We start from the raw sequence: 223,758 nt of genomic DNA on the forward strand, positions 1-223,758 counted from the left end.
AGGGCAGCCAGGGCAGCAGCCGGCAGCACAACCACCATGCTGTAAAGGGACAGCACGCTAATCCCCCCCTGAGAAAAGCCCTCAGCAAGAGCTCCTTCCCTAGAAGCTAAGGCTTTACAGGGGGGGGGAGGGGCGGGAAGGGACCTTCTCAACATGGCGGCCAAAGGACGGCTCGCCCCGCCTACCCGCCCTACGTCCCCTCTCAAGATGGCGGCGCGGAAGAGCCGGCGGCCGGTCCGAAGTGCGCCTGCGCGCCGCGGCCCGGAGTGCAGAGAAATTCCTGGCGGGCGGGGGGAGGAGGAGGAGGGCGGCACGGAGCCACGGCCGCACGCCCCTGCCAGGGACCCTGCGTGCTGTGGCGGCGGCCGGCGCGGAGCCAGACCCCCGAGGGGCGCGGTGCGGGCGGGCTGAGGGCCACTCGCCGCCGCCTCGGGCTCTCGCAGCACCAGGAGCCGCACCGTCCCCGCCGCCGCTGGGACTCCCTCCCCGGGCTGAGAGGGGGAGAATGACGGAGCTCCAGTCTGCCTTGCTACTGCGGAGACAACTAGCAGGTAGCCGGGCTGGCGGCCGGCGGTGGGGAGGGGGGCGATCCGCTGCGGGGGGGTGGCGGGGGGCGGCGGGGCGGGGAGGCCGGGCCGGGGCCTGCGGTGGGGGAAGGGGTTCGACGGAGGGGGCAGCCGGCGGGGTTGTGTGTTGTGTGTGTGAGGGGGGAAGGGGAGATGGCAGCCCCCCCCCCCCCCCCGCCGCTCGCCTGCCCAGCCGGGAGCTGAGGGAACTAGGCCGAGGGGGGGGAGGGGGAGCCTGCCTGGCGATCGCTGCCAGGGGAGCCGGGGGGAGGGGTGCGGAGGGCCGTCATGGCGGGGGGAGCGTTTCCTTCGCTGCCCCCGTCCCGTCAGGGAAGTGGGGGTTGGCAGCGGCCCCGCTCGCCTGTCCCCGTCGTCGTCCCCCCCCGCCCCGTGCCTGGCAGCCTCCCCGGTCCCTCTTGTGGCCCTGTCTTCCCGGGGTGGGGGGGGTGAAGGGAGCCGGAGCCTTCCTTCCCGCAGCGGGGGTGTGTGTGCGGGAAGTGCCCCTGCCGTGAGGAGATGTCTGTCAGGCCCCGAAAAGACGCGGAGGGGGGAGGGTTCTCCCCCTTGCAAACGGTGCTTCAGGCCCGGGGTGACTCGCCCCGCTCCGCGCACCTTCCTGCGGGGACCTGAGGTGCCCCCGTCCCGCCTCCCCTTCCCGGCTCCCCCCTCACCTCCCGTGCCCTGCGCCGGGGAGGGCGGATCGGGAGGGGGAGCCCGCTTCCCCCTTTGTTGTCAGGAGAAGAGCCGGGGGCTCTGCGGGCGCTGACGGGGGGGAGAGGACCGGGAAGCACCGGGAGCGGCGGCCCGCGGGAGGGCGAGCGGGGCTGCCCGCCGCGTGGTGCGGGGGGAGCCCGCAGGGAGGGGCGAGAGGGTCCGCCGGGGGCGAGAGGGCGGGACGGGTGCGGGAAGGAGGAGTTGGAGCCAGGGCTCGGGGACAGGAAGGGCCGGAGGGCCGGGCCCGCCGAGGCGGGATGGCGGCGGAGGGCAGCGGGGCGGCAGCTCGGCTCTGTGTCGCCGCGCCCCCGCCTTTGTCCCGCGGCGGCCGTGCGGCCGTGCGCGCTGGCCCGGCCTGGGCCGCCGCCGCCGAGGGGACCTGGCCTGGCCCGGCCCGGCGCGGCGCGCATGCGCGGGGCCGCCCGGGCGGCGGGGCGCACAATGCAGCTCCATGTGTCGCTGGCTGCCAGATTTAAAGAGAAACGAGCCGGCAGCCGGGTGCGGCGAGGGGCCTGCGGCCGCCCCCCTTCCCCCGCTCGCACATGTGCCCCCGGACTGCCGCGGCCGGCGCTCGGGCACCCCCTCCAGAAAACGCGCAGGTCTGCCCGGCACCTCGGGCAAGCCCCGTCGCCTCTTTCGTCCCTTATGTAAAAAAAATTGCTTCATACCCAGATAAGGAAATGCGCGCTAGGTGTACCTAAACGCAGGCGCGTACAGCCGCGGCCGGAGTTTGCCGAGTAGCCATACAGCTCGGGACACGGAGGGGCACGGGAATTCCTGGAGGAGGATTTTTGGCCCCAGGCTTCAGGAATGCCTTTGGAAGCGTAAGGTGGAAACCGACACTGTTAGGGGTAAGGAGGTGAAGTCGCTGTAACCAGGTACAGCGAGCTAGGTGATGTGTTTGTGGCATCTCCAGCGTTATCTCCTGGTTTTACTTGATGACAAGTTTGAGAAACTTCGACGTAGTTAACAATTAGCACAAGATTTTTTTTTTACCCCATTAAGGTGACATTCTTAAAAAAAAAAACAAACAACCAAAACCAAAAAACCCCAAACCCTCATACTACTTTGGCTGCACTGCTGACCATAAGCATGCACCTCTAAATGCCTTAGTAACTACTAAAATTGTTACTGACATTCAGTAAGGTGTCTGCACATTTGGATATGCTAATAACACTAGGTATAGGCTTACCACAGGAGCTCTGGACTGGATTTGATGTGAAGCTTCTCTTCCCTATAAATGATCCCTCTAGGGAAGCAATAATGTAGAATACTTGCTGTCTAACTTGATAAAAATGAACATTTGATAACCTAATATAGTTCTGTGGCTGCCTGGAGTTTCTTTTTTAACTGACTAATTGTGTTCCGTGAAAGAAAGTTTTAACATTTAGCTGAAGCCTCTTCACAACAAGTAGTAGCTGTCAGCTTCTGTTGTGTAGTTGTGTTTGCTTTTTCTTTTTCTTGTCTTGTGATGTCTTAAGACCTTCTCTAAGCCTAGGCTTGCTGGATATGCAAGTAGACGGTTAGATTTGGGACTTGACTTCTGTTTACCTTTCTGCTCGATCTTTACTGAAGGCTTCTTGTGTAATGGTAAAAACTAGGAAGCTTTTTCCAGTTGCCACTATTACTGGTACTGACTCAACTGTACTGACTCAAGTAGTGCAACCATTTGCATGTAACATGCAGCTCCTTTTGTGTTTTATGTAATATTTTTGTGTTTTAAATAATATTGGTGACTTTGGTATCCTTTTACATGTATTAAAAAAAATACCGAAGCCATTTTAAAAGCAAATTTGAGTGTGCATACTTAAGTGTGTGGCGTCTACTGAAGATAAGTCTTGAACTTTACAGAAGCCCTGTCTGGAGTAACTGTCTTGAGAAAGAAAGTAGTTTCTTCCATATGTGATAACCTAAGCAACATCTGAACTGAGCTGAAACTAGACTCTGACACTGCTTTTTCTGATGGCAGGCTACTTGAAGTCGCAATGCAGAGACTGAGAGCTTCATGATGTCTGATCTTCCTTCCCTACTGCTGGCTGTCTCTTTCCAAGTCTCAGCTGCTCCAATGTGTCCCTTTTGTTTACACCCATGCTACTGGTTCTACCTCAAAACAAAAATCAACTTTGTGGTATTTTTTGCCCCTGGTGGGGCTGATACTTTAGTCCTGATACATGTAGCTTTCACTGTATGTGCAGTGTGGTGAGTCATTGGGTTGTGCCTAACAATTGGGTTTTGGAGAGCAGAGAACAGGCAGTGGATATGCGTTATGTGATCTAAATTAGTTTAAATTGTTCTAGAGCAATCACTTGTCAAATTAGCATTATTCAGGCACGAGAGATCTGAAATTGGAGCTGTTAGACTTGGAGCAAGACATCAAGAAGCGGAGGGAGGTTGTCTCTGAAACCCATATAATGGTGGAGCAGTTGAGGAATATACAAATTCTTTAATGGGCGAGACCCTGGACAGCTCTTTTCAATGCCAAGAGAGGGGAAAAAAACCCAAACAATGACAGGAGGAGAAAGGAATGTAAAGCAGTAGTTCTCAGAATGGCTACTTCTCTTGTCTCCCATATGCCTTGGTTCTTAATAAAGGCATTATGGGGAAAGTGTCAATGGCTCATAGCACTTTAATGAGTTGGTTTAATTCGTGAAGGCTTTGTTAAAATGAAGGTCAACTGGTAAGTCGTCTTGGTTGTCAGTGAGACTTAAACCCAAGGGGTCTTATCAAAACACAGAACACAACTTGACAACGTAATCCCAGGTTGTTCCAACAAGTGTATGAAGATAGACTGCTATTTTTTTCTGGAGCAAGCTGGCTTGTATTGTAACTTGAGCAGGTAACTAGTACCACAACACCATATATACAACACACTTGTGAACTTAACCGGCATATTCTGGATGCTGATAATGCTTTAAGAGAAGGGATATTCAATGACAGTCAGAAAATGTAACTTCAGGCTAGATGCGAGTTGTTTTTTCTGTGTCGTGACCACCCCCATCCCCCAATACTAAATGGTTTCACAGTGCGTTTGCTAATACAATACTGAACTGTATCAAGAGGGAATTAGTATAGTAGCTGTTTCTATATTGACATGTTTGCCCCCTTTAGGCACAAGAACAGTTTAAATTAAGATAGTCATAACTTTGGATAGTTTTAATGTTTTTCTGAGTGCTCAAAGAAAGTGGTGACTGGAGATCTCTGACTAACAAAGCCAGTAAGAGTGCTAGTCTAACTCACTAGAGCTGAAGGGAGGTTCTTCTCTATGGATATCTGTGAAGCTAAATGGCTCTTCCTTCTGAAACCAAGATAACTGTAAGCTCTAGCAGCTTCTGGAAGTATCTTAGAATGCAATAAACGTATCTGTTCTTACAGTTGTCCTTTTTTTATTTATTTTTTTTAAAGGAGAAAGGCACTTTGTTATGGATGGGTAATAATGTGAAAGAGAAGGCATGACCTGTTCATTTCTTCTTATGGGTAAGGTACAGGAAAAACTAGAAGAATGAAGTGCCTCTGAACTTCCAGAAAAAAGGCAACAAGAAGTATGCAGACTGGTATAGCACCAGATTAGCGAAGCTCACTCCCCAAGGGAGGTGAGGGGGAAGATAAACCCTGTTCTCTGTACAGCCCCAAAACTTTATGCACTCTTTTTAGAAAGAGGCAGGAGACAACTGAGAGTGTAAAGCTTCTCGTACAGTCTCCAGAGCTGTCAAGCCCAAGGGTTTTGCAGACTGAGGCATTTCTGTGAATGCTTTTATTTCATCTTTCTGCCAAATCCTTGCTGACACAGAGACTTGTTGGAGTAGGCAGACCTGTCTAGTTCAACCAGCAAAATCATGTAGGGAGCATGCAGTTAAGTCAGTAGTGCACAGTGGAACCAGAAGTGCAAGTCCTCTTTAACATAAACATGGATCACTGAAAATGGGGGAAGAAACATGCCCTTGTTGGCCCAGTTGCACTGTGTTGTAAATATTCCCTAACTTGGGATACATAAAACCCCACACAGTATTTTTCTTGAACATGAGAAACATGGCATTATTGCAATTTAAAGTGTATACAGATCCTATTTCAAAGCACAAACATAAGTAAAAATTAGCAAGTTGGAAAACTGTATTAAATATTTAATGTGACAGTTCAACAATTTTTACTTCCTGGTGTGGAAAAATCTTGCAATGTAATGTTAAACTGGTTGTATTTCTGTCAATTACATAGGACTTAATGTAAAAAATAAAAATCTGAGTAGTGAATTCTGAGGGAATTATGGAATTAAGGTGACTTTATAGATCGAAGCCGAGATGGCATCTCTCTTAGGTGGCTGGTTGTCGAAGAAGCCTTTGTCTACAGCTGAGTACCAGCTATTTACTGGCTTACAGTAGGTTTGCCTACAAGCTAATAATTTGAGTGGCACTGATCTGAAGTATGAAGTTGATGCTAGTCTGCCAGTTAGCTTCCTTGGAGACATCTGTTTGTCTGGCCAGTAATACTCTGTATTATCCTGAATAGTTAAAGACTCCAGGGTCCTGCATATGTCAAACTTAGCATTTTAAGCAATACTGAAGTTATAATCCCTCTCCATATTTTTTAAAAGGAGTCTGTTATACTTTTAGATAATCATCAATCTTTGTTCCTCTGATGCTTTCTACGATGTTTAGGTACAATGTGTGTGTACTACTCACCTTAACGTTCTTGCAGTGTAGGGCCCTATTATAGCAAATAAGAAAATCCTGGGTTTTGTGAGGATGTGTTGACAGAATTATCAAAGCTACTTTGTTCATGCTGACTTTATAGATATGATGATTGCTAAACACATTGTGTTACAGTGACTAGAGGCTGAGCAGTACAAACAGCCTGGATTTCTGTTACGCTGCAAATAACATAATGGATGTGACTTGTGGCAAACTTTACTAGCTGCGCATGTTTTTCAGATGTTCCTCTTGCAGAAATAACCTGAACTCTGCCTCTTCAAAGAAAAAAGTATTTGTGACAGCAGTCACAAGAGCAAAAATTCAGGTGTGCTGGCAGTTCTGGAAAGTGAGGTTTAGCTAAACCTCAGAACGGAGGGGCTTGGTGACTCAACCAGTTGCTTGAACAGCATGAAACAATAACAATCTGCTTAGTAAGCTTACTCCTTGATGGGGCAGCTATAGTCAGAGACAGTTGGCTCTGACTAGGTCAGTTTACTAACTTTTCAGGGAAAGAAGCAAGCTTGCTGTAAATTATGAGTTCTTTCTTTCTCTGCTCCCCCCAAACAAAGCCTTGTAAGTTACACCAAAGTATGAACATACCTGGATCTGACAATAAAGCGATTTCTCTCTGTTCTGGTAGAGAATAGTGGAATGGGTGAATTCTGCTGGAGATCCTGTGACATAAGGAGCAAAATTAATATCTATTGAGCAAATACTTTCATTAGAAGAATTCCTGCTTTATTGATAAGATGTTTACTTGCAGATGCTAAGTCACCCAGATCCCCCTAAAATGTCTTGCCTTATGTGATTGATAGTGATTCCAGATTTGATATTGAGAGTTTCTGCTGCAGAACTGTACATTGTAAAGATTTGTGTATTTGCTATAAGTTTTTGTTTAAAAGAAACTGATTGGGGATATATCAAGTAGAGTGAATAGTCTTTAAATAAAGTCATGTTGTAATTATAACTGATTCTGCATTGGCTCTTCTGTATCTCTTCATTATTTTTTTTTTTTAATGCAAGAAAGACTTGGAACTGTACATGCATGTTCAACTAAGATAGGATTACTTGGTCCCTTTTGTGGTTGGTACAAGTTGTTAGTTCCCCCAAAGCCCTATTCTAAACAGTTTGGGAATAAGTGAACTTGGCAGGTAAAACTTGTTTGCCTCAAATAGGCATTCTGCTGAATTTTCTTCCTCTAAGCTGTTTAATGCAACCTCCTTGGTTGTGATCTAAAGTACAGTATTGTTTCCAGCATAGAGACTGGATTCTAATGAAGTGGAACAGAACTGAAAGGTGACTGCTGTTCTGAAAGTATGAACTAACCAAATACTAAAATGAGTGTGTGAAGTTAGGTGCCTGGAGAAAGAAGAGCAGGTGGCCTGGGTGAGGACAAGGGCATATGACTGAAACTCGCCCTGTCTGCTTTTTGTCCTAACATATGGGAACAGAATCTGGGTAACACTCCATATGCAGGCCTATGCTATCACCATGTTGCACCTGCTGCGTGCTTGTTTTCAGTGGTGGGGGATATCTGTCAGTAGACAGGTCTTGGCAAGATCTTTCACGTAGGAAATCTAGTAGATCTGAGCTTTAGGCCACCCTGCAAGTGGAAATGTTCATATTTGCTTCTCCTTCCTACTCTGAGGTCCAAGGCATATCAGCTGGAAGAGAGATCAGATATCCAGACCTTTTAAAGAACACTAAGTATAGCCATCTAATGGAATAGGATTCCATAAAAATAACTGCTCTCCTGGGCATGAATGTTAATGCTGCTTCTACAGGTTTAGAATAATGCTAAAGACTTTTTGATAGAAACCCTTTGTAAAGGCTTTTGCATACAGGAAGACTATGTGAATTGTTAGTGAGGGGAAACCTGTTTCCATGCAGTCAGCACACCACCACCTAGTAAGTCAAGCTGGCTGGGTTTTTTTTCAGCTGGCTTGCACTTGGTGCTGATCTAAAAGGTGATGTTGTCAGGAGTCACTTAGGGAAATTACTTAATTCTGAATAACAATGTAAGTCAAATTATGATACGCAAACCTGTTTTTCGTATTATAAGCAAGAGAAAACAAGCTGGAAAAGTGTCCTTGACTTGCACAACAACTCATGCATATGATGAGGAAAGCTTCTGATGAACTCCTTGGATGTTAACATCTCCCCATGGCATAGTCTTGTGATACAGACTTTCTGGTGGATTTCCTAGAATTATGTTCTATTCTTGTATGTAAGCCACACACATTCTAGAGCTGTTGGCTCTGTTCAACAGTGCTCTTTCATGACTTCTGTGTATATGACTGCTCAGAAGATACTTGGACGGAAGTTTTTTGTAGCTGTAGTCTGTTGGTAATTTGCAAACAGCTGTTAAGAAGTTAATTAACTTTCCTGTCCATGCCAAACTCAGTTGCATTAATACAACTGGCACCTAGGATGATACTCGTCTACTGCATACAACTGCTAGAATTTGACAGCTGAAGCTCTGTAGGCTCCTTTGTAGATGAGAGATACGAGTACATGTAGAGTGTGATTCATCTGACCTGTTTCTGACATCTGCTTGGGATGAGATAATCATGGAGTCTCAGGAACTACTTATCCTGATAAGATCTGTATTGAACGTGGCTAAGGGTGATAGTCTCAAACACAGGCAGATGCCTGTACCCGCCTAATACCTGTCTGACTCTGAAGAGTGGAAACATGTATTGGACACTGAGAATAAAATGAAGGTGGTATTTCTGTTGTACTGAGTGTGATAGATGGATGTAGTAGCCCTGTGCTGCAGTTGACTGTGGACAAACCACTGAATGTTTCCTGGTGAGATACTCGCTTCCTTTCCAAGATGGACTTCAGAATCAGGGTTCTTCCAATCCTTTTAACTGTCTCTGTTTTTTCTTCCCTCATACCACTTCCCCTCAAAATTTGGACCTTACTGGAATTTTTCAACAGACCTGTTCAACTTACATCACCCAGGTTAAAATGGAACTGCGAGATTCCAGTGTGATGGGATGCACAGCATGCTTCAAGCAATCTGACCAGAGGCCTCTTCAGGAAACAGTTTATCACAATTTCTACCAAAATTCCACCATGACTGATTATATTTGAACATATGTTTTAAACTTAGTGCTGAGAATCTTAATTTTGGAAGCATAAATACTTCAAAGCTTTGAACAATAGTACAGGATTAAAAGGTTTTCATCAGTACATTTTCTATTTCCAGTGTTTTGTAGAAGCTGATTTGGACAGGAAAGTAAGTGGAACACCACCTTCATCTTGAGGAAACAAAACTTAGTAGGCACGCTGCACTCCACAGTTAGTTAAGTTCATGAGTTCAGGCATTTGCTTAATAGCAAACACATCATGGGGAGTATGTATGTTAAACATGGGATGTTGGAAAAGGACTGCCTTGAGTGTGTGTGCACAGAAGGCTTCTACATATGAAGGATGCTGCAGAAGGACAATGTCTCAAAACAGGTCATCTCTATCCTTGCCTGTCTTTGTGACTCTCGGGTAGAATGGTGCATGGGAACAGCCAGTGGGCCAGGTAAACTGGGTTGCCGGGTCGGATTGGTAGCTGGGTATCTGTGGCCTAATTGAGACTGTGAAGGAGCTGGCCTTGAGACCTTCAAGTTGAGATTAGTGTCTAAAGGAACATGACTATGTCTATCGGTGGCCACCTCTGTGGACTTAAGGGACTGTGGGGAACTCCTGAAGAACCAAGACAGTACCAAAGACCTGCGAGCTTCTAGTTAGTGTGTTAAGAGTCAGTTTTCAATTGAACAGCTAACCTGAACTTTCCATTGTCTGTCTTCAGGTGTGCCACAACTCATGTGAACGTGGAGCTACAGAACACAGACAATCAAGAAACTTTATTCTTAGCTGATGTCTAGAATAATGTGACACTTTACTGGTAAAAGAATCCCAGTGTAGTCAATTTTCTCAAGTCTGTGAATTAAGGTTATAGTACCGTTTTATAGCAGCGGTTACAGGAGCTTCTGCCTCTTCACTTTGGGTTAGTGCTGTTGTCCTCTTGTCTACTGAGCTGAGCTGTGGCCCTGGCTAGGAAGTTGATCTGGAGTGAAACCAGAAATCAAACAAAAACGCTCAACCTTGTCCTCCATCCTTCCAAAAACATGCTTCACTGTGCAAATCCTTGGAAGTTTCTACAGGTGTAGCTGAGGAGATGGCAAGCAAAGCATGTTGATGTAGCAGTGCACAAAGCACTGAGGTCATTTCTGTGAGCAGCTTGCCCTTTAATGCTAACTATACAATCCTTCCTACAAATTCAGTGTACTGAGAGGAGAATTAGATTTGCAGAAGTCTGCAATGCTGCCCTTATCAACAGGGGGTGACGCATGCAGCACTGGAAATTAATTAGTTGCCAGGCTAAAATTGAGCGTCAAACCTAAAGCTGCTGCTGAACGGATTGGTAGAATCTCTTCTTGAGACAGGTTTGTTTTTACTGCTTCAGTCTCACTCCAAAATAATTACAATGTCCTCCTGAAACTGAAAATGCTTAATTGCTACCTTACTTGTCACTGCCAAAGTGGCTACCAGAAGTGTGTGCTTATCTTGTGCTATGTTTTGTCTGAACTTTTTGGATGAGCTTGAGCAAGATGGAACATGATAAAAGTAGATGTTATGGAGAGCTCTGAGAATACATCTGTACATGGAGATCATGTTACTTTTATGGTTATCTCAGCCCTTAATCTTCTAGAATCAGAGACTTACAGCTGGGTATGCAGGCAGAAAGGAAAATCTTGGAGATCATAGCCGTCCTCAGTTAATTAATACAACTATATGGAAATCACAGCTTGGGATACAGAGAAAAACAGTTTAGAACAAGGATTTTCAGTCTGTACGGTTGTTTGAAGCTCCTGGACTGGTGCTGAGACTCCCAAAAAGCAACCAAGAAAAAACAAGCCTAATGTATAATGACCATAAAGCTCTGATATGGCCTGCTTGTGCTGGGAACTGCGTGTATGTAAGTCAGCGAGATGATTTCTCCAGAAGCCTTAGCTGGGGTTTGGGCTGTCTGGTCTCTGGTTTTGTGCTGGACTCAATCCATGGGCTACACAAAACTCAAACCACTGTGTAACTTACTAAAGAGGCTGCTATTAAAAATAATATAAAGCTTACATTTTTTTGAAAGCTTTGTACTGTAACGTAGCTTAAAATACTTTGAAGTGTTCATATGCAGTGGCTGGCTGGGTGAAACGTCAAGCTGAAAAGTTTAGATGCCGTGCATAGCTGCTACATGTAGCCATGGGGCTCTTTCTGCTTAGTCATTTTTGTTGACGCTGTTTGTGCTTTTGGATTGGTGAAAGTCTCTTGGCTTCTATAAAGGCAGTTTTAGTGAGTGTGGGAACATCAGTAGCTTGGTGTAAACTAGACGCTGAGACTGGAAGCACAGTTTATGGTACTGTGTTGGCTCAAGTTTAAGGCAATGGTAACTGTAGCTCTACTTCAGTAAGAGCTAAACCGCTAAAGGAGCACTGTGTTGCTGTGTTGTGTTGGCGGATCATGTGGGAGGGTAGGCATTGGACATTAAAGTCTGTTCTGGCCTTAAAACAACTCAGTTGGATTATGGGCCCTTCATCTTCCTCGCCTCCCAAATCAGGTATTGGTTCAGGACTGGGATTCAAGGAACTGAATGTCTAATTTATAAGCAGCCACAGGATTCTGTTCCCTGTATGTTGCTGCTTGGCAGCTGTCCAGGTTTGTGCTCCTTTGGCTGCTGCTGCTTGAACTGTGAAGGACTTTACCTGAAACTGCTTCGAGACTGTAAGAATATATATTATTTTTTTTCCTCTGGGAAGAAAAATTTCTATTATATTAAACTATCAGAAATACTAAACCATAGACTGAAATACATAGTAGTAGCAAGTAAATTGCACTTATTCAGGCGTGGATATGATGGAAATGTGTTAATGTAGTCATTTTACATTTAAAAAGTACAGTGTATATTTAGCTAAACAAGAAATCTCAAAGAAAAATTAAGTCTTGAAAAATAACGTGGAGGGATCCAGTTCTTTATTGGTGTCTGACTTCTCTGCTCTCCTAGGACTTGCAGGCTAGCTCTTCAACAGGGCTTTGAAGAGGACCTGCACCAAGAGCTTGTTTCCCCCGTCCCTGCCTGGAGGAGGGAACTGAATCCTTCGCTTTATGGAGTGTATTTATCATCCTTGTGTTCATCTAGGAAAATTCCTGTTCAGGCTGCAAGTAGTTAATTCCTGTAGCTGGTAGAAAGTGACAGACGTGGAGAACAGGTGTCTCGTTTTCCTGGTGAAGTGTCAGTGTCACCAGAGGCTCTGGTTGGTGGGCACCTGTCCCTCTGCCCAGCAGCAGACTTCTGTGACTGGGAGTACAGCATATGTGTGTTTGTGTGTGCTCCTTTCTTGCCATGGTGGTGTTCATTTGGGATTTTTTGGTACTTGGGTTTCGCTACTGTGTGAGTCTCAGCTCATGAAGAGATAAGTAAAGGCTGGTACCCCTAGTTAGCCGGTGCTGCGTATCAGAAAAGTTATATCGGGGGAGTGTGTGCGTGTGTCAAAACCAAGCCCTAGGTTTCAGTGTTTGCAAGTTTTAATAAGTAGCAGCCCTTAGCTATCCATGGTAAAGCAGCCAAGGATGATGATTTTCATGTCCCAGTGCAAAACTTCCCTGAGATTTCCTTTTTTGTCTGCCAACCAGCCGTTAGTTGATGTTCAGTTTAGCATGAATAACCTGGATGGAAAAGCCGATTTTAACTTGGCTATGGTAATTCTATGTACCTCTAATGGAGAAGGTGCCTGAATTTATATCCGCTGTTTTACCTTAAGTTAAAGTACTGGTGTAAGCAGTAGCTGTTTGAATTATGCTTCAGTATTGTTACCAGGGAAGGAAAATTAAACCTTGTACAAGCAGAGACCGATGCCACCTCCTGTGAAAGAAGTAACATCTAAGTTACTTTATAAACATCCACTAAGCACATTGACAAAAGTGTTCAATTACAGCAGTTATGGCAATGGCTGTCAGTATACAGTTTACAGATTTTCTGCATTACAAGGGTTGGCATCCAGCAATCTTGTTCCTTCTCACAAGCTCTCTTACAATATAGTGCTGCAGGGTCTTGGGTATGAGTCAGAGTTAGGAGCTGGCTTTCATTGGGAACAAGTACATGAAAAATGTTTCAAAGGACTTAAGGATTAAAAATTTATTTGGAGGCTGAGACATGTAAAAAGAAATTGAAATGGCATGAATCAAGAAACAGAAAAGAAAATGTGTATGTTGGACTCAAAAATAGTGTGATGTATTTAGATGGATGGAAGCATGCTGAATTTTCCAGTCTTAACTTCTAGCAGGCTTGTTTAAAGTCTTATCACTGAGAAGTGATAACTAGCAAACAATAAGGAAGCTAAATATGAGCAGCTTGAGTATAGCAGTTTACACAGAACTTGGCTTTAACCCTTTTCTCCCTGTAGAAGTGCAGAAAAGACAAAATCTGTGTTTTGGAGGCTTAAATTAAGGTTTGAAAGTCTTAAGGTGAGATACTCTAATAATATTTGCACTCTTTCTGTTAACTTCTGTAGTAGTTATGCTGGATTTTCTGTATTACAATACTAATATAATATCCAGAAGATTACTTAGGTGTCCTGAACAGAGATGGCCTTATTGTCCGAGGTATAAACACATTTTAAAAATAAAATTCTGCATGAGAAAACACATTCAACTACTAATGTGATGGAACTTTTAAAAATCTCATGTTGGTGGAATGTCTGTAGTAGGGAGGTAGTAAGGGACTACTGAAGTCCTTGTTTCATGTGAGATGCTTACCTAGTCTCTCTGCCCCTTTCATCTAAAAATAAATGGAACTGTTACTCAAGCTCATGCAGATGTTTCCACTAAGTTTCGTAGATGCCAGAGGGTGAGAACTGGTCTGCTTAGTGGAGGTGGGGCCATGCTAATAGGTTTTGGTTTTGAAGCCTGCATCTTTGCATTTTGGTTAAAGAACCTGTGATAGTACCTTTTTGTTTCAGGACAGTCTTGAGAAAACGTATTGATTTGAATCAATACCTAAGTCTTTGTCCTACAATTTGGAGAGTGAATGGTTGACCCTAGTGTGTTGACTAAACCCCTGCTGAGCAGCTTCTAAGAAAAGCCCTTCCAATAAATTTCTTGGGATTTTAGCGTTGAGTCACTTAGTGGATAAATCTGACTGAATTATCAATGGCCAAACTAAGTTGGTATTCCTGATCTACATCTTCAGGACCTTGGTCCTTCATGTGGTCTGAGCACTTTCTTTTCCCCGTGTGGACTTAGTCTTCTGTGTAGGGCTTGAATTGATTCTTCTTGCATTATTTTAACCATGCTTTAAATAGTCGAGAACTTAACTGGCAAATAGTGATTGCAAGCTTATGGGCAAATCAGTTTGGACTTAATGGTAGCCTTTTCTCCATGGAGGTATGACATTTCCACTTGAAGTTCTTCTGCATGTGCCTGAGGGCGTTAGAAGGACCTCTGAACTCAAGTCTAATGCGTACAAATCAACACAAAGTACAGCTGTTGGGTTTGTAAAGAGGGAATATGTAGGCTAACTGTACTGTGGAATACAGTAGTGAGGGCTGTATAATGTCTGACAGTATTTAAAATAAATGCAGTAGTAATTGTAAAACAAAACAAAAAAATCCTGCTTTAATCTGGAAATTACTGTCCAGTTGAAGGAGTAACTTTTTCTCCCTTTCCCATATCCTAAACACCCAAGATCCATAAGGACTTTGTATGTACTGTTGGAAATGCTGGATCCAGAATTTCAGTTTGGCATCAGTATGGCTTTTAAGTTAGTTTTTAACCCAAAGGTATCAGTAAAGAGGTGTGCTCCCCCCCCTTCCTCCCCTGCCCCCAAGCTGAATTTTAGGCAGAACTCTTTTGAGGTGTTTATTTCCAAATCTTAGGCTTTTTCCTGGAGCAGACTGAAACTAGAAATTCAGTGGAGTCCACATCTAGGTCTGACTTCTGCATAGCTATTTCCAGATAAGCCTTATATCTGGCAGTAACTATATGAAGTAGCCTATAAACTGAGAATCCTGTACTGCTTATCACTGATGAATAAAAATGTGAAACAAAAGAAACAGTAAAATGCCCCCAAACTGAGCAGCATAACAGTTTATATCCTATGCTTTCTTCTCGTAGTTCAGAATATAGTAAATCATTACCTCCAGAATGTACTGAGCACAGGTCTGAAATGCTCATATTTGGGGGGTGGGGTGGAGAAATCATTAAAGGGAAGGAGGATGTTGTTTTTATTTAAAAACATAGTGTGATTTTGTTTCTTCTCTTAACGTTTTCTGGAGTTAAAGATAGACTTTAGTTCAGCCTGGCTGTTCAGGGTTCTTGCAAAGCAGTATGTTTTTTTTTTTTTTTATTAGTGGAAAATCTGTTTTCTGACTTGCATGTACACCTGTTGGTACCTAGTTTAGGAGACAGTGTCTGATGGTTTTGAGTTATTGTGGCCCTTCTGCTCATGATGTATTTAGTGTTAGTCAGACTATGGGTCTCAGCTCTGGCAGCATGCTGTTGTGTGTGGTAGGGAGTTGAGGTTACTTACCCAGGCCATAAGGCCAGCAAGTAGGTGCCAAGTCACTGGAAGTCATGGGTTTTTTTGGTCACGTATACAGGCATGAGCAAAACCAGGAAATGCATATCCTAGACACCTAAAGTCACTCTTAAATTCTTTTTCCTACACAGAGCTCAACAAAAATCCAGTGGAAGGCTTTTCAGCGGGCTTAATAGATGACAATGATCTTTATCGATGGGAAGTCCTTATTATTGGTCCTCCAGATACACTATAGTAAGTACTGATACTTAATACAGAAACTTAAGTGAACTTGGATTTACTAGTTCTAGTTTGGTCTATGTGAGTAGCAGTTAACCTAAATCTTCATACTGACTAAGTTAGGTAATGCTGTTCTGTTGCTAGTAAAATACCTGTAAATAGCTGAATGTGCTTTATAGAAGTTCTAAACTGCTTTGCTTCACTGGTAGAATACAACACTGATCCCTTTGCACATGTGTGGAAGTGAGAAAGGATAGGTAATCCTTAGAGGCAACTACTGTTTTCATATGCATTTAAGTAAGGCAAGTATAATCTACTATTTGCTGTTACTGCTGCGAGGCCCTAATTTAGCTGATAGTACAATTTTAAGCCATTACAACTTCATGCTGGTGGCTGTAGGAAAATACTGAGGAGGGATGTAGCTGGGGAAACCGCAACAGACTGTAGTGTTAGCCTCGAGTCCTCTCAGTTTGAGATGGGAGAACTTCCTAGTGGGATGTAGAGTACTTCAGTATTGATCAAATTTGAATTATTGCCAAACCATGCACGGTGGGCTTCCAAAAGCTTCTATCTTTATCCTAAGGACTAGGTTCTTTAACTGACACTTGAGCACAAAACTATGCACTAACTTCTTTTCCTGGACTTCTCTAAGTTCACTGTGTTTTTGCATTGCTATATACCTGAAGCACTCTGGCACATGTAGTGCAGTTGGTGGTTTGTTGTTTCCTTTTGTTGTTGGTTGTTTTCATTTTTGGTAGTCCTTTCCTTCCCCTTTGCCACCTCCCCCCTTTCCCCCCTCAAATCCCCAACAAAACCCAAAACAACCCCCCAAAAAAAGCAACCAACCACCATGAAAAAAAACCCTCTGGCAGGAATGATTCCTCTTACTTGTAAAGGTTATATATGATCATCTACTCTAGCTCCTGGGAAAAGGTTCTGTGCCCAGAAGAGGTCAATTTAAAGTGTACCTCTTGAAGATGAACTCTGTTCTCCTTCATTAAGCTGTTCCAGTAGTGAATAACTGATACAGAAAGCCTAGTGACATTTACTTGAGGTCAATTTTATTCCAACATGAAGTTGTTGTATATCTCTGTCTGAAGAGTAAGTCCTTCAGCATAGTAATCAAATTGCTTTGCTTCTCCTCAAGCTCACCATATTGTGATTCTCAAGTCTTGCATGAGATGAAGTCTCCAACGTTGTTGACCTCTTGTTGAACAGTCTTGTGGTGGCTCAGTTACATTCTCATGGCTGCTTTATAAATACTGTCAGTAAAGAAATACTGCTTCTAGTTGAACCTCTTCTTGTATGTTAAGAATTGCAATAGCACTTTTTCCCTGCTTCAGTAAGGCACTGAGCTTGTTTTGAGGCTTTTTAGCTTAAGAAGCTCTCTTCTCTTCCAGTCCCTAGTTGCTGCTTTTCAAGGTAGTATTATACTGAATCCTTCCTCTCTGGTCCATCTTATGATGACAGTAGAACATAATAATTTAATCAGGTGGTTCAAAATTTTCAAATTTTAGCCTCATTCCTGGTCCTACTTTATTCTAAGTTTACTGAAGAAGACTTTAGACTCGGTGCATGACTACTGGCAGAGACCCGTTTATCAGTTATGTTGCTTAAAATGGCGATCAGTTGACAGCTGTAGTTCATTAATGGGATATACATTAGAAAGCAGTTAAAGAACTCTATATGTAGTTGATGAGCAACCAAGGGTGCCATGCAGCCTAGTAGCTTTAGGATGTGCTCCTTCAGAAAGGGAAAAGAGCCTTTTCATGTTAAAAGAAATGATTTAACTGGTTTGGGGCTATCAACAAATGTAATCTCACTCTCCTTTTGTCTTGGCTAGTACAGATGTTAAAAAGCCAGTGTTTCTGGAATTTTTACCCTTCCCAGGGTCAAGGATTCTTTGGAAACTGCCTGCCTTTTCTAAAACTTGTGGAAAACAAATGCTGTGGATTCAGATGCCTTCAGCTGCTTTATTTTAAGAGCCCAGTCACTTAGATCTAGTGACTTTTGGATTTGGGGCTGTGTTGTGTGTGTGGTTTTTGTTGTTTGGGGGCGCTTTGCTCTTTTTTGAGACACTTGCTAGAATTGCACATCTCTGGTTTGTGGTGTAAAACTTGTTATTTTCTCAGTAGCCTGTGGGCTTTGGATGCTGGCTTCTACTCCTTTACAAATACAAGGGAAAAAAACCCTGCACTGAACAGCTGTGTCTTTTCTACACCAATTACTTTGTCTGCATGGCTCCTGAGGAGTCGCTTGTCATACTGCACATCTTGTGCCACCTTCTTTGGAGGTTGTGTTCCAGTTTTTGTAATCTCTGCCTTTGCCATTTCAAATTTTATTCTAAACTTCAATTACAAGAAACTACGGTAACGGGGGCAAATGTTACATTAGTTAGATTAGCAAAGTACTCCATCTGTAAGGCTTTCCATTTAATAGAGGCCTTCCCCTCCCTCACAAAAGGGACTGACTATTCCTAGGTATTGAAACCTAGCTATTAAAAAACAAACAAAAAAAACCCCAAACCCCTACCAAAGCAACACCCCCAAACCAACAACCTGTCACCTTAGTTAAATATGGGCCTGTGACTCCACATAAAAACTGGATGTCTCTTGTTTAATATTGTTTTCCAGTTTAGTGGGTAACTAATGTAGAACACCTCACTGTCATCTCTGAGTCCCTTTAGCTTGGTGTTGAAATGGTAGTATTGGAAGTCTTTTTACAAAGTAGTGCTGTAGGCACAACTATAAATATTTCTGCTACTTTTCACTGAGGTTCACTGCTGCAGACTGATAGCAAGAAATGAGGACTGAGATGTCTGAAGGAGGAAAATAAACTGGGCTGTACTTGAGAAGGGACTTACTGGCAATTTTTTTTTTCTTCTGTTAATAAATGTACTAGGAGGAAAAATGTAAGCTGTAGTTCCAAATGTTGAATTCTTTGGCAGTTTTTTTTGTTTGATTTTTTTTTTTAATGTGTGTGGTTTTTCCCCTCTGGAACATCATTCTAATCCTAAAAAAGATAGAGTATCAGGAAACTGGCAGTATATTCTCAATCTGGAAACTCTTCTTCGCATTGCATATGGAAATATTGGTACCCGTTAATTACTGACATGATGTTAATCTGTGTGAAGGGTAAACTTAGAGCTTTTTGATACATCAGTAAGTTCCAGTCTTCAGTTTAAGCCTGCAAGAAACTCTACTAAGATATTTTTGATTCCCCAGTGAAGGTGGTGTTTTCAAGGCTCATCTTACTTTTCCAAAAGACTATCCGCTGAGGCCGCCAAAAATGAAATTCATCACAGAAATCTGGCATCCGAATGGTAAGAAATGTCAAAGTTTCAATTTCTTTTTGCAATTAAGAACTAAAATGTGGTGAAGACAAATGGATACGTTTCTGTTCATTTTGGGAATATGAAACTCTGCATTTACTTTGCCATCTTCACTTCATAAAGAAGTAATAACTGTCAGAGTTTTTAATAGTGCTGCTCTGAGACACTGCTCCTAAAGTATTTTCAGAAGCTACTGAAAGTAGCTTCTTGAATTCTTGGTAACTGTTCAGGGATATTTTTGGGTTTTTTTCCTGAAGTGCGAAATTCTGGTCTGAGGAGGGATGTGACTTCTATAGCTGCCTTTTGTTATACCTTCAAACAGTTCATCTTAATATTACTGACCTGACAGTTCATTATAGAAGGCCCAAGGTTCTTTCTCTGGTGAAGCATGAAAGGAAATAACAGCATCTTTGAGTCCCTCCAAAGAAGACTTCTGCTAACATTTCATTTGCTTATGGGTTGCTGGACGTAGATGGGAAGGTAAAATAAAATGGAAGAAGGTTTTTACTGGGAAGGAAGAACGCTTTTCAGTTTTTGAAGTCCTTAACGAAGTTGTAGATGTTGAAAGCTGGGAGGAGACAAGCACAGTGCTCCCATCATAAGGGATGGAGGGAATATTATGATGGTGTGTCAGTTCTAGCTCTGGAAATATCAGAGTACTTGTCAGGCAGTTTCTAATTCCAGCAGTTTAGATCATTTTCTAATATATTGCACTAATATCCAGCTGATGCTGTTGCTGTGGAAAAAAGTCACTTTAGTTTGCTGAACTTAGACTTTCACTAAAACTTTCTGTTATCTAAATAGTCTTGAAAGCTGCAGCACAATGTTAGAATTAAGCTCTTCCTCCCCATGTGCCCTCTCTGCCAGAAGTCTAGGCATAGTAAGACTTCCACCAAGCCCTATTTATTACATACTGAGTTCTGTAATAGTTAATTATTTTCCTTTTTGTCTTCAGTAACATGTTTTCAGACTAGCTGGAGTGAAGATTCACAGTTCCATAACTATCCTGAAGATACGCCAGCATGTTGTTCATTACTGAAATATGCCTTGTTCTATTTTGTAGTTGACAAGAATGGTGATGTCTGCATTTCAATTCTTCATGAGCCTGGAGAAGACAAATATGGCTATGAAAAACCTGAGGAACGCTGGCTTCCCATTCACACAGTGGAAACTATAATGATTAGTGTTATTTCTATGCTGGCAGATCCCAATGGTGATTCTCCTGCTAATGTTGATGCAGCGGTAAGATTTTTCTTGGTCTGCCATTTGTCTTCAGTGTAGAAATCTAAACGTGCAATGGAGTTTTGCTTCTAATTTGACAAACAGTACGGTAACTTTTGGAAGAACCTTTTATATCACAGGCTAAGGATACCTTTTTGATGGGAAGAGCTGTCACGTTGTGAAACAGTATTACTAGTTAGCCCTGGGAAACTTTTTATAGATTGCAAAGGAAAGATGCAGTCAGATTTCATAGGCAGTGATTTAATTTCTCTATGCAATATTGCATTTATTTATAGTAAATAATGGTGCACAGAGATACTCAATGGGTAAACTTCAGCTTCTGTAGTTTTACAAAAATTCAAGGAAGCTAGCTGCAAAATCCTGTGTGTCTATATATACATAGCGGTTACAACTGCCATTAAGTTTAGTTGCAGAAGTTAATGTATTCTGGAAACTTATTTTGGTTCTTAGTATCAGTGCACCAAATTTTCTGTTTCGGTGATTATATAACCTGTTAACAGATCTATTGATTTGAATGGAAGGCAAAAATGTGGTGGGGTCCCTCAGTATAATTATGTTGTGATGTTTTGCATTCCGCTGTCTACAGCAGTCTTCCTGGATCATGGATTAAAGTAGTAGGTTTGACTGTGTAGGTCTGTGCTTTGAGAAAGCTTCACTGGGCGTCTGGTCTCCAACTCTGGAGGAAGTGTTGTCCCAGGCTAGGGTGACTGGCTGAGTGAGGAAGAAAGGCCGGTTTTATAGTAGATTACCAGGGTAGATAAGCTTCTGTCATAAGTGAGATGCAAATGTTTCACGCAGCATACCATTTCTGGAGCGTGGCCTGTTCTGCGTGGGTGTATAAACACATAAATGCAGCTCTTCTAGAGAGCCAACAGCTAACAGAGTAACAATTAGATTAATAACGATTTGTGGTCGTCAGGGAAAAAAATTCTCCGTTCCAGAGGAGAGTAGGGGAGCAGACTACAGGCCACGTTCATCTGAGATGCACCAACATTCCTTTGAATTACTCTGGAATTGCAGTTCAGGAGTGACTAATACATGCTGTCCTCTCACAAAAGAGAAGTTCTAGGTCTTTTAACTGGGGGAGTGAGGAAGGTGGAGATAGTAATCAGAAGATGCAAAGTTTTCTAGAAGAATGTTACCGTGCTCTCTCAAGCTAGCTATACCTTCCCCAAGTGGGTGGGAGTGTAGTTTTCTGAAGCCTTTGATGTACTATGCTGCTAGTATTTCCAAAGGTGGTTGAGCTCTGCTGAAAAATCATCATGGGAATAGTTGCATGTGAAACAAAATTAATAGGAAGAAAAACAAACACAAAAAGCTGTAGTGAAGAATTCCCTACATTAAATGAATGCTGTTTTGAGTGTGGGAACTCCTCTTCTTGAGTCATGTTACTGGTGGAAACAATTACCTAGGACACATGGACTGTTCTGCTGGCAAACTTGAGAGCACTGGAATGAGCAAGTTATTAATGAAATGCTAAAAGTAGAATTAGAATTCCTCAGTTTACAGACTCATGTATGTTGAATGTAGCTGACCTAACACTGGAGAAAGCTTATACTTTTAGCTATACTTGTCACCTTCCTGGTGTCACAAGCCTTTTAATCTTTCTGTACTGTGCCCTACTCTGCTGGTTACTTCAGGATTTTATTTTTTTTTCCTTAGAGATGTAAACAAATTCATAGTTTTCTAAATCTTAGGGTAAAGGTTGAGAACGTCTTAAAACACAGATATTTTTTTTTTTTTTAGTCCAGCTTCAAAGAACAGAAACATAAATCCAAGTCTGACTGTGAAGAGAATACTGAGGCATCACCTGGGATGCTAGGAACTTTTTCTGATTGTGTTATTAGATGTTTCAAGTAACTTACAAATTTCATGTGCTGCTTGAGCAGCTTAGCATCCCTGATGGACTGTAGATTGCATCCTCTTAATGTTAACCAAAACATACTTTTTAGGGTAACGAAGAATCAGCAGCTTACGTGCTTTATTCGGAGCTGTAATCAAGATGTTGTCGTCTTGGTTTACTAAGTACAAGTTTACTGCAGCAACAGTATTTGGTGGATACTAAAAGATAATTTGTCAGCTTTCATTCAGTTCCAGTTTTAAGTGAGTCTAGAGAATGAAGTGTTACAGAAAGTTCACGGCATTATGAGATCAGGAGATATACCTGCTTCCTAGAAAAATGAACTATGCGTGTTGGAGTACTGCCTTGGAGTGGGAGAAAAATGAGGGACAGGAGCCTGAATAGGTATTGTGGGAAGCAAATAGAGCAGTTCGTGACCTGAGAGTTTTGGAGAGATTGCTGTCAAATTGGAAACTTTGCTTGCTGTTCAGTTCTGAACACTTGCTTCATAGAACTAGAAACAAAACCTAAGAATCTGAAGCTAGGAGGGCACAATTTCAATGCTTTTTCTTGGCCTTAAGCCATCTTGTGTAAGCTGTCCTATGTCCTAATCCAAGGAACCAAATGCTGGTTCTATTAATTGCTGAAAAAGAACAAATTAATTAGTAGCCTTATTTGTGTTTTCACTGGAAAGATGATGCTGGGCTTTCCAATGTGCTGACTGGTTAGTTGAGTTTGGGGGTGGTGAATGTTAGGATATGCCAGTTATCCTAGTATTTTTTTCACTTAAATGTGCCACAACCTTTACTCCAAGTAGGGGGGTAAAAAGGTGTTGCATGTTAGGTTGTTTCAGATAAAACTGTGGGGTTTTTTAACCCCTGCCCTCACTCCTGCAGTAAGAATATATTGCTTATATCAAAAACTAAGAACTGTAGAAATTATTTCATGAAATCAGGTGTTGTTCATGTTTTCCCACCACTTCTTGCCTAACTGTAAGGCAGCACCCAATGCGTCAGCCTTAGTTAATTGTATGCTGCTCCTATGCTTCCATCTGAGCTCATCATGAGGCTGGCATAGACCACCTAAAACTGGCTGCACTTTTCCCTATGGGTTTTTGTGATAGCATGGTATGCACATTGCTGGGTTCAGAGTTCCTGCTTGCCTAGCTTCCTGTTCATCTTTATCTTTGTTCTTAATCTATGCAGTTCTGCAATCAGATACCTGTCACAGAGACCATCCCCATAGGTGTGCTCAGTATTCTGTTAAGGTCTGTCTTATGGAGCCAGTATCTTGCAGCCGTGTCTAACTACGGGTGTTTTCTTTGGGAGGACACTGCTGTGTCTCTTCTGAGTACTGTGACTTCTGTATTTCTATCCTGGAGTGTCCTGGCTAGATTGAGAGGGATTTGAAACTGTCCTGAAAATGTCAGAATAACTACTGGCTCCACAGTGGCTGTGTACCTTTTTTCATCACCATAGTTAAAGACACTTTCTGTACCCCATAGCAATAGCTTGTGGCTCACAGTTTGAGTTTGCTGCTGCTTCGCAGGCTGAAGTAAATAGATGTCAGCCTAGACATTGTGAAATACTGGTAGCCACCAAGTTAGTCTTGGAGGATGCCTAAAATCCAAGGAGGAAAAAGGCCATGTCCTCACTGTCTTGTGAGCAGCTTGCACAGAAACCCAGAGCAAGCTTTCAAAAGTTCCGAATGTCACGTTTTTTCAGTGACTAGCTCCGTGATTGTAAGCAAATTTAGGTGTTGACTAGATGGCTAATGTCTGAAAACACAAATACCGAGTCTCTTCCTAGAAGTTGTACATTGTTATAGGACTGACATCTGAAAGCTGTCTATTCAATTACAGAAAGAATGGAGAGAAGACAGAAATGGAGAATTTAAAAGAAAAGTTGCCCGCTGTGTAAGAAAAAGCCAAGAAACTGCTTTTGAGTGACACTTATTCAGCAGCTAGTAGCTTCACTTTTTTCAGGGTAAGTATCCTTCTAAAGACAAGTCAGTTACTGAGTTGAGGATTTCCTGGTTAAGTGTTGCTGAATTAATTTTTTTTTCTCAAAAGCAAAAAAACCCCCGCCAACCCCAAACCTTTCTTCTCAGCTGCATGGTCTCAGTGGAGTTCTTTGGCTGTGTGCAATACTAAAGATGAAAAGAATTTTCAAGTGCAGTAACAGCCCTTTCAGCCAAGATTGGGGAACTTCTCGAGTACTCTTTCATTTATGCTGTTCAGAAGTTGAAATTCTCTTAAACAGTATTCATCCTGCTTTATTAATAGCACTTAGGGGTTACTAGAGCTGTAAGAGAAGGGAGTAATGATTCCTTTAATGTTCATTACTGTGAAGAACGCTTGTTTAAATCTTAAAAGCATCCTGTCTTGCTATCTCAAGTTCATATATGTAATGGAGTTTATCTTGCAGACGTTGGTGGCATATTGCATATAGGTTTTAAAGAAGACTTCAGTGAGGTTGTTAAGAACCATTTGGAAATGATTGCTTCAGGTGTTTGTGGGAATTTTAATAGAAAGTTGACTAGCATATCAGAAAAGATCAAGTTGAGATATTATCCATCAATAATATCGAGAAAAGTGGTGTTCTCTTCAGCAGCTCAAAAAAACTTTTTAACTGAGGAAGGCTCAGGAATAGCTTCAGAAAAACAGCTCTGCTCTGTGTGGAAACTGAACTGTAGCGTATCTGAGAGCCTGGACAAATTTTAACCTAAGAGTAGTTGATTGATATTTGTACTTCATGCTGCCCTGTTAAAAACAAGCTTCTGACTCAAGGTAACTTTAATTTGAACAATCCCATCCTGGTTTTAATGGGACTTTTTTTTTTATTTACAATAAACTCTTGTAGACAGCTCTGTATTAAAATGTGGCCCTTAAATACCTGGCCTTTGGTCACTTTAACCTTGCTATGCCAGGGAAAAACATCCTCAACTAGCTAATAATTTCCCACTCGTGCTTTCCAAAGCAAAACAGGGCTTCATGTTGAAGCTGCCTTTTCTTAGTGGTCGGTTTGGCGAATAAATACTCTGACCCATTTGGCTGGAGAAGCCCCAAACCATATGTAGTAGTTAGCTTCAGCATACAAAACTTGGACGGGGGGAAGAGAAATACGGCACTGCATGTTTTTCAGAGGGGTTGTACTGTCTGAACAACTAGAACAGCTTGCTAAATGCTCCTGCTAGTTAGTTTTTCTTCACTGTGGTTGTACAGAAGATATTTCCTTTCTCAGGCTCTTGTAAGAATTGTGGGGGTTGGGGGAAGGCTCCATCTGTGACAAACTAGTACTGCAGTGTCTCTTATCTGCAGAAATGCTTTGATTGAACAGAACTTGCTCCAATAGAGAGAGAGCATGAAAACTGCTTAATATTGATCAAAAGACTAAGCAAAGAAACTGAATGTCTTGTACAATTGCCTGTAACTGGAATGTAAGGATTGTTAATGCAGCTGACAGTTTTTGTTTTGTTTTTTTTTTTTTTTTTGTCTTGGAGAAAGGGAGTAACTGTGAGTAACACTCCACAGTATCCTTAAATAACCTCGGCTCTGTTGCCATGTTAAACGTGGCCATAGCGAAACAATGCTCATGACAAACACTTACTCATGACAAATACTTAAGTAATTGGCTCTATTGCTTTTTTGGAAGGCGACAGCTTTTCTAAGTCTTGGTGACTCCTCCTAAGTAAGTGATGGGCAATGAATTGGATGAGAAGGGGCCATATAGCTGGTTTCAAACCTTGATAGCTGTGGTGTTATTGCTTAATGAAGCACTGCTATGCCATTTTGTACTGCACTTCGCTTTTGAAGCAGCATCCATCGTTCACAGTAAGTGATGCACGGAAGTTTCAGTGATAAATCTACAAGTGTTTAGCCCTGTGTGTGGATAAGGAAACATTTATACACTATGCACTTGACAAGCAACGTGAGTAACAGGAGCCCAAAAGTCTGGTAGTTGAGCTTGGAAACACAGTATGCCGAACTAACTCGAGTCTTTCTCAGGTGATGACTTTGAATTTATGCATCTTCTGTTTAGAGGTATGTGAAGTTCTTGAACAAATGATGATGATCGTGCTTGAAACACTGTTTAACTTCTTTAAAATAATTGAGGTGGTGAGGGGTTTTATTTTAATACCTGTGATTTCTTTGTAGGTCTCCAATTGAGAAACATGGCACTGTTTTTTTTCCTGCACTCTACCCACCTATTGCTGGACTTCTGTTGTTACAAGTTGGCAAACACTGGCTGGAACTGGGCTGCAATAAAACATGCCAGTTATCAATGCTGACAAGAGCCTAACAAGTGCCAACACAAGATGATTACGCATTTTGAAATCTAATGAACTGCTTTAACCTTCAGGAAGAATTGTAAAGATGTGTACATAGCACAACATGATCCGGATAATATATATACTGTTCATGTACATCCACAAATACACATTGTACCAAATAATGCTGTCTGTAGTTAGGAATAGAATCGTGTAAATTCTAAAGATTTTAGCAGGTTTTTCTCTCCCTGTTCATTATTTCCTATCAGTTTAAAAAAAAAAGCAACAAAAAAACACAACAACTTGCGAAGCATGTTAAACTAAAACCAATTTAGGATAAAGTTGTCTTGGTTTTTTTTCCCCCCTGCTTTAATTTTCCTTTGACCCACCTATGCTTAATTAAAATCTCTTGCTTATTAAAGTTTAGTATCTCTTTTTTTGGTTTTTGGAAATGTGCTCCCTTTTATTTTCCCCATCAGAACTTAAAATTTCCATAATTAAACCCTGAAAGGATTTGCTATCAATTACTTGTGTCTTCTTCTGTGATGACCTTTGTAGTCTCAAAGGTGCTGCTGCTTTTTTTTTTTCTTTTTTTTTCCCTCTCCTTCCCACTCCTCTTTTAAACCCAATTGCACATACTTCTTGAATTGGGTATAGCAATAAAACTGGCCATGGAGCACCCTTGAGCAGCCTGCTGGTTTTTTGACTTCCAGGACTTGAGCGCTTTCATTTGGAAGTTCAGTTGACTAATTTAGTCCAAGATAGGAATGAGCTGCTTTTTATGGTTTTTGTTTTGGTTTGGGGGTTTTTTTTTTTGCCTTTTTCATTGCCTGTTTGTGGGGTTGGGGTGTGTGTGTGGGAGGCTTGTTTTTTCTCAAGGTTGAGTTCAAGCATGCACATCTGTAGGCTTTCAAATGATTAACTTCTGGGTTTGGTATCAAAAATAGTTTCCCTCCTTATCCCTTTTCTCTCTTCTGTGGCCCTTCATATTCTTTGCCTTCTACTTCAGAGTTTTCCTCACCTAATGTACAAAGAAAATTGCGATGTATATTTTCATGTAATTTGATTTTTGGAATTCTGTCACCTTCTGTAGTGAGTTCTTCCAAAATATAATTTTTTCCAATAATAATGTGTCAAACTGGCTGTCTTGAGTATCTAAATAGGAAGGGTGATTGCAGTTGGAGCACAACTCACCTGAACATCTTCAACAACATAACATCAGCAAACATCTGTTGAATTTGACATACTGTATTTCATCTTGAAAGAATTAAAAAGCAAACAAAATACACACCTTTCTTCCTATTGTAACCATTTTTGGCCCTCCAGTGAGCAAATAGTAATATTGGAGTATCTGGTAACAAGAGTTTTCCAAGCCTAGCTGAAATACCTTTCTACCAAAGAAAGAGGAACTTGCAACTACTTAACTGTTATCTGCTCTGTCACAGGTTTACCACAGCTTCTAACAGCACAGAGTAACCCACTAATAAATGAAGAGTTCCAGTGTTAGAGAGTCATCTTGGAAGAAGGCTTCAGTACTAATTTGTTAATTGGCTGGACTTCATTTCAGGTTGCTGTGCAACATGCATATATTACAGGTTTCTTGAGGGTGGGGTGGCATGGAAGGAGATGACAATTATTAGTGGCAAGACAGCCATACAGGCCAAAAAAGCCATTTAGTAAGTAGAAGATGACTTAAATGTAAAGATACTACTTTTTCCTACAGTTGGTTTAGATACAGATGTGTTTAATGTCCACATTTACATATTTGGTAAATAATTATCTTGAGAAATCATTAAATTTGCTTTTAATTGGATAGCCTGCTCATGTAGGCAGGCAGTACTTCAGAGTTACTGGTGCCCGGATATAACAGTTGATCTTAGTTCCTGTTTGTGTACTTGTCTAAAATTGCTTGAGGTTTCTTTCCCACCAGCTGGTTACACTTTTTCAGTTATATATATGTTGGGCCTGTGTGGAACATGAGTGGCACGGTACCATTCTTTCTATAAACAAAACATTGGGAAGAAGCTACTCTTCCTAAACCTAGCAGTGGACTTCCCTCCATGGGCTGCCCGCCCTTTTCCCTTTCCACAGTGTGTCTAAAGAGCTGGCAGCAATTCAAGATAATTGGTACTTGCTGCTTTCAGCAAGTTCAACAATGTTCTCTGTTTTGTCTTCTTAAGCAACACATGCAGTTCACAACTGACTTATCTGTAAACTTCACAAAATGGTTTAAAGCTTTATTTTTCTCATTTGTTCTCCCGAAGAGCTGCTTGTTTGTTCTTTAAGGGGTAGGCCTGGAAACATTAATCTTGCATCAGTGGTATTGGAAGAACTGTTTGTTCCACAGCAGTGTTGGTTTCCCCTCTTTGTAAATTTTTCAAATATAAACCCAATTCTGTTTGGCTTACCCAGATGGTTTGCAATTCCACATGACCCAGATATTCCAAAGGAAAGAGCGTTCCTGCAGGATGCTGTTGAGATTTACGAGCTGCAGGTATGGCTAATGCCCAGTGACCTAGTGAGAGGCAGCTAAGTGTCTGGTGCCAAATGTCCAGGCTGTAAAAAGCCTCTGAAGGGCATGGAGATGGCCTATTTTAACTTTTCTCTGATCACAGTGGGCTTTTTATTTATTCTTGCCCCACACGTGAAAGGAATCTGGCTGTGACGGTAACTGATACAACCAGAAATCTCTGCTTAGCCTCAAGATAGGAACAGCATTGAAGAGGTGCGGTACATACAAGTAATGAACAATGGAGTAATCCAGCATTCTTACTCCGCTTCATCTGTACCAAGATCTTGTATCTGGTTTGGTTTATGTAGGCCGGCAGTGTACTGGATGATAAATTACACTTTTTCTGTGTTCTGGAGGCTTGTAACCATGGCTGAGTTCTTGTGCTGTTTTTAACCCCCAGCACATGGTGGCTTTTCCAGGTAACACTCCATCACTGGGGGTCAAGGAAAAGCAAAGCATGGAATTAAAATAAATATTGAAGTAGTATGGCTATCCTGATTCCTTTTTTTTTCTATTTCTCCATGCTGCCACTTACGCGTCAGAGATCTTTGTAAAAAGAAGGGCTGTTCAGCTGTCATGCTAAAATTCTTTCCTGCTGTGATGCCTAGAAAATGCTTATTGAAACTAGATGATCAATAAACAGAGAACATTAATTCTGAAGTGACCATAAGTGTATTTAATTTCTTTGGTAGGTCGATGGGTGTGGACTTTTTATTGCATCTGTACCATCTGGTGCAGTACGGTGCCGTCGCAGTGCAAACAGGGGAGTACCACAAGTCTTACAATTTCTGCGTATTTTCAGAAGCGTGTACGAGCGATTTTAAGCCAGATCAGGAAGTGCTTGGGTGTTAAAAGAGAGGCTGTAAAAAGACAGCTTCCTGCCCAGGCAAATCCTCGGCAGAAGTTGAGGTTGCTGATTCCCCAGATGCAGAATATGGTCGCAGTTTGCAATCCAATCTCTGTTGTTACTCACATATTCAACTGAGGCTAAATCTGATCAGGCAGTAATAACTGTTTCCTCACAGTTACTGGGGATGATCAGTAGCAGCTGGGAAGCAGTGGTGTAAGTTAGCTAGGTAGCAGCACCGTGCACATTTGTCACCGAGCTGTGAAAAATGAGATGAGTCGTGTTTGATGCTGTCTGGAAACTGCAGTTGCTGGCTCTCGAAGCTTGGCCCTAGCACTCTGGTTTTGCTGTTCTATCCCACAGGCACAGAAAACTTCAGGTATGAAGCAGAGTGACTTTTCAAAGATCATCTAATGGGAAGAAAGGAGACAATTATGTCTGTAATACAATACTGTGTGTAATGTGTTCAAACACTTCTTTGAAATCTGCTCTTGAAACAATGTTGCCGCTGGATCAGTGTATTTTGGTACTGCTGTTGCACCTAGGCAGGGAAGCCATGAAGCCATCGAGGGTTGGCTTTGCTGTACACAGGGCTTGACAAAATGGTCTGGCCACTGCCTCGCCTCTGAACCACGCTTTTAACCCACCGGACACAGCTCCAGCTGCCGGGCACCTTGCCTGAAACAGCAGCACTAGGTGCAGGAGCCGAAAGTACAGCGATCCCCTGAGCCCTGGGTGCTGCGGGGCCCCACAGCTGGGGATCCCACAGCCAGGGTTCCTGCAGCTGGGGGTCCTGCAGCTAGGTGGCAGCTGGGCCACAACCGGGGGTCCCACAGCCAGGGGTCCCTCAGCCAGGCTGCAGCTGGGGGTCCCGCAGCTGAGGGCCCCTCATCTCGGCTGCAGCTGGCGGTCCCGCAGCTGGAGGCCCCTCAGCTGGGCTGCAGCTGGCGGTCCCGCAGCCAGGCCGCAGCTGGGTCACAACCGGGGGGTCCCGCAGCCAGGGGCCCCGCAGCCGGGGGTCCCGCAGCCGGGCGAGCGGGGGCAGGCACGCGTCAGCCCAGGGCTGCCCGAGGCCACTGCCCGGCCGGGCCTTCACAGCCGCTCGGCCGGCGGCGGTCCCGTCCCGTCCCCGGTGCTGGGCGTCTCTCCCCAGCTCCGGCTGCCGGCGCTGTGCCGCAGAGGCGACCATGGTGCTGTCCTACCGCCGCCGGGAGGCACCGCAGAGACAACCCGGGCAGGGCGCCTGATCTGAGCCGGGGAGAGAAACGCCAGAGGCGGCGAAAGCCCGCGGCCGCTGCGGGCGGGACCGGAGAGCCACGGGCCGGGGAGCGCCACCGCCTCCTGAGGGGCCGGGAGGGTGGGGCGGGGCGGGGCCGGCGGGGCGGGGCGGGGCCGGGGCGGGCGGGTTCCCGGGGCCGCTCCCTGGCTGAGGCGGGGAGGAGCCGCCGGGATAAAGCGGCGCGGCGCGCCCTCCGGCCTGACGTGCGCGGGGCTCCCGCTGACGGCAGGCGGCCGCCGGAGCGGAGCTGTTGCCGCGCTGGTCTCGCGAGAGCGCCGGGCTCTGGCGGCGGGGCGGGCGGCGGCTCTCGCGAGAGTTGCGGCCCCGGACCCAACATGGCGGAAGGTAAGGGGGGGGAGTCCGGGCGAGGCGCCGGGCGGGGCGCGGCCGCCGGGTGTACGGGGAGCGCCGCCGGCCGGGCTGGCTTCTCCGTTCGCTAGGGGAGCGGCAGCTGCCCCCGTGTGGGGCTCACGCCGCTCCCCCGTGTGCCGCTGGTTCGGCCCCGCCCGCGGCGGGTGGGACAGGCCGCCCCCGAGGTGAACGGGAAATGGCGGGGGAGGGGCTCAGCCCTGCTTGGGGCCGCGGGCCGGCAGCTCCGGCGGCGGGGCGGGTCTGGCCCCCTTTGCCCCTTAGGAGGAGGGGGTTCGGAGTAGCTGTGGGTGGTGGGGAGCCCGCCGGGACGGCCCGCAGCCCCCTTCCCCGCCCGGGGCCGGCCAGGCGGAGCTGGGTGGACGCTGCCGCCTGCCCGGGGCTGTGGGGCCGCGGGACCCCTCACCGGCTGCTCTTGGAGCCGCGGAGGCGTTGGGAAGTGCTGCAGCCTCTCGGGCACCTGCTGCTGCCGCCCCTTTTGTCACATTCGGGCTCCGATGAAATCTGCAGGACTCCTAAGGACTCCTAGACTGCTCTGCTTTTGCTTGGAGGCTATCAATTACACCGTTTCAAAATTAATTTAACTGCGGTAATGGGATTTGAAAAAACGCTTCGTTTTTTACAGTCCTGCTTCTTCCTGCAAGACAGAAGCTTCCTCTTTTCTTCCTTGGAGGAAACCAAGTCGGTGAACTGAGCTAAAATGTCCCAAGTTTCAGAGGAAATGAAGGCTCTGACTTCCAGTCTGAAAAGCACAGCCTTCAACTCTGGGAGAGCAGCTCAGGCAGTGGTAGAATTTTAAAAGCACTTGTGGAAGATTAACTACAATGTAGCAGATGCCAATAAACTGGCATGCATCAGCTGAGAGGATGCTGCAGTATAGCTGGTTTAATAAATCCTTAGGGTAGCTCCTGACTTTTTGTGTGCTGAAATACCACGGTTCCAGTCTTAGCTGACCAGCCTTTTAGGCTTGCTTTTAAGCCTTGGTCATCCAGTTCTAACAAGCATTCGATGTAAAAGTTGTCTTCAGGTGGGGACACATTCCCCACTGAGATATGAGGCTCTGGTTCAGAGTCCTGCTCTGCAGAATGAACCTGCAGTTAATGCAGGTCCGCTTTCAGGCATCTGTGCTTCTCAAAAGATTCTTCTCTAGTTCATGTAACTTTCTGGTCTTTTGCCTAAAGAAAGTATATGACCAGTGAGTGATCCTGCATGAACAGGAGTAATAAGCTGCAGTTGTAGCTCTGCCCACTGAATTCCTTATGGTATCTGTGCAGAGGGACTCATTTTGTCCTTTCAAACAAAGTACTTATTTGCAGCAACACTTTCTAGTTAAGAACTGATGGTATTAGAGAGTCAGCTGGAAAGTGAAGGTTTATTAAGGGAGCTTGTCATACTGGCTGTCTACTCAGAAGCTGAGTGCTTTTTCTTATGGAAGCCTTGCCTCTGTGTATAGAAGCCCTGAATTGGATTTATTGCAATTACTAGTTACAAGTTCATTGAACAGTTTCTAAAGATGAGAGCCGAGCTTCCTTTGTAATTGCTGTTAAGTCCTGTACCACCAATACCACAGAATATGAAGTTACATGCAGCCATGGGTAGAAATTGTTGGATTAATGCCTGAGTCTAAAGCAGCAGGAAGTATGTTGTGATACTTTTGGGGTGGTTGTCAGGGTAAAGATCATTAAGTGTGCAAAAATGAGGAGGAACAAGAAAGCAGTAACTTGTACAGCCTTGGGGAGGTGGGGCTTGGGGTATGGAGCAGGTGATGAAGGACCTGGCTTGAGGGGTAAGGAAATAACATTTTCCTGAAATATTTCTCTTGTGTCCACTTCATAAGTAAACAAAAGTTTATCCATATTGGTTCTGTGACTGCTTTTGATGGGTGTGATGGGTTCTGCTAGACCCTCCCTCTAGTTTTTGGTACATGCTATCTGTCACCCCATTGCCTGTTGCCTCCCTACTTATCTCTTTGGATTCAGCTGTACAGTTGCTGTACTGTTATGCCTTCTCCTATAAGAAGCCTCTTCTGAAGTCTTCTTTAGAATCTTTGATGTGGAGTGTAAATTTCTGCCAGTCCATGAGATGCCAGTCTAGGTGCCAGAAAGTTGTTAAACACTGGTTTTCTTTTCTTGCCATCTGTTAACTCTATACCTGAACTGTGGGCTCAGAAAAGGAGGCACTTAGTGTATGCCTTTGCTGAACCCAGACTTTGTCTTCACTCATCCATGTGGATTGATGTTCAGCCAGAGACTTACTGGTATCTTCCGGTGAGGCTATCCTTTCAGTGTCTTGATGCAAAGATCTTCATTAGATTTGTGTATGTGTGCAGTGGATGTACATTATACTTGGGAGAGAGTCAGCTGAATGGTTATACATAATGTGGACTGGCAATAGTAGGCATTATGTCAAAATGATTGTCAGCTTGAAGATAAATGGTCACTTTAGACTGATTTTTTTTTTTTTTTAAGTTATGACCCTCCTCCCTCCTTCCAAAACTGAGGATTATAGAAAATCTGGAATTGTGATGCTACTTGTTTGCATAGAGATTGTGCTTCTAACTGAAATGGAGCAGGCTGCTCTTTTTGAAGCAATTCTTATTTTAAGCAGCTCTCTTACTCTTTAAGTGAACAGTGTACAGGGAAAACTTGAGGCTTTGCTCTTTGTGGTGAATGTTGATTAACTGCACCTCAAGGACTGTCTTGAATGTGCACTTGAAATGTGCTGTAAGATCAGATGCTGTCTGCAGGTGTGCAGTAGTAGCTACTGTGCAACTGGTTTGCATATTCTTGTGTAGAATAAGAGAAGCTCTGATTTTACAAGTCTTGTATTTGCTTACTGTAGGAATTACCTGTCAGTCCCTCTCACTGAGGTTGCAGGAAGTGCATGCTGTCAATCTGAAACAGATTTCTCAAAGCTTCAGTTCTTGAATTACTTTCTCTGCAGGTAGTGATTGTCTTCGATTGCCCTGGAAGCAGCAGTAACAAGCTTTATTGTCGGTTAAGCATAAAGCTTAAGCTACTGCTGTTTGAGAGTTTAAGGTAGTTCACATTGTGTCCTCTTGACTGCAGAGTAATTCAGAGCGAATGAGCTGGCTTTGGCAAAATGACAGGATTTGAGATGTTACCTCCTGGTACTGCTTCTTTATTCCCACCTTCACGGTCTCATTGTTTGACTGGAAGATGCAGTATTTCTTTAAGATGATATATGCTATGAGGTTCAGCAGGCACCTTGTTATTCCTAGCGTTTGAATTTGTATGGCACCTAAAAATCTTGCTATATAAACAGTCGTGGTGTTCACACATGAAATTCTGATGTGGGTTTCATTGTCTTTCAGTGATAACTCCTAGCTGCTGTCAGATTTTTGCTCTCCCAGCTGTAACAGTGGGGCTTGCTTTGTGCCACCCTAAACACATGAATCTGTCAGGAAGGAGCTGTTGCTCCAGAAACATGTCCTTCTAGTTCTGGGAACGCCAAAACTGCATTTATCTTTAGATAGTAAGACCAGAGCAGAATTTCAAACCCTCTGAGGGCTGATGTGGTGTTGATAGCACAGTTCTGAAGCAGTGTATTTCAATAGAATAAGGAAAATATCCCAAAGGAGATGGTATCTATTAACTTTTAAAGGGTAAAGCTAAATAAAAGACTGTTGAAGGAGGTACACTGCCAAGCCTGCTTAAGTACTATTAACTGAAGAGTAAAAGAGTAAATTACTCTGTTTATCCATTACAGTAGTTGTGAAGTTAAAAGACTTATGAGAGAGCATTCGCTGCAGTAGTCCGTAGAGGAAAGACAAAATGAGACATTGTGTCTGCAGCTGAGCTAGAGATGGATGGGATGCTCTGCTCTGGGGACCTGTGCTGGAGCAAGGCCAAGGTCAGCTATGCTTTTGAACTTCTCTGCAGAAGCAAGAAGAAAACACTGGTCAAAAGAGCTCAGTTTCTCATTGTTTGTAGTAGTGACATTTAGTAAATATTTGAGAAAAATTGTTGAACAATGAATTCCTGGCTGGTAGGGAGTAACCTTGTAGGAACTTTGCCACTGAAATTGTTTGCTTAGCTTCAAAATTTCTCCTCACTGGCCCCTCTCAGTTTAGGACTGGTTTTGGATTTGTACCTTATTTGGAACATTAACTTAATGATTGGGGGTGTGTGTGTGATAATCAATTAAGCACAATGATAGAGCACCACATATTTCTGCAACTAATCCATAATTAAGTATTCATAAGTTGGGCTGCTCTTAAACACCTGTGCAGGTATTTCCTTGCAGCAGTGAAATGGAGGTTTTTCATACAGGTAACCTGGGTTGAGTTCAGCAAACTAACTTACCACAACATGTTGTGGAGTGACCATTTACGTGTGGTGGAAAAGTGGGTGCTGCAATGGGATGGAAATACTTGATCAGGGGTCAGACTCCCAGGTGCTGTTGCTGTGCTGCTCCTGAATTGAAATAGCCACCGTGGACCTGTCCCTGTTAGCAGTGCCTCCGATGGAGGAATGTGTGTGTGTTAGTAGTAAGTACAGTTCTATAGATCTTTGGCTAGTCTTTAAAACACAGATTCTGAGGAGAATCTGTTTTCCACTCTGGCCATTTTCTTAAGCAGTTTCTTAGCTGACACTGTGAGGAGTTCTAAACAGGTCAGTCAGGTACTCTGAGGTAGGTAAGGTACACCAGCAACTGTTCTAATGCTCACTTGTGGTTGATGCCTTAGCTGTAAAGTCAAACGGTACCTTAACTACACTGAAAAAATGCGTAAGAATTACAGTTAGACCCCTACCCCACCGTAATTTCCACCATCATTGACTACCATGGTTTTAGAAAGCTTATGGCATTCCTGACTGGACAGGATTTGGGAACTTGCTTTGTAAGTGGCTTCTATCACTTTGTTCTGATGATTTTTTCGATGTGTTTATGGCTAGCAGTGACATAAAATAAAAGGTTTAATGTTGGGGGAGATGCTGAAGTACTGTGGAAGAGGAGAGACTCTTACTGGAGCGTTCTGTGATTAAACTAGATATGTAATGTGCTTGTAGGATGAAGTTATGCTCAGATGCAAAACAAAGGTGTGCATGTTTCAGTCTTGTAGTAACGCTGTGTGCCTCTGCAGAGGAGGTGGCCAAGCTGGAAAAGCATCTGATGCTTCTCCGCCAGGAGTATGTAAAGCTGCAGAAGAAACTAGTTGATACAGAAAGGAGATGCAATCTTCTGGCTGCCGAGGCTAACCAAGACAATGCCAGTGACACCTTTATCAGTCGACTTCTTGCCATTGTAGCTGAACTCTATCAGCAGGAGCAGTACAGGTAAGAAATCCCCCTTTGGGAAAAGGGGGCATTACAGGAACCTTTGACTTTATTGACTGCAGTAGGTACTAGGCTTGGATAAGGAGAATTATTTACTGCCTGGTGCGAATGGAATCCTTATTGCAGTTGGAAGAGCATGCGAAGATCAGGTAGCATCCTAAATCCAGTTCTTGAATAAAGAGCTCGAAGTAGGTGCTTACCTCTGAGACTGACTCTTAAGAGAAGTTTGAAGAGAACTGACCATCTTTACTGTCAACAGCAAAACTCCATTTGAACAGAAGTAATTTCAAACTGATGTATACCTAGCTGGTAGAAGATACATCAATTAATTAATCTATCAGCTGGGAAGCCTTCCTTTCTTGAAAGGATGTGTCCTTGAAACCAGTTCTGTATTCCTGTAGTGTGTGAAGAAGCCTTATTAACTTGGCTTGTCTGGTTGTATGGTATAACAGGTCTTAGTGGTATAAATGATACTGTGTTGAGATTCAAAAATACAGAATTAGGTTTAATGGTTTCTTGTCCATCACCTTCAATACTCTAGATCCCTTAACTGATTTAGTTCTGAGACTACAATGACACTTACCAATTTCTTGGCTATTACTGGAAGCAATGCCAATATAATAAGGGATTTCACTAATGTAATGAGAAAATACATAGTTTTGATTAAGGTTTCCTTCCCCTAACATGTCCTCAAGAGCTTCCCTGAGAAAAGGCTCTTTGCCTGGCAAGAACTTACTGTAGGATGCTGGGTGAAAGATTTATTGGGTAGTATATGCCAGAAGAATTGGATTGCTTTATTTTTGTTCAGCTTTTTGAGTTTAAAGTCTTGGAAAAGTGGTCTAAAAGGGCCTACAAGTCATGGAATGAGAAAGGTAGCAAGTCCCAGTGCAAGTTTTGTTACTTAACATCTCTGTATTGTTGTACTGTAGTTTATAGCATTGCTTTGATATAGAAAATGGTTTAGAAAGTACACCTACACAGTCAGAATGTTGCAAGCTATTGGACTTTGAAGTAAACAGGGCAGGTCCTCCCTAACTGCAAAGGATAACTTGGTGTTAAAGGGGTCAGGATGAAATCAGTGTTCTTGACAGCCAGTGTCTTGGGAACTGGGGTTTCTGGAGTCTGCCTTGTATTCAGACTAGTGTGAAACATTGTTCTCTTGCTGGTCTTGCCTGAAACCGTTGGTGCTTAGCTGACTGTATTAGTATGGACACTGTGACATAAATATTTAACCTCAAGATTGTTGGATTTTCCTATCTTGTACAGTAATTCCCTGGCAATTTATTCAGAAATGGTTGGAAAAAAACCCCAAACCAGAAAACCCACGCAAACACTTTAAATAATGACTCGTTGCATTTCTTCTTAGAGAAATAAGAATTGTCGTTTGACAACATGTTCTACTTAAATGATTAAACATGTTTTTGATGTTTCAAGTAACTCAAACCTAAATGTGGATACCAGGACATAGATACTATGGAGATGCTAAATCTGTACATACCTAAGAACAGGGGAAGTCTGCATTATACATGAATATGTTTTTTTCCTCTTATCAGTGATCTGAAGATAAAGGTTGGGGACAAGCGCATCAGTGCTCACAAATTTGTCTTGGCAGCACGCAGTGATACTTGGAGCCTTGCCAACCTTGCCTCAACAGAGGAGCTGGATCTGTCAGGTCAGTCATTGCTTAGTAATAAGATGCTTTGATTGTCTTTAGGGTGACTGATGAAAGGCCTGTTGGAGAAAAGGTTACTTCTATACCTTTCCGACTACTACTGTTCACAAACTGGTGCTTAATCCATTAATTGCAGAGCTCTGTCTCTGAAACATGGTAGTACACTTGTGACCTTGGTGCTAGTGCTAGTTAAATCAATAACCTACCTTCTTTCTCTTTAATGAACAGGGGTTGAGAATGGTGGCCTGTTTCTTTTCTAGAGTCAACTAGGCATAATGAAAAACAAATCTGTATGGAGGAGCTTGACTTCTTTTTTTCTAAGGATAGGGCTTCTAGAGGTAGAGTGCGTAATTTCTTTGTAACATGTCATGGAAATACCTTACTTGTTGTTAACATAGTGTGTGTGGGAAATGAATACAAATACTTAAAAGGTTATTTGCTTTGGCAGTTTGGTACCTTGGTGAAATAGTGGAGAAAGAGAAGCTTTCTAAAGAGTCTTCTGCAAGACAGTATTTTGTTGTGCTGCTACGTGTACTTAACGCAGGGCAGTGTTTCTGTAGATTGAACCTCTTAGGCTTTTCTGTACCTAACAGTATAGAAGAGTCTTGAACAATTAATTTGTGAGCAGTGAAAACAGGCATGAAGTTAAGCAAGTTTGCTGTCTGGCATGTTGAATATTCGAGCATTGGCTTCGCTTTCCACACTTAATCTTATCATGAAACCTAAGTGCAGGCAAACTGGAAAGAAGCAAGTCACAGCAAGCTAGTTTTATGAGATAGCATAAGCTTTTTTGCAAAAGGATTTACTGATCTTTCTGCAGCCACAGGAAAACAGATGCCAAGGAGTTTGAGTGCTATACTAATAGAAGATTACAAAAAGCTCTTCTGTTAATTGTAGTTTTGTTGCAAGTGGCAGTCCATAGCCTTCCTAGCTCCACGTTTAAGGTAGTCTGAGAATCTCAAATGTAACTAGTCTTGCATATTTAACAATGCAAACACTTTCTATTATAGAATGATTTTAAAAGAAGTGTTAGTAAATGTGTGTCCTACTGTAAAATTGAATATTTTATAAAATTTTATAAATAGCACAAGGATTAGGTTATGAAATAGTTGTGGCAAGCAACAAGTTGTTCCCTAAGATCTATCATGGTTTTCTTAACAGGTTCTGTTAAGAACTCGCAAGCTGAGATTGTCTGAATCCTACTTTCAGAATACAAGCAGCATTTAAAAATGAGTGTTTTTTAAAGGTCATGTAATCTGCAGAATTTTCTAGTCTTTAAGAAGAGTATAAAGAGACAAATGCAAGTTCTTCTGTTGGGAGGGAGAAAATGAACACTTAGCTCTGCCAAGGCAGAGCTGACTTCAGTAGATTTTCTGATTTACTTCAAATTTGGAAAAGACACGTGCCTTACTAAAACCTCCTCTTTCTTTCTTAGGAGGCAGTCTATTCTATGCCAAGTACTGCCTGGTACTGTGAAAATAATCTGGGACAACCTTTGTGTAAAGGAGATGTTTCTGGATGAGTATCTTGGTGTCTTAAAAATGTATGGTTTTGTTCTAAAAACAAAACAGCTTAAGGGACGAACATTATTTTTCTAACTTTTTCTTGTAATTGGACTGATCTTATGTTGTGGAGTAATTCTCATCTACATCTTTGTAAGTAGAATTGTCACTATACTTCTGACTAGGTGACAAAGGTCCCTGGCCATTGGGCTTGTGAGTCTTGTGGTGTATGCTTCTATTTTTCTTGCTGTGTAAAAGCATCAGGCATCTGATCAGTGTTGTAAACACTGAAATCTGACCAGCTTCTTAAACTGACTCTTTTGCACCTTTCCTAGAAATGGTTTTTAGCAGTTGGAAGTCATTACCAAGGTGTAAGTACCTTTGTTGGAATGCAACAGTTCATAACATATGGCTATAATAAAAAAGAGGGAGGATTCTTAAGTCGTGGAATCACAGAAGGGTTTGGGTTGGAAGGGACCTTCAAGGTCATCTAGCCCAACCTCCTGCCACAGGCAGAGATGCCTTCCACCAGTCGAGGCTGCTCCCAGCCCCGTCCAGCCTGGCCTTGGGCACTGCCAGGGATGGGGCACCCACAGCTGCTCTGGGCAGCCTGGGCCAGCACCTTGCCACCCTCACAGTACAGAATTTTTTCCTTATATCTAATCTAAATCTACCCTCTTTCAGTTTAACACCATTATCCCTTGTCCTGTCACTACAGGCCCTTGTAAAAAGCCCCTCTCCAGCTTTTTTGTAGGCCCTCCATAGGTACTGGCAGGCTGTTAGAAGGTGTCCCTGGAGCCTTCTCTTCTCTAGGCTGAACAACTCCAGCTCTTTCAGCCTGTCCCCATAGGAGGGGTGCTCCAGCCCTCTGGCCATCTTTGTGGTTGTCACATGTAGATGTGGATTTAGCCATAGGTAAGAGACCAAAGACTTTAAGTGGACATCACTAACACATAAATATGCAATATTTATGTGGCAGGTAGGAGATGTTATAGGGCTCACTGCATTCTGCACGGTGTTCCAATGGAAAAAAAGGTTTTCCTGCTTGGTGCCAGCATTGTTACTAGCTTAAAATTCAGACCAGTTTTGCCTCTTTTGACACTTTGATTAAACTAAAGCAGTACAGTTTCAATGTGGTTGGTTGTTTTTGTTTTGTTTTTTTTCTCCAAGGTAGCTGTGGCTTTTAAGTCAGAGGAATAGCAGCTACTTGAATAGGTGATTGTTCTTTGAGTATTTTATTAATCCCTGTTGCTCTCTGTACCAGATGCTGACCCAGAGGTAACCATGGCAATGCTGCGGTGGATCTACACAGATGAACTTGAGCTAAGAGAAGATGATATCTTCTTGACAGAGCTCATGAAACTAGCTAATAGATTTCAGCTCCAGCTGCTTAGGGAAAGGTGAGTCTTGGTAAATACAGTGAATCTTTTTGAACTCTTCAACCTTGTTTGAATAGAAAAAAGATGAGAGCTACTGGCAATTGGATAAAATTTTGCTTTTTAAAAGCTTTGAGTTTTTAATAATACAGCATGACCGTTCAGTTTATCACAGGACATGAAGCCTTGCACTACAGTTAAACTCTAGTGGTCTTTCTTAAAGCTTTTATGCTTACTTTCCAGTTCCACTCCCAGTCAGACTAATAACCTTAATTAAGCATTAAGAGGAAGTAGAGATCAGTATATTAGTAACAAGCTGTGGTGAGCTGCAAGAAAGGAATTGTTAGAAAATGCTAGGAAGAATCAATAGCAAGTAGCTTGCAGTATTAAAATACCACAAGTGAAAAATATTTAACTTAAAGAGCTGTTCTGTGCATCTTGGTGGCAACTTCGTAAGAAAGTTGATGTAACAGTACAGTGCTTTGCCATTTTGAGGAGACTGATTACACCACACTAGTAGGGGCTAGGTTGTTATCTTGAATGTAGAGTGCTCTACATGGAGTTAGTGAGAAGCCTGAATGTACAAAACACAAAGAAATTTCAGTTTGTACAACTTTGAAGCCTTAAATTTGGTCAAAGATACAGTACTCTTTGATAATCTCTGGCCCAAGGGGTGTTGGGGGCTGCAGCAGCACATGATGCTCGTAATTTATGGTTTAAGTGACTCAACATGAAGCAAACTAAATTGCTGTTAATTTTTTTTGATCAAAGGAGTTGAGTTGTAAGGTCAATGCTAAAACTGCCTTCAAGCTTTGTACCAGCCTAAAACTGTCTTCATGTTTGCTACCTACGTGTTCCAACAACCAGCTGTTGTCTGGTCATAGTAGTCTAGTGGCAAGTCCTTGTACAATATGCTACTAGTAATTATTAGACAGCTTGGTAGGTATAGAATTGTTTAGGTTGGAAAAGACCTGCAAGGCTGAGTCCAACCACTAACCCAGCACTGCCAAGTCCATCACTAAACCATGTCCCTAAGTGCCACATCTACATGTCTTTTAAACACCTCCTGGGATAATGACTTTCCCACTTCCCTGGCCTGCCCGTTCCAGTGCTTGACAGTCCTTTCACTGAAGAAATTTCTTCCTAATACCCAACCTAAACCTCCCCTGGTGCAACTTGAGAGCTGAGGCTATTTCCTCATCCTATCAGTCCTTAGTTGGGAGGAGAGACTGACCCCCATCTTGCTACAGCCTCCTTTCAGGTAGTTGTAGAGAGTGAGAAGGTCCCCCCTGAGCCTCCTTTTCTCCAGGCTGAACACCCCCAGTGCCCTCAGCTGTTCCTGGTCAGACTTGTGCTCCAGCCCCTTCCCCAGCTCCGTTGCCCATCTCTGGATGCGCTCCAACACCTCAGTGTCTGTCTTGGAGTGAGGGACCCAAAACTGACACAGTATTTGAGGTGTGACCTCATCAGTGCCAAGTACAGGGGGACAATCGCTGCCCTGGTCCTGCTGGCCGCAGTATTTCAGGTACCAGCCAGGATGCTACTGGCCTCCTTGGCCAGCTGGGCGCACTGCTGGCTCATGTCCAGCTGGCTGTCAGACAACACCCCCAGGTCCTTTTCTCAGGTGGCTTTCCAGCCACTCTTCCCCAAGCCTGTAGTGTTGTGTAGGGTTGTTGTGACCCAGCTGCAGGACCTGCACTGAGCCTTGGCCCATCGATCCAGCCTGTCCAGATCCCTCTGCAGAGCCTTCCTACCTGCAAGCAGATTAACACTCCCCCCCAGCTTGGTGTCATTTGCAGTCTTACTGAGGGTGCACTTGATCCCCTTGTTGGGTTCACTGATGAAGGTATTCAACAGGACTGTCCCCAGCACTGAACCCTGGAGAACACTGCTTTTGAGTGGCCACCAGCTGGGTGTAATTGCGTTCCCTGCTGCTCTTTGGGCCTGGCCAGCCAGCCAGTTTTTTTCCCAGTGAACAGTAGACCTGTTCAGGCCATGAGCAGCCAGTTTCCCCAGGAGGATGCTGTGGGAAATGATGTCAAAGGCTTTACTAATGTCCAGGTAGACACCGTCCACAAGCTTTCCCTCATCAATTAAGCAGGTCACCTTGTCATAAAAAGAGATCAGGTCAGTGAAACAGGACCTGCCTTTCATAAACCCATGCTGACTGGGCCCGGTAACCTGGTTGTCCTGTACATGCTGCATGATGGTGCTCAAGGTGATATGCTCCATAACCTTCCCTGGCACTGGGGGCAGGCTGACAGGCCTGTGGTTCCCCTGATCTTCCTTCTGGCCCTTCTTGTAGATTGGTGTCACACTTGCTAACTTCCAGTCAACTGGGACCTCCCTTGTTAGCTGGGACTGCTAATTGGTAAGTGGCTCAGTAAGGGCTTCTGCCAGCTCCCTCAGTATTTTGCGTGGGTCTCATCTGTATCTGGAGACAATCCATTTTTGTGGTCTTAATATCTGCTTGGAGATCACAGGAATATATTTAACTTCATATTTGCTTTCAGGTATTTGAATTTTCTTCCTGTAGACTCAAACTGGTAGCTTCACGCATGTAAAGATTAGGTGGATCGGCTGTTAAAGCTAATCCCTTCTCTGTATTTAATAACTGTATATGCTGTGCCTTTTTCTAACTTTGGCACAAAAGCTGCTTGGGATCACTGTAGTACTTGCAAAGATAGACCTCTTCCTTACTTTATAACAGTAAATGAACTGCACTTTGTTCCCTTGGGAGATGTAAGATGTCCTGTCTCCACTTGCAGGCTCCTGTGGTATGTGGTGTTGTCATGGGACCTTAGCTTAGATGGACTCTAATAGGTCTGCTCTTCTGGAAACTGTTTTACAGGGCTTCCGATTACTGTAAGGCTAAGTACTATAAACATACTTTAAATTAAGGCCAAGCCATTTTCTGCTGGCATCTGGGAAAAGGAGTATATAGGACCTTGTTGCAGCATGGGATGGTGATTGCAGTAAAGCTGTTTCCTGGCTACTGAACACTGGCTTTCCTATTTTGACAGATGTGAAAAAGGTGTTATGTCACTAGTTAATGTCAGGAACTGCATTCGTTTCTATCAGACTGCTGAGGAGCTGAATGCTAGCACTCTTCTGAACTATTGTGCTGAGATAATTGCTAGTCACTGGGTAAGTACTGTCAGAAGAAACCCAGAAGAAAAATATTTGCAGAATACTGGAACTTAATGAGTAGAATTTTGCTTAACTTACTGTACTGTCTAACTTCAGGAGTATCTCTTGATATGCTAGCATTCAAGCATTCCAGTTGGGATGGATGGGGATTACATGGATTCCTGATAACTTTCAGTGACTAAGGTGACCTATTAATGCTGATGCTTGTATGTTTGCAAGGAGCAAGTGTTGATAAAAAGCTGTCAAGTCTGCCTGTCCTGCCCCCTTGTGTGAGTGAAGGGGCTGCTTCTGAGGCAGGAGTGATTTCCCTTCCTATCTGTCTCGGTTATCCTTATAGTATGTGCTCTTGATGCTGTGTGTTATTTGGTATTCTCTACAATACTAATTTGTAATATATATGTTTGAAAGAAAGCACAGTGAATTCCTCCTCTAAGATCTGTTTTTGTCTTTAGAGGTTTTGTCTGTTGTCTGTCTCGGTGTGAATGTCTCAACTGCAGGGAAGTAGCTTATAGCCTGAAGAGTAGTTTTGTTCACTGGAATACTTCACTGTAAAAAGCGTCTTACTTCCTTAAACATGAACCAAACCAAAGGGACTGTTCTAATAAGCAAGAGGGTTTCTTACCAAATCTGTACTCCAGATGAAGTTCATCCGTAGTTTGTCTCAATCTACACAGATCCCAAATCCCAGGCCTGCTTTTACTTCTAAAAATAATCCCTGGAAGCCAGGGAAGAGTTTATATTCTGTAATGAAGTGCCAAGGTGTCTTGCAACAGACTTGGAAGTAGCTCGGATCTGTTACTTTGAGGAAGGTTTGATTAACTGAGTAATGGATTAGCCTTTAAATTCAGACTTGTCAACAGCAGAGTAGCGTGTGAGGATTTAGGTTATTCAAAATCTCGAATGCATCGTCTACATGTGGATGTTTCTTTGTTTGGCTGATGCCAGAGGGGAGTGCTTTGATACAAATATATGAAAAAAATTCTTATATCTGAACTTGCAGGTTAGTGATTTTTAACTCTTTCCTGCTTTTGGCTCAGAACTTCTGACACTGTATTCTCCCTGGAATGAGGTGGTTTCTGTTTAGTCAAACAAGCACTAGCTCAAACTTAAGGTCTTTGGAAAAACTCCGAATAAAAGTTATCAAACTTAAACATACAAAGTTCTGCAGTTGTCAGTCTTTAATAGATGTAGGCATTTTTGTCAGGAAACGAATCTGATTTAAGTCCAGATAGAGAATTAGTTTAGAGGCTAGATGTTAATCTACTGTAATGCTTGGTAAAGCGCTAGTTTTCCATATCTGTAGACAAAAGGGGAGAAAAATTTCACTAAAACTGATCTTGACACTAAAATGTAAGATGTAAAGCTTCCTGAGTGTTTCTTCCTAGCCTTAATAGGCTGTCTTGGGTTGTTCCTTCTTGTGATATTATCAAAATGGAGCTTTTAACTGAACTTGTTTTCTGAACTTCATGATTATATTGTACGATGCCGTGTTTAGAAATGGAACGGGAATATTGCTTACCCTTTTTTTTATTGCTTCTAGGATGACTTGCGTAAGGAAGACTTCAGTAGCATGAGTGCTCAGTTACTGTATAAAATGTTCAAGTCAAAGACGGAATTTCCCTTGCATAAGGCTATTAAAGTTGAGAGAGAAGATGTAGTCTTTCTGTATCTAATTGAAATGGATTCACAGGTACAGTGAGACAGACTTGATCTGTCTTCTAGAGTTTGGTGTTTCAAATAACTAGTTTGTAGCTACCAGTCTGAGCCTTGTTATTGATTTTTTTTTTTCAGTTGGTTTGTTTTGTAACTAATTCTTATTTGCATGTTTATCACTGCCATGGTTACCTCTGTGTATGTAGTGGAGGTCTAGTGGTAAAGGCTCCATAAACACATAATTCAGAAGTGATTGATGACACTTAAAACATCTTGCATGCAACAGATCGTATCTAATAAAATCCAATACTTGATATTGCTATACACGTTTAAAGCTGAATGGTATACTAGTCAACTTTGCTGCTTCATGGCAGTTCACTAAACATAATTTCTTTGGAAAAAACCCACTTTTCTATTGAATGTTTGAAATAACAGGTATTCTGTTTGGATGGATACTATACAACTAGCAAATAAACTGTAGCACAAGGGGGAAGCAGGAATTACTCAAGTATTAATTATCAAGAATTGTTCAACTAGTCCTTTAAGATACCTTGGATGCTAATTGGAAGCTGGGACTATAGCAGTACTTGGTTAGGTGCTAATCCAGCTGGGATTTGCGGTATCTTAAAGCAATAATTGAATAATTTTTCCTAGTATGATGTTGAATATACCTATATAGGCAGCATCTTTTAAGAGTGTACTAGTCTTTCTTCCTGTGAGTTAAATGAGGCTTGCAAACAAAACTCCTGTTTTCTCATTGAACAACCTTCAGGGCAGGCTTTTATGTGGTGATGCTAGTCTTGTGGTTGTTCTCCTGTCTAAGATGCGCTTCCTTATATGCAACGCTAGCCTTTAGCGTTAGAACTGAAGATCTGACACTATGGTAGTTGGAATGGGCTGTTAAAATACTATGTTGGTCTGGTGAGCATGCCTCTAACTCATGTCACTTGACTGAATTTGTGTTGTAGCTTCCTGGGAAGCTCAATGAATTGGATCACAATGGAGATCTTGCTTTGGATCTAGCCCTCTCCCAAAGATTGGAGAGTATTGCAACTACACTGGTCAACTACAAGGCTGACGTAGATAGGGCAGACAAGAGAGGCTGGAGTCTATTACATAAAGCCATCCAAAGAGGTAAGTAAATAAGATACGAAGCCTTGTTAACTCAGTTGTTCCCATTGTGGAATACACATTCCTGTGTCACTTTTAGCTAAGCTAGAGAATCACAGTCACAAATGAACTTTGTCCTAGTTCTTTTTTGAAATGTAAAAACAAACTCACTCTTATTTGGGATCTGAAAGCTAGCCGGCTGGCTGGTAAACGAAACTTACGCTATGTGACATCCAGAAGTGATCTAATAGAGTATTGCCTGCTAAAGAAAGAAATGTAGGGAGATACTGGAAATATTCTAACTTGGCAATACAATGTCTTTCTGACAAATAGTTGAATCAGTCATGACAGTGTAGGCACAAATAAAGATGAAGCTTTTTTCTGGACCTGGGTTGAATGCAGTATATGCTGCTTTGTGATTGTTGTTAACAGCAAGCCTCCTTGCTACTGGACAGCAGTTTCAGGGGAGAAAAAACTGACTGGAAGAAGATGAGGAGCAGGTGGAGGTGCTTCTATGCAGTCTGAATATCTTCAAAGCTCTGGTGAATGGTAGCGTAGTTATCAGAGTGGGGCTGGAGTACAACTGTGTGATTATCTTGAGCTGTTCTCCACCTTAGAGTGGAAAACACATCTTAGGAGAACTGGAGTGCAGTAGGACCTGGCTGCCTTTGCCACAGCACTCTGAAGGCTTTGGAGCAGCAGCATCTTGGCCTATGGCCAAAGTCTGGTAAAAACCTGTAGTAAATGCCTTGTGCTACTAGTTGCCTGCACTGATGTCTTTGACAGCTCTGTTCCTGAAAGCCAAGCACAACCTGAACCTTAACACTGTGACTGGACCTAATGGGTATTGTAGTGCCACAAATTAAAAGGATAAGTTTATTTTTAACAGCAAGCTCTCCTGGGCTCTTAGAAATAGCTTAAGTTTTGTGAGTTCAAAATACAGCTCCCTACTTCTTCCTTTAATCTCCTACATATCTAAACAGGGTAATGCTGGTGTCTGATCCTGTGATTGAAACTTCAGCAGGAGGAGTAGGAGACCTTCTAGGCATAGGTCAGTGTTGTGATGGCTGCAGCCCTGTAAAGCACTACAAAGATTGCAGCAGGCTGCTCTTAATACTAGCATTTGTCCTTTAGTTCTAATGTCTGCTTTCAGGCTAAGCTAGAGCTCTGAGAATGAATGCTTGCTTTTCAGTAACTAAAGCATCAGTGAATTAATCACTGTTAACAATCACATGTTCTGGAAATGGAGCTAAAGCAAATTGTCTGAACTTTTCACATGATTCTTATTTCTAATGATCACTGGAGAGTGGGGGAATGAGACATGGAAATCAGAAAATGAGATTTGGGGGTTTGCTGGCAGAGATAATAGAGCAATCTGTATTGCTTAAACAGGTGAACAGTCGTCTTTGTTCTCCAGTCTTGCATTCAGGACAAGCAACCTGTGAACGTATCTGTACAAAGTAGTCTTTGGAGTAAGGGGAATTAGTAGTATTCTGAAGTCATTCTCTACATTTTGGTGGTTCAAGTCCAAGGGTTCATGTACTGAAGTGGACCTGACTTCTCAGGAGGGAGTTCTTAAGAATGCCATGTGTGGTGGGTCCTGACTGTTGAAGCTCTTACCCTATTGATAATGGAGCCTAAACTTTCAAGAGCAAAGGCTGTGTTATTGCTTGTTTTTGTAGCAAGACTGAACAGATGATGACTGACTTCAACTACACACTTTTGACTGATGCCCTGAAATATACCTTTTGTTCAAAAACTACTTGTATGTTTTGTGTCACAGTTTGTCCAGTTGTGCATTAAAATGGCAATGGATTTATCTTGATAGAGGAACTAGCAAACTCCACATCACCATAACAAGTCAACTAGCGTGTGAAATTGAGTCACACGTAACCTCTGGGCAAAAAACTTTTTCCAAGGGGTTGTTAGGAAATATTTTAGTCCTGGCTTTGCAGTGAAGTGTTGTTGAAGTTACCTATTGCTAAGGCATTCTGAGAGCAACACTTGTATTGGCATAATTGTATGGTATGGAGGTAAATTGTGTGTATCCATTTTCTGGAGCTGTCTGAAGTATATTTCCATAAATAACCTGGTTTTGTTTCAAAAAAGGAGATAAATTTGCTGCAAACTTTCTCATTAAAAATGGTGCCCGTGTGAATGCTGCTACATTGGGAGACCAGGAGACTCCTCTGCACCTTGTGGCATCATACAGCCCCAAGAAGCATTTGCCAGATGTTATGACAGAGATGGCACAGATAGCAGAGTCCCTCTTACAGGCAGGAGCCAATCCAAATATGCAGGACAACAAAGGAAGGTAAATAGTGGGTAAAGTCAAGTCTACTACCAGTTTAACAGATAATACTGTATAAATTAGATGTAGCCTGCTAAGAACTTGCTCAGGTCTGTCAGCAAAGCACAGGTGATGCTGGAAGCAGGAAAGGTGAATTCATTAATCCAGGTTGAGACCTATGGGTAGCACTTAAAGCAGAAAGCTGTGCAGGCTGAATGGTACCCTGTCATGACCCATTAAACATAGCCCAGCTATAGAAAGCTGGTGTGACTTGATTGTGTTAGGACATGTGGCACGCAGTTTGCCTTTATTGAATTACTGAACAGTAAAGCAAGCTAACCAAGATGACAACTAGTATTCCTGAAATATACTTCTCTTTGAAACTGTCAGTGAAACTGAAATGATCTCAAAAGAGCCAGTATCTGCAGTGTGTTTATCTGAAGCGAGCTGCTTTAACAGGTTAGGCTGAGCTGGCAAACAAGTATGTAAAATGATGTAGAAGACTTAAGAGTACATAAGCTACTCAATTCTGATAGGTCAAGCTCTTGTGCTTTTTCCTTGATGGCTAGCTTTTACATTAGTGTAAAGAGTTGCTTACTGCTAAATTAAATGGAATAGTGTCCACTAAAAGGATAGATTTCTCTTTGCTTGCAGAAGGGCACAAGCACATCTTGAAATAGAGACAAAAGTTAACATTTTAAATCTGTAGGGCTATGTTGAGGGCCAGGGGCGAGATCTTAAGCTTATTACTAACGTGACTGTATCTTGCTCTGATTACAGGACCCCATTACATGTGTCAATTGTGGTTAGGAATGAATCTGTGTTCAGTCAGCTGCTCCAGTGCAAACAGTAAGTCTCACCGAAATGTAAAAATTATGCTGAGGTTTCATTGTGCAGTGAAGATACAAAAACTGGTTTAACAACTCATCTATGCCTTTTTGCCTTATAATAAGGCTAGCAGTAGGCTTGGAATGCAAAAGTGTAAAGGCTTTGTGTAACTTGAGGTGCTAGAACAGTGCCAGAAGGCAAGTAAGCTTTTGCCCTACTGTAAAGAGGAAGCAAACTGCATCTCTGTACTTTTCAAAGAGGACTAGGTGAAATAATGTAGCAATAACTTCATTTGTAGTGGAACTAAAAGGAGTAATAAGACTCTTAAATGTCTGAACATATTCTTGAGTTCAACTTGGCTTCTGCTTAAAGCTAATACAGGTGACTGCTTAGGGCGATGGAGCAGGATACTTCATTTGACTCAGTTTCTTTGTAGTTGAATTTGCAGCTCTTGTATGCAGTTTACTCAAATACAAGAGGATTTGCTTCTTTGTTAGACTTAGTAGGAGCCCAAATGTACCAGGGCTGTGCTTTTCCTAGGAGCAATAAGCTTAAATCTAGTAGTGACTAAAAGGTGTCCTGCCTGTTTCGAGTATTCACGGATTCTCTGGAGTAACTGGAGCTACAGTAGGCTTCTTGGCAAGCAAAAGTTGTCAGTGAGGTAGTAGATAAGCTAGTACAGCTGTTCAGACACTTGAAACTTAAGCTGTGCTGGAGAACCACTTTTTAAGGTATAAATTGGGGAATGTTAACTCTTATTTTTAGACTAGACTTGGAGCTGAAGGATCATGAAGGAAGCACGGCTCTGTGGCTTGCAGTTCAGTATATCACTGTATCGTCTGATCAGTCTGTAAACCCTTTTGAGGATGCTCCTGTTGTAAATGGAACCTCATTTGATGAGAACAGTTTTGCAGCAAGGTTGATCCAACGAGGCAGCAATACAGATGCTCCAGACACAGTAACAGGTAAAGAAGAGGTTTGTATTTCTGTGTAGATGGAAGGCTTGTAAGTTAATTGCTTAATGTGAACTGCACTCTGAGGGGCTGAATGAGAGGTTTCAACAGCATTTGCTGCACTAAAAATGGTAGGTGGTAGTAGTTTTACCCAGAGCTGGAACATTGACAGTCCCAAGCTGAGCCTGACTTGCAGGAAGTGACAGAAAATCTGGACTCCTTGCCAAGTTTTAATATCCTCTTTACAGTTTCAAAAAGCATAATCACTAAATGATAGTGCACACGATAGTCCAGTGTTGCAAGGGGACTACTAGTAGGTAGGATTTTCCTTGTGGCTTCAAATTTTAATGTTGTAAGATAGGAGGTAGGCACTAGCATACTTGTTAGTATCAGTGTGGTTGGAATAGCACTCTAACAGTGTTTATGGTTTTTTTTCAGGGAACTGCTTGCTTCAGAGGGCAGCTGGTGCAGGAAATGAGGCAGCTTCTCTCTTCCTAGCAACTCATGGAGCAAAAGTCAACCACCAAAACAAACGGGTAAAAATAAACGTATAGACTGTAGTCTGAAAGTTTCCTTATTTCTCTTCAGAAATAAGATAGCAGAGATCTCTCGCTGCTAACCATAGCTTAGAGCAAGCTGGAACACCTGTGGAGCCTTTTGCATGTTTTCAGAGATTTACTGGTGATCAGACAACTGTTGCATTTTCATGGCACTGTTCTTGCAGCATCACTGGTTCTTAACATGCTTTTAACAGTTCCCTTACTGCCTGTTGTAATAAAGTCCTTTATTATAAATAATATTTATAATTATATATATTTTATATAATATTATAAATACAGGCAAACTCATGTAGTTTGAAAGTCCTAAGGAACTTCAGGTACTAGGGGTGTTCAAGCCTTCGCACCAATTCTTATGGGCATAGTGGCTTAAAAGCTACTTCTCTCCATGTTAACCTAGTACCCTGTTTATTAAAGGGAGAAACACCACTGCATACAGCCTGTAGGCATGGCCTAGCAAACCTGACAGCAGAACTCTTGCAACAAGGAGCCAATCCAAACATCCAGACGGCAGAAGCAGTGCTTGGTCAGAAGGATGCATCTTCTCCAAGAGCAGAGAATGTTTATTTGCAAACGCCTCTTCACATGGCAATTGCTTACAATCACCCAGATGTGGTATCAGTCATCCTGGAACAAAAAGGTAGGGTTTTTCTCTGGTTCAGACTGTATTGATGGTGTAGTAGAGCAGTGCGTCAAGATGGCATCTAAACTGTGTTTTGATGAGCTACTAATAAATGGTGCTTAGGTAGAGCAGTTAATAAGACTGGCTAAACATAGTCTTAAATAATCTGCTCTTTAAGACTATTTGGCCGTGAATCTTTCTAAATTCTCCACAGTAGATAATGGACTTGAACACTTGATCTCAGCTGTACAGCCTGAGGCTCCTTTTCTCTCCCTGTCAAAGCATCTAGTTCAGGTAAATGCTGGAATCAAATACGGGTAAAGGCATTTTCCTGTGGTGAGATTTCTGCCTCCCACAACTCTTTCAGTAAGAGGACTTTGTACAGAGTAATACTAGTGTTACAGTGGAGACTTGAGTACTGAAATACTAACAGGTGACAGTTTATTCTATGCTACTAGTTCAGCTTCTCCTTTCTAGCATCAGGAAGGGAGTTTGACAGCTGAAGCAAGGCCTGTTTTGTCTCCTGTCATAAGTGGGATTTAGAAGGGCATAGGTGAACTGGGGAGAACATTCTTCATGCCAGGGAGCTGAGGAGGAGGAATGCTGCCATCACCTTGCAGCACAGCCTCCGCTCCTCATTCTCAGAGCTTTGTATAGGCTACCCTGTTTGAAAATGGAGGTGGATATGGGGCATGTTAAGCCTCTTAGCTAAAAAGTTGAATGTTTTGTAGTGTAAGTATTAAGATTAGGCAGTAGTGGTAATACTACCCAAATCTTAGGCAGTATCACATCTGGGGTGTGTCTTCTGCAGACCTTCCAAGCTGACTGAAGGAACAGCCTGCTTCAAAATGTGACATTGCTACTTCATGGAGCTTTCAGTGTGCAACTGCAGGTTGAGCACAAGAACGTTCTAATTGCTTTTATGCTTTTTTTGTAGCTAATGCTCTTCATGCTACCAACAACTTGCAAATTATTCCTGACTTTAGTCTAAAGGACTCGAGAGATCAGACTGTGCTGGGATTGGCTCTTTGGACCGGTATGTGCTTTCATAGCTTCCATATCTTTGTAATTCTCATCTTTTTTTGTTGTGAACTAAGAAAAAGTATCTTAAGACAAAACAGCAGATGTGTGTTCATGTCCTGGCTTGCACTACTAATGAGAAGCTGTCAAGGAGAGCTTTAGATGCTTCTTCAGGTTCTAAAACTGAATGTTCACATCTGACTTACCAATAGTTTTCTAGCCCTTCAACTTCCCTTGTTGACCAGCAGGTAGCCTGGAGCCTCTTGCCCATGACTGTACTCCAGTTCTGTGGAATTGTTCCACTGTGAGCTCCCTGGTAGTTTTAATATCAGATCACTGTATTGTGTCTTAGTGGTTAACTCTGTTCTAGGTGCAGTTTAATACAATAACGCTGACCTTTACAAAGGGAAAAGAGCTACTTAAAAGTAGCTCACCAAGGGGAATGGTAGTCGAAATACTGATTGAGATGCTTCGTTATCTGAAATGTGGAGGAGTGGTTTGGGGAAAAGATACTTCTGGCTACAGCCAAGTGACATTTCAGCAGTGTCAGGACATTGTCAAAAGGAAGAGGTGGTGTGGTCACTACTGGATCAGTTTAAGTGTGGTCCTGCTGAACTGGCAGCAGCAGCTGTATGGGAGATGACTAATCATACTCTGGACTTCAGATGTGGCAGGATGCTTAGTGATGTTACTCTGTACAGGAGTGCTAGATGTCATCCACATGTAACAAACACCTTTACTGTCCAGGCTTTTCACTTCCCTTTCCAATGAAAGGCAAGTAAAATGCAGCTTTCTCTCAACCATTGCTTTTATCTGGCCCTGAGACAGGAGGAACTAACCTAAACATCTAATACAGCAATATTCAAGGGAATAGCTTATGAATGTAATACCAAAGTTAATAATGTATGTTGGGACAGAAGTCTGCAGTGATATGAAGGATTAAGCTAGGTATGGTTTAAGCAGGACTGTACTACATTAGGTTGGCAGAACTAATAGGAAAGCTCTGCTGTATGCCAGACCGTATCTTGTGTCTTAGAGCAAGACAGAAGGACTCGGTAATCCATATTCAGTAAGTCTGTAAATGAATATTCAAGCTGGGTAAAGTCATGAGTTGGTTTAGCTCAGGTACGTAAATCTTAGGCTCCAGCACCGATTTGGTGCATCTGACTAATTACTGAAAACAGCTTGAAGGTTTATTTGTTAGTCTTCAGTGTCTGTCTTACAGAACTGTAGGTAAACACTAATGAGCTTTAACTCTTTAGGCATGCACACAATAGCAGCTCAACTGCTTGGATCTGGGGCGTCCATAAATGACACAATGTCAGACGGACAGACTCTGCTCCATATGGCAATACAGAGGCAAGACAGTAAGAGTGCACTCTTTTTGCTGGAACATCAGGCAGACATAAATGTCAGGTAAGATCTGAACTGATACACTACTCCATGGATATGTATGTAGGAGCAGGTGGTGATGACTGCCTTATGATATAGCGGCTTGAAGCTGGTTTCAAACAATGATTTGTGCATTGTTATGCATTTGCTTTTTTTTTATGGCACTAGTTATGGCTGAAGGATTATATATGTGAACTTGGACCTATATATAGCCCCATTGGTCAGTACCTCCTCTTGAGGCTGCAGAGGGAGGTGCCACTTAATTCTAGGTGGAACAGACAAGTAAGTCCTAGGGACATGGTAGTAAACTTCTGCAATCTCATCTGTTTGTGGGCTTGTTGGAGCTGCGTGGTTTTTGCCATCGAAAACTAATCAGATTTAGCTCCAGCAACAGGGTTGTGATAGAACTTGCCTCCTGCCTGTCTCATAGACAAATTGATATTGGACTTGCATTTATCTGCTTATGTGACTGACAGGCTGTCTTTGAAATTTGGCAGTCTATGCTGTAATCAATGTCATGGGTACAAACTGCCTAGTACTGCTGTTCTAACTTCAGGTTTTTAATAGTTTGTGTTTTTGACTGTGCTTGAAGTGTTACCACAGTGCAGACAAAGCTCTTTGATTCTGTGGCAGTAGGCTTGATCTGAAGGAACTCAGTTCAAATAACGGCTGTGCTTAAGGAAATGGTAGTGTCTCTGAGCTAAGAATACTAATGTGCTTTTCAAACTTCCGAAATCAATCACTTGCTCCTTAAGGGCGGTGGGCTGGTGAAAGGTCAACTACATAGCTGTGATCAAAAACGAACATGTGTGCTTGGCTGTAGAAACACATGGTCTTACCACAGCAGAAGTACACTGCTGTGTTGTATAAGGAGATAATTCTTGGCTTTACCAGTAAACTACTGTAATGTGAGGCCTAATTTTATAATACAGTAGTAACTCACTTCAAACTACTTATTGCAGAACACAGGATGGAGAGACTGCCTTACAGCTAGCGATAAAAAACCAGCTCCCTCTTGTCGTTGATGCCATTTGTACCAGGGGAGCAGACATGTCTGTGCCAGATGAGAAAGGAAATCCTCCTTTATGGCTTGCCTTAGAAAATAACCTGGAAGATATTGCATCAACTCTGGTAAGACCGTCAATTGACTTAATTTAGTTTCAGGTTTGTGCATCTTGCTAGCAACAAAGGGCTCACCAGCAAAAACAAGCTCAGTGCATGAAAAGAACAGTGTAGCCTTATATCACTGTCTAACTTCTAGAGGTTTTTTTTTCACCAGAAGTTCCTTTTTCTTGGGAACTCTTATGCACACTGTAGTCTGCACAGCCAAATATCTTGCAGCCACTGTAATAAAAGTATAGAATATGCTATCTGGATTCCTGATCCTGGAAGGAGTAAGGATCTACTAAAAATGTTAGTCTGTAGCATACCAAACTTGTATAATGATCAGCTTCTGGAGTAAAACTGAACACCCATGTGTATACTTTGGAGTATGTGCTGGGTTTTGTTGCATCTTTATAAAGGTTGCCTTGATAGAATTTTTAAGACTTACATTTACTTTAAAGGTTACTGGTGTGCAGGCATAGGTGATCCAGTAGACTACTTACGAGATGCAAGTAGATGTCCTTACGTCTCCTTCATAAGGAAGTTACTGAAAGCTTTGTCTCTATCCAGTTACTGTCTGCTAGAGACAACTGTTTAGAAGCTGTGCTGATGACCTGAGAAATAAAGCTTGTAACTAAATACTTGACTGACTGTGCTGGTATTTAATAAGAATCTTTACAGAGTCAACACTGAAACTACCTGTGTATAGACCTTGTAAATAGTTTGTGGAGTCTTAGTCTGAAGTGCCACTCCTTGAGTAAGGACTTCTGTAGTGGAAAAATACAAATACCAGGAATGCAGTTCCTGAAAAAACTGTCTCTGTTTAGCTGAATGTATAGGAAAGCAAGGAAACAGGCCAGACCTTGCAAGGCAGTGTCTGCTGATGCTGTTTGACTTGCTGTAGGTGCTTGTCGTTGCTGAAAGTAAGATAGGTAACTCTTAGCCAAACTGGTTTAAGACTTGTCTGTCAGAGTATTTGGGTGACTATCTGAATTGTTAGTAAACGCTACATAATTGAATATTATGTAGTAGACAAAAAACCCATATTTTTTTCTTTCTTTCTTGGTCCAGAAGACATTAAAATAGCTTCCTGAAATTTAGGGACTGTCACAAGAATAGATAAACTATCAGAAATTGTTTCTCTAATGAATAATGTTTTGGAAGCATTAGTAAAGGACTATATAAAGTAGTAGGAGCCTGCTGGAGACAAAACCTTCACTGCCTCATTGTGCTTCTCCTTCCAGGTTAGGCATGGCTGTGATTCAACCTGTTGGGGGTCAGGACCAAGTGGCTGCTTACAAACTCTTCTTCATAGAGCTATTGATGAAAACAGTGAACAGATAGCATGCTTTCTTATTCGCAGGTCAGACCCCCTTTTAAAATACAACCCTTCTAATGTGCATGTACATATTTTCCTGGCATAAATTAATTGAATGCCATTTTGAGCCAGTAACAGGTATGTGCTTCACTAGACTTTTGGTGGGTGGATGGCACTTAGGGAAGTCTGACTAATCCTAAGGCATGTTCTGTTAGCCTTGTTAGCATCATGTTTTTGATGGCGTGTCAAATTAAAACCAGGAACTTGTACTTTTGTAGAATGTCAGCAGTTGCTGGATCAGCTCTTTTTCTGACTCTTGTATGCAACAGTTTAAAAAGTTTACGTCTAGGTGAAATGTAATTGACTGTATTGTGTTGGTTTTAGTGGTTGTGATGTGAATAGTCCTAGAAAGCCAGGCCCAAATGGAGAAGGAGAAGAGGAAGCTCATGACGGACAGACACCTCTACACTTGGCAGCCTGCTGGGGACTAGAAGAGGTGATTCAGTGCCTTTTGGAGTTTGGTGCCAATGTCAACGCTCAGGTATGTTGAGAAGCTGTGCAATTTCTTCAGAGTTGATTCTTTGCCTCTGATGTAGTGCGAACAAACTTTCCTTTCAGCTGAGTATCCTGCTTGATAGGAAAAAATTCACCGAATGGTCAGGGTTGGAAGGGACCTCCTGGAGATAATCTAGTCCAACCCTCTGCTAAAGCAGGTTCACGTAGAGCAGGCTGTGCAGAACAGTGTTCACTTGGGTTTTGAATGTCTCCAGAGACGAAGACTCCACAACAGCTCTGGGCAGCCTGTTCCCACGCTGTGACTACATCCTTCTGTTACAGCTGCCCTGGTGTGATGACTGGCTGTGGCTCTACTTTCTTTCCTATCCCTTGTTACCAGATCTAGTGCTTATCTGCCCATGTGATGGGTTAATTCGAAAAGCTATGCTGAAGGAAAATAATGACAGAAGGAAACTTCTTGCAGGGTTAGTTTTCTGATGTAATGATTGGAATTCAACTCTTCTGTCCCTAGTGTGAATTCAAGGCAGGAGCAGGGCTGGATTTTGTTGCAGCTAATCATTAGATCAAGTATCACATAAAACTCAAAATACTCTGCTTTGTTAGTATGTTTGGGAAGTGCCCTCAGTTACTGAGTAAACTGAGGTGATGTGAGTATGAGTAACTTGATGTTTTACTGCACAGTAATCCTTAAACAGAAGCTTGACAAATAGCAACAAAAATGACTGCATAACACTTCTAGGTCCTTATGGATGCTATTGAAAAATGATATATAAATGAATGACAGAACAGTCACGGAGCAGCCATGGTTGTAAACTGCAGCTCAGTACAGACAAGTGATTAAACGCCTAATTTGAATTTGCTAGACTTAGGTTTGAATGCTCATCTCTGCCCCCAAAATGTCTGACTTCATGGGAAATGTTATTCTGAGCGACTTAGATGCCTGTATAGCACAGGATTGAGGTCAACCTATTTGGAGAAACAAATACCAATTTGCTTTACTTACACTGTGGATTTGAGCTCCCACTGCAACTGTTTGATGTCCCAGCTGAAGGCAGCTGGGCATGTCACAGAACTAAACTAAGCTTCCTCAACCCTTACCCTTCAGAATTAGGGAAGGATTTTTGTGTTAATATTCATCTAACTTCCTGGTTTCTTTCTAGGATGCTGAAGGAAGAACTCCAATCCATGTTGCCATTAGCAACCAACATAACGTTATCATTCAGCTTATGATTTCACATCCAGATATTAAGCTAAATGTACGTGACAGGCAAGGAATGACTCCCTTTGCATGTGCCATGACGTATAAAAATAACAAAGCAGCTGAAGCAATTTTGAAGAGGGAGCCAGGAGCTGCTGAGCAGGTAAGCTGGAAGTACTCAAAGCATGCTGGTTATCTTACTGCAGAAGTTTGTAGTTAACAGGTGTTCCACAAGCAAATTCTGCTTTATCCTTTTGTGGCTTTACATGCAATGACATTCACTAGAAACTGGTCTTCTGTAGCAGGATTTATTAGGAAACTGTAGATGTGTACATGGTATTGTGTGAGTAAGAACATGAAGGGGTATCGCCTCATTAAACCCCATCTCTTCAGTACCGAACTGAGAAACAGGCGTATTTGTATGCAAGGAGGAAGTTTTAACTACTTCTGTCTTGTGCTGGACTAGTACAAAAATAATCTATTACTGACCTCTCCTAAAGCTATCTAAAACAGAAACCCTGACCTAAAATAACTGAATAATAGATGTTTTGCTGCACTACTGAACTATAAAAGCCTCCACCATATCTTCAGGCTTCTGGTGTGATACTCGGGCAGCTGTTCAGGACTTTCTTCCTACCCTTTGTAAGTTTAATTACTAGTAAAGTATTTGAGTGCTTAGTGAGCTCTTGTATCTAAAATGTTGTTACAAATACAGCCAGTTCTAAATGTGCTTTAACATCAGCTTCAAGGCAAAGATGAAAAACAATACACATTTGATACTAAGCCAAAAAATGAAGACACTTTACATCAGTGTGCCGGGACCACATGTTGCTTCTCTGGTGTTAACTGCCAGATTGACTCAAGTTTGTTTCATTTAACTGAGTTTATCATTAACTGCTGCTCAGTGCTGAAGTACAAGAGCTGTTAACCTTCTATCTGTCACAATTCTCTCCAGTGCATGGTCAAGGAATGACAAGGTTGTGAAGTAGAAATAAAGTTATCTGAAGCAGATTGGAGTGAGCAATTGCAGCTGATAACCATCAAGTAACTGAACCGAGAAGTTATATCTATCAAGTCTCTAATATCAAGCAGTGAAAGCAACAAGTAGAGGGAGCAAGTATCTCTTAGTGAAAATACGTCCTACCACGTAACAATTTGTTGTACTACAGAAATAATGGATTTCATTTCATGTGCCTTTTCTGCCACAGGTTGATAATAAAGGTCGGAACTTCCTACATGTAGCTGTTCAGAACTCGGACATTGAGAGCGTGCTGTTCCTGATAAGTGTACAGGCTAACGTAAACTCTCGGGTCCAGGATGCCTCCAAACTAACACCTCTCCACTTGGCTGTACAAGCTGGCTCAGAGATCATTGTGCGTAATCTGGTATGTACTGGAGAGTCATTTTTCCTCTAATCAAAAATGCATATTCTAACTTGATGCACGTAGCCTGTAGACTAGAAGAGTTGGCTGAAGGTGACACCACTTTTTTCTGAAGCAAAACTCAAGACTTGCATATCAAGTTCCCTTAGCTTGTACTGCTAGGTGGGCTGCATCAGTAACCTTTATATGAGCATGTTTGATTTGCAGCAATCACTAAATAGGGTGGCTCGTTTTAAGGGAAGAACTTTACCTTGCTCTTCCTGCAGACTTGACCGTGAACAGAAGTTGCACCAGCTCAGTAATGATAGCATTTTATATATGCTGGAGGCCTAAAAGTATCTCTGTACAGTGGAGTCTTGTGTGCTTCATTCACAGAAGTAAACTGTTGGCTAATACCCCTGAAAATATCTTTGAACATAGTCCTTTTTGCGTCTTGACAGCTGCTTGCAGGTGCCCAGGTGAATGAACTGACTAAGCATCGTCAGACTGCTCTGCACTTAGCAGCCCAGCAAGATCTGCCCACCATTTGTTCAGTCCTTCTGGAGAACGGAGTAGACTTCGCAGCCGTAGATGAAAATGGAAATAATGGTAAACTTACAAAGTTACATGAGTAAATGCAAATGCTTCAGTAGGTCTGTTACTGTTATATTCTCCGTGATAGGAGGTAGCCCACTGACTGGGCTCACTCTTCAAAGGTGATAAAGAATGAAAGCCCAGGAAATGGGAGGTTGTGGAAGGACTTTGAGAGGGAGGGTGGGGGAAGTAGAACGGGCGTGCTTAATTTTATTGGGCTGTAACTATTGCTGACATTAACTACTTCAAATTCTTGAAGCTTCTCTTACTTTTCAGCTCTTCATCTGGCAGTGATGCATGGCCGTCTAAACAATATCCGAGTCCTCCTCACAGAGTGCAATGTAGATGCAGAAGCCTTTAATATTAGGTAATTGGTATAGTCTTAACAGACTAAAAGAACCACATTCTATTTTAAAGTATGTGCTGGTATGACTAGATTAAAAAACCCCAAAGGTTTGCCTTGGATTGTAGCATTTCTGCACTAAATCTGCAGTGAAGTGTGCAGAGCATGCTGTGTTTAAATTGTGTGGAAATCTTATACACCAAGAAAAGGAAGTAAAAGTAGGCAGCTGTGTGTGATGTGCTGAGTGAGTTAGGTGTAGCATTGTTTTATGTCAGAACCAGGCTTGAAAACAAGGAGAGTTGGATGAGTAACTGCAGTAGCAAGCAGGCTTTGATCAGAATAACAAATTCTTCTCCCCAGAGGCCAGTCACCGATGCATATTTTGGGACAGTACGGGAAAGATAATGCAGCAGCCATCTGTGACCTCTTCTTGGAGTGTATGCCAGAATACCCTCTAGACAAACCCGATGCTGAAGGAAACACAGGTAGGTGAGATTCAACCGCTATTAAACTTGAAAGTCCCTCACGTTGTATTAATGGTATGTCACACTTAAAGCTGGAATAATTGGCAGTAGCATGTTAAATACAGTAAGATGCAAACATTACGTGGAAACTTAAAAGGACTAGAGATCTTGCTCTGGACTGAGTGTAATTATAATACAGACCTACCACTCTGTTAGCAGGCAAGTGTCTGGCTCTTATTTTTCAGTACTCCTGTTGGCTTACATGAAGGGAAATGCTAACTTGTGTCGTGCAATAGTGAGAGCTGGGGCTCGTCTCGGAGTTAACAATAATCAAGGAGTCAATATCTTCAACTATCAAGTTGCTACAAAACAGCTTCTCTTTAGACTGCTGGGTAAGCACTACTTGCTACATTTGGAAAGTGGTTTTTTGCTCGTGTGTTGAGGTACTTTGGTGGAGGAAGGAACTCTGGAGATCTGTCTCTGATCACAGTAATTCCAGAGGGGCTGAAGTTCTGAATATTCTACAGCTTTAAATGGGTGGGTAGAAATACTAATTTTTTTTATGAGCAACTGAAAAGTTGCACAGTGAAGACCTGTCAAACTTTCCTATCCTTCTAGAAAAAGTAATATTTGCGGAGACTCCTGGCTGGTATTGTAGTCCAATACAGTCTTGAAACCTAGATACTGCTGTTTAACTTGTGGTGTATAGTTGCTGTGGGTAATGTGTAGTGGCTTTCGTCAACATTACATTGCCTACAAACAAGAGTGCAGCTACTGCCAGAGTAGCTAGTTAATACCGAATGCAGCATAAAACTGGAAAAAGCCTCCTTAATGTTACAGTGTACTCGAGTGTCTGAGCCCATTTTGCCTTTACATTTTGCCTTTAACAGATATGTTGACAAAAGAACCTCCCTGGTGTGATGGCTCCAACTGCTATGAATGCACTGCCAAATTTGGAGTCACGACAAGAAAGCATCACTGGTAACGTGATACAGCTTGCTGCGCTTATGAGGAAACGGATTCCTCTTCCAAACGTGGCTAGGCTTGTTCCTTCTGGTGGTTTAGAAAACCTCTGTGTTAACGTAGGGGTATAACTAATCTAGCTGAAACATTCCACCCTATCCTAGATCAGCACCTTGTGGTCTGACTAAAATCATATCTTAAGGAGTTTGTGCACTTGAAATCACGTCAAAGTTCCTGTAGCAAAACAGCAGATATGGATTGTTCTAGACTCCTTTCTGAGAAGGGGTTTAGGTGTGGCGGGATCCAGACTTAGTCGGTGGTTTATGTCTAAAGGATTATCTAGGCAGTCAGGTGCCTTTATATGGCTTTTCAGAGGTTCAGCGTGCTTATTCCCAGTTCACTTACCTAGCATCTGATGTGACAAGCCTTCTCTCAACCTCAAGGAGTAACCTTGAGAGGCATCCCTGCTCGAGGGGAGGTGTTGGCATGCAGCCTGCTGCCATGCAGGGTTGCTCCACGGCCCTGGGCTGACCACTGTTTATGGAGTAAGACTATTGACTTAGTCATATTTGCATACCAGCTGGATCTCGGCTGGTACATGCTCAACTAGCCCTCAGCTGTTGAGCAAGGTCTGTAGCCCGTAGCTATTGTGGTGTTATCTGTCTCCCCAGAGTCCACCTTAAGCCGGATGCAGTGACCTGCTGCCACTGGTGGCTATTGCTTAAGCTGAAAAGGGGGGAGGGGAAAGCACGCTGCCACAGTGATGGGGCTGACCCGTTCTAAAACAGGTGACAGATTTAGGCAGCCACTGCCAGCTTAGGTTAGGGGTGCTGTTTGTAAAGTGAAAATGACTGAAGGTGCTGGTATGAGTTGCCTTTTCTTAACTAGTCTGAACTTGTAGAAAACAAGCTGGGTTAGATGGATGTTAGGCTAAGGTTTTTCTCTTATCCCAGTATTCCAGAGAAACTACGCGTGTTGGTTGAAGTCATATTAGGTGACTGACTAGTATAGAAGCAGTGTGTGCGTTTGGTGTTAGTATTAAATTATTACATGAGATGTGTAAGAAGATACAAGAAAAATGTGGCATTTCAACTGCTACTGTACCCTTTATAGTAATACTGTCGTTGATAAAGAATATCAAACAGTAAACCCCAAGTGTTCACTGTGAGTGAATTAACTTTTTCCCACCCCTCTTCTGTCAACAGCCGACACTGTGGACGCCTGCTCTGCCATAAGTGCTCAACAAAGGAGATTCCCATCATAAAATTTGATCTGAACAAGCCAGTTCGAGTTTGCAACATCTGCTTTGATGTCCTGACTCTGGGAGGAGTCTCCTAGTAGGCTGTGGAAGTAAAGGGATTCCCAGTCAGCCCTCCTGACAGCAGCTCTGCTTACAAGCCCTCTGGATAGGGAAGAGGAGGCCTATACGTGTCTTCTGCAATAGACTGAACTAATTAAGGACCCTGTTATGATATATTCCGGTATAAATGACTTTGTACGACTGTAAATGTATTGGGCTGTGATAGACTTCACTAGGAATTCGAGTGGATCGTTGAAAACCAAGTGATAAAAGAATTTAGACCCTCTTCTAGTTGCAGTGGGGTATGGAAGCTAAAATTGTTAGGCTGGTGTTCGAATCGACATGAAACAGGTCTGTCCTTGATATGGTGCTTTGTACTGAGCAACTCTATTCAGTCCTGTGGCTTTCAGGCTGATTAGTAGAGATGGCATTAAGTTTCAGGGTAACCAGGTATCTTTCTTTGCTTTGTCTTAAAGGATAAATGTTCCCTTTCTCCAGAGAAGACTTCTTGAGAAGCTAGGCTGAGCTGTGGCAACCACTGTTCACTTAAACTCTTGAAAAATGGGAGTAGTTGTTAAGTATAGCTCAAGAATTGTGGCCTTACAACAGAAAGCTTTACAACAAACATCTGATGCAAAGCAGTCAGAATTGCAGATCCACATCCGAATACCTCCTCAGTAAATGTCTCATGAGCTTTAGCATGTTCAAGAGAAGCGCAAGATTGTTTAGCCAGTAAATACTCTTGCTCATACCAGTTAGAACTGTCAAGGTCTACTTTGTTGCACTTTCGTATTTACGTTGCTAGTCCTTCTAATTCCGGTAACTTGTATAAATGAAGGTAAGTGCGCTGAAAGACCTGACCATATGCTAGATGGAGAAACACTAGAACTGGTTAAGTAGTTGTAACTCGGAAAACAGCAATAAATGCTGATGTGCATTATGAATCCCATGAGGGACAGTAGCACTTTACTTTGGTTTAAAGACCCTGGTGAACGGCTGTAGGACAGTCAGTAACCCTACCAGTGTAGGATGTGCTGCACCTCTAGACATTAAATTCCATTTTCAGCAGGATTGCTGGTGAGTGGGAGCGCATTTGGAGGCTTCCTGTTAACAGTTGGCCTCTGGCTTGAAGGAAGGATTCCGACCTAGTGGTGCAGTGCCAGACATTTGAATTAAGCTGCAGTATTTTAATCTAGGCTGATCATGCTCTCTTAAACATGCTGAATCTGTAACAATCCATCACCACATTGTCTAGGTAAACAGGAAAGTACTTTGCTGATAGACAAGGTTATGATTTGGTGGGCAAAGGCTTCAGTCAGAAAGTACGTGTGCTTAAGCAAAACTACATGCTATATCAAGGCTGTTTTCATCCCAAGAGATGAACCTAGTTTAGACTCAACTCGGCGTTCCTCATCTCTACTGTGAACTGGTGTGTGTTTATTTAATGACTGTTATCTCCAGTGTACAACGTGGGCGAGCTGGTGGTGCACTGCCCTGTGAAGAATAGTGACTTGTCGGTCTTAGAAGAAGGTGAGATGGTAAACCAGACTGCTGCTTTTGTGGAAGACTGGCTTGGGGTTTTTCCTCACACTTGTACAAAAAAGGATAGGAGAGGGTATAATTGGTGACATTTGCATGTTGAATTTCACATCAAGTCTCACTTGATCTGCACTTTTGATTTTCCAATATGACTATGTTATAACTGGAATCTCACCCTTGTTAACACTAGAGAAGAGTAATGGACAATAATACAAATTTGCCTCACTGTTTAATGTCTGTTGCTGTCACGTTCCAACAGAATGCCCTGGGTAACACAACTGGTCTCTAACACAGTTACTAATATAAATGGTTGTATCTCTGGCAGAATATTCTAGGTGAGAGAAGTGGAGAACAATGATGTCTGAGCATTTAACTGCAAGCTACAGTTTGGATTTTTGAGTGGAATAGATGAAAAACAGTGTACTTCTAGTCTATTGCTTTCTGATATTTCAGAATATCACTGGCTGCAAGTATCTAGCAGTGAAAGATAGCGATGGAAAAGTGCTTTTGGTGAAAGAAGTCTTGGCTGTAGTGTATCCTGTGATAACATGTTGACTTCCTTGGTTTGGAGCTGTGGTGATGTGGAGGGGTAAGTTGTGTGCTCAGAATACCAAAAGATAGCGGCAGAGGAGTGTTCTTCCAAGGCCACAGCCTGTGGACTTCCAACTTAAGTGGAAAACTGCACAACATGTAATTGCTGAAGTGTTTAAACATCACTTTTTCAGTGACTTCTCTGGAAGGGGCAGGGGAACAGGGAGCTCAGCTTTAACAGAGTAAGCAAGCTTTTAAATAATGAAAAATGTAGATCTTGTGAAAATTCAGCCTAACTGGATGGCAGGTTTAAGGCTGGCTAGTTGCTGTTTTTAACACAGAATATTAATTAACTGCCTGAAACTCTGGGAAGGATGTGTGAAACCATGTGTAACGCTCCTCATTTGCTGTTTACAGCCAATATTGTACCAGCTTTCTTACTGAAGTCTGAAAAGGAAAGTTAAGGTTGTCGATAAACAAATGTGTAGCCTGAAGTGTTCATTAAATTTAAAGCAACTAAATTCAATGAATTTGATCATTTTAAAGTGCCTTTGAGATAGTTTCCTTCCAGCCAACTCTAAATAGCTTTCTGCCAGAGTTAAAGGGGAGAAGCTCACAACTCAAACCAAAACGCAAGTTTCCTTCTAGTTCAGCTGAAGAGGCTGACCCCACCAAACAGCTGGTGGGGTCGGTCCTTTATACACTCTGTCTAGTATCGGTCTGAACTCTCAGACCTCAGATTTGGGGGGGTGGGGGTGGGGCGGGGAGTTTTGCTGGCAATGCTCCACTGCAGGGTACAAATACGAATGGAGGCACTTGGTAATGTACTAGTGGTCAACACATTTCTAACTCTACTAAAAACTGCTCTTCTTTGTAGCATACTACAGTTGTGACCAAAACCCCAACCCTTGTTACCCCTGCTGTCTTTAAGTGGTATCTATTTACTCGAGACTCAAGTCTGCCAAGCGTTGAACAACAGGGTAAATGGAAAGCCATCGGCCGTCCCTGGGAAGTGATGCTGTCAGAGCAGGCTTCAGGCGCTTCAACAGGGCTACGTGGGAAGTCTGTGGTGGTTTGTAGCTTTTTGTTCTGAGCCTGGATTCCTCTTGATTGCAGTCATCCAGCACTTACACAAGCACAAAATGTGGACTAGTTTCAGTTTTAATTTGTCTCTGTAAAAGGTGTAGTCACTGTTTCACACCACTAAGTGGAGTGAGAACGTTAAGTGTTGAAGGTACTAACAGAGCATAACAAATTGCTGGCTAAAAGCTGAGAGATGCCTTAATGACTTCCTGTGCTGGAGATGAATGGCTTGTACAACTTCTCATTTCTCACGTAGTGCTTATAAATTAGCCTGTAACAATATTGGAGGCCAAGGCTGGATTTTTATTTTTTTTTTTGTAGATCAGATGTTAATAGGTGAGTCCTCTTTCCTGTAACCGGCAGAGTTGGGTACTGCAGCAAACTCATTTCTAGAAAAATCAAAGCTTGTATGAGTGACAGAAATAACTCGAACCTTCCAATACCCTCTGAAATAGAAAAGGAAGTCTTAGAACAATGGCATTTTATCTGCAATGTTTGTCTGGAGTCATTGTAAAAATGTATTTTTCCAATATGCATTACTTTGTTGTGTAATGATTCTACTTGTAATAAAATGCATAACTAGATAATGCATTGTGAGGTGGAAACCTTGTTAAAGTATCTTCTCCTGTAGAGGCAGCTGCCCCTTTGCAAGCTATTCTTTACAAGCCACAAGGAAAACTAGGGATGCAACATGCAATTGGGCTTGACAACTGTTCTAAAATGATTCCAGGTATTCATTTTAATGTTGTGGAACTGCTACAACCATTCTTTTGGCTGACAAGGTTTGGTGTTCTAGTTTATACCATACAGTCATCCTGAATGCCTTATACTAGACACAGAGATAATCATTCTTATGAAACAATCCTAACTTCCTTTAGGCCAGAGCTGGTTCATGGAGTAAATAAGTTCTTGGCTTAGATCAGTTTCAAGGGCTGAGCCGAGTTGACTCAAAGCAACATACTAAGTGTGGTCAGTTGTATACTGGTGGGCAGCTTAGCCTCCTGGCAAAGCCTAGAGCTGCTGCAGCTTGGCTTCAAGAAAAGGAAAGCTTCAGTGCAATAGCAAAACCAACCAAAACATCTTGGTGAGTGTGATGTGTTAGTCTTTTATTAATAAAACTTTACTAAAGTACAGATGAACACTGAGCTTTATTAGAGCACCGTCTGTGTTGACCTGACCCCTGTGTAACTGTCACTATTTTCTTCCCACCCTTTTTACTATGGGAGGATCTAGCTGAGCTTTTAAATTGGCGTAGAAACAAGATAATCCTGGAGCACTTCAGGCCAGCGAGGTTGTCTCCTTGTTTGCTTTAATAGATGACTTATTCCTTGTGCAAGATAAAATTTTCCTCCATCTTGGTGTTTCCCAAACACTAAACTGAAATTGGTTTTGAACCAAGTTTAAGTTACAGCACCACACTCCCATCTTGCCTTGCTGCAGCATGGGGTTGTACTGCTTTTGGGGGTTTTTTATGATATAGCTTTTAAGATCAAAAGCATCCCCTCAGCATTTCAACATAATGCTTGAGCACAGAGCACATTACAGCGAGATGAGACTTGCTTAGAGGTTACATAGCTAATGCACCTCTGCTAGGCCTCCAACTTGTGACATTGACTTGCCTTTACAAACTGCTTTTTACAGTATTTAATTACCTGGAATTTACTGCAACTTTTAAACAGCTTTAAAAAGCTACTTTAAAGACACTTGCCAATCAATTTAGGGGATGGTTTGACCTTTAAATGCTAGTTCAAGAAGACACATCCAACAGCACATGATGCGGTGATGCTTGGAATGCCCCCTGAGTTGCGGAGACAATGAAGGATGGCTTTGCACCTCTTGCCTGCGGATCTTACACTGCTTTACCTTTAGGTTTGTCATGCGAGAGGAGCAGCCTGCTCCTGTCCCAAAGACAGCACGAGCCCAGGGCTGGGTTTTTCAGTTCTGCCACTCATCTAAACATATGACTTCGCTGTGACTGGTAAGAGCTGATGCATCTGCCTGAAAGTGTCTTCACTTCTCTTCAAGATTTTGGTTGAAAAGAAAACTAAACAACAAAACTAGGTTTACTAAAAAACCCTACCCACCACAACCCCCCAAACGTATTACAATAACCATATGCACGTTTAAATGGCTGTACAGCTATTATCAGTGTCAGCTGCAGCCTCATCGTAAACATCGTAGGTGAAAAGCACTGTAGTATGTCCTGCTGTGACTGCAATGAAGTGATTATTCTCTACTTTGAAGCAATGCTGCCAGGCCTCCTGTAATCTTAATACTTATTAACTGATTGCTTAGATTTGTGGGACTTTAGAGGTGCTAGTAGCTCAAAACTAACTGAGTTTATAAATGCCTTCCAGCTGTTTATAAATAGGTGGCAGCTGCCTTAAGGAACTGAACACAGTTCAGCACGGACCTGTGCCGCTGCTGGGCTCTGTGTAATCTGAGTGTCTCTCTTGAGGCTCCACCTAGACCAGAACCTAACGAAAACCAGCAGCTGCTTCCCTGCAGCCTTGGGTTTATAGCACCTAGGCTCTCTGCGGGTATTCTCTTGTCCTTTTCAGCCCCACGCAGAAACAGTAATAACTTGCCCTGCACATTTGCCAGCTGTGATAAAATATGCACAGACTTCAAGGTTACAGGCTGATGGACGTGGTACCAGATGGGAGGAGGCCATATACCACAACGGAAATAAGAGGCAGATGACAGCGGGATAGTCGTGTTGCCACATAGCTTTTGTTAAACTACCAATTCTTGCTCTGAGTAGTTTGAAAGTAGTGAATCACAGGACCAGGAGGGTGAGGTTAATATAAAACAACAATCCTCATTAGGTGGCTTCCAGTATCATCTTTGCACAGTATCTAATGCAAACACTAAATGAGGAAATACAGCTGTGACCTTTGCCTTCTGTATTCCAAGAATTTGATAACGCTTTTGTATAACTAAGCTGCAGAAGTTCCTAGATGCTACGTACCTTAACTGTTGGAGAAATTCAGGCTTCTCCCTGCTACCTTTGAACTCCTTGGAGAAAACCAGGTGGGAAGGATGACCAGCATTACAAAGCTGCAGACATAGTTCAAGCAAGTGGAGGACTGTGCATAAACAGGTCAGTGATGCTGCAGCAGTTCTTGTGCTCATTACCTCACTACCTTAAAACGCAATACGTTGCACCCACCACTGCGCATGCAAGCATCAATTTCCTGACTGCACAATGAATCAGTTTTTAAATATAATTCAGGCCGTGCATCTTAAAAATTTGTTGCCAGATGTAAACATACCATAGGAATAAAGTACATACCCTGTTACTGCTTTTTAGCCACTAACTTGGCTAAAGTATTTCCTCCATTTCATCTCCAGCTCCGCACATTAAGAGAGTCACGAGCAACATGAATTGTTAATTGCTGCCTTTGCACAGATGGAACGGAGCCGGAGCTGCCCCCTCAAAGTGCGATGTTTGGCTGCAGGACTCTGCCCCCCTGGAGTCAGTCACACCTTCAGGACACACTGCTCGGCCAGCGGATGGCAGCCCTCGTATTCCTCCAGGTGAGGGTTATCCAGATCGCCGCGGTTGTTGTGCTCACTGGAGGCCGGCCAGCCCCACGGGGGACCAGTAGTCCTCACGCACACGCAGTGACTCCCCCGCGAACCAGGTTGGTACAGCTTCCGAGGGACTCCAGTCCAGTCTCTCTTCACTCCCCCACTAACAATGGAAAATTTAAATAAATTACAATTCAAACCCGTGAAAATGCTTCTAGTGAATAGAGAACTGTTAGAAAAAACCCAAGAGAATCTGGGAGAGTTAGAACTAACAATACGCCACTGAGGTAGACTTTGCTGTCAATAGCCAACACAGCTTTCTGAGACCTCCTTATTGGCTGTGCTTTGGACACCTGTGGCCTGAAGCTGGTGTCATCACTGCTGCTACATGCTTTCGCACTTCCGAGAGCAACCAACTTCTGCTTACCGTGTTTCTATTGCTGGAAAAGGAATCATAGCCTTCTGTTACACAGCGTGTCTAATGGCAAAATGCCTTTTCTGGGGGTAGCTAATTGCTCACAGGTGACCACATGCCACCTTCTGTGCCTTGACTGAACACAGTGATTTTGAGAACTAGGGCAGAAGCAAAAAAAAAAAAAAAATCTCAAGTACCTCTGCAGCTACTTCATGGTGTCTCTTATGGGCCAAATCCTGCCTGTTCCCCCAACCACAGCCTCTTTTAAGCCTGTAAAACTCTTTACACAAGTGACTGCCACGCAACACCCAGTCCCAAGGCTGCACCAAGCTCATTCACACATAGAAGCAATTCCCCCATGGTACGCAGTGCTACTGCTGTACCGAAATGAAATGAAGCCTAAGCATTTCGTGGTGTGGTCTGTGAAATGATCCCACCTTCAAACAAAATATTCCCTAAACTGAGAGAGGAATACAAGTAAATAGGCCAAGCAGGAAATGACTATTCAATGTTCAACCTCATTTTTATGTGGTTTTAAGTGAAAACTGTTGTGGCAGTAGCCTGTGAGACAGGCTCTGAAACTCTCTGAAAAACACAAGCTAAGCATTGCATTCCCGATAGGTGAGAAGGCAGCAGATGGTCCTAGTGAGGTTTCTGTCCTGTTTCCCTGAGAACAGCAGGCTTGTGTGCACATGTGGCAGTTCTGAAACCTGATTTGGATTCCAGTGTGACACAAGAATTTTTGCCCCAGAAATAAAATTCCTAGAAGTATTAATGATTGGGATAAAACTTTGGTTTCCTTTTACCCGCTCACCAGGTCAGTGAGCAGAGTAACTCTTTGCTACCTCATGCTGGAGAATGTTTTCACTAGCCCAACCTACACCTCTGTGCAACTCCAGACTGGGTGGTGGCTATCAGTGGTTGCTGGGCAGGCAGAGAAAATCTAGGGACTCCAATTCACACAGCAGCAGTGGCTCAGCCTGGCACAGCAGAGAACAGCACTGCTGCTCCTTGCCGGTTGGCTCTGCCTGACAGAAAGCACAGCTGGGGGGGTGTTGGCTGATGGCAGGCTGAACATGAGCCAGCAGCATGCCCAGGTAGCCAAGGCGGCCAGTAGCATCCTGGCTGGTATCTGAGACTGTGGCCAGCAGGACCAGGGCAGTGATCATCTCCCTGTACTTGGCACTGGTGAGCCCGCACCTCAAATACCATGTTCAGTTTTGGGTCCCTCACTCCAAGACAGACACTGAGGTGTTGGAGCGCATCCAGAGAAGGGCAACGGAGATGGGGAAGGGGCTGGAGCACAAGTCTGACCAGGAACAGCTGAGGGCACTGGGGGTGTCAGCCTGGAGAAAAGGAGGCTTGGAGGAGACCTTGCTCTCTACAACTACCTGAGAGGAGGGTGTAGCAAGGTGGGGGTTGGTCTCTTCTCCCAACTAACAACTGGTAGGACAAGAGGAAACAGCCCCAGGGGAGGTTTAGATTGGATATTAGGAAAATTTTCTTCACGGAAAGGGTTGTCAAGCACTGGAACGGGCTGCCCAGGGAAGTGGGGAAGTCATCATCCCTGGAGGTATTTAAAAGACGTGTAGGTGTGACACTTAGGGACATGGTTTACTGGTGGACTTAGCAGCGCTGGGTTATTGTTTGGACTCGATTTAAAGGTCTTTTCCAACCTAAATGATTCTAGGATTCTGTGAAAATTCGTGGACAGGGGAAGGGACCCTGCCCAGCATATTCCAGCCCTGCCAGCACTCAGCACATTAGGACCAGCCTATACCCTTCTGTGGAGAAGTCAGTGGACCTCACCTACAATGGAGTATGGTGGCTGCAGGAGCCAGGACATCTTTCTATGCCACTCCTGCTAGGAGAGCCAAGGACAAAGCTCAAGACATCCAAAAAAACGGCAGAAATACTCTGCTTCAAAGGGTCCAAGTGTGATGGCAGGAAGGCAGTTTACCTCTGTCTGGAGCACCAGAATCGGCTGCCCTTAGCAGAATTCCATTCAGAGTTGCAGGGTGGGAACTGCTGCTTCCTCTGCTCACTTTCTGCTTGGAACTTGAGAGCCTCCTCTATCGCAGCCTCAGCCTGCCTTAAGGCTTCTGTTGGTGCCCCATCTTCATCATAGAATCTGCCCACAAGCTTCCCTGGGAGAGAAGATCAGTTAAGACCGAAGTGTTTCCAGTCAAGGAAAAGGAATAGTTCCGTCTTTGTAAAAAAATAAATCATTATTTAAAGACAAAAAGGGATCTCACCATGGCCCAATTTTAAAACTGAACTGAGCTTACATCCTTTCCATTACTGGATCACACAGCAATTTATACATATTAAATCCACGCAGGGCAAGCTTAGGCACAGCCTCATTAAAGATCAGAAAGTCAACACCACTTTCAGCTGCAAAACTCAGAAGTCTTTCCCAACCGTGCACCCTATTCCCCAAAATCGTTCCCCTGTGCTGCTGCTCCTCCCGTCCCCTGAGCCTGGCTCATTTCAGTGCTCGCATCTGATGAAATGATGAAAAGCAGGACAGAGAGCTGCGGCTGACGGCCCAGGGCAAGAGAACCGTCCAGTTTTGCCTCCAAGGTGGGCAGATGAATCTCACTCCAGCCAGGCCCACCTACCCACGGGGTTGTAGCTGTCACTGTAGAAGGACAGCCAGCTCTGGATGGCGAGCATCTCGCCGGGCGACAGCGCTGAGACATCGTCCACCAGCCCCGCTGGTGTGAAGTCACCGGTGGCAAACGCTCTGGTGGCATCTCTCCCTGCGAGGAGGCAGGTGGTGAGGCCCCCCCAGAGCCCTGCCAGCCGCCCCTGAGGCCCTGCCAGCCCCCCACTGCCCCGACCCCCTGACAAGGCCCTGACAACCCCCCCTGAGCCCCTGACAGGGCCCTGCCAGCCGCCCCCGAGCCCCTGACAACTCCCCCAGCCCCCACAGAGCCCCTGACAACCCCCCCCGAATCTCTGACAGGGCCCTGCCAGAGCCCCCCTGAGCCCCTGACAACCCCCACCAGCGCCCCCACCCCCCCCGAACCCCTGACAGGGCCCTGCCAGCCCCCACAGAGCCCCTGACACCCCCCCCCCCCGAATCTCCGACAGGGCCCTGCCAGCCGCCCCGAGCCTCTGCCAGGCCCAGGCCGCGGTAGCCCCCGCCCCGCCGGAGCTACCTGCGAGGCCGCTGTAGGCGCCGCCTGGGCCGTAGTGCCTGCGGCCGCGTTCCACGTCGAACACGCGGCCCAGCACGGCGAGGTAGAGCCCGGGTTCGCCCGCAGCGCCCCGGTACCGGGCCAGCTCGGCGACGCTCAGCAGGCGGCCGCGGGGCGGCGGCGGCAGCAGCCAGGCGCGGGGATCGAACCCGCGGCCCAGAAGGCAGGCGGCCCCCAGGCACAGCAGCGCAGCCGCCGCACCCCGCCACATGGGGCCGCACCACCCTGGCGGGCGCCTCGTGTGCCCGACCCCTTTCACGACACTTTCCTCGCCGCACGGCAGCGTGGCGGCGGCTGACGGCAGCGTGGCCGGTGCCGTGGGAAAGAGGCGTGACGAGCCTTCCCACGGCTCCGTTTTACGGCGGGTGTCGCGCAGCGCGGCCGCGCCGGCGGCTTTCCGGGGCGGGGCGGGGCGGGGCGAGCCGGGCCTTTGCGGCGCCGGGCGTCGCTTGGCGGCAGTGTGGCGCGGCCGCCGCCGGCTGCGGGCTGACAGGTGCGGCGGGCCGGGAAGTTGCTGACTAAGCCGGGCCGGGCGGAGCCGCGGGAAGGAGAAGCGGCTCTGCCGAGCGTCGGGTCGCAGCGTCGGCGCCTCCGGGGGGCCCATGGGGACGGCGGCGAGCCACAGCAGCGAGGAGGAGGAGGAGGGCGCCGAGGAGGGCATGGAGGGGGCGGCCGCGGCGCCTCAGTCCGGCGCCCCCTTCCCGCCCGGCGCCGCCGCCAGCCCGGCGCCTCCGCTGCCGCCGGCCGAGGTGCTGCTGGACCAGGCCCGGCTGCGGGAAGCCACGGCGCGGCTGCGGGAGGCGGCGCTGCCCGAGTCGCTGGTGTCGCGGCACCACAGCACGCTGGTGCGCTGGCTGGAGGAGCGCCTCAGCCGCGGCGACGAGGCCGTCAGCCTGGAGCAGTTCTGCGAGGTGCTGGAGAGCGTCTCCCGCCTGGCAGCCGGCTCCCGCGGCGAGAGCGAGGAGGTGAGGGGGCGGCCGGTGGGGCCAGGCCGCTGCCCGGCCCGGGGGGGGGCTGCGGGGGGCCGGTCCCCTCGCGGGACAAGGGGCGCCGGGGGGGGCTGCGCGGGGCCGGGGGACCGGGACAAGGGGCGCCGGGGGGGGCTGCGCGGGGCCGGGGGACCGGGACAAGGGGCGCCGGGGGGGGCTGCGCGGGGCCGGGGGACCGGGACAAGGGGCACCTGGGGGGGCTGCGCGGGGCCGGGGGACCGGGACAAGGGGCGCCGGGGGGGGGCTGCGCGGGGCCGGGGGACCGGGACAAGGGGCACCTGGGGGGGCTGCGCGGGACCGGGACAAGGGGCATCTGGGGGGGGCTGCGCGGGACCGGGACAAGGGGCATCTGGGGGGGGCTGCGCGGGGCCGGTCCCCCCGCGGGACGAGGGGCGCCCTCCCGAGGGAGCCCCCGGCCCAGGGGGGCAGCGCAGGGCCGGGGGACCGGGACAAGGGGCGTCCTCCCGGGGGAGCCGCCGGCCCGGGCAGGGCGGGGGGCGGTGGAACGCCCCGGGCTGCCGCTGGGGCAGGGCTCCCTCAGCCGGAGGGGCTCCCCCGGGGTCTCGCTGTGGGCGCGCAGCCGCCGGGCCCGTGACGCGGGGTCCCAGCAGCGAGGCCACCGAGGCGGCCGTGGGGAGCCCGGTCACCCCCTCCTGGGGGCCGGGGCGAGGCCAGGGCAGAGGGCTCTGCAGCCAGGTTCAGAAAGGGGCTGCTGCTACCGATAAAGGTGGCTGGCAACTTCCAGATCTTTTTTTAATATTTTTTTTCCATCGGTAATTTATACTTGGTTTTGTTGATCATGCTCAGCAGTCACTTCTAAATAAAAGGGTTATTTAACAACCATATTCTGCTGGTGTTACTGCCAGTGCAGCTGGTGGTAGCTCAGGTAGGAAGTTCTGTACCAGTAATTCCTCTGAGATACTTCTTAATGGCATCGCAAGTCAAAGTTTACCAGACTTGATTTTATTGTTGCTTTTCAAAATCGGCAGTGAGCTTGTCAAGTAGCTCGTTGGTATCCCATTACTTAGGTGAACAAGAGTTTTGGAAAACTTGTAAGCAAGTAGTGTAACACAGCTCCCCCTCCACAGACAGGTCTTTAGGTAAGGTTTTGGCAATAGAAGAGAGTGCAGTGCCCTTTCTGCTGTGGGAAGGCATGTGGAGAATTTAACATGTAGAACACTTAAGCTTTAGCTTTGCTCTCTAGCTAGCTAGCATTTAAAATGCAGTGGAAAACCCTGTTACGGGGAATTTCATGCTGGTTGAGAAAGTGGTTGTATCTGAATCTCTCACTGCATGCAGTTCCTGAGTCTCACCGGTGACTTCCTCCTGTCTTTGTATGGCTCCTGAGTAGTAGAATAACTTGGTAAAGTGTTAAACACTTTAACGGTAAAGTATTAAACACTTTAACGTCACACATAACGCTCTGCGAAATCAGTGCCCAGATATTAACAAGACTACTGGAAACTGTGAAGAGATTAATTTTGTTCTACAGATAGGTATGGTGATACCTGACTGTTTTAAGTAGCTTGCTAAAATGCTGCTTCCATTTCCAGTTCCTTTGAGAGGCACTAAAGAACACTTCGTTTGTAACGATGGTGAGAGTGGAATTAGTGCATCAGGGCTCTGTCTGTTAATACAAACAACTGAACTTCACAGGCTGCAGAAATATTTTGAGGATTGTCTGTATTGCGCATCCTCCTCTGCATGAAGAATGTAGTGGTTTTGGGTTTGGTTATTTATTTTTTTCTGCTCTCGGGAATGAGGAAAAAACTCGTCAGAGGATTTATCATGGTATGGATATGTGATCATATCCAGTCTGTCCTGCAAAGTTGGTATGTTGGGAGTTAGGGGAAAACCTTGATGTCATTGTTTTTGTAACTGGCACCAGCCCAGGGACTGTAGTATTTTAGGATGTGTTTTACACTGATGAGAAGTTAGTTTGTGGGTGGCAGGTCAGTAGGTTTCACTCTTTAGTGTTTATAGAATCCTGTCTGGCATAGACTAAGTGTTGATCTGCCCATTTTTCTATTATCAGTGTGGGGCTTGTGAACAAATACCTTGAATGCTTTATGGGCAAAATGAACCTCTTGTTTAAATGCAGAATCTTCTTTCTAGGTAAAGTGAACCTCTGAATCCTTTTTTTTATTTAGTAGTGCTTCAGAGCTGTCATGTAATGTGTCCGGCTTTTGCTTGAAACATTAACGCTGCAGCTCTGCCGAGGATGAAGGATGACATACAGAGTTTTCCTAAGTCACACTTCAGATGTTCTGTCATGCTGTCCAACTCCTGAGCTGTCTGTGAGATGAGGGGGTGATTTTTCCGTGTGCCATGTTTCCTAGCAATCGCCTTAGCCATCAATTTTCCCAGGAAGGATGTCTCTTTTACATTTCTTTATGTTCAGGGTTGAACTGAGTAGGAAGTGTGTGGACTTCATGCTTTTATTTAGGAGCACAATGCAGCTGGATTGTGGTAAAGCTGCTACTGCATTTGTATCATGTCTCAGTTGTGAACACAACTCAAAAGCTTGGACACAGGTTTGCATACTGATTTTTTTCTTTCTTTTTTTTTCTTATATCCCCATTGTACAGAGCAGCTTGTCTGAGCAGTGGGACTTGTGTATGCTTTGTGTCAGTTAGAGTTTGTTATACTGAACAGTCAAAAAATAATTGTAGAGTTCTAGTGTTGGCGCAGTCTCCTGAGATCATAGGAAGAGTTTAAAAATAAAATAGCAAAATACTGCATTAAGATACAAAGAAAAGCACATATGTCATAATCTCTCCCTACATGAAAGTATAAAAATTTCGTTTAAAGTAGATATTGGCAGATCCAGCCTTGTCATCTTCTTTGGTGTTTGTTTTCACTAGTAACATCACCAAACTTGCTCACTTGTTTACCTCGTGTTTTAGTAATTGCACAGTTTGACTTTAAATACAAGGAGAAAAAGTCATAATTAGGAAAAATTGCTTCCCATGAAGTGTTGTCAAGCACTGGAACAGGCTGCCCGGGGAAGTGGTTGAGTCACCATCCCGGGAGGTATCTAAAAGACGTCTGGATGCGGTGCTTAGGGATATGGGTTAGCGGTGGACTCGGCAGTCCTGGCTTAACGGTTGGCTCGATGATCTGAAAGGTCTTTTCCAACCTGAACAGTTTCTGTGATTCTATCATAATGGCAGGAATGGTGTGGTGCAAAACTGTATGTCGAATTGTTTTGGCAACCGGGTTAACGTTTGTTAAAGTTAATTCCCACTGTGGTGTTGTCCTCCAGCAAAAGCCTTAGTTTTTTGCTTCAGCACCTACCTGATGCCCAGCCTCAGCCGTCTGTACTGGCTGAGGTCCTTTCTGGGTGCCCAGCACCGTTCGCCTTTGCTACCAAGAATAATTTTTTTAAAAGGTGATCATTGTTAGCGTGTGTTCAGCTGTATGTTTAACAGGAGTTTATAGAACTGCTAAGCTAAAATTCAGCTCTGTGCCGCAGAAGTGCTGCTGGAGCTGCAGTCAGCTAAAATACAGCATTTTGATTCGGTTGCCTTCCAAGGACTTTGCTCTCATTTAAGTGGTGTAATTATGTCATGGTTAATTGGCAGGTTATTTCGATCTAATCATTTCAGATTATTTCTCTCTAGGATAGTACTTTTAATGGTGCATCAAGTTCGATAATCGGGTAGCAAACCAAGAGATTCAAGCGTAAGCTTCCTCCCAAACAGCCGTGATTTGACTCTGTCAGACGCTTGTGATCTGTTCTTAGAGGCCAAGTTGACTTGGCTATGTGGCTGAACCTGAAATACCAAGTTCAGGGCTGGGAAGTCTTGCTTGTAAAGAAATATATTTTGTAAGTGCATTCCCAATTTAGGGGGGAAAAAAAAAAGGTGCTCGTGAAATACAACATTTCTTTTTGGGGTATGGTCAGGGTTTGGGTTTGGTTTTTTTTTGTTTTTGTTTTTTCAATTAAACAGAAGCTTGATTCAAAATTAAATATGAATGTGAAAATATAGCTAGGTGTTCTTTTTAATAGTAGTGTGTCACTGGATCGTGAGTTCTGTGACGTGGCTAGTTAAAAAAAATTACCTTTACGAGCTTGGTTCTGTTGGATAGGTTTAGCTGAATAAAAGTATCTTGTACTTTTGTTAGTACAAAGATGTGAAATGCATAGCTGTGTGAGTGACTCTTTATACGTGCTCAACACAACTTTTTATATTAAATATTTATGTTAAGGTCAGAGTTAATAAAGTTGGCAATTATTCCCTTCCATAAGGGGGAGGGGGAAGTCTTGTCTAACCCCATTGTTTTCACACATACTTTGAAAAACTGTGTTAAACTGGTGTTTTGTGTAGGAGGACAGTGTATGGAAGGAAATACACATTTTAAAAAATCTGGTTCTACAGACACTTCCGTAAGTAAAGGAAGTAGTTAAAACCTGAAAGAATATGAGAGGGTGCAGTGTGAGATAGATGCAGCAGTAATGCGTAATGGATGGTGGTATGGCTTTTAGAACTACTCTACCCTTTAATGGAAAAGCTTTTTAGTGTTCTTTTGTGAGCACCTTCTTCGTAGTTCCAGCTGCCGGTGGATGGATACTGCTGATTCACTGGTATAGATGATGTGCTGGCTCCACCTAAACGTAACTATGGTTGACTTCTATAGGAAGGCAGTGCAAATGCCTTAAAACCTGCTAAAGACTGCAGATTTCCAGCCAGGCTGTTTCCTGTTGTTACAAATTCAGTACTACGGAAAACAGATTCTTCTGATTTTTATTTAATGCTGTTATGTTTACTGCTGTAGTTTCTGTGAAATACCTTGAATTTCTGCTTGAAATAATTTTCTTTTTTTTTTTTTTGCTTCTTTTCAGGCTTTTGCACAATTTGATGCTGAAGGAGATGGCACCGTAGATGTGGAGAACATGCTGGAGGCTCTCAAGAATTCTAGTGGAGCTAATCTTCAAGGGGAGCTTAGCCATGTGATCAGGCAACTGCAAGCTTGTTCACTAGTTCCAGGTATGAGAACAGTGACAAAACAAATGGTTTCCCAAGTCTTGCCTTTTTTTATAAGGGGTGCTGCTTCAATAAATTGTGTTAATAGTGTTGCTTGTCCTGATCTTATCAAAACCATACTTCGGGTTGTTCTTGTTTCTCTAGTATCAAACAAGTGAAGTTGCTGTAAATGAAAAATTTCCCATAATTACATCCAGCTCACTAACTTTCATAAAAACCCAATATTTTCTTCTCTGTGTGAGCAGCTGTGGAGCTGCTTATCCTTGTTTGGTTTAGCTTATGGTCAGAAAACAGTTCCTTGCAAAATTTTGCTGAGTGCCTAGCTAATGCGATCTTGTACTCAGTAACTGGAGGAATAAATCCTTCATTGAGTCTATTTCAGGTGAAGAGTCATATTCTTTTTTATTATATTGTTATTTAGCATTTGAAATCCTGCTAAAACATAATTCATGTTTTATAGCATACTGTTTGGAAAGTGTCAGTTTCCAGAATTTGATTTCTGGGATAAGTATCGGTTACTGAGTTTCCTTCCAAGCTTTTGATGCTAAGTGGCTAAAGGGGATTTGCCTCAGAGGATTAAATGAGAAGTGCTAGAATTGGCTAGAGATAAGTCAGAGGAGAGTACTTACGGAGTACTGTTCTATGCATCTAAATGCACTGTGATTCAGAGTACCGCTGTCAAGGAGCTGAAATTTCTTATGAAGTTCATGGAAAGCATTAGGCATCTCTTTGGGAATAATCCATAATGCCAAATGCTTAGTGTAGCTCAGCGTGAGTGATGTGAGTACATCAGCTCATTAGCCAAGCAGCAACTGTTTCACTTTGAACTTCTGGGACAGCAAAATAAGCACAAGAAGTAAGATTATTTTTTTTTATTGTAAATTGTTTTGAACCCCTTCAGGCATTTCTGGTTACTGGCAAAAATACTTGCCTGCACCTTTCACAGTTCTGTTGCAAAGTTTGAGCTACTTTATATGGTGGAATGTAGTTCTCATGTAGGTTCCCGTGCTTAACTGGGATTTATCTAGTCATACGTTACAGAGGGGACAAATGATGACTTGGTCAAGTCAGGTGTTGCAACGAAGATAGAAATAATGTCTCTTTCTAGGTTTTATTGATATATTTTCTGAATCGAAAGAGCGTCTCGGTCTTCATGCTTCAATGATACTGAGATTTTTGCACCGGAATCGGATTTCTAGTACTGCCATCCCTTACCCAGTGTTGGAGTACTTCAACAATATCTGTACTATGCGGTCTTCTGTATTGAAGGATTCTTTAGATCGGCTTCTCCTAAAAGAGAAAGGTATGTAGTATCTTTCTCTTTTTTTTTCAAGATGGTAATGTAACCATAGCTTGAAGAAGCGATTACAGATAAAAGAAAAAGCTTTCTTTACTGTTTAATCTTTAACAGGCATGGCTTTTTATGAAGTTGATCTACATGCTTCTGTGGGTTTTGTGTTGGTTTTTGAGGCACATAAATTATTTTCCTAACTACCTAGCAATCAGAGTAACACACTGGGATGTCTTTCACCTTTCTCCTGACCTGTTTCAGAATGATGAGTACTAACTTGCTATAGCCTTTATTCAGTCAATATCTCTACTAGTTGCTAGAACTTTAGTTCCCATGCGAAGATGAATGTTTTCTGAAGTTGACTGTTCAGTATTAAAAAAGAATTTGCTGGTTAGGGGTAGAGGTAGCGAATCTTACTGTATTTCAGATGGGACTGGCCTGGTGGTCTCCCTAGAGGGATGACTCCTTTTCCTCACAGCTTGACTTGATATTTTCAGTTATCTGCACTTCTATTGAAATAGATCAAGTTGCTTGGGGAGACAATATGCTTTGTCCCTTCCCTGGAACAGCTGAATTGACGTGTTCTCCATTGTATTACTTTTTCCTCTCATCTATTTGTATTTTGGCATAATAATGATAAAACACTGGTGAGGCCAGTAATGAAAGGAGGAGATAAAGGCTATTGAACTCCAGGCAAAGTAGGTACTTTAATACTGCAAGTGGCAGGTTGAGATGATTTCATTTCAGGTGAAATGCAACTTCGCTGTCTTCTAGTTTCTGTCAGAAACAGTTCTCCAGGAACCGTGTTCTGTGCCAACAAGTTATTCTATATGAGATAGTTATTATAAAGGTATAACAATATTCAAAACAAGCAAAGGAAGAGTGCTGATGAGGGGTTTCTTTGCAGAATACCCCAGTGACTTGAATGGTGATCAGGAGTCGGACAAGCTGAAGTCTGTCACAAAGTGCTATACTCACATAGAAACCTCATCCAATTCTGCTGATATTGACAAGATGACAAATGGCGAAACTACATCTTTCTGGCAGTCGGATGGGAGTGCTCGCTCGCATTGGATCCGGTGAGTGATGTGGCAATGTACAGCTGAGTTTTGGGGGTGTTAGCCCTTAAGTCTACAGCCAGTGGGGTATTGTGGTGGTTTGGCCCTGGCCGGAGGCCGGGTGCCCACCAAAGCCGCTCTGTCTGTCTCCTCAGCCAGGCAGGGGAGAGAAAATATAACGAAAGTGGGTCAAGATAAGGATGGGGAGATTGCTCGGCAATTACCCTCACGGGCAAAACAGACTTGACTTGGGGAAATTAGTTTAATTTATTACTATTCAAATCAGAGTAGGAAGTTGAGAAATAAGCCCAAATCTTAAAAACACCTTCTCCCCACCCCTCCCTTTTTCCTGGGCTCAATTTCACTCCTGATGTCTCTACCTGCTCCCCACCAGCAGCACAGAGGGACGGGGAATGGGAATGGGGGTTACAGTCAGTTCATCACATGCTGTCTCTTCTGCTCCTTCCTCCTCACACTCTTCCTCTGCTCCAGCGTGGGTCCCTCCCATGGGTGCAGCGTCCCAGGCCCAGCTGGCCCCAGGGCGTCCCCACGGGGTCCCCAGCCCGGGCTCCTCTCCCCATGTGCCACGGGCCCTGCCAGGGGCTGCCTCAGCGCCGCTGCCCATGGGGCACCCCCTGCCCCGGCGTGGGGCCCTCCCCGGGCTGCGGGGGGGGTCTGCTCCCCTGGGGGCTCCATGGGCCGGGGGCTCCCCACAGGCTGGGGGGAATGTCTGCTCCAGGGTCTGGAGCCCCTCCGGCTCTGGCCTGGGGGCTGCGGGGCTGCTGCTCTCCCATCTCGCTCCTCTCTGGCTGCAGTTGCACAGGTTTTTCCCCCCTTCTTAAATCTCTTACCCTGAGGCGCTGCCACCATCGCTGCTGGGCTCGGCCTTGGCCGGCTGGCATCGGCTCTGTTGGGCATGAGCTCCTCACAGAAGCCACCCCTGTAGCCCCCTGGCTACCAAAACCTTGTAATGCCAACCCATTACAGGTAACTGAAAAAAAATTGTGCAATTAATGACCGACAGATGAATATAGTTGACTTCTGCATAAATTTTAAAGGCCTGACCACCAAGTAAAAGTATTCACTGGTAAAATGCATACATCTTCCATGCTGGCACGTACCTTTGCTTTGTAGCTAAGCTTTCCAAACTGCATTACAGATGCAGTAGTTATTGCTTGAGGTGCTTTGCCACTGTCTAGAAAGTTACGTGAAACTCCATGAAATGTGTTTTTTCGGTAGTAGATCTAAGTGTGTATACTTTAATTTTTTATTTTTTTTTAAAGTCTCATGTTGGTCATTATTGACACTACATTTTTATTCCCGGGGAATGAATTCTTAGTTGAAAAGCTGAACAACCAAATTCTACAGTCTCATTATCAGAGGTGACTGTCATTTAAGTCAATTACAAGTTTTCTAACTTGTCCACCGTGATATGGGGCTGGTAGTGCCTGTGAAGCTCTAGTTAGTGGCCAGCGGATTTATTTGTGTCTATAGAAGTGGATACAGAGTGAAGCTTAGCTAAAATGAAATATTGACTTATGTTCTCTTTGCTTTGCAGTTTAAAGATGAAGCCAGATGTTGTTTTGAGACATCTGTCCATTGCAGTGGCAGCTAATGACCAGAGTTACATGCCACAGCAAGTTACAGTGGCAGTGGGAAGGAATGCCAGCAGTCTTCAGGAGGTCCGAGATGTTCACATTCCAAGCAATATCACTGGCTACGTAACACTGTTGGAAAACGCTAACATTAGTCAGATGTGTGAGTCAATAAAGATACCATTGGTATACTGTTCTGGTGCTTTTTTGAAGGTGAAAGGTTGGGTAGATCATAGATCGATGTGTTGAAATGTCAGTTATTAGAACAAACTTTTGACCTGGTCCTTGGGTTAGAGAAATTGTTTTAACTGTAGTTTAATTTCTAGCCTGTAAGATATTTTCTGAGTCTTTCTCATGGCATCTGTCTGGAACTTGGGCTAAGGGTTGAAGAGCCAGGATGACTAAATAGGCAGTTTTAGCCTCTCAGTTTGAAGACACTGGGCAATTTTAAAATATCTTTGCTTGCACAGTGAAAGCGTATGTTGGATGATGGCATCTGGCAAAAAAATCTGCTTCTGAGCAAGTATTTCTTTTTTTTTTCTTCAGTAGCAAAGCTCTGAAGCTGGTCAGATGCTTTTTGTAAAAGCAGGTTTTATGCTAAGGGTTTTTAAGTAGTGTTATTTTTAAGGCTGGTAGATCTGTGGGTGCTATATTGGAATCAAACAGAGGAAAGCTGCTTCTTCCTAAGATGGCTTCTGCAGCTTTGGAAATTTTGTCCCTTCTTTCCAAAGAGGTGCTTTTCACTAAGATGAACTCTCACTGCCACAGAAGTGGGCAGCAAGGATGTTGTTCCTCAGAAGTAACTAGGACAACGTTATCTATGCAAAATGGTCAAGAACTTACGTGAAAATTTTTATCTAACTCAAAACTTTATTTTTAGGCTTTGTTCTTTTTCTCTATCTTCTCCGCTGCCATTCTCAAGACACTTCCTATGTATGTAGGTGGAACGGTACTGGATAATCTATAATCTATTTTCCACTTTAAGGGTCTTTTTACTACTTTTCCCCTAATTTCTAGCCATACAGTATGTAAAGGATCTCATAGGCCATTCAAAGGCTGAATCTTCCAAATCATAAGCACGGTGAAGAAACACATATGCATAGTTGTCTGTATGTGGGAGTACTGTTACATATCTGCTGCTATTTTTCTAGGAGGCTTTGCAGCAATTATTGCTTTGAATATCTGGATTCTTCTAGATCTAATCCAGCAGAAGAAATTGAAAAAAAATGTTTTGTGTTTTGACAGATGTACAGATAAACATCAAGCGTTGCCTTAGTGATGGATGTGACACAAGAATCCATGGACTCAGGGCCTTTGGTTATCAAAGGGTTAAGAAGGTGGGCGTCTCTGTGTGCGATGCTTCGGCTATCTGGTACTGGTCTTTGCTGACCTCTCTGGTAACAGCTTCCATGGAAACAAATCCAGCATTCGTTCACACTATTTTACAAAATACTCAGTAAGTACCAAACTTAGATGGTTTGTGACTTTTTAAAAAATTATTTTTAAAAATACTTCCAGCTTTAGTAAACTAATCTACTTTGTGTAACTGGCTTCCACTCCCTTCATCACGGTGTTTGAACATAATTTCAGCTATTGTGGTATTTCTCTTTTATCCATTTGCACACACTAGAACAAGTCAAATTCTCCTACCTGTTGTCTAATCTAGTTGTTAAGTCATGACTGAACACTGACAGATAGGGTTTTTTACCTATCCTCTGACTTGTAATAATTCTGAAAAGCCTAAAATTAATTAAATTTTATTGTTAATTTTTTTGATTATAAATATTGAACACCTTCCGCGTACCACTGGAGCTAAATTGAGCTTAATTTTTAGCAAATGTTTGCTTCTGTAATGCCATGCCTTATGCAGGGATATAGTCAGGAATATGCAGGATCTCTGTGCAGATGTTTGCTCGTGGTGGTTGGCCACTTTCTGCGTTACTGTTTCCTTGTTTGACTGCCAAATGCTTCTACTCAATGACTTGAAGGATTGGAATCCTAATAAAACCATTACACACCCACATCAACTTTTATAGAGCTTAGCGTGATGCCACCATGCTTAAGAGCATGGCTATCGCCAGGTTAATGAGTACTGTAGGCTAAAGTCCATTAAGCCTATCTTTTAATTTGTGTCATCTATGAATCTTCTTTAAAGTTTAGATAACTTTATACATGCTTATGTCGGCAAGCTTTACTAAAACCGAAGGGCTTCAGATTTGCCACACTTGAGATATTTTTTTAGAAATACAATGTAAATACTGAGCTAATAAAGCTAAGTAAGTTATAATGGCGAAATCTTGACCGAAAAATATGCTTTCAGGAAGTACAAATTCAGTGTTTGGAATTATAAAGCAAACCCCCAAACTTCAGTGTTGCATAGAATGACTTTGAAACTGCTTAGGAATTCCTGTTTTCAGGGGTTCTTGCGTTACCTTTGGAAATCAAACAAAAATTCTGATCTGAGCTAACCAGTTTCTCTTAGTTCCTGTAATTGTTCTGAAAGAATTTAAAAGGATTTTTCCCTTTATTAACAGGCTGTTGCTCAATTCTAAAACTATTTAAAGTAAAGCAGTACTTGGGCGCTAAGCTATTTCTAATGCTGTCACGGATTTAATTCAAACCCCTTTGATTTATTTGTCTCATTAAATCTGAGATATGAGGCTACATTCAAGATTACCTGGCAGTCGTTGAACTTGCCCTGCCCAGAATGCAATACTAGTTTTACCTTTGGAAGAGATTCTCTGCGTATATAAATCTTCTGCCCTCAGAAACTATTTATAGAGACCTTTTTGCAAAAAACCATGGTGATTCAAATGTCTAATTTTAAAAGGCTGTTTTCTCCAATTCTCTCTGGTGTCTGATGTTACATTCCCTCCTTTCTACTAGGAAAGCACTGCAACACATGCCACCTCTATCTCTAACGCCAGGGTCTACAGATTTTTCAAGCTTCTTATCTCCAAATGTTTTGGAAGAAGTAGATAGCTTCCTTATAAGAATAACAAGGTGAGTTTGTGTTGATGTATTTTGATGGAGTGGAAGATGGTTTTGAGGAATTTTTATAGCAAATGTATCTCATTTTTACACACCTGCTATTTTTTTAGTATCTTGAAAAATTCAAAGACATTAAGAAACAGGCACCTCTAGATTTTTTCCATGTGAATGTTATTTTTGTTTAAAAACAGAATGTCTTTGGAGTTTCTTTTCATTCTGTTGTTTTTTTTCCCTCCCCAGTTGTTGTACTACTCCAGAGGTTGAACTTACGCTCCTGGCCTTTGCCTTAGCCAGGGGGAGTGTCGCTAAAGTGATAAGTTCTCTTTGTACAATCACTGATCATCTGGACACTCCGTACAAGGCTTCATCGCTTATCGCTTCCATGGCAACAGTCAGACAGAACCTTCTTTATAAATATGGTAAATGAATAATTGTTGGAGCCTTTACTGTATGTACTTAAAACAATATGCAGCTTTGAGTTGTACTTGTTACTCTTTGAGGGGTTAAAACTGTACAAGACTTCTAAATTATCATCTGTTAACCAAGAAGCTGAACTGTCTTAAAAGTTATTGATTAGATCAGCTTTCTTTGATCTAAGAATTGAACCAGGTAGCATTCTCTTGAGGGAGAAAACCTGAACTTTGTAGATAGTGGCTGTATCAAGGTGGTGATAGTGTTTGTGTTGTGTAGAAAGCAAATGGCATCAAGTGTTTTCATTCTTCCAATAACACACTTTTTTGTATGTTTAGCCTCAGTCAGGGATCTCTCTTGCAGACATGCATAAATTGAAGAAGTGTTCTAAACATAATGTCATTAGCGTCTATTTACAGTGCTTTTATTTTCACTTTTATAAACTAATCTGAATGTGTCATTAAGTGTAGAGCTGTGCATGGTCTCGCAAAAGGTGGTCAACTTTTGCTGTAATGACTGTACTTCTTTGATAAATCTGTGTTTTCTCAGATGTCAGCTTCTGAGATTATCGTTACTCTCTCAGGAAGATTTTTTTGCTTTGCTTTTATTTTATAATTATAATATCAGTATTTACTTTCAATAGGTTTGAAAATTGTTTAGTTTTTCCCGGAGTAGCCACTGCCTTTTTTGCAAGACAAGAGTGATATTTCACATATTGTGAATTCTGAAGTCTGCAAACAGTTGAAGGAACATTAGTTGTCATGATTTTCATTGTCCTTCTGCCCATATCTAAAACTTGAGCTATTTTAGGTCAATGTATCTTGTACACTCCAGCTTCTTCACACTTTTTTTTTGTGTGTCTGACAATGGTAAAAATCTCAGTATTGTAATTTTTTCCATTCATTTTCTCTACGAAGAACTTTAGAAAGCATTTTCCCCAGTGTTTTTTATGAACTTGATAAACCCTTGCATTTTCTTACTTAGGAAAACCTTTGCGACTAACACTGCAAGCATGTGATGTAAAGGGAAAAGAAGATAAATCAGGGCCTGAAAACCTCCTTGTAGAGCCATGGACTGGGGATGGTAAGAGCCTGGACTTAAAATCCAGCATATTCAGCTACACAAAGGCTATTAATAAGGCTGTGGTGCTGTTCCACTTATAGTTAAATATACTTGGTGCTACTCGATAGTTTTATGATATGGAAGATCTGTAATTAAAAATAAAAAAAAAGGGCAAAAAAACAAACACCTCCCCACCCCCAAAAATACAAACGAAACCAAACCCAAAAAACCAAAACAATGTGGAAATTCTGTTTTACAACAAGGTGGATTTCTCAGGAGCCAGCTTATTGTTAAAACAAAACAAAAAGATTGGATTTTGGGGAGAATTATTGATATTTTATGTGGAAGTCAACAATGAGCTGTCACAAAGAAAATTATACTAGAGGACATTTTGTGGCTTGAACTCCTGAATAATTCACTGTTTGTTTCCCAAATATTGATGGAGAGATATGGTAGAAATCATTGAAATTTTCGCTGACTATACGTAACTATTAATTCTTCTTTAAAGCCTGTCTTTGTTAATGCAATGCTTTTATGTACTAGATAAAATCTAAACAGTTTTGTTTTTCTTGACCTCCTTTTTAAGTGAAATGCTGCCTAATCTTTTTTTTTTTTTTTTTAAATTGTGTATTGTCTTGTGCAGTGCTACTGGTAAATGAAAGCTATTGTGACAGAAAATCAGGCACATTCTAAATGCTCATTTTACCCCTCTGTTTGCTTTGTGTTTGGTTGGTTGGTTGGGTTTTTTTTAAAAAAAATATTTGTGGATTGTCTTACGCTGTTTTGTGGATCACAGTTTGGGGAAAGGTGAGCTGTATCAGTGAATACAGCTACAAGCCCAAGTAACATTTGGGAGTTACTAATAACCTTTAATGGGGAAACACTCTTGAAACTGCTGCAGGTATTGCAGTCCTAGGAGAGACACGGTCTGGAGAGATCGTGTATGCTCTTGTGGGAGCATGTACTGACATAATACAGTCGTCTTACTTGTCTCTTTTTTATTTGGAAGCATTTACTAAGGAGCATTTCACTAGAAAAGCATTGTGGTTTTGTTTTCCCCCCTTTAGTCCACAATCTTCATATTCTCTTTCAAACAGCTTGCACTAGCACTCCTTCCAACCTCATCTATCCCTCCGCTGCTTTAGGTTTTCTTACTGAAACTGGGAAAACCAGGGCAAGTATCATTCTTTCTACTGGAACTGAATCTTCATTTCAAGTGACACAGATAAGGATAAAGGTATGTGGTTCCTGTATCCTTTTGAAGTAGAAGGCTTGCTTTTTTCCCTGGTGGTAGAGTTGAATTAGAATATTTTTTTGTATGAACTGGAATTTTCAATTCATCATGAAATAGCGTTATTTTAGGGATTTACTTTGGTATAAGTCACAGGGAACTTAAGGAAAGGGAGGTCATCAATTGTTTAAGGGGCCATAGGCACGTGGTAAAGACGCTTATTTTATATTGCTGTTGTCTGTATCTTGCGATATACTCAAGCCAGTGACTCTTATGTGTATGGCTTCTCTCTGAAGAGTATGGATTTACAGGTAAGACCTTATAAATAATTTTCCAACTGTGTATAGCAGGTTTCAAGATAGCAAGTAAGTTAGATTAAATGTAGGTCTTTCAAATTCATTTTTAGAGACACCAGTGTACTTTGCACATTTGGTGTGACTTTTACCTGGTTTAAAAAGCAAGATCTTTTAAAAGTGATTAACTTTTAAAAGTGATTAACTCTCATGGCCAGGGCAAAACTTCAGTGAGATTTCTGATTCCTGGAACAAGGATGCATATTTCAATGTCAAAGAGACTTAAAGGTGGATGGATTTCTGGCAAGTAAATTCTAACGAGCTGGACAGGTAGCTAAGCTGTTTTGCAGTGTAGTGATACCAGGATACATAACTTTAGTTTTGTTTGTGTTGAAAAAAAGCATACAAAATTTAAATGAGAATTAATATATGGAACTCTGGTTAATGTTGGGGTGCTAGCAGGGTGATAAATGCAACAAATATTAACCATTCACACGATCCTGGTTCAGTGGGTTACAAAAGTACGGTCAATATTTAGTTCCTCTCCATAACTTTTTTGTTATGGGAAATATAAAATATAAAAGCAATACATTTTTATTGTCAATTTTTTCATAATATTGCAACTGAATCTCTACTCCTAGGTCCGAAGAGGTGCCATTGGGGCCCAGTGTGGGCTGGTGTTTGCTTATAATAGTGCTTCGGAAAAGTTCCATGCAGAGGAACACTTCAAAAGATTTGAAAGCTATGACAAATGGAAGCTGCGGGAATTCAAAAAATTTTTAAAAAACAGGTATAGGCGGACATTTTGTAACGAATACCTGGAAGATAAATGTTAATTAGGTCTTTTTGCAATGCCACTTGAACTGTTGAGAATTGTTCCAAATGACTTAAAAATTAGGCGTCATTTAATCATTACTTGTTTAATTTTAATGAGCCTCAATTTGATGTGTTTGAGGAAATACATCATGGCTAGTTTTCAACCTCTTGATTTAAAAACCTGTTTAATAAGGGATATAACAAAACAAACTTTCTGCTTGAGGTGCAGATCACTGGTAAACAGAAACATTTTATGGGAAGATCATAGGTTAATTAGCTTTTATTACTTTCTCAGAACTGTTTCTTGGGAGTGAAGGGAAGTTAGGGACAGTGACTAAAAGGATTTTCTTACTTTGCATGTGATAGTTCGGGTATGTGAAAGTTTCTGTTGTCTCTCATCCTAACTTTGTAGCTGTAACATGCTAAAAATATTTTGGTAGAATATCAACGGCCTTGCAGTTTGTTTAAACTTCTTCTTCACAAAGTTTGTGGTATACTTTGATACATAGAAGCAGTTCTTCGCATGAAGATCTTGGAGATGATGACCCTATTGGCTGGTTTGAAGTGGAGGAAGAATGGGATGAAGTTGATGTCAAAATGCAGCAATGCAGAATCTCCCAAGTAAGAAACTGAAAACCCGTTGGTGCAGTCACAGTGAGCAAAAAAACCCCATAAAATAAAGTTGATCTCTGTGCTTTGTTGTAATGCCAGTTGAAATGAGTCTAACTCTTTTGTGCAAGGAGAATTCTTCTGGGTAGAGGTAAAAATCAATGGGCTTCTAGTTAAACGAATGATTCAGCTTCTGTCCTTTAGGTTTTATTCTTTCTTTATGTATACACAGAGAGCTGTAGTTAAATGGTGCTTCAGGATCAAATTTAATGCAAAATTACGTGATAACGCACAGACTGCTAGTTTCATCATGAGGAAATATTTCTAAAAACAAAGACATGATTGTTCCTTTATTCTAAGATCTAGACAACTACCGCCAGTTTCTTCAACCTTTGTTTTAAGGGACAATTGCTAAGCAGTTCCATCAGTTAGGTTGATTTCCTTAAGGAATATGGGGCTTTTCTGTTTCAAGAGTGGCAGAATATGGGGTTTGACAGGGAGTGCCTAAATAGAAAACTTTGCTTTTTGCATCCTGCATTTCTCTTGATTCTGGAATCGGCTGTTGTGCAGTTCCTCAGTCCTTTTTCATACTGTGGAAATCAGCAGAAGTGGTGGTACAGTTACAAGTCAACTGGATATTTTTCTAAAACTGTGACTGCTTGCTAAGCCACTCTGCTGGTGTCTGTGTAACCCTTAGTCCCTGAGACTTAACGAGCGTGCAGAGTTACTGAGTACATTTGGATGGCAGAACTTGCTGTTCCCTTCAGGTTTGCATTCTGTACCTTACTGTGGATAGATTGCATAAAAGAATGTTTTAAATACTACATATTGATCCTCTGCTTGCTTTTTAATGTGGCTAATAATTATTTTACCTGCGAAAATGCTGTAGCTATAGAGCCAAGGAGCAGAGTATGTAGAACAAATGGAACTGATAATGACTTAACTAACTTTGCAGGTGTTTGTAGAGGTCACAGAACCATCTCTGTAACTTTTGCAAGGGAGGAGAGTTCAAGCTTAGCCTGAATCTCAGGCTCAGTATTTTAAACTTCTGGAGGTGATTTCCAGGGAATAAGGCTTGACCTCCCAGCCCTACCTGCAGTCTCCTCGCATATGTGTGTTCACGTCTTTTAAAAGCCAGATTGGGTTTTAAAAACTAGTACTAATCTTGTGCTGTGTTTCTGCCTTTCTAGTACTTGATGATAAAGTTCTTGTGCACAAGACAAGATACAGCAGAACGGCTGGGGGTTCAAGGCCTGCATGTTCTTGGGTACCTTCGGCCGATGCGAGACGAGCCCAATAGGAGCATGAACTGCTTGCAGTGCAGGAGAACTGATGACGATACAGTTTGTGGCACAACTCTTCTCCTGAAGACGCTTCATTTTGTCCAGCAGCTGGCACAGGACCTGGTATTCTTACTACTTAGTTCTTTTTAAGCATGTTATTTCCCATGCTAAAAGTAATAACGCTATGCTAATGGTAGTTGTGAATGGATAAAGAGAAGTCTTGGGAATCGGTACTAGCAACCATTAAGACTGTGCTATGAGGGGAAAAAAAAAATTCTGAAAAATAGCATTCTGTGTATATTTAGTGAAGTTGACTAGGACTATTTGGTCCAGAAGAGAGGTAAGAACCATTTTTCAGCATCATGTTACAATGCTGGGTGAAATAGATGCAACAGGAGGATGCTCTACTGTCTATTAGATAGTGTAGCTATTTCTGAAGGAAGCATCTGGAAAAATGCATAGAGAAAGAGCTAGGAAGGTTGCACAGATTAAAACATGTTCTCTTTTTATCTGAAATAATTCTGCAAATACCTAGGGTGAGATGTGTACGACTAAGAGATGTTGCTGGTATGTGCTGATATGTCTCAGCATAATGTACCCGGCTTCTGGGGATACATGTCAAAATCATGTTTTGTTCCTGCAGTGCATGCATCTGCCTTTTCAACTTCAATTCTGAGCTATGGGCAGTCTTGTTTTGGTTATTATTTTCAGTCGAATTAGATGAAGATGCAGAGGTTGTGGGTGGAGGTGGAGGACAGGGGTGGGGGACTAGACAGTCTAGAAAGAGGACAGTGAGTCCTTTTTAGTAGCTCTGTGAAGGGGAAGGTTTCAGCATGAACAGTCACGTTTAGACACTGGAATATGCATGAAAGACCTTACACTGGAATTCATGTTAGCTGCAAATTTATAGGAAACCAGGCTCCTTTAGGCCCAGTGCCCAGGGATTTACTTTTTATAAATGTGTTCTGTATAGACTTAATTTTCCAATCTTGCATTTTCTTTGCCTTTTTAAGGTCCAACAGAAGGAGAGTGGATTAAAATACAAGTCATTTTTAGATTTCACAGGCCTTGATTTGCAGCTGTTCTGGAATTTTTACAATAAACTTCACCAAAAGTAAGTCACTTTACTGTGCGGTGAAGAACTAATCTGTGTGTGTATGTATAAATAAAGTATGCTTAGTTTAGTTGCAGCAGTTTCTTCTTCCTAAACGACATCATTTACATAAATAACATTTTCCTGTTGCTGCCATATGGGTTTTTAACTCTGATGTTATGTAGAAGCTTGAGATGCAGATTAATTTAGCCGGTAGCTACAGGGGTTTTTTTGGCTATCTGTTCTCTACTCAGTGGTTTTTATCCATCTGAGATGGTGACTTTCATAACATTATCTATTTGGTGCAAAAGAGCTTCTGTTCTAGTTACTGCTTCTGTTTGTTTTATGCTTTCTTGCAGCCCGAGGGAAGAATGTATCTTTGCTCAAACACTGCTACTGCAGCTTCTCCAGAGCTGCTTCTCTGTACTTGCTGGAGACGGTAAAACTGCTAAACCTCAAGAAAATTCTCAGAGCAAAACATCTGGTCACACAGAAGCTGCAGAAGAGCTTTATAGACATTTGTGTGAAGGTAATTTACATTAACTGTTTTGTCTGTTCTGGCTTACAAGTGTGTTAAAACAGTTACAATTTGGGAAAAGATATTTATTCCTAGAGGCCAAGTGTTCCTTTGCTGCTTCAGGTCAGTGTATGCTCATTAGTCTATCCCAGTGAAACTTCCTTTTTAACCCTATGAAATGGTTTTATAGATTTCTGACAACGTATGGTCTGGAAGCAGCTGCAATAGAAAACTTCTTTCAAACATGGCGCCTGCTTGAACTAGCAGAGAATGTGATCCTTTAACTATAATGTTACTGGGGTTCGTTTATTTCATATAAATATAAATGATCTTGAAAGGAGCCTGTAAGGTTTATAGAAGCACAGGGAAGATTCTGGAGCCGGTGGAGGATGGAAATTGCACATTAGATTCATTGGAAGTAGGATGACACCTTTCTTATTCAAGTGTAATTTTTTTGTTTATGAACTAACACACTCTTGAAAAACGAGCTAGAGATAAAACAGTTTATATAGAACCTGTCACATCTCGAGAACCTTATGAGCTTTGATAGTTGTCAAGTCTTAATGTTCCTAGAATTACTTTACTCAGGGAATAAATATATCCTTAGAAAAATCTTTCTTGCTAGAAGTCAGAAAGTTTCCCCTCATTTTCTCTGTGTGTAATGGGATTGCAAGGGCTTGAAGCTGTGTAAAATAACATGTTTAATTCAGTTAAGCCTCTAACATGCTGGATGGAGTATTAATTTGAACCTGTAATTTTGTTTCCTTTTTGTATGAGCAGTAGTGGATATGGGGGACAGTAACTTCATGCCAATGAAAATGCTAAAAGAGGAAGTTAAGAACACCTTACTCAGTGGAGCAGCAATCTTTTTCCCAGATAGACAGACCAGGCGACACCAGCTCTTCACCATGATGGTAAACTCTTAAATGAGAAATTGATTGTTTAGTACCTGCTTTCTTTATGCCCAAAAGAGGACAAATCTGAGTTCTTGTTGTCAACTAATGTATACTTTGTCCTATTAAAGTAAAAACCTTCTTTTTTTTTCTTTGCCTCTCTTTACCCTTCCCTTTCTCTCTCTCTCTCTGCAGCTTATCCAAAGAAAGAGGAGCTAACCCTGCCTTTCTTACCAAAAATGAATAGTAGAACGCAGAAATTAGAATTCTTTCTCACAGAGGAAGGAAACAGAACATATCATAAAAATAAATCTTTTTCCTTTTCTAGAAAAACATCACAGAGCAAGAACATAAGCAATCAGTACATCTTGCCTTCAGATCCTTGTGTACCCACTTCAGGTAAGGGGTCCTGAAACTGTCAATAATTGTCTTGATACCCATCTGTTAATAAGTTTATATTTATTCCTTTTTAGAAATGTTATTCCCCTGGCAAATAATTCTCCAAAGTAATCAACTGACTTTGCTTTAGGAAGGAGAACACTGCTACTTAATATGTTTATTAACTGAGTAGCTGTATAAAACATTGTCCAAGGTTGGTGCTGAAATCAGAGTGTATTGCTCTTAGGTTTCTTCTAGGCTGTTTGCCAGGTTTTTAAAGTGATTGTTTGTCCATGGTGATGGGTGGTATTGATTTAACTGGTCTAGAGTCATCAAAACACAAACTTTTGATTTTCCTAGTAATTATACAGTAGGATCTCTACAGATTTATCACAGGGATAAATAAATTTGTGCTTTGGAACTGTGGTGGTACTTGGTTAGTGAGAAGATCTTTGTTTTGTAGTGATCAGGATCCAGGTGGACTCCTATTATTACCAGAGAAAGGAGTTTCCGCGGATTTTGACATAAGTGAAGTGCTGTCAGTCATGGATACCCTTCTGCTAGTGGCAGCAAGAGAGGTAATTGTCTTTGCACTCTTCCTGCTTTGCCAGGATTTCTGTATGCATTCAAACACAAGCTGCAGGCCTGAGGTACATGCTAAAGAACTAGCTTTCCTGTCCATCTGGATAAAACTGTTCAGGGCTATTCAAGTCTGCAGGATTAGGTTTTGCAGCCAATTGAAGTATTTTCCTTTAAGCATTAATATTTCATTATAGTGGAGTAAGTAATGTAGAAGATGAAATATTTTGCCGTAGCGTTGAAAAGAATTTATGGTACCCTATCAACGCTAGGAAACAGAAGTAATCCCACATTGAGAGGTTAGAATTGGTCATGCCACTAAGGGAGGTGTAAATGGAGGAGGGCCATTTACATATGGAGAAAAAATTTGCTGAGAACACAGTGACTCATACGTTGTAGCTATTCCTAATTAAAATTTCAATTTAGCAAAACAAAATCCATCAGTTGCTTCATGGTGTTACATGCTGCTTGTCAGTTGCATTTAATCTTTTTTCTGGGGTGAGTGGGATGATATAATGTCCATCACAGTTTACTGGGTACATGTTTCGTGTCGTTCTGCAGCAACGGAGGATATCCTTTTGTTACATTCTTTATTTTTCAGTGTGAAATGATGATGCTGGATGTTGCACAGCAAGAGAGTGGCACAGTCTTGTCTTCCCTATTCTGGTCTGTTCAAGGTAGCCTCCTTTCATGGTGCTACCTGCAACTTAAGGGAAGCGATAATTCAGCCAAGGATCTCGCAGTAGAAATACTTAAAAACTGTAAGTGCTGGGATCGAATACAGAATTATGTGTGATGTAATACAGGACTTTAAAATGGGATTTGCAAATTGCAGTATAATAAGGGTTCACTGGTGGTTGCCTGAGGCATACTCAGAGCTGTCACAACATTTCTAATCCCTCTAGGAAGGAATTTGTAGGCATACTGGGCAATTTAGAATTTTAACTGTACTGATAATTTTACATTGGGAGAATCTTCAGAAAACATTTCAGTCAGGTTTGGGGGTCAAATACTGAAAAAACTAACAGCCAAACAAAAACCAGTTACAGACTTTCATTTGAACATTTTGGTTTCTTTAAATGTCCCATATTTTTATAAGGTCCTGTGTGGTGATTAACGTATTTTCTTAGAAGTTTGTGATAGCAAGAAGGAACTTAAGAGGCTGGGCACTTCTAAGGGTGTTTTGCTGCAGTGGTTTGGTTTTTTTATTTGGTGTTTTGTTTGTTTTTTACGCAGCAGCTCAGTATTGAGTAGTTGATTAGGCCAAGTACTTAATGGAGGTATAATTTTATGTAAGATTACTTCATATTTGTGTATAAATAAGCTTATTGTGTTCTTATCTTACATTTAAAAATGGAGTAAGGCTATAGCTAAAACTTAGTAGCTACTTAAGCTAATTTCTTAGTTGTAGAGGGAGGCTCCTGGATACACTGAGGTGGTTGAAACAAACTTGGAGGGTTTGATTAAATTACTCATTGCTCATCTTTTTTGTAGAATTAAGTATGACTTGTGTCTACAATAGAAATATGACAGAAAACTTCTCTGAACTGCTCTCGCTCATGAGTGTCACCACCTTGAGGCAGCAGATGCCTTTCCTGCTGTCTCTCGTCCGCATTTCCATGCACTGATGTGTTTGATAAAGCAGGTTGTGGTATCAAATCCTTAAGGTGGATATTAAGGTGTTTTTTTTTCTCTTTAGATGTGGGCCAGTTCCTGTCAAATATCAGAACGATTTTGCAGTCACTTTTATCTCAATATAGTGGCAAAACAATAGTAGAAAAAATAAGTAACTCTGTCTTTGCTATGGCAACTCGTCAGCTGGTACGTGAACATTGGGATTTTGTACTATTCCCGGGTGGCATGGCTGTGGTTACGTGCATTTTCATGAGACCTGTGTTTTCTCCTAGGTCATCTTCTTGTTGGACTTTTGCACTTTAGACATTCCGTACTGTACTCTGCTACAGGGATTTAGCACTTTGATAGAACCACTGAAAAGACTTTGTAGTGAGCCTCATAAGGTAACTAAAGATACAGGCGCTATTAAGTACAGTGAAACAAAAGCAAAATTCCAAAAAAGATGTAGAAAACTGAGGTGATTCCATTCGTGAGCATTTGAAAGGAGCTGGAAAGCTTCTAAAACCATGGGATGAGTAACAAAATGTTGAGTGAACTAGAAATATATCTGTGCTGATATGGAAGATGAGCAAAGTGACCAGAAAGAGCAACTGGAGTGAGAAGCCTAGAAGGCAGATAGGAAGGAGGGATTCTGAGGATGAAAAAAAAAAAAATAAAATTGAAAATATTATGTGCTCAACATTTTTAGCTTCATTGCTTGTGGCGATGCAAATAAAGTCTCTGTGTCTGTAGTGTAGATGTTTTAAATCTGCATTAGTCATCTAGACTCTTTTATTATTGTCAGAGACTTGTAGGCTCTTCTGGGGTGAGACTGTCTCCTCCCCTAGTAGACTAGGTGAATCTTGCTTTAGAAGTGCTGCTTTACCATGATCATTGAGGGTGTCTTTCTAACTAGTTCAGGTGTCAATCAATGCTGTAGCCTTTTACATGGCACTTTGTATGTACATCTGGCAGCTTTAAAGTATAGACACAAAAATGTAGTGTGGTAATTTTTTTAAAAAAAAAAGCTTTGCATTTGTATCTCAAAAATACACTTTTGTTCTACAGATGGAAATGGAAAGCTGGCAGCAAGAACAGCCTGTAGTATTGCGAACATGGACAATGGAATCGCCTCATAACTATGAAAATAATTGCCATGAGGTCTCAGTCTTCCTGTGTCATGGGGCAACTTACTTTGAGGTGGAATTTGATGAAAAATGTGAAACTGAAAGGAGGTAATTTAATCTTATGCTGTGTTGTATTCCAATATCTGTTTGCAGAGGGGAAATTCACGTTTCAATGTGCAAGGAATATTTTTTTTTGCACTTCAAGCATGCCATTTCAATTTCTGCATTGTCCTGTGTAATACACAGTGTATTTTGAATGACTTCTGGTGCTGAAAGCCTTCTGTTCATATGAATTTTGCTTCCTTTGGCCTTGACTTGTTTTGTAATATTGCTGTGACCAGCACAGTTTGTGCTTGTGGTATTTGGTGCTTGTGGTATTTGTCTTGCCCTGTTTAGGCAAAACTATTGGCTTGGTTTCTCCTGATAATTTATCAGGCTACTGCTTAGTTAAGGCATATGCCAGATGTTAAAATTAGCACCCATTACCAATTCTCAAGGGTTGAAAGCTCTGCAGGAAAGCAGGTCTGTGTTTGCTGGGACTATTGCACTGAAATGTGAAATAAATTCCTTAGCAGTCACATGCAGCAATGCAGGTGTGTTTCAGAAAGATGTGACAGGGTACGCCGAGATGTAGTGCTTGTGAAAATCCAAAAGCAAACGTTTTCCCTCAAAACTAAAAAAGCAAATTTGGAAGTAATGAATTGCAATTTTCACAGGTATGATTACCTCGAGTTTACTGATGCCAGAGGTGCAAAAACTCGTTACGATACAAAGGTTGGCACTGAGAAGTGGCCTAAGGTGAGCACCTTTTGAAGTTCTGAACCAAGTGATATATGCAGTCTTAGGAAATTTTTAAGATTCTTGTGGAAAACCTATTGTCTAAAAGGATGTGTGCTTTCATGCGTGCGTGTGTGTGTTTATTCCCTCTCAAAGGTGGGGGGCAGGAGGCAAGGAAGAAAGTCTGCAGTGATGCAAATAAAAGGAGTGAATGAGTAAAGAATCCCTCTTTGTTGCTGTTTTTGTTGCTGTTATTAAGGGAGCAGTCAGTCAAAAACAAAAAGTAATAATCATGCTTAACTGCCAGTAACTACATGGGTAAAACTTACTGGCTGACACCCTGCCCTTGCAATTTTTTGCATCATGAGAAAGTGCAGTGCTTTCTGTGGCTATGTTCTTTCTTCCGTGACACCTGCTCAAATGGGATGCTTTATGGCTCCGACTGCTAAAGCTCAATCATCTCTAAAATAGCTCACTAAGCTACTGAATAGAAATTTCACTTCCTTGGTGTTGTGGGTTTCCCATTCAGATGGTGGGGGAGATTAGATCTGTTATGGACAGAACGTAATAATGAAAAAACCACAGTTGCTGAAGGGAATTCATTACCCTGAAACGTCTACTTGTCATGTACATTTGGCAAAATGACTGTTTTGTTGCTCTGTAGAAAGTGACCTTTAAGGCTGGCCCACGGCTGCAGTTTCTCTTTCACTCTGACAGCAGTAATAATGAGTGGGGCTACAAGTTTTCCGTCACTGCTTATGGCCTACCAGATGTTGCCGTTTCTTGGGGCTTGGATTTACAGCTTCTTGTATCCCGGTTGATGGGGCGCTTGGCTTCCCGAAGTATGGCGCTGAAATCTCTAAGAGGTGAGTGCGTTTAATAGCTCCAGAAGTTGTGATGCAGTGTTAGGAGGAGATACGAGGACTTTATGTTTGGAATAGCCTGTGAAATGAAGTTCTTCCTATATTTCTTTCTCGGCTGAAGGTGGAAGACTTGCTGTATTGCTGCTCAAACCAGTTTGGGCATTGAGCTTTTTGTGGCATGCCTGCTTGCTGTTCTGTGGGACTAATTTGGAAATTTCTCTATTGTGATTTCTCTGGTATTCAGAAGCCAATGTTAGGAAGGCATGGACACCTGGAAGTAAACATACTAAGCTGAATTACATTTGTGAAGTAATATCAGAATTTGACCAATCTTCTCTTCTTTTTTTCCTTTAAAATTGTTCCCTAGTGCTGTGGTGGGGTGAATATGGAGCCAGCAAACACGCACCCCTAGAGCTTAGAACACAAATGATTTTAAGTGTGTCACATGAGCATTTGGTATTGATTTTAAATTTGAATTTACAAATTAAGTTTGCTTAATTCTGGTAGTTAAGTACACTTGGGATTTGGGCCACTGAAGATAAGTAAAATACAAAAAATATGAGTGAGTGTGCCATAAGAAAGAAAAAAAAAAGGTGCATTTGTTCTTTAGTTTCAGAACCAGAACACTTCTAGCTAGCTTTCTAAATCTGAATTCATTCACCACTTTGAGTTCTTACTGCAATCAGTTGGTCAGTCCTTACGTTTGAAAATTGGGGAGGTACCTACACACAAATTTAGGGAACTAATTGAAGTGTTCTTACAGTAGAATATAGTTTTCCTTTCTTAATATGAGCATGCTGACATACAGCAAATTGCTACGTCATTAGTAGGAGAAAAAGCTTTTAAACTCTCTTGCAAACTGGGGAGTGTCTATGGTCGCAGGTGCAGCAAAAATGTTTAAAGTCCTTCCATAATGTAACATATTGTCACCCTAAGATACTGATGCTATCATTAAAGAAAGGGTACAGCAGTTTTCTGCACCACATTAGAGAAACAGGAGTTAAAGAATGTTGTTAAATTACTTGTTCTGTCTATTTGCATTACCTTCCCCCCTCCCCCACTGGATGTTTAACAATTACTATTTTCATTAATCTGTAAAACTGAACAAAAATATTCAGTAACTGAGGCATCTGTTCCGAATTTTTTGCAGAACTAGGTAGTGAAGCAGACTTGCCTCCTTTGAAAGTCACGTCAGTTCTTAATTCTCCTCTCTGGAAACCTGTCTTCAGGCATCAGATGTGTCCTGAGGCACTCCGAGCCAGTCAAAGCAGTCGATGGCACAAAGATGAAAAAGAGGTACTTTTACACCGCTGCTTTCGTTTTGTAGGCGTGAAATCCTGATGTATCACACAGTTCTGTTCCAACTTAATTAGTTGGTATGTCCTTAAGCGTATGCTGTTGTGCTGAAGTTATCGTCGCTTGTGCTATTGAATTCAGATATTAAGGAGGAAAGAAACTGTTGTTCTGTACTCTTTTTATTAGTTTCCATTTTCATGGAATCATGGAAGAGTTGGGAGGGACCTTCAAAGGTCCCTTGGGCAGGGACATCTTTCCTTACATCAGGTTGCTCAACTGCAGTAGATACGCTGCAAGCTGACTTTATTGTCAAAATGAGCTGCAACAATTTTTCACATTCATTTTAAAGTGTTTTTCTAATGTTCTTTTCAGGCTAGGAGCTCTCAGCCAGATGACTGCCGTAACTTTCTTATCGACTTTGCAAAATCAGATCCTGCCCAGGACTTCAGTGGGCAAAAATCTGAACTTTTCAAAGGACTTATACAGGCATGTAAAAAACAGACCCCAAAGACAGATATAGTTGCTGGTTCTACTATTGATCAAGCTGTGAACTCAACATTTGCTGCTTTGGTGTATCTCACTCCAGATTTATATGAGAAGCTTCAAAAATATGGTAACTCTAATATTATTAGACTCTCTTAATAATGAAGACTTAAAGTTTGTAGAAGGCTATTTTATAAATCAGTTTTTTTACTGATTTAAAAAAAAAATCAGTTTGTCAATGTTAAAAAAATGTTCTGTATAAAGAAGTCATTATTTAGGTAGATTAGGTAAGCCTTATCTCTAAAGTGTTTCTTTTTTATTAATATATGCTCTTATCTTCAGAGCTTTGTCCCAAAACTAATAAACATCATAAGCTACTGACTAAGCCTTACAGGGATATACCCAGAGAAAGCAGTGATGTTCTCTGGAGTGTTAATTCAGAACAGTGTGGCTCCTGGTGATTAGAGGTTCTTACATCATTTTCCATTCTCATTGTATCTTTTCTAAAAAGCCAGGACCAACCTGTATGTTTTTACATGGAGGTGGTGTGAATTACCTCCCCAAATGTTACTGTGGAAACTAGTCTTGGCATCCTCAAAACCATAGGTTTTTATTTTATTTTAAATAAAAGGTAATGTTTTGCTTTTAACTTACATTATGTCCTTTGTATTACAATTTATGTATTTTTCAGTAGGTAAAGTGAACAACTTTTTAACTTGCACCATCCTTCCATTAAACTTCTTGATAGGTTTGAAGTATTGGATAATAAGGTGTTACTTGGCTTTGAAAGGGTTTAATTTTAGGCTTTCACTTTCTGTCGCAATCTTGAAGCTAAATATCTTACTTTTTGAGCTATGAAGTTATGGGTAAAAATGATTGACACAAAGACTGCCTGGATGACTAAAGTATTTATTGCCTTTAGTCATTTTGTCTGTGTCTGATAATTGATCTACTTTTCTGAGTAAGATTGAAAATGGTGGTAGCTCAGGAAAATATTGAGTGGATAGGGTATCCATCCTACTATTATGTAATAGCTTCATCTGTCAGTCTTGATGGGGCAGACTGATTTCAGGACCCATGTTCACCTGTACCATGTGAAGCATTGTACAAGCAATGACGAAAAAAAACCCAAACCGAGGGCAATGGGAGAGAGAAGACCTTGAATAGGAATGTCTTTTTCTCCATAGTCATTGTCAGGCCAGTTGTGATGGAAACTGTTTTGTCAGGTCTTGAGGTTTTGTCAGTTCATAGAAAGTTCATCACATAAATCAAAAGAGAAAAAAAGAATTATAACCAAATGCATCTATAGAGCTTTAAGTTAATACTAAGCGTTTCATGACTATTCTGATAGCAGTTTGCGTTAGTGATACTTGTTTGTATGGGGAGAGGTTTTTATCTTCCATGACTACAGGCACCAATTCTGGGGAGAGATGAGAAAGCTACTCGTAATTTGACTTTGCAAATAACTCTGTCAAGGTGCAGTTTATGTATTTGAGGCGTATCAATGTTGACAGTTCTTACTCCTTCTTTTTGTTACAGGCATAATTCCAAGTATTGACTAAGAGATGAAGGGAAGGCTGTAGTGTAATTTTTAGTTAACTAGTCAAGTTGTATAAAAAATGGAGCTGTAAATAAACACGACTCTTCTTTCTCTCCTTTCCAGTCAACAGTGGAGGCAAGGTGCCTTTGAGTGATACGTTTGCACAAGTATATTCCCTGGCTGATTCAATTAGAATATGGATGGTAAGATCACTCAGGAGGTTATCTATGAATGTCTTTTTAATATTTTACAATGCAATGTGAAGAAGTGCATGGAACCATGTTTTCCTTCAGTGATTCTAGACGAGCTGTTTTCCCTTAAGAACATCATACATTCACTTCTAAACTTTCTAACTTTTAGGAGTGAATTCGACTCAAAATCAGTTAAATCTGTGTTATTTTTCAGCAAGAATGTGTTGTTAATTTGGAAGGTTCTTACATAGTAGATGGAGTACTTTTGAGGTATAGTATAGAAAGAAATCTGTCTTAAACAGTGCAGTGCTAATAGAAAAGGAAATAACTGCTGCTTTGACAAGCAAGTAACTGGCTTCAGTTCTGGGTATGGTTTTTGCCTGTGATTTTTTCCTTGAAACAGAAGCCCTATGTCAAAGGCTGGCATCATCCACTCGCAACATTGTGAGAGGTGTCTGCATCATCACCTGCAGCTGCAGAGAGCCAAAATTGGTTTAGATTTCACTAGACAGCAGGAAATTGTAAATAGTAAAAATTACGTGGCCTTTTTTAGACAATTCAGTCTATGGCTTGTTGTTCTGCACCTGTTGTAAGCCCTTCAGGTGTAGGCCAGACAAATTAACTGTTCTAGTATCTTGTGACCTCTTCCCTCCTCTTTCCTGCCTGCCAGAATTCCTGGCAGCTTGAAACACTAGGGATGCAATGAGTGCAGGTGCATGTTAAGATGAATAATTGCGTTGTACCACAGGTGATGTGACAGGTGATGTTTGCATCTGACAGTACTCGCTAGTTAAGTGACATAATGCTTTTGGAGAATCTTATCTCATGACTAGGTGTATCTATCTCATCCTGAGTGGTGGGGGTAAAGGGGAAGCCTTTTTCTTTGAGGGCTGATGCACATCTAGTCACAAGATGGGGAAGGGTCTCAGCCTACAAACCTTGAGCGTCGTGGTGTGCAGCTGTTATCTGCTCTGATAGTTTAGGTGCTGCTCTTTTAGACTACTGGGTGTTTTCTTCTGCAGTAGGGAATAGTAAATACTGTCATCTGTTCCTGAGATTAAATTCCTTTAATGGGACGCAGTCTTCATACTGCCTTACTGTATAGATCTACAGGGGGGAATCATATTTTAACTATTTTAACATCCTGTCTACAGTTGGAAATGAAGCAGAAATCCCTGATGAGTAGGGGCAATGATGCTGAGGAGAAGGAGAACACAGAAGCGGTTGAGGTCAACCCAGAAACTCTTGGTAGGTATTGCCTTTCCAAATGCATAAGCATTGCCTTGTAAATCTTGGACATTATTTTTGCCGTAAAAGGTAAGTTAGCAACTGGGGTTACTGTTTAATACCTTAAGACACAAACTAGTGTATGCTCCTTGAACTATCTGGGGTTGTGTTCTTTATTCTTTGTAGAAAATAGTAAATGAGAAAATTCTTCAGGGAATGACCTCTCACTTGGGTTCTGAACTTGCATTCATCTGTTTTTGTAGATACTTGTTAACTGCAATTAACTGATGTTAGAATAACAGATGGTTTTTACTAAAGTGTGTTCTCATTGACTACTGCGTACTTTATCTGGTTCAGTGTAACTATTTGGATTTAGCATTTAGAAATCTATGATTAAGTAACTGATAGCATCATGATCAATATAACAGGAAAACCAGTGTTTTCTAGCTGTCTTTGTTCAGAAGAAATAAATAACTTTCTTCCTAAGCAGAAGATAGCAAGTTTGATGTCCTGTTGTCATGATTTTAACTCTTCCAATTTTTATACTGCAGCAAAACTGTGTATGCAGAAGAGCCTTTTGTTACTGAATTTTCTGCCTGTGAGAGCAAAGAGGAAAGATTCTGCTTCAGACAGTTTGGAAGCCCAAGACACTGATGATATCCAACAGTATGTCAGTGATAAATGCCAAAGAAAAGGTTCCGTTGTGGACATGGACTTCCAGACAGCACACTCAATGTCACCCAATGGAGTAACTCATCCTGTTTCAAAAGAGGGGGGGCAAATGACACAGTCTGATACGAGGGTTAAACAAATTCCAGACCCCCTCCGAACAGAAGTGTCTACATTTCATAGTAAGCCTGTTGAAAATACAGTTTCACAGCAAGAAGAGATATCGTCACCTCCTTCCACTCCTACGCGAAAATCTCAGTTCAGCCGTGGCAGACTAAGGCTGCTGTCTTTCAGATCAATGGAAGAGCCGAGAGCTGTGCCTACTGTGAAGGAGAAATATCCTATATTGAAAAACATATTAGACTTTATTAAAGATCAATCACTTTCACATGAAAGGTAAGCAAATGGAAAATGTTGCCAAGCATAAAATACAGAAACCTGTCTTCACAACCTCCTCAGGTGGAATAAACCATATTTTAGCTGCAAGGGAGTATTGAAAAAATAATTAGTGGTCAGATGGATGTATCAACCTTCAGTTATTTGCAGACATGTGTTAACACACCCCATGTAGGGGCTCTTAGGGAGTACTGTTTTCTTTGAATTATGTAGTACAGAATGTAAAAAAAAACCCAATTACTTGGCAATTTATTGTCTTGCTTCCTGAGATCTGTTTGCAGTAGCATCTTACTTTGTATCTACAAACAGCAAAGACCTGGTATATCAGTACAAACAATCCTCGATACCAACTATAGAATAGTTGCATCTCTCATTAAATTACCTGATACTCTGAAAAAGCTATTTTGAAGACAGCTTTTCAATTCTCAGCTTGTCTATTTTAAGCTCTAAAAGCTGGACTGGTGCAGCAAGGGCTGGGTTGGGTTCTAAGCTTTGTCACTCACTCCAACTGTAATATACTGCTGCCGAAATAGAACTGAAAATTTAGATACCCATCTCTTGTTTATTGGTCAAGCACTTCTTGAATTGTGATTTTTTTGGGTTATTTTAAGTACAATGTTTTGAAGTCCTCATAGATGTTTTTTGTTCTTCTTAGTGTTTTAAAGGTTCTTGCTTTGAGAAAATCCCAAGGGCAGAGTATTATGGAAGTGCTCAAGATGATCCGTCAGTGCCTAGATTCGCTTGGGCAGCCGCACTGTTTTCATCCACCCTGTGTACTTTTTCTCTTAGAACTTCTAGCCTGTCAGAAAGATTTTACCAAGTAAGTAATTATTTAGGCAAGGCTCAGCCATATGATTGAATGTGTCTTAGTTCTTGTGTTCTCCCGGTCATATATATATATTTTAAACAGTAGAAAGTTATTGCTTTTTAATCCACACAGATAATCAAGATATCACCTGAGGAGAAGTTTTTAGGCTACTATGTGTGCCTTGCATGCTTCATTAAAAAAAAAAAAAGTAATTATTTTCAAGTGGGACTTTACAGCTATTCATGCCAGTAGGTATCATGCAGTTGAATCACAATGTGGATACCTAGAAATATCTTTACAGCTCCAACCAGATCACAACAGGCCCCAAAAGATTGTGGAGTCTTCAGTTACTGCTTTAGAGTTCCTCTCTAGCTCTTCATTCATTCAAAGAATGAATAATTCCTTAGGTAGTGTTGTGTCTGTAATTTTTGTGAGCTTGCTTTGTAAATCAAGATAATAACTATCTGGCAGAAGAACTAACTTCCAAGAATGGGTGCATGTTATATCTTTTTAGTCAAGCATTTGCTTATTTATGAGTTTTCGTAACTTTGGGTGTGATACCTGTATAAGACAGATTTTCTTGTGTGGTGGAATGTTTCACTTGGGTGCCAGAGGCTGAAGTGGTGGACGTGCCAGCCAAGGTCTGCAGTGCTGTATAGGGGCGTGCACATACACACAGATAAAAGAGGCAAAAAAGATCATACCCATTATATGCATGTGCAGTTGTTGTTCTAAGGAAAGATAATTTGGAAGGGTTTATTTTAAATTTTAGGTACAACTAGAAAGCACTTGTTGCAAAGGAGGAGCTAATACCGTGCCGTTCTGGTTCATGAATTGAGCTCTGATTTCCATCGTGTGTCCGGACAGTGCTATCTGAACTCTGTCTGCTGGCTTCTCACTTGTCAAGAGCTTTTTATGGTCGTTCTTGCAGTGCACCAATTTCCTTTAAGATCTTGATTAGATTTTTATAAAGTGCCTTTTCAATTTGAAGGAATGTTCTATTGTTAGTGCCAGGAGAGTATTCTCTTTGCCTGTTTTGTTTCTTAACTTTTGATTACTGGTACAGGATTCTTTTATTTTTCTTTGAAAGTGATAGACTGCTTTTTAAACAAAACTAATATCCTTCCCTCTTGTGGGGAGGGTTTAAAGGATGGCCTGTTTGTAAAATTTCTCAAAAGCATGCTACCTAAAATGTAACGCTGAATTCTAGACTACTAAACTGACTTTAATTTCTAGCTACTTTGGAAACTTGGAAGGCTGTGGTGCTGAGCTGCACAAAGAGATTCGAGAGTCCTACTATCAGCTTGTTTTGTTCCTGGTAAAATCTGTGAAGGGATTTAGTACTATTAATGACAGGTAAAGTACACTGCGTGTATTACTTACTTGACTTTTTTTTTCCTGTTCATCCTCACCTCTTCCCTTGTCACTTATTTATTGTTTAATGCCTTAATTAAGTTTGACTTTGCATTATTTACAGAACTAATTAAGGAGCCTTGATTTTCTGATCAAAAATGCCCTGTTAGCTTTGTATTACTATTAGATGGGAAAGCACAATAAATTTATCAGTGTTAAAACCTTTACTGCATTTTGTACTTACAATTCTGCAATATGTTTCTGAAACTCTAGTAGTAATGTATTAGAAATAACTAATTTATTGTGCAATACTTGTGCAAGAGTAATGCCACAATAAATACAGCAATTCTGCCTCCATGCTTTAATGTTAAAGCTCCTGTTTTGGTAACGTTTTGGTTAGAATTTTTGGGATTAATAGTTGTCCTAGAGAAAGAAGAATATTGTGACTAGAATGTCAGTTTCCCTGCCAGTAACTTCCAAATCCTTTGTTCACTTTCAACTGGACATGGCAAAGGTTTCAAAGAGAACAAGTTCCTGCAAATACCAAGAAAATGTACTGCAGAGAAGAGACAAACCCTCTTGCTACTGCTCAGGCAATAGCATAAGCTCTGTCTTGACTAAATCTGTAAAGGATACCATCTTTATTTCAAATGGCATTGGCTGTGCTTCTTGCTAAATTGTGAGTTGATACATTAGTCAACCTGCGTTTCTGCCACATAGTTCATTTAATGCAGAGTAAAGCCTGGAAATTGATGCAGTGATTGTCTTCCCTTACTCCCTGGACATACTATTTCAACTTCAGGTTAGAACTGTCATGTTTTATTGTCTTGTTTTGTTTAGATCACTGCTTCCTGCCTTATCGTGTGTGCAGACAACTCTCCTTCACCTTTTGGATATGAGTTGGGAGCCGAGCGATCTTTCCTTCTTTGTTGAGATTCAGTTACCACATCTTCTTATGACTACATCACAAGAAAACATAAGTATTCATGACAGTGTCATCTGGTAAGTCAGGAAGAATGCAGCTTTCACATGGTACCAAGTATTGCCCATTTTTACCAAGCAAGGCTCCTGAACTTTGTCCTGGAACAAGCAGTAACAGTGCTATTAACAAGTATGGCATAATTTTGGTCAGTATCCAGAGGCTTAACTGAAGTATTTGAAATTTTTTGCAGCATCGCTAATGCAAAAACTATTAAAATTTTATCTTTAACCTGCTTACTGCTGGAACACTTTACTTGTTTAGCAGTGTAGCTGTTTCTAGTCTTGATAAATATCAAATGGTTTTAACACATCCGTGTTGTAATTTTCAAGTAGTTGTACTACTTACATGTGAACAAATGTGAAAGCCCAAAAGTCTTTAAAATGTCTCATCTGATCCGCCAGCATTACCAAAAGCAGTTTTCTAAGTGTCAGTTTTTCTGATTTTGCATTGTGGTCCCCATGTGTATTCAAGAGCATGTCACAGAAGCAAGAAGCAGGTGTCTGTATGGTTGTTCATTAACCAAGTGAACTGGAGTTCTCACAATTTGTTTTTATTAGTGTATTATAGCACTGCGTTCCTCTTTTTTTAAAAAAAAAAAACCAAAAAGTATCCCAGGTTATATTAGAGGGAAGTCTGCTTTCAAACTTAATTTTGAGCTTGCTTTTCTTTTAGTCAGTGGAGTGAAGAAGATGAAATTGCAGACTACAAGCAAAACTGTGAGTGGATGGATGAATGTCAGGATGTAATGTTTGAGACCTGGTATGAAAAGATCGCTCAAGCTGACCCAGAGAAGCAGCGAAAGGTGACCTCATGATTTGCTTAATTATCTGCAGAAGGGGCAAATAGACTTTTTTTAAAAGCCTAAAGGAGAGAAGGGAATCTGGCTTAAACTGATCTTACATCAGTTGGATCCCTGGCCTCCCTGGAGGCTTCTAAAAGCCTAAAATCATGAAAAGAAGCCCATCCTTTTTTGGCAGGGGAAGTGTTCTGATTTTTGCCTAAAAAGAGCTTTCTCAAAGTCAGAAAATAATACTCAAGTAAATTGTGTCCCTTTCTTTCTCTAGATGCACATGTTTGTTGCTCGTTACTGTGACCTGTTAAATGTGGACATATCCTGTGATGGCTGTGATGAAATTGCACCATGGCATCGCTACCGCTGTTTGCAATGCAATGACATGGATCTGTGTAAAACTTGCTTTCTTGGTAAGAATAATTAAAAAAATACCTCGAACCCCTATACTTGGAAGGCAAAATGGTATCTTTTAAATTATACATAAAACAAAGTGAAAGACTTTTCTCCTGGATACTTTAGAAACGTTAAGCTTTTCTTTTACTATGATGAACATGAGCTTGAAGTTAAGAAAGATCCTTTATTGAAAAGGATTTACAGGGAAATCTTAAAATATTTCTTTCCAGGTGGAGTTAAACCTGAAGGACATGAGGATGACCATGAAATGGTTAACATGGAGTATGCCTGTGACCACTGTCAAGGAGTTATCATAGGTCGGAGAATGAACTGCAACGTGTGTGATGACTTTGACCTTTGCTATGGATGTTATTCTGCAAAGAAATATTCTGACAGGTATTAAATATGTGATTTTGTTTCCCCCTCTTCACTTGGCAGAAAAGCGGTAATTAGCAGTGAAATACAATCGGTCATTCTCACATTGCTTCCTACAAGGTTGCATCTGACATCAGAACGTCTAGTTGGTGTCCTTCAGAGAAACATAGCAAATACAGGGCCAGGTTAGCAAACACTTTGGCAGTTTGGAACCCTGCCCCAACCTGTGAAGTAAGACAAGTAGCAATTGTTTTCTAGCCATGGCTGTGAAAGTTGCAGAAGGTGAGCTACGAACCTGGAATGATAGGGTAGAAGAAATGACCATTGCTGTGGTTAGCACAGGTTTCAGTGCTTGACACCAAAGATCTTAAAAAACTAGGTCTACAGTTTCAAACTCTGGACATGTGTTGGGTTTTTCGTACCTTCCTCTAAAGGTGTCATGGGTTGCTAATTAAATCGGTTAGCAAGAAAGAGGCTGCATTTCAAAATGGTGTACCTTCTTCTTTCAGTCACTTGCCCACTCACAGCATCACAGTGTATCCGATGGTGACTATTCGCATCAGCGACCGGCAGAGGCTCATCCAGCCGTATGTCCACAATTATTCCTGGCTGTTGTTTGCAGCTTTGACTCTCTACAGTGCAGATCTGGCAAATGGGGAGGAAGTAGAAGGAGAGAAACTAGATTCACAGGTCCTCAGTCATGCCAGAATTCTGCAACAGCAGTGCATACAGCTCATCGGAGACTGCCTGATGAAAGCCCAGCATGGAAAAGGTGAGTCAGCTCCTCCTTCACAGAAACAATGGTTTCTAGCAAGTGGCAGACAGTCTGTGATTACTCACTTTGAAGTTTCCAAAGGAAAGGGGAAGCTACTGTGTACTTCACTGAGAATAATTGTTTATGTAGAAAGCAAATGTAGAACAAGTGTTGTTCAGGGTCATTGGAACATGGAAAATAGAGTGCTTGAGAAAATTAATTTTATGCTTACATAAATATTGAAGACAACTTGGCAACTCTTTGGTTGTTTTTTTTTCCATCTTGGATGTTGTAAAGGGATCAATCAATGTAGCTTCATGTTCTGTTACTGACGTGTTACTGACAACTGAAGAACTTGAAGGAAAGCAAATAACTTGGTGCAAAATGTTTTTTGTTCTGCATCTCTTGGCAAGAATTTTTTAACCTTATTTGTGGAATGAGAAGTTTCTGGGGATGATGTCCATTTGGAAATGAGGACTTGTGTGAATTAGGACCTACTACAGAAGATAGGGTGATACAGTAGAATCGTTTAAGTTGAAAAAGAACTTCAGGATCATTCAGTCCAACCGTTAACCCAGCACTGCCAAGTCCACCAGTAAACCATGTCCCTAAGTGCGACATTTACATGTCTTTTAAATACCTCCAGGGGTGGTGATCCCACCAGGTCCCTGGGCTGCCTATTCCAACGCTTGACAACCCTTTTGGTGAAGAAATTTTTCCTGATATCCAATCTAAGCCTCCCCTGATGCAACTGGAGGCTGTTTCTTGTCCTATTTGTTATTACTTGGGAGAAGAGACGCACCCCCACCTCGCTATAGCCCCCTTTCAGTATTGTAGAGAGCAAGAAGGTCTTCCCTGACCCTCCCTTTCTCCAGGCTAAATACCCTCAGTGCCCTCAGCCGCTCCTCATAAGACTTAAAATACACGCTATACGATGTAATACAACACAATAAACACCATACCATACCATACAATACTGCACCATACCATGCAAAAGAATACATACAAGAGACCTATGCTGAATGTAGCAAAAAATCTAGACTTGAGATCAAATAAGCTTACTGGTAGGTTTTTTTTTGAGCAGCTTTAATACACCTGAATAACCACCGCCGCCAAATACTTACACATACTCATTATTTAATCTGTTTTTAACGTATAGTTTTATTGTGTAAATATTTAAGCGGTCAAAATATTAAAAGCTAAGACAGATTTCATTTACCTTTCATAATTTACACTGTTGGGAGGTACCTGTAACATTTTCTTTAATTGAAACTTGTGCCCTGATGGTGTCTTGGAGGTGGGAAGGGTGACCCCCTGCTCATCACTGTTACTCAATGAAACTTGCATATTTAAGTGACAGTGATGGGGAACATCTTTTTGGTGGACTTGATATTTAAAAGAGGTGTATGAGGGGAAGTTTGCAGTTCCGTTTCAAGATACTTCAGTTCTGCTTTTTGCCTGTCTTGCTGCTCAATAGCTTTTTTAACTTTCTTGCATTCAGGTCTGAAAAATTTAGCTCTTCTCTGCATGTTACCAGAAGGTGAATCCTTCTCAGAGAACGACACTGTTTCAGTCAGTCCTCCCACAGATGGTGCTCCAAAAAATCATATTGGTGATAAAGCAGTGAAGGGAAGAGATGAGAAGCCAAGCACAGGCTCAGTACACATTCATTGTAATGTAAGTACCTCTTCTTTCCAGAGCCCCTGCTACCAGTTCGGTGTATGATCTTCAGAAGCTTAAACATCCTATTCTGGATATGTAACTGACATAATGGATAGCAATAATTTCATTCATAGGTAAAAGTTGGGTGCCAAGGGGACAGTTGGTGGTTGGTTTGTCGGTTTTGGTGGTGTTTTTTTTTTTTATTAGACACAGCTGATTAAAGACCAAGGCATCGTCTTATGTTCTTAAAGGCAACTGATTCACAAAATTGTTGGAGGGGCAAAGATCGTCCTTTCTGAAAGGGTTGTCGTTTCTCCTAGTTGTTAGCACTGTTTAGGTAGGAAAATGAGTTTCCTCCTTTTTATACAGCATATAAAACTGTGACAGCATTACAGTGTAATATTTTATGCACGGAGATATGAGCAAAATAGAAAAATGTATTTTCACCACACAGAAGCTGAAGATATGCATACATCAAAAAATTCTTAACGTATGAAAGGTTTTGGTATTTAAGGAAAAATGTTTGTGAAATGCGGGTGACTGGCTGCTTCTTTCCATGGTTGTTCCTGCAGGTGTTAAATTTTGTTTTAATCTTGTGGTTCCTTTGTTTTATTTGTAGGGGAAAGGAGATACTCGCAGTGAAATCCAGTCTCCTGCAGAAGATAAAGTAGAAAAACAAGGAAGTGAAAGCAAAGCTGTCCTTGCAAAGAAAGCTGTCTTGAGACAAGAGTCAGATTTGTCTGTGGATGATGATATTTCCCCAGCAGGTAAAAAATTATTCTCGTTTTCCCTGTCACACAAGTATCCATTCATATGCAAAGCAAACAGCTGTATTTTTTTATTGCCAACCCATTTTTGTGTATTTACAAATGTCTTTAATGCGAGTGGTCTGCTTTGTGAAAACCCACCAAGCATACTGCTTTGAACAACTGCTACCTTGTAGTTGGTTTAAAGGATTCTAGAAATCGGAGTAGAATTCCACTGATCTGTATCAATCTATAGAGGTTATGGTTCCTGTTGGTCTGACACAATACTTGTGTATTCTTCCACTCAGAACCAGATAGTAAGTGTCTTGTTCTACTAAAGATGAGTATTGTAAGACTTATGATAGTTAAATGAATCTGTCTGTTGTACTGTCCTTTATATGTTTTTTAATAAAGGTGTAAATCCCTTTATCTTTTATACAATTTTATAAAGACTTGCTTTTCAAATTTTAACACAATTTTTTTAATCGTTTTTTTATCCTTAGAATGTAATTATAAGCTATCGCTTCTTTTATTTTTCACATCATTTTTTGGATTTTCTTCTTTTGTTTTAATTTAAAAAGCAGATGACTACCTCTCGGAAGATTCAACCCAAAAGCAAGCAGAGAAGGTTTTAATACCTAGCCAGGAACAAGTTTTTGCTGAATGCTCTCAGAAGAGGATTCTAGGATTGCTGGCAGCAATGTTACCACCTTTCAAATCAGTTAGTTCTTTTTACTTTCAATCTGTGTAGCTTTCTCGGTGTCACAAATAACATGAATAAAATTCATAGTGAATTAAAGGTGGGAGATGGGTTCTTGCTGCTAACGTTATAAAATGCAGATCAGAATGTCTTAAGGCATTTCACATTACTAAGAATGTAAGGGCTGGCTCCTGGGTGGGGGGAGAGGGAAAGGAATTTTACCTTTAAAGCAGTCTATCTTCGCTGTTCAACACCTGCAAAGTTCACATCATCTATTTAGGGTTTATGTGTCAGGTCAGCTTAACAGGTCAACAACTGCAGTAGGAGCCTAGTGTCTCACTTCCTTTTGTCCCCTTAGAAAAAGCATTAGAACAAAATCTTTTGTATGTGCTGTGACTTTGACCAAAAGTCGTGTTTTCTTTCCCTGCCTTACTGAGATTTTTCTTTTTCTGTAGGGCTCCACAATGTCTTTGCTTAACCTGGAACAAATACTGCCACTGATGTTTCAGGTTGTAATCTCAAATGCTGGCCACTTAAATGAAACTTATCATTTAACGCTGGGACTCCTGGGCCAGTTAATCCTGAGGCTTATGCCTGCAGAAGTGGATGCTGCGGTGGCTAAAGTCCTTTCAACCAAACATAATTTGTTTGCTGCGGGAGATGGGTCTACAGTGCCAGAAGGCTGGAAGACAACTCATCTTCTGTTCAGTCTGGGAGCTGTGTGTTTAGACAGGTGCTTTTTACTTTAAACCTATTAGTTGCTCTCTGTTGACTGATGCTGATTTTGTTTCACGTGTGCCTCATGGATAGAGGCTTTTTAATAGGAAATCAATTAAGCCTGTACCCTGATCATGGAAAGGGCTTAGCACCTGCAGCCCTTGTTGCAGTGAGAATCTCTGAATTTCCTTCCGAAAGAAGGCTAGCTGTTGCAGGGTGGTTTGCTTTCCTACGTAGCATGTTGTAGTGGAAGAAGTAAGGTTTGGAAACTTCAAGGAAACTCAAAATACAGTCCTATATTTATTGTGTGACTTGAATTCTGTCCTGTTGATTTACATATCTCTTGTGTAACTTGGCAGGGGAGGAGAGTGTGTCATGTGGTAACTAGCACCAGTGCTCAGTTCTGGATCTGGGCCTTTTCTGTAAAAGTATTAGCAAGATATTTTTTGTATTAGTAAAGTTGCACTGGAACCAGCAAGGAGGGGCAGGGCAGATATTCGGTTTTGAAGATCTTGAGAAAGCTCTCAAGCATTCTAAGATTAATGTCATGCCTGTTACAATATGACAGGGTTATTTCTCATTGTAGCTGTGCTTCACAGGGAAGGGTCGTAAACAAATACAAAAGCATATGAAATTTAAAGAGAGAATATCCAGAGGATCAGCTGAGGGGAAAGGGTTTTCTCAAAGGCTAACTTCAGAGCAAGGAGGCCAGTGTCTACGTTATTTGTGTAGTCCACAGAGGGTGAGCAGGTGGTCACGTATGAAAGAAATAAAACACTTGCTGTTGTGTCAAGAAAACCTTCTGAGCTCTAAACTAAAATGAGGAGTTAAAGGTAACGATGCTCAGGTACACTTTAATTGGAACTGTAAACCCCCTAAGAAAACAGAGCGGTATTTATGCTGTAGCGATAAAATCCGAAACAGAATTCATGTGTCAGCTGATATGAAAACTTCAACTAGTAGGAAAAACGGTTGTATAGTGATATTAAAGCTATAGCTGTGAAGTAATACACTGTCTTCAGGAAAAGTAGTTTCGGGTAAGTCTGTAGTCAGCCCTCCTAATATACTTACTGACTGCTCTTGTTTTCCAGTCGTGTAGGTCTGGACTGGGCAAGCTCCATGGCAGATATTCTTCGATCTTTGAACTCTTCTGCGCAGTGGCATAATGTGATTGCTGCTTTCACTGACCATTGCATTAAGCAACTGCCCTTCCAGCTAAAGCACACGAATATCTTCACCTTGTTGGTGCTGGTTGGGTTTCCTGAGGTAAGTGGCCTATCAATACTAAAGGAAACAAAATTGGTTAGAGCTTGTAGGTTTCTATTTCTAAATGCTACAGATTTCATCAATTGGGGACATCCCTTATAAACTGTTCAAACACGGTGTATGTCAGAGTTCACATCTTTCCACTTGTGCACGATTAATGTTTATCTAGTGACAAATAACGCAGCTGGTTTTGCCTTGCATTTCTTTGAGTGCTACTTATAACTATTCTGAGAAAACCAGCTTAGTACGGTTGAGTAACAAAAAGGGCTTTTTATACAAGCAAAACAATCCAATCTCACTCTTGATAGTTGTAACTCTGATATATTGCCTATGTAACGTTAAGCTGGTGGGTTTAGGTGTTTTTTTATATAGAAGTGAACTGCTGTTTTTTAAAGATCAGCAAATACCTGGCAGCAAACAGATGGTTCAGCTAAAAAATACAATACCAATATAAGCAAATGTAACCAATATGAGATGACTGTATATTTATAAATATTCCAATCATAACTGAGTATTTTGCTGCAATTTCAGGTGCTGTGTATGGGGACTCGTTCTGTGTACATGGATAATGCTAATGAGCCTCATAATGTGATCATCTTGAAGCATTTCACTGAGAAAAACAGGGCAGTTGTAGTAGACATCAAAACCCGAAAGAGAAAAACAGGTTCTGTGACATTTTTATTTTATCAAAGAATCACAGAGTATTTCCTTCCAGTTTTTAATGGATAGCCAAAAGCATATTTTAACTAGATCGCTTTGTCCAGGTCTGCAGAGGTTGAATTCCATTATTTGTTAAGTTACCTGACAGTCTGCTTGTAGGTTAAATCAAATTGTGAAGCTTCTGCCGTTAAACGTTACAGAGATTTGTTTTCTGTTTAAAAATCTAGCATATTTTTTTATTCAGAAAAGGATTTAGGAAACTGTTGAGACCATTTTATTAATTGAGAACTCTCAGAAACAGGCTTTTGATTAAGCAGTTGTTTCTGGTTTGAGATTTAGTTATTGCTTGTGTCTTACCCTTTACAAACATGTGCTTAATGTTTTAAAAGAATTGCAGATTTTAAAAATATACATGCTGCCTCCGTGTAGTTAGGTGCTGCTGTATAAAGGAGAGGTACTCGAAACCTGAATGTTTTGGAGATAGTCCATTTTGTTGCTCCAGAAAAGTTTTTTATGAAGTGCTTGTTTCCACTGTGGTCAAGATGTGCTTACGTGCTAGCAGGTGAAGATCAAGAACAAACGCAACCATACCTGCTATCGTTTGATTGCTTCAGAAATGATGCTGTGTTGGCTGTTTTTTCCTGCTCCTGTAAAAAAGCATGCCATAAGGACAGGCCAAACTTCTTTAATCACGTGTCAGGAGTCTATCTTCTCTGCTTTCCTCCTGTCTGGAAGAACTTTTCAAAACAATTTGGATACTCCTAAAATTTTAAAGAAAAACTAAAAAGCTGTACAGCATGAAATAGTGTAAACTCCAGAGAATGTGTCTGGATATTTTAAAAATAATCCATTCTAGGGCACATTGGTAGGGTGTGTTGGCTAAAGGGTATTAAAACCAAACAAATGCCAAACCCACCAGAAAACAACAAAACCCCAGAGCTAAATGCTGCTTCCTGAGCCCTATTCGTTGTACCAGAGAGAATCTTCTTCCTGTATTTCACCTTGTTTAAAAGTTAAGTCAAGCTAAGTATTTAACGTGTAACAAATCAGTTGGGTTTCTAAGAGCGGGGGCTTTCAGCTTTGTCGTACATGACCTAATATTGTGAAGTTAATAAAGCAAAGGTTGTCCTAAGATTTGACTATTGAAATAGTTTAGAAGACACCTGGAAAAACCAACAGGATAAACTGCTTTTTGATAATGAAGAAGGATTTGGATAGAAAAGCTTTTTTGTTTCTTTGTTACTGTTTACATTTTAAACAGTAAGATCAGCAAGATTTATTTCATCATATCAATTGCAGGTCAGAATTTTTTCCATTTTAATTGTAAAATACAGCATGCATTGCTTTGTATGCTGTGCTGTTATGTCTGTTGCCAGAAGTTACCTGGGGGTTTTTTAGCTTGTCCTGAAAAATGAAATAATTTCTTGACTATTCGATGAATCTGAGATAACTTTAGTACAAGGCCATTGTTAGAATGTACTTTGTGCATCATGGATTGTGTTCATGTCTCAGCCTACTCACATCTACTGGTAAGAGATGATTTCGCGACATTTCAAGATGAAACTAGTAAATCGTGTTTTTTATTTCTTGTAGTGAAAGACTACCAGTTGATTCAGAAATGCGGACCAGAAGGCAGCGATTGCCAGACCCAGCTGAGACAGTACCTCCAGCACTTCGTTCTTATAGCCACACACCTCCTGCAAACCAGCATGGACAGCAGCTATGCTGAGGCAGTGGAAGCCACTTGGGTCTTGTCACTCGCTCTAAAGGGGCTTTACAGAACACTGAAGGTATCTTTTGCCTGACACGTAGAATGTAGTAGATAAATACAAGTTTATATTGTACCTTGTGCTACAGGAACTTGGGTATTGACTAGGCACACTGGGGGATCTGACACAAGTTGGTTTCTCCTTCAGCTGGCTCCTTTCATCCCCTCTCTGTAGGGGGCTGGAGACCTCGCTGGGCTTTAAATAGCAGGCATGAGTCTGAGCTGAAACTGGAATCGCTTTTCCTCTGTGGGAGCTGACCGTTGGTGAAAGCTGAAGAAGAAATTTATAGGGATAACACTTTACTGCCCCTTTTCTTACTCTTGGAAGTATTTGAAGAGGGAATCTGTATTTTTTTGGGCTATCCGGGCAAAACAGATATCCAATTACTACTTTGTGTGTGTCATAGATGATACTCTTAAGATATTTGAAGTGGGGATTTGGATTTTGGGATTTTTTTTTTTTAGGGAAATGAAAGAAAAACACTCCCAATGTAATTCATCTGGGCAGGAAATTTATCTGAGGCCCTGTGGGTAAGGCCTTGCAAGCACTGTGTTGCAATGTTCTCCTTTTACTTAGTTGTGTCTCTGTGTGTAGATTCATGGCTTTAAGGAGATCCAAGCTGCCTTTCTTCAGTCCGGTTTACTCAAGCTTCTCGTGAAGAAATGTAGCAAAGGAACTGGCTTCAGTAAGACCTGGCTTCTCAGAGACTTAGAGGTAAGAAAAGTTACGTTTTTTTTAAAACATCAGGCTTCACGCAGTGGTGTGAATATGGCACTGCACTTCCCTTTTGTGAAGAAAGTCTCAAGAGTATTTCTAATTAGTCTTTATAGAAACGTTCACCTAACTGTACCCCTAGATCTGCCTTCCTCTGTCCATTATAATTGTGTAGTCTTCCTTATGACTTCTTTAAAGCAGGAGCTGTTATTAATCAATCATAATCTATTTTGTATATTTGAAATAAATTTGCAAGACGAGGCATTAATCACCTACTCAGAACTCAGTTGCGTTCTTCAATTTAAAAAATAATTGGTCTCAAAATAATTATTTTCTCAATTTTTTTTTTTTACACTTCCAGCTAATCACTTAAATTGCCTTTGTAGCAGCCTGGAAGGTGTAACCCATTTGCAAGATGGGAAATGGTTTGAGTTTTGTGTTTTGGGGTGGTTTGGGGTTGTTTTTTTGTCTTTTTTTTTTTTATTAGGTGCTGCTTCTCTTTAGAATAGCATGTGTTAAACACCGTCCAAGTCTTATAATGTTCTTACAAAATGTTGATTGCTGATACGCTAATAATATCTACAGCCATCACACCATATGCTACCTTTTTTTTCTATGTAGATTTTGTCAATAATGCTGTATTCCTCAAAGAAAGAGATCAGTTCCCTGGCTGAACGTGAAGATACTGAACTGGAAGAAAGGGAGCAGGATCAAGATGTGGAGCAACTCTTTGTTGGTCCTGTTGATTTAGAGCAGAACAAACTTGATCCTCTGGAGGGTTTGGATGAAGCCACCAAAATATGCTTCTTGGTACTTGAACTTAACTTTACTTCCTTTGAAGTTACTGTGAATTTGCTAGTTGTATAAAATATTTGGTAGTTTATATGGCTGGTTTTCTTGTAAATTTACAGAATATGGGTCTATGATTTCAGTGCCTCATTTTCTAAAGGAAATAAACTAGAGCTACAGTAATGAACACTACAAAATTGCGATAAAGACTTTTGCTAAATTCCTTTTCATTTTTATTAATCCAGATATTAAGTTCATTAATTATCTACCTATATGAGAAGTGGCAAAATAATACCTAGGTTGCCCTTAAAGAAATTCAGATTTCTATTTCCCCTGTAATGTCATCTTTTTGAGTTTTATTTTATGTGTTTTTGGATTGTGGGTTTTTTTGTCTCCTTGCTCAGATGACACATGATGCACTTAACGCACCTCTCCATATTCTGCGAGCCATGTATGAGTTGCAAATGAAAAGAACAGATTCTTTTTTCCTGGAAGTTCAAGAGAGGTATGTGAAAGTCTGGGTCCAGCAGAAACCCAAAATGACTAGATGTGAGTGGTAACCTAAAATCTAATAGGTGCTGAATAGAATTTGTTCCGAGGATACCATTTGTTTTTTTCATGTGTGAAAAAGTAAGGAAATAAACTCCTACAAAGTTGTATGTGTAGAAACGAGTCCCCATCTTCTGAAATACGTTGCACATTCTTTTCAATATGATAACTCCCCTATGAAGATCTACTATGTTTCTAAATTATTCTAGTGAGGCAGAGTGGAGAGCTTACATGTAGCTTCTAGTAATCAAAGCATGTTGTGGAGCCACCATGTTCTTGCAGAGCTGAGTGATTTTATAACATTTACAACTTTTTGACTTGTTGAAACAGGGAAGTTAGTTAACATAATATGATAGAAATAGGCAGAATTTAATGAATCTTATTAAAACAGAAGGTGGAAAGATTTAATTTGCATTTAATGGTACTAATGTAGTTTGCATTACTTTTGAAACACCAGTCTTGTTTGGTTTTTTTTTTCTTTTGTCTCTTTTAAGGTTTGATGGAGATGTAATTACAACAGATGAGAGGATCCGAACACTGGCTCAGAAATGGCAACCCAGCAAGCGCTTGAGGTTGGAGGAGCAGAGTTCAAAAGCAGTAGATACAGATATGATCATCTTGCCATGTTTGGTATGTACATCTCCACAAAAAGGAGCAGCTGTGAAATAATTCATTCAGGCATTGAGTAACTTCATGTTTGTTTTGTAACTTCAAACCTGATATTTTTAATTTTTTTTGACATAATCTGTTGTTAAAGGTTTATGTCAAAATGAATGAGCAGGTACAATGAGAAGCAAATACTTCTTGTAATTTCTTAAGGAAGGGAGAGAACTTGATTCTCAGGTCAGGGGAACAAATTATGATTGCACATTGTAACTTTTTCTCTTTAAACAAGAGAGATTGTAGCTCATTACCGTAAGCTTATGCAGTGTTACTGTTTGGGCATATTATTGTTATCTTACAGTAATTCCAACAGAACAAGGAAACTATGAATTTGTCTTGTAAAGTGAACACCACGCTTGCAAGCTTTAGGTTTTGCATTCAATGGCGTGGTCCTACAGCTCTTTGCTTTATTTTGGGTGCTGATTCCTGGGCCTGTGTGTATCACCAGCACGGTTGTCTTATCAGTTGCGTAGCAAAGTGGATCAGGGGCTTTCTGAAGTAGTTTCACATAAATGTAAGAAAAAAAAAAATTAGGCCTTACAACAGCTTATACAGAGGCTGTGAAATATCTACCCCAGAAATTCTCCAAGCTTAGCTGGACAAAGCTTTAGTTGTGAAGTTGACTCAGCTTTAAGTCAGATTTGGCCCAAACTATCTCCGAAGGTCCCTCCCAAATTGCCTCACCCTGTGTCACACGTAGCATGGCATTTTTGTTGCTTTACCTTTGTAGGTCAGCTTAAAGTAACGCTTCTGGTTAGAATTCTGCTGTTTCTGCTCGTGTGCACAGTCATGAATGAATGCATCAGTGCATAGGGAAGTCTGTTGACATAAACGGTCTTTTTGAGGAATTCTGTCCCTGTAGGTGTGTGAGAGAGAACACTTCTCTGTTCTTGGATGCATCTCATTTTTCAGTATGCAAAAGACAAATTCCTTTGTAAATTCAGCTTGCAGTCTGATGGGCTGGTCAGATATCCAAACATAAGGAAGTAAATTGTTGAGAGCCTATTTTCAAACTTGCATTTCTTTTTTTTTTTTGGCAGTCAAAGCCTGCACTGTGCGATAAAGCAACAGAAGAAACCAATCCAGTCGCCCAGAAACTGATAACCAACACGGAGAGTGATCTGCAGCTTAGTTATGCCAAGCAACGTCGCACTAAGAGTTCAATACTCCTACACAAGGAGCTGGACTCTAGAAGTAAAAAGGCCGTGAGGGATTACCTGTATCGTGTGAATGAGGCAACTGCTGTTCTTTATGCCAGGCATGTGCTGGCATCTTTGTTAGCTGAGTGGCCAGATGATGTGGCAATAAATGAGGAAATCCTAGATCTTAGCGGCCCAGCTCATATGACATACATACTGGACATGCTTATGCAGCTGGAGGAGAAGCAGTTATGGGAAAAAGTAAGTGGATTTCACTTATACGTGTGAACAAACCCTGTGCCTACATGCCTACGTGCCACGAGACTCTTAACAAAAATACTTGCAGCTCCTTTTTTAAACTAAATTAAAACTCCAGAATTTAAATTAGTTCTGAAAAAGCGGTTGGAATCTGTCAGTGTCTTAATGTACCGATTTTGTTAACAGAAAATGGAAAAAACAGCTCCATGGAGACAACTCTTTCAGTTCTGAAAGAGCTATATGAAAAAATAAATCTTATAGAGAAATAGGTGAAATAGGCAGTCTGTTTTGTACAGCTGCTTTTTGTTAGCTCTCAATGTGTGTATTCTAATGCCTGCTACTCCATTGATGAGCTGACTGTTACTGTGGTGGAAGTGATCTTGGAATTATAAGAAAAGTGTTGTAATGAAAATGTGAGCTCGATGCTTCACAGTGGTCGAAGCAAATCAAGTGCTGGGAATCTTCAAAGAAGGAATCAGAAATAAAACAGAAGGCGTTGGTATACTGCTGAACCAATAGCATGCTGTCATCTGGACTACAGCATGTGACCTGACTACCTCATCTCATTAAAAAAAAAAAAAAAAAAATTAAGAAGTTGCAGTACAACTGGAAGAGGTCTGGAGAAGAGCGGCAGAAATTATTGTAGCCATGAAATAACTTGAATACGAGGAACCAACTAGTTTTCTTCATCCTGGATCTTTGCCTTGTGGGGGGCATCAAGAGAGGAGTAGTAATAAAAAAAAAATAAATCTGTTCACTTTCTCTGTAGTTTTAAAACAGTAAGCGGCATACGAAAGTTAACAGCAAGTGTTATTCACTGACCGTCCCAGTAAGAAAACAAAGGAGGGTCAGATTACGGTAATAAGTGGCAGGTCCAAAACAAACCAAAAGAACTGGTTCTTGACACAGTATGCCATTGAAATTGTTGCTGCAGGGTGTTTATATAGGTTCAGAAAATGACAGGATGAACTGATAGAATGAAAATCTGTTAAAGGAATATTAAATACAGAAGTGGAGCCTTTGTCTTAGGCTATTCTGCAAGTGTGTGGAGGCGAAGAACTTGTTCAGGAAACTATGCTACGTAGTGTTTTTTGGTTTTTTAAATTCCTTTTCCCCAAGAAATCAAGTTTTGGCTGACTTGGAGATGAGCCTTTTGGTGTGAGGTAGTGTTACGTTTTATATGAGTAGTTAGAAAATTGCTGGTGAAGAGATGGAATAGGTTGCTATAATGACCTGGAAAGGGCCTGGAGTAGCAGGACTCCTGATGAGAGCTTTTGTGCACTTTTGAAAAATAAGAAAACACATTTATTTGTATTTTTAAAGACCCAGCTCTTGCACCTAGTGCTTTCAAACACTGCAGCCACTTAACTGCCACTTAATTATTCCTTCTTATGCATGGAGTTGTACACTTTGAAGGCTAAAACATGACATTTCTAGTCGATCAAAACCTGTAGGTGTAGAAGTATGTTAACAAAATTGTTTATCTTCCTTGTTTACAGCTGTAGTGTACTGTTAATTATTTTATGGATTAGCCTTGATTCTAGCATTTGTGGAAAGAGATGTATCTAATAGCTGTCGCATTTTTTTATCAGATAAAGACTGAAAGATGGGGAGCAGAGGACAGAGTAAAGTCTTCTGCACTTACAGAGATGACAGTTGTAAACATCATTTGTAAATTTGTCTTGTTTCTTGCAGCTCGAGTCTCTCTTCTGAAATGTTGTGTCGCTAGAAATGACTCATGTCAGTCATCAGCATGCACACGTGTAAATGTTGTTTTGATGGCAAATTACACTTATGTCACATGTTGCTTCTCCCCAGATTCTGCAGAAAGTACTGCATGGGTGCAACGAGAGCATGCTAGGCACAATGGCACTGACAGCTTGCCAGTTCATGGAGGAACCCGGAATGGCAGTCCAGATGCGTGAATCTAAACATCCTTATAACAACAATACTAATTTTGAGGTGAGGTAATACGTGTAGTACAGGGCAGTGGATTTGCATGACTTGAAGATTTGTTGACAAACATCAAGGTGGTTGGAGCAGAAGTCTCAGCCTGTGGGGCTTCTGTGCTCGAAGCACCTGTGAAGTATCTGTTCAGTCTTGCTTTTGAAAAAGACTGATGCCAGATCACTGAGGCCTTTCCCTGTAAAGAAATGTGTCCAGTAAGGCACTTTAATGTCCTAATTCAAAGAAAAGTGCATCACTTAAATGCTTTTACGATGCATGTGTTTGAATCAGATCATACTCTTAAATTGTTTCTGGGCCTTAATGAGCAAATATTTCTACCCTTTCATCCAAAGGTCTGTTTTGCTTGGTTTGTTACTTCCTTGTGCTATTTGACAAAAGCTAGGAGCGGAGCCTTTTTTTTTTTTTTTTTCTTGTATTTCTCATACTAGACTATTTTCTCCTGACACAAACAGCTTCTGATTTCTTTTTCTTGGTGTTTGAAAGCGTTTTTCTAATATAGTTTGGTAAGTAATTATTGCCTCTGGGCAGACTTGGGATTTTAATTTCCCTGCAGATCTGACCCTTCTGATTTTTGTTTTTAAAATGCATATAAGCCTTTAGCTTCTGGCAGCGAGATCGGTATCAGCAACATTACTGCTTTTAAGAAAACCAAAGCATAGCTGATAATTAATTTTGCATGCTTAACAGTTAATATAAGCAATAGGCCATGCTTTACGTTGGTTGAATCAATGCTGCATAAAAATACGATAGAGGTTTTTCTCCCATGGAGATGCTGTAATATTTGTTGTATCTCCCTTGTTTGTATGGTGAAAGTTAAGCAGCCACTTGATAATAGAGTATTACAGCATACAAAGAGCATATGTTTATTTCTCAGGATAAAGTTCACATTCCTGGTGCTATCTACCTCTCAATCAAATTTGACTCTCAGTGTAATACAGAAGAAGGCTGTGATGAGTTGCTCATGTCCAGCAGCAGTGATTTCCAGCAGGATCGGCACAGCTTCAGTGGGTCTCCACAGAAATGGAATGATTTCGAGCTTCCAGGTGAGTATGCGGCATTTCACAGTGCGAATGTATAGAGTATTGCGGATATCTGGGACTCCTGAAAGTACTGAAAGAGGAGAGTTAAATGCGGATGTTCCTGAGATGTGTGTGGGGAAAAAAATAAACCTTTTCTTGTCCCAATCTGTTTGTTCTGACGTCTTGCATTTGTTTCTTAAAAGTAGGCTTATCTGTTGTTCTGCTACTTGACCTTTTTTTCCACACCCCAGTCAAAGCATGCACTTAGCTACTGGAAACAAATTTTGATCTTGATTCTGTTCCAACACAGTCCGTGTTCTGCACAATATTCACTTACGTTGTTTCTGCCTTGTCTTACTTTCCACAGGAAGCACATTTTTATTAAAAAAAAAGGAAAAAAAAAAGATAGGCTTATCTTTTGTCTCTGTGCTATACTAGTGCTCGGAGCAAACATTGTGTGCCAATGCCTTGTCTCCGGTTATTGCCACCGAGCATAGCTGAAAAAAAATCAGTCATTTGACTGACGACCCCAGTCTGTAGTCTCTAAGCTCAGTTTTGATAACACAGTAGCTAATGCCGGTGAGCTGAAGGGCTGCATGATCCCATGCTGCTTTTAAGCTGTTTTAACCCACTGAGCACCGTGGCGTTGCAGGAAGCTTTTCACTGCGAGCACTGTCAGTAGCTGTAAATAGATTGAAGAACTTTCTTAGCAAAGCAGTTTGGGTTACAAGGCGCTATTTAGAAACAAATGCGTGCTTTGCAGAAATATTTTGGATTTTTTATGGACTTCTGTCTTCCTTTTCCTCCCGAATAGTTGCGGAGGTTTGCCAAGAAACTGAACTTTGAGGTCCATTGTTTTGGAGCAGAGTTGGCTGTGCAACTTGGAGTTTCACCTTGTCAAACTTCATTTCCAGCCAAAGCTGTCTGGGTGAAGGCTTTTGATTTCCACTCAGCAGGCTTTAGCTGCAACCAGGCATTTGAAGGCTTCTGGGCTTTTCATTTGATGGCAGGGCTTTCTCAAGACTCTTAGGAGTAGGAGAGAGCAATGGCTCCATTTTGTGATGAAAAGGGGAACAGAGTTTTAGATACTCTTTTTTTTTAAAATTATTTTTTTAATCCTAAAAATGTTTTCAACATTGTTCTTCCTGAAACTGAAAAATCTGCTTCCCAATGAAAACTTGTGCCAGGGTGATAGGATTTTTCATGGAACAGGAGGAAAGTTTAAGTTTTAACCAGATCTAATATTACAGAGCACGATAGGTAAGGTTGTCTTGTTTGGTGTTACAGCTAGCTACCAGTGTTCATCTCTGTGAAGCTGTAGATGCTACAATGACATAAACTTCTTGAATGTTCCACTGCCTGATTGTGAAATGATTGAACCTTTTGATCGTTCTTCCCCTTCTAAGTGGTTAACGGTTTTGTTCCCTGGAGTAAAAGTGCAACTTAATTTTCTGACATGTAAAAGCATCGCAACTTCACTTCAACGTTTTTTTTAACCTTTTGTTTAATGGACTGTGAACTTGGCTGCTTGTTTAGAGGTTCTCTTTTCATAAATCATAACGGATTGGGAACACAGTTGGAAAAGTGAAGTTTAACTGTGTACAGTACAGAGTTTCTTTAACTTCTGTGTAGTTGACAAAAATGTAAGAGACATTATCCTTGTATCTTTACACAGTGGAAACCATTCTGCGTTTTGCTTCAGCCTCCTGTTTATCATGCTGCTCTGTGCGTTTTGTAATTACCAAAAAGTAATAGATCACCTCTTGAATGACGATATCTAGGATTAATTTATGACATCTTTTCAATTGATGGTATATGTGATAGCATAAGTGACTTAGAAGGTAGTAATGTGGATTTTCTTACTTCCCTTGTACGCAGGAGACACACTCTACTACCGATTTACTTCTGACATGAGTAACACTGAGTGGGGTTATAAGTTTACAGTGACAGCAGGTCATCTTGGAAGGTTCCAGACAGGTAAGCGCTGCACAGAATGTATTGGAAAGGACTTTCTGGAATTATTTTGCCAGATTTTGACAGACTTGTGGTTATCCCTGGGTTTTTTTGGCTTAGAATTTGCTTTCTCCAATATTCTGGCAACAATGTGATTGGTTTTGTTCAAGTCAAAACTGGACTAATGTCTCTTACTGTGACTTTATGCTAGAAATACCAAATCTTCGCCAGCACTTGGAGATAGCAATTATAAAATGGTTAGTTGTAGTCAAAGTCTCACTATATGACAGTAATTACGTGCAGGATTTAGGAAATGCTGCAAGGTGCTGTAATTGGAAAAGAAATAAATGCAATTGTGTTTTGAAAAGTAGCTCTCCTTTAAAATAGGTTGGTTCTGGATCTAATTTCTATATATAGCAGAAAAGGTTTTCTTAGTTTCTTTCAGAGTTTAAATATTTTAATGAAATTGAGGGTGGTGAATGATTTGCAACCAGCAAAACTTTACTGCATATCACATAATAGTGAGAACCAGTGTTTTGTTTGCCTTGTTTAGGCAAAACTTTAATTTCAGGTAAGAATCTTTGTAATTTTTGTCTAAGTTGTTCCCCAGAAAAGGCTTGTGATGTCAGGATTTAATCTATGATTATCCCAGATTTTATTTTTTTTTTAGTTTATTTGCAGGGTGGGGGGTTGTTTGTTTTTTGGTTAATTTATTTCTTGTTTGCCAGACCAATACTTAGTATATGGAGAAGAGAAAACTGAGTATCTGAACAGAATGGGGCCCTACAAAAATAACAGCTGTTTGACTTTTATTTTATCTTTTTTTCCTTCCCCCCCCTGCCCCCCAGGATTTGAAATTCTAAAGCAGATGCTGTCTGAAGAAAGGGTAGTTCCTCACCTCCCACTGGCCAAAATCTGGGAATGGCAGGTCGGGGTAGCATGCCGTCAGACCGGGCACCAGCGTTTGAAGGCTATCCATTTGCTCTTGAAGATAGTGCAGTGCAGCGCCCAGAGGTAAGTGCACTGCTCTGTGTCATGCACTAAAAGGAAAAGGGCCAGAGAAGAAAAAGTGACTTAAGCTAATATTATTTTGAAGCCAGAAAGCCACGATTTGAAGTAGGTATTCTTAATTTGCCTTTCAGATACAATTCACAGTGCCTCAATAGCAGAAATTTATTATAAGGGAGTTTGTGCGTGTTTTTTTTTTTTAAATTTTCTCTTCCTTCTTGGCTTTTAAAAAAGGTCCAATTAATTCGAATGTTGTAAAGAAAAAATCACCCTGAAACAGAACAAAAAATAGATTCCAGTTAATTTTCTAGAAATTAATTTTTTAGAACTGTGTTGTTTGTATTAGTTGTACTTCAGAATTAAGGTGAAGGTGGAATAATAAACTGGTGAAAAGATGAACTGATTCTCTGTAAAGTAAATAACTTTTATTATTTTTAGTTGTACCGCTAAGCCTCTAATTGAGTTTTAGAAGGGATATATGGGCTAATGCTTAAGTATGTATGGCATGGGTGTTTCTTAAGAAAATGTTGAGCTTTTATAGTGTTTTGCAAATGTGTATAGTCACATTCATTCAGTAGAAATGCTGGAAACAAAAGACAACAGTGCTGGAATGCTGACACTTATCTCTGTTATGTCCCTTCAGTTCAGGAAAAGCAAAATCACGAATACAACAGCATTCTACTAGCTCGCTTCGTTAAAGTGTCAAAAAGTATATTCACATGTAGTGTACGTAAACTCGTTGCTTGACTCTGTGTAGATTTGAGATACACTGATCTGCATCCAAGTCTGAAAAACTGATTTTGGTATTACTTGTAATCACAGATTTGTGGTGGGGTTTTTTTGTTTGTTTGTTTGTTTTTCCCCAAGTTCCATTGAGTTTTTTCATCAGAAAATGCCTTTGTCATGTGGACAATAAATGTAATTGCTAAAAGATCACGTCTCTGTTGTGCTTATAACATTAAATATTTTTCTTAGCTAATCAGATGGTAGGTTCTGAAATTGTTTCCCCCGTCTCCCCTGTCCCCTACTGAACAATATTTGTCATGCTATCTGTATGATGAGTGACATTTGGGTTAGCCAGCTTTAACTCAGGAGTAAGAAGGAGGCAGGGTTGAAGTTGTTTGTCGAGCTATATGTGATTTTTTGTCTGTCTGCCCTATACAAGGGTATTGCCTGCTCAGTGCTGTAGTTCGGTATTGTATAATTTCCAGCAGTGGAGCTAGAGCATTTAGCACAGCGATATATATAGCTATTTTAAAGTTCTCATTTCAGGAGGCCACTCAGTTTTAGAAAAATTATTTAGATCTGTTCGTGGGTATGAGGTTTTCTCACTTCACAGATTCAGAATGGAATTCATTGTGCTGAAACACCTGACTGAAATTAGATTTTTAAATACTACTTGTGTTTCTCCCTTTGTTTACACATCTGTCAAAACTATGGGTTTGTTCTCTTAAATTTGTTTGGGTTTCCCCCCCTGCCCCCTCCCAGAAACAGGCGTAAGACCATGATTACTCACTATTTCATTTAAATCACTTTTTCTTTTCCTTTTTTTCCCCCCAGGGACTGTGACCTCACGCTGTTGAAGCCACTTTGGCAGCTTTTTACCCATATGGAAAACAACTTGTGTCATGACATGACGAAGCCTGGTATTCTCCTTCCTCTTCATCGTGCACTTGCAGAACTCTTCTTCGTTACAGAAAACAGAGTTACTGTAAGCAGTTCCTCAGTTCCTATCCCTTCTCTCCCCAGCTGGGAATGATATGTAGTGCAGCATCAAATTAAATGCACTTTTCCTTTGTCCTGGTGAAGTTCATCAGTTTTAGAAACATAAAATGCTTCAGAAACGTAAACAACTTTCTCTTGTGGAGTCTGGTAGCAAATTCTAATAGAGGGGCATGCTGTTTGCTTATCCATCCTGGGGCCTTAAGTAATAATAGTTGTGACTCTTCCTTGTGCAATTAAGGCAGTAGGCCGTAAAGCCACTCTTTATTCTGAGAGGAGTGCTGGTTTAATAATTAATTTAAAGGTATTTGAATGTGGTTTTCTGTGAGTTGATTTGGAACGCTACATATGAACAGCCTGTAATGAACTGATCTCCGTGGTCACAAACTGTTCTAGTCCAGGAGAGTCTTGTGTGCAGTTCTGATAGCTTTGGTTCTTGGGAACTGCTGTAATGATCAGCATTTTCAAGTTAATTAGTAGGGTGATACCTTTGGTAGAAACGTTGGTGTTCATAGAATGCTTTCTGGCTGCAGGAGCTTGGATCTATACAGGAGTATTTGCTTGCCTTAAATACTGAAGATCATCTTCATCGCTGCACAGCACAGGTAATAAAATTGCACGACCCCGGCGATGGGGGGGTTTGTGCTATTTTTCTGGCAGAGACAATGAATAACTTCGGATTGCCCAGTGGAGTTTTATCAAATAGATATGCGTGTACTTGGGCTTTACGATACCATGACAGGGCCTCTGAAATTTGGCCATGAACTATGCAGAAATGCTGTTCTGCTTGAGCAGTCGATGTGCCACAAAGGGGCTGTCAGGTGTTCTCAGCCGTATCTGTTCTACCAAACGGGCCACTCAACTGCCAAAACATGGACGTGGGGAAGGGGGCTGGTCTTTCAACCCCCTGGAAATGCAGTTGCCTGGCTGAAACGGCCTGGATGCATGACAATTAGTTAACCAGGTGGAAACAGGCTGGTTATTTATCTCTTTCTGTTTCATTTCATACAAGGATTTCTTTGCAGTTTTGGATTGAGGAGAATCTTTGACGAGACTTTTGTTTTTCCTTGTCTCCTCCAGGCCCTGAAAAACATTGCTGCTATCAGCCTTGCCATTAACTATCCGAACAAATCAACAAGTTTCTGGAATGTTTAATACTGGCTCAGGCCGGAGTGCATGGGATAGAGTAGTTTGTCCATAGGACATTGGAACAAACATCGTAACTCCGTTCAGGAAAAGTTCCTTCAGCTTCAGTGTATGAGCACTCTGCAGCCTTCCTTCCTTCCACCTTGATGTAGAATTTGTAAAAGTAAAAGCGCACTTCAATGAAAAAGCACATCTTGAAGTAACTCACGCATCGCCTACAGTTATGTATGCACATATTGTAGCATGTTAGAGTAAACAGAACAATACTTTTTTTTTATTCAGAGGAAGCAAAAGAAAGAAGGTAGCTGAAGTATGAGCATGGAAGGCCCCTGCATTGCTATCATCTGCTCCCAAGGAAACTTGATTGATGGAACGTGACAGCTTTGAAAATACTGCTGAACTCTGAGTGATGCCATCAGCAGTGTCTGTTCTGTATCGTTGAAGTGAAATAGGCAAACCCAAATCTGGTGGGCTGGTGCAGAAATGGTCCACACTTGAATCCTGTCATGTTTGCTTTGAAGGCTACTACCCAAGGGAAAGGACTTTAATTCTTACTGAACCGCAGGTTGTAAGACAAATTCTGGGTGATTCACATAGCAGTTAAAGGATTCCAGTTTCAGAGCATCCTCCTGCAAGATGTTAAATGTTTCTCCTGGTCTGATTCAATCAGCAGAATCATCTATTCTTACCTTAATTTACCTCTGGTGTGTCATTCTAGCTAGTACATTATTCTAGTGCAGAGGGCAAAGGCTGGCCCCCGTTCAAAAAGCAGTGGTAATATGAAGAACCGAGGAACTAGCCTGTTTCTCGATGATCACATCTTTACAAGACATCATTCATGAGGCTTTTTTCTTTTAATTATTTCAATACTAGTGGCTTAGGAGGTCCTTCTTGGCAATGTTGGGAACCTGGACTCCCAGCACTCAGGGTGGGGGTTAATGATCAATCCAGTCTTATAGAGCAATAACTGCATTACTCTTGGTGATCACGGAGTGAATTGCAGACTTTCCATGCTGAAATAAATTGGCTTTCTTCCTGTTCAACTACGCTGGTTATTCCCTTTCCAAAGAGTTAGAACATAGAAGAATTTGGGGGTGTATTTTGTATACCATTATACAGTATATAGAGCTGCCCTTGTCAAATATGATTTCAGAGCACTTTTTATGCTGATTATTTTCTTCTTCTCTTCTTCACCTCAACATCAGGATATGAAAAAAAGGCAATCAAAAGCTTCAGTAGTAACCGACGGCAGGTTGTCTAAGGGCAGTGGCTCTGTCAGAAGGGCATATGCTTTTTGACCATGCTTGTCCAAAAAGTGAGTCGTGCCTAAACAGCAACGTGCACCATGCGCGGGAGCACTGCCTTGGGGGCTGACCTCTGAATTGATGGTCTCTATCAGCTGGGGCAGAAACTTTTAAGGGTGGTCCAGTCTCCCTCTGAGAGGGAAACGTGCAGTAATACATCCCCTTTTTTTTTTTTTTTTTTTTAATGGCCCCTAGTGCTGTAGTTAAAGGTGTTTTGACTTCTGTTCAGCCAGGTGAGTACCAAGTGAATGGCTTCTGCGGGGGATGAGGTTGAATCAGGACGTGCTTATTCTGCCTGAAAGACTTAAAAGTGAAGACCAAGCAGCACTATGCTGAAGCTGTTGCCTTCAGGAATGGAGTGGTCCTCTTAGCAAATGGGAATGCCAGAATTCAGGAAAAACGTACAATTTATCGAAGACTGAAAGGAGGCGGAGTGATGGGGCTCTGAACCCCCTCCTGGAGTGTGCTGCAAGGTTAAAGCCCTGCTTCCTTCCTGAATGAGGTCACGATGGGAAGGGATTTATCCAAGCTGTGGCATGTCTTTAACGAAGCTGTGGTGTATCTTTAACACATGGATCGTTTTGTTCCCGCATCCCAGTAACGCGTCGGAGTTTGCAGTCTCGCTGCAGGGGGGGGTGAGAGCGCCCAGAGGAACCAACTGTTTCACACTTCCCAATAGCATGGACAGATTCTGGGAACAGGGAGTTGCTCCACCACGATGAGACATTCTTAAGACTGCTTTAGGGAGTCATGTCGATGGGACAGGTGAGCGTTTTGAAATTGCTCTTCTTGAGCAGTAGGACTTTCTGTTCGCTGCCTCGGTGTGAAGCCGTGGCTAAGCAGTCGAGGATATGCAATGGGCTGATTTGCGAAGGCATGTGGCATGCTGCTGAGATCTGCCTGCCCTAGTCAAAGAAGGTTTGTTTTCTTTTTTTCACGTCAGGGATGAAGACTGTAAATAAACCATTCATAGACGCTGTCATGGCTCTACAATACTATTTTTTTTTTTTTCCCGTTGGACTGTCTTTTTGCTTTCTGTATGAAGACAAGAGGCTGCAAGGATGACACAGGAGTGGCCAGTGTTCCTTACTAGGTGTACCACTTCACTTACTCTACCAGCAGTAACTGGCCTTGTGAGTCAGTCACCTTGTCCTGAAGGGACTGTCTAGGAACAGTGTCCACTAAATATAATTTCTACCCACTAGATGGAACTGAAGGACTGTGACCTGAGTTGACACTGAATCTGTTGCTGCCTTACAACTCAAATCATTCATTACGGATTTTTTAAGAGACGAGAAACACTGATTTTTTTTTTTTTTCTTCTGATAGTTTTAAAGAAAGAGGAAGAGAATACCAATAATGAATACTCATGATCAATCACATTTTGAAAATTCTGCGGTGGTTCCAAGTGGATGCGGATGATATTATTAAATAGTATAAAACTGTCTGGAAAACAGGTATGCTGAAAAAAAATGTGCCTAACATAAAAAAAAAAAAAAAGTTGTCCTGCCTGAATCACCTATGATGTGTTTAAAACAAACCATATTGTTCCTAACGACACATTTGACTTGCTTTCATTAAACACTTAAAAAAGAGAGTTTTATAATTTCTTTTCTTACGGGTTTACTACTTTGCAATTTTTATCAGTTGTTTAAAATATATCAGACCTTTAGATTTATTCCAGTTCAGTTCAACATGTAAAAAGAAAGCTACAGATGTGGGTAAAATATGCAAATGAAGAGAAATATATTGTAAAAATTCTATAAAAACAAAAAAGTACAACACAGTGTCTGGTTTTTTTTGCTTTTTCCTCCTCTCCTCACCGAATGCGAAATGCTTGATTTTCCAGTGAGATCCAGGGGTTTTTTTCTTATGAATCTTCATTTCAGTGCCTGTAACCAAACCCGCTTTTCCTCCTGCGGTTAGTATGGATCTGAGAAGGTATGGAACTATGCAGGGTACGTACTTCTGGAGTCCTCTCTTAAATTCCAGCCCTGCTGTTTACATTTCAGTGGCCTTATCCTAAAAATGAAGTTTTCCCATGGATACCCGTTGGTTTAAGTGCTTCTTATTTGTTTACTTTCAGACCTGAAACACGTCGGGGGGGCCCAGATGACCCATGTAAAATGGAGTTTTCTCTTAGTATCTTTTGATTCTGATTAGTGGAGTTTATCAGTGACAATGCTTGTACCTACCTAGTCTGGTGGGCTTAGTTTAAAAGCTTTGTTACCTTGGGTTTGGCTCAAGGAATGGGTTGTTCAGGGGCGTACGAGGAAGTTGACATCTTTCTGTATTTGCATGAAGCTGTAAGTTGTTTCCGCTGGCTCTACATGCTCAGAGAATGGTCTAATTAGGTAATTTTATGAAATACAAATCAATGGTATGATTGTGAAGTTCTGGGAGAGTGGGAGCCATTCCCTGAGACAGCCAGGTGGGAGGTTTCAGCTGGTGATAAATCTAACAAATTCGGTTTAATCTGTTAGTAAATGTGGTGTGATCCCAGGCATCGGAAGGGGTCAGTAGTTACAACCGTAATGGTTGGGAACCACTGTTTTTCAGATCAAGTTAGTTAATACTGGTTTTCTTCCAAGAGATCAAATTGTGGCTGCAAGTTAACCTGTAAAGCAGGTGACTTTTTTTTTTTATAACCTGCTTTTAGGAGAAGGCTACACTGTTTAAAACAAAACTGGCCCAAGTGTCTTGAGTTTTCACAGCCTGGCTCAGCTGTAACATTTCCAGGGGGGCTTGTCCCTTTGCAGCAGGAGGACAAGACGTGCCCTTTTGTACTGTTTTCAATCTGGGCCCACCATCTGCAAACCCGTGAAGGTGGCCTGCTGGAACGTCTGGTCACAATGGGAGCAGAGCAAGACCCAGTAATCTCTGGTTTGATACTTCTCCTTTCCCTTTGGAATGATAAATACGCTTTCTCGCCACCAAAAGTGAGCGGGGAAACCACCAGCACAAGCATCATACCTTGTTTTCAGGGCACAAGCAGCAACTGCAGCCGTGGGAGCCCGTCTGAAGCATGAGCTGATCTTTAGGTAAAGCAATGAGAATGTTGGAAAATAGATTAATTTATGTAAAGACGATGCTTTTCAACACTTGGCCAGTTAGCCTGTAGGAGGTCAGGCTGGATAATGACTGGAACAAAGAATGTGTGTTGGTAAAATGGCCTGAAAAAACAGGAACTGTGCTGGGCTTCATAGGGGGAAACAGAAGCCTGGCCCACCTCTGAATTTAAAGCAAAGTTGTCAATTCCGATTTGGATGAATAAGAGAGAAATCCACTGTGAACAGGGAAGGAATTAAGTAAGAGGTGAAGGAAGTAAGATTAAAGCTCATTCTTTCCATGATGGCCAGGTCTAATTGAATCGGGTCTATTCTGCAGAAATCTTTCCTGATTTTTACAGAAGCAAACACAAGAATAAAAAGCTGGTACCCAGCTGAAACCCTGGCTGCAGCGTTGTGGTGGGGCTCATAAATGGGTATGTAGTCTGAGCAGGAATAAACACTTTAAAAAACCAACCCAAAACTTCATTTCCTCTAACTGGAAACACAGAACAAGCATTCCTGACAAATAGATGGAAATCTCAAGCCAGTTTTGTAGTGGTCCTCAGCATTTAGAGATTTGTTCTTTTTATACTCAAGGGCTAAGAATGTTTGGATTTAGGGAACATGGGGAAAAAAAGTGGAGAAAAGGATAACAGGACTGTCTTGGAGACACGGTCTTTCCACCTGAATGTTAGGCAGGTTGCTGGGATGTTTCTCTTACTAATGCTTTTCTGACAACTAACGATTTTATTTTTTTTTTAAGCTGGTTTCTTGCTTCCATTCCCCACTTTACTCTGACTTTTCATAAATCTCAGTGCATTTTTTTTACGTTTGCAGTGCAAATAACAAATATTTAGGCTTGCATTGCATGGAAAAAGGTCAGTTTTATGAAAACTAAAGAAATGCAAAATTAAAAGTGCCTGCAAATACTTGTTGTTAGTGGTACCTTCTCTCACAGGATTATTTCGAAAACACTTTGTTAGCATTTCCTAGCACCTGTATCATCAAACACGCTTACTCCAAGCCATTTTGCTACCCGCACATGAGTGAGTGCGATGAGATGCTCCATTTCATACACACGGTGCAGACCACGTCAGGCAGTGAATGCCCCCTCCTCTCCACGAGCGTTCCCAGCCCCTGCCTGCAAAAAAAACTGGGGTTTGGCTAATTGCAGTGAGCTTAATTGCATTCTCTGATGGCTCTGCCCAGTGCCTATTCATACATCTTCAGTCGTCTCTTGCAACCTGCTGTGGTGCAGCTCTGTGCCTTGCTGCAAGTTGCCCACAAAAGCCGTCTTTTCTGGCTCCTTCGCTTGGCCAGGACGAGCCATGCAGCTTTTCCTTCGGGATGCAGAGGGGACTCTGAAGGCAGCCCCTTGTCCCTCCCAGATGGGGGTTGCTCTCTGCCAGGAGGTGTTGGTAAGGTTGGTGCTAAACATCACTCCATACCACTTTGTGCCTAACAGCTGACATGCAAAATTCTTCTTAAGCTCTTTGTAACGAGTCATTCCCCTGGACGTTAACCCACCTGTGTGCTGGGAGCACAGCGCTCACATCGCTGCCTTCCAGGCACCCAAAGGTTTTAACCTCCTCAACCACATAAAATTTCTAGGAGCCAACAAACCCCCTTATTGGACTCTGAAGGAGCTGCTGCTTCTGCTCATCTGGTGGCCTTGCTGCTGTGTCAGGAGTGTGGCCACGTCAGAAACCAGGTGAGAAAAGGCCAAGTGATGCGTGGTGGGTTTTGGTAATTATTTAAATATATTCCGCATGAGTTCTTAGCCAGACCCAACCCAGTGAATATCCTTAAACTACGTGACAGTTACTTCTGTGCTGTTGGACGGCTGCTGAGCGTTGCCCTGGGAGGGCTTTACAGGTGGGGTGATTTTTAGCATGGTGCCAGCACTGCCATCAGCCGTGGGCTATTGAAGCTCAGTCTGAGTTTCTGGGTGAGAGATGCCTGAAGAATTACAGGAAATGCTTCCCCTCATGATTTTATACTTTTTTTAAAACACTAAACACATCCTGTACAGATTTTTGTCTCTCTAATAACTCACCTCCTGTGGTATGACATCTATAATAGGAGATCTTCGATATGTGTACATGGCTAGACGTTTATTTGGGCTTCAGTTCATCGCTGTGCTTATCTTAGACTAAATTAAATATGGAATTAAGGTGTTATCTTAAGCACCTCTAGTTAAGTGTTTCAAGATAGGCTTTAAATCGGTTTTGTTGCCTTGGAGCCTAAACAGAGCACACTGTTGATACAAAGCTCACAAATTGTACAGCTTTCTCTTGCATCCAGCGAAGTCTGCAAAGGCAGAAAATAAAAAGATGAATTCTTGAGTCAGGAGAAGTGTTGAGTCAGGAGGCCTTTAGTGTCATCAGCTTGCTTGAGAATAAGTCATGTCTGCGTTTCTTACCCTTCTCCTTTACATAAACCACCCACAGAAAACTCATTAATCAAAAATGTCAATGGTTTCATAGAAATCCCAACACACACACACACACACACACACGTATAATGTTCCTTGGAGTAGCAGGTTGGGCTTTTTTCTCCCTGCCAATTGTATTCTTTTTAAAATGTTTTTGTTCCTTCATGCTGTGAGTGTTAATATTTAAACAGAAAAGGGCGTTTCATCCTCCTTGGGGTCAGTTTTGAATACACTGCAGGATTTTAAATGGCATTGCTTTGCCTTCCCTAATTGTCCTTGTGCTGCTCTGAAAAAATTGTGTTTTCCTCTGCTTGTTCGAATACACTGATGGGTTTTTCTTTTTCTGCAGATGTCTCAGCTTCTTCAAAGCTGATGGCGTGTCAGAGGGTGTGCTCTTTGCTTGCTGCTGCGGCTTCTGCGTTCTCATTCAGTCAAGGGAGGCAAACCTCCCGCAGAGGCAGGAGCCAAGGAGCTGAAAATAGTGGGTTTATTTACCAGAAACTCAAAGGCTCTCTGAGAGTAAAGCAAATCCCTCCCGAATTTTCCACTTATAGTGTGTCAAACGGGTAGAGCCTGCTGCTGAGAGGTTATAGCTTTTCTTTAATTAAGCCTGCACAGAGGTGAGTGGGAGGATCCATGGATGAGGAGCATGGACCAATGTCCGGGAGCTCCTGCTGCCTGTGCCCTGAGCTTGCTGTGTGCTATAGGAATTAGATGCGGTGCTCTGCTACACGAGGCTTCTTCCCAGCCGAAACCTGTGTTAGATGGTACAAGAGAGATTCCTCCAGTCCCTTGGCGGGAGGGCGTTGCCTGCTTTCTTTCCGAAGCTGAAGGCACCTTCGTGCCCCCTGGGCCAGCAACAGTTGCAGGGAAGCTGTTGGAGCATCGCCTGCTGCAGGGTGAGCAGCTGCTGCTGTTTGAGGGGGGGTTTCTCCAAAAAAAAAGGATCACACATTTACTTCCCAGCTTGTAGTCTCAAGCACATCCTGAGCCCTCACCAGGCTCACCAGCTGGGAACAGCGTGTCCTGTCGCAGGGACCGGGAAGCGCCTGTTCTTGGTACGGCGACAACCGTGGCATATGGCCTTGGCCGGGCTGCCCACCCCCGGAGCGGCTGCCGGCGGTGCTGGGTGCGCGGTGCCGGGTGTGCGGTGCCAGCCATGCAGGGACCATCCCGGGGGGAGCTGGGTGCCTGCCTTGGGCGCTGGTGGTCCGAGCGTGGCTCTGCTGGAGATGCACCACCTTCCGCGGCTGCGCTGGGTTGTGAACCCGCGTCTGTTGCTGCTGGGACAGCTCGGCCCCTCGCGTTCTGCTCCTGGGCTCCTGAGCACAGCAGCTTGCTGTCCTGGGGGAATGTCCTGCTCTGGGTTTCCCCCAGCGAGCAGCCTGCTGTCCCTCGCCTCTCCCCGGGGTGCTGCACCCTGCATGGCAGAGCTGGCCTCACCTGGGCTCGTGGCCAGTTTCCTCCCTGCCTTGGGACGTGGCTTTGGCACACAAGTGACGCGCCACGCTGATGGCTGCAGCCCCTCATCTGCCCAAGGCAGCCTTTGGCTTTTTTTTCCTTTTTTTTTTTTTTTTCTCCTTGGAGGATTTTGGAGAGCCACAGAGCCTCACCTGGCTTAGCAAGGCTGGAGCTCTCCAGAGCTAACGGAGCAGGACGTTGGCTTTGCTTGCACAGGCGTAAGCCTCTTAACTCACCTTCTGGCTCCTGATTTTTCACCACCCTTTACAGGGGGCTGCTGCGAGGCTCCCAGGGAAAGGCAGCAGAGCCCTGTTGCACCCCTAAAGCTGCCTGCAATCTCCCTTTCTGTTTCAGGGACCAGGTCCTGCAGCGTTCCTCTGGTTGCCCGTGTAGCATCTTCTGGTGGTGAGAGCTGCTGCGCTCAGGGCAGCCCTCTGGCTGCCACATCCCACAGGGAGAGGCATCACCCCTTGCTTGTTCTCTCAAATACCCCTCAGGCTCCTCCACTAGCTCTGAAATAGAAAATTTGCTTGCCTGTGAGGTCTGGGCTTCTCTTGCCCTGGGCCATCACGAGCTGCAGGCGTGTGCACGTGGCATCAAGTGGCTTCATGCAGAGTCATGATCCATGGCTTTAATTACAAGCCAGTCTGTTGGTAAATCTTGGATAAGTTCAAACAGATCGTTGCAGCTCAGCTGCAGCTTTTGAGCGGTTTGGTTCAGTGTTCAGGAGCCCTTTTGACCTCAGTGTGAATGTCTCTGGGCAAGGGCTGGGTTTTGCATCCCACCAGCTGCCTTCCAGGCAGGGCTTGGCCCTCGGCTCTTCTCCTCTGGTGGCACAGCCAAACTCCTGGCTCAGCCGTGCCTTCTTGTCAGATGTCCCAGGAGAATTTTGCTGAGCCAAAGCCCGCCTCCTTCTGCAGGGGACGTGGGAGAAGGCAGGCAAGGCAGGGGCTCATAGCTGTTTGGGGATGCAGTGTGATGGCCCAGATATGGAGCTGACCTGTTGCTGTTCATGGTTTTGCTTTGGGCACTGCTCTCGGCGCTTTCGGAGCAGCTGCACAATGTGGCAGCGGTGTTCCCTCTCTCCTGTTGCAAGTACCTGGGGTGGGAGCAAGGGGGGCTTGAGGGTGGCAGCCAGCCCAGGCACCAGGCGTCGCACCTACACTCCCCCCACCCAGCCTTTGGCCACCTCTGCAAGCCCCAGGCTGCGACTGCAAACAGTGACGCTGGCCAAGCAGCACCCTGGCAAGCAGACCTGGGGGAATCCCCCCTCCCCCAATAAAGCATCCCTTTGTGGTGCCTGCTGCAGAGCCAGGACCCAGCTGTGCCCCTGGGAGTGAGGGAGCAGCCCTGTGCACCACCACCCCATGCCCCCCACCTTGCTCCGGGGGATGCTGGAGGCGCAGGTCTGTGCCCGGGGCACGATCCCCCATCCTGATTTTTGAGCTGTTGCCTCCCACGGCTGCAGTGGTGGCCCCGGCGCCTTCCCAGGGAGCTCTGCCAGCTCATAAACCACTTTTAATCTCCCGAGAAGGTCCTTTGTGCAGCCTTTTGTCATCAGGGCCTGTCCCATTGCTATAGCTACGGCCCCTTTGCTGCTGGACACACCTGTTTGTTTTTCCAGCTCCTTTCTGTTGCTATCAGATTTCACTGCCACCTCAATAAAAGCTGAGAAAAGCCCTGCCCTGGTCCTGTGCCCTTGTCGCCTTTCCCGATCAAGGAAACTCCTTGCTCCCTTGAGCCTGTTTTTTTGCAGGGAACAGCCTCAAATCAGCCGGAGCCCCTCGGCATGGCTTTTTTTTCTGGCTTTTACCCTTTAAAACATTGTGCTCGTGATGGAGCGGGGCAGGGGATGCAGTGAGGTTCCCCGGGCACCGCAGGCTCCTGGGGATGGTGATGGCCCCGCAGCCTGTCAGCAGGAACTTTGCAGATATACCATGGGGTTTTCTCACTGACTGCTTTCCCCTGCCATGCATAAAACTTGCCAAAATTAGTGCTTTTGGGTTATCAACCCCCTGTGCCCAGCTCCCGGTCTGGCCGGGGAGGGCTGCTGTGCAGAGTGGAGGAAGGCTTGTTCTCCCGTAGGACCCTGGAGCCTTCCCAAGAGTTTGCATTGCCTTTCAGGGTCACTTAGCAAAGGAAAACCGACCGCCTGCGTGAGTTGTGGCGGCTGTGTGCTCAGAGAAATCCACCCAGCGGAGGGAACAACCCCGGGGGAATTTCCCCTGGCTGCAAGCCTTGTCCCTGCGTGAGGTGTTTCCCCTGCACCCGTGTCAGGATGGGGATGGATTTCAACAGCATTTCCCTGAGCCTGGGGGCTGATCATTTTTATTGGGGTGACTTGACCATAAGGATCCTGCTTTTCTCTTCCTGCGTTTCATTTCTTCCCCTGTCAGGTGTAGCTGAGGTTTATCCCTGGCACCGGGGCCGTGGGATCTGCTGTTTCGGCATGGCCAAGGTGCTGGGATTTGCTTTTCCTGCTCCGTGCACCGATCCCCGGCGTGGCTGAGTCACGGGAAACCTCTAGAGCCAGGCAGAAAAACCCACCCCCGGTTAACCTGCGACATTAATCCCACGGTGCCGGAGCTCCAGCCCTTTTCCTTGGGACCCCAAGTGATGCTGAAAGAGGGGAGAAGCCTCGGGGACACACAGCCCCAGCAGGGCGTGAAGGTGTGATGGCCCTGGGGGCAGTGAGCACGTGTCCAGCATTTGGCCCTAATTTTGTGCAAGCTGGCAATAAAATAATTAACCCAAATCTCCTCCTTATTTCACCTCTGTGCTCTTGGTATTTACTGTCCTGCAGCTTTGGCATCGCTTCTAAATATTTAACGTCTTGGAAATTGTATTTTTGATTAACGCGATGTATTTGGTACATGGTGCCTGTGTTACCATTACAAAAAAAAAAAAGAAAAAAACCAAATACAAAACCAAACCAAGACCTTTAATACTCTTCATAAAAACAGGCTGGGTTTAGCAACACCACGAAGGTCTTGCAGCTCATCCAGCCTCACGCTGGGCATCCCCCCATGCGTGTGCTGACCCCGAGCACTGCACAGCAGCTGTCAAATTGTGCCTGAAATTCAGGCTATTTTGGATCTGCTATAACATGAGCCACATCCCCTCTGCCAGCTCTGTAGCAGTGCTGCACATCTGGAGGGCAGGCACATCTGGGCAGCTGCTGCGGGAGGGCTGGAGCAGCGTTGGGATGCGCAAGCGGGAAGGGCAGGCGGAACAGCTGGAGCCTTTTGGCGACGGTCCGGCTCTCCCGCTGCTCATCACCCTGCGGGCAGACAAAACCAAGCTGCTGTTGGGTGGAAAACAAGCATTTCAGGAGAAATCCGTCACGCTCAGTTGAATGTGGCTGTAAACGAAGGGGGCTGCAGGGAGCACAGCGTGTGGCATGGCAGCGGCTCCTGACCTGCCCCGCAGCCTGATTTGGCTTTTAGAAAAACATCCAGCTTTGATATTTAAGATTTCCAGCAATGGAAAATTCACAGCAGCCGTGGGGCTGGGGAGCCAGGCGCTAATTGGCGGAACTTGTAGAAAAAGCGTCCCTCCAGCTCTTTTCCATTGGAAAATCCAAAAGCTTTCTCCAACTGTTGATTTCTCATAAAAACTAAAGCAAAACACACTGGGTGGGGGAGCAGGGCTGAGGGAAGATCTTGACAGTGTTGGAGCAGCCCTTTTCACTCCATCAGGACAAATATTTACATTTTTCTTATTGTAAAGTTACTCTTGTTTGGAAATAATTTGTTTTATATCACACTCTGTTACTGTGCTTTGAAAAATCACAAAGAAAACAAAGTGATTTTGCAGAAATACAATGTTTTGGCCAAAGCAGAATGACTTTTTTTTCCCCCTAATTTTCCCTGGGAACGTTGACGTTTTGGGGCTTTTTCCAATTCGGAAATTTCAGAGTGAGGTCTCATCCCTGTTTGTCTGGCTAGATCATAGAACAATAATTCTCCAAGGGTTAATAAATCCTTTAATAATTTTTTTAATCAGTCCTCGGCGTCTGTCAGGCACTCGTGCTGCCTGGTTCTGAGACTGGAGCCATCTGCGATGCTTCCTACCGCCGTGCTCAAACCCACCCGGAGCATCTGCTGCTCCCGTCAGTGCTGGTGCTTAATAGAGTAAATCAATTAGAAATCATCAATAAACGAGCGCCGCAGGTAGCACCTATAGATCAAGCAAATCGTATTTGAAAAGCGATTCTTTTCCTATTGCAAAAGCATCTCTCGGGTGCGTTTTGCCCCTCGGTGGAGGCTGTAACGTCCTTCCCGGTGTGTGAATTGCTGCGGATGTTTCCCTGCACTGGAAAGGGTGGGAGTGATTAGGGTAATTAGGGTTGGGAAGATGAGCAGGCAAGGGCTGTGTGGTCGCATCCCTGCCCGTGGTGGGAATACGTGCCGTATTTCTCATGGAGCAATAGATGAGAGGTGAAGGGTGGGAGAGGTCCCGGGAAGGCGGTGGGCTCAGAAATGGCTCTTAATCATCCACGGGACATCACATCATGGCAAAATCCATCCTCAGCCTGGGGTTTTCCTTTGGGAGGTGGGTTTGAGACCCACTGAGGTGACTGTCCCCGTAGCCCTCCGGTGGGTCGCAGCAAGTGGCCACAAGTGCTTTGCAACCCAAAATGTGTGATGCCACACCTGCCCCCAGGGCAGCAGTGATGCCCATCATGCCTGTCCTTCCCAAAATCTCCCTCAGCTCCTGCACACCCAGACACCTCCAGCCCTAACATCTTTCCTGTTGCCATCAAAGCGTGTGGTGATGCATCCCGGCCCCCGCGGGTGACAAGAGGCTCTGTCCCTTTTGTCCTGCTTTGCAGCTGGGGGGCTGAGGAGGGGGGAGGCGATGACACAGCTCCAGCCCCTCCTCAGCAGCGTGAACCTCCCTGCCCCAGGGGACATGCTGGAGAAACCCCCCTGCTGGGGTGCTGGGGCTGTCCACCAGCAAGCAACGCACAGGTTGGGTGTCACGGTGGAGGGGTCTGTGACCCCCATTGCTGCCCAGTTCCCATGGAAGCTCCTTAGCTGTTCCCTCCAGCCAGTGAGGCCATCCCCTGCTCTGACCGTGGGGAAACCAGCCCCCACGGGGGTCCCGGCTCACAGCTCGCCCAGGGCTGGGGGTTTTGCATGGGGCCAGGTGGGGGCTCGGGGACGGGCAGCTCGTTGGCCATGAGCTTTCTGCTGGAAAAGTGGCCTTTTGGTGCAAACATCCCTTTGTGTGTGGGGCTGGGGGAAGCTAATCCGGGCTGGCAGGTGCAGGCAGCTGGTTCAGGTGTCTGGAATAAGGGTAAGCCCTGCCTAAACACCCTGGCAAGGGCCCTTCCACCTTTAAAAGCCCTTTGCAGGGAGCCCTGGGGGTGCTCTGCCTGGGGTGAGATGTGTGGTCCTGCCTTGTGTGAGCTCTTCCTCTGCTTCCAGTGGGTCCAGCATCGCCTCCCACCCCGCGTCTCCCATTCTCGCTTCCAGCTCTCCCAGTGAGTAGGTTTTCTAGCCCTCTGGTTCTTTGTGCAGGTTTTTGGGATGCAAAGCCTAGGGGGGGCTGGGGGTTGGTGGGCACTGGGGGCCAGGACCCAGCCTCCAGCAAGGGACCTCAGGGAGGATTTTGGGACCCATGCGGCCACCCAGGGGCCCAAAGGCTTCCCTGGGGCTTTGGAGCTGGGTCTCTGCAGCCCCTGTTAGGGCACAAACCCACTGCAAAGCTCAGCTCCCAAATACACTTCTTCACCACCCATTTCTGTTGCTACATGAAGACCCTTGGCTTAAAGCTGCCTTTTCCCCAGCAAGGGGCTGCGATCACCTCTCCAGCCCTCAGAGCTCCCCATCACCATTCGGGATCAGCATCTCCCTGAGCAAATTCCTTGGAGGATTTTTGCCTCCATCCCATCCCCAGCAGTGCCGGAGAGTCCCAGCTCACACAGGGCTGTCTGCCACCACCTGTGCCCCGCTCCCCTCCGGCACATCCCGCTCGAGCACTTCCTTCCTCCGATCCCATTTTTCCAGTGATGCTTCTCTGCCGCTGTCTCCTGTCCCAGCAGCTGTTTCGTAGCACCAGCTATTTTGACTACTCTGTTAACTATTTATCCAGATGGAGCAGGGCTGTTGTCATGCTCCTGGCATGTTTTTTCCATATCCAAATTCTGCACCGAAGTGGAGAGGATGAAGCCCAACACACTCGGCGCGTCGCCCCAAGTGCTGGGTGTGCTCGCCCTGGCTGGGGTTCAGCCTCCCCACTTGCAGCCCCCCCGCCAGCCCCTGCCTTCACCCCCTGTGACATCAAATCCAGGGGGTTTCTCCTCCCTGTCCCCATTCTTCCCCTCGCGCCATCGGACCTCGCCCTCCTCGCCCCGGCCCAGCTGCAATAAGGAACTGGCGTGCCTTTATTTTCCTAGCACTTAATTTTAATCAAATGCAAATCCCAAACACTTTGCAAACCCAGCCACCCGTGTGGATGTTAATTGCCGGGGCTGGGGATGCTGTTTGCCACGCTGGGAAGGGGCAGGATGGGACCCCTGTGCCCACTGAGGGGGATGGGGTGCTGTGGCCCTCTGGGCATCCCTGGCTCTGCTCAAAATTGAGGTCATGCCAGGACCCAGCCTCCAGCAAGGGACCTCAGGGAGGATTTTGGGACCCATGCGGCCACCCAGGGGCCCAAAGGCTTCCCTGGGGCTTTGGAGCTGGGTCTCTGCAGCCCCTGTTAGGGCACAAACCCACTGCAGAGCTCAGCTCCCAAATACACTTCTTCACCACCCATTTCTGCTGCTACATGAAGACCCTTGGCTTAAAGCTGCCTTTTCCCCAGCAAGGGGCTGCGATCACCTCTCCAGCCCTCAGAGCTCCCCATCACCATTCGGGATCAGCACCTCCCTGAGCAAATTCCTTGGAGGATTTTTGCCTCCATCCCACCCTCCAGCAGGACTGAGGATTTCCCCACGAGCAAAACCGGTGGCTGGTGGCCAGCAGAGCCAAGGATGCCCTCACACCCACAGCAGGGCTCAGCCTTGGGTGCTCAGCAGCATTTGCATTGAAAATCCCAACTTTGAAATGCAAAAAGCACCCGGCTGCAATGGGAGACGTTGTAGCAGGGGGTTTATAGCAAAGCCTAAATATTTATCCAGAAACATTGTGTTTTCCCTTTACTCCGGAATTCCATATTTATTTCCTTTGCTCCCTCCTGGGCTGGGGATGAGCAAGGGCAGCCCCCAGCTCAGTCATGCTGGAGGGGATGTTTCTTACCACCTCACAGCAAAACTAGCTGAAATTCAGAAAGCCATGCCAAAACACTCTCCTTTGGCAAATTTTCTTTTCTTTGCAGAGAGCCTGAAGTTTCCAAGCACACTTGTCACTCAGTGCATGAAAGGAAAGTTGGCAGCTCTCCGAGCTATTGTCAACCCCCCTTATGAAACTCAAGGATTTCGGCTGCATTTCCTACCCGCTGACCTTATCAAGGTTTTGCATGCTCTTGACATTTCTTCATGCCACCGGGGCGGTTGCATGGTGCAAAACACTGGTGGCACTGAAGTTGAGGGGCTGTGGCGCAGAAAGCGCCAGGACCCCTCCCTGTGATGCCACAGGTCCCTTGTAGGGGTGCATCCCCTGTGCGTGGGTATTTTAGTGGAGATGAGTGACTCCCAGAACAATTTCTTTAGCAAATTCCCTGCTATTTCTGCTTCTGAGTTGTCAGCCAAGGTTTGCTGAGGGGCTTGTGCTCGTTTGTTGCTTCTGGTTGGTTGCTGAGGGCTTTGCAGCAGCAGCTTGGGGTGCATCCCTGTATTGCTCCCCCACCCCAGGGACACCTGGGGACCTTGAATGTTAGAGCACAGCCTTCAGCATGTCTCCTCCTGACATTCCCACCCTGCCTCTTAGTGTGTCTGCAAAAAATATGGTCCTATGTCAATTCAATGGTGCCTTGCAGTGGGTGGGCAAACAGGGATGGCTGCTCTGGTGCCATGTCTCCAAGGATGTCCTTAAGAAAGTCCTCAGCAGCACATGTCAGGGGCTGCTGGCCTCCATGGGAAGTCATCCTATACCAGGGGCACCTGATGCTATGGGACAGGACCAAACCGCCAGGGATTTATCCTGGACATTGGAGGCGCGGTCCGTTTTTCTTTTGGAGTGAATTTAATATCGCAGCTGAGTGCTGCCGTGTGCTCGAGCAATGCTAAACTGATTTTCTGGGAAGGTTTTTGAGCCCAGGCTGGATGTTCACAGCAGGTAAGTGGTTCCTGTGCCAGAAAAGCAAACCTGGGCTTTCAGCAGCAGGGACACAGTATGCAGTCAATGCAGAATCTGCCTGTGCCCTACAGCAAGCGCTGCACACACACATCCCACGAGCTGCCCGAGGTTTGGGTCATGCTGCTGGATCTTCATTAGTGGGCTGTGGAGCTCATTAGCGGGGGATGAGGGACACAACATGGACTGGGTCGGCTTCTTCCCCTTGGAAGCTCCTGCACAGGAGCAAAGCCATGTGCAGCGGGTGCTGTGCTGGGCACATCTGCGAGAGGTTTGATACTTGAGGGGTGTTTGGGACTTCGCATGTGCCCTGGGTGAGGGTATCTCTGGGGTCCCCACTACCCCCCTGGGACACAGTGGGGGCGGTTTGTGCTTGACCTGTGCCCTGCCACTGTTGCTGGCATCCCCTGGAGCACTGGTGAGGAGAGGGCCAGGCGTGGGGAAGCAACAGTTATGGGGTTGTGATGTTGCCTCTGCCAAATTGCAAGACCCACAACGCCCCAAAGTGCATCCCCCAAAGGCTGTCCCCACGGGAGCGTCAGGGTCAACAGTGCCGCGATCGACGGGTGCACAGTGAGAATGAATGCCTGCAGATTTGTGTGATGTAAGAGTGAAATCACATCAAAAATATTGATCTTTGCCCTGTGCTGGCCGTGGGGGTACGCTGCTGACCAAACCCCGTGTGCCGTGCCCGCAGCAGGAGCGGCTGGCCCCACCGGGTTTCTGCGAAACACAAGTGCACCCTTGGCCGTCAGCCACTGAACAACAGCACAAGGGTGTTCGGCTTCCTCGAGGCTGCCTGGCCATGGAGATAAGCACCGGAGCAGGAAATGTCTTGCTCCGTGCTGAGCTGGAGCAAGTTCTGGCTCCCTGGTGCTGGGGGGGCTGCGGCTGTGAGCCACAGGGCAGCACCCGCGCCCCTCACCAGTAGGATGGTGGGGATGTCCCCAGCGTTTGTCTCATGCTTTTCTGTGAGGTCCCCTCTTGGGAATGGTCGCAGTGTGGGTATGGTGGGACTGGAGGATGCAGTAGGCAGGAAAGGGAGGCAGGGCAGCGCCTGCCAATAGCCCCCGACACCCCCATCCTACGGCCGCACAACCATCCCAGCTGTGACCCCACTGGCAAAACACGAGCAGCATGGCATGGGCACCCCGGGGTCTGTGCTGCGCTCATCCCAACGAGACAAGTTCCCCATTTTACAGTGGGATGCAGGCATTGCTCTGGAAGCCAGTTACAGAAACACAGGCTTCGTGTGCTCACCCTCCGCAGCATCGCTGCTAGCAGCCAGCCTGCCTGTGGCAAGGGGGTCTCGTGCACCCTTTGCACAGGTCTTGGGTGATTTCCAAATGCCCAGCACTTGCTGGGGTGCAGAGGACCCCTCTGGCCCCACCGGCTCGGGTGCTGGAGTCAGAGCAAGAGGCTGCACCCCCTCTTGCAGCCGGCGTCAGGAGCTGCCTGCATCCCATGTGGCCGCCTCTGTGGTTTGTGGTGGGCTGTGTTTTGCCAACAGCATTTGGTAAACAGCCCCACACGTGGTGCACAAGAAGGATCCTAATCTGACTCCAAAAAAGCAAACCAACCTGAAGTTATCTCTGCAAGCCAAGTCTGCAAATGCAGGAAAAATTCCTGCACCCGCTGCAAAAAGTCATCAGCCCTCCTCCTTGCTGAAGATAATTGCTTTGGGTACCAACAAGCTGCTCCTGGCAGCATGGAGGCAGGACACGATGTCCCAGGGACCGGCTGCTTCCCCCCCCCGCCCTCCCCCCCCCCGTGTCCTTAGAGCCATCCAGCTGTCTGCTGGTTGCCATCTCAAAGGTGGGAACGGCCTCTGGAGAGCAGGCACGGAGTGGGATGCAATGGTCACTGTGGCTGGGGGCTGCCAGCAGGTTTGCAAAACAACAGCTATTATTGAGACCCTCATATTTCATAGAGTCACAGAGTCCCAGGTCAGAAGGGACCTCAAGGATCAGCTGGTCCAACCTTTCGGAGCAAAAGTACGGTCTACACCAGATGGCCCAGCACCCTGTCCAGCCAAATCTTGAATGTGTTCCACACTGGGGAGCCCACCCCTTCCCCAGGGAGGTTATTCCAGCGGTAAATTGTTCTCATTATGAAAAATTTTCCTCTTGTGTCCAATTGGAATCTCCCCAGGAGGAACTTGTACCCAACGTGGGGCCTGATTTTTTCCTACAGGGCTCTTGCACACAAGCTTTTCCTGGAGGAAAAAAAACATTAATGGGGTAAAAAATGAAATTAATTGGAGGAATAAAACGGGGGGTGCACACAGGGCTGGGCATCAGCTAAGCACAGCATGTTCCCCATTTTTTCCTTAGGAGAGCGCAATGGTTTGGCTCAGGGCAGCCGGAATTATTCCACCCGTGCCTGGGGTCAGCTCCGTGGCGAGCTCCAGGAGAGGGACCTGACTCACGCAGTCACTAGCAGATCATTTTGGGGTTTTATTTCTTTCTTGGTGATTAACGGCGGTGTTTCGTTTCTAATGGAAGGAAATAAGGAGGAAATGGTTGCTTGCCTTCATTTGTCAGGGGTTTGTTTAAATGGGCGCTTGCCTTCCCTGGAAATAGGTCATGGCTGTATATTTTCATGGACAAGAAGCTGGTGGGGCCGGGGCTGAATGTCAGATGTTTGGCCGGCGCCGCGAGGCCGTTCCCCTCGCCTTTCCCATCCTCATCCTCTCGGCCCCGTGCCAGGGACGCCCTGCCTCCTGCTGCCGGTGGATGGGGCGAGATGGGTCGCAGTTCCCAGCCAAGGCAACCTCTGACCACGCTTCCCAGGCTGCGCAGGGGATCAGCGGTTAATTAGGTGGAAATTAATTATCCCGGCATGTCCCTGCAGCAGGGCCCTGCCACAGGCAGCGCGGGCTGTGCAAGGAGTTTGCGTCACCTCCGCGAGATGCGTGCCCTCAGAGTGGTTTCAGAGCTGCTAGTCATCAGGCACAGAGCTTTTCAAAGAGAAATCCCATGTCAGAGGGGTGGTGGTCACATCTCCCCCTGCAAAACGGGGACTGGGAAGAGCCTGGTTCAGATGGCAAAAAGCCACAGACCTCCCGTGGCTGCTGGGCAGGTGCTTTAGATGCTGCAGGGACAGAGCACGGTGCCGCGCAGGGTGCACGCAGGGCTGCGCTGATGGGGGTGGGAAGCCCAGGCTGCCCGCTGTGTTGCTGCAACCCCTGGGCAGGCAGTGCCCGCTGGTAGCTCTGTGGGATGGCAAGGAGGAAAATACAAAGCTCTCATCCAGCCAGCTGGGTGCATTTTGCGTGACGTGGGGGCAACTGATGGCTTTTGGGGAGCAGGATAGTCAAGGTTCTTCGCCTGCGGAGTGGGGAACCTGCTGCCGTGCCTGCACAGACCCCCGGGATTGCTCAGACAGGGGTGAAGGATGTGGCCAACTGGGGCGGCTGCGTGGGCAGGTGATGGCAAAGCCGCTGCCCTGTGTCCTCGCCACTGACCTGAGACAGGGTCACCGCTGCTGGAGCGTCTGCCTTGTGCCACGGCTCGTGTGTTGGCCATGTGATGGGATGCAATGGGGAGACATGGGGGGGTTTCACCCCTTGTTGCTGCCCTGGCATTGTGGTCTGTCTGGTGCTGGGGGAGATTTCAGGGGTAGGTAGGGATGTCTGGTGGTTTATAAATAGCAGTTTCTCATTGTTTTGCACATTGAAGTTGAGACGTTTCTAGGAGTTCAGAGCTCAGGACTCTTGGTCACTTGGGGTGGCTCTTGTCACCATCCCAAAACCCACAGCAGACATGTGCTTTGATGTCCTTGAGGCCCACGGGAGCCAAAAATATTACTGATAACTGAGGTCTGAGCCATTTTAAAAATGTGTTTGTGCACTGAAAGGACTCAGCTTTTGGAAAAGTTACTCATCTTCCTCTTCATCTGAAGTAACACCATCCCTCGTGGCCATCCTTCCCCAGCATTGCTGTGTGCCCTCAGCCTGGCCGGGCATCTGGAGCCCGAAAATCCTAGCAACAATGACATTGTTTTCTATATTTGCATCACTTAAGGCTGAGCAGAACTGATGACACACCGTGGAGCTGGCAGGGAAGCTGGTATTGATGCCATCTGCAAAGAGCCGCCTCCTCACCATCTTAAAATTAAATTTACTGAACTGTTTGGTCGGTGCTTCTCCGGGGCTGGCATGCAAGGTGCTCGTGGTGGGCACCGTGGCCCCAGGCTGGGGGATGCTCCTTGCATCTTGCACCGAGCACAGATGCGGCGCTATCACATCTCGTCCCCTTCCTGGGCACAGGATGTGTGCACAGGCGCCTTCCAGACATTGCGCCCTTCCCATGAGCAGTTTCCAGCAGCAAATGTTCTTGCAATTTATTTTTTTATATCTTTTCTTTTTATCACAGGCTGCTTCTGATGTGGGAGACAAGGGCTCAGCTCCGCTCCATCTTCAGAGAGGCGCAGGCTGGGTGGCTTGCAAAGCCTTTTAGGCTTTGTGCACCTTTGGATGCAGATGTTTTAAAGGCCAGTTTGGCTCTTTGCATCTTGCTTCAAGTGTACTTGGGGACTCGTGATTTTGTGAGATCAGGTTGACTGGGGAGGGGAGAGCTTTTGGCTTATAGGGAAGCTTGAAAATAGGCAAGTGTCAATTTGCAGGGTGGGAAAGCAGAAAAGAAACACCACAGCCTTCGCTTTCAAGTTTTGGGGGGTGTTTTGTTGTGCAGAGCCACGGTCTGGCTGGGGCTGAGCAAATGCCTCCCTGCTGCAGTAAACCTCCCCAGGGAAAACCCACCCCTGGTGGAAAAACCTCCGCTGTGCCCGCAGGGTCTCTCCCAGCCCAGTTTTGTGCTGCCGCTGTGCAAAGCTGAGAGCCATCAAGGTGGGTGTCCTGGGGATGCCTTGGAGATGCAGGGATCGCCAGCTCATTCCAGTTCCTGCCAGGCATTGTGGTTTGGGGGGGGTGAAGGAAGTCAAGTTCTACAACCCCATCCCACTGCTACCAGGAGATGCTGAGCAGTCCTCCCTCCGGAGCTGTGAGTTTGGGCCTTAAAGCAATGATTTTTTATTTTATTTTATTTTTTAAAGAAATTCTGGATTCTAAATGTACAAATTCTGGGTTTTGCATTTGGAGAGCACTGAGTGTATCTCTACAGCTAGAAACTTGGAGTGTAGAAATAACGTAAAAGCCAAGATTGGTGTGAGAGACTTCCAGGAGGAGAGGCAGGCAGGCAGGCAGCACCCCGACTCGCCCACCACCACTCGTTCCCCACGCAGGGGACGCATGTTGGGGGTTCAGCACGCCGGGGATCCTGCACCACCGGCCCCGGCACAGGGGGACATACACAAGGCAGCAAAAGTGGGGAGATGCGGTGGTGGCCGTGGGCAGAGAGCATCCCTCTGGCCTCCTGCCTGGCCCTGGGGCGAGCAAAGGGGCAGAAGGAGCATCGCCAAATTACAGCTGGGGGGTGGAAATGAAACAGCAGAGGGATGAGGCTGGGGTGGGCTCTACTTAATTGCTGGGGCTGTGCTCGGTTTGCCGTCGGCAAAAGGTGAACTGTAAAATCCTCGCCTGCTCCTCGCTGCTGGGAAGGAGAGCCGGGCTGGTCGAGGGTTTATTTCCCGACCAAGTAGTGGGCTACTTTTGCTTAGTGGATGATAAAGACTTACAGATACTAAAAAAACCAACGAAGTAAACCAAAACCATCCCACCCCGATGGCCCCGTGAGCAGGCAACCCTGAGTCCAGCCAGCCCCAGAGGAGCCCATTTTCCTTTGACAGTATTTTTCTAGTTCCTTGGTGCGGGACAGATGCTTTTCACACTGTGGGCTTGTTTTTCCTCTTTGCGGCTTTGCACAGGAATAAAAGAAATGGCTTTGGGAGGTGGGTTATCCCAAGGGCCTCATCTTTTTCCCTTGAGCTGTGGGTTTATTTGCCTCCAGGCACCCGGTCCTGCTGAGCACCGAGCCCAGCACAGCCGCGGGCTGACGGAGCGCGTTGCCCATGGCCATGGCTGGAAGCAGATGCTGTCCCACAGCAGCAGCGCTCTGGCCCGGTGGCATTTGAAGCATCCTTGGCTTTGGCTTTCCCACGCCAGCAGCCCCGCAGGTGGCTACCTGGGCCTCGTGAGCCTGTGCCCAGCAGCCGAGCCGCTCGGCATCCTCAGCCTGCTCAGACCTGGTGGCTGGGGGTCAGCAGGAGCAGCATCATCCCGGGGCAATGGAGAGCATTTTCTGGGCAGCGGGTGCTTTGGCCGCCTCGGCTGAGCGTGGGAGAGTGCCGCCGGCTCTGTTTTAATTGGCAGTAGTTGATCAGCCCTGCAAGCGCTGGGCTTGATTATCGCTGCCGGCATTTACGAGAGGGTACGTTTTCTGCTCTCGCGGCGAGGGCAGGAGCCAGGAGAAGCCTCCACGGCTGTGCCAGGGCTGAGTCACCCTGGTTGGGAGGAAAGGAGTGTGTGTGTGTTGGGAATTAAACAGTCAATCATGCTTTCAGCAAGCCTGAAATCATGTGCGATATTTATATTTTCAGATTCCCGGCTTCGATTTTTGTGGCAAGGTTGTTCCCGACGTCCCGACCGCAGTGACGCCGCGCCGGTGCCGGGGGCGGCGAGCGAAACCTGGCTCCATCCCACCAGAGCCCCCGCTCACCCCTTCCCAACAAACTGGGGGCTGAGGCGGGGGACATTTCAGCAGCTAATTTGCTTTGCAGCCCCTCGATCAGCCAGGGGAAGGTGGGAGCCTTTTCCTCTGGGCTGCTGGCTCCCCAGTGTCATCTGTGCATGGCCCTGAGGGCTGCAGAGATCCCCGGGAACCACCTGCCATGGCAGGGAATTGTGTGCAAATGAGAACCATTTCTTGGGAAAACCTGGGAATGGAGGGAACCTGCTGGGATGGAGCAGCTGCATGAGCCTCTGTGCTCAAGTGAGTGACAGGAGGAGAGCAAAGTGAGCCGCACCTTTATAGAAAAATATGTACAAAAAATAAAAAGCAGGCAGGGTTGGCCCATGGTTTGAGAAGGACGAGATGTGGTGTTTCCCCTCAGCGAAGCCATGGCGGCTTTGTGTGAGGTTTGGCGTCGGCAGGGAGGCTGCGGCATGGCGAGCACCAGCCTGAGCTGCTGCTGGCAGACGTGGCCTCAGCGGTGGTGGCCCTGGCGGGGACCCAGGATGGACCCACATAAACACGGCCGAGAGGCGGCTTGCACTGCGGAATGCTGGCAACTCCCCTTGAACTCTCCCTGGAGCCATCCCAGCCAGGCTCCGGGCACTGGGGCAACATCAGGGCCATTGCTCATGATGCTGCCATACATCTCAAGAACATGTTTGCTCCTGAAGACCCAGTCTCTGGAGCCATGCCAAGAGGTGAATTTCAAAAGGTTGGGTTTTTTAGATTGTTTTCTTTATTTTTACCTCCTCAGCCCCTGGTTTCTGGGCACAGGCGCAGCCTGAACCTGCTTGGTCCAAGCCCAGCGAGAAGGTAAGAACAACTAAAGCGACCTTATTTTGAGGAATGCTCAGACCTGATGTCTGAGCTGGGAAACCATCCCCAATTCCTCAAACTGGAGAAAGAAAGGCAAAAACTGGTGGGAAAAAAGCTTTACATCTCCTGTGAAGGCCACCACCTTCCGCGTGAGCAGCCGTCAGCGCTTCTGGCCTCAGCATCCAAACCAAAATGAACTGAGCAATTGCACGTCTTCTTCCTTTGCAGACCAAAAAGCTGTTCCTGTCATGCTATATACTTGCTCTCTGATTAATGTAGGATTTTTTTTTTTTCAGGGAAGAAAATCAGAGAAATCAACAGCAGCATGTTAATGATTTGGCAAACAATCTCTTTTATGTTGCGCGTAGGTAGTCCTCGATATATTTGCGAGCTATATATAGCTAAATACCTGTGTGTCGCACTCCACCAAATATTTCCACTTTTTTTTTGCAGGCTACCTGCAAAACACAGACACTGTCAGAAGCTGTAAATACCGTCGGTGCACTACTGACTGACAGCCAAGTCTCGAAAGCTTTTTGATGCAAAATATTTTTGTGTTTCCTAGGGAAAAACAAGGGGATTTTTGTCCCCTCTTGTCCATCTTGCAACTAAGGATGCAGTCCATGTGTCTCAGAGTATCGATGCAGCCAGAAGAGTAAGGTGTCCTGGAGCTGTGGATGTGTGTTGGTAATTCATGGCAAATTTTCAGATGTTTAAGACATTTTCTTGGTGCGGGCATCAAGTCGGGGTGGTGGTGGCTGGGCTTCTCCTTTCAAGACAAAAAATTAAGTCAAAATTTGGGGAAAGGGAGCTACAACAAATGAAATGTTTCATTTTTCTCATTTTGTATTCCTCCCCTTCTTAAATAGAGCTAAATCTGTGTTACCTTAAAGGGAAAAAATATCCAAAATTCCCTTTTTTTTTTTGTTTGTTTTGTGTTGTTTTGGGATTTTTTGTTTGTTTGTTTAGGAAGCATTGGAACAAGATCTTGGGACATTTGGGGAAAAAATGCTGCTGCTTTTTATTTTTCCCTCTTACTTCCAGCTTGATTTCCCAGTCAAACCTGTCCCTTTTACCCCGGTTGCATTTTTTTGCTAAAAAAAAAAAACCATCAGTAGGGTCACTGCCGTGTTTTCCCTATTCCCAGAGATATTCGCAGCCTGAACCGTCCATCCCGCTGCTGTACAGAAATATGCTGGGTTACCCTTTTTTTTTTTTTCTCGTGGTCTTCCCTGCCTCGAAGCGGAGGGTTTGTGGAGGTTTATCTGGTTTCCCTTTGTTCAGCACTCACGAAAGAGCAAGAGGAAGGAAACCCGCCATTGCTCAGCCTGATGCTCGGTTAAAAATAGCAGGGCTGGCTCTGCCGGGGTTCCCGTCCTCGCTAAAGGTCACTTCCCCAAGCCCCATCACCAAAAATATGCCACTGAATAGCCTGGTTTGGCACATTTCTGATGGTTTGGAGGCAGCAAACAGCCTGGAGGAGGAAGGGATGCTCGCTGCCCCACACAGCTCAGCTCTGGGCTGGATGTGGGGGTTATTTTCCATCCTGGTGAAGCACGGGCACGGTCCCCTCCCCGGGGTCGAGGTGTCAGTGGCACCTCCACCACCCAAGAGCTGAAGCTGGCATGTCCTGGCTCCTTTCCTCCACTGCAAAGAGGGCATCCCGCTGGCTGGTGCATGGGGCCTGGCCAGTTTTATTTTAAATTTTTATGTTCTATGCTTTTTTTTTTTTTTAAATAATACTTTCTTAAAAAGTGTTTGTATTTTTAAAAAAGTGTTGTTTGTTTTTTTTTTAATTCCCCCCTGTGCAGTTCAGCTGCTCTCTGAGATGAGGGCAGTCCCAGGGCTCAGCGGCATGGCCTTGGTGGCTTGCAGGGGGAGATGGTGCAGGGCAGGGGACCAGCTCCAGTCCTGTCATCAGCATCGCTCAGTGCGGGCAGCCAGTCTCCTAGGAAACTGTGGGAAGGACTCACTGCGGTCACAAAACCCCCTGGTTTCCCCATTTCCCACCCTTCAGACCTGGAAATCAGCCTTAAAAAAGAAATTGCACAGTAAAAACACAGCTCTGGTGAATTACCCAGCGCAGTGTGCCAGGTACCGATGTCCCCTTCGCTTCCCAAAAGGGTGCTTGGCGCTGGGATGGGCACCCTCCTGCCAGCCCCCTGGCACCCACCCCTCCATGGGTCTGGGGTGCAGGGGGGACGAGGGCATCCCTTTGGGCAGTGCCATGGACAGTTTGCATCCCTCCGGCTGGAGGGCCCACCTCCCATTGGAATTTTTGGCTTCCAAGCCACCGTGGTGTGTTTGTCCGAGGGAGATCTGTGGCTGGAGAGGGCTGGTGCCTGGTGATACTGTGCAATTCCTGCTTGGTAGGAGAGAGCAAAAGCACCACAGGGTAAAAGGAAGAGAGGCAAAACCCTACTGGTGCTTGTTCAGTGCCAAGCGTGCCAGCCAGCCCTTACCCCCCCCTTGGTGAACGTTGCATCTCCATGGAGAGCCAGAATCGTTCTTTCTGCCTAGTTAAAACCAGACGTTTTTCCTTTTTTGGCTTGTGCTTTTGCTGGAGGGAAATGGGGAGGGAAATTTTCCCCGTAGTGAGAGGGCTGAATTCATCACCTCAAACATCAGCCCAGCCCCAGGTACATGGAGGGCACTCGGCTTGCTCGGCACTGCCTTGGAGCCTCCTGTCGTGTTGGAGTTTCCTAAACTCCAGCAAAAACCCTGGGAATGACACACCACAAAGGCAGGTTTTTTTCCAGGAAGTATTTTGCATCAGGGAAAAACCCATCTGAGTGTCAAAGCAAGAGTCACGGTGTTCCCCCTTCGATGGATATTAATGTGCTTTTCTACCTTTGAAAGGTATTGGAATACAGGTTTTGTTTTGTTTTTTTTAAAAAAAATAGTAATTGCCCGATATCGGTCTGGATTCATAAACAGAGGGTCCTAAGTGTGCTGCTGATGGCTGTGGGGCAGATGCTAGGGAGTTTGGAAACACCACGGGATCCTCACTCAAATCCAGCTGGCAGAGCTTGGGCAATCGCTCCAGTAATGCCCCTGCTGGGGCACTGCGCTCAGGAAAGCCCATTTCCAGCTTAATTACGGACAGAGCCCTGAAAGAGAAGGCAACCTCAATGCATATGCTTTATATATTTTATTTAACTGTAAATATTGTCTGATGCTGGGAATCCTACTCCTCGTGGCCATCTGCAGTGGGAAATAGGGCTGGAAAATAAGGCGGCTGCCCTGTGCGTCCGCCACCTGCCAACAGAAAAGCCTTGTCCGTACAGGCTGTTTGGACAAAACTGTTCCTCCTTGTTTTCCCTTGCTTGCCTCGAAATCCTGTGCTGGCCAGGTGTTTCCAGGATCTCTCTGCATTTATGGCCCCGGGTAGGCTTCTGGGAGCTGGGACTGCTGCAGTCCCGTGCTGCAAATCCACATCAACCCCTGCATCCCGGTGGGATGCTGAGCAAGGCTGGTGTTTCCCTGCCACCTTCAACAGCTGCCTTTATGCTCTGAGAAGCCAAATCCTGATGGTAACCACACTCCTATACCACGTGAAGGTGCACAGGGTGGCACAGGATGCACAGCCGAGGGTATGTATTTCCAGCAAGGGTGGAAATACCGGAGCGCCAGCCCCCAGCATCGTGGCGGTGAGGATTGATGTTTCAGTGTTCTTTGGATCCAGCCCTTGGGGAGCAGGATTGGCCCACAGCTGCTGGGAGTCCTGGCCGGGGGATTAAAAATAAACCCCTAAGCCTGGCTCTGAAAGGTCGGCCGGTGTGTAACATTTAGAAGAGCCTCAAACTGTTATTTCAAGGAGTAGCATTTTTTTTTTCTCCATAGGAAAAGCAAATATCTAAGCTGCTGTGGAAAAAAAAAAAGCTGTTCCTGACTCTCCCCTGTGGATGGGGATTTGCTGCATGTGAATTGGGGGGATGCGGTGGGAGGAAGCCTGGGAGCAGAATAGCAAATGGCAGCGGCACTGTCACCTTTAATTAATTAACATGACTGTGTGTGACAGCCCCAGAGCCAGGGCAAGGTGCTGGGGCAGCTGTGTGAAACCCTGTGTCGCTTTATGAAGGTGAGAGCTGTTGACAGAAGAGTTTTGCATCTCCTTGTGTGGCATTAGCCTCTGCTCAGGGCAGCGATCCCTGAATTTGCTCTCCTTACGGTCACGCTCTCCTGGGAGCAGCCAGGTGTGTGAGCTCAGGGGGTGGCAACGAGATTCCCAAAACGGTGTTAAAAGCACATGCCATGGGCTGGCTCCTGCATCCATCACCTGCTCATAACTCCCTTCTGAATTCAAACTTGACCTGAGCGAGGAGCATGGATGATGTGGACCCCAAACGATGTTGCCGCAGAAACGAAGAGGATGGAACAGTCGGCTGGAAGCCCTGTACATTTTCTCGCATCCTTCAAGTCGTAATTGCCGCTGACAGTCCTCAAACCCGCAGTTAGCCTGTGCTCAGGCTCGGTTAGCCTGTGTTACCCATCGCTACTTCGCACGCCGGAGCTGGAGCTGGAGCCTGGGGGCTGGTTACCGGCACACAGGCTGCTCTCTCAGCCTTTCCAGCAAACATAATTTTTTCCCCATCTCCGAGGAACAAAGTGGAGACAAAAGATTAATCTTCCATGGATCGTAAAATCCTTGGGGTGAGGAGCGTGGCGTCGGTTCAGCACTGCTGGCAGCCTTTCTGCTGACTCCGACAGGCTCTGGAGCAGCTCCGGCCATCCCGCTCCCCTTGCCCCCAGCCCAGCAGCACAGCAGTGTAAATCCACAGCTTGGGGGAGAATTATTCCCCATTTCCTTTCGTAGAAACAAGATCCAAATCAAAACCGGCTGTAGGCTGCCATGCCTTGTACGGCCCTCGGTCAGCACGAGCTGGGTGCTGCTCTCCCTCCCGCACCGCATCTGAAAAATCTCTGCAGAGCCTTGGGAGGTGTTGAACCCATTTATTTTTTTTATGACCCTCTTAAGCTTGTCTGCCTCCAAAAATTATTGCTGTGGGGGAAGCCAGGATAAAAAAGGAGGTTTGCCTGTTGTTTTAGGGCTGCCATGCTGCAGAAGGGAATCCCCCAAGCCAGGGGGGCTGCCAGGGATGGAGCCCCACTCCTGGCCCCCCCACAACCTGGCTTGCTCCAGTGGCCACAGGCCCTTTGCTTGCAATATTGCGGGTGTTTTCACTCCAGACCATTTTCCCTCAGTGGCCATTGTTGGACTGACTAATTTATGGCTCCAAGTCACTAATAATTTTCATGGATTGCTTAATTATAGGTGGGGTGGCTGGTGCTGCCTGTTACTGGGGCTGCCAGATGTTTGCTTTGTAATTCTGTTCTCAGTTGCTCCCAGCTTCGTCAAATGTTTGGAGCTGGGACATCGTCTTTGCGCTCTTTTCCAGTACAAAGACTGGAATCATCCGATGAAACTGGGAGGAGCAGGGTCAACAGGAGAGGGTCTTCACGCGGCGCCGAGCAGAGCTGTGGGATGCCCTGCCTGAGGGCACGGTGCGGGCAGGAGGTGGCATGTCCCCAAGGGTGGCTGAGATGAGGGGCTGGGAGAAGGGATCGGTGGGGGCTGCTGAACAAGGTGCTTGGCACTGGGAGGGGGCTGGTGGTAGACACCGTAGGTGCCTGCCCGGTGGTAGGGGCTCAGGCATGGTGGGGGTCACTGCTGGGGAGCCACTGCTGGGCTGGAGGGACCCGTGGTGGCAGAATGTGATGAAGGGGTCAGGAGGTGTTGGGGTAAGAATTGAGGGGCTCCTGGTTGCTCGTACAAGTGGTACATACACAGACCCGCAGCTGGACCTCGGGGTCTTGCTTCTGCTCTTCATCAGCATGGTGAGCATTAAAGCAGACCCTCCTCTCCTGGGGTGCAGATGAAGACCCGTGGTGTGAGGCCTGGCCTAAATCACACCCGGGAGGACACGAGGAACCCTCTTTCCAAACCCCATGCTCTAGGGGCAGCACATTTGCCCCGGGGCAGGGTGACGAGGACCAGGCAGCTCCTGTAGGCAAGCCCCCAGCGGGGTGATGGGCTGGGTGACAGGGGTCCGGCCCGACCCCGGCTAAAGCAGCTGCTCGGGGGGCAGTTGCCGCGTGTCGGGGCTGATCCATTGCGTTAAACCCTCTGTGTACCTTGTGGAGAACACGTCATATTTTAATATCAGATTGCATCGGCTCTCCCAGGCACCTGGTGGAACCGCTCAGCCCCGTGCGCCCTGGGGCAGGTCCTGGCTGAGGGCAGCACTAATGCCCCGGGGGAGGGTCAGCAGCAGAAACACCGCTTTCCCCCCCCCAGATGGTCACAAGAGGCAGATGAATAGGATAGAGTTTGAAGTGGGGCCAGACCTCGGCTGGCAGCACCGCTCGGGGGGGCCCACCGGGCTGCAGCGCAGCCAGAGCCCCCCTCTGCCTCCCGCCCCGTCGGCTGCAGTGAAATGAGAATAATAAAAAAAAAAGATAACAATGATTAACAAAAAAAAAAGAGCCTACACTTCCCTCAGGATCTCCGCTCCAGTAGGAGCTCCAACATGTTTTCTATAAATGAATCGACAAAGACAGAAGCTGGAGCTGCTCCCCAAGATGGCTGCTGCCATGTCCTCGTGCTCCTGGCCATCTCCCACCTCTGCTCCGGCCACCTTCCCACACAAGTTGGGTTCCTCACCCCCATCCAGCTCCCCTCTCCCTCCTCAGGTTCCAGTTGCCACCAGCAGCACGCTTCTTCCAGCAGCGGGAAAACTGGAAGTACCTGAAAAGTCAGAAACAAGCATTAACAGGGGTCACAGTCACCCCCAGCGGGTTTTGGCCAAGTCATGGAAACGCTGCTGGAGCAAAGGGCCCGGCTGGGTGGAAAAGTCCTGCAGATGCGTGGGGGAGTGGACTGGGGACAACCCTCCTTCCCCACCTCAGGGGACCCCCTCGCGTTGCTGCTGCTGGGGCAGCCGGAACAGTTTGGTGGCTGCCAGAAGCCGTCGCCGAGGCAGCCCGTGGCGGTTCTGGGGGTGCTGAGCGGGGGCGCGGCCGGCCCTGCCGTACTGCGGGGCCCCCAAACCCCCAGCCGCAGCGGGGGCTCCGCAGTGAGCCCGTGGCCTGGCACCCTGGGGCTGGGGGCGCCGAGCACACAGCGCGACGGCCGGGGTGTCGGGGGACGCACTGTGAGGTGGGGGCTCGGGTCTTGCCCCCCGCCAGCCCGCGCCTCGCTGCCGGGACATGTGCCCTTCCCCGTTTGGGAGACTGCGGGCAGCGCGGCCCAGTTGGGGGGGTTAATTAGTGCCAGGCAGGGTTGGTAATTGCAGGGCCACCACCGCCATCGGGCACTGCCCCCCATCCCGCGGTGGCCACCTGCCCTGGGCACCCCGCGCCCCCCGCACACCCCCAGCAGCCGGGGGGAGTTCCCTGGGTTCCCTGGCCGCCAGCATCACTGCCCACAAGTTGGGAATAATTCAGAAATAGGAAAAAGTTCATAAATAATAAAAAATTCAGAAATAATAAGAAAAATCAGAAAGATAAAAAATCTGACACATTAAAACTTTTTGAAATTCCGAAATATTAAGAAATTCCAGAATATTAAAAAATCAGAAATAATAAAAAAATCAGAAATAAAAAAATTCCGAAATATTTTAAATTCCAGAAATATTAAAAAACTCCAAAATATTAAAAAGTTCCAAAATAATAAAAAATTCTAAAATAATAAAAAGTTCCAAAATATTAAAAATTTCAGAAATAATAAACCCCTCCAAAATATATATAAAAATCAGAAAGAATAAAAATTTCAGAAAGAGTAAAAATTCAGAAATATTAAAAAACATCAGAGATATTAAAACATCCCGAAATATTAAAAAATTCCGAAATAATAAACCCAATCAGGAATATAGAAAAAAAATCAGAAATGGTAAAAAATCCAGAAACATTAAAAAATCCAAAAATATTAATAAACCCCAAAATATAAAAAAAATCAGAAAAAATAAGAAATTCAGAAATATTAAAAAATCATAAGTATTAAGAAATCCCAAACTATTAAAAAGTTCCGAAATAATAAAAAGTTCCAAAATATTTAAAAAAATCAAAATATTTTAAAATTCCGAAATAATAAAAAGTTCGAAAATATTAACCCCCCCCCAAATATTTAAAAATTCAGAAATAATTAAACCCCCCAGAAATATTAAAAATTTCAGAAATATTAAAATTTTCAGAAATATTAAAACAAAAGGGTGTGGGGCGCCTTGGGCGGGGCGCCGCTCGCGCTGCAAGGCACGGCTCGCGGGGGGACCCCGGCCCGCTGCCCGGCGGGGGGGCGGCGCTGGGGCGGGGCGGGGCTGGGGGGCGGGTCCGGGGGCGGGGCGGCCCCAGGGGGCGGGGCGGTCCCGGCGGGGGTCGGCCCCGGGGCGGGCGGCGAGGCGCGGAGCGGCGCCGTGCGAGCGCAGCCGTGTGCCCCAGGGTGCGGGGCGCCGCGCAGCCGGGCCGGGCCGGCCGGGGCATGGAGGCAGCGCACAGCCTGCCCGTGCTCGATGTCCTGCGCCGCTTCGGCGTCACCGAGAGCTGCGGGCTCAGCCCCGAGCAGGTCCGCCGCAGCCGGGAGCGGTACGGCCCCAATGGTCAGTGCGGCGGGACGGGGCGGGGGGTGCTGCCGGGGGATGGGGGGGGCACCCCACCCCGGGAGGGGGACACCCCCCTCGGGGGCACACACCGGCATCCCGCCGGGACAGGCACCGGGAGGGATTGGGGTGCTGCCCGGAGCCCCCCGCCCCGGGGGTTGCGGGCGGCACCTGTTGGTTAGGGGAGCATTTCCCGGCGTTCATTAAGGGCTAATTACCGGGGATGTGGGCGGCCGGGCGGCGCTGGCAATTAGCGGGGCATTAATTCCTGTGGCGGAGCGTCTGGGAGCGGGAGGGACACGGATGTGTCGCCAGGAAGGGGGGGGGGGTTCCCCCGTTGCCTGTGGGTGACAGAGGGAAGCCCCAGCGCCGGGGGGTGGCGGCGGGGAGGGGCGAGAGTGCTGGGGGTGGTGGTGGATGGACACAGGGTGGCAGTGGGACACACGGGGTGGCAGGGGGCTGAGATGGGGCAGGGGATGGACGCAGGGTGGCAGGGGGGACACACGGGGGTGGCAGGGGGCTGAGATGGGGCAGGGGATGGACGCAGGGCGGCAGGGGGACACACGGGGTGGCAGGGGGCTGAGATGGGCCAGGGGGGCTGTAGGTGCTGCTGGGGAGGTGGGGGGGATGGACACAGGGTGGCAGGGGGGACACGTGGGGTGCCAGGGGGGTGAGCTGGGGTCCCGCTGCGCTGACCTGGGAGCCCTCTTCCAGCAGCTGGCATCTTCTGGGCTTGGATAAGGGGAATTATTAAACTCGGGGTTTATAAGTGCAGGGGGGGCTCGCTGGGGTGCCTGAACCCACACAGCGAGGGGTGACTTTGGTTGTGGGGGCTGTGGCAGGAGGGGGGCCCTTAACCCCCAGGTGGGAGCGGGGGGCTTCAGGTGAGCTTGCCCCAGTGCTTCGGGGCGGCAGGTCCCCTCCTGAAGTTCTGTGGGGAGACAAACGTGGGGGCTCCCCTGGCCGGGGGCTTCTTGCAGCTGCTTTTCGCTGGAGCCGTGGGGATGAGGCTCGGGAAGCCCGGTTGGATGCTGGCAGCGTTGCTGCTGCCCGCATCTCTGTTCGCGGGGCTGGGGGTTCCGCGTTGGCCGGGGCTGGGGTGGGGGTTCCACATTGGCCGGGGTCTTGAGGGTTCTACATTGGCTGGGACTGGGGGGTCTGCATTGGCCAGTGTCCTGGGTTCCGCGTTGGCCGGGGCTGGGGGTTCTGCGTTGCCAGGGTCCTGAGGGTTCAGTGTTGGCCGGGGCTGGGGGGGCTGTGCCTCCTCCAGACGAGCCCTGCGAGCAGCAGCCCCATGTGCTGGGCTGCACTTGGGGTCCCCATCCCGCCTGCACTCCCCGTACCAGGCAGCTCCTGCTCTGCTGCCTGAGCCAGCGTGGTCAGTGCTGGATTTGGGGGCTTTTCCACGGAGCGCTGGGCAGGAGGTATAAGCCATGGAGCATCACACCTCTCCTGATTTTGGAGGAGGGCAACCCATCTGGTTAGCTGGGAGGGGGGCAACCCCTCTGCTTGGGGGGCTGAATGCAAAACACATCCTTCGCAACCAGGTGCTCAGTCTGATTTCAAGGTATAATTGCTCCCAACGTTTCTATGCTATCCCTCGGCCCCAGGGGAGCGTGGGGATGGTGGGTGTTCTGTACCGTGCAGCAGCGTGTCACCTACAGGCATCGCCGTTGTGGGGCTCGTGGTGGCTTTGTCCTCCTGTTTGCCCAAGTGAATCATCGTCGCTGAGTCAGGCACGTTGGCTGCTCGGTGGCACCGGGCTCTCTGCCTTGAAAAAGGTAGCTCGAATGTGTGACGTAGGTGCAAAGCAAAGGGTTAGTGGTGGCAATTAGTTTGTTGTCTTGGTTTTTTGCTTCTTCCTTCCCCCTCTTGCAAGCAACGGCTCTGTGCTTGCCTCTCTCTACGGTTTTGCTTCCCATACAGCCCAGTGCTGGGTGTCTTACAGGCTGTCAGTTCGCAAGAGCTTCTGCCTTTGGGATGTCCCGTGGCTTTTGCCTTCCGAGCAGAGCACTCTTGGAGTGCTGTGCATGGACGTTGAAAGCAGGTGCAGCCATCAGTTGAAATGTGGTCAAAGATTTTTAAGAATTCTGAATTTTTGCAATCTCGGTGCGGTATTTGTATTTTTCTCATGATGGGGATGAGATGCGGACAGGTTAGCACAGCTTAAAATCATGTAGAGTGGGAACCTGTGCAGTTTGCTTGGGTTTAAACCTCGGTGTTAAGCAAAGAGCCTTTTTCCCAGCACGGCACAAACTTGCAGGTTGTGTGAGGCAGCAGGAGCCGACCTCAGCTGCACTGGAGCACCCATGGGTGCCCTGTTTGGGGGAGCTACTCCGGGGGTGGGTGGCATGGGGAGCAGCATGGGACAGTGAGCCGGGCTTGTGCTGGAGCACAGGTCCTGACGATGGCCTGTATTAAACTGCATTTAATTTAGGCTTAAATTCGTCTCCGGCAGCGGAAATGCAAGGCAGTTGGGTGACTTGAGCTCGCGCAGAAGGGGGAAGAAAATTCAAATATTGCGTGGCTTGAAGCGCAGAGCAGACCTTCAGCTCCAGCTAGATTCGGTTTTGCACCCTCCTCTCTCATATTCATTCATTTCCTTTTAAACCTGAAACCAAACTGCCGGTGTGGTTGTGAATCGCAATCTAAAATACACCGTCTTTCTTAAAAACTGCTTCCCAACATACTTCAGAGAGCTGCTCTCTGCTGCTTTTTTTAAAATTTATTTATTGTGTTGATGCATTTTAAAAAATAATAGCTGCAATGAGCTCCAGCGTGAAGTGAGAAGCAGTGGCCGTTGGTGTGTTTTATATTAAAAATATGTATTTGGAGGTGGGGTGTGCGTATTTTTTTTTGCAGCCTAGAATTGCTTTTTCAGTTCCAGTGCTCGCATTTACATTTGCAGGAGGAAACAGAGAGCAATACTGATTATTTAATATCTCCAGTTCGTGGCTTGGCAGCCAAGCAGTGAGATATAGATTACTGGGCTGGAAGAAGATATTTCTCCGTTAGGAAGAGCTCATGTTCTAGTTTCAGATCTGTCATCGGTGCTGTCAGCATGGCCATTTCATTTGCCAAGGAAACTGGAGAAGCTGCAGAATGTTTATGTCTCACCATGATGATTCTTAAAAGGCTCCTGAATCTCCAAAGTTAATTTTAACTAATACAAGCTTTGGATGCTCCTCGTGTGCCCGGCAGGCGTTTCCCTAAACCTCCTCCCCGCTGCCAGCACCAAGCTCCACAGGTTGCTTTTAGACCACAACAGCTTTAAAAAAAAATAAATACAAAAGCCAAAAATGCGCATCTCTTATTTTATAATAGACTGAGCAGGAGGGTGCAGGGATACAAACATTTTTCTTTCTAGACGTAAAACCAGGGGCATGATTTTGATGAAATTATTTTGGTTTTGCCAAAGAATGGCAGATGAAAACAGGAGTTGCCCCATGGAGAGTCAAGTGATATTTCTGTTTTGAATATAGCTCTGATTTCTCTCTCTAAACGGATTTCCATGTGTAAGTGAGCATACATTTCAGGCAAGATATTGCTAGTGTTAATGCATATGCATAATTTTATTTGCTTCATCGCTAACCTAAATGGACTGTGAATGTCAGCAGAGTCAAGTGCCGGGCTGTTTGCAGCATAGGGGTGTTTATCTCTTCTTGCATTTCATCTCTTCTGACTCGGAAGCAGAAGCCCTGCTGCCGTCTGCAGTTGGAACCGCCAGCCCCTGCCCACCAGCCCTCCTCGGGGTCTCACCCATCCTCTTTACCCTTACCGCTCTTGGGACTGATCCCCAGCGTGGTACCCAATGCTCTTCGAAGCTTCCCGTGCCCCGCTGCACGGATAACGGTATTTACGTGATGGGTGGTTTAAGTGTTCAAGCCACCTTCAGCACTGGGTGATCTCAAAGCCCACAAGTAAATCGGCTTTTCTTTCCTACCGCACCTCTCTACACCTTTGTAAGATTTATTTCAGCATCTTGCAGCTCTTGCATGTATTTTTGACCATGTGTGCCCCAGCCTACCTGGGCAGGAGGAGGAGGAGGAGATGTCCGCAAGCCCAAATCCAGCCGGTGATGTGTTGCAGCTCTCTCCAAACCCACCGAGGCTCGTTCACGAGGAGCTTTCTGCTCTTTGGTGTGAGCATGTGTGCAAGCCCCTGTTTTGCTAGAAGCAGCAGCAAAACCCCACTGATACATTATTTATTCCCATCCTTTTCCCAGCCTATACTCAGGGCGGCACGTGCGTGTGCATGCACGCGCCCTGGTGCGTACTCTTAATTGCGGTGCGTTACTTAACATCAGATGAGCTGCCGGCAGTTTCTAACCAGCCAAGGTTACGCTCCGACTCTCTCTTGACAATGAAAAAAACCCAAAACTTCTATTTCATGCTGAAATATTTGAGATGCCGGTAAGGAGAGGAAAAGCAGCGTTTTCTGACTCATCTAACTCTGCTCTCTGTTCCTCTGCGCATCGCCCACCTCTTCCACCCCCGAAACACACGCTTAACAGTCTGATTCATAAACATGTTACGGGCTTTTTTTTTTTCCTCCTCCTCCAAATCCTTTCCCTTAGGAGAAATGCTGAGGCATTGAAACCTTGTGAACACTGTCAAATCTGGGGAGAGACTACACAAAATTTTTCTAATTGGACAAGAAGAAACTTGGGATTTTCATCCCTGTGCCATCCTCTGAGGTTACCTGCTCTCACATCTATTTTTTAAAAAAATCGTGAATAAAGAGCAGTGTTCAGAGAAAACCTGATGTCTGCCCTTCAAATGCTGCAGGAATGGGGGTGGCGGAGGGGGGGAAATTTCCAGGGGAAGGAGAGGCAGGGGCTGTGCTGGGGGGGCAAGGGGTTGGCCTCCCCTATGGCACAAGTTACTTCATTAACATTTTTATTTCCTTGCTGGTTTTAAAGCTGGGGGTAGCAGATCTGGTGCTAGAAAAGGCTGATTTAGGAGGAGTCGGGTGTGCTGTGTGTGCCTGGATGCTGGCTTGGGATGCGCTGTTCCCAGAAAGGCGCTGGAGCGGGTCCCCTAAAAACACCATTAGCATCCGAACATTGCCCTTCCCGCAGGCTCATCCCCTTCCCAGGCTTTCAGGTGCCTGTTTTGATCCCTGCTCCAGCCATCAGCGCATGGCCGCACATCTGCTCTTTGCTTTTTCAGTGGTGTCGGTCTCCCTGCGTGTTTTAAGCCTTTTCTAATGGCCAGATCTGATCTGAAGCTGTCGAGCCATGTTTCTCTGGCCATCTCCCTCCAGGGTAAACCTCTGCAAAACACTATTGATATTTATGTTGCAAGTCAGTTGAGTTTTGTCTTTTTTTCTTCTTTTTAAAGCTTCCCCTCAAACCTTTTTTTCTTGAGTAGAAAGCATCATCTGATGCCTGGTGTTGCTCTTGCTTTCTTCCCACCGAGGAGAATTTTAATTTTTGAGAAGCATCCAAGTCGCTGCCTTTTCCCTCTGCATTTGATCTCTTCCTGCAGAAGGGATGGTGTGAAAGCAGGAGGCTCCTGGCTGTGGCTAAATCAGCCCTGTCCTGCAGGTGGGTCTGTCCTGGCACATCCACAGCCCAGGCGATGCTCCTGGCACGGACCCTGCAGGACATCCTTGCTGGGTACCCACAATTGCAGATGCTGGCACACAGCAGGGCTGAGTGTACGCAGCTTCGGGCAACTTACAGCAGGTGATTGTTATTTTCTGGGGCTGAGAGCTGCCCTGGGCAGCACTTGAGAGCTGGGGTGAGTGCAGCCCATGCCCTCCCTGGTGCATGAAACCTCCCCTGGGACCGGCATTCCCTTTGCCCTTCCGTGATCTGCAACTGGGATCCCAACAGATTATTGAAAGGCAGCAGAAACCTTGCAGGGCTGCAAGCCACCCTGAGATGCTTTCGTTTTCACAGTCCTGAAAAATGAGGTGGTTTGACACTTTGATACGTTCAGACCTCTGGAGGAGCCAGTTTTGATTTTTGTCCTACACGCAGCATTTGCAGAGCCAGCTGGGATGCTGATGCCCCTCCAGAATATTTTTTTTTTTTAGGGTTATTCTTTGTAAGCTATGAGCCAGATGTTGAGATTTTGCACCTTGTGCCTCTCGCCCAGCTGGTCCTGGGGAAGGGGCTCCTCCCTGCGAGGCATTGCTGTGTCTGACCAGCCACAAAGTCTTTTCTCTTGGTACATCGAGCTCACCTGATGGGTCAGTGATGCCCCATCCCCATTAATGTTTTCGGGGCTGTTAAAGGGAGTGTTAAGATGTTAAAAGCCACACCTAAGCTATGCTTCACGGGGAATTCAGGGCAGTAAAAGCAGAATGGCAAACCTCTTTTGGCAGGTAAGGCTAGGCACCTGGGTGTTGACATTCCACAAGGGTGCTCTAAAACTCCGATTCAGTATTTTTTCCCCCCGGGAAAAGCCCATCAGGGCGCTTGGGCAGCCCTGGGCAGCAGGCAGTGCTCCCTCCCAGCCTCGCTTTGCTGATCGTGCCCAGCAGCGGCATCAGGGTGAGGACCAGCTTGTCTCCTGGGCTGGTTTGATGTGTCTTAAGGTCAGGAACCGGCTGGCAGAGCGGTCCGGAGGGGGGGGATGCTTGAGAGCGGGATGGGGACCGGGAGCCAAGCTGCTGGGATATTTCCCGGGAGCGTTGCTGGCACTTGTGGTCTCAATTACAGGGTGGAAATATTAAGGCAGGTTGTGATTATCAGGTGAGGGATGGGGCTTTCTGCTTGACTTTTTGTCTCTCCTTTCCTTTTTTCCCTTTTTTCCACTCCCCTTCCCTGGTTCTCACATAGCACTCATGGATGACCTCCCATGGCATCTCAGATGGAGTGAAGGCAAGGAGGGTAGTGCACCTTGGGCAGGAGAAACAGCTGATGCTGGGAAGACTGGGAGGACTGGGAAAGCTGGGAGGGGTGGAGGAATGGAGGAGAGGAGCCCATGGGTGCTGTGGGTGGGCAGGCAGCAGCAGGACAGAGCTGTCTGGGGCTCAGTCCAACCTGGTGCGCTATTAATACCCAGAAAGCACCACCCCCCCAGCCCACCTCCATTTATTATTGTGCATCTGCATTTTTTTAATTATTTTTTTTTCCTGGTATTGTGACTCACAATCTTTTTTTGTATCTCAGTGTTGATAGTATTGGAGGTAGAAAGTATAACAGTAACCTATATTAAAAAAAAAATAATTGCCAACTGCTTGGTTGAGCTGCTGTCCGTACCAATTACCTCGCTGGAAAACAGGTAGCAGAGATCTGGGCTGGAAGTGTAGAAATGTTGAAAAACTGGAGCCAAAAAGCAATAGAGAAAATTGTGGTTACTTGAGTATTTCCATGACGTGAGCGTGCACCAGAGGCTCCTCCGTGGGCGGTTAACCCCTCACAGGCAGGGCTGCCGGCAGCCGCCTGCTCCGCTGGCGGCCGAGCAATGACCACGTGGGTGGTGATGAGCGGTGCTGGGACAGAAGACTCGTTATTCCTGTTGGGATTAGTGCAATTAGTGCTAGCAGGTCATTTCCACACCGTGGCTTGGTGGGTGACTTGCCTGAGTTGAGCCAGCCATCTCATGAAAGGAGGGTTGGGTTGGAGTTGAATTAATCCTTGCCAGCGATTAAGCTCTCGTGTGTGTATAACTCGTATTTGCTGAATTTCTGTGGGAACCTCCCAGTTTTTGAGGTTTGGCTGCTTGTTATCACTCTGTAAAAGCTTTTTCTCTTTCTCACCCGCAGAGGTGGTGAGCCCAAGGTCAGGCTGCGGTTCGGTGGTGATCCCACCTACCTTCCAGGACATGGTTGGTGCCCGTGTGCCGCCTGCTCCGGCGCTTCCCCGGGCATCAGGCTTCTTCGGGGCATGCTGTGGCATCTCTTGGTGGCATCTCTTGGTGACCCACCATGGCTGAAACCTGAAATTTTGTACCGTTTTTGGAAGTCTAGATCTGTAGTACCCCTAAGTGTAGGTGTCTGCTGCGCTCCTCAAAACGCTCCTAAAATGTAAAGGTTCAGCAATCTGCTGGATGTGCTAACGCAGGTCCTGGCTTCATCACCTGTGTTCCCACATGAACCCATTTGAGATTTATATATATATAGAAAATGTCCTGTTTGAGGTATTTTTTTGTATATATCTGTCTCCCGATTAAGTTTGCATGTGTATATATGTATGGGTGTATATATCTATCTATCTATATATAAAAACCCATTTTTTTTACCCCACACTAACATTTTCAAGTCACCGTGGGACACCTTTGAATAAAAGACCCCTTTATGGAGCGGAAACAAGCCACAGACAATAAACAGATGTTTTTTCCCCTGTCAAGAGCTGACAGATGCATGCTGAAGGGTGAAGGCACTCGAGGACGGGTGACACGGCGCTGGTGGCCCAGCCTAGCCGCGTGGCAGGGTCACTGTTGGAGGTGTGATGTTTGGGGGAGGAAATCCGCTCCTTGCTCTTGCGTGTCCCCAGTGCCCCTGGGTTCCTGTCCGTGGTATTTTTGCTTTGGGTGTTTCCTGCTATTTAGCCACTCTGTGTATTTTAAACCAGCGCGCGGGGGGTGGGGTGGGGGGGGTGGGGTGGGGTGGGCGGGGAAGGGAGGGGAGTTAATTGGGAGCGAAGGGTTGCATTGTGCTGGTGGGGGATGCAGGGCCGGGGGCAGCCCCGGGGCTGATGCGTTTTCTCCATCCCGGTGAAACCAGCTCCAGAGCATCCCCAAAGGCACCAGCCGTGGCCATACTGCTCCGGGGAGCTGGGTGGGGAGGCGGTGCTGGGACTAGTCCCCACAACTGGTCCATGTCCTCCTGGGGGGATGGATGGATGGCCAGCACGCTTCCCCGCTGCATTTTGTTGGAGAAAATCCCTGGAGTCCTTGCAGAGCCACCCTCAGAGCAAAGCAAGGGCTGTGTTTTGTATGTTGTATATTTGCTTCAGTATGGGTGGGGGGTGGTTGTTTTGTTTTTTCCTCCTTCTGCTTTGGAAACAGTTTTTCTTGCATTTGGTGCTGATAAAAATCAGTTATTTTTTGGGAGGGGTGCGTGGGCGGGGGAGATTCTCTCTTCTGCTTCCTTCACCACGGGGAGTGAAAACACAGAGATCCTCGAGGAGGAACTCAAATGAGCTGAGCAGTGACTCCGGCCCTTCCCCTGCAGCCAGCAGTGGCTGAATCCCAAGGGATTTGCCCTGTGAAACGTCAGCTCAGCAGGATTCTGCCGAGCAGGCAGCACTCATCCCTGGGAGACTGGCAGCTGAGGTCGGGATAACCCTCCCTTTATTTGCCTGTTTGCACTTTCCTTTTTTCCATTTTGCAGCCTCCAAGTCAACAGAAGGGCTAAAATAAGGAAAATGTGGGGAGTGAGTGGAAAAATAACACCAAAAAACAGCCAGCTCAGCAGTGCGGGGTGGGAGAGGGGAAGTGATGGAGCTGTGTCCCTGCTCCGGCCACCGCAGATGATTCCCCTTGGGGCACCCCATCCTTTGGGTTTCTTCAGGTTTTCTGGGCTTTTGCATGCTTTGGGGATCAGGCACCTTCTGTTGCTGGCAGGTAGGTGGAAGCCCCGTTGGTGGAGCAGCAGCGTTTGGATCCACTCCTCTCCGGAGGGGAGTCCTGCCGTGAGCCGGGAGAAGATGGAGCTGCTGTGCGGTGCCAGCTCAGGCATGTTCTGGGGCTCCTTTTTGATCTGTAAAGGCCTAATTCAAATTATTCTTCCCTTTTCCACCCCTTTTTGGTATAAATGTATATCGGTATCTCTGTATATATACATATATAGAGATATGATTTTATCCTTGTGCACAAATGTGTATAGGTGTCACGTATATATACATATATATAATATTTCATCCTTATAGACATGCACACAGATATTATACCTAGTCAGAAGGAGGTGATGGAAAAAGCCTGGATGGGACTGATGTTTCCAGGGATCTTTGAGTATCTCGCTCCAGGAAACGAACTGCTTCAACTACACAGAGATGTGTGATCCCCAGAGAATTCATCCATGAAAAGTATTAATTGTCCAACTTGCCCTTTTTTTCCCATCCAGAAGAACAGATCTTTTCTATCCTACAGAAATTTTTTTCTTCTGATATAATCTAAACTAAGGGCAGTGTAGACTTCATTTTCCATGAAACCCCATCCAAGAGGACTGCTGAAAATAGACCGTGCTCTGAGAACAGATACCAGAAAAAGCAAGTGTGTGTGTGGGGGGAGCCAGGTCAGCCGGGGCAAGGAGTTCTGCAAAAGAAATTATTAATAGGAATCTCAGTTTGAGTTAATTGAGTTGAAAAGCAGCTCATTAGCGCCCATGCGGGTCGGGGTTGGAGGATGTGCTGCCCTGCGGATACACCAGCCTGATTTTATTTCCCAGCAGATGGGAGAAGGGTTAAGATGCCATATTCAAACTTTCGGATTTCACAAAGGTTTGCCATGGCAGAGGTATTTCCTCCAGAAAACAAACAAATGGAGAAAAAAACCCCCAATCCCACCCCTCCCGACCTCTGCGCTTTTAGGATGGAGGGGCTCACTTTGGCCCCCACCTTGGGGCAGCCAGCTTGCAGAGTTTGGGTTTTCCTGAGCTGTAATTCCACAGCCCAGCTCTGGCACTGTGGCGCGGCTACAGGTGGCAGCAGGATCAATTAAAACGCATCTATCGATTGAAACATTTCTATTAAAGTATCAGCAAATATCAGCTTTTGGAGGGGTGAGAGTGAGCAGGTTCCTCGTCTTGGCAGGGAAGGGGAGAAAATGCTGTTTGGATTTAAAAGCAGTATCTTGTAGTTTTTTGTGTTGTGGTTTTTTTTTTTTTTAATTGATGTTACAACTTTGGGGCTTTGCTTTGGAGGGGTTCAGTCTTACAAACCCCCGTAGGTCGGCTCTTATACGTGTCCCAGGAGTTGGGTCAGCACCAGCTGCAATTCAGTCCAGAATGATGTTGAGCAAAAAAAAAAGTGGCAAAACCAATTGTTTGCTGGGCTGTGCCACGAGTGCTGCAGCGAGCCCCTCTCTGGGGGAAGGGAGGGAGTTTTATGGTGGTTTGTGCAGGCAGGTTAATGGAATGGGGGGGGGGGGGAGGGGATGGGGGGATGGCCAGGTGCTTCCCCCCATGCTGAAGGCAGGTTGGGGCGTTCAGGTTTGGTGTTGGATGCCGAGGCGGCACTGTGTAGTGGGGAAGATGGTGGGGTTACAGTGGGGGGAGAGGGAGGTAACCCCATCCCTGCCTGCCTCCAGCTGGGGCAGTGGTACCAGGTGTGTTAATGCCGACAGCACCTGGAGGGGCTGGTCCCCGAGCCCCAGCGTGGGACAGATGCCCTCTGAGCAGGCATGCTGCCGGCGGGATGCGCCCGAGCTGCTTGGCTGCCGCTGGATGGGGCAACCAGGAGCCACCTGTGTTTTCCACAGCACTTGGCTAGTGGAGTGCTTTAGTCACCTTTATTATTTATTTTTATGACGTATTATTTTATTTTGCACACCACGTAAGTGTGATATCCTCAGTGGTTGCTTACAGCCTCATCGGAGATGCTCAGCTCAGTGTCAACACTCACCAGGTCCTGGGGAGGCAATTTTGGGGGATGCTATTCCCTGCATCTTTCCTCCAGGAGCGAATGCATCCCATTTGGAAAATGCATCCTAGTCTCATTTTCTTTTTCAGCCCCGATATCCCTTTTATATACTTTTTTAGGGAAAAACCCCTCCCACCCACCGTCCCACCTTGCTCTTCCCCAAGGGTTGCAGAATTCAGCTGGGAGGCAGAGCCAGGGGCGGTGCCGACGTGCCTCCGAGTGCTGGACACGTTGTCCCGGTTGTCCCAGCTGAGCTGACCCGGCAGCACAGGGCATCACCGGGGCTCCTGGCACTGCCACCTCCGCAGCTCCGTGTTTGGTTTCCTAAACCATTCCCCAGTGCTGCCAGGAAAATGTTATTCAACTTTCTGTTGCCGCGTGTCGGACTTGGTGCGAGTGGCCTGTTTGTGGTGGCGTGTGGCGCTTGGAGCTTACAAACCGGCCATAGTGGTTTTTTTCCTGGCCCGGTGGGTGCTTTTCTGCCACTGAGATAGGATGGAGGGGTTTTGGCTCAGGGTGGCATCCAGGCATCTCGCTTGTGATGCTGGGGGCAGCCCAAGAGCTGAGCAACCGAGGGCAGGAGGCTGCAGCGGAGCCCAAAGGGGTGACAAAACATTACTGGGCAGAAATCCCCAATTAACATTTCGCACTGGGGTACCAGTGGGATGTTAGCTGGAAAAAATAGTTTTAGGGCAATAAAGGAGGCAATAAAATGATACCTGTAGGATGCAATAAGAGGATATGCCGAAATTGTGCGTGCCCCTCGGCTGGGGTTGTGGGAATTCTGGCAGAGGGTTCCCAGCCACGGCAGAGTCAGTCCCTTGCCTTCCCTGAGCTTACGGAAAGGGTCTGCTCAGAGCAGAGATAAGGAGAACCTAAAAAACCCCACCCAACACAACCCCAAAACTAAAAAAAAAAAAACCACCCCAGCTTAAGCTTTATTTTATTCGTGCTCCTGTAGTAGTTTTATTTTATTTTTTTATTTTTTTTCCAAAGTCTGTTACTGTTTAAATGCAGATTTTTAGCTTTTCCACCCAGGAGCCGGAGCTGGAAATTCTTTCCACTGCGTTGGTGCAGGAGGGAACAAACCGCTGCTTTTAGTTTGCTCAAATAATCCATCCCAGCCTGGAGCCATGGGTTTCCTCTGCCCTGCTCCCTCCCACTCCCAAAACGATCCCAGGGATCCACTGCGGGTGCTGATGGGGACAGGGATGAGGGGGGGGGGGGGGGGCAAGGCCACTACTTGCAGCCCTGTTTCCCCAGGGGGTTTCCCCTAAATTTCCCCAAGAATTTATTCGTGTAAACACCGTGTGGCGGTGGAGCCGCGAGCCTGAGTGGTGCCTTCATTTTTGGGTGCAAAATGGGCAAGATATTCTCTGCTTATTTTCGCAGCATTAAGGAGAGGAGGTGGGTTATCGGTGGGGAAGCGACATGCTTTTCACCACCGCGTGGGGAGAGGATGCTTGGGGCCAGCCGGGCTCCATGGCTCTGTGCTGGGACCCCCTGTGCCGTGGCGGAGGGAAGCTCGTGCTATCCAATGTCTTAGGGATGAGCCGTTTCCAAGAATAAAGGAAGGGAAATTTGGGGAGGGATGGGCAAGGTTTTCCGTGTTTAATTTCATACAGCAACTTGGACCGCGCTCCTACCTCCATCCCTGTTCCCTGGGCAGCGGGACATGGTGGTGATGGCTTATCCTTCAACACGGGGACGTGGTGATTTTCTGGGGAAAAGGAGGTGGTGTGGGGCTGGATTTGCACGGTGCTTTGCTGCTGTTGAGGGGCACATCCAGGATAACTTGTGTTTCCTATTCCCTGACCTGCTGGGGTGAGCTTAGCTGGCCGGAAAAGGAACAAATGAGCCCTTCAGGTCCTCCCCCAGCAGTGGGGCTGTGGGTGCCTGGATTCACCTATTCTCCCCCGGGACCCTGCCACCATCCCAGAGGGACCAGTGATGTTGGACTGGGATTGGTACTGGTGGTTTGGAAGAGCAGCATGAGGGTAGGCTGAGCAGCTGGTCCGGAGCCCTGTCTGCCACGGGAAGCCTTGTGACCCAAACCAGAAATTTTGGGGGCTGATTTTATTGCCAGCCACTTAGAGCATCCAGGTGCCGGGCAGTGAACTGGTTGGATCATTTCACCCTAAGGCATCCCCTGGAAAACAGCAAGGCTGTTCCTGGCCCTTAAACCTCTGCTAACCATCCTTTTGCCAGCCGTCATCCACCCCAGTGCCGTCGCCATCCCCAGTGCTTCCTCTGGCCCTAGTTTTGAATGTTTTGGGGCGTGGATGCCCTGGGCAGCCAGGGCACGGGGCTTTTGCAAGGCACAGGGCAGGGCTCGAGCTGGGACGGGCACCAGGGGGTCACAGGAACAGCGAAGTGCCGGTGTTTGGCGTGGGAAGGGGGATTGTATCTCATTCCTCTTATCTCCTGCCGCCTTTCGCAGCAGCCCCAAGCGAGCGGCTGTCGCAGTCAGTCAGCGTAACCAAAACTTGCCCGGTGCGCAGGAAAAAGCAGCTGCGAGGTGGTAAGCAAATAAGGTGCTGGAGGTGCTTCCCCCATCCGTGGCACACCCAGGGCCACCACCGCCTTGGCTCAGGAGGGAGAGACACGGCAGGAAAAGCACCCGTGGCGTTGGGACCCGCTCCTCGGGGGTGAGGGAGGCTGTGGGGAAGAGGCAGATTCTCCAGGAGCGGTGCAAAGCAGAGCTTGCTGGTGGCCACCCGGCAAGAGGATGGGGACATTGCCAGTGCCATGCCTGCACCTGCGAGGCGCTTTTTGATGCGCTGTGGATTGCTGTTTTCCTGGGGTCACCGGAGCTCGGCGCAGCTGGGGAAGCCCGTTGGTGCAGCAGGGTGGGCGCATGTGCCGCATGCACGCCTGCCGGAGCCCTGCGGGCCCGGGGGGGCCATTTCCGTGCGGGGGCAGTTGGGGTGTGTGAGCTGCTGCTCCACCTGCTCCCCACGGGCCAAGCCAGCCATCGCTCCGACAGCCCTGCCCTCGCCTTCACCACCGCCGGCGCCAGCCAGCCCCCCTGCCCTGGGGGTGCCCTGCGGCAGCCCCCCAGCCTGCTGTGAGGCAGGTGGGTGGCTGCTGAGGGGTTTAACAGATGGGGCTTGTTGGGTGAATGGCTGGTCCAGCTTGGTGGTGTGCCTGGCTCCCCGTCTTGCTGCGATAGCACATGGTGTCCGTGGCTTCCCCTCCTGGGCTCCAGCAGGGGGAGGGGGTGCCGGGGCAGGCAGGGGGTGGGCAATGCCCAGCTTGCTCTGCGGGAGCTGGGGCAAGCTCAGACAGTCCCTTCAGCTGCACCCTGAAGGTGCTGAGCGGAGTGCGGTGCGGGACAGTCTGCAGGGATGCAGCGATGCTCAGGGAGCACACAACGGCAAAGCCATGTGGGTTAATGGAAGCGATACAGAGCTGAGGTGCTTAGGGAACTCTGTTTTGTCCTCTGCGAACATCAGGTAGCATTAGCACCATTAGCCTTTGAACATTTGTCATCCCCGATAACGCTAAAACACTCGGCATGAGTTGGCCAATGCTGGTTTTTTACACTTCTGTGGCTCAAGGGCGACCATGCAAGGTGATGAGCAGCCTCATGTCCCAAGATTTACCCCAGGCAGGTGATGGGTTGAGCTTGCCTGAAACCAGCCCGGCACAGCCCTTCCTGGTCGGGTGGTTCTGCGGGGCAGCGGTGATGGGCTGATGCTGGGATGAAGCTGAGCAGACATCCCTCCGGCATGGGATCCTTCCAGCGCAGCCGGCCCTGGGAAAGGCAGCCAGTTAAAATAACAATTTATTCTGCCTGGTGTTTTGCGGGATGGGGGAAGGTTCCCAGATCAGCCCTGCCTGGGTTCCTGCTTTATGTCACAGGAGAGAGCTGCTCTCCCAGCTGGAGATATTTTAGGGTTTTTCTTTATCTTTTCACTATTTTCTTGGGCCCTTTTTCCTGCCTGTTGGCAGAGTCCGGGAATTGGATGCATCCCTTGTTTTGCCCATCCGTTTTAACCTTCCCTGCATATGGAAAAAGAAATTAAAGGCGCTGGTGGGAAGTTTACGACGTAGAAATATGGCTTGAAGGAAGTTATTTGGAGCAGAAAGCTGGGCCCAGGCATGATGCTCATCACTATCTCATCACTAACGGCACTGTGCCGTTACCCTTCCAGCATCCCTTGGTGGCAGAAGTGTTTCCCATTAGGGAAATCAGATTTTATCCTAGGGAAGCTCCTGAAATGGTGGGGAAGGTGGTATTTCAGTGTTCATCCTGCAAGATGTTTGCTGTTGTGGGCCACCAGGTCTGAGCATGCACCAGGGTTTGCTTCACCTGGGAGAGTGTCGCTTTGTGCCTCAGTTTCCCCAAAAGCAGAGTAGGATGCGATAGCTCAATGCACGATGGAGAAACACCGGTTGCTGTAGGGCTGTGCTGCTCTGGGGATTTTTGATCCTGTTACGGCAGGAGAAATTCAAATATTTCCTTAAAGCGACCCCAACGCCACCCTGTTGCATTTTGTTTATTTGCTTTGGCCTGGAAAGCGGGGCCGGGTCTCCCTGGGGACATGAGGCTGTTGCAGAGCCCCGGGGCAGCAGCCTGCACCCGCACCGCCTCACTCGTGGGTGGCACCCGTGTTTATTTACCTTTTCATCACCTGATGGCCGTGCCCTGCCATGTTGCAGGTGCCAGCCCGTGGGCTGCCAGCCCTGTTTGAGTTGGCAGGAGCAGGAGATTAACCTCTGGCTAAAATAGCCCAACGCCAGCCCCACGTCTGCCTGGGGTGGCCGGCCTCGTTGCATGCCCTTAGAGCATCTTGTATCGGTGTTTTGTAGCCCAGCTTGGGCCACGGTGGTCACTGTGTGATGTGATGGCACAGTGAGGAAAGCAGCCGTGATGTGACACGCTCAGAGCAAGCTGGAAATGTTCAGCAGTCCCACGAGCTGGGTTTTTGTGCCCCTGTGGGCTGGTGGAGCCAGGGTTGCCTGCACCTCTCTGCTCAATAACCCAGAGGAGAGCAAGCTCTTCTGCTGGTGGGATTGGTCCTGTGACACCCAGGCACCCATCGCCCTGGTGTGGGATCTCTACGTCCTTGGCACTGCTCTCCAAAGCCGCGATGCAGAAGAGCAGGAGCAGAGGAAGCGCAGAAACGCGTCCGCAAGCCGCAGGTCCCGCATCGGGGCTGCTCAGCTTGGGAAGCTGAGATTTAGACTGTGAGTGGGTGGCCAAGTTTTGGGATATTCTGAGCAACCGTTATCCCGTTTTACCTTTGGTGGTGTTATTTGCAGCCTTTTTGGTTGCTATTTATTGATTAGTTATTACGGTCCTCTGTCCGTACCAGGGTGCTCGGGCACGAAGCAGCATCTCCGTGCTGAGCTCTGAGCCGCCAACCGAAGAAAGGGGCTATTCAGGTGCCGGCTGGGAGTTTCCATTTCAGCCTGTCTGCGCTCACCGTGTTGTCCCAAGGGAATTGCAGATTTGGGGTTGTTGGTTCCCTGCCTGCGGTGGGTTTCCCAGCCGGGTGGGACATGGCAGCGCAGCAGCTCAGCACCAGTTTCTGCCAGGTGCCGCGGGGCTGACTCATGTAAAACCTGGGCAGCAAACCCTCTTATTCCTAGCAAGCCTTTGGAAGTGAGAGGGAGAGGCTCCAGCCCCAAACATTCCTGTTTTTTGGTGGGTTTTGATCGATTCAGACCCCAAAATGTGAGTTTTTGGTGACTTTCTGCCCTTTTTCTCTGGGTATTTGGAGCAAAATGGGTGCTGAGCTGCCACGTGAAGGAGTCGCTGGTGGCTGGGGAGGTGCCTGGATCCCAGTATCCCCAAAACTGCTTTTTTTTGGGAGGCACCTGCAGCGGCACTGGTGATGTTTGAGGTTTGGTGACAGCGATGGCAGTGTGGCTCTGCCACCGGCGGTATTTCGGCTGGCTGCCCCGGTGCACGTGTTTCCTTCGGAGTTCACGGAAACCCGTTCTCATGCCTCAGTCAGGAGCTCGTGCAAAGTCCCTGCCCTGCAAACGGCGTCGCTGCGGCTTGTCGTGCAACTGCCACGTGGGAGAAGCACCCAGAGGACCGCGGTGCTTCGGGTGACTGCTCAGGGTGGAAAGTCACCCCGGGCACCCCGGCAGAGCCACGACCTGCAGGAGCCCCAGTCACCTCCCTGGGGCACCCACCGTCCCCCAGCCCTCTCACCTCGCGTGTCTGCACCCTAAAAGTGGAGCCGGGGTGGAAGCAGCAGCAGCAGATCTCTTCCACTTTTTAAATTCTCTTCCACTATTTAATTTGGTCTGGGGAGGGGAAGCTGGGGGTGGAGAGGAGCCAGCTGCAAAAGGGAGAAGAGCCACTTTCCTTCTCACATGCTCCACAGGGGACTCAAATAAGCTGCTCCAATATATTATATTTTTTTTTTGGCGATAAGAATAATTTTAGGTGGTACGTACTAGGCTGTTTCTTGTGATGGCAGGGGATCAGAGTAGCCTTATCCAGGAGGGACATGGGTTAATACAACTTGTAGTATGTCTGGGGGCACTGAGGAGCTGATGCCCTTTGAAGCTTAAACATGGCCAGCCTCTTGTTTTCCCTGGTTTGGTCAGGGAAGGTGGGTTTGGTTTTGTGTTGGTTTGTGTTTGTTGGTTTTTTCTTTTCATTTCTCTGAATGAAAATAGATGATGAAAAACAGCCAAGCCGGTTTCACTTCCTGCTTTTGCTCGGGGCTTCATGCTGGGGGTGCTTGGAGACATCCCATGTTTGGTCCAGTGATGGGGCATCACATGTTGGGATTTGGCCCCATTTTGGCCTTGGGCCGATTCCTCCTGAACTTTGGCCGGTCCCTTATTCCCTGCCAGAAACACGAGGAGTTGGAGGAACATCTTATTTTATTATCACCCCATGGGGTGCAGCAGTAGATGGCAGACAGCAGAGGCTTGGGGACAGCTCTTCGAGAGGTTTCTGCCTGATTTTTTTCCCCGTTGGGATGTTTGGGGTGGGAGTTCTCTGTTCGGTCCCCTCCCGCCTCAGAGCACTGAAGGATGGAGGCAGTGGGTACCCTGTCCTGGTGCTGTGTCACTTCGGTGCCCTGCTGTCCCTTGCAGCGGTGTGTGATGCCTGTGAGCCACCAGCACAGCCCTTCTGCAGCTTTGCTGGTGCACGGGTATGGCTTTGGTTCCTCCATCTCCAGCAGGCTCTGCTGTGCTCAGTGAATCCTGGATTTACTGTTCCATGAGACAGCTGCAATGTCCTTATTTCCCCACCTTGGGTAGCTGGCAGAGGTTCTGGTCCAGCTGCCAGCTCCCCTGGGAGCTGCTCTGTGGGCAACTGAAGGATTCCTGTGGGATGCGGGGACAGTGGGTGCAAATGGAGACATGAGCACCCATCAGCAGCCAAAAGCAGGGGGGAGGTCACTCGTGAGCCCTTGGGGATGCCCATGGCAGGGCCAGCACATCCATTGCAGCAGGGGTGAGGAAGCAGGAGCGATGCTCTTGGGGGGTGCTGGGGTTTGGGCAGCTGTGGGACCCTTTGGTGCGTGCGGCGTGTGAAGGTAATGGTCATCCCAGGGGATGTGGGAGTCTCTGGTGGCTCTTTGGGAGCCCTTGGGGTTTTTTGGGGTGGTGGAGGTGGCTGGGCTCGGGTTTGGCTGGGAGCAGTGTGGGTGGAGGCTCTGCACCCACAGGGGTGCATTCAGGAGGATGGCTTGGATCAGCTGAGCATCGGCTTTGGATTTCTTTGCTAGAGCACTACAGGCAGTAAAATACAACTAATTAATAGGAAATGTGGTCTGAAAGTTACAGTCCCCAGCGGGTCCGTGTTGGGTTTCTGGTAGGGTGTTTTACAGGGTGCTTGGACCTCTGTGTCCTGGATTTGGAGAGGGCAGCTCCTGAGGAGTGCTTTCTAGACAGGCTGAGTGCAGGAATAAATGCTGCTGGAGCTGCCTGCAGCAGGGAAATGATGCTTCCCTGGGCTGGGACATCCAGTGCTGCTTGCTTGGTGTCAGACTGAGAAGTTGAAGGACAAGCTGTTTTGCTGCAGGAATATGTGCAGAAGAAGTTGCCTTTTGGGGCACTGAACAGGCTGCTGGGGCTTAAGGGAAGGGATTGCTAGCCTGGGCCCAAATCACTAATTAATCTTTTTATTTTTATCTTTTTTTTCTTTTTTTATGTTGTTATGCTTGCTGGGTTGTCAATGAAAACCGACAGAGCTCCCTGCAGAAGAAGGTAAGCTGTGGGCTGGAGGTGAGGGTGGGTGTAAGTCTGGGTGGAGGATGCTGGGGCCAGGGAGCGGGGAGTCACTGAGATCTTTTAATCTTGATTTTAATCCCAGGGAAAGCTGGGCTGACAGCAGAGCTTTCCTGCGATGGCAAGGCCACCAGCTGGGAGTAGAAACACAGAGGATTTAGTTTCTGTAGTTAAAAACGATGCCAGAAACAAAGGTGTTTAATATTAGAGAGAAAACCGCCCCGTTGCAGGGCTGGATGTCCTCACCAGTGCCGACGGCCAGTGGGCACTGGAGCAGCTCTGCTGCGAGCCGGGGACTGGGTCCTGGTGGCCGTTGTGGCCTCAGTGGTCTAAATTACCTCTCTTCTGGGGTCTTTCTGAGTACTGACTGTGCCTGACTTCGTGTTTTCCCCCCAGGAAAGTCCCTCTGGGAGTTGGTGCTGGAGCAGTTTGAAGATCTCCTTGTCCGCATCCTTTTGATGGCAGCGTTTCTGTCATTTGTAAGTACTCCGGGCTGGGGGGGCTCGGGGGTGGGCACCTCCCGGGGCACACAAAGAGACCCAGACAGCACGGGAGCCAGAGGGAGGTGCACGCTGGGTGAGGATGTAGCAGCGATGCAGTGGTTTTCTAGGGGATGGTGACAAGGTCGTCGTACCTACTTAAAAGATGAGACTGTAGGATCTTTCAGTAACGCCGATCCATCCAGAAGTGATACCTGGCTTCTTGCTGTTTGCCCAAGACTACCAGGCAAAGGCAGCAAAGGGCCATGGAAACGTTCGGTGCTGGGCGCGTTTTGGTGGGATGCTGGGTGGGATGGGTGTTGGCTGTGGGCACTGGGTAGGGGTAGGGTTTGGGGAGAGCGAGTGCAGAGACCCAGCAAAAGTGGGGCTGCCAAAGGCAGGTGAGGGCTGCCCAAGGCTTTCAGTCCTGGGATGCTTTTTCCCATGATCCATAGATTTCTGCCATTGTTTGCAGACCCTACGTGAGACAGCGCAGGTCCTTTGGATGTGTCTCTACCATACCGCATCATTTTTATCAACAGTTTTCTATGGTTTTAGCTTAGAAGGTACCTTTGTTACTACCTCTTGTAGCTTTCCTCTTCAATCCATGATTTCCCTTTAGGATGTTTGATGCTGTCAGCTTTCCTGACCCTGTGTGCGCAGCCATGGCCAGTGTCTGGACTGCGGGGTACACTTCAGCTCCGACCCAAACTGCCTATTTGCAAGTCTCTTCTCTGATTTTCATTCTTACTGATTGCTTTTCAACCCCCTCTTCCATCCAGCAAAATACGTCTTGTGCCTCAGCTTGTGTAAAATGGTAAATTTTGGTAAATTTACAAAAAAAAAGAAAATTACACCCCTGCGCCAAAAGATGGTAAAACAGAAAGGGAAAATTACCCCATTCTTTATTTTTCCCTTGGATATTTTTGGAAGTATTAAGTTGCAGCATGACCAGATCCATGTTGGGATCTGCCGGAATGGAGGACAGTGTCTCTGACACGTGGAGATGTGCGTGTCTGCAGTGCAGAGACATTCCTGGTGTAATGACCAAGCCATGTGTCCTCATGGTTGTGAGGTGCTGGGAGCTTGGGGGTCTGCCACCCCTCCCCTGCACACCCAGGGTGTCGCACAGCTTGCTTTTTCCTGGCCAGAGCACTGGGTGATGGGTGATGAGAGGTGAGGGCAGTGCTTCAGGTGCCTGAAGCCGACTCAGGAGCCCCAGGTACCACCCTCACCTCCCCGGGGTGGGGGTAGGCAGTGGGGCAGGCACCTGCCTAAGGTGTGCGCATCCATGTAGGGGGGCAAAGATGGGGCTGGGAGCATTTCCAAGCCCCATGCAGCTGTCCTCCTTGGAGTGAAGTCCCCCTCATGGAGCAATTCTGTTCATTTTTCAATTAAAAATAAAAATCCAATCTGTTTAATATTTTTTTTTTTAAATAAATTTTTGCTTCCTCTGGCTGAGCCAGACTGGCAGCATCTCAGCTGCCTGCGTGGGAGGTGCCTCCTGCCAACTGGTCACTGCCTTCCCATCCCACCGCGTGGCTGGCAGGGCTCAGAGATCCCAGGCTGGTGATGACCAAGCTGGTGATGCTCAGGGCAGGTGTTGGGTACGGCGGGGCACAGTGCAGGGCATAGAGCTTTCCTTTAAACCTTTGCCGAGGTATGGGGCAGGGTTAATGCTTGCTGGCAAAATACAGCTCCCAGCACGTCGTGCAGCAGGAAGACGTGGTGTTACGTTTGGGTAATGTCAGAGAGATGCTCAGGACTGGGTTCTCCTTGTGTTTCACAGGTGTGAAGCCCTGCCCAGGCTTCTCCTGCCACTGGAGCTGCTGATGTGGTCCCTTCAGGGTGATACGTCCAGCTTCTCCCTTCCCCAGATGGTGTTATTGCTCATCTTCAAATATTTCCTTCCTCAGTGGTCTATCTCCAGTCGGGCTCTTGTCCCACCTTCGTGGGGGGGAGAGGCTGTGTCCCTTCCCTGGAGGAGCTGTGAGTCACCCCGGCACCTCCTGCCAGCACAGAGCAGCTTCTCCCCGGGACATGCAGGCAAAGTCAGCTGGCGGTGGGTGCATCACCAGGCTCGGTGAGCCGGTGCCCGCGAGCGCTGCTGACCTCCTCCGCGCTTAATGATGCTGAGAGGTGATGTGGGGTCAGCTACACTCAGTGTCCACGTGGTTAGCGAAGCTGCCTTTATGGGTGGCACTGAGTCACTGCGATGTGAACCCCTTTATACCTGCACTCCGCGGTGCCTTGGAGAAGTGCTCACTGTCAGCGGCACATCGCTCCCCGGTTGCTGGTTTGAGCCATTCACTCAGTTCTGCCCAAAATCTACCTTGGGAGCAACCCTGCAGGAGGAGACATTTCCCACCGAGCTGCTGGAGAATTTTGTACTTTTTGAGTGGACTTGGGGTGTTTGGCAGTGGGATGGCAAAGCCGGGTCTCCTGTCCCCTCCTTTTGGATACAACTTGTGGGCAGGTAAGGAGGGAGGCTGGTCCCTTGCAAGGTTCCAGACATTCCCAAAACAACATGTGGCGACTCATTTGTCGGTGGATTTGCAGAACTGTGGCAACGGTGGCAGTGCTGCAACTGGGTAAAGCAGGTGTGAGCCCTTGTGCCTGTGCCTGCGCTGCTGTGTTGACACAGCACAGCCTGACAAGCTGTTAAATGGAGCGCAAGTACTTCGTTTGTATTATGGTGTGAGGCCTTTGTGGGGTGGAGAGGGGGCTCAGGGTGGTGAGAAGCCGTGAGGCCAGTCCCTGCACTGCAGGGCTGCTCTTGCTGCATCAATTGCATGTGTTGCAGGGCTTAACTTCTGCCCAGGAGGGGCTCGTCAGAGGCTGCCGGTGCTGCGGGCAGCCACCGCAGGGGCTGCCCAGCTGTATCTGTTTGAGAAGCAGGCAGTGCTGCTCCCCACTTATCTGCTCGTGGCCGTGGTCTTCCCATGGGGTGCACTAAACAAAAAGAGATGCTTTCCTGGTGCAAATACTCATCCGAGCTCCAGCCCTGCTCATTTGATGTGTTAGGTTATCCCTAGCAGAAGAGTGGAGGTACCCGAGTTAAGCACCAGCAGTGGGATGTGGCAGGTCCACACTTTAACCAAGGCGTGTGGGGCTGGCCACTGCTCTGGGATGTCTTTTCTCCAGCAAACACCGTCTGTTGGGTGGCTCTTGATTCTGTCCTTCTTCTTAAAATGTTGGCACTTGTTGTTTCAACATTGTGGTCCTTTTCTTCTCTTGCCTACCAGATCCTGGCCTGGTTTGAAGAAGGAGAGGAGACCACGACGGCGTTTGTGGAGCCCATCGTCATTATTATGATCCTGATCGCCAATGCTGTGGTGGGTGTGTGGCAGGTAAGTCGCAGCCCCCCCACCCCCACCTGCCCCCCAGGTCTCCGCTCCACGTGGCTGAGATGCTTCATTGGAAGGGCTGGTTGCTTCTTGCCATTGGAAACTCATTTCTCAAAAACTCAATTTTCACATTGGCCGTGCTGCCCTGTGCCCCAGTGCAGATGTTGGCTTCCTCTTGCTTCATTCCTTCAGTCTTTGGCAGCTTTTGCAGTGTGGCATTTAGGATCTTGGACTTTTTTGCCATCCAGGCAAACGGCTGCTTGTCTCCTGGCCATGGCCAAATGTGCTTTCCAAGGGAAGCTTTTTGCCCTGTCCACCAGAAAGCTGCGGTGGCTGCTGTCCCTTGCCTCACTGTATGCCTCCTGGGAGATGAGCAAATGCTTCAGCCAGCAATGCTCTTTTTCTTCTATATATTTATGTTAAAGCCATTCATTTATCTGCAGCTTGACCTGAGGTGGGGTTGCTGAATGGGGAAAAATCCATCTGGGTGGGATATGCTGCTTCCCAAACTGAGAATGAGAAAATCAAGGCCAAAGTCCTGTGTGGTGCCCAGCACCTGGTGTGATTTAAGCCAGCAGGGACCATTTCAGAGCAGCTGGAGAAGCAGATGCACATGGATGCCAAAGCCAGGGCCAGGGTTTGGGTGCCCCTGTCTTGACACTGGGTGGGGAAGGACCCTGCTGGCAGGAGTAACCCCACCTCCGGCAGCTGTGCTCCTCCTCTACTTGCAGGAGAGAAATGCTGAGAGTGCCATCGAAGCCTTGAAGGAGTACGAGCCCGAGATGGGGAAAGTGATCCGTGCTGACCGCAGCGGGGTGCAGCGGATCCGCGCCCGGGACATTGTCCCCGGGGACATCGTGGAGGTGGCAGGTAGGGTGCCATCGCCCCAGAGCACGGGGTGGGATGGGGAGGTGGTACTGGCCAGGGGGGCTTTGGTGATGGGCACCCTGTGGTCCTGGTGATGGGAGGGCTCTGCTGCAGTGTCCCAGGGTATCTCCTTCGGAGACACAGCCACCAAGTTACCCTGTTGTTGTACACTTGAGATCTTAGTTTCTCTTTTCAAGTCCAGAGAGGTGAAATAATCTGGGCCAAAGTCTGGGCTCATCAGCCTGCTGAGACTTCGCCCCAAGCGTAGGGTGGTAGAGAACAGCAGAAAGGAAAAAAAACATTTGTATATTTCTGGCCCAGATTTCGTGTCTCGGGAGGGTTTCCCCATTTTCTGGAAGAACTTTTAATTTTCTGCCAAGATTCCCTCTCTCTGGAAGCGGCTCTTCCATGCACATCCCCGGAGCAGGCGCGGGTGAAGGGCCGGCGTTGCGTGCCACGCCGGCGGTGCCAGCACCGGGAGGTTTGAACGCCGCGGGCATCGGGGCTGGCCCTGCCTGTGTGGGCAGGCTTCCCTGGAAACTGGGGGGTGGTTTTGGGGAGGGCAAGAGGCAGAGGGGACCGGCTTCAGGGGACTTTTGCTTCCAGGGTCAGATTATCCCCCCCCCCCCCCCCCCCCCCAACCCTTCTGCCAGGGTTTTGCATCGTGTGAATGATGCCTGGGGGGTCTCCTGCCTGCCCCACCAGAGGATGCATTTCAATGATCCCGTTTTGTTTGTTTGTTAAACGAAGCCGTAAACCCCCAGAGCCAAAAAACGAATCCTCTTTTTTCCTCCTTGTGGCCCTGCTCCTGGAAAGATGCTGCAATCCCTCCCGCGCCCAGCCAGCTCACTGTTATTTATGTCTTCCAGTTGGGCTTCAGCTGGAAGATGAACATAAAAATAATGCAGGGAGGATCAAGCAGAGGAGTGCCGGCCAGATCCTCAGCTGGGCGAGCTGGCAGAGCTCCCAAGCCAGCTCCAGCAATGCACTCCAACTGCTGACCTGGCCTTTAATTACATTAATTATTAATAAATTATATTCTGCCATCTTTCCCAAAATGAACTTCTTGCTGCCTGCCCATCGGCAGCCGAATATTACTTTTTAGTGGCACAACCAGCATCGTGACTGGGAGGGAAAGAGCTGAGCTCTCCTCTGGAGGGGTTTGCAAGTTATTAGCAAATTAATTAGGAAATTGTGGGTTTAGGAGGTTATAGTAAGTGTTGAGGATGCTGTCAGGCTGCCTGGTAGGAAAGTGGACCAGGAGCCACGGCTTTGGGTGTGCAGTGGACTTCCTGGGGATGGCAGGAACAGCACAGGCTGGGACTGGCTTCTGTTTGTGTGTGCAAATGCAATAAATTTGGCAGCAGGGAGCAGAAAATCTGCTGCCCTAAGATGAGAGGGAAATGATAGCTGACGAGCTGTTTAAACCCAGCTGATTTTTGCCCCTTTGCAACAGGGCAATCAAGGTGAGTCCTTGTGCAGGCAGCTGCAGCGCCAGCTTTTTGCCTTGCGCAAGAGATGCGGGCATTGCCGAGGGAGCTCCGTTGGGTGCTGCACCACCTGACTGCTCCTGCTCGGCTCTGGCAGTGCTGGTGGCCGTGGCCGTGCAGTGTTGCCTTCTGTTTTCCTCTTACCCTTGGCTTTTGGCACGGGAGAGACTTGTAGTGCTTGGGTGATCATTCAATAGCTGGCTAACGGCAGCGGCCAGGTCCGTACGGGACGTCTGTCCTGTGCCATGCGAGTCTCCTGGGATGCTATCGCAGTGCCTACCCTTGAGCAGATGCCACCCCCATGGCACCAGGGCTTGACGCTGTCACTAGATGCTGTCACCAGATATTTTTCATCTGCAGCTTTAGGTAATGTTTGCAAACCCTCCCTGCCTTTCCCAGGGGGAAGAGGAGCTCTTTGCTCCCTTTAAAGAGCTCCAGCTCCCTTGAGCAGATGCAAAGTCTGAGTCTGTGCATGAAGTGAATGTTGGGGGGGGGGGTTGTCTGTGGGTCCCTGTGCTTAGCACCACTGAGCTCAGCCCCCCAAAAAATGGGTGTGATGGGGAGCGGGGCAGGTCTGGCTGGACGGCAGATGTTGCACGCAGCATCCCGAAGCACTGGGATCTGCAGCTGGAATGAAAGGCTGGGTGGTGGAGCGGTGCCAGCCCCCTCCCACTGTGCTTGAGGGGGGGGTGGGGGTGTTTTACGAGCCCCAGGAGGAAGCACTCATTAAAGTCTGGGATTTGAGACTATCGTTAGCGGCCAAGCCGGCAGTGTTGTGTAACGTGATGTAAGGCGCTGGGAACCAGGGCTCGCTGCCTCAATATTTCCGAAGCACTGGAGCGTGGTTGTGTCCAGCTGATAAGGGAGCAGGAGGAAGAGCTGGAGGAAGAAACCCAGCAGGAAAAGCAGCTTTAAATGTGGGTTTTTTTGAGGAAGCGCATGCGCCTTGGAGGGTGGTGGTCGGTGGCTGTCATTTCATGGGGCTGCTTTCACCCATAACCACCGTGACGTGCCAGGAGACTGGTGTCTCAGCCGTGGAAGGTCTTCTAGTGTCAACAGTGGTGTTGGGAGGCTTGGGCCACTCCAGAAGTGTGGTTTTTGCAGGGAAGAGGCAAGATGGGGGGTGCTGGGGGGGTTTTGCAGAGAAGAGCAGAGATGGGGACGTGGCAGGGTGGCAATGCATTGAGCAGGCGAGGCAGGGGGTGTGATGCTTGCTGCCCCAATGACCACATACCTGCAGCTCTAGAGCCTGGCAGCTCCGCTCCAAAAGAAGAGAAAAAGATACCTGCCCTCCTGCCCGCTCGCTGGCTGGAGAAGGGATGCAGGCGCTTGCTGCTTGTGATGGTGAGGAGGGTCCGAGCCACAGCAGAGGAGCACGTGTCACTGCAGAGCTGTAGCCAGGGTGGGGGCTTCCTAGGAGCCTGCTTGGGTCCTCTGCTCACTGTCTGTCCCACGCAGAGCTCCTGCCTTTGCTGCTTGTCCTGGCAAACCAGGCTTGAACCACAGTTTTGCTCAGGTGCAACTGGGGAAGGTGATGGGCAGGGCTGGCAGGCAGGTCACCTGTCCCACCAGCATCCCTGCACAGCACGGCTGGGGCAGCAGGGATTTTGCAGAGGGAGATGATGCTTGGTGTGGCTGGTCCATGGGAGAGGGTGGAAGGCACCTGGTGTGGTGTGAGTAACCCCCTTGGCCGCGGTGCTGCTGCCTGCTCACTGGGCTGGCTGCTCTTGTGGCACGTGGTCCCCTAAAATAAGAACTTCCTCAAGGTCCCATTACTGCACCACCCAATGTCTTGGTTGCCACTGATGGTGCCTCTTTCCGCCTTTCTTTTTTTGCCTTGTGGGTTATAGACGTGCAAAATTAAGCTTTCAAAGCAGAAAGGAGGCATCCCAGGGCAGAACACTGGTTTACTGTGGGCTGGACCCCTCCTTGCTGCAGGCTGGGTGCTGCCATGTGCCTGCACCACGTAGGGACATGGTGACCAACAAAAGTCAGTCCCTGCCCTGGAGACCAGGCAGTTGAAATAAAAACCAAGAGGAGAGAGCACAAAGCGAGGTGCAAACCGGTGGCCCCAAGCCTTGGGGCAGAGCCCGGCTGTGCTGGCATGTCTGGGGTTTGCCGTCCCTCTTCCCCAGGGTGGTGGGTGCTGCTGGTCCCACCTGACGGAGCTGCTCTGCTCTTGTCCTTGTAGTTGGTGACAAGGTGCCTGCGGACATCCGGATCATCGAAATACGGTCCACCACCCTGCGGGTTGACCAGTCCATCCTCACAGGTGAGTGCAGGCGTGGGGGGAGGGGGGAGGTGGCTGCTGAAGGCAGAGCTTTCCCTTTGCCATCTTCCTGGAGCTAAATTTTGGGACTGATACGGGGGGAAGTGCTTTGCTGGGGTGGGAGAACGGGATGGAGGACCTGGGGAGGTCCTGCATCGTCTGGAAGTCATGGCACAGGGGAGATGCTCCTGGTGCTTGGGCATCCCTCCTGCAAAACACAAACTGTGGGGTTGCACGGGGGGCTGCGAGCTCCCTGCCCACGCTCCCCCTGTGCAGCTGTAGCAGGATGACCGCTGGCACATGAGGCCTCGTGACTTCAGGGAGAGGTGACAATATTGGGGGCTTTTTTTTTTTTTTTTTAAGCACTGGAAAAGCCCGTAAAGCTGATAATTCTTGAAGTATCATGGATTCTCTTCCTCTCTGCTGTCGGGGAAGGCCAGTCAATGATCAGATGGCAAGAAGAGTTTCTGGTATTTCAGCTCTCTTGTGTGGTTTTGTAAACGTATCGAGTTAGGAGATGACAGCAGAGAAGGAAAAGCAATCAGAAAAAGTGTTAGAACATGGGGAAAGGAGCCCAGTCCTCTCAAAAGACGGCAAGGGGAGATACAGCAAAAAGGCAAATCTGCAAAGGACCAAATATAAACCTTCAGCAGAACAGCTTTGGGCACCTTGGCTGTTGTCCTGCCCTACAGTCCCCATCTGACCCGGCAAACCCGTGTTGCAAGCCGGCGGGCTCCCTGGCCCAGGGATTTGCCCCATCCCATGGGGCTGGATGGGAGCTCGCGGCCACTAGCACTCCGCGTGGGTCGTTTTTCTGCAGCCCCCATCTTCAGAGTGCCTTGGCCCAGTTCTGACATTCCCAGGATGGATGTTTTGGTGGTTTGGTGGCAAAGTGGCACTTTAGGAAGCAGTGGGGGTTGCGATGCAGGCTCAGAACGGTGTCAAGTGGAGGCTGGAGAGAAAACGCGGGTGGTTCATCTCACCCCTCTTGTTTCGGTAGGGGAGTCTGTGTCGGTGATCAAACATGCTGACCCCATCCCTGACCCCCGGGCTGTCAACCAGGACAAGAAGAACATGCTTTTCTCCGTAAGTCCTTTACACCTGCCCCCACTTCTGTGGTTTTCCAAACAGCTGCCAAGTGAAGAGGCTGATGGACATGGGAGATCTCTGAGCAGTGAAAGGGAGTGCGTGCATGAGAAAGACCTGAATCTGTAAAAAGAGCCCACAAATCCATAAAAATAAGGACCTGCTTCATCTGGATTTCGTTTGGGTTGTGGCACATGACACCCTTAAATGCCTTGCGCAATCTCAGTGGGTTTTCCACGAAGTAGGATGCATTATAGGTGGGGTAAAGGTTTGTGGCTGAGCCTGGAGCTATTGCAAATTTATGTTGCCTGCTTGTTCATTCTCCTCTCAGGCAGAAGTTAAGTCCTTGAAGGGCGAGGGAGTTTGCAGGAGGGGCCTCCTGCTGCTTTTGGGTGGCTTTATATAAAACCCCAGAATGTCTCATTTTCCCCTTAACCAAGATCTGTGTTCTCCTTTCACAACAAGCGACCCATTTCCTCGCTCAGGCTGAGAGATTTCATGCCCACGTATCCCCTCTGGCCCCTTTCTTCCCTCCCAGGGCACCAACATTGCAGCTGGGAAGGCTGTAGGGGTCGTCATTGCGACAGGGGTGTACACAGAGATCGGGAAAATCCGAAACCAGATGGTGGAGACGGAGCCCGAGAAGACCCCGCTGCAGCAGAAGCTGGATGAGTTCAGCCAGCAGCTCTCCAAGGTGATCTTCCTGGTGTGCATCACCGTCTGGGTCATCAACATCAGCCACTTCAGTGACCCTGTCCACGGTGGCTCCTGGTTTCGAGGGGCCATCTACTATTTCAAGATTTCGGTGGCGCTGGCGGTGGCTGCCATTCCTGAGGGTCTCCCAGCCGTCATCACCACCTGCCTGGCGCTGGGCACGCGCCGCATGGCCAAGAAGAATGCCATCGTACGGAGCCTGCCCTCGGTGGAGACCCTGGGCTGCACCTCCGTCATCTGCTCTGACAAGACCGGCACCCTCACCACCAACCAGATGTCCGTCTGCCGGGTGAGTGCCGGGGGTGTTTAGGGGTTTGAGGTGCCGGGGGGATGCTCTGTAAGCCCCCCAGCGCTCTGCATCGCTCCATCCCCATCCTGGGGGAGGGGACAGGCTTTGCTGTCCTCACCAGACCTGTTTCCCATGAGGAATTGAAGGTGAGCATGTAAGATGGTTTGCCTGACCAGGGCTGGCAAGGTTTATGGCTTCTTTTGGCCTGGTTGTAATTAGAAAACTCACTTTTACGAGCACACCGGTTTGGAGGTGCTGTGTTGCGGACTTACTTCAGTGCTCCCTCTCTAGAGAGCATTCCTTCCTGCTGGGATGTGGCATTGAGCCGTTGCTCCTGGAGATGCCAATGGAATCTGCCATCTCCGCTCCCTTGCCCTCTTTGCCCCTCTTTTTAACCAAACCAGTGAGAAATCCTGGACCGTGCAAAATTAAGAAGCCTGGACCTGTGAGGCCAGAACTTTGAGGGTCACTGCAATGTGTGGGTCTTGGAAAGCCCGTGTAGAAATCCAAGGGTTAAGAGAAGATGCCCGTGACCTGGTGAAAAGGTGCCTCAGTTACCCTCCTGGCAGCAGGATGCATGCAGCTGGGTGCTTCTGATGGAGGGAGCCCTGGGGGGGTTGGCAAAGAGGTTGGAGACCCCTGGTCTACCAGAGAGCTTTGCTCCTGCACGCCTGGCTGTGTGGAGAGATGATCATTAGGAAAGCCTGGACCATCCGAGTACGTCTCAGTTTCCCTATTAATCCTCGAGTCTTGGGAAAGCTTTTTTTTTTTTCATGGCCTTGGCGCATCGGTTTTGTAGGAGAACCTTGGAAAATGTGGTGCTGTGGGGAAAAATGGCCCTGGCCACTGTCCCTCCTCTCTGACACTTGGGCAGGGTGGTGGGAAGCCGGGACCGTGCTGCAAGCTGGCCGTGGGCTTTGGCCGCTGGTTTGCTCAGCACGAACTACAGATGACTGGAAACGTCTGATATTTCTGCCCTGAAAATGATTTAAAATGAGACGTGCTGGGACGGGGCAGTGACCGAGCTGCCCGTGTCTCCCATGAGGAGCAGGTTCAGAAAGACCCAGGGATGCAGGGGAGCAGGTCAGGGGTGAACAGTGTTCGGGGTCTCTTTAGCTCTGCAGAGCACAGAAGGAGCGGTGGGAGTGAGTGTGCCTTCCCCACACCATGTCCTACCGGAGCATCTGCTCCTTGGGGAGAAGTGTCACCATCTCCCGCAGCGTGTGGGTCGGGAGAGACGGGATTAGCGCTGCTGAGACAGGGGGAGGGCAAGAGGGGCAGCGGCACGCAAGAAGGTTTTAGCATCCATCATCGTTTGCAGAATGGACCCAGCAACTTTGCAAAAAAGCCAAATTCAATTGAAAATTCAATGTATCCTCCACCCCATCTCCCCACACGCCCGTTCCGATATCCATGTGATTCACTTGGCTGCATCCTGGCTCCCAGGGCGCGATCCGGAGCGCCGGGCTGGCGGCAGGGGCGCGCAGCCGTTGATGTTTAACGGGCAGGGATTCCCGTGCTGACGCAGGCGGCTCTGCCGAGCAGCGCAGGGAAGTGTCAATATTTGTGCTGGGCGGCCACTGGCGTGTCCTGGCTGTGCTCCTGCACCAAGCGGGTGAAAAAGCCACGAAAACCTATCGATAACCTGGAAAAATATATTAATTGAGTGTGATTTCATTAACTCACGTTAAATTTGGGTGAGCGCAGCTGCTCGGCTGCAGGGTACGCTGCCAAGCAGCACTTGTCCTTTGCATCTTGCTGCTGGCATCAGGTCTGTAGAGCTGTAAAGTGACTCTGGAAAAGCCTCGGGGCTGTTTTAAAAGTTTTTTTCAGGGCTGTGCTGCCGGCGCTGCGTCCCGCTGCGTGCCTGGGTCTGGTGGCTCAGCAGGACACATGTGGATCCAGGGTGGTTGGCAGGGGCAAATCTGTGCCCCGCAGGTGCCCATGGGCATGAAGTGTCCACTGGAGTGCTTTGTGGTGGGGGGCATCTGTCTGTCTGGGGTGGCCGAGGCTTTGGTGCTTTTGCTCTGACCTCAAGTGCACCGGAGGTTACAGCTCTGCAGTAAAGCCCCAAACTCACTCAGTAAATCAGATTAAACCTGTGGTTTGTGTCACTCACCTTCTGGTCAACCGGGGGTCACCGAGACCACCGTCTCATCCAGCCCACAGCAGGGAGCATCCAGGAGCAGCCCCCTCCCAACCGTTAGCTGACCCTGTAGCTGGGAGCGATGGGAGCCTGGCAGGGGGAGAGCGGGCAGAGGAGCATTGCAGCTCTGCTCTTGCACATTTAAATCACTCGCCTAAAACTTGCAGCACCCTTTTATGCATCGTAACTTAATTTTCCAGGAGCCACGAGGGTGGTGCTGGAAAATGGGGACCAGAAGCGGAGATGTGAGTGCAGCTGTGCAGCCTCAGGGATGCTGTGTGGGGGCAGAGTGGGACAGGTCTGGAGGGGGGAGATGCTGGCACCCCATGTCTGGAAGAGGGAGGAGGATGGTGATGTTTGGCTGTCTCAGAGATGGCTGGTGTTCTGGGGAACAAGGGCAGAAAGGGGTTTATTTTCAAATAAACCTTGTAGCAGAGCCTGGATTTGCAAACTCCCATCCCAGGTGCAGCCGCCCAGGAGCCGTGCAGGTGCCATTTGCTTGGTTTCAGCAGTTTTGTCTGTCCAGACCAGTCCCTAGTTAGTGGGAAACATGACTGGGGGGTTCCCAGGGTGGGTGGCTGAGCCACCGGCTGTGGCAGTCGCCGGTGGGTGCCTGTCAGCCAGGGCTGCTCCAGTGCTGGAGGAGAACGATGCTGCTCTGTGGGCTGGTTGATGGGTATATGACTGATGATTACAGGCTCTTCCTGTTCCAGACAGCAATCCTGTCTTGTCTGCCTTCTAATGAGTAGTTCTTTATAAAGATATTACAGAAATGTGGGGACGTATCCTTCACATCTCTCTTCCCTGCCAGCCTGCAGCTGATGCCGTGTGCCGCTCCAGGGACAGTGCATCTGTGAGTGCCCGGGGTTTTCTAAAAATACATGCCAGCAGCTCCGGGGCCAGGCGAGATCCGTGGGGCAGGAGGGAGCGATGGCTGGAACTCTTCTGGAGCAGGGTGCGCTCTTCAGAAGCACACAGTGACATTTTCCTTCCCATCCCTCTATTGCGTTGAACCCCCAAATTGCCGGCGGGGCTTGAAAAGGGTTCAGGGCAGGGGGTGAGCAGCGGGAAGCCCTGGGGTGGTGCTGGCTGGGTGCTGGAGATGCTGTTCACCGTAGCCAGGGGTCTGGGGGTCTGGCAGCCCCTCTGCCAGCATGTCTCTCCAGCACCCCCCCCAGCTGCTCTGTGGCACGCACTTCGCCACCTCTTTCTATTGCTGCTCTTATTATTATTGATATTATTTTTGTGATGAAAACCTTACCCAGCCTCTTTAGGGATTAAGACACAGCTATTTCCTCCGGGCTGTTTCCACTGCCTGCAAACCTGCTCCCTTTTCAGCCTGGAAGTCTGCCGAAATACCGCGCCAAAAACCTGCAAACACCTTTGCGATGCCCCAGCCACCCCCTCGCTCTGCCAGTCACGCAAGCTGGGAGCAGGCAGGAAATTTGATATAACCTCTGGTTGCTGTGGGTTACACAGGACCTTTTTTAAATAGGCATGGAAAAAATAAAGGGCCTGGAATGATTTTGATTTTTTTTCTTTTCCTTTTTTTTTTTTAATAAGAAAGTCGCTATTGTGAAAGTAGCAATTGTTTTGTAGCCATGAGCGTTTGAAAACAAACAGACCCATATCAGGCAGAACCACTGGTGGCTGGGGTGGATGCTCTCAGATTTTTTAATAAATTGAGTTTGGGCAGTGTTTCTGGGCATGGGAGTCCATTTTCTGAAAAGACCAGGAGGTTTTTGGCTTGCTGGAAGGCCGATGGCATTGGACATCTCAAAAAGAGATGAAGGATACTCAGTCTTCAGAGGTCGCTTTTGGTGTTGGCTCCAGCTGGGCTCCTTGGTTCGTGGAGTTCATCATCTCAGGGAGGTTCGGTCACCAAAGGAGATAGGATGTGGTTTGTCTCTCTTCATCGAGGTGCTTCATTGCATTAGTGTTTGCACCTCCCACCAGAGGAGCTCAGTGCCTCATGGGACATCTCATCTGCAACTCGTTGGCTTGTGATTTTCTTTGAAAAACCTTCAGGGATGCTGAGGAGTCTCCAGGATGGGGGGTGGGGTGGGGAGCATGGAGCGGGGAAGGGCCTGAGCTGCAAATAGCTATGAAGCTGTGGAGCCATGGGGAGGTTGCTTTGGGCTCAGAATTATTTACACAGGAGACGTACACTTTGAACCTCCTGCTTTGATTTGCCCAAACCTGTAAAGTAAGGAAGTGGGAAAAGCCACCGAGGTGTCCTGGTGCTAAAAACCTGCCATAAACGTGCTTCCCTGAGCTTGACCTTTTTTGCTTGGCTTGGCCCTAAGCTTGCACCTGGGGACGCCAGGCTGCGTGGGAGGGTCTCACACCCACCAGCCAATGTGGCTGCACTGGTGGGGTGTCCTTGCATTATTAACAATAATTAATAATAAAGTAAATTAAGCTCTGCTAGTTGCCGGAGGAGGCGCAGAGGGGAGAGGAGTTGGGTGGTACCCAGAGCCATTACATCTCTGGTGCTGAGCGATGCCTTCCAATTTCTCCAGCATCTGTGGCTTCTTTCTCCTGGGGAACATCTCAAATAACCAGAGGAAAATAAATATTGGGAAAAAAAAGAATGAATTGAGATGGGGTGGAGGGACGGTTGTCCCTGCCCCCAGTTTCTGGAGCTGCCGAGCAGGCTCACAGAGCTGAGGAAAGCATCGCTTCCCTGCAGCCATCCCCCCTCCTGGCTGCTCCCCGCAGGCAATCACGACCCGGGAAATGCATTCGTCAAACCAATTTTATTTAGTTAGCTATTTATTATGTTACTTTTTGGCTTCAGCATGAGTCATAAATAACGATTAAGCAGAAACGAGTGTCGCCGAGCTGTCGCCTTGGCCGGGGTCAGGCGCTGCTCTTGCTGCCGCTGGAGGCTGCCCCGAAGGGTGGGCTTTGTCAGGAGGGGGCAAAGGGGGGCTGGGAGAGCTCGCGGAGAGGGAAATTTTTATTGTATTGTAGTTTTTTGGGGGGTTGTTGCTCTCTAGCAGAAAGAGAGAAAGTAGAAGGAGTATGAAAGGCAAAAGTCACTGAAAATAGAGCGTGTGGGACTTTTAACAGCTCCCCAGGGCTTTATTACGGAGCTGCCATGCTGCCGGTGCCTGGAGCCAAGCTGTGATCCCAGTAAGGCGAGCTGGTGGCAGGGAGCAGGCTGGGAAAGGGTGGTGGGGTAGCTGGTCGGATCCTGCCCCACAGAGGCTTTCCAGGGCAGCTGGGGCAGGAGCGGAAACCTGGACCCGGTTCCTTCTCTGCTCCAAGAAAAACACAGGCACCTTCTTAGGAACTGGCTCGGCATCGCTCCTCTCCAATGGAAAAAAAGAGCTGGAGGAGGTGAACATGCTGAAGGCAGGGGAGAGCTTTGGGGACAGCCAGGAGTACTGGGTGACCAGGGAGGGGGCTGAACCCAGTGCCGCCGGGGCCAGCACTGGGCTGGTGCCGGCTGGCAGGTCTCTGGGCTGGGCACGTGGGTTGCCCCCAAAACCCGCTGCCTAACGCTCTGTCTGCATCCTTCCCCCTTGCAGATGTTCATTATGGAGAAGGTGGAGGGCACCCAGTGCAGCCTGCACGAGTTCAGCATCACCGGCTCCACCTACGCCCCCGAGGGACAGATGTGAGTGCGGGTCACCTCCGCTTCGGGGGTGACACCAGGTGGCCCTGGGCTGGCAGCACGGGCAGGGGAAGCCGGGAGGGTTGAGCTGGTGGCCACATCTGGGGGACCCCAGGCTCACCCCACGAGCTGGGGAGAAGGGTGGGGGTCTGTGGCAGTCTGCAGCCATGCTGAGCCCTGCCGACACGGAGGTACCCACTGGGCGCTGGTGTTGGCCACGATGGCTTGCACACGTTAGGTGGCTGCTCTGTGCTTGCGGTGGGAGCCAGGGCAACTGTCCACCGCCCCTCGTTGCCAGCTCCTGCCCAGCACGATATGGGGAGCATGCACCCCAGCTCTGCCTGCTGCCGTGCCACTGCTCAGCAGCGGGGCTTCCGCACGCTTGGCTCTGCCTTCGTTAGCAACCCCGAGGAAAACGAGCCCACTTTTGAACTGGAGAGGACTGCAAGTGTGGGAATAGTGATGAATGAAGCTTTTTTGCATTACATGCTCATCCTCCAATTTTCTGAAGCCTGGACGCTTTCAGCATCAGCAGGCAGCTGCGGCCCCCACCCCACCCCAGGTTCGGCAGCTTGTCCAGGAGCTGTGCGGCTGGCCACACGCCTGCAAGCAGCTGCAAAATCCCCAGGGAAGCGCTGCCCAAGCCCTGCATCCTCCGCAGGGATGGCCGGGATGGCTGCTGTGCCCGGGGCACGATCCTGCTGGTGTCAGGATGTGTTCGGGGGAGGGGTGGGATTTGCTGAGCTGCAGCTGAGGATGGGGAGTGGGAGTCAGGGGCTTTTCCCTGCTGTGTGTTACTACACACGTGGGGTTTTCTGCTGCTGTGTTTGTTTGTTCCTCCTCCTTTGAAAGGAGGTGATGCTCCCCAGTGCGAGGAGAGTCTGGGAAGAAGGAAGATGGGAAGCTCAGCCGGTGGTTGGAGCACTCTCCGCTCCCCTTCGCTTTGCTGTGTGATCCCAGGCACGTTCTTCACCGTGGTCCTTTCTGCTCATCTGTGGAGCAACTATAATTCATCCCAGCCTCAGACTTAATTTCATGAATATTTATAGAGCCAATTTGATCCTCGGCTAAGAATCTCCATTAACAAGTGAGCCAGGTCATAAGCTAATATCAATCAGTGCATTTCAATTAAATGAGGAGGACCGAGGGGCTGGACTCATGTCTGCTAACCCCTGAAGCTCAGTGTCCCCCCTCTGGGGACTGCCTGCAGGGTGGCTCTGCACTGCTCTGCAACAATTTGTGGTGCTTTTGAGTTTTGCTTCAGCCCTGTGCTTTTGTTGCACGTCGAGGGGGAGGGGAAAGCTCGCTTAGGTGTCCAGGAGAGAAACCCCTCCATCCTCCCAGGGCTGGTGGCACTGAAATGCTTATGCTGCTGTAGCCTGGCCTTGGGGCGGGGGGGATATGACATGCTTGACCTTGGGTTTGCCCCCATCCCTGTGCAGCACCCAGCGCCTTTGCTGATGCTTTTCCCAGCACGTGGGTCTCGCCCAGCTCTGCGCGGGGACGGCTGGTGACAGGCATGTGTCTCCCCATCCCCTCCCAGCAATATCCAGGGGATCACACGCGGCAAAAGCCACCCCTGGTATTTCCACCTTCTCAAACATCAAACCACAGCCCGGTGTGTCTTCAGGCTCCCTGCTCCACCCTCTGCCTGCCCCCTGCCAGTGTGCCCGGGGCTGGGCAGCATCCTCGGGGCAGGGGGCAGCGGCTCTCCCTGCCTGCTCTCAGCCCAGCGCCGCTCCTTGTCCCTCAGCAAACAGATTTTTCAGATTTTCTTGGCTGCTCCTTGTTTTCCGCTCCCGAGCTGTAACAAGGGCTCCAAAATGTTCTTTCCATTGGGAACCAGCAGTGGAATAAACTGATCCTAATAAATGCCTGACAAATTATTTTTCCAGCAAGCAGATGACCGGCTGGGTTTATACAGCTCTAACCTGCAGTTACCTCTCCTGGAACCGGAATGATTTTTGATTTCCCCTGAAAACCACCGCTGCCGTTTTTGCCACTGAGTGAGAAGTAGCATCCAGCTTGCCTGGTGTGTTCAGGGCTGCTCCCTGACATAGCAAAGAGCTGATGATGAGGAAGCAAAGGCCACAGTTCGCAGTGTGGAAACAGCCACAGAAATGCAGTTGTTGCACTTTTCTGCTGCTTTTAAACGCTCCCTTGGGTGCCATAGGGCTCGCCGGAGCACAAAGCAGCATCGCAGGGAGGAGAAGGGACATGCTGCTGGTTCTGTAGCACCTCTGGATCCCCAGCAACTGGAAACCCCCGAGGGAACGGACATTAACTTAGATTTCTTTGCCCCTCTTCTGGTCCATCATCATCTTCAGCAGCAGCCTTTTGGCAGTCTCTGCTTTCAGGTCCAATGCTTTTTTGAGCTCCTCTGCAGCCCCCTTTATTCTGGGCCACTTCCGGAGTTGATTTGCCTCCTGTGCTATTTTATTTGCAGCTTATCCCTGCCCCGTTTCGTAAAGCACAGAAAGTGGACCCAAACGTTTATTGCCCAGCCTGGGCTTTAACTGGGCTCTTTCTCTCTCTTTTCCGAAAATTTTACATGGTATATATAGGAGAAGCTATGTATTATCTGAACGTGTCAGCTGGTGTAAGCATTTGGGGGTTGTTTTCTCCCGCAGCCTGAAGGACGAGCAGCCGGTGCAGTGCGGGCAGTACGACGGGCTGGTGGAGCTGGCCACTATCTGTGCGCTCTGCAACGACTCCTCGCTGGACTACAACGAGGTGCGGGGGGCACCAGGGGTGGGGTGGGGGACCGGCGATGCTCTTCCCTGTGTTTTGGGGCAAAGCCAACGGAGGTTTTTCCCTTGGGATCCACTTCCCTGGCTTAACTCATGCCAAGGTGATGCTCTGGGAGCCCTGGGATGGTGCAGTGGGTGACAGCATCCTTGGTCAGAGCAGCAGGTAGAGGACGTGCTCTAAAGCTTAAGCTCCTTTTTTTTTTATCTCTTTTGCTCTCTAGTCTAAAAAAGTCTATGAGAAGGTGGGGGAAGCCACCGAAACGGCCCTCACGTGCCTGGTGGAGAAGATGAACGTCTTCAACACTGACATCAGCAAACTCTCCAAGGTGGAGCGAGCCAATGCCTGCAATTCGGTGAGCTGGGGGACGGGAGGGAGAGGAGGGTTTGGGGACAACTGTTACTTGAGCAATAACCACTCGCAGCTATCTAAGGGACGGATCTGCCGCAAGGATGCAATTTCCTGGCTTGCGGGGGGCTGGGCTGTTTTGGAGCAGGTAGCCAAGTGGCCCTGGGGGGCTGATGCAGAGCCCGTGGGACTGACCCAGATCTGTGTGGAGCTTTGGAGAGGGGGAGCCCTGTGGCTCAAACTAGCCCAGTCCTTGCTCAGTCAGCAGAGACCCCCTGGTGATGGCCAGAGACCCCCTGGTGATGGCCAGAGCCCCGGCTGCAGATGCGGAGGTTTGGAGTTTTGTTGCTCCGCAGCAAATCTCCGGGTGCCCGGTTTGCACTGAGCAGCCACCCTCCATAGCATGAGCCAAACCCTGTTCCCTAGGGATTACGCTTCGGAAACATCAGGGTTTGATGTGAAAACATCCCATGCTGGCTATTCCCCTGCTCCAGCTCTCCAGTGTCTCCCTGTCCTGCTGGTGAAAATAGGCTTTATTTCATCTCTGGGTTTACTTGGCTTTGGTATCATGCTGTTAGATCTTATGGTGTCTTTGCTGGCTCGAAGGAAGTGCTCTCTGTTCTGGTGTTTCTTCCCCAGATAGCTCTGAGCAGGTGACAATAAATCCCCAGACTCCTTTCTGATAAGGGAGATGGAATTTCCCAGCCATGTATCATCCTGGCAGCGGCTTCGTTCCACGTGCCCATCACTGCGCTGCCATCGGGGTCAGCTGCTGCTGCTTCTCTCCTTACTCTTGTGTTTGGGCAGGGACAAAAACCCCTTCCTGGGAGTTTTCTGGCAGTGTTTCTTTACTGCTTCTTAACTTGCTCCCGGTGGCTCTGTGCTTTGAAAATCTCCAGTGGGATTTTGGGGTTTCCACAGCGGCTGGCTGCTCCCAGGTGTCCTGACCGCATGCAGCGCCCAGTGGGGACAGCACCACTTTTGTGCCCCCAAAGCTGCCTGCCTGCGTGTGGCCGCTGCACCCTGCGCTGGGTTTGGCCTTCAGGAGCTGCTTGGTGTTCGCCTGGCACATCCACAGTCACTGCCCGCGTGGGCAAATCCCCTTTGCACATCTCTCCAGTTCCCCAGCGTCCGCTCGCAGTTTTGCTGCAGTAAGAGCATCCTTTTAACGTTGGATTTGCAAGGTTTTTACCCCGAAACGAGTTGTGGCGTTTTTCCCTTTGTGCCCTTCGCTGATTTATTTAGATTTAAGTTGCTGTGAAAGTCCTGTGCAAAAAGCTGCTCGTGTCCCTGTCACGAGCAACCCCTGCCTGGCAACAAAAAATAGTCATTGAATACACGGTTGAGCCATGCAGAGCAAGGCTGGCGTCAGCGTCCCCCCTGCCCTCTCTCGTGAATATTTTGGGTCGGCCCCAGATGCCCGGCTGATGAAATGGCTTTTTGGGGACAAGACGTGTCCTCCCCAGAGCCAGGCTCAGCAGCCATGGTGCTGATGCGGATGCGGGAGAGGGGGTTGGTTTGAAGAGGACCGGCTGCTATCTTGCTGGGCATTTGGCTCCTTCAGTAATTAACTAATAGCAATAGTCGAGGCTGGTTTGTGGGGGGGGTTGGGGGTGGTGAGGTGCAGGAGCCTGTCTACGGGTGCTGCCTGTGCCTGTGGGTCCATGCACTGGGGCAGCCCCTGCTCTGTCTTCGCCCTGCAAACCTGCAGGTACCATTAGGGTAAACGATTGTTACTGCTTAGCTGGCAGTCCTCAGGGTAATTAGCATGTCCTGAAATGAGCCTAATTAGAGTCTTGGCTGCAGGGGTGGTTAATTTGATGGGAACCAATTCAGCCTCAGGTGATGCTGGTGCTGCCACTCCCAGTGACCCCTGTGGGTGCAGGATCAGGGTGAACCCCTCAGCTCTCATGAGTGGGATGCAGTTCCCCCTCCTGCAGTGCAGCTGGAGCCCGGTGTGGGGGAGTCTCCCCTGCCTCTCTGGCAAACGGGGCTTTAGCTTAGGCTACAGCAGCATTTTGGCATCTCATGTGGGGTCAATAAAATGACGGAGCATTGCTGAGCAGCAATGATGTAGTTGGAGGGGTAAAATTTCTCCCCACAAATTGCACTGGGAATGCTCCTTCTGCTTTTTGCACTGTCCTATCCCTCCTGGCTCCTGGGGTTGTCTTTCTCCTCCCATCACTGGTGCCGTGCCGGCTCAGCAGGGTTGTTAGCCAAGGCAGAGAGCCCCAGCTGCTGTGTCCCTGTCGTGTCCCAGCTCAGACCTGTGCTGTCCCCGCAGGTGATCAAGCAGCTGATGAAGAAGGAGTGCACCCTGGAGTTCTCCCGCGACCGCAAGTCCATGTCGGTATACTGCACGCCCACCAGCCCTGGCCACAACTCTACCGGCAGTAAGATGTTCGTCAAGGTAGGGGAGAAGGTCCTCAGCACCCTGCAGGACCCTCCTTCCCCTTGCACACCCCAGCAGGATTTGGCCCTTAGCGCAGCGGGCAGTGATGCTTTGCAGTTTGTCTCCTCCCTTAGCGGTGCAGGGGTCCAGGAGCCAGCAGGTAGACTGCTGTGGTCAGGGAGGAGGTGAGTCTGCAGTAGTGATAGGGGAAAAAAAAAAGGAGGTGAAATGGTTTAGAGGGAGGAAAAGGCACTGAGTGTGCTGGTGCTGGGGCCAGGCGAGAGTTACCTCTGTGCAAAACTTGGCCACTTGCCTTTACTAAAAAGGCTGGGACCCTCCAGCAATGCCCAAAGGGCGATGCCCAGCTTTCCACTGTAACCAGAAATAAAATCGTGTTTTAAAGGGCATTTTCTTCCCAGGAGAAGAGATGTGGCAGGAGTTTCCCCCAGCTGAATCTGTGTGTATTGTTGTTCCCACCGCGTGGGTGAACTCTGTCCTGCAGGTCAGGTCAGGACCTGCCGGGCCCACCGCATCTGTGGCTCTGGCTGTCCTGGGCAAGCTTTTTAAGAAGAGTCATAGAAGGATTGCAAGTTTTACATTAAAAAGCACAGTGGATGTCCTTTGTAAGGTCAGCAGGGATGGGGTGAGATGCTGTGATGCTAAAGGACATGTTTTCCTGAATCACAGAGGCAGCACAAGTATCCGCTGAGCATCCCGCAGGGAGCCTGTGTTTTCAGCAGAGATTTCCAGCCCTAATTCCCTCCAGGGCTGAGAGGGGATCTGTGCTGTGGGAGTATCTCGGGCAGGCGCGTAGGTTTTGTAGGAGTCAGGTGGATCCCCCGCAGAGCAGATCCTGCTGTCTGGTGACCAGACGTGGGTTTGCCGGCCGTGGTCCTGTGCACTCGGGCGGAGGCTGCCATCTAGCGCGCTGAGCCGCCCTGCCGGGATGTGCGGGCTGGAGATTTGGGGAGTTTTCCTTCTCCTTTGCCCAAACTTGGTGCGTTCCCTCCCTCTGGCACTTCCTTCGGTGCTGGCAAGAGATGCTCAGCCTCCAGGTTCATTCCAGCCCCTAAACCTGCCGCTACTCCCCAGGGCGCACCGGAAAGCGTGATCGAGCGCTGCACCCACGTCCGTGTGGGCACTGCCAAGGTCCCGCTGACGGCCCCGGTGCGGGAGAAGATCCTGAGCAGGATCCGGGACTGGGGCATGGGCATCGACACGCTGCGCTGCCTGGCCCTGGCCACCCACGACACGCCTGTCCGCAGGGAGACCATGCAGCTGCATGACTCCGCTGCCTTCATCCACTACGAGGTACAGCGCCAGGGGCTTTCTCCAGGAGCTTTTTTCCTTATTCTGAAAGTTTTCCCGCCCACTCCCAGCTGTCCCAGTGGTATTTTCTCTCTGGTTTCCCTGTGGGGTAGCAGGCAGCACGATGGCTCAGCTCTTGCTCTGCAACCCCTGGTGCAAAGCTGTATGGTCCCAAGGCCGACAACCCTGTCCCACCGAGCATCTGTCCCCGTGGGGTGCCTGCTGAGACCACCGCCTGGGGACCACCAAGAGGGCTGGGGAGGAGGGGAGCGAAGCAAAAAGATGTGAGGAGCAGCAGAGGGACGGGAGCATCCCATTGCATTGGGGCTATAGGGTGCACCCATGGGGCTCTTGGTAGGAACCCCCCTGCAAGTTTCCTGCCAGGGAAATTCCCGTGCCCAGGGTGGTGTCATGGTGGGAAGTGGCTGCATCCCCAGGGATTAATATGGGTCTGGGGTTGTTGTTGTGTGTGTCCCCAGAACAACCTGACCTTCGTGGGCTGTGTGGGGATGCTGGACCCTCCCCGCAAAGAGGTCACCTCCTCCATCGAGATGTGCCGCAAGGCTGGCATCCGCGTCATCATGATCACCGGCGACAACAAGGGCACGGCGGTGGCCATCTGCCGCAGGATCAGCATCTTCTCAGAGACCGAGGATGTGACTGGCAAAGCCTACACGGGCCGGGAGTTTGACGAGCTGCCCCCTGAGGCGCAGCGGCAGGCGTGCCGTGACGCACGATGCTTCGCCCGCGTGGAGCCGGCGCACAAGTCCCGCATTGTCGAGTACCTCCAGTCCTTCCACGAAATCACTGCCATGGTGAGTCCCCTGGGGACACCCCACCACCCCCTGGGCCCCTCCTCTCCACCTGGTCCTGGCCCTCTCACCCTGTTAATCACGGCTTTGTGCAGACGGGTGACGGCGTGAACGATGCCCCGGCCCTGAAGAAAGCAGAGATCGGCATCGCCATGGGCTCAGGCACGGCCGTCGCCAAGTCGGCCGCCGAGATGGTGCTTTCCGACGACAACTTCTCCACCATCGTGTCGGCTGTCGAGGAGGGCAGGGCCATTTACAACAACATGAAGCAGTTCATCCGCTATCTCATCTCCTCCAACGTCGGGGAGGTCGTTTGGTGAGAGCCCCCCCGCGCCGAGCGCCACGCTGCGGGGAGCAGTGGTGGGGACACCTCCCCTGGGGCAGGTGACCTGCAGCGCTGTCTGTGTCCCCTACCCCTGGCAGCATGTGGAGCCCAGAATTGTAACCGTGGGTACCAAACGATGCCGTGTCCTGTTCCCCAAGGGCAGGGGGATTTTTCTTTTGTAGTTTCACAGTCGTGCCACCCCCCAGGAACTGTTCTGTTACCCATTGCCTGTTTAAGCCCATGCCAGCGTGTAAGACAGGTGCAGATATTTGTGCACAGGCTGTCATCACCGGGTTGGTGCACTCTGCATCAGGTCCTGGGTGGCCCTCCCTGTCCCATCCCTCCCCGTAAATCAGCGCCGTCCTCACCACAGCCTTGGGATCCCTTGGGCATCCTTTGCCCTGGCGTTTCAGCAGGGCTGTTTGTGCCGGGAACAGGAATGCGCGTGGCAGTGGTTGGGTTTTGACTGCAAAGCAGATTTGAATAGCAACAGGAACATATTTTAGGTGCAAAATTCAGTCCTGGACTTCAGGTTCCTGACTCAGGGGCTGTGGGTTCATCTGCAGGACTTTGGGTGAATGTTCAGTTTGGGTATTTGGACCCAGGGTGCCTGTCTGCTCTCCCCTTGCACATCACAGCTGCTTCCTCTGGCTACCTGGAGCTCATCTAATTTAGCATCTCTTTTATTTTTCCCCCGCAGCATCTTCCTGACCGCCATCCTGGGCTTGCCCGAGGCCCTCATTCCTGTGCAGCTGCTGTGGGTGAACCTGGTGACGGACGGGCTGCCGGCCACCGCGCTGGGCTTCAATCCCCCCGACCTGGACATCATGGACAAGCTGCCCCGCAACCCCAAGGAGCCCCTCATCAGTGGCTGGCTCTTCTTCCGCTACCTGGCCGTCGGAGGTGAGCCCCCATGGGTGCCAGTGGGCAGGGGGCGAGGAGGGGCACGGGGTGCCATGGGGTGGGGGGCCTTTGCTGGGTGCTGGGGGTAAGGGTGTTTCTCTCGGCCGCAGTGTACGTGGGCCTGGCCACGGTGGGCGCAGCGACCTGGTGGTTCCTGTACGACGCTGAGGGACCGCAGGTCTCCTTCCACCAGCTGGTGAGTTGGAAGGGGAACGGGTGGATGTGTTGAGCGGGTGGGTGAGGGCGTGGATGCAGGCATTGGGGTCTTTCCTCTGCCTGCCTTCTGTGGTTGTTGTGGTGTTCCCGCATTCCTGGTGGAGAAGAGGGTAACTTAAAATAAAAGCTAATTTTCTCCCTCAGGCTCATGTGTCCAGCCTTGGTTCTGCTAGTGGGGGAAAACGATTCAAAGAAGCTGAAAGTAGCTCCTTTACCTGATCCCACATTGAAAGGCGTTGATTTTTACATTACCGTAGGTCTGAACGAGGTGGTAGGAAAGCAGGTGCCCCGATGTCACGTGCAATGGAAGATGTATTTTTGATGGAGATGTGTGTCTGCTCAAACACCTTACTAACTGCACGTGAAAACCTCTGAGCCACTATCCAGCCATAGCCCTGAAGCCCCAACCCCAGCAGAAGCTGGGTCACCTTCATTTTATCAGTTGCTCTGAACTGTGGGATATTTAACAGCAGCCCTAATAATCAAGGTTCATCATGTGCGCCCCAACCACTCGACCTCTTCCTCCTCTTTCCCACCTTTCCTACGCTGCTGCTCTGCCGTGTATTTACCAACGCTTTCCTGTGCCGACAGCGGAACTTCATGAGGTGCACTGAGGACAACCCCATCTTTGAAGGAATCAACTGTGAGATCTTTGAGTCCCGATACCCGACCACAATGGCTCTGTCTGTGCTGGTGACGATCGAAATGTGCAATGCGCTGAACAGGTAGGGTGGCCGCAGGGCTCTTCGGAATGCTCGGTGCGCGACCAGTTCTGTGTAGGGTCTCTTTGAGCATCTGGTGGTGGGCTGAGGGCTTTGCTTGGACTCAGCAGAGCCCTTTGAAGCCTTCTCGACAGGGGACCACTGGGTTTTGCCATAAATAAACTCCTCCAAGCCAGCATGTTGCTGTCGATAGTGGTGGAGGAAGGACTGGATCTGCACCTGCTGATGGTTTGGCCCTGTTAATGACCTGTCCTGATCCATGCATGGCTGGTTGCATTGGGATGGTGTCCAGATCCAATTTTCAGCAAAGCCTGAAGCTGAACAAGCCTGGAAGGGAAGGGCTGTAGTGTACGGCCCTGCACCTTGGAGAGAAGTGGGGACCCCCAGCTTGGGTAGGCATGGGGAGCAGGAGGTAATGGGGCTAACACAGTCCCCTCACTTTTGCAGTGTCTCTGAGAACCAGTCGCTGCTGCGGATGCCACCATGGCTGAACATCTGGCTGCTGGGGGCCATCGTCATGTCCATGGCTCTGCACTTCCTCATCCTCTACGTCAAACCCATGCCTGTGAGTGCCCTCTGCCACCTTCGGGTGCAGCCCAGGGGGCTCCGTCTTTGGGTGAGGGCATCCCTGGGGCAATCTTTGAGCCTGGAAGCTTCTGGGGTGTCCCCAGCACGTGTCCTCAGGAGCAAGTCCTGTGACTTGAACCAACGTGGGGCTTTGGGAGTCCTCCTGCCCCAGCGAGCCCTTACCTAAGTCAGAAGCTCTCCTTACAGGTGATGCAAAGAGGTGCATCTCCAGAAGGTGGGTCACCCACTTTGGAGGCATCACCTCCTTTTGCAGTCCAAGGCTGGTGATGCCTCGGGTGATGCCTAAGGGTGCTTAAGATGAAGCGTGTCACTGTGCCCAGGAGGTTACATTGTCCCTTGTCCCCTGCTAAGCGCCTGTGAGCACATGAACATACAGTCCCAGCTTGTGCCTCACTTTCCCCATCTGCAGGAGAGGTGAAAGACATAATTTTTGACTCATGTTGGCCAAGAGCCACCTTGGGATCATGACAGGCCTTGAAGAAATCCTGCTCTTCGGGCTGTCTGGATCCTTCCTCCTTGTACCTGGGATGGCCCCCTTTCAAGCTGTGCCATACAACAAGCTGAAACAACCGAAATAATAATAATCTCATCTACCTTCCTTACTGACATGTCCAATCCTTTGCACCTTGCAGCTCATCTTCCAGGTGACCCCCCTGAGCTGGCCGCAGTGGGTGGTTGTGATGAAGATCTCCCTGCCCGTTATCCTGCTGGACGAAGGACTCAAGTACCTTTCCCGCAACCACCTGGATGGTGAGCACGGTCTGCACCACGCTGGGTTGTGTTTGCTCCGTGGTGCTTTGCATGGGGCTCATGGTGGCTTCACGGACACCTCGCTCACCTCCTCTGCTCAGGTGGTGTCTGCACCTGCCTGTTCCTCCACCTTTGCTGTGAAAAAGGGGCTTTTTTTCTCCTACCCCCTTCCTCCCCGGGTGCCATGCCTGCCAGAGCAATTGGTACTTACATCTGCTGGAAACACTCCCTTAGGAGCTGGAGCGCCAGATAAACCTGCCACGTGTGTTTATCCAGCTCCTCTCGAACCTCTGGGAACTGGATCCCTTCTCTTATCAAGCAGAACGAATCAAACACCGGTTTCTAACCAGAATCCGTCCTTTTTTTTTTGTCCCCCCATCTGTGTCCATCCTTATCTTGTGTTTTCTACCTCTACAGTAAGATCAGCTGAGAGCTGAACACCTTATAAACAGGTTTTAATGGGGTTGCCCTTGGCCAGCACCCCTCAGGATCTGGCCCACGGCACACACAGAGGAGAAGCAGCTCCCGTGACACCGGGGCAGCGGTTCCCCTCTGCTCCTGGGCTCGGCGCTGTAAATCACGGCGTGTATTTAGGCAGCCCTCCTAAGAGGTGATATCATCTTCTCTTTCATTTCTTGCAAAAGATGGTGCTGCGGGTGACATCTCGGTGCCGAGTTAAGCGGGCAGGTTTTCCCCGCAGTGGCTGCGGGGTGAGAGCTGCCGAGCGGTGCTGTGCCTGCCACGGGGCTGGCCCCTCGCCGGGAAAACAGGGTTTATTTTTTTAGGGCGTGCTTGCCCCGACAGCGGTAGCAGGGAGAAGAAGGGCAGGAGAGATGCCGTCGCTGCCTGGGGAAGATGTAGTGGCTCTTGGGGGCAAATGAATAAGCTGAGTGTGGGGGCTGGGTGTCCTTCCACCACATCACGTTGCTCAAACCATTTTTTTTTAGGCAACTGGCACCACAGCAACCCCCTTCTTTTCCCTTCAGCAATGACCCAGGAAAATGGTGCAAAGCCGCTCTTGCTTTTCAGGGCTGAAGGCAGCCCATCCAGCCCTGGCAGGAGGGGGGGAATTGGGGTGTTGTAACAGCTCTGGTTGGTTTCTCAAGGAGCAGAACCATGCAAAAAGCTGGAAATACAGGGTGGGAAATTATCGCAAGCAGGAAACGATCGCCAACTGGCTGCCCTCCCCATCAACGGGTCCCAGCACGCTGGGGGTGCTCACGTCTGCTTTCCTTTCTGTGGCGAGCTGATGCTTAACCACAGCGATTGCTCAGAGGATCCTCTGCTGAGAAACAGAGGCGCAGGGGCTGCTGTTTTTACAGACCAGAGAGAAGCTGTTCCCATCTTATTTTTATTTAATTGTTGCATCTCTCAGCAGGCCGATGGGTGCTTTGCATCACCCAGGTCTGCCTTATCATATGATTACAAGCCTGTAGCAACAGTTTTATGGTGTGGCACTGGGCTAGGGTGTAGGAGAGCTGGTTAATTCCTGGCTGTTGCCATCCCATGCATGCCCTTGGTCTCGACTTCGCCATCTGCGATCTGGGGATGAGTCTGGTTTTCTCCCACACTTTGCATTTCTCTATAAAAAATCAGCGCTGTTGGAGGAAGGGCTTTGCTTTGGCTCTGCCAGCGCAGCTGCAAGCACAGCAGGGTTTCTGGCAGGTGTACGGTCCTTCCGAGTCCCATCATACCAGCTTGGAGTGTTTCCTCCTCCCATGCCATGCTCCCAGCGTACCAGGTCCTCTGAGCTGCCTGCATCCTCACGGTCACGATGCTGCTGATGCTCATGGGTCACTCTGTGTCTCATCCAGCAAGGGTTTCCCATGCAGCTGTTTAGTCACAACATGCTTAAATCACATTTGAAAGAAATCATTGAAATCCTGCGTCTTCCTAATTCCTCTGGGCTTTGAAAAGCATACAAAAAAACCTCAAAAAACCACTTGTAGATGTGGTATTGTGATTTTTTTTTTTTTTTTTTTTACCAGGCATTCTCAGAACAGTAAGACACACATGGAGCGGGGAGCACCAGTTGAAAACCTGCAGGACTCCAGAGCAAGGGTTGGCTTTCTTACACGTCTCATCCCCAAATACCATACACCCGTGTGTCCTCCAAAGTCTTGCTCGTGTGTGGTGGGGACCTGCTTGGAACGTGTCTGGGTGAACATGGCTTGGAAAACCAGCTGATAATAGAGCCCAAGGACCCCGTACCCACACAGGATCTCTTTCCCCATGCTGGCCTCTGTGTTTTGCTTCAAAATAAGGTCTAAGAAGCCTGTGAAGCAGCTGTTTACGTGGCGGTTTTGGCCAGGCGATGCTTGGGGCTGGTCTCCACTGTGGGACCTTCTCAGGGATGGCCAAGGGTGTTCAGTTGAGGGATGTAATGTACAGCTGTGAGTTCTGCCGAGTCAGGTTTTGCATGAAAAAGTTTCTCCTTTGATCAGATTTAGATAAGTCGTGTTTCCATTATGCTGGGTTTTCCTTGTCCTTGAAATGGCAGAAAGCTGAGACTCCAGTTTTCACTGTGGTCTTGGTGCTTTACATTCCTCTGCCCATCAACCCGGTCACTTCCAGCCTCTCATCTTGCATGTTCTGCGTGTATTGCTGTCTTCATCCACCTCTGGCCCCTCTGAGGCTTCTGCTGTCTCAGCTTTGGGAGGCAGTGGCAGTGTGAGCCAGCAGGCGAACGTGGACAGCTGAGCTAGGTGGCCTTGGTGTGACCTGCAGGCATTCTGGTCAGGAACGTGGAGATGTTTTCCAGAGCCCTCTCAGGGGTCTGTTGCACAGATACACGCTGGCAGGCGCACGAGGGCTGACCACCCTCAAGGACCTCTTGCCCTAGTATTTTTAATATTTGCCATGCTCTGTGCAGTGAAGTGTATTGTTCTTTCTGAGCCCCGTGGCGTGCAGGAGGAAGGTTTCTAGGCATCTGTGCCAAGAACTTGCAGGAGTCTCTTTGATGAGTGGTTCTCAAAAGATACCAAATCCAGACAGGACAGTGAGATAACCCTGGTGCTCATGTACCTTTGTGTGCCATCAGCCTGCTGCCATGGCCACCCTGCTCTCCTCCTGCCTTCCTGGGCCTCCTCGTCTTCACCACCTTGAAGCAAACCCATCATAGGTGTCACCACGTGTTGCCACCGTGGTGTTTTCACTTGATTTTAGCCTGTTAAGCAGCAGGGGGGCTCAGGCTTCACCATTACCACCCATGCAGTGGTAAAAGCAGGGGTGAGTCAAAAAGCAGGTGCTTTCTGCAACACAGCACCACAGCTGCCCCGACAGCAGCAGCATCACTGAAAATCAGAAGTTTTGATGCACAAGAATTGTCTTGGCGTGCTTTGTGGCGGATAAGTGTTTGTGCAGCTATTTGTCCTTGAGCCCGGTAGGGATGGCAGCCCCTGGGCGGTTTTGCAGGGGCTGCAAGGTGGTGACTGCATCCACTGGGTACCTGTCCCCGGTGGGTCCAAGTCCTCTCCGTGGTGGGCAGCACAGCGCCCCGCAGCTGATGTGCAGGTCAGATTGCACCTTTGGGTGAGCATCTCCATTGCTGAGGGAGATAGAACTGCTTCTTTGCAAAGTCAACGTCCGCTTTATGCTTTAACTTCCCCCCAGAGGGGAGAGCAGCTGGCAGAGGTGACTGTGTGGTGACATGTCATACTCCCTGCTGGGGCTCCACATCCCTCAGAGACAGCCCAAAACCTGCAGGGACCAAAATCTCCGAGTCCCATCCCCAAAAAAACCTCTGGCATGTTGCAAAAAGCAGCTTCTCGCCCTCACCTCCCCCCTGTGTCTGCACCTGGGGGTGAGGGCAGCCCCCTAAACCCCCCCCAGGAGCACAGGGCAGCTGCAGACCCCCCGCTTTCCCTGCAGAGCGGCAGGCATCCCTCTCCCTGGTGCGGCAGAGCTGGAGCGAGCGCCCGCAGCCCTGGGCTGCCCTTGTAGGGTAATTTCTGCCGGGAGCTACCTTGGCTGGGCGCTGGCGTCGGGCGAGGAATGCGTCCCCACGGGCCAAGTCGTTCACTTCAGCTGTGGGATGCTCTGAAGGAGAGTGGTGCCGTTACCTTTCAGGGCCGGAATCTCTCCAGATGGGATTTTACAGCTCTGCTGCCTTGCTTTTTGTTTTTATTTCCCTCCCTTTCATTTGTGTGCATGTGCACCGTCCTTTAGAAATAGAAGAGCAGAGGGAAGCTCTCGGTGCTGCTACCCTGGCATTGCAAAGGGATGGGAGGAGGATTTTCCTTTCAGTTTTCTTCTGGGGTCCAGGGTCTCAGCTGAAGCTCAGGGTGCCCTGGTGCAATGTGGGGGGACATGCAATTTTCAGAGCTATGAGGCCTGCAGCGCGTCCCTTGGTGGAGGGAGTGATCTGGGCTGGTGGCTGGAGCCTGCATCCCTCCAGCATCACCTTTTACGGGAACTCATGAAGAGAAAAGTCAAAAGCAATAAGGAAAATCCTCCCAGAAAGCCTCGGCTGTCCTGGGGGGGAACAGATCTTGTAGGGGATGAGCTCGTGGTGCTCAGTTGTGGGTTTGCAAGAGTTGATGGGCTGTGACACCCCTAAGAAGGCTGGTGTGAGGCAGGATGCAGATGGATCACCATGGCCCCAGCATTCCTGCAGACAGGTCCCTGAATCCCCCCTGCTCCTGTCACCCCAGCGGGGAGCTGGACACGGGTGCACGGGGACCTGTGTCCTGTTAAAGCGGGCGCCGGACCCTCGGCTGCCTGTGGTCAGTGTGACTTGCTCTGTGCTGAGGGGGTTACTCTGAGGCCTGAGAGTAACGTTTTGAAGAGCATCTTTAACTGTGGGTAGAGGCTCACTGTCGGTGCTGCGGCTGCGTCCCCTCATTGTCCCTGCCCACCGCCTGGCACGGTGGCCACGGGGTGAAGCACTGCTGTGGCTGTCAAATAACCACCGGTGTCACCCAGCAGGGACTGTTCAGCTCTCGGAGCTACTGAAGAGATGTTCCCGCAAGGTGGAGGAGGTGAATTTTGGTTAATGCACTGAAATTTAGTACAGAGTGGCCACCAGCATCCCTGCTTTGCCCAGAAGCCTGCGGTGCAGAGGTCATCCAGAGGGATGCTGCCATTGCAGCAATCAGTCTTATCTCAGGACAGGAGGGCTGGGCTTGCCAGCCAGCGCTGGAAAGAAATGTTGGCAGGAGTTGCGAAGAAGATTGTTTTTATTTCCTCCCCCTCTCTGTCCTCTGTTATTTATTAATTCTCCTGGAAGCTTGTTGGCCCCAGGGTTGGCAGCGGGTGTGGAGCCTCGCTGGTAACCCCAGGCAGGACCCCTATTTATCAAGAGCACAGTAACGGCAGTCCCCTGCGAGATGTGTTGGGTGACATGTGGTGCAGTGCTGAAAGATGGAGAAATATGGTTGAAAGATTCACGATAAGTGATTTTTCTAACTCTTCTCAGAAACTGCTGCCTTGTGGTTTGGGTTTTTTTGTTGTTGTTGCCTTTTTTTTTTTTTTTTTCATAAAAGAAAATAAACTGTTCTGGGCAGACTGAGCTGCCAGCAAGGTCTGTCCCAGCCCTGGGCTGAAGAGTAGCGGCTGCCTGGGCAGCCGGGGATGCTGCTGTCGACGGCTTGAAAATTGGGAATCGAGTTGGTGTGAGTCAAGCTCTGGCAGGGATTTCAAGGCTGTTCACACCAAGTTCAAGCTGAACACCGCAGCTTTCCTTCAGGCCATGTGTTGCCTGTTACCTCCACATCCAATTCCATCCGTTTTAGTAGGGTGGGAGGAGGGCGGCTCTGGGGGCTGGGACAGCAGCTGCGATGGGTAGGTTGGTGCTTGCTGGTTGTTTTGGGGGTATATGTAGATGTAAATTATAGAGTGTGTGTGTGTGTGTAAGTGGTGTCAGCCTAGGGAGCTGTAGCCATCTGTTGGTGGCAGCAGGGACAGGGCTTTGGGATGGGTGGTGGGATGCGGTGAGCTTCCTCCTCTGCACCACTGCCTTTCCCTGTGTGCTGCCTGGTTAGCAGCAATAACAAGGGATCCCTGCCTGCTCACCTTCCTGCTGTTCCTGCCTGCATGGCTCCAACTCACCCCTTTTCCTGCCTCCTGCAGGCTGAGCACACCGTGCCCTTCCTCCCCCGGGGACCGTCCTCCTCCTCCTCATGCAGCCTGAGCTGCCGTGGCTGCAGTCAAGCCAGCTCCGTGCAGATGGGATCCCAGGTTCCTTCTGGGATCAACCTCTCTTTACTACCAAAACCAGGGAGCTGGTTTGCTTTTGAACGCTCACCAATATTTTTAATTCTCTCTCTTTTTTTTTTTTTTTCTCCTTCATTTCCAGGAGAAGAGGACAAGAAATGAATGACACAAAGGAAACGCTCTTAACTAAAGGATCCCCAACTTGTAACTCGGACTGAAGTCTTGCATGCGTGGCCATCGCTAGAAGCCAGCAGGACATGCATGTGTCCGACTCTCAGACAAATGCGGGTGAATCGTCGAAAAGAAAAATACCGATTTGTTTTGTTTTGTAGCTTTCTTTTTCCTGTACATAAGAGTGCCATTACTGGACAGCTGGCGTAGGGTTTGGGGACGGAGCTGTGTGGACCTGGGTCGTCAAAACGTGTTCCTTGGGGATTTGTTCCTGCAAAATTTGAGACGCCTCTTTCCAATTTTCACCCTGACTGGGTGAGCTCAGGCACGGCGCCCTTTGCGGGAGATACAAGGGCCGGGGAGGGGGGGGGAAGTCGGGATTTTAGGCAATCGCTGAGCGCGGGCAGGAGGCTGCGTCCCCCGGCGGGGCAGGTGGTGCGCGAGGGCAGCTCACAGGGCTGGGAAGGACTTGGCAGTGGGTGAGGGCCGGGCAGGGAGGCGAGGGAGCCGTGGGTTGGGGTTGCTGACCCTCGATGTCCGCAGTGTTGGTGCATCGCCGCGGCTGCTGCGCTCTGCTCTGGTGGCCGCGGGTGGTGTGGGGTCTCGCCGGTGGGTGCTCGTATGTCGAGGTGTGGGTGCGTGTGGTAGAAGGTGAAGCTCTCCAGTTGATCACACTGCCCTGTTTTGATCCCCGTGCTGTGGAAAGCCCCACACCTTCTCAGGCTCATCTGACACCAAAGCATGGCGTAGTCCTGCCTGTTCGCTGGCGCCTTGTTAGATCCCATCCGCGGTGGTGAAGCCAGAGCCCTCTTCCTCATGGGCGGTTCCTCCCCTCCTGGTCACTCTTTCCTCAGTTGATTTTTAACTATTACCTAGCAGGAGTAGAGCTTAAGCCCTTAGGAGCTTGTCTCTGAGGTCATGTCCTCTGCTTTGGAGAACACTGCTGTCCTTGAACATCCTTGACGCCGGTGATCTGCCTCTGGGGCAGGAATGAATGTCTGTACATAACGTAGTCCTCCGTGAGAGGTGTTGGTCGTGACATCCCTTTTTACAAGGCACCGACTTTATTTTGAATAGTCTTGGTGGGGTTTTCTGCAGCAGGGGTGACACAGGCTGCAGTGGGAGTTTATGGATCTGGAGTGGATTTTGGGATCCAATAAATGGATCGTTGTCCATTGAACTGCGCCAGCTGAGAGAAGCTGATCGCAGGTGATTTCTTCCCCGGCTCTCCAAATCCTGCCTTCTGTTTTCCTCGCGTTTCCCTATGACCCGTTCTGACGATATTTCGTTAGCCAGGCCCTACATCTTTCTTTTAAATTCCAGCAGCAGCACTAGAGCCAGGGTTTTGGACAGCGTTTTGCTCCTTGGCTGTTGGGTTTTTTTTCCTCTACTTTTTGCCCTGTGAAAGCTTCCAGTGCTTTTCTGTTTCTCTCTCACCTGGGCAAAGAGCTACTCCTTCCCCTGCATAGCAGGTGCCAATATCATCCCTCTTTCGTTTCTCCAGTCACCAGCATTGAAGATGAGCAGAGCCCCCAGACCAATGGGAATGTACAGAATTGTTATACTACTGAGCTGATTTAATTGTACATAAACCTTGCATGAAATGACGTTACTGTATTTAATATATAATGTATTCAAGGAATTTTAATATGGAGCTCTTAGGAAAAAAAAAGATCTTTATAGATACTCCGTGGTTAGAATATTGTTGCTGATTTTTTTTTTTAATATTATTATACTTTGTCTTGAAGTAGTTTTTATTTTTCAGTTGTGTTATGTCTAATGGATTTAATTGGCAACCACTTCTTCTTAAAGATTTTTCACCATGGATGAGACTCACCCTGGTGCAGAGGACCAGGGCATGACCCAGGTACTGCTTAAAGCCTCCAAGTAAGGCTTCAGTAAAACGAATGCTGTAGGTGTGTGATTTGCCCTTCCCCAAAAGGCTGGATTTCACCTTATTTTAGTACAGATCATCTCCAGCTCTCTGTGCAAGGAAAGAACCAGCAGGGATTTAATCCAGTACCGGCTTGGGTGACTTCAGAGGACATTGCTTCTGTGTGTCCCTGAGGCTGAAAACCAGTTTGTGGAAAGGCTGGACTGGATTCAGAGCATCCCAGCCCCATTCATAGGGTGCAGCAGAGCTTTTAGCTGCCTGATGGCATCTCCTTGGACATGGTGGCTTCGGTCTGTTGTGCTTGTGGGGACCTGCTTGGTCCATCCACTCCATTTTGCACCACCTGAGTTACCCTGGTTTCCCTGGGCTTAGTGTCTGGTGTAGGATTATTAATTTTTACCCAGACACGCGTGTGTATGGATGAGTTTCTTGTGTAGAGGTCCCACTAATGAGTACTGAATGATGGATGGGAGTATCTGATGTAAGGAGACCCAAAAGGAAGAGCGAGCTTTGCTTCAGAGCAAAGATGACATCAAAAAATTTTAACTCTCTCTGAAATTCCTGCTGGTCATTTTTGTTTAGTCTCACTTGAGCAGCAGAGGGGTGGGGGTGGTTGTACGGGCATCCTTCTGAACCCGCTGACAGAACGGCTATTGAAGAGATAACGCTGAGTTTGTTAACTTAAGAGTTGCTAGAGATGCCAAGCTGCTGCTGTTCGGTCGCCGATGGAGCTGCCACGCTGCTGCAGGCCCAGGCAGCCTCAGTCTGTGCAGTCACTGTGTTTGCAACTGTGCGTTACCAAACCCCAAGCCATCACGGGCAAGAAACCAGAGCTGTGTCCCAGCCAAAGGCTTGTTCTTCCCAGCAGCAGCAAATTGCATTTGCCTTGATATCGTAAACCTCTAGATCTACCTAGAAAACCGTGCAGGCACTAAGGCTACCTGGAGCCGGCATCCCCCTTGCTGGGACCATTTTGATGCATCCCCGTTTGCCCTTCGGAACGGTTAACCACATCTCTCTCTTTCCCTCCGTCCTTTAATTACTTGGAATACAGGTTTTCACTCCATGCTTTTTGATTACAGAGGCTTGTAGTTCAAATATTTTAATGAAATAGAAGAATATCTGTAGATCTAATTATTTTTTTCCCTTATGCTTCAGTGAAGGGTGAGGATAAATGATGGTGTAGTTATTTATTGCATATATGCCACCAGCAGTGTGCTGGGCACTTTTAGAGGCTGGAGCATGTTCTTGTGCAAACTTGGAGATCCCAGAGCCGAGACCATTGCTTTGGGATTGGGTTTTGTGTCTTACCGAGGCACCCAACTCTTTGCGATACAAGGGAGATAGACACTGGGTGGCTCTTTTGCCCAAAAGTTTGTTAAAAAAAAAACAGCCTAGGGGCAAAGCCTCTGGGATTGTTGCTTTTTTTGATAACAGAGGTTAGGAATTATTCCCTTTTTAGTTTAATTTCGATTGTGCTGCCTGGCATATTCAAAGGTTTTAAATGAAACAGAAGCAGCGATGCGAGATGGGCGGTGGAGGATGCACCAGGACGGCAGTGTGGGGTTGTTTCCACGAGCACTTTATACTCCTCTCTCAGGGGCCAGGCACCGTGCTGGATTGCAGCCCAGGCAGGAGGTGAGGGTCCCGCGTCCCTGGAGCAAGAACCCAGGGGATCACCTTTGGGCAACAGCTGTGGAAAGGCTTTTGGGCTGTTTTGGGCTGTTGTGTCATTGTGGCCACTTGCTGGATGAGTTCTTCCCCCTGCAGCGTGTGGTCCCGTCGGGAGGCACATTGGGAAAGGAAAAAGAGAGATGCTCTGCAGAGCGAAGTAGCACTGCCTCCTCTGTGTTTTCCTTCTGTCACGTGGCCACTGCACAGCTCAGGGTCAGGGTGAGGGTTTGGACTTCTGTGTTTGAGACTTTGGCACTGTGAAGATGTCATACGTGTGTTTCTGATGTTCTGCTCAGCCAAGGCTGGATGGTACCACCAGGTGCTGGAGGAGTCCGGAGTAGGAGGGACAGGCTTTATTGGGAGAGGCCTGTGGGACTTTATTCCTGTAAGAGCATTAAATCTGGGATTGAACCGGACTCTCTGCGCACGGTGTGGAATGCCAGATGTAGCCAGAGGAGCAATAGAAAAACTCAGCAGCAATTTCTGGTCCCTCTTGTACGTCAGGTTGAGAGTGCTGCTTCCCAGTTGGGGTTCTGCTCCACCAAAACTCATCAAATAGTTGCTGTGCAGGGGCTCACGCTAATGCTGTCCCTGTTGGTGGGAGATGTTCAGGAGGTCCAGTGACCTTGGTGCCATATTGCTCCTGAAACTCAAGCATGCAGGAGTCCCCAGTACCAACACTTAAGACTTATTGTGATTTTTGGGTCCATGCCTGGCATGGCCATCACCTTGCATAAATGATGCCAGAGATCAGTCGCCCCTGTTCAGTCCCACTTGGGCTATTTTTTCCCCACTTCTGCTGTAGCAATTTCTGGCAGGGCTTGTCCCCAGTGGGCAGGCAGCCCACGAGTCCGGTTTTGGGGACAAAGGAGAAGGGCTTCACCCTGTGCAGAGCTTGCATGACACAGTTTGGGTTAGGGGTTGCAGGGCTGCAGCGGGGAAGGGGACACACGGGGGTAAATTGTGCTCCCTGGACCTGTCCTCTTGGTGCCATTCAGCTTTCGGTATAAATGGGGCATTAAATGAGCCTAAATCTGTGTGCATTGGGGACGTGGGTACCTGGTGTCTGAGCTGGGTCGGATGCGGATGCTCAGGACCAAGAGGAGGGCACCTGCTGAGCTGCCAGTGGTGTCTTCGGGCGCTTCTGATCTGGCCACTATGCTGATTATTTTTTTTATATATATGAGAAGCCTGAACAGCCAAATCTAGAAATCTCTTGAGTTTGTGCATCGTAGCAAAAGGTAAATCATATCGGGGGGGGGGGGGGGGGGGGGGGAGGGGGGGCGGGGAGGGTGTTACTTGAGGGGTAGAATTGAAGAAACAAGGTTTCCTATTTTATTATATGAGAGATATTTTTCCCACTAAATGACCGCTTCCTAAATCACATCCTTTGACTGTAAATAGCCAGGTGTGCCGTGAAGATGTGGGAAGGCTCCTCGTGGTCACATCCATATGACCCACTCTGTTCACACAATATTGGGCTGATTTGTTTTATACTTATGAAATTACAGAAATAAAAGTAATTTTTACTGGATGACGCTGGGATTTTCTGTTGGTTTATTCATTTTTTTCTTCATTTCTTTTTCCTTTCTTACCCTGTTTGCGGCCGATTTTGGGGAACATTTGGGGAGCCCCTGGAGCTGGATGGGAGTGC

The 223,758-nt window shown here is 46.6% G+C and overlaps 5 protein-coding genes across 13 annotated transcripts; 4 read left to right on the top strand and 1 right to left on the bottom strand.

Moving 5' to 3' along the window:
- Positions 1 to 263: 263 nt before the first annotated feature.
- On the top strand, positions 264 to 26,748 carry UBE2G1 (ubiquitin conjugating enzyme E2 G1). 3 transcript variants are annotated; one of them, XR_008745776.1, is made up of 7 exons: positions 264 to 551; positions 15,683 to 15,785; positions 18,995 to 19,092; positions 20,165 to 20,343; positions 24,045 to 24,168; positions 26,190 to 26,225; positions 26,340 to 26,748. XR_008745776.1 is itself a non-coding variant. In XM_055795738.1 (6 exons), exons 1-5 carry the CDS (start codon positions 506 to 508, stop codon positions 24,129 to 24,131), a joined length of 513 nt encoding a protein of 170 aa, XP_055651713.1. In that variant the 5' UTR covers positions 266 to 505; the 3' UTR covers positions 24,132 to 24,168; positions 26,340 to 26,748. The 3 variants fall into 3 exon arrangements, 2 of the variants coding, with proteins under 2 accessions (XP_055651713.1, XP_055651715.1); XM_055795738.1 differs by lacking the exon at positions 26,190 to 26,225 and having other exon boundaries at positions 266 to 551; XM_055795740.1 differs by lacking the exons at positions 264 to 551; positions 26,190 to 26,225 and having other exon boundaries at positions 19,000 to 19,092.
- Positions 26,749 to 31,277: 4,529 nt separating this feature from the next.
- Positions 31,278 to 67,782, top strand: ANKFY1 (ankyrin repeat and FYVE domain containing 1). 2 transcript variants are annotated; one of them, XR_008745587.1, is made up of 26 exons: positions 31,278 to 31,435; positions 36,564 to 36,756; positions 38,310 to 38,428; positions 41,195 to 41,330; positions 44,330 to 44,453; positions 45,997 to 46,146; positions 47,078 to 47,243; positions 49,329 to 49,533; positions 50,290 to 50,358; positions 51,103 to 51,302; positions 51,729 to 51,826; positions 52,265 to 52,487; positions 53,407 to 53,505; positions 54,752 to 54,905; positions 55,844 to 56,012; positions 57,230 to 57,348; positions 57,688 to 57,844; positions 58,980 to 59,180; positions 60,226 to 60,402; positions 60,840 to 60,987; positions 61,249 to 61,339; positions 61,676 to 61,800; positions 62,025 to 62,171; positions 62,670 to 62,760; positions 63,948 to 66,170; positions 66,990 to 67,782. XR_008745587.1 is itself a non-coding variant. In XM_055794572.1 (25 exons), exons 1-25 carry the CDS (start codon positions 31,426 to 31,428, stop codon positions 64,078 to 64,080), a joined length of 3,504 nt encoding a protein of 1,167 aa, XP_055650547.1. In that variant the 5' UTR covers positions 31,278 to 31,425; the 3' UTR covers positions 64,081 to 67,782. The 2 variants fall into 2 exon arrangements, 1 of the variants encoding a protein (XP_055650547.1); XM_055794572.1 differs by having other exon boundaries at positions 63,948 to 67,782.
- Positions 67,542 to 74,630, bottom strand: LOC101911879 (neuferricin). 2 transcript variants are annotated; one of them, XR_008745588.1, is made up of 5 exons: positions 74,309 to 74,630; positions 73,766 to 73,906; positions 73,105 to 73,291; positions 70,491 to 70,892; positions 67,542 to 67,584 (listed from the first exon to the last, which is right to left on the bottom strand). XR_008745588.1 is itself a non-coding variant. In XM_055794573.1 (4 exons), the coding sequence occupies exons 1-4, from the start codon at positions 74,556 to 74,558 to the stop codon at positions 70,679 to 70,681; spliced, it is 792 nt and encodes a 263-aa protein (XP_055650548.1). In that variant the 5' UTR covers positions 74,559 to 74,630; the 3' UTR covers positions 68,281 to 70,678. The 2 variants fall into 2 exon arrangements, 1 of the variants encoding a protein (XP_055650548.1); XM_055794573.1 differs by lacking the exon at positions 67,542 to 67,584 and having other exon boundaries at positions 68,281 to 70,892.
- Positions 74,631 to 74,801: 171 nt separating this feature from the next.
- ZZEF1 (zinc finger ZZ-type and EF-hand domain containing 1) lies at positions 74,802 to 135,601 on the top strand. 4 transcript variants are annotated; one of them, XR_008745738.1, is made up of 56 exons: positions 74,802 to 75,312; positions 80,183 to 80,327; positions 81,433 to 81,627; positions 82,523 to 82,694; positions 84,232 to 84,431; positions 85,514 to 85,724; positions 87,155 to 87,271; positions 87,500 to 87,678; positions 88,655 to 88,753; positions 89,878 to 89,969; positions 90,898 to 91,046; positions 91,582 to 91,693; positions 92,872 to 93,087; positions 93,978 to 94,078; positions 94,417 to 94,586; positions 95,355 to 95,488; positions 95,796 to 95,866; positions 96,309 to 96,423; positions 97,026 to 97,185; positions 98,124 to 98,245; positions 98,332 to 98,442; positions 99,107 to 99,273; positions 99,882 to 99,963; positions 100,607 to 100,808; positions 101,956 to 102,101; positions 102,474 to 102,714; positions 104,248 to 104,327; positions 105,470 to 105,563; positions 106,094 to 106,607; positions 107,263 to 107,427; positions 108,652 to 108,771; positions 109,609 to 109,770; positions 110,423 to 110,552; positions 110,815 to 110,953; positions 111,167 to 111,332; positions 111,821 to 112,083; positions 113,567 to 113,742; positions 114,347 to 114,494; positions 115,055 to 115,194; positions 115,629 to 115,906; positions 116,982 to 117,156; positions 117,688 to 117,820; positions 119,410 to 119,606; positions 120,180 to 120,299; positions 120,921 to 121,109; positions 121,493 to 121,593; positions 122,132 to 122,267; positions 123,341 to 123,700; positions 125,516 to 125,659; positions 126,540 to 126,708; positions 128,563 to 128,661; positions 129,486 to 129,651; positions 131,206 to 131,356; positions 131,901 to 131,972; positions 132,448 to 134,582; positions 135,147 to 135,601. XR_008745738.1 is itself a non-coding variant. In XM_055795499.1 (55 exons), exons 1-55 carry the CDS (start codon positions 74,950 to 74,952, stop codon positions 132,520 to 132,522), a joined length of 8,934 nt encoding a protein of 2,977 aa, XP_055651474.1. In that variant the 5' UTR covers positions 74,802 to 74,949; the 3' UTR covers positions 132,523 to 135,601. The 4 variants fall into 4 exon arrangements, 3 of the variants coding, with proteins under 3 accessions (XP_055651474.1, XP_055651475.1, XP_055651476.1); XM_055795499.1 differs by having other exon boundaries at positions 132,448 to 135,601; XM_055795500.1 differs by having other exon boundaries at positions 115,058 to 115,194; positions 132,448 to 135,601.
- A 29,225-nt stretch (positions 135,602 to 164,826) lies between these two features.
- Positions 164,827 to 218,693, top strand: ATP2A3 (ATPase sarcoplasmic/endoplasmic reticulum Ca2+ transporting 3). Of its 2 annotated transcripts, XM_055796730.1 has the most exons (22): positions 164,827 to 165,047; positions 184,753 to 184,770; positions 185,188 to 185,270; positions 188,516 to 188,620; positions 189,349 to 189,487; positions 193,166 to 193,246; positions 194,244 to 194,329; positions 194,868 to 195,332; positions 201,015 to 201,103; positions 203,731 to 203,833; positions 204,072 to 204,203; positions 206,481 to 206,606; positions 207,681 to 207,899; positions 208,376 to 208,711; positions 208,804 to 209,024; positions 209,734 to 209,936; positions 210,047 to 210,132; positions 210,744 to 210,877; positions 211,322 to 211,439; positions 212,095 to 212,212; positions 214,201 to 214,273; positions 218,508 to 218,693. In XM_055796730.1, exons 1-22 carry the CDS (start codon positions 164,930 to 164,932, stop codon positions 218,581 to 218,583), a joined length of 3,129 nt encoding a protein of 1,042 aa, XP_055652705.1. In that variant the 5' UTR covers positions 164,827 to 164,929; the 3' UTR covers positions 218,584 to 218,693. The 2 variants fall into 2 exon arrangements, with proteins under 2 accessions (XP_055652705.1, XP_055652706.1); XM_055796731.1 differs by lacking the exon at positions 214,201 to 214,273.
- Positions 218,694 to 223,758: the final 5,065 nt, after the last annotated feature.

The sequence above is a fragment of the Falco peregrinus genome, chromosome 2 (genome assembly GCF_023634155.1).
Source record: "Falco peregrinus isolate bFalPer1 chromosome 2, bFalPer1.pri, whole genome shotgun sequence".
Classification (NCBI taxonomy): Eukaryota; Metazoa; Chordata; class Aves; order Falconiformes; family Falconidae; genus Falco; species Falco peregrinus.

What these genes read in the sequence shown, in the direction of transcription:
- ANKFY1 (XM_055794572.1), top strand. An exon ending in ACATAAAGCCATCCAAAGAG is followed by an intron (nt 47,244 to 49,328) that starts GTAAGTAAATAA and finishes GTTTCAAAAAAG; the next exon opens with GAGATAAATTTGCTGCAAAC. An exon ending in ATGCAGGACAACAAAGGAAG is followed by an intron (nt 49,534 to 50,289) that starts GTAAATAGTGGG and finishes CTCTGATTACAG; the next exon opens with GACCCCATTACATGTGTCAA.
- ZZEF1 (XM_055795499.1), top strand. Translation starts at nt 74,950, where the DNA reads ATGGGGACGGCGGCGAGCCACAGCAGCGAGGAGGAGGAGGAGGGCGCC. An exon ending in ACCAGCTCTTCACCATGATG is followed by an intron (nt 95,489 to 95,795) that starts GTAAACTCTTAA and finishes TTCCTTTTCTAG; the next exon opens with AAAAACATCACAGAGCAAGA. An exon ending in TTACAGAAAACAGAGTTACT is followed by an intron (nt 131,357 to 131,900) that starts GTAAGCAGTTCC and finishes TTCTGGCTGCAG; the next exon opens with GAGCTTGGATCTATACAGGA.
- UBE2G1 (XM_055795738.1), top strand. Translation starts at nt 506, where the DNA reads ATGACGGAGCTCCAGTCTGCCTTGCTACTGCGGAGACAACTAGCAG. An exon ending in AGAAATCTGGCATCCGAATG is followed by an intron (nt 19,093 to 20,164) that starts GTAAGAAATGTC and finishes TCTATTTTGTAG; the next exon opens with TTGACAAGAATGGTGATGTC. An exon ending in CTGCTAATGTTGATGCAGCG is followed by an intron (nt 20,344 to 24,044) that starts GTAAGATTTTTC and finishes ATTCAATTACAG; the next exon opens with AAAGAATGGAGAGAAGACAG.
- ATP2A3 (XM_055796730.1), top strand. Translation starts at nt 164,930, where the DNA reads ATGGAGGCAGCGCACAGCCTGCCCGTGCTCGATGTCCTGCGCCGCTTC. An exon ending in CTGCCTTCATCCACTACGAG is followed by an intron (nt 207,900 to 208,375) that starts GTACAGCGCCAG and finishes GTGTGTCCCCAG; the next exon opens with AACAACCTGACCTTCGTGGG. An exon ending in TCTACGTCAAACCCATGCCT is followed by an intron (nt 211,440 to 212,094) that starts GTGAGTGCCCTC and finishes TGCACCTTGCAG; the next exon opens with CTCATCTTCCAGGTGACCCC.
- LOC101911879 (XM_055794573.1), bottom strand. Translation starts at nt 74,558, where the DNA reads ATGTGGCGGGGTGCGGCGGCTGCGCTGCTGTGCCTGGGGGCCGCCTGC. An exon ending in TGACAGCTACAACCCCGTGG is followed by an intron (nt 73,292 to 73,765) that starts GTAGGTGGGCCT and finishes CTTCTCTCCCAG; the next exon opens with GGAAGCTTGTGGGCAGATTC. An exon ending in TTCTGGTGCTCCAGACAGAG is followed by an intron (nt 70,893 to 73,104) that starts GTAAACTGCCTT and finishes TTCCATTGTTAG; the next exon opens with TGGGGGAGTGAAGAGAGACT.